Here is a 288358-nt window from a genome sequence, read left to right as displayed (position 1 = left end):
AGTAAATTTTACTGTTGATAAAGATATGACTCATAGCACTCTGAGGGGTATGTGCAAGCACAAACAGTTGAAAAAAAATACATTATTCTGCAGATGGAATAACAAGCTTTAATGTGCTTTGTAGAGCTTCTAAGCCAGTAACACATAAGCCAGCTTGAAGTTATATAATGGCAGCAGTCAGGTATTAAATAGAATGATGTATTCTGCCCACTAGGAAGGGAAACTGTACCCTGGCACTGTACCAGTGCAGCAGAATGCCCAGCTCTCCAGCCTGTCAAGGTCCCACTGAATGGCAGCACAGCCTTCAGATGTATCAGTCTCAAACCATCAGCAAGGGTTTCAGTTCATTTCCTGACTGATCTGGAAGTGCTCTGAAAGAGCTGTCCATTTTACCTTCAATCTTTCATTTTTTGTATTTCAGATCATCCTGTGAAAGAACTACTCACCTAAGGGTTAAATAGCCTACAAGGTCTGGGTTTGAAATAACAGAAGCTTCGTGTCTTACTCTGAAACTCAAGTTTGCTTTATTTCCACTACATTAATTGTCAGAATCATGTGTATGTATGGAGTTTAAAAATGCACTGACTTTTCTGTCTTTTGCTACAGTTCAGATGTAAGCAGTAAGTTCAAAATATCTTTCTACAATAAAAGATCTGTAGATATTAAAGACTGCATAATTTGCTGCTTTTTCTGCCTCAACTCTTTTTATGTCTCATTTCTGACTTTTTTAGACATTGAGCTATTTTCTTTCCCAGAATTTGCCACTTTGATTTTTCTAAACATCCCTCTAGCTCAGTGATTTATTGATTAAGAATAGAATCAGTTCAGATTTACAAAAAGAAAATAATTTTGTGTGGCACACTACTCTTTGACAGTTTTTGTTTTATTTGGCACCTTGCTGCTTCATGAATTTTTTACCTAGAGTTGTTTTACTTTTTAGTTATATTTCTTGTTCACGTGTTTATGCTGTTTTCTGACCCATGTGACTTACACCTGGTATATTTTCTTGCTTTACCTGGTTATGTAGCAAAGTCCAAAAGTTGTCAGGTTGCAACTGCTTGGGCTGGAACAGTGCTTCAAGACTTGCCTTGGCCATTTCCAGTAACATTTGAACAACTATGTTTCATCCCTTGGTCAAAGAGTGTGCTTATGAAAAGATCTCAGTGGCTGCCTAGAGAAACCAGAACAATGAAGACTTTACACTTGGTAATTTTGTTTATTTATTTAAATGTTGAATGTTTTGCTCAAAATATTATTGCTTTCACCAAAAGGAATGGTAATGATTATTAAGAGAAAAGGAATGCAAATGCTTTCTGAGAAGCAGAAAAGCATTGGTTTGCTGTAAAGTAATATGCTCTGATTTAGGTATTTGTCATTTGTTTATTTCAATTCTCTGTTTTCAAAAGCTGCCACATTTGTGTTCTGCCCTGGCATGAATGCTGATTGTTTAAGCTGAACCTTTTCTGCTGTCATTCTATCTCTGCCTGATTGTTGTCTAAAGAACAGGACCACGGGAAGGCCAGAGGGACGAGCCTCTGGCATCATGCATTAAAAGGCCGTTCCTGGTTGCAAACCAAAACACTAAGAGGCAATCCTACAGGTTCAGGTCTTGCTTCTGGGTTTCACTGTCTAAGGTCTTACTGCATTTTTAGGAAGAATCCAATCTCGGGCCTTTGTGTACAGATTAATGAAATAACTTTGTAATGAAATACATGTATATTTTAATTTACCCTGTGGACCAAAATGCTGGCTTTGAAATGAGTAGTCAACATAAATTTCACTAGATAGTGGAATATTTTCAACATTTTTTTCTGTTACTGAGAGTAAATACTTTAGAGATGGCTTGATATAAAAAGACTATTTGAAAGTCAATAAATGATATTTAGATTAATTTATGTTTAGCAACTTAAAATATAATTAATACAATTAATATATATTTATAGGATCATAGAACTGTTTGGGTTGAAAGGGACCTTAAAAACCATGTAGCTCTAATCCATCTGCCATGGCCAGGGACATCTTGCACCAGACCAGGCTGCTCAAAGTTGCATCCAACCTGACCTTGTACATTTCCAGGCATGAAGCATCAATTTTTTTAATGTTAAACATAAAACTTGATTACATTCATGTAGGTCATATTTTTGTGATTTTTTTCCCCTTCAGATATTTGAAGTTTTGTTTGAAAAATGTGATTCAGCAACGCATTTTGCTGACACAAAGATAAAAACTGAGCTGTATTTATGTAAAAACATGTAGGCATAACTTTAAAAATGTGTTTCACATTAAAAAAATACCTCCTCAGAGTTTTTACCATCATGATAGACTAAACAGTCTGGGAGCCTGAGGCTCTGAAGAAGAAGCTTTTGCTCTCCTGTGACAGTTATTCAAAACATAGCTGGAGGAGGGCAGCGCTCGCGCTTGGACAAGTAGGCCATGACAGTCCTTCCCTGGGGTTTAAATATGCTGTACTGACATGACTACAAAACCCATTGTTATCACTGGGTTAGTTTAAACACTGACCTACTCTCATTCCTTGGATTAACGAACACCATCACAGCACTTCTATTTTGTGCCTTAATTGAATACTGATCTCTGGGGCCAAGTGCTATAAGTGCAGAACTGCTACTGACCTCAGTGGAAAGGGACAGTATCTGCTTTTCTCAAGGCAGAAGAGATGATTAAAAAACAAGAGGAATTAACTGAGACATGGGAACCTAAATTTAGTCCTGGTCAGTACATCACTGTCACTTCTTCCCTCTCATTCTTGCCCTGAATATTTTTCCAGCAAGGATTGTTAGAGGAAAAGCAGGATGGCAGCTTGAGTTTGCTGTACTTTCCTAAACTAAAAAATAATGTCAGCCCTAATTTGCTACTGCTGGTGTGTACCATCAGTGCACAGTAGTCTGGAGTCTTGTTAAGACACTTTGGAGAGTTGTTGCTTCCTTTCTACAGCATAATGATTCTTAAAAATGCAGAAAGGTTTGAGTCACAAAGGGAACTTAGTGTTTAGTCCTTGTAATACCTTGTCACTTTTAATACAGAGATGCTTTAATATAGCAATAAAATACACATTTGTAAACTATTTGGGGAAAAAAAAAGAAAAATAATCTACTGTTTGCATTTGAAATCTTATTCAGAACATAGTCCTTCAGAGTTGCAAAAATGTTATGTTTGTGTATATATATATATATATATATATATATATATATATATCTGAAAATAAGTTTAGGCTCAGAAGGATCACTGACAGTGAGTTTGTCCTGATCTATTTTAACTAAATTCTTTTTTTAATAATAGAGATTTTCTGGGCAAGAATAGTTTTAGGAAAAGGTCCAGCATGGTTCAGGGGGTATTGAAGATTATCTCACAGATTGAAGTGCTGTCTTGTATACATGTTGACTTTGTGAGTCCATGAGGGGATCTAGTGTGCAGAGGGACTTGAATGCTTTCCCTGAAATCCTTAGTATGTTGACTATGATAGCTTAAATTACTCTAAAAATACTTGGAGTGCTTATTTTTATTATTATTAACCAAAAGGAAGTTATAGGAATCTGGAAGTTTTGATGAAATATCATTAAATTAAAAGATCCAAGTATTTTGGAAAGTCTTCTATTCTCCTGAAATTGGATTTGAAAGCAATCTTTTTGCTTTATTTCAATTTGAGCTTCTGTCTATATTTCCAACATTTATTAATTTTAAGTGTCTACTTCATTATGCATATTATGAAGAATTCATAATTTTACATGGATTCTTAAAAATTTAGTACTTTAACTAATTTATATATTTTTATAACTTTAAAAAGTGAGATAATATAAGTCAATAAAAGAGACTACTGTCATGGTTTAACCTCAGCGGGCAGCTATATCCCACACAGCTTCCTGATCACTCCCATGCATTGCGATAGGGAAGAGAATCAGAAGAGTAAAAACTAGAAAACTCATGGGTAGGGATAAAGACAGTCCAATATGGAAAACAAAAGTGCACATCTAATTAATAAACTACTTCCCATGGACATGCAGGTGTTCAGTCATGAACAGCCCAGAAAAGCCAGGCTCCATTAAATATAGTTGTTGATTGAGAATACATATACCCTAGCTCTGAACATCCCTCTTCCTCCTTCCCCCAGCTTTTATTCCTGAACAAAAATGTTATATGGTATGGGATATCCCTTTGGTCAGTCAGGGTCAGCTGTTCTCCCAATTTTCTGTGCATCCCCAGCCCCCTTCCCAGTGGAGTGGCAGAAGAAGCAGAAAATTCCTCAATTCTCTTTCAGTCCTGCTGAGCAATAGCTGAAATATCCTCGAAGTAGCAACTCTGTTTTGGTCACAAATCCAAAACATAGACCCATAAAAGTTACTTTGATGAAAACTAAGTGTATGACTTCTAAAACTAGTACAGCTGTTCACATAAAAGCGACATGAATAAAATCAGTACCACTTGGCTTGCTTTTTTATAATAAATGTGGTCATAAATGGAACCTTTCCTGAAGTACCCCTGTGTTATCAACACGGTTTTGTTCAAAACTACAGAACATAGCACCATACCAAGTTCAATGAAGGGAATTATTTCTTTTCCAGATGATACCTTCAATTACTTTTCAGGATTTTTTTTCCCCTACAAGTTGAGTGCCATGGTTTTCATGTACTTTTTGACACTTTAGTGGTTTTAGCCACAGTTCCTCATTATTTTGACTCAGGAATAGAAACCAGTCCTGAACACTTTTGCTTTTCTTTTTCTTACATGACTGTAATCCTGACAGTTATAGTCTGTATTTGCATGAAAACATGTATTTATGCCAGAAGTTTGGAGGGCTTGAGGTCATCTAGAAACTAGCTTAGCACTGACAGAACTGGGATGTGTTTTGCATAAAATGTACAAAAACATCATCCAAAGATAGAAGGTGTCTAAGAAACAGAATTTGAATTGCTCTACTGGACTTCTTGGCTCTGTTCTGTGGAGGGGATGGGGATTTTGGCCACTCATTCAGACTTGCTCACATGTGAAGCTCTCTTCACCACATTGAATGGTGTAGAGTCTCACTTTAAATGTATTCCTTGTTTGGCATGTTTGCTGATGTGCACTCACATCTCTCCCACAGCCGTGGAGGCACTTGCAGGATTTTGCAGCCTGTGGGAGTGTGCAAAATTGTCAAATGAATAACATCTTCTTATGCATCAAAATAGAAATATCTCTCCTTAGCCATGGGAGTTCATGCTTTTATTTCTGCTTCTGGCTGCCATCATGAGCTCTTAGCCTGCTTTTACAAGTGGGTGATGTATATTCAGTTTCTTGCTATGCCACTTGCCAAAACCCTGGGCAGTTCATTCAAAATGCTGTTAGTACTTTTGCCAGCTGAATTGCAAATCAGTTGATACCTATCTTGTGGAGGATTATAAGAGGTAAAAACTTGAATTAGTATCTCTGTAGTACTGTGGTAAGAACAGAGTAAATATTTTAATTGCCAGATGGTACTTGGCTGATGTATTTTTCAGCTCAGTCTAAGAAAAGGCAAGGAAATACGTGAGCAGTAAAGCTGAGAGGAGAAAAAGAAGAGACAAAAAAGCTTAGGAAATGCAGGGAATATGTACTTAAACAGCACTGATTTAAAAACAAACAAAAAATATTAGGAAACCTGTCTGTCCATGAGTGCATAGCAGACCATTACCGCTTAAGCTAAAGCTCTCTGGATGCTGATATAATTTCATTTAAAAACAAGTATAAACTCAGTAGTTATGGGGGAACAAGATAAAAAGCAACTGGTTTTATGAGAAAAGAAAGGAAGAGAAGAATTAAGCCAATTCTGTAGTTTCCACCCCTCATCTCAAAATGGAAGTGGTGGAACAGACTGCAGTTCAGAGAAGAAAAAAAGACCTTGGAACAACCTTTGTGCAAAGATCAACTTTCAGAAATAGATGAGTGGGAAATAAACTAAAAGTGAAAAGGAGCCTAAAAGCGGGCTAGAGAGGAAAGTTAGGGAAAAACGAATATTCTCTTCTGTGTAAAAAAGACCTTGAGAAATCAAGTTAAGCTAGCAGGAAGCATGCTGTAAAGAAGTAATGCAGCCATTTCTCCTGCAACAGGTCTCGGTTATGAAATTCCTTTTCAGTTTATTGTGGATGGGAACTTAGCATTAACTTCAAGTGGAGACTGGGAATACTGCTGGAGAATGCACTCCCTGAGCGTACATAGACAGTGACAAATAAATCTGAGTTTAGAAATTGATGAAGGAGGAGAGAGTACTCAAAGTATCATTCCATTCTTTATCCTAGGCATCTACTCTTTGCAGGCAGAGGTAAAATCCCGAGCTAACTGGACTTCAAGTCTAATTTATGGCAGCTTTTTTGTATCAATTTTTTTGGTGATTGAGAGTGAGATGGATTTGGGGGGGGGGGGACGTGTTGTGTGGTTTTATTCTGCCTTGCTTTTAGTTTCAGTTCTGTTTTTCAAAGGAGGAAAACAGGTTCATAGTGTCTGAAGAGTCATAACATCATGATAAAGAAAAAGATGGGCCAGGAGAACAAGACAAAGTAATCATAGAAACTGTTAGTGTGACACCTTGTGTACATAAGATTTTGTTTATTTTCTATTATGGTCAATATTAAAATCTTACCAGACCTATGTAATTATTTTCATTATTCTTTTGGTGTAAGATTTTTTTAAAAACTAATTTTTTTTAAAACAGTTTCCCTTTCTTATTTCTTCAAAGAAATATCTTTAATGAAAAACAAAAAATAAAGCCAGAAAAATACAAAAGCTCTCAAAAACCCAGCTGTTCCCAAAGAAAAGCAGAGTTGGCTCAGACAGAAATATATTTTTCAATTATTTTAATAGACCTCTGTTCTGGAAGTCTTGACATTGATTGCAGTGGGAAACAGCATAGGGCCATTAAACATGTTTACTTCTCTTCAACTCACTGATTACTTTTCTTGAAACTGCTAATGATATTCAAACTCCTTATTGGTGTTTTTGAACGATGTGTATCATGAAATTCCTCTGCCAACATCGCTGCAGTTTTGCACAGTGTGGGTGCATAAAATGACTCTGCTCTCCTGAGTGGCGGGGTGTTCCAATGAGTGCCCTGGCAGGAACACTCATGTTCTCCTGATGGACATCCTGGTGTTAACAACCAGCAGCAAGTCCCAGAGCAATGACTCACAGGGCTGGAGCAGAGTGGTGGGCTCCAAGTGCCTGCAAGGCTGGTCACAAACTTTAGAAAAATACACAGGGAATGAGGCTGGGTGTGCAGCTGGGAAATACAGTGGATGTTTCACCACTGGTTGAAGAAAAGGGTGCTTGAGGGGCTGCATTTTGATGGGCTAGTGCTGAGTAGAGGATGCAAAGGGGATGGATAAGGGTGATAAAGTGATATTTCCCTCCTGTTTTCTAGTAGGCTCTTATGTGTACTGAATTAGGCCAAACACTGCTAGCTGTAGGAATTGGCAAAGATGGATGATTGATTTCACACGCTGAAGAAATAAGAAAAATGTGTTTGGTCCCAGAACAATAATAATAGAATTGAAGATAGCAATGCTATTTTTCAGTCTGAATGTTGTACGCTCTGGAGATGTGACAGTATAGTCTTGCAATTTTGTGATGACCTTAAATATTTCATAAGCGTTACTTTTCTATGTTTAGCTGTCAAGGCTTAGACTTTGTCAACTCATTGCTGGCAGCCTACTTGAAATTGAATATCAGCTTCTTACAGCATTCCAGAATGGGTCCTTAGGCTGGCTTGGTTCTAAGATTAAGATATGCAAAAGAAAATGTGGAAAAGTTTTAGTGGACAAGGTTAAGCTTCTGAACTTCACAATATTTTTTGTAAATTGTTAAGATTATGCATGAGAAAATGTACTGTTATACAGTCTTACCTCAAAAATCTCCTTACTTGTCATAGAAGATCCTTCAAATGCTGTTTTTATTCTAGTGAAAAAAACCCGCAGCTTTCTGTTCTCTAGACAGTATAATTTGCTTATCATGAGTTACAATCCTGTCCACAAAATCTAACAGCTCGTAGAACAAACATCAATCTGCTGTGCCATGGCAAAGAAATAATTAAAATTAAACTCTTGTTTTTACACAACAGTTTAGTAATAAATCATACTAGAACCTCATTTCAATGTTGACATAGTCTAGAAATATTGTATTTCACTGAATAGATTTCAGAAGAAATGTTTACCCATTTGAGAAAAAGTGTTTTACTTTCTGCAAGAATTTCAAAGGTAGATGCCTGCTTTGTTTATGGAGAATATTCACAAAAAGGTGCAAGTGCATTCACCTTGGTATTGCACAGTGCCCTTGTTTTTCAATATTGTTTGCCAAGACTTTTGAAATCTTCATGGATGAGTTTTCTTGTTTTGTTTGTGGGTGGTTGGGGCTTTCATTCATTTTGTTTTCATAAGTTATTGAAAATTTAACTCAGAACTACCAGTTCTATGAACTGAATTTTTCAAAAGAGTTTAGAAACATATGGAAACATCCCTCCTCTGATTGATTAATGTAAGCTGATGTTATTTTTCAGGTTACTATATCTGATCTTTGTCATGGTGATATATGTAATCTATTTAACTGTTCCAGTTGCACAAAGGCTAGAATAAATGAATATGCCTCTTTATGGCTGACAAACATTATGACAATTTTTCTTATTTTTTTAGCTTGCCAAGATAAATTTAAAAAATAATTTTTTATTCCTCTGAAAAGTAATTGAAACACATCAAACAACCATCCCTGGAGATATTGTAAAGATGTTTAGATGAGGCATGGTTTAGAGACAGCGTTTAGTGATGGATTTGGCTGTGGTAGCTTTACAGTTAAACTTCATGATCTTAAAGGTGCTTCCCAAATCAAATGATTCCATGATTTATCTCTATCATGCATAAAATTAGATAGCAGTGCACAGTTATTGTGTTGAGGCCTATAGAAAGATGTTATTAAAAATAAATGTTGCCCAAGTCTGGTAGAAAGGAAAATGTAGCAGGAAAGAGGTGGGAAATGTCAGAAGATGCAGAACAGTATTTTGAATATGTTTGCTAATATGGAGACACAGTTGCACCTGAATCTAAAGACTCTTCTGTCCCTGAATGGAAAGATTTCTCAAGCTATTTTGGTTCTGTTTGTAAATATAAGAGCTTCATTCACTTAGTAGCCTGGAGCAAGGATGAAAAAGTCAGAAACTGTTGCCCTTAAAAGTAACTCAATTCAAATTTAAAAGCCTTTTTACTGAACAGTGGATTAGAAACAATTTTTCATGAAAGCTGACTAAGAAGGAGGCAGCCGCCATTTAGGTGCCGTGCCCTTTCCTGAACAATAGTCATTCTGTGCTGTTAAAAAGCATAATAAATGCATGTTCTTTAATTCTATAACAAGGTATTGATGTGGTGTCTGTGAATGGGCTGCATGCATACATGGTTTCAAGAGCACTGACATATATTCCTGTTTAACACCCACTCAAATTGAGTCCAGATGATGCAGTCCAACATGGAAATAGATGAACCTGAAACTTGCCAAGCTGTCAGACTGTTTACCATAACAGTATTCAAAATTTTTTCTGTGGTTATGTGTCTGAAATAAATACCATAGAATATCAAAACAGTTGAAGTAAGAAACTGGAAATTTGTTCACTCTCCATGCCCAAAGCAAGGGTGTGTGGAGCAATTGGTTTGGGTTCTGCTAAAACAATGGCTTTTGAATATCTCCAAAGAGGGGGACTCCATGAGCAACAATTGCCAGTGTTTTATCACCCACCCTCACATAAGTTTGAGGTTTTTTTCAAATGTTTAAACAGAGTTTCTGGAATTCCAGTTTCTGCCCATTGCCTCTTGTCCTGGGTCTAGGAATCTGTAGGAAGAATCATTCTCTTTCTCCTTTACCACTCCTCAATAGACATTTATAAACTTCCTGCTCTTCTAGTATGGTTTTTTTTTGCTCCAGGGAGCACAGAACTGGACATGAAATGGCTAATGCATCTATTAGGGCTGAGCAGTGGGGAAGGACCACCTCTGTCCATCCCTGGTGCTCTGCCTGTGGCAGCACTCTGAGTTGTTCTGAGCACGTCTCCGAACATGCTGAGTTGTTCCAGCATGTCTCTGCAACACCCATGAGATTTATGGCCCTGTAACACAGGTTATATGCGGAGGGGAACGTATGTGGCCCGAAGTTTAGAATCCGACTAGCTGAGGGCGAAAGGCCGACGCCCCTCTGCAATTCCTGGCCAGCACCCTTCCGGCGTCTGATGGCCTCGGGCTGTGCTGGCTGCGGACTGGCGTACCTCGCTGGTATATGAGAGGAACGGAACTGACCATTTCCCGGGGGTTAAACATCGGTTTATTGACGGTGATGCCGCATCCAAACACCGGGAAACCATCCGGGAAAAAGTTTTTTCATAGGGGGTGAAAACAGGATTATAAAGCAAGGGGGTGGGTACAGACAGAGCCAATCAGGAAAGGTGAGGGGATGAACTTCACAGAACTGACACTCCATGGAGACCAATAATCAAAAGGTAAAGGAGGTGTCCTGGGACCCCAGCCAACCACCATCTCTAGAGAGGAGAAGGTTCTCGAAACCTGGGAGGAGGAAGGGAGTGATTGACTGGACAGGGAGGAAACAACTTTCACTTATAAGGGAAACCAGGGGAGGGGCAAATACATATCGGCAACTATGAATAGCAGTTGCTATAGCAACTTAGCTGACAGGCTAGCAGTGGCGGGAAAAACTGGGGAAACGAAACCATTTTACACATAATAGGGGAGAACAATACATAAATTGGGGGAATAACACAAGAAACTTAACAACACACTACCACATCTCCCCGTTTTTTACCAAATAAAAATTAAAATGAAGAGAAAAGTCCAAATTAAGCTTAGAATGCAGGAACTCGCAGCTGGTCATGATGAGTGTCTTTGTCTTCTGAACATTGCAAGGGACAGTGGCACTCGGCGCAGTCAGTTTTCTCTGGACTAGCTTGCAAATTAGGAGGATGAAAATCAAAAGTGAGTTGGGGAAATGTACTAAAAGACAAAAGGTGAACAGTTAAACGCAAAATACTTAAACAGATGGTTCTGCCCCAAATAATAAATCCAGTTCGGGAGAAGAAGAAGAAATGGGGGAGGGAGGTTGGGATTAATAAACCAGAGGTAGTTCAGTGATGAGAGGGGTAGGAGCAGCAGTCTCAGCATTGGGGAGGAAGTAAACATCTGAGGAAACTGATGGTGTTTGGGAGGGTTTTCTCCGTCACCGCGAGCACGCCTGAACTTGTGACTCAGCTTCCTTCTGCATCCTCTGCTTCGGGATGAGGGGCCTGACTCATTTGGATGGTCTTTTTCCTCTGTCTTCTTCTTATCTTGCTTCCGCCTCCATTCCATGTAGTCTTGGCGCATGGGACACTGAGGCATCCAATGCCCCACCTTGCCACAGAGATGGCAGGGATGGGTTGCTGATGTCCTCCTGCCGGACTCAGAAGTAGAAGGACCGGCCACGGGGGAAGCTTCAGCCTCTATGAAGTCTTGCTCGGGGCATTCAGCAAAATGCACAGATGTTCTCTTAGGCCTTGGGGCCAGGGAGACTTGACGCACTACGACATCTATCATGGCTTCTACTGTGGGCTTAGGACTTCGAGGGAGAGTTTTTATAGCCTTGCGGCAGTCAGCGTTGGCATTGCTATAAGCCATCTGTTCAAGCATTTTTTCCCTGTCATCCTCTCCGAACGCTTGCGCTTCCACATATCTGTATAGGCGTTCGATAAATTCCATGTATGGCTCTTGCGCTCCTTGCAAAACCTCAGCATCTTCCCATTGGGAGGTAACTACCTCTAACTTAAAGAAGGCCCGCTCAGCTGCCCGGGCCGTCTCTACTAGCTGGGATGGGAATAAGGCTTTAGCTTGATTTGCCCCTTCAGCCCACTGTCCTTCACCCAAAAGATGTTCTTGGGTAATTAACTGACCATCTGCGTCATGGGACAGTGTAAGGTTCCCCCAAAAACTTGGGAGTACTTCCACTATTTCCCTCCTCCATTCCCTCACCCAGACTCTAAATTCCATGGGTCTGAGCAGGCTAGAGAAGAGGGACCTTAAATCCGTCGGTACCAAATCTCCCTGAGCAAGGGTATTGTGTAGCAAACCCCGGAAGAATTCTGACTCCCGGGAGTAATCTTTCTGAGCTTTGCATAGCTCCTTTATTCGGACCTGTGCTAAAGGCACCCACTGTGCCCGTGCATTTCCCCCTTCCCGTAGATGATATGTTACCGGAGCGGCTTCTAATAGGGGAGCTTGCTCCAGTTTCCGGCTTTCCCCCCCGCCCTCCTCTGAACACAAAGCGTGAGAGCTGGGGGGGGTGGCGTGGGAACCGAAACTGGAGGAGGTTGAGGCGGGGTTTGGCGCTGACGTAAGGCAAGGGAGTGGGCGCGGCAAAGTACCCTTCTCTGCCCCCCGGACGGCGTTCGGAGGCGGAGGGAAAAACGAAAACGGAGCGGGGGGGAAGGGAGTGGGGGGCTGAACCGGGGGAGGGGTTTGAGGAGGAGCTGAAGGTGGGGCGGAGTGCTGAGGAGTGAGCGGGACGGAGGGAGGGTATGAGAGAGGAGTAACTGGGCAAGGGGTGTGGTCAGGGTGAAGGAAGGGATTGGTGCTTGGGAGGAACGGGTTAGCGGAAGAAGAAGGAGCTCTGGCGGCAGAGACCGCGTGGTCCCCGCCATCTTGGACAGTAAAGGGGCTACTTTGTGGAATTTCATTACTAAGCAGAACAAACTTAGGGGTTGAAACTGGGGACTTGGGAACTGGGGTAGAAGGGGAGGATGGAGGAACTTGGGCAGGGCTCCTCGGACGGGGAGGCTGAGCAGGTCGAGAGGGAGCAGGGGCAGAATGGTTTCCCTGCTTTTTGTTGGCCTTTAAAATCTCTTTCGAGGGCTCCTGCCTGTGTGAGGAGGGAGAGGGCTGGGGGGTAAGGATGCGGGAACTGGGAGAACTAGGGAACAAACTAGAAGAAGAAAGATCCTTTCTTGAACTCCCGGCTGGGCGCAGCGAAGTTAATACTTTGCTTGCCCAGTATGCCACGTTAGACAACCGGGGTTCCCCAGCGTTAACCTGTTGGTCTAATTTGGCCACAACGGCTGCCCAAAAGCGCGGCTCTTTCGCAACTTCTGGGGAAACTTCAGGGAAATGTGAAAATACCATCTAATCAACACTATCAACTCTTTCTTGGGGGCAGTAAAACCTCTTCCAAGTAACAAACCCTTAACTACAAAAAAAACTCCTTTTTGGGTTTTGCTCTGACCCACACCCATGATCGTGGGGGGTGTAGCGGCCCCGCCGCGGCAAACCGCGCGGAAAAGCCGCCCCGCGCTGAAAGAGCCCGCCGCAACCAGTCAGCGCCGCGCCGAGAGCCCCGCTGCTGGGCCGGGCGTCACCGGGCCGGGACACCGCAGGCGAGAAAAGCGGCAGACGGCAGTCCCCCTCGTAGAGCTCCCAGGGGAAATTAAAAGGGCAGGGGAGGAACCGAGTCCGGGGTTCACCTAATCAAAGAGCGTTGCAAACGAAAAGTTCAGGCGGATTAGTCCACTGACACCGGAGGAAGTCTGACGGCTAGTAGATTTAAAGTCCAGTCCGCGGGGTACGGTAAAGCCCCCGCGTGGGCGCCATCTGCGGAGGGGAACGTATGTGGCCCGAAGTTTAGAATCCGACTAGCTGAGGGCGAAAGGCCGACGCCCCTCTGCAATTCCTGGCCAGCACCCTTCCGGCGTCTGATGGCCTCGGGCTGTGCTGGCTGCGGACTGGCGTACCTCGCTGGTATATGAGAGGAACGGAACTGACCATTTCCCGGGGGTTAAACATCGGTTTATTGACGGTGATGCCGCATCCAAACACCGGGAAACCATCCGGGAAAAAGTTTTTTCATAGGGGGTGAAAACAGGATTATAAAGCAAGGGGGTGGGTACAGACAGAGCCAATCAGGAAAGGTGAGGGGATGAACTTCACAGAACTGACACTCCATGGAGACCAATAATCAAAAGGTAAAGGAGGTGTCCTGGGACCCCAGCCAACCACCATCTCTAGAGAGGAGAAGGTTCTCGAAACCTGGGAGGAGGAAGGGAGTGATTGACTGGACAGGGAGGAAACAACTTTCACTTATAAGGGAAACCAGGGGAGGGGCAAATACATATCGGCAACTATGAATAGCAGTTGCTATAGCAACTTAGCTGACAGGCTAGCAGTGGCGGGAAAAACTGGGGAAACGAAACCATTTTACACATAATAGGGGAGAACAATACATAAATTGGGGGAATAACACAAGAAACTTAACAACACACTACCACAGTTATAGAATAGTCTAAAGTGGCCAAATAATAAAAGAAGAAATTAATGCCTCTATATCTAAATAGGTATGAAATATGGGAAAGATGGCAGCAGCAATTCAAGAAGGAAACCCCCCCCCAAAAAATATTTGGTGAAAAACAGCATTAAGGAAACTAATAAATGCCTTCTTGAAATGTTATTGCCTTAGCAGATCCTTCCCATGAATATGTAGATGTTTCACTTTGTGACTTCAGATTCTGAAAACTACAGCTAGTGTCCTGTTATGTTGATTACAATGATTCCTTTAAAATTCTTAAGGATATGGGGGAAATGTTATGTATTGCTTGAACCTGATTGTTAGCATGTGCATATAAAGAAAGGGAGCAAAAAAAAACAAAGAAAACAAAAAGGCAGGAAAAGATAAAAAAACAAACAAATATTGAAGATGTTTGAAAGGTGATTTTATTTAATGTCAAAATTGTGGCAGTTGTCCTCATCTATGTGAGGTATTTTTAAAAAAATATTTCTATTCAGATTTCTAGTAGTTTTTTGATAATGTCTTTGTTCTTATTTGTGTATTGTATGGGAATTGTGCATTTATATGGGAACTCCTACAGTGTAACAAACTTGATTTTGTTGTTATTTTTAGTCTCTCAAATTGAAAAAAATCTATACTGGTACTGGCTAATTTGGATACTTAATTTCTGCCTACCTAAGTGTGTTAAATCATTGTCCGTTTAGGACAGCTGGCAGTGTTTGAGAGTTATATCCACCATGTTTTAGAGCTCACAAAAAGCATCATTTTTCTTGTGATTCAATTCAGAGTGGCACTACTTTAGTAAACACAAAAATTTTCAGAAATTTACTCTAAAAACTTAAGTCCAGTATCTGACTGAAATAATTATTTGGCTATAACTTTTCTTGCATAATTCTTGAAGACTTTTTCATAAGATTTTTTTGGCATTTAGCAATGCTGAAATATTGCTAGATGTAAAACAGTTTGCTCAAGAATATGTTTTGCTTCCATAAAGGGAAGGGGTGCATATTGGGGTTTCAGATTGTTTGCCATTATTTATTTGGAAATTTGTGTTTAGAAGTTAACAATCACATTTGCAAAAAAAAAAAAGAAAAATGATAGTGTTTTTTTGCAATTGCTATTACCTGCTGCATGCTAATAGATATCTTTGGAGGTTTTATGTGTAAAGTCACAAAATAAAAAAGGATGGTGGGAAGGAATTGGTGATACTTAATACAGTTGGAGTAAAAAGTAACAGTAAAATTTATTGTTCTTGTGAGTAAACTTTCATCTGAAGATGTGGCCTTGAAAGGTCTTAAAGTTTCTTTTATGTGATATGTAACCTGAAGATTTTATTTGGGTATAGATTTACAGTTAGTCTTACCAATCAATATTACCTTTAGGTATCAGAAAGGAGATTAATCTGACACTGGCACTAGATTCTGTCTCCAGTGGTCTTATAAATCGCTTGAAAGAGAACAATAGTTGTAAATTTTGTACTCAATCTATTAACTTGGAAGCAAACTTTGGAAATCTGAAATCAAGCCCAGGTTGGTTCCATACTATGCATAAAGATATTTTCAGTAGTCCAGGATGTAAGCCAGTAGTTTCAAGCCTCCTGAAAGCTTATGTTGTTTAGAGGGTCAAAGGATATAAAATTGCTTCCCAACCCAGTTGCTTCTATCTCAAAAAGTAGCTGACACCAGGCATAAAGAGTTCTGCCAGTCAAAATTAGTCTAAAGCTTACAAAGACTTAAATCCAGAAGTCTCAAAACATTTTGGTGACCTTTTTCAGAACAATTCATCTGTTACTGAATTTTTATCGTCATTAACCTGATCATTTTTAAGGTCCTACTATTACACAAACCTTTTGTTTTTTCTCTTATTCTGTGTTTCTGCATACCAAACCCCAAAATGATTCTTCTTTCATGCATTGTCATGGTATACAATAATAGAAAAATAATAATATATAAGAACAGAAAAAATACTGATCTATTATTCATCAACATCAAAGCTGAGACTAATTGCTTGGAGAATAATAAAATTTCTTTGTCCCTCTCTGCCTTTGAATGTTTTTTTTTTGCTTTTCTTTTGATTACTTTTCTGTTTTTAAAGTATTTTGTTCATTTTACATGTTGTTTAGAATTCTGCATTTGTTAATCTAGGAATAGCTCAATTTTTGTTCCACTATAATAAAACAACAAAAAATCGGAGCACTCCATAATTTATTCTTGCTTTCTGTTACAGAGCTACTCCAGATTGCACCATATTAGCAGGCTACATTTTTAATTGAAAATAATATTGATCACAGAAGCTCAGTTCTATGATGAGGGTCACATGCCACATTTTAGCTACAGTTTCGTGGAAGATTTCCCTTTTTGCTTCTTCTGTCCCACATTGATGAATCAACCAGCAATCTGATGCCTTGAATGTCCATCACAGATTTTCTCGGGGACTTTTTTTTTTTTGACTGTTGAGCACTTGAGATACTTTCAAACCAGTCATACAGTCTTGCTACAGTTTTTCTAACTTGGCTGAATATAAGAGAAATTTAATTTACTTTTAATAGTTAGTTATAAAATTTAGGTTCATCTTGCAGACCATAGCTGAATCCACGTTAAAGCACCAATGAACACAACTGAGCAGCACTGGTTGGGAAGGCAGAGGCTGTGCTGTGGTGGCCTCAGTCCCTGCTCCAGCAGCAGTGAGGCAGAACATGCCATCTGAATTACTGTCTGTAAAGAATCTTGAAAATCCCTCCCAGCATAAACATCTCGTTTGCGTATCCAGCTGGACGGAGGCTGGATTATCCAGGTTGTGCACCACCTGGAATGGTTCCCCAGACCAGGGAATGGCAGATGGCTTTGCAGAAGCAAAGAAATCTTCATCTCTCTGCCCCCAGCACAGCTGTGGCTTTGTAATTTCAAAGTCATTTGGAGCAGTTAAGAAACCTAGAACACCTGTGCTTTTCCAAGCTCTCCTCCTGCTTCAGATTGTTGGATAGAAGGGTGCACTCTGAGAATGGAGTGAATGTAAAAAAAAAAAAAAAAAAGCACTCAATATTTGCAGTTCAGAAAATTGTTAGACATTCCTGCTGCTGTAAACTGTCTGGTGAGTCTAGAGTGCTACTCAGACTATGACTTTCTGCAGTGGTGCTTTCACTATACTTTTTCTTTCTGTCCTTGGCGTCTCTAGCATTTATGCATAACTCTCAATTTTTCTTTTATAAAGACCTGTTTTAAAAACTATTCCTTTATAGATTATCCTTTTGGCTTCCCCTGCCCCCTAGGAATTTTCTTTCAAGTTCTGACTCTCTTAACATCTCATAGTTTTATTTTATGCTGTAGGAAGTCTACTCTGATCTTTTCAGTGTTCCTTTTATTTTTCTTTTTTTCTACCTTTCTTTGTGTATCAAATTGGAATTGTCACAAAGCACACTGATTCCTCATGGGAATCAAAATGAAGCACTTTGTCTCTTAAAATGCCATCACAGGTGAAATAAATTTCATGCAAATATATACAATTACAAAATAAGTGCTATTTAGCTTCTTTTCCTGTGGTGTTTCTGGAATTTGGAATGATTGGTTAACGATGAGCTCTTGAAACCTTGTCCTCAGAGGCAGAGAGCACAGACTAATCAAAGAAAGAGTTAAACTGTGGTGAATTGTGCAGAATGGATCTGGAACTGCATTTTCTATTGGGACAAGATGTCGAAATCACCATATTTTATTGTTGTTTTTGTCCCTCCCAATCCTGAACAGATTACTCAATAAATAAGGGACAAAATAACAAGTGAAAGAAACAAACAAACAAGCAAAAACCAACCCCCAACTGCAAACAGCTGACGATTAAGAAAAGACTTTGTTTTTTTAATTGCCAGATCTTGCCTTTCTTACCTTTGAGAGAACTCATTGCCAAACCAGTACCATTAGGTCAATTTATGTTAGTGTGATTTGTATTCCTTGATTTTGAGAGCAGTTGAAGCTGTGGAAGAGGGAGAGTACGGCCAAACTCTATTAGCCAGGCAATATTGCATATAAAAATTAGTGTCACCATAATTCTTATCTATGCTTTCAGACCCATCCACAGCATGACACCAGCACAGATGGCAATGTTATAAAACAATAAATCCCATAGGAAATCTTTTGCCATTGGAATAGGTGAGGATCACTGATCAGTACAGAAGGGTTGTCCTTCTGTCTAAGTGCCTCAGTCTGCAACAGAAGCTCAAATCTGTGAAACTTGTTTATCCATTCATCTTGAGTAATTTCTAATGCTGGCTGACCCCAACTCTTGCTCAACCTTCAGGGAAAAAAACCATGCATACTAAATCTCTCCTGATTTTTTTTGATGTACAAGCACCATAGGCCCAGATTATAAACATTTTCAGAAGCTTAATTCATACTGATTTAAGTAGGGCTATGTATCTAAGCAACTTTGACATCAGCAGCGTTCCCTTCTGCTCTTTATTGCAAGCAAAATGACTAGTGTCTTATATTCCAAGTGAAATTGTACAGATTAAAACATGAAACTACACCTTTTTCTTTCCTCCTTTCTTATAGAAGCAGCCACAATTCCATTTCTTTTTTTCCTTGTTCTTTTTGAAGAATCACTTTGCTTCAATCACAATATATACCATAATAATATTTTTCTTTCCAAAGGATGTGATGTAGGCCTGATTCTCTGTTGATGGGAATTAGTGAATGAATTCCTTGCTTTCCTTGAGTGTAAAGCAAAAGCTTTTGCTTTTCTTCTAAGCTACTTAACATAACCCACATTTTTTCTCACTCTTCCAATTCTCTCCCCTATGCCGCTGCAGGGGAATGAGAAAGCAGCTGTGCTGCATGAGAATGGGCTGAGCTGCCTACAGGGGTTAAATCACAATGACTGTGTGTAAAATGTGTGTAGTGTGAAGACTTTTGGAATCATGAAAAATAGCTGGTAAATAGAGATTTTTAAATACTGACAAAAACTGGGTTATTTTTTCCTTATCTTTTTGGAAGGAAGAAAAGCTTATGAAAAACCCCATTGCAGATTACTCAGAAATTTATTTTAGAAATATATCTGCATTTTTTATCTTCTGGGACAATGCACGTCAAATTTTTTCATTTGACATAAATAATTTCTCATTGTGTTCCAAAACACATTGACTGACTAAATCTGCATTAATGCATTCCTCAATCTCCGGGAAAAAAACCCATAAAAATATGGAGGCATAAAATCTGTGGGAGGCCTAGAAAAATATCACTATCAGGAGAACAGGAAGCAAAGATAATTGCAAATGAAAAAAATAAATGCAAAACAGTAAAAGGGAATAAAGGAAAATTTCTGATTTTAAGCTTTAGGAAAAGATGAAGTGAATTCAAAGTTTGAAACAGAATTCAAAGCCAAGTAATTGGAGTTAATTCTGATTTTTCATCAAAACTTGTAATGATTTTCACTTTTTGTCAGTCTGCTTTGTGACAAAGAGGAGTATCCCTCTTTTCTTCAATGCTCTGACAACATTGTATGAAATGCCATAGCATATGAAGTGTCAAGCATACAATTGATTCCCACTTCAGCTATATATGTGGTCAGAACTTTTCTAATGATAAAAGCATTTTAACTCCGATTCCTTTTCTTCATAAAATAACCCTCATTGGTTTGCTGTTAAGTGAACAGATAAAATACAAATATTGAATGAGGTCAGAAAAGTTGTAGTTAGATTGAATTTACAAAAAGCTATGAAAATCGAATGTTTAGCTTTCTTTAAGTTTTTGTTTCATATGTTCTGTGCATAGACATTTATATGTACTTGTGGGCAGTAATAATCCAGTGAAAGGTCAGAGGAAGGAAAGGGGAAATAGCAGTGGGGAAATGGAGGTTTAAAAGAGCTGTCAGTAAATAGCAAAAACACTCTTAAAGTCTTAAATAAGATATCAGCATGATAATATTTCCTGGAAGCTCTATAAACACAATACAGAAGAGGATTGTGTTTTCTCTTGGAGTTGTAGCTTCTGCTGTGGTCAGAGCTGAGAGATTTTTCATGACACAAAGTGCTTGTTCCAATCTCAGGCAACTTTTGGTTTTACCTTCTGGATGGGTTGGAAGGCCAGCTGCAACAAGACAAGGATGGCATTGCTCCCATGATGCACAGAAATGGGATTATGTATGTCTCTATAAGGTGTTTGCCTCTTTGGAGTGGTTTCTGTGGAAGGAAAAGCTAAGCATTTCAGTTTGTAGTTTGAAAAGGAAAAGATGCTTCCTTCCAGTGCTGGCAATAGCTTTCAAACACCTGTCTGCTGTGCTGTTAAACCACCTGCATTTCAAACACTGCAGCAGTTGAAAAAGGATAAACTCTCATGAGCTGAAAAAACGTGATAAGTTTTGATGCACAATGTTACTTCATGCTTCATGCAGGGAGAGAAAATTGGACACACTTGGTTGTGATGAGGCTCAGCAAGACTTTTTCAAACAAAATATTAACTGCCAGATGTGCTTTATCTGTGTTAGATAGAAGAAGAATATAAAGGAGATCTAACACCTGTGTGTGCAAACTGACGTTTCAGAGAAGATCTTTCACACTCAGCGTGTTTGCAGCATATAGCTATGTCACTTAGGCAAATTGCATGACTATTCCAATATGCCATTAAAGAAGGACTTGGAGCTAGGGATTTTTGGTTAGTTATGCTACCTGTAAAGTACCCCAAATTGTGGAAGAAAGTTTAGGAATTGTAGGACTTGACAGCTGAATCATGACTTGTGTTTCTTGCGTGTCGATGACAGCAGTAGCTATGAATCTCAGATACTATTCATTCATCCCTGCTCATCCTCATTAGAAGCAGAACCACTTCCAGCCCCTCAGAAAATGAGGCATTATTTCTGCTTTATAGAAAGGTCTACTATGTGTTGGTTTGTGATTGATTAATGAATGCATGGCATATGTCAGGAACATAGAAAATTTCACAATGATTGGCCTTTGAACACCCAACTCCTACTACAGTGATTAGATTTTCAATTTTTCTTTATTTAATTATTTAATTTATGAAGTATTAAAATTTTAAGTGCACTGTTGACATAAAAAATTAAGATTCATGAAAACTATATTGAAATGAGAACAGTAAAGACAGAGGAGAAGAATTTAAAACCTACCATGGAGAAATAGCTTTATTCTTCTTGCCAATCTTACTAATTCTTGGAAGGAGACCAAGATTATTTTGGTGTTTCAGTAGCTTTTATCTATGAATTTGGTGGCATAAGTAAAAACTGTTATTTTTTATTTTGGAGATTCCATTCCCAGTCTTTTTAAAAGACTCAGTGTTAGAAAACTTATATTTTCTTAGAGAAAAATATAATTCCACATGATATGTATTTTCATGTTTTATTTTTAATATTCTCTTTCAAAGTGGTCTCTCAGAGTGTAGAGATTAGAAATAATTCATGTTTTCCTTTCTTGCCAATATAAGGCAATCCTCTGAATCTATAAGATTGTTGCATGTAATATATATGACTTATTGGAGGTCTCTTCTAGCAGCATAGCAAGGATAGAGCATGACTTGCCAAATTTAAACAGTTCAGGGCTGAATTTTCACGTGGATGTGAGTTACATTTAGATCAAGTAGCTGACTGCTACTTGGGCCTATGAAGGAGCTGGGATTGGAATGCAGGTTGGCAGTATTTGCTGTTACCACTGGAAATACAGAATTCCCCACATAAACCTATCTGTACATTATGTTAAAGTTATAAAAATTTCAGTTTTATCCTCTTTGGCCCTAGACAATGCCTATAAAACTGGTACTGGAATCTGACAAACTGGAATCTGGTATTTTTCTTGAAATCATTTGAATTTTGTAGACACTTCGGGAAGTACTAAATTTACTGTCATCACGTAAGAGACAGTTGTTGCCATAATTGATAATTTAATGAATGTGTTTTCTCAATGTAATGTGCTGAACAAGAGAATGAAAAGATACATATTATTCTGTAAATTCACCTTGTGCCTTCTGCTGTGTTCCAGATTCCCCTGCTAACTTGGAAAAAATTAATTGAAAGGAACATCAGAAAAAGACCAAAAGAGAGAGAGGCCCATTTACTTGATTAGTAATAAAATTAATAAAAACACAAGGCAGAGATTAATTACTTTTACAAAGCAAAAAAGATATGAGAACATTATTTAGTATTGACCCATGTTAAAAAATGCACTCACCAAGTTTGAAGGTGTTTCCTCATCTAACACAGTGCTGCCTCTCCATGGGCACCTTCTTGGTTCTTTTTCAACATTTGACTTGATCAAATGAATTCAGAAATTCTTCTGTAGCATTTTTGGACAGCACACGTAAGAAATTCTTAGCTGCACTCAAAACACCAAAAGAAAGGAAAATATCAGGGTCAGATGTTCTAAGCAGTCATCTGAACATTAAGTTAAATGAGGGTAAAAACTAGAAAAACTCACCCATTTTATAATGAAATACTAATTTTAATTATCTTTGTATAATTGATATTGATCACACCACTACTGAATCAACATGTTTCTAAGCTAATTCTGAATTGTAATTTATCATTAAAAAGTTCAATTGAAACTTTGTATAAATAACTGATGATTAGTCAATATGAAGAGCTTTAATATTGTACTTGAAGCCACAAACAAAACTATTGAAGCCTAAAGATAAATATTGACACTAGTCCTTTTATGAGAAACACAGACAAAATAATCTTGGAACAAGATGGATTACCTCACAGACATAAATGACATCTAATAGCCAAGGCAGTAACTTGTGTGTAACTTTAAAGCATTCATTGCTCAAAACTCATTAGATTGATCCTTAAGTTTTTGCAGTTATTTAAATTGGCCTCTGTCAGTGTAAACCAAGGTCATATTTATCTCCTTGTTACATGTCCAAAGATTAATTTAGATATTCTGTATTCCTCTCTAGCTATCACTAGATAACATTTAATTGGGGAAAAGATGACTTATGGTTTTGCAGAAAAAAAAATTATGGTGATAAATTTTTGTACATTTTCCACAAAACAATTGGGATTAATGAATTGGGATTAATGCAAATGGCTGGGCTAAAAATGATCTGTCAGAAGCATAAAAATTTTTCTATTATTTTGTAATTTTTCTATTGTAATTTTTCCTACTTATACTATAGATACTTATAATTTCGTTTGTATACACAGCCTTAACATCAGAAAAAGCAACTCTCTTGAGATCAGTGGTAGAGTATTTTCAAAAAAGAGAACATGCAAAAAAAATATAGTGTTTTGAACATTACATAATATTTCTCACGACTGAATATATAATCATTATTAAACTAGACAAAAAGATTGTTCATTATTGTCTAAGTCATGACAGCTGTAAGAAGTTCAAAAGTTTGATATCAATCTATTAATAAATATATAGTTTTATCTGTAATTTAAAACATATTATTTATACAGAAATTCAATTTTTTAATATAGAAACCATTTTGCAGTTATGTAATTTTACAGTAATTAGTATTTTCTACAGAGATTTGTTTTTTAGAAAGCTAATCTTCAAATTTTCAGTTTGAAGACCAATGGTGCCTACAGACTTGTGTATTGATGTGGTTTTCATCTCTGTTTTAAAATATTACTTGAATTATGTCTCAAATAGTCTGAAGATTTTGACTGATACATCGTTTCAGACCTCTGAGCTGATAAGAGAGGTAAGACTGTGAAAGCAGTTCTAATGTAGAGTTGGTTTATTTTCATATTATATTCATAGAATGTGAATTTCTTCTAATTTGTGATTTGAAAGGGATTTTCAAAAGCTGATATAATTACTTGGAAAGATTTCAGCTGTGACACTTGCTGACAGTAATTACATTTCTTCTCCTGATACCTGAGAGGGATCACTGCTGAGTGCATGAAATGTCTGTGGCACTTGGGAAAGGGGAATTCTGTTCATACTTGCAGCTTTCCATATTGTCTAACTACAGGCTCCCCATAGCATGGTTTTAGCAGTGTGTATTTGTATTAATAGACATTGATTTGGCTATCACACACAGCTCATTTTTAAATTTAAAGATCTAGGAGGACATTACATCCATATTTTCACATATGAATACTTGAAAGTACTCCGAGCAAAATTGGTGATCCACTTTCTACAAGTATTTAATCTAATCAATACATTGTCAAAAGTGTTCTGCAGATTTGTTTTTGACCTAATGCTGCTGTTCACCATTCAAAGTCAATTTTGAACTTGAAAAAGCAGATTGGAAATATTTTGATCATGAGTACTTACCAAGCCAAAGAAAAAGAAAATACAATGTGAACAACTGAATGTGTTTATTCATTGCTGACGAGATTCTGAATAATCTATACCAGTGAAAAAAAAAATACTCACTGCATACAAGAGATCCATTACTTCAAAATAAATTGAAATAAAGAATGTTGCCCAAGACACAAAGTCAAATTGCACCCTAGTTACAAACAAGTCATTGGAAATGAAGCTTGAAAAATCCATACTATATCTTCTTTATTATCCAAAGTTGAACATAGAAAAATGATCTTGTGATTAGGGCAATGGACCAGAAAATTGGCAATTCTAAGTTGAATCACTGTTTCTGCCTTGCCGTTCATGTATGACACAGAGAAAATGTCTTTTCTTCTCAGGTACATAAAATCACAATTTATAATAAATTCTAAGACCATCATAACCATGAGGGGCAGCCAACTGATTTGAAATACATATTTTGACTAATTAATAGTCATAAGTTAAACTTTGATTCTCAATGAAAGCAACTACGCATGAAACAACATTTCCCTTTTATGTATCATAGCCAACCCTCAGGAAAACAAAACAAAACTTACTCTGCTAACTGATGTGAGGATTGGTTTTAAAAGAAAATGTTTACTGATAAATTTTTAAGTACAAAATTTTTTTCTGTGTCCTTAACAGATTATTTTGGGATAGTATCTCATGCAGAAAGTCAAATAATATTGTTAGTCTAATTAAAAACCTTAAAAGATAATTAAAACATAGCAAAAAATTATTTTGGTTAGTCCAAGTGCTAATATTCACTGTCCAAATTATGTGATTAACACAAACTAGAACTCACTAGCAATCCAAGCGTAAATTGTTAGTAAGAAACTTATTAATATATGCCTCTATAAAAGTGGTGTCCTGTTCACCCTTCTGGTCAGGTCACCAGAAGAGAAGGCAGCCTCAAGAGTTGTATTGAGCTGCCATAACTCCCAGCCACTCTGGTCATGTAATCACAGAATCCCTGAATGGATAAAGTTGGAAGAGACCACAGTGGTCATCTGGTGCAGCCTCCCTGCTATGGCAGGGTCATGCCAGAGCACACGGCACAGGGGTGTGTCCAGATGGTTCTGGAACATCTTGAACATCTCCAGTGAGGGAGAATTCACAACCTCCCTGGATCATCCGTTCTGGTGCTTGGTCACTTACATGATAGAGAAGCTCTTCCTCAGTTTCAGCTGGAACTTGCTGTGCATCAATTTCTGCCCATTGACTCTTGTCCTATTGCTCAGCACCACTAAGCAGAGCCTGGCATGCTGGTTTGTGTTACAGTTATTCAGGCTTAGATTATTTTAAAGGATCCCTGTTGGAGCTTTAAATTGTCATACTCTGTAAAATAGGTAATCAGATAATGAATATTACAGAATAAGCTATCATAAAAACATTTTCTAATAGTGTAGGGCACTTTGAATTAACCTCTGTCAATCATAGGGAAATTACATAAGACAATACATTATTTAGGTGCACAATTTTCCCATATGTTAGGCACAGCCAGTAGGCACTAAGTCAGGCTGAGGATGTGAGAGAAATTGCCTTGCCTGTAAGTATGTTAAATATTCCTATGCATTGCTAGTACACATATGAGAGTTTGAGCTTGCTAATACCATGACTAAAACTTCCTGGAACTTGTGATTTCACAGTTTACCTGAATACACAGATTTTATTTTTTTTTCTGGAAGTCTGCCAGAAAGCAACCTATACTCTTGGGTAAAAAATCAGAGTTCTGCTGTTATTGTGAATTTACTCAGACCTTTACCTCCATGGTTTTGATTTCTCATCTGGGCCAGAGAAAATTTTTTATTGACGTTCATCTGTGGAAACATTTTGTTGAAGGTATCATGTAGTTGTCACCCAGAAATAAGCCTTTTACTTTCTCCCTGTAGAAATTGGACCTGCATAAAGATAGTTATCTCATATTACAGAAGGTTGCCATAATGGAAGCACTGCTAAAAAATTGAATCATTTCATTAGAGTAAGTGCCTGCAACCACTTTCCAGATGACACAATGCATGCAAGAAAATAACATATGCTGGAAGATAAAATGTAAGGTAATCATCACAGTTACAATTAAGCCTGGGGTTGCTAGTTATCGTATTAAACTTGGCTGCACCTAATGGAAAGTGAAAGAGAAATAAAATTTCTCACAATCACAATTGAAAAAGTGATTGCATTTGCAAATTTATCTGTATTTTTCCTTCCCGAAATTCGATTCTTATGTATAGCAGACCTGAATATTTTTTCCATATATTTATGATAGCAGAAACAATATTTGTTTTCCTCTCAAGATGTTTTTCCTAATGTTAGGTTAATTTCATTATTTTCTTATTCTATTCCTATTACAATTTATGTCATTGCAATGATTCAGAACACAGAAACCGCTAGCTAATAAATATTATTGTATTTAGCAATCTCTGGTGACTGTTGTCCATCTCATCTTGATGGCATGCAGTTTCCTCTTCCTCTGAAGTTTAAGGCTTATAGATGGTATGAAACGGATAAACTGCAATGCCTTCAGAAGAAATTGGAAAACTGCATTGTTTACTTCTCTATGGGTGTGTCTTATGCACTTAGAAAATTACATATTGCTCCTCTTTTTTTGTAGGAACAACTTTGACATCAGTTAAAATCCAGTGATAAATGAGAAATGAAATTCCTATTGAAGTTAATGAAATCAGTGCTTAGCTTTTCAAGTTCAGCTTTGAGCTGACTTAAAAATTTAAAAATTCATGCACCTAACTGTTTTTATTCTTCTTGTTGCCTATATTTTTTCCATATGATCTTAAAGGAAAAGTATTTATCTTGAATATTGCAATAATTTGGAACTAGTAATACATACCTGGTCAGAAGGGAGCTGCCATTTTTTTAATATTTTCATCTTCATCAATTTTATGTTATTGTTTTTATATCTTGAGGAATGCATGCTAAAAGAAATACAATTAGGATATTTTACAGCTACAGAATCAAGACAAAATGCTGAAGACTAACTTACAAGCTACAGTGTTGATGTCATGTTTTCAGGAATCTGCCCCCAAAGATAGTCTGGTCATGTATTTTTTGCATATATTTTCTGGATTTATCAGGAGAGGTTTTTACCCTGTCTGATCTAAAATTGAACATAATGTGTAGACCTCAGTTTTAAGACAGAACTAATTGAACGGAATATTTCATGTGGAAGGGACCTGCAATAATCATTGTCCATCTGCTTTAGCACTTCAGGGCTGACCAAAGTTTAAATTACTAAGGGCATTGTCCAAATGCCTCCTACAGGCTTGGGGAAGGAACCTGTTCCCGTGTTTGACCACCCTCTTGGAAATGCTTCCTAAACCTCTCCTGGCACAGTTCTGAGCCATCCCCATGCATCCGATCCCTGGATACCCAGAGAAGAGATCAGCACTTCCCTCTCCACATCCTTCCTGTCATGGTTTACCCCTAGCTGACATCAAAAAAAATGCAAAGCCACTCACTCACTCACTCACTCACTCACTCACTCACTCACTCACTCACTGTGTGTGGTGGCACCAGGAGAAGACAAAAGTTAAACCTCTGAAATGTGATAAGAACAGATTAATAATTGAAAAAAAGTAAAAAAAAACCCAAAAAACAAACAAACAATAATAATAATAATTTTCATGAAAGCGAGAGAGAAAGATGAATAAAACCCACAGGAAGTTGTGGAGAGCAATGACGTCAATCCTCAGCCTCCTTTCCTCCAATCTAGAAAACCCAAAGTCCTCAGCTGCTCCTTATATAATATTCCTTCCAGAATTTCTGCCAGCTAAAAATAAAAGAATATCAAACTTTCTTTAGAGATTTCACACAGAGATGAGGGACGTGTGGATCTCCCTTTGTCAAAGATACAGAGAGCTTCCAGCTGCCTGTAGGACCGTGACGGGGTACAGGTGAGAGCTGTGCGTGTTTGCTTATAACTAAGTCAACGTCCTTGAAGAAAGTTGCAGCACTTCCAGGTGAGTGATAGAGGAAGGAGGGGACGAGTGTGTGCCATCATCTGATCACATCCCTGTTTGGCTCCATGTCTGTCCAGGACAGGAGCAGCAAAGGACAGAGCAGCCACCCCCGCTGCCGTGGGGCAGCCGCTGCCTCCCTGTCAGGAGATCTCCCTGCCTCACACCAGGGCTGTCCAACCTGTGTGTCCCTGACGGAGAGCAGACACCTCTCCCAGCCCAGCTGTGCCACCAGCCCGCTGCATCCTGAGTCACTAGCCAATTCTCCACACTCTTCTGGAAGATAGATCTGGTGCCAGGAGCTCCTGTGCGGCCCAGCCCTTGGCTGCCTGGGCTGAAAGAGCACCTGATTTTACTGTGGCTGCAGAACCTCTCAGACAGCCTGGGCCAATTTTGTCTATCCTGTAGGATGCTGGCACTCTGGCTGAGTGCTGGAGGAGGGAGAGGACAGGACTGTGCCATGGCCCCTGGCTGCATCCCTGTGAGGGAACCTAGCTATGACTGCTTCAGTCATAATCAGGTTTTTAGTATTTGCTTTATTTTAACATTTACACTTGATGCAAGAGCTACTAGGTGAATTCTTGTTACAAAGAGACTCAAAATAGACATCTAAAACTCCCTTACTGTTTTCAGATCTGTTGGCAGTCTGATGTAAAATTATCCTTCATTGAGAAAATACTTCATTTTGTAGCTATGTGTAAAATAAATAAATAAACATTTATGTCAGGGTGGTGTGAAGTTACACCTCATGGAGAATTAATACTCTCTTGCCTTTTCTTGAGAGCAATAGTCATGGGATAAAAACTTTATATTTGGATGGTGTACTGTGGCAGAGTTGTTAGCTATTTCATTTATCCCTGACAATGCATCTCTACATTTCATAACAGATACTAAGCTGCCATCTGTATTAGAAATCTAATCATGCAGCAATCTTAAACACTTTCTCTCTGTTATTCTTTGTCACTTGTTTTACCACTGTTGGAGCTGGCATTGGGACATTATTCCTGGACAACGCACTAAACCTTGCAAACACCAGTTATTCAAATGCGTAATCTGCCAGTGGCCTTGGTCTGCCTGTATGCTGCTTGTGCATTCTCTCTCTTCTGTGTTCTGTAATGAATATTGCTTACATTAAAAATGTGTTATAAATTGAATTTTTTGCTGCTAGGACTCATATATAGAGCTGCACCTATTAATGGAAAAACTAAAAAGCCCCCAGCATAACAGGCTGTGTGAAATTAATACACATCGGTCAAAGAAATGCACTTTGATATGTGCTGTCATGGTTTTATTTTCCATGCCAATTGCACACCAAAGTTCAAAGGAAAGGAATATTTTGGGGATTTTTAATGTCTTCAGTCTGTGCCTTGCCAGACTTTTTATTTTAGAAATAAAATAGTTTGTTTTAGAAAGCTCCTGTAATTCAATCAATTGCTCAATCACACGTGTAATATAATTGGGAATTGCTAAGAAAACATCTTGAAGAGAAAAAACAAAAGGAAACAAACTTGTAAGCACACCATATCTGTGACTGAGGTATATATCTCTCTTTGATTATCTGGTTAGACCAGTGGAAAGGGCACACAAAAAACCAACCAAGCAACCAAAAAAAACCCAATCCTGCACTCACAAAAAAAAAAACCCAAAAGAACTAAAAAACGACAAACAAACAAACAAAAAACCCCAGAGGATGCAATAAACTGATTTCTGATATCTGAAAAAAGTTTATTTCATTTTCTTACCAGGAAAGGTAGTTAAGCCACTCATGGTATTAGAGGAGTCACTTGAATACTCAGTGTACTAGGCTCAGGGCTTGATTTCATGCATTAGTTTGGGCAAGTCATGCTCTTTAACCAAATTTTGTTGACTGAAAGATGTTCAGGTCAAAAGCAATGGTATTCTGTATTTGTACATGCCCTGGAACAAAAAAGAAAGGTAACTTACTGAAATGTCACCAGTAAGCCTTATTTCTGCAATATTCTGAGACAATACTTTTCTTCTAAGATTTATGTTTAATTCAAAATTTCCAGAGAATGCATTTGGTTGGGAACCTCAAAATAAAGACTTCATAGAACTTCTGACAAGACTCCTGCAAAACAATAGCGGTGTGCCATGTGAGCCAATGGGTATAAAATGGAGGAGAAAAACAAATCGGTTAGAAAATGTCATCTTTCCTTTGACGTAGGTAGGTTTTTAATTAGACTATCTAATCCAGAAAAAAATCAGAATAACAATTGAGCAAATGTTGTTAATCTGTTTCCCGATATAAATCCTGAATAGTGCATCCCCTCACTTTTCTGGCTCTTCTTTACTATTTCCTAATGACATTGAAATTGTTGTTCTTACAAATTACAGAATTTAGTGTTATAATTGTGGTAAAGATGTTTCCCATTGTTCAAGCAACAGAAAGGAGATGAAGCAATAAATACCTGATTTTGGAATGTAGAGGTATAGTCAGAGAGATTAGTTTTGTGCATGTGATTTGAAAAACAAATAGAATCCAAAACCCAGACACAAAAACCAACTTTGATGTTCATAATAAAAAATTTAATGTTCACATGTGAGGTTAAAATTAATGATGACTCAGATAATTGAACAGCATCAATATTAATGATTTGAGAAAGGAAATAGCAACAAAGAATTGTCATGCAATTGAAAAAATTGAATTAATGCATGTGAGAATATCTGAAAAAGACAGAATGAAATGTAACATTTCATGTTACATCATGAAATGCTAATGATGTTGAATTATTGTTTTATTTTCAGAATAAAACAATATAAAACTTTGGCCTTGGCCAAAAGTACCTCAGAAGGACTGGAGTCACTTGTCTGCCATTGCAGAGTTCCAGCATCACCTGTTAGAAATCTGCTGCAATAGTAGTTGTTGTTATCACAGTGTTTTCCATTCTTCACCTTACTGCATGAATGTCACGTTTCTGCTTAAATAACAGCTACAAGTACAGATGCTACCAATGCCAATAGGAAAGACTGAAGCATCCTGTCTGTGGCTGTTTTGCAGCACACTTCTTTTATTTATTCTGCAGTATGCTGTAGGAGTCTCCCTTTTTTGAGCAAAGTTGTTGTAACACAAATGAGAAAGTCCTTACAGCACAACATTTTTTTTCTAGGTGTTTAAATTTTACGTATATCTAAATTATCTCTCCATTATGTAATTTTTTAAATTATTTTTTTTCTTTCTGTGTGGGGAATTACTGCCAAACTTCTACAGAACATATTTTCAGGGTGCAGCAGGAAAAAGAAAGAAAAAATCATTCTGTTCTCAGTGACCATCTTCATTGCCCCTTACAATGACAGTAGTCACACTGTGCAGAATACCTTTATTTGTGAAGTATTGATGGAACTAATATAGCAAGCAATTAATTCTGAAATAATGAGGGAAGAATAAAAACACTGTAAAAAATATACCAAACCACAATTTACTGCAAATTACTGGAATAAAAATATAGAAACATTTTCTGGTAATTCAGCAACTGTTAGTTGGGTTACTGCTGCCCCTGGGTAAACTGACATTTTCATATGCACTAATTAGCAAAGAGGTCAAATAAAATCCCAAATAAAATAGTTAATTTGTGGCATTTTTCCTCTATGGAGGACCTAATCTCAAGTTCTGGAATAACCGACAAAGTAAAACCTTAGGTGTCCTACCCACCAGGGCTGGCTATTATCTACACCTAATTAACTGCAAACAAAATGGAGAAAAATAAACCTGTAGATTTTAAAAATTATTTTTATTGTTTGATGAAAGCTATGAAGAATCTTTATCCCAAAGCATGAGAAGATGCCGTCATGCCCACAGAAGCACACTGGTTTGGTTGTGATCAAATGCTGGAGCGTGTGGCAGCAATGGCAGGGCTGCCCTGGTGAGAGAACAGAGCCCAGCATTTCCTCCACTCTCATGGAAGCCGAGCCAGCAGCTCTGTGGGCTGACGACAGCAGCGAGCTCGTTTGCTAATTAGTGCATAGAGAAATAACTAATTACACAGGAGTCATGGTGACTTGAAAAGAGACAGCTGAAGTACCTGAAGAAATTACGGTCTGTATTTCCAAGCCAGCCACAACCTCAGTTCTTGTTTAAATCACAGAATTGTCCTCTCAAAATTTCCAGCTGCTGCAAACGTAATTTTATCTGCATGAAAAGTGGAAGGAAAAATGACTGAGTATTCAGCAATAGCATCATCCATTCTCTCAGAATCAGCATGTAGAACACAAATGCTCAAGATCATGCATGTTTATACATGTAAATGATGCTAAATTACTGCATCCTAAGACTGCTGGTAAGATGAGCAAAGCTGCTACTCAATAAGTTATAAGTTTCTTTGGAACTGGTTTTGAAAAATGCTATTTTTATCTCCTCAAAATCCTTAAAAGGGGTGCCCATTTAAAATATTCACTTATACAAAGATTTGTTTTGCCTTCCAGTAAAATAAAATCATATAGCTATAAAAGAATCAGGTACATTTCTTTGCAAATTGTCTTATTTATAAATTTTATCTTTACAAATTCTTAAGTACTCTTTCTTTGGTATTTTTCACCACCTAATTTTTTCCATTCATTTTTTATAGATGGATATATTTGCCAGTGCATAATGATGCTCTTTTATATATTCATACATCATGCATTATTACAGTTTGCTGTTTCAAAATATAAAGGTTTCATGAAGATGAACTTGGCAGGATATTTTTCCACATAAAAGTTAAAATAAAACCTATTTTTATTCAAATATTCAAACAAAGGCAGAAAGGTATTTTTCAATAAAAGTTAGTAAAAGTTTTTGTGTAAAGAGGTGGAGAAAGCAACATTTTAGAAACCCACAATTTTTAAATCCCTACATTGCCATTTTCATTTTATTCTCTATGAAGAAATAATATCAGGCAAAATCAGTAATAAATTCAAACTGTCATCTGATACTTTTGAAATACTCTGAATCAAACTAAACTATGTTTTCCCCTGAAATAAAAGCAATTCTTTGCTTCCCACTAAGGGCTCCATGAAAACTAAACCAAGTTTCCCCTTTTGTGAATTCAGGTGGTATTCCCTTCACAGGCAAGTGTGGCTTCTTGAGCAGTGTGAATGATAAATGCAATTAATGTTTGGGTTCTTGGTGCCATGTGCTTATGTTACACTTGCTTATTGTCTCTTTTTTTATTTCAAAGCATGTTTATATCCTGACCTATCTGGCCACATAATTTGTCAGTAGGCAGAATATTATGGCAGATCTGTAGTCCATATAGGGCTCACTGTGTTGTCGTTTTTACTGTTTGAGTGGTGTATTTTATCCCCCTCTGAAATAATGGAAAATATTTTGTCAGTGTCAATTGTTGAAGTTCAAATATGCTTTGAAATTTCTGAGTTACTGGAAAAATTCTTCAGGCCCCATTGATTTTACTTCTGTTCAAATGTGTTATGAGCAGGAATGAATCCATAAATCTGTACTGTGCCATGTGCACTGGATAAAGGGTCTTACAGTCCTTCAGCTCTTGTTCAACTTTTGACTCCTGTTGCTTTCTTTTAAGACCATTCTGGTTTTATTCAGGATACAAAAGGTATTCATTCACAGAAATACTTAGTGGACCTACAGATGTTTATATCCTCATTATCATTTTAAATTAATAAATGTACATAAGAAGACCACTTTTGAATGTCAACATGTAAATAACAACTTGAACAGAAAAAAAGAAATATAACAGAGCCCTAAATTACTCAATTTTTTTAATTACACTATTGAAAATGTTCTGTAAAATAATGCTTAAATCTCACATGATGAAGCACAAGCCTTGAAAATTGATAATTCTTTTTCTTAGTGAAGGACATAAGTGACATTTTGAAAAATTATTCCTTACCTAACTGTCTGATGTTTTTAACTTAAAGCTCTAGACAGCATTTCAATGCTTAGGTCATTGTTTATCACTAAATGTTTCAGTAAACCAACTTCAAATCAGAACATCACAGACCTAAAAGAAAGGACACTCAATTTTGTTTTAAAGGTTTATTTTGTTATCTCTTGTAATGATATTCAAAAGTAGAATATTGCATATGAACTTGACATAGGCAAAATACTGAAACTTGATATCAGTAGAGAATGATTCAGCCTAGAGAATGATTATTCCTCATGAATAACATGTAACTATATAAGGGTTAAATGAAATCCTTTCCTCTAGGGTCAGGATGTAAAATTGTAACTAAAAATAAAAGCTGTTTCAGCTTTTGAGGACAGGAGGAGCAGAGGAGAGTGTTAGTTCATCCAAAAATAGTCTCCTTATATCTACAGATATACAGAAAATCATCCTCCTTCTACAAAGCAAAATGGAAAGTTATCTGAGAAAGCCAAACCTTTTACCCCAAAACATTTGACTAACAGAGGATTGTATGAGCAGTAAAGGTCTGCTTTTCAATATGTAGCTAGTTCTAAAATACCCACAAGAGATGTTTTCTTTTGAGATGGTCTATTATCTTATGGATTTGTATTTCAGATAACCTCCTGCTGCCCTAGGGAAATTGCACATGAGTTGTGCTACCCCTCAGAACTGGAAACATGTTTATAACAGCAGTATATCTGGGTACAGAAATTATTTTACAATATTTTTCATCTGCAAGCCATTGCTGTTTTCAGTCGCGTAGGGTGGTTCTGCTGTTGCTGTGCAGTGACACATTAGGCTGGGCATGTAAAGTAATGCAGTGTGACTGATACAAGCTGATGTTACACTTCACAGCACAATGTTTCATAGTGTGTTATGTCAATGAGAGCATTTAATAAAAAAAAAAAAAAAGTAATTCTCCAGACAGAACTGATAGAAGAATCCAAGAATAATTTCTCTTCTCCCTTCCTCCCTTTCCTGAAAAAAAGAGAAAAGAAAACAAGAAAAAAGAAAAAAAAAGCCTCACACTGAAAGCAGAGGCCAATTTTTATTCAATACACAAAAATAACTTTTGGAGAATACACAGCAGTTGGTGGTTGTATAATACGCTTAGAGCTGAATTAAGAAGGGGGAGTAATTTTTATTTAAAAACCTGTCTTTCTCTTTACAGAGTTAACATAATTTCACACATGTGATCTCTGCTGGCTTTCAAAGCCATGTGTTTTTAGAGGACTAAGGATAGAGTACTTTAATGTACTTTTAGTCTACATAATGTTTGTGAGCATTTTCAGCTTGTAAGGCAACATGTTATTTCAATTCCAGACAGAAATATTTATTTCATGAAATCTCTGAGGTTTCTCTTTGTTGTAAATTTCTTTTAGTTACTTTAATTTTTTAAACTTGGTCTGTTTTTCAAGGTGTACTTTTAATTTGTTTTCATACAAATACTCTTCTTGAAGATCACATGAGCATACAGAAACTAGCATAGTACTTTCCTCATGTAAGCTTCTTGAATTTTCTTTTTTTTAATGGAATCCTCCTAAAATTTGGAAATCTTCCCATCTTATTCTTAAATTAAGTCCATACACTAAAAAAGCCCAAACCCCACTCCCCTCTCTCTCCCCAAAAAATCCAAACCCAAAAACCTCACACATACACAAACAAATTTAAACACAAAAAAGGAAAAAGTATTTCTTAGACTAGCTAAACTTCTTTTGGCCTGAAAGTTAGAGAGTGATGAATTGATAAATTGTTACATTTGATAAATTATTTTTATATCACATTTTACAAATTAAGCAAAAGGAAATTCAGAAACTGATGAAGCTCCAGCATTTAGAAAAATGATGGAGGAGGAATTAAAAATGAGTCTTAAAATTTATCAATGTGTCTCAAGTTCCCAATGATTATTCACTCAGATCAGGTCATCCTTCAGGACACATTGCTTGCAATCTCTACCTCTATAAAACATTTTTCATCCCCTTATAGTTGTAGGTTTGACCTTCATGTGAGAACTCAACCAGGAGGGAGCTCCCAAAATAATGCTGAAGTTTCCTATGGGAGTGGTGCTGCACTTTTCAAGTTTCTGGAAACCCAGGTAGCAAAGGTATTCATCTTCTGTAACACATTTTCATCTTTTCAAACATGCTGATCGTACCAATCAAATACTGTAATTAGTATATTTTGTTGTTACTTTGAATGTGATCCACTTTCAACTGTTCCACATAGTCAAGGATGAAATGATCACATTTGCCCTGTATTTTATAGCTACTTTCTGATAAAGTGAAAGGAGAAGCTAGCAGAAAAGATAAGAAACTAATTTATTAACTGAAAAAGTCACTCTGTTTCTTCAGAATAGAACCTGATTTTGATATCCAATGTCAAATCTTCCATTTAAACCATCAAGAGGAAAAAATTTATATTTTTTCTTAATTTAAAAGATTATTTTAGTATATTTATGTGTGTTTGTTTATTTAGTATGTTTCTTTCCCTAGAATAATGCCAGTCTGTACAGTCCCACAACACTACTTCAAACACTAAATTACAAGACAAATTTCAGAGACAACAAATATGTCATATCAAGAGAACAAAATCTGATTAGAAAAGCTCAGATGTTTAAACATACTGATAGAGTTTTAAAATTAGTGGGGATTTTTTAATTAGATAAAGCAACAGCAGTAAGTTTAGCAGATATTAAGTAGTTGAGTGTATGAAATATGAATCATATAGTGAGAAAACTTCTATAGATGAGTCCTTAATTAGTTATGCCAGTGTTGATAATAATGGGGAATTTTTTGTTTAGATTCATAATACCCATAAGCCAGAGCATTTTACCAATCTTATTTACTTGGTGTGTTTTAGCCAAAACAGGATGGCAAAATTGTGCAAAAAAAAATCACATTTAGGTGTACTCTTACACTTATATAGTAATAGCAATAATTTACCATTATTGTACTACCATTGGTATTTAGAAGGCCTGCAAAGGGATCATGCTGTGGGGTTCAGCTTCAATTCTTTTTCTGTCTAGATTGTATATATAGGCAATGTGTGTGTGTGTGTGTGTGTTAATCAACCTTTCTCACCGGTGAAGTGAAACAGGCAGTTTCAGAGCACAGTTTATAGGTTTAGGTACAGGTTTTATATTCACAGCACAGTTTAGAGGTTTCAGTACAGGTTTTATATTCACAGTACAGTTTAGAGGTTTCAGTACAGGCTTTATGTTCAAAGCTTCACTCTGTATTTTTCTCCAAAAATAAAGGGAATCCAGATAAGAGTCTGGTTAGGGTCCCAGTCACAGGTTTGACATGTGACCCCAGAGAGATCCAAACTGGGGACCACTGTGAATATGTAAACACAACAAATGAGTGTCAGTGCACAGCCTCCATTCCCTAGGGAAAGTACCTTGGCTAAACTCCTAAATAGTTGCTGCAAGCAGATATCTGAATTAAATTGGAAATGATCCAAAACTTCAAATTACAAAAGGCCAAAATATGATGTAGATAAAGCACTGCCCCTTTTCTGTGGCTGCATGTGCTAACAGAAATAAAATATTACTGATGTACTGCTGTAGTGTTTATGATTCAGAAAAGGCAAGGAAGAAGAAAACAGAGTTAGTTTTTGGGTTTTTTTATGTGGGCCATCAAACCCACTGTTGCTGTGGGCCAGCCATCAGGAGGGCGGCTGGGGAAGGGCACATGCTGTCTTACAAGTGCCAAGTCTGGTAGTTACATGCTGTAGTACAGAATAGTTCTTAGACAGGCAAGTGCTTTTATACAGAACAGATCACAGGAGCTGTAGTTATTACTGGAATGTAATATTAAAACCGACATGAAAACTGACTAAAGGTTACAGCATTTGCTATTGCAAATCTTTTACAGTTAGCATATAGTCCTCTTGGGGTGAGAGTGATGGAGATAGGAGCAAGTGTTGTAACATGAGATCTGACATCATCTGATTTATTCATGTGCTTGAACAGTGGGTTATGTTATCTGCTTGATTCCTCATTTAAAAAGGAAGTTATTACAACTGAATTTTAGCCACAGACCTAAAAAAGAGGGAGTCATCCTGAAAAAGACTAGAAGACAGCTCACCAGTATTTGAGTTCCTGTTGTGAAATTGCTTCTTTTCTTTTGCATATGAAGGAACACAATAAAAGAGGTTGATGTGAAAATAACCCTAAGGACTCCATTTTCTTTTCCCTGAAAGCAGGAGACTAAGGAAGATTTCTTTTGAGGATGCATGGAGTATATGGAAGGAAATTTAAGACATCATTATAATCCTGTCACAGCTGGAAGAGGCAGACTCCACCAGGAAGCTACTTCATCATCACAGCTTAATTTTATATTAAACAGTTCAAATATGTAAGATGATTAAAACCTCCAGTGATTTAAGATTTTTTTCTTAGGAGACTGCAGAAAACTGAGCACACTCTGCTTTGAAAACTGAGGGTACTTTTCTTTGCTTAGGTTATTGAAGTAGAAAACATCTACGGCTGAAAGGATTGAAGAATGACATTGTGACTCTGTTCCTCATTTTGAAATGACAAGACGCTCAGCATTAGCCCTCAGTCACAGCTGGTGTTAAATGCTCTTAGGTGTGGTCATGAAGAAGGCTTCATGCCTAGATCTAACAGAAGACTTTAACATATCTATGTATCCCCTTCATTGAAAAAAAATTATTTGCTTTTAACCATTTTTTACATAAATGAAATTCTATAGATATATTTTCAGTAACCTAATTTACATAGGCTGGAATACCTAATCAGTTTAATCCATTCTTGCCAGATAATATTATTCTGGTAGGAAAACTTAATTTATCCATATACTTCTATTGTTGACATCTTTTTTCATTGAGACCTATTCAAAAATCAGAATAATAGTTGTTGCAGACTTTTGTCTGCTTATAGTGAAAAAGTATTTTTGTGTGATAGGAGATCTCTGTTATTGTACCTTCCATTTTGGAAAATGGAAATTCTATCAGAGATAATTCACAGACAGACTTTAATTAAAAAAATAATAGCAGTTTTAATTAGAAGAATATTTTTATTCGCTAAAAAATTAATCAATACTTCATAAACACTTTATAGAGTGTTTAAAAAAACCACAATTGTTTCTCCACTTAAGGCTAGCCTATAATTTTGTAATCGCTCTCCTTTTTTGTCCCCTAAGATTCTACTTTAAAAATTTGAGCTGTTCTCATAGGGTATGACCCTGTGGTGCCAGTAGGACACAGTGAAAGGAAGTTACATTTATGTAAGAGAAAAAGAGTGTGTTTCATAGGGAAATTATTCTTAATTAAATTAAAAAAATAGGGCAATCTAATAGTTTTCTGAAAAAAATATTAAAAGTTACAGAGATTAAAAAAAACTGCTAGAGAAAGAGAAACAGAGACTAATCATTAATTTTCTGCCTGTGATTTGTCCTGGAATAATTTGCTTAGGTTAATCAGGTTCTACTTTTAATGAAAAACTAAGGTTAAGGTTTTGGCTGGAGGACCTCAAAAAAGTATTTTTTTAAGGACATGATGCATGTCAGAGATGAAGTGAAAGGAGGAAGGAAAAGGCTGTGTGTCTAAATGGGATTTTATATAATGTGGAAACTAAATGGTAGTGCCCACAGAGAGAAACATAACTCACCACTGCCAGCACCACCTCCCAGCACCTTCCCTTCTCAGGACTCCTCTCTTGTCTTTTCTGAACACAACAATGAATATGTTCAGAGAGGTCTTCCAGTTGGCAAGGGCATTGTGACACACGAAGGGAGGCTGCTGAAAGCTGCAGTTCAGTGTAACCAAGGCTCTTGAAGCTGCTTTAGGCTGTGTAGCAACAGCAGGAGCAGGGCTGAAACCCTCAAGTGTGTTGCTAGAGGAAGGTCAAGGAGCTCATTTGATCTTGAAAGGAAAGAAATTTAAAATATCTGTGATGGTAAGAATAGGTATGGAATGAAAAGACTGTTGATAGTCTGTTTTCAATTTAAAAATACCCCAAAGGATTTTGCAATTTATATTTTTAATCCATATGTGTTACAATTTGAATTTGCATCTCAGAACCTCATGGGGAGCTAGAACTTGGTGCTTGCCAATCCAGGAGCTTCAACCTGAACTTGCAACACACAGAGCGGGGCTTCAGAAAAGACTCTTGAGAGTGAGGAGAGAGCTCATGGTAAGTGAGGGGGGAGACCAATATCTCCTGCACTTTCCACTCTTCTCTCCTTCTTTGCCTCTGGTAGAATTAGTTTTGGTGGAGACACAAGGACAGAGTGGAATCTGTCCTGTCCCTTCCATGCAGAGTTCCTGGGAACAGTCCTGCCCTCTTATAGTAGCCCAGCTACTCCAGACCTCCTGTTAGTCCTTCAACACTTTTGTAAACGTTTTTGGAAAAGAGGGAAGAGCAAAATGCAGCTTTGTCACCCAGCTTACAGAATCTCTTATTTCAATTCTGGCTGTGTCAGAACTGTCATGATCAAAGACTCTTGCAGAAGGAGCATTTACATGACTACTCTATTTCAGCCTCTTCATCTTGTAAGCCACGTGCTTGTGCTCAAATGTTAGCTAGCTCTCCTTTAGTTTTTAGTTTAATTCTTTGTCTATAATAGTCACTTCTCAAGTCCTGATAATTTAAATACTCTTCCAGATTTGGAATGTAGATTGAAAGCCTACTTCTTGCTGTTTTCCAGTGGACTTCATGGTTAACCTGTGTAATGAAAAAAATATATATTGTATCCTTTTATGCACTTCTATATCATCAAAGTCTTTGAAACCAGACAGTTCTAATTTCAAGTGGAGCCACAGATATTGTAGGTAGCCAAGTTTGAGGGCAGGATTAAGAAGTCTGGTTTAAGCATGAACAAAAAACTCAGCTTAAATTACACAGTTTTAAACTTTCTCCATAAACAGAAGTTTTTCTCTTCTTTTTCTGAAAAAGAAATATTTTAAGTTTGAAACCTGAATTCAAATACTCCTTATAAGAGCAATGATTATAGATATTGTGGTAGATGTTTGTAAGTGAACAACCTCCTCCTTGATGGAATTTACCCATGTCTGTTATTCTTCCATAAAGCTTTTATGAAGCTGCAGATTGTACCTGTACAAGAAAATCAGTACAGTTCTTAGTCTCTATACCACTCACTTGGGAACAAAAAGCATCTCTACAGGAGCTTCTAATTAAAAGCAAATGGGTGGAACACTAACTATTTTATGCTACCTTACAGTTTTGGCCAGAGTAGAAGGCAAGGACAGGCTACACTGAAAACATAAAGTATTAAGTAAAGGAAAGTGAGCATACTGTGCTGTTGAAATAGTGTCAGAGGAGAGCTGTAAAGTAAAAACTGTCCTAGCATGGATAATGCTATCAAATGTAACACAAGACACATGTAAGTAAGTGGATATTTTTTATGCCTGACAAGTTTTTATGCCTGGCATCCTGTTGTGTTGTAGCTCTGTCAAATTAGTATCTCTAGTCTTTACTGTGCTATGGCGCTACTCTGCAGAACCATCAAAAATTATGTAACAGAGCAATCTCTAAAGCTTTTGATGGAGCAGTTGAAGTACAAGACTTGTATGTGAGTAGAGGTGCTGATGGCCCCAGAATTACATCAAACCAGCCCAAAGTTCCCCATTCTTTATTTAGAAAAACAAGGCAAACCAAACCTTGAATTTGTAGATCCCAGGACAGATGAGAGATCACTATAGTTTAAAAAATTATTTTCCCCTTATTGCTCTGAGTGCCCCCCTTAATACTCTGAGGAAAACACACTGCAATCAAAAAAGCTGATGTTTCAAATACCTACAAACTTGTAATCAGTGTGCTGCTCCAAATAGCAATGAAGCGGGCTCCATTCTGCATTGTTAGCATATGCCACGCTTGGATAGCAAGCAAATAAAATGAACTAAAAATACTGGCTTCAATTGCCTGGTGACAATGAACAGATAGAACCTGTCAGACTTTGATTAAAAAAAAAAAAAGTCGATAAACACATTTTTATTATGAAATTAATATTAGTATCATATCAATCATGTAAATTCTGTAACTGCATCTTTCTTAACAGATGTTTTACTGAAATTTGCATAGTGATACTGGGGTTGCTTGAAGCTTTCCCTACAGCTTATGTTGGTGTAGTTTTTTTAGGTCAGTGATTACTGTACATACAGATGAATGCAGAAAAAAAGAATAATCCTAATTGTTTTTGCTTTATTTTGCTGCAATTAAATGAAAGGGAAAAATTAAAAAGTTGACAGTATCTTCTAAAAATCAGCCTCGTTGTCTCACTCTTTGTCATATAAAGTTATACAGAGCTTCTAGAATCATTCAGAAGATGATATTTCTTCAGCAATTATTAACCAAACCTAAATTTACAAACTTTATAAGCCTATCTTGACACTCACAAACCTGTCTCAGTCTTTATGGACTTAGCACCTCTACTCAAGATAAGTTTGAAGAATCTTATCTTGGTATACAATTTTTATCTGAAAGCTTTGGCTTTGTAATATTTCCTGTCTAAACCAATAAAATGAGATAAAACCAGGTCAATACTCGAATGAAATATATCTCACAGGGTGATCTAGTGGCTGCAGATAAATTCTTACTCCTCATTTAGCTCTGGATCATTGCCATAGATCTGCACCCAGAATTGCTGTCTTTTGCTAAAATATCCAACATACAGATCTAACTTTTTTGGTACTAGAAATAAAGAATTCAGACACAGATATATCAGTCTCTCTCCTAGGAAAATTCCAGACTGATTATTAAATTCTGCTTGCCTAAACATTTGTTTGTTTGGTCATTGTTAATTGAGTAGGGGTATTTTGTATTCTGTGAAGATATCTCATTTCATGGCCATTGAACCCTGGATCCTAAATTCCTTTATGGATAAAAGACCAAAGATATTTATTTTGAGCATGAGAATTACCCGATGTAAGATAAATCTCTTTAAATATATTATTGATATGCAGATCTTAGAGCATGTCACAAAAGAATATTTATCAACACTTTACATGTATGAACAAGGCTCAAGGCATTGCAAGCATCAGGAGATCACCCAAGGGCAAATGCCACAAGAGAAGATACATCTTCTAAGTCTGTCTATTTAATTCACTGTATAGACTGTAGATTGTTGAACTGATACAACTGTTTCATTTCTCTTGTTTTGTAAATCCAAAGAATTTAAAGAAATATTTTAACACACTGTACACACAAGAAATTATTGAATCATATAGCAGTCAATCAATCAAAGTCTTGTACAATTCTATTTAAAATTATTCTCTGTGACATTATTTACTATGGGACAGTGTCAGCTCTGTTTTAAAAATAGTTTCCTAATTTTAAACTGTAAATCTTAAAAGGCTAGAAAATAGCTACTATTATCCAAGTGAGAAGAAAGATAGAGTGGTTTTTAGATGTCAATTTGTGTTTTCTTATGTTAAGACAATTTCTGGAAAATGTGTTTTAAAAGTAGCTTTCAATGTATTTCCATTAAGCAGAAGTGAAAACATGATATATTATGAGTGAAGTCAAAGAAAGCAGTGACATTTAATGATGGTTTTTAAAGGAGGGTAGACAAGTTTTCAGCCAGGGCTTCCAAACACATAAGTAGTTCTAGCAGTTGAAAGCAGAGCATTTAAATCCTTTTGACATCCTTAATTGGATGTTCCCTCACTCTCTCGCCTGTCTTGCTATTTGCCTTTACTTCTCTCTGAGTTTTTCAGAATATTAAAAATGTTCAGAACCTTCTAAAAATAATGCACTTAAATATTTGTAATGCTGTATTGTGTGCACAGCGTCAAACCATTACAGTCCATGGAATTATACCTGGTGATATTTTACCACCCACCATTTACCAGTCAAGGCAGATAAACAGATGTGTACACTTCTTTAAAATCTTATTTTTGCCAGAGGATTAATATGTGAATAATCAAACTGACAGTAATGGTGGGTTGGTACAGAGTGGGAGCAGTGTGAGCCCTGCAATAATGTCTCTGTGTGTTTATGTGTGTGTACTTGTGTATGGATATGTGTGCTAGTATGTACAAAAATATTTTCTGGCCAAGTTTTTTATCCTAGAATCTAGATTATAAAAAGCTATATCATATTTTATCAATATTCAGTATTTTCCAGTTGACATTTTCTTATCATGTTTAATGGTATGTCATGTGGGACATGCTCACAGTTCAGTAATAAAAGACCACCAAGCAGGTGGTAAAACACAAAAAAGGAAGAAGGAAGGGTAAGAAGTAAGAATAATTATGAGAGGAAAAGAAGCCAACACACACACAGAGTCACACCCACTCTTATTGTGTTAATGTCTGTGATTAATGCCTGTTTTTAAATTACTAAATTCTGTATGTAGACATAGTCCTCTTAATTTTAAAATTATGTGGTAGAATAAGAAACAGTTTAGAGAAGAACAAAATGACTGATCAAAGCTGTGGAATAGCTTTGGAATACATTCCGTGCAATGCTATGATGACAGGTAAGCAGGGAGCTTTTCTGAAGAGCTAGCAGAAGAGACGGAAGCGATCTGTGAAAGAGAGATTGTAGGTATCAATAGTCATTGTCTCCTCCAGGACAAAAACTAGAGTACCAAGTTAGGGCACAAGGTGACACATCCAACACCAGTTCAAGGACTTTGGGGCCTTCATACAGGGTGTTGCAGATACCAGACCTTTAGGTGAATTTACTTTGTTACAGAACAAGAAAATATGTCAAGGATAGAAACTCATGGTGTGACCAATTGTAGCCAGAGATCAGTTTTCTGAAGTACTGAGAGGCAGATTTTCCCAATTTCCTAATGCAAAATTTCACTTTATCATGTGATTTTATGCTTTGTTTTCCAAGGAAGCAAACTATGAATTTGTGCAGAACAAAAATGAACACTGTGGGAGCATTCTTAAGCCCTGAAGCTGAGAGGTAAGCAATGCAATGTCACTGGTTTAGTACAATCTATCACAACAGAGATAATTGTAGACACGAAGAAAAAGACAAACAGGTGATATTTATTGAATATGGATCTTTTAAAATCACCTCTACTTTCCTTTTTCTTCTGAAAGATTATTATTAAGTAGATCTTTTTCAGCTTTTCTTCAGCTAATACTTTTTCAGATTTTGAAGCCAATATCACTGACATTTAAAATAATGTATACAAATTTTCCTCTTTATTTCTTTATTGCATGATTCTTGAAACATTTTTGTTATGTTGATAGTTAGCATGGAAGCATTCAATCTAAGCAAAATGTACATTTTCAATTTTTTTTCTTTTTGTTTATTTAATTTTACCACCCCCTCAGTTACATAACTGTGTTATGTGGGTTTTTTTAAGCTTTTTTCCTAACCACTCATTTCAAAACATTTTAAGTGTTTAGCGCAGTACATCCCAAGCTATTGAACATATCAGCCAAGACAAAATGTGGCAGTTGTAGCCTCAGGTAACTCATAAATGGGCTGTGTTCACATCTGAGAGAGAGGAGGAAAAAGTACAACTTGCTGTGCTTAGCAGTAACTGAGTTAATTATTTGCTGACATTGATATTCCGTGATAATTGCCACATTCACAGGATTCCACGAAAGTTTCAAATGTGTTTAACCAAACTAAAAGAAATAAAATCAGGAAGTTGATGAACTGCAGATTGCTGGATGCAGTATGGCAGGAGCTACAGCACTATAAGCTTGTCCTCCTCTCCATCAGGTGCCTGATGCTGACCTTGGCCAGAGCTGATCCTTTGGCTGGGTGTGACTTTGTGCTGTACATGGTGAGTCCCAGCCATAGCTGTGAACACACTTCCACTCCACAGTGTGCTGTGAAAGCAGTGCACAGCTGACAGCGGAAAACACTGGAACCCCACACCTACCTAACACAGCTGACTCACAGAATGTGACTTTGCCATGGTTGTTGGTCTGCTTGATTTGCTGGCCACCTGAACCCATAAGTGGTGAAAGTCCCTTTTTATTCCCTGGGAAGAAGAAGTGATGCTGAGAGGGAGCCAAACTCTGCCACCACAGACAGGGCATTTTAGGAATTGAACATCACAGGCAGAGAACAGCTACCAAGAGGTGTTGATAATTAAGGTTTTCAGATTAAAATTAACAGGTGGTTTGTATAGGTAGAGCAGCTGCTAGAGAACAGGCAGTGTAATAAATTATTGATCCTGTTGAGGGTGAGACAACTACAGCTAGAACACACAAAGCTAAGATGCCTCTGACAGAATAGAACCTAAATTACCTCAGAGAGTGCTGAAGTAGATCTGGAGAGCAAGTAGGGACACTACTGAAAGAGAAAGAAAGATGGTGAACTTCTGCCCAGAACAGAAAGAGAGGGTAAAAATATCACTGCAGAGAGAATTCAAGCTGAGACAGGGTTACTGAGACAGAATCCAACCAGGTGAAAGGATAGGGGGCTGGTAAGTTTAAAAAATACCTCACATTTCTATTAACACATATCCTTAATTAATTTTGAGGCATCAAAGTTCTCATATAGAAATATAGGATTTTTGAGTTTACTATCCACCGTTTAGTGTTTAAAACTTCCATGAGGCAGTAACATCCATAGCACTGAAGCTCATTGCCCCCTTGACTATTTTGTCTCACTTTATCTTTGGTAGTAGATTAGTCACATATTAGGGTACTAGAGCAGGAACTTGAATTGTTTCTGTTGGTATGATAAATACACACTTCTCTCTTTCAACATCAGAGCTGTGAGACAAAGAAGCGTTACAATTATACACATAAATGCTTCTAAGATGTGAAACTTTTGTGACAGTGATTTTAGCCCTAAGAACATCAAGGTTATTTTGGGGATTCTCAAAATTTCTATAGCATAGATGCAGGAAGAGAAATGGGAGGGCTACTGGCTGTTGGAGACCTTTATCTGTGCCACAGCAGTCTGATGTTCTCACGCAACTGCTGGCAATATGTAGAAAGAATTTTCCAAGGCATGACTAATTATGAGTGAAGCTGGTTTAAAAAGCAAAGTTATGTGCAAAGTGTGTTGGGTATCTTTTGTCTTTTACCTTTGGGTAAAAATACTTTTTTTGCTGGTTTTTGTTTTGTTCTCTTTTGGAACACAAGCAAATAAGTGGGTTAAATATGATTTTGGTACTTAACTAAACTAATAAATCCACACAATCCCTGATCCCTCTGTAATGACTTCAGAAAAGGTCCAACATAATGACCTTTAATTCAGCATCTATTCAGGACAAAATTAATTTGTTTTTCCAGAACTCCAGAATGTAGACAATGAACAGATTAATAAGGAGCAAGGTAATTATTTAGAGTACAGGATTTGGGGAAAAATAACGGGCAAGGAGATGAGGGCAGATGGATGGGACTTGTACATTGTCAGTCATAATCTTCCTTTTGGAAGTGATAAATAGTTTAAGCTAAAAAGAGGTGAAAGTCCTTTTCTGAGTTTCAGAGTAAAGATGTTCAGTCTTCATTCATGCCCATTGCAGGGAAAAAGTAGGTTTATAATTTTGACTGCGCTGTTTCAAGAACACCTTGACAGCTCAATCCTTGTAAGTGCTTGTGAGTTATTTGATTGTTCCTGCTTGCTGTGCAATACCTCAGAGCCTGGGAGAAGGAAGGGGCTCACCAGCTTGATCAGTTTCTCACAGCTTTCTCTGGGTTATGTCCTTTGCCCCTTCATTATCTCTCATTTTTTTTCACTCTCACATTAAATTTTAAAACTGAGTTGTTAAAAATGAAGTTAGGAATCTTTGGTTTTCCCCAAACAGCATTTCCATGCTTTTCTGGGCTGTTTTAAAAGGAGTATGGTTATGGTGATGACAACTGTCACCACACTATAGTCTGCATGTTTTTAACAGTACTCTCAGGTAATTCCGACTGGTTTATTACTTTTGGGTTTTTTTTCCCCCCTACTATTAGTGACCTTTCTTGCTGCATTGTTTGATAATGTTTTTCATTAAAATGCAGATGTTTATCCATTTTTTTTATCACTACACATGTTGTGTTTCCTCAGACATTAGGCAGTGCCCATACTGTGGTTTAGGCAGCGAGTATCTCCCAAAGGTACTGTCTGCCTGCCTGCTAACCCATCTAGTATAAAAAGGTACTTGAAATCTGACACCTTTTCCCAAGAAATTTCCTCTCTTAGCTAAAGGTAAATGCTCCCTTTTTGCCTGTTTTCAGCTATTTTGGCCTTATCCAGAAAGAAGCAAATCTAGCAGGCTGAAGAAAAAAAGTTGAGGTTTGTGCATCAGTTTGAGTGTTACTCTAACCCTGAGCCCATCCTGGAGCTTGTGTCCTAGGTAATGCCTATCTTTGTACAATCTCTAAGCTCCCTTTTGTTAACTACTCATTAATAAACCAGATCTTTGGTATGTATTCCTTTCTTAAAAAGTGAGAGTAGTGAACAGAAATACAATTATACAATTATATGCCAGGTATGAGATTAAACAAAAGTCTCTAAGGTTAGATTTTTGTCTACTTGTCCCCCTTGCAGTCTGTACAGACACTAAGTGTCCCATCATGCTGGTCTAACTTTGCTGTACTCACAATTGACTTCACTGCTCAGTTTCCTTGGGTATCAGAAGGATTGTGTGGATTACATTTGTTTAAGAAAAAGAAATCTGCCAAGGTGAGTTGAAACTTCCCCATTCCAGTGCTTAAATCTTCTAGGATCCAGGATTTCTTCAAGCCTTTTAGAATTCAGAACATTTTGGAAATAACTCAATGCCAAGAACAACATCTTGCTTTTCTTTTAAAGTGTATTCTTTGAAGGTGCTTTTTGGATCTTGGTTTGGGTCAAATCACTGGGTATTTGATTTAAGCAGAAATTCTATATTGAAACACTCATGCTGCAAGATACTTGGTGTGCCTGCAGACACCTCGAACACACCCCCATGCTCCCTGATCAGGTCCCTGATTGCATTCTGGTAGCATTCATAAGTCCCATATAACTGGAAATTTTGAAAATCTCAACCCTTTTTGTCACTATTAATATTATTTCTGTGTAGGAGACATCATCTGACTTGTACATGTCATACATCCTTGCAAAGGGCACAAAGTAGCTGCAGGTTCTCTGTGTGCACAGCTGCTCCGTATTAGTTTCCTACAACACTCAAATTTGGTGGTTAACCAGTACCCAAACTCTCAGGTGTTTAATTGTTGCAAGCTGTAGCAAGACATCTGTATGAAGTGTGGAACCACCTCCAAAATTCTATCAAGTGAAAGATTCTGAACGTGTGGCTGGAGCAGGTCCAAATTTATTACGGGAGAGTTCTTGCTGCTGGGCTCTTCTGTAAATGCATGCATTCATTTGTTCACTTTTTCTCCCATTATCATGTTAAGAATTTCACAGTCACATTTAAATCTCTTTTTTTTTCCCTGAATGTTGTTGTGACAGTCTTCCTCATATTGTATTTAAAACCTTCTCTTGCTAAAAACCAAGTCCAAACACTAACACACAGTGACAAACCAAAAACCCCCAATCTGATGCTGAACATTTAGTGTTGAAAATCAACTATCTTGTTGCAGCTTTACCTTTCATTAGGTATTAGAAAATAAATAATCTTATAATCAAAACAATATTACACCATTTATATAAAAGATTGCAGAAAGGTTTTATCTTTCCCTCAGGGCCCGTAATCAAGTCTTTTTCTATGTAGTTCAGAGTGGCTAAACAGCTGAAAGCCATAAAAGAATAGAGAAGGTTTTAAGATGTGGAGAAATTTAATTTTGCTGCTTTTTAAAATTAAGACCATATAATTTCCTTAAAATTTTATGTTAAGCCCAAAAATAGAGAAAGGCAGCCACAGAATGATGGGGAAAATATTAGTAAAATGTGATTTTAGGTATAAGAAAATCCAGAAACTCTGTGTAGTGTGTGAGAAGCTATTCAGCTTTGAAAATAGAAACTTAAATTGCAGAAGATAATTATGCTCTCACTTTACATTTATTGGTCAGAGCCAAGTTTGCCCACCAATGTTTAGAGGATAGCACTGTCTGAAGAAATTACCTCATAAAGGAAGCTGGCATGGAGGTGAATGTAGACTGTGATGGGGCTTGCATTATTTTCAGTGTCTGTAATACCTACAGGCAGTAACCACCAGTCAGCACCGCCTTTAATATTTTGCAGCTTTTTATATTTGGTTTTTTTCTCTAATTTGGAGTCAAAATTAAATACCTTTTTGAATTGAATTGCGACTTTTAAAACAGGGGCAAGTTAAACATAGTGAACATTTTCTTTCACTTGTGTTTCTCCTATTTGCTATTGATTCCTGGAACATTATTTATAAGCAGGTTTTTCTCCCATTAGAATTCTGATTTTGAAAATTCTGACATTTGAGTCACAGTGGTTACCTAAAATTCGGTCTGTGGGTTGGTGTCATGATGCTTTAGTTATACTTACACCAGGAGAACCATACTGTTTTAAAAACCACTGGGTACAATTTTGATGCCAAGCAGTTACCAAGAAGGCAACTGGGAGATGTATATCACGTGATGTGTAAACTTTGTGTGTTGGAAGCACCCTGGTCATCCAATAGTTGGTTCTACAGTTAGTTTACAGTTTGATTCTTTGCCTGTGCTGTTAAAACAAGCAGATGTTCACTCTAGGGATGGTTGCAATGCATTTGTGAACAAAGTGATTCCCATGTGGATCACGACAAGGGATGTTCACTGTCATAACTTGAAACTCAAACAAGTCCAACAGATAAGAAATTGAATTGAATAACTGAAACAGAATTTGACCTACATGTTCCCAATATTAAGTTTTAGAGAGCATTTATGATCCATGCAAATGAAGACAACTCATGTATATTAATGCAAAGCTTTTATTCTAATCATCTTTGCATATGGCATAGTAAATATTGATACTATTAATAAAGTTGAAGCAAGATGGAATTGAATATTCATAATTTAGCTCACAGTACATTACAGATGTTTTACACTGAAAATTAATTGTGTGAAGTTATATATAACTTTGATAAGCTTTAATTTGGCTGCTTTTTTATCTACAGTATGCTTATTCTGTCCTTGATTATCACCTTCTGGCAAAAAAAAAATCATCTACGAGGTTTTCCATAAAAAACAACCAAGAATGAGGCAAGAATGATAAAAGAAAAGAGCTTAAATTGTTCTGATACAGAAGATTATCATATTAATTTAAACAACTTTCTGGTTGCTTCACCACTGGAATGAAAAAATAATATTTGAATGCTTCTCTCTCTATCATAATTGATTTTTCTTGCCTACTGGTTTAGTATGATTTCTGTCTTGCAACTTGCTTTTCATTCTTGATATCTTCTCCTCTTTTTTTGAACCTTCCAGATTTCTAGAATTGCAGCTGAAACATCCTGTGCATAATCCAACCCTTTAACTGAACTTCCATCCTTATGCATCTGAGGTATCACCTCTTGAATATTGCTGGCATCAGACAACAGCCTCCTTTTGAATTTCTCTCTATTGCCTCATTTCTCTAAATTGTTGTTATTCTCAGGGCTGCATTTAGACTTCTGGTCTATTTTTGTCTCATCTTCACTCTGACAAATAGCTCTTGTCTTCTTCAGTTCGACTTCAACAAGTTGTCATTGCTCTCTCTGCTCTTTTCAATGTTTCACTTCTTTTTTCACTTCAATATTTCTTGTTTTCTGGGATAATGAAAAAGAATTATAAGTTTAAAAACACTTTTCGAAGGAGGATTCACTTATCTTGAAACTAATTAATTCCACTCCTTTTCCACCACTGTTAGTTTTCCTTGGAACACAGGCAAGAGAGTCTGAGAAGGCTTCATCAGCTCCCACTCCTTTTGCTTTGATGGGTGGCCCCATGCAGTTTCTGCAAGGCTTGTGTTTATTTTATTTTCCCTTGAAGAAACAGTTTTATATAGAAAAGCCATGTCTTAGCATGATCTGTTCTTTAGAGATAAGTGTCCTGAGGTTTTTTTCTTTTTGCCATTTGTTTGTTTTCTTCCTGCTCAAGACCAGATATGCTTGAAAATATATATTAATATTGCTGCAATGGAAGTTCAGGACTTTTAAGCTCCTGTATAACTCATTTTGCTTTCAAGATCAGCTACTAAGTGGTTCATATATTGTAACTATATACATTCATTACATGCACTCAAAATTGAACATATATAAATTAATATAAACTAGGGGAAGGAAGGATCTGCTGTTTGATTGCTAGTCCTTTTTATTCTTCAGGCAGAGGTGCTTTGCCAACAAATAATAAATGGAAAGGAATTAAAATAGAAATTAAAAGTTAAAAATAGTCTTCAGGGAAACCCTCAAGTATACCTCAAATTACATTGATTAAGGCGTTTTTCAGTTTAAAATAAATAAATCAAGAGTAACTAATTCAGCAGGGTGTAAAGCTCACAGATATATGCTCAGAGTGCATTTAACAAAAGTTTATTGCTAAGTGTTCCTCAGTTTTGCACATCAAGCCCCCAGGTTCAATTTCTGAACGCCTGATTGCATTATTTCTGCCTTGCACAAAAGTACTGACCTGAAATTCTTGTTTAAGTGACCATCTAAGAATCCTTTTTTAAAATGAGTGACAAGCATGGACCAGATCCTTTTCTCTAGGGTAACATAAATTATGCTGTCGTAATTACAAATTCTTAATTTCCATAGTTTTCTGCTAAATTTAAAGCACATATTTAAAAAATAATGTAAGAATCTTATGAACTAGTTCACAGATAACTTAGAATCATCTGCAAAAATATTTTTAACTGCATGAGGGAATGATGAGGAGGATACTGGTGGAAGAGAAGTGAAATGTAGCTTTTTTTTTCTCAGCACATTAATTTTTAAAGTTTATCTTTCTCGTTCATCTAGTAGAACCATAAATACTTCTATTTAGTGAATTATGACCTTCTACATGTTTGAGAAAAATTTCACTGGTATTCTCACACTCCACATACCACTTACTAGAACACTAGGAAAAGCCCCACAACATTAAAACACAAACATCAAACAACAAAGTTTCAGAATTATCAGCATTAAGACCTGGGTAGCACTCAGTTTGGAAAAATGTAAAATCAAATTATCAAATACATCATGTAGTAAATTAACATTGATATCTTTGCAGTCTCAGAAATGCTATTAAAATTACAAACACTGATAGTGCTGTGAAGTAATAAATTATTTTTCTGGTGCTTATTCTTGACCTTCACAAAGCTGCAGCTGAACTAACATAATGTGGTTGTTTGAATGCCCAGGATGCTGATTATAGGTTTTCCATGTTTACATGATAAGATGATATACAGTTTCACTAAACATCTTCAAATCACTTTTTGCACATCTATACTCAATTTTTCTAGAAAGCAGAATGCTTGCGGCTCTCAAGCTGCATTTGAATTATTCTAGCAAAATTATTTTTTCCTCTAATTTGAATCTGATTTTTTATTCCAGTCACAGTCTTATCAGTGGTAGCTCCCTGAATTTGTAATATGCTTCACATTCAAATTAACTTTTTTGGATACTTCTTCATTTTGTATTCTGAGTTCAATCCATGTTTCTTATGTTTTTAATTTCTAAGGAAAAAGATCCTCCTCCAGCTGAAACACAGAATTTTTCAGCAAGAAAAATGCTTTATTTTGCAACAAGTGCTGATTATTATGACAGGGTTCTAGGTTGTGAATCCCCAGTGGAGAAATAAAACACTTTAACTCTGTTTTTCCTATGGCTGGATTAACCAGGCCTTGATCTCTCCTCTGAGAGCTTCTGGCAATGGTCAAATAATGTGGTCTGTAGTTTCTTTTCTTTCCCTTCCAACGCTGCAGAGGAGAACATCAGATTACTCACTCTGCTCACTCCTTGCCAGCTGCTAATATAAAATGGTATTGCTCTCTAAGGAGACCTGTTCTACATGTGTTTTTCCAAAGATCAGTATAAATTCTTCCCCTCTCCTACAGTTCTTTTCAGCCTTACAGCAGTTCTGTACGGCCGTGGTTTAGTTTTACCTTGGCTGTTCTGCCCTTCATGCTCACACATATTTCAAAGGGGGCAGCGCAGCCAGTGCCAGCTCTCAGCCCTTTGAGTTCATTCCCTGCTATTTCTCACAGGACTGCAGAGCAGCTCTCCCTCGACGCCCTGGATTTCCATACAAAAGCTGGTGATCAGCCCTGCAGCAAGGCGTGCTGAGCTGTCCTGCCATACTCCCTGCTCCACGGGCAGCGCTGATCCGTCCCCGGCTGAAACGTGACGTGCGCTCCTGAGATTGTGAAACGTCACTAAATTAGATTCAGCAATTCAAACACCTGCAGTATCCTTTCCATTCCAGTGCGTTTCACTTCCTACCTTTTAGGTTGTGTGTTTTAATCTGGCCTTCTTTCATCTGTGCATATATGTGCTTCCTGTGCACACATGGTAAAGCAAGGGAGCTTTGCAAACAGGCAGATCCAAGTCTAAGTCGGGACTAAAGTAAAAATAAATTAAATCAAATATTTGATTCTGTAGTGGATATCTGATCACTATACACAGTTTAAAGGGAACTATTTGCCCAATTTCCTAGCATTTCAATTGAAGAAACTGATATTTTTTCCCAAAGTAATTTTGCAGATCAGCTACATGTGCATACTGAAGCCCTTTAGGTCTGAGGCAGTCAGAAGAGAATTGTAGTAAAAACTTGCATTTCTATTTAGCCACAAACAATACTAATTGCTAAATGCAACAATAATGGAGAGGCCAACAAATAATAGGTATACAAAGTAAAGCTCTTCATCATGGTTTCTCTATAGAAAAAAAAAATCTCATCTGGTCCTTCAAATTCTCCCAAGGAAATAGTATTGAGTTTACTAAAGTTGCAACATCAATGAAAACAAAAGCATTATCCACAGACACTAAGAAACTGTATTCACAGGCAACTAAAACTGCATTAAAAACAAATCCAAAAGTAGTTTTAAATTTCTTATTACACCAATATGTAGTTGTACTCAATAAGAACTGAATAACCCTAGTTCTTGAGCAGTCCTGTGGCTGCGTTTGCTGTGTTTCACATGCCTCCAGTTGCATTCCATGGCTAAGGGAGTAAGGGTACGTGTTGATCCAGCAGTGCTGGAGGGGAGAAATACTATGAGATTTGCAACTACTGTTTAATCTACTTTGAAAATTAAATTTGATGGAATTTCATGCATCCATTTTAAACTGAAAACTTCATCTGGAGGAAAAAAAACCTCATATTTTTCACAGATTGCATTTCTTGTTAAGTGTCATGCTGCAAATTTGGATTTATTATGTTTTGGATCAACAACTGTACAATTATTTTTTGCAAAGAAACTTGATTAAAATGGAGAAACAAAGGATACTGAACAAAGAAAGCCCTTTTTCAAACTAGGAAAACAGGCCCAAGATTTTTTTTCTGCTTATCGCCCAGACTTTGGGCTACAAATTATTCTGCAATTGTTTATTTAAAGGCCTTTCTGCTCTACCATTCATGCATAAAAGACTGTGTAAAAACAAGCAAACAAACTAAAAACAAAACTAGCAAAAAAAACCTTACAAAAGCAACATAAACATCACAGAAAAAGCTGATCTAAGGAAAATTCACCATCTAAAAAGATATATATATACATATACAGCTGTGAACTCTGTTGGGATTTAAACATTAATGCCTTTATAGCCAAGAAATGTCAGAAGAGAAATAACGTAGCCAGCACTTCTAAAACTTCATGTACTTCCAAAGAGAGACACCTGAGGAAAAAGATGAAAATTGAAAGTGTTGCATTTGTTTAAAATTAATTTAATTACCTCATAGAAAAATGATAATCATATTACCAAACATTTAAATCTCAGTGGATCAGATGTCCCTCTTTGGGCTGATGGGACAGAAATTTCACCTCGAGAAGCAGAAAATTTTACAGCTCTTTCTTGATGACAAGGCAGCAAAGAGAACTGATGTGACAGCTCAGTCTAACAGAAGCAAACTAGTTTATTCCCCTCTGTAACACCTAGCAGGAAGCCATGCAGTGTCCACTGATGGGCTGAATCACTTTACCAAGGCTTTTACACATATTACATTTAAAAGACGCACATATAAAATCTTCTCTGTATTGCAGCACACACACACACCCAAAAAATAATTTCAACTTATTGTTCCACTTTTGTCTTATATCAGCCACCAAAATAATCCAGAAATTCTTCCCCAGATTTCTTAATCCATCAAATATCATGGCAATACATTCAGCCCTTTATAATGATATGCAAAACAAACATATTTCTTTCTTAACAGAAAATTAAATATCCTGATCTCATTCCCATTTTAACTGAATGGGAATAAAATTATTTTAAAATGAATTATTGGAATAATATTCTTGAAAATATTTATCAGACACAAGAATACAATTTCTGCCAACAATGATTCTTTAGCATGATGCAGTATCAGTGAATCTGGCTAAGCTGTGAAAAGAGAAGAGGCTTTGACTTCTCTTTTTCATGTATTTCCCCCCTCCCTTTCTGTTTTTAATTTTTCTTTTCAGATAGAATACTGAAATATAAAAAATTATTCTTTTCAGATAGAATAATGACAAGGCACTGCAAGGGTCTGAGGGGAGCAATTATCACCATATTTCTTACACTTGCTCTTTTTTCCTCCCCTGTTTGTTTCACGCTGTTCTGCCTCTTTATTTTTTCACTTGAGAAGCTTTCTGGACAAGAAGTACATTGTTTTCCAGGACTGGAAAATGCTTATACTGTAGGTACATACAATTGCAACATACAATTACCATTATAAATAATGGAATCTAATTTAATAACAGTAACCTGCAGAGGCTGTTGAACTTGTGGAGCTACTTAAAGCCCTTTACATGATACACAAAATCAAATAAAAATGAAATTTCTTTCAGCAAAAGTGATTCATTTTATATAAATTTTAAAGTGAATTTTCTTTGGTTTTAATCTCGCAAGATCTTAATGCATGCCTGTTCTGGCCCCTAGAATTCTGATGTTGATTCTACAGAACTTTTCCAAATATAAAATAAAGAATTCAGTGTTTGTTTGATGGCATTCTTCTGGTAGGAAAACCTTTTCCTTTCTTACAGATGTTGCATAAAACATGAATGCATTCTTTCCACTCTATCCCATTGAGACCAGACAGAGAGATTTGCCCTGGAGCAGCCCTAGTTCTTCAGATTATTTTGCTTGTTATGCAGGGGTTACATTTCTGTGTTGTTTTTTCATGATGCTACTTCACTTTGGCAGGTAGGTGGTATTTCTTTGGATCCAAAAAATGCGTCACACAATGCAGTATTCAGGAGCCTCATTTAATGCTTGCCACTTTCAAGTGAGTGATATTTTTTAATAGCTCTGCTCCATGTTTCTTGTGATTTATACTGTACTTTTATGAGTCTCAAATGGGTATTTTGGACAGATATTTTACAGTCAGAAAATTCTGATATCTGGTAGCTTATTCAGTTCACAAATAATGAGAATCAGGCAGTTCTTTCAACCTACATGTTTCCAACTAAATCACTCAGCTTTCTTTATGAACAGGGTTTTTCTCTGTGGTTATGGCAATCTTTAATCTCTTTCTGTTCAGAAATCACTTCTCATTCAGTTTATTTTTAATGTCAGCAATAACAGCTATTGATTTTCTCATCATCCAACTTACCACAGTTGACACACCAACAATTCACAGCATGGGTCTCAATTTTCTCCTCAAAGCATCACACTTTACTCATATACATTCGTTCACCTGGCCCTCACGATGGGAAGAGTAAGAAGAATCATCCAATATGTCAGAGTGCTCACCTGGAAGACCCATTTTTTTCATGAAAGGGATGCATAAGATCTAAAAAATAAGGGAAAGACTAACCTATAGGATAACCAGAAATAAATAACCAAGAATTCCTTAGTCAAATGATTTTATGATGTTGGCAATGAATTTGTTCCGTGTTACACGAAATAAAACAAACTGTAACTCCCACGTGGATTCCTATGGCTGCTTGTACATCTGGTGTAAGTTTGAGAAGACATCAGAAAGAGTCTGGGCCTTCCTGCCACTGGCCCATTTTACCTAAACAAGACCATGAGATTGTTTCTGAAATTTAGGAGTGATTACAACCAAAGATCTAGAGAATAAATTCAAGCATGTCCATGTTAACCAATTGAAATAAACTTTCAAGTCACTCTATGTGTAAACATTTTTTCTTCTCTTTTTCTTTCTTTCTTTTTCTTTTTTTTTTTTAATATAGTTTGGCTTTTATTCTGAAGTGTCTAATCCTTTTTAGAGTTGCACATTAAAAAATCCTAGGCTATTCACAGAATCCTGGGTTTTACCCTGGAGTCAAATACCTTCTGAAGCTAAATTTGGCAATCCTTCACTTGTGTCCCCAAAGTCCCAAATGGGATCTAATCCAAAGTGCTTGATAAGATAAAAGCATGAAATCTGTCTTCTAAAAACCACATATTCCCATATTCTCTTCTTATATATAACTATAGCTCTCACAGGTAGGATATTCTAGCCAAAAAGTAATAAAGTTGGTTAGGTTGCCTTCCTTGTGAAGATCTTTTAAACCCCACTTGAAATTATGGTAATCTGAACAGTAAAGATAGTTTATATGAAATACATCAGTGTTACCTTGTCAATGACAAACCTTAATAAAAATTTTGATGGCTGTATTTATGAAGAAAATGTGTATTTTTCTAAAAATTTTTTACCAGTCTCCATAAATTGATTCTAAATTCTTTCCATGAAAAAAATCAATTTTTTAATCTATAGAGTTAGACCCAGATAATGAATTAAAAAAAAAAAATCAAAGAAAAAACCCCACAATAAAAGAAATTAGGTAATAATAACAAAAAAGAAAAAGAAGAGAAGATAATTAATATTATGCTCAAACATTAGAAACTAATGAAATATCTTACCTGGGTTCACAGAATTAGAATTTTTGAGCATAATTTTAATCCTTTTATACTTTTGTTGTGCCATGGAAGGCTGGTCATTTCCTTCAGTGGCCAAACATAAAAGAGAGGGTGTTCTAAGCATAGGTATCTGAATTTGATAAATTTTCCCATAACAAAATTAAAGCCAGATGTATTTGTGTTATCATTAACCAGACAAAGACATCACTGTTATAAAACTGAAGATACAGTAAGAGTCCTAGAAGTTTCTAGGTAGATATGTATAGCTGAGAGATAAAAAAAATACCAGTTTTAAATGAAAGTTTCTGCTTTTGTAGTGTATCTATGGTGATTTATTAAAGAATCAAAGCTTTCACTTATAACTTTTTTGAAAATCTCCTTGGAACTTAGTTGAGGACAGAAAAAGGGCAGATGTGAAAAAAAGGGGGAGGAACATTACTGGGAAAGATTTTAAAAGCCATAGCTTGAAATGATCACTAATTTTGTGGGCTGATAAAATGTAGTCAAACAGAATTTTACTAATCTAAAAAGCAGTTCATAAATGACACAGGAAAAAAACAACATCTTTAATTTTGTGTGTAAACCTTCCTCTCAATAGGCTATTGCATTTGAAAGGATTACAAAATCAGAGAAGTTAAGGAAAACAAGTAAGGAAAGAATACAAGGGGCAAGTGTAACCAAGCTCAACAAAATTCACAGTAGTGTGCAGGAGAAATTAGATAGGGTAAGCTCTGCCTCACTAGGAACTATTTTTCAAAATTTAACAGGTTACTGAATTTTCCAGTTTCAGAGACTGAAAAAAGAGTTATAAGCAACCAAAATATTCAAACTGAGAGAAGTGGGGAAGAAATTGCTCACAGAGTAGTTGTTAAGATGTCAAGCTGTCAAGTTGTCACAGAATAGGCAAAAATATTTGAAAGTTATATTCTGTTCTAATTAGGATAGTTATCATTTGTCAATGAGCTACTAAAAGGTTTCAAATATTTTTACTAAACTGAGAAAGAAGGAGTGCCCACCTTTTGAAAACCAGATTAAAATTTTATAAGTTCTTTTTTTTAATATTAGTGATGACTCTTCTGATCGTCTGCCAAGCCAAAATTAAAACTCAAAGAATAAACAAAGCACTAAAAACCAAAGCACCAAATAAAAGCCAACCAAACATAAATACAAACAAACAAAAATACAACCTGAGGAAAAGAAAACAAAATACAAAGTAATCTGGTTAAAATGCGGTAACACAGGAGTGGAGGAAGAGGAAACAAATTCAAGATTAACCTCTCTACTACATTTCACCAAAATTACCTGCCCAAAATGGAAAGAAACAACAAGTACCAGCAGAATCACAAGCCTGCTTGGCACTAGTTATGTGGCAGCCCGCTCAGATATATTACTATTTTTGCCACCATGTTTCTAAAAAATGTAGAAGAACTAAGAAGAGTCCAGAGAAGAGCTGTATGGGATAAAAGACATCTATAAAATATAGGACATCAAAAGATTTGTGTTGTAGTGTGTTTTAAGTTTCTCAGTTTGCTCCCCCATTTTATGTACTGTACCCTCCTTTGTTCTTTGTAAATGGTTCCTCTCTCCCCAGTTTTTCCCGCCACTGCCTCCTTGCCAGTTAAGTTGCCTGGTTACCATACTATTTTTAGTTGCTAATGTTACAGTTTGTAGAACCGCTCCTCCCTCATCCCTCCTTATAAGTGGATATTTTCTCCTCCCTGGGCCCTGTCAATCACCCCCCACTCCTCCCAAGTTTCGAGAACCTTCTCCTCTCTGGGGGTTGTGGTTGGCTGTGGTCCTGGGGCCCCTCCTTTACTTTGTATTCGTTGGTTTCTGGGGTATGTCAGTTATGTTCAGTACCTCCCTTTGAGTTTCCCCATTGGATAGCTGGGCTCCCCTCCTCTCTCCTCCCCTTCCCTTTAAAACCTTGTCTCTCCCCCTGTTCGGGGCCATTTTGCTGGTTGGTGCCCATCCTCGTTCGTGCCTCCGGATCACCCAATAAACCGACTGTTCACCCCCAGCAAGTGGTCACCTCCTTTATCGTCTCTCGTGCGCCACTCCGAGCTCTTCCTCCAGCCCAGCCTGAGGCCAAGACGCCGAGGGGGGCTGGCTTCTTATGCGCAGGGGCGTTGGCCTTCTCACCCCTCATGCTAGCCGGACCTAGGGCCGCGTACGCCCTCGCGCAGATTTGGATATTCCCTACTTAGGAAAATGGGAACATAAAGTTAGCTAAATTCCTAATTAAAAACATTCCCATGGTTTGATAAACCAAAAAAATACCTAACAACAGGTAGAAAAAAATACTGAGATCAACTCAGAGGTTGTAGAGACACTTTTGCTGTAAGTGCTTAGAGAGAAAGAATAAACTTTTATTCCTCAATCTGTTTCTAAAGGTCTATGAAAACATCATTCTGCCTCCCAGCTGGGGAAATCTTGATTCTCCCTGACAATCCTAAACACAAAACTCTATTTTTCATTTAGTGAATTGAGAGATAGATTAGTTTAACACTCCATGTTTTTGGAAGTCTATTAAATGAGAAGATATAATGAGACAGTTTTTATGTAAAAACCTAGAAAGAAATGAGTTTGCATCTATCTAGCATCAAGAAAGCTTACAGATCCCAATCAACTGTTGTGGAAAACTGAATTTTCTTTTCCCAACCAAGCATATTTTTCTGAAGGTTTCAGCATGAGCATATGTGGTGTGTTAGATGACAAGTTGAATATATTTAACTCAGCCAGCAATTATCAAATAAAACTATTTCACACTGTTAGCATAACAACCCATCTATGATCTAAGCAAACAATATTGTTAACAAGTTTTAGCTGTTAATTATAATCCAAGTTTTACAAAGGGGGAAGAACTTTCCTGCAGATCAAACATTTCTTAATAGGAGTTATTTGTGTTCATTGTCCCAGTAAATGGAGGAATAAATCTGAAAGAAGTGAATCAGTTCTTTTACATTAATAAGTCCTGATCATGACTTTTTTGAAGGTCAGTCACTTTTGAACCTGTGGGTGACAGCAGTAACATACACAAAAACTAAGTCAAATTCGGAAGCTGGTTTCTGCCAAATGAGGAATGGCTTTACACATCTTCAGTTGCTTAACAGGGCGGACATTTACCTTTTTTTCCAGAAGAAAGTGCCTTTGAATGATGAAAGCTGCTGATAAAAGGGATGAGAGATAACATACTTGCAATCTTCCAGCCCTCTGTTTTCTTATCCTGTTGAGAGCTAGTCCACGAGACAGGTCTACAGGAATTTGCATTGGACACTTTCCAAGTAATTGCATAAAAGCTTTGGGAATGAGCTGGGAGGAAACTAGCAAGTCAGTAAATGAAAAAGCAGCTTTTATGTGGTATCTGCCTGCCCTAAAATCAGAAAACTGTAGCACCTGTGACCTAAAGACCAAGTACAGATAAATATCAAGCTTTGCACTGCTCGCCACACCCTCTGCAACTGTTGTAGAAGAGAGGTTATCAACATGACATACAAATTAATGAAGATTTTTTTTGTTACCTACCATGTAATACCTGGCAGATAGAAAGCCTGATGTTAAATGGACTTGATCGATCTGTCAAGATCATGTGAGATGAAATTTAATATATTTTCATTTCACATAACACTTCAATGCTTCAGTAAATGACAGTGATAAAGTATTTGGATATTTTCTGGTTAAATTTTATTTTTACATTGGAATTATTTCTCTTGACTTTTTATGTGGACTCATTTGACTTCATGGTTTATGAATATTCCATCTGTAATCTCTCAAATGCTTTGCTAGACAACATTTATGAGTCCACAGCCTGCACTCTAACACTTTAAATCCTATTGACATCAGTGTGCAGCTTTTCAAAAGTGTGGTTACAGAATATAATACAATCAAAAATAATATTTAATTTGGAAGGGACCTCCAAAAATCATCCAGTCTGACTGCCTGAGCACTTCAGGGCTGACCGAAAATTGATAAAAATTATTAAAGTTTTTGTCCAAACACCTCCAAAACACTGACAGACTTATGAACCACCTCTCTAGAAACATATTCCAGAATTTGACCACCCTCTCAGTAAAGAAATGGTTTTTAATGCCAGTCTAAACCCCCCCTGACACAGATTTGAACCATTCCCACATGTCCTACCAGTGGATACCTGGGAGAGCGCTCAGCACCTCCCTTGCCACTTTTCCTCCTCAGGGTTATTAACTAGGGATTCCAACCTAAATTTAAAGCAGACTGAAGTTGGTGGGGTGAAGAAAGAGAAAAGGAAGCGCAGGTAGTAAAGACAAAAAGACCAAAAAAAAAATAGTAAGGTCTGAAACTGCTTTCAGTATTTTCAATTTTTTTTTTCACCTCTAGTTTTTTCAGGCTACAACTCAGTTAGCAACAAAGGTTTTAAGTATGTGGAGAAAAGGGTGTTATCTTTGCATGTTCACTCTGCTTTTTTAAGTCTAGCATATGTGCATATAAACATTCCTCTACTTCTCGCTTTCATCTCAAAGATATGCCTTTCTTTTCAAAGGTTCATAAAATGCTTTGATACTCCACATAGGCTAACTACTCAGCTTTATACATGCATATTTCCTTGGAGAACCTTCAGCATATTTGCTGATATTAAACATTTCCTTTTTAAAACAGAAAGATCTAGGCAAATGGCAATCCTCCGTAATGTTTTCATGTAGTGGAAACTTTAATGAAATTTGAAGAGTTTTAGGGAAAACAGCAAGTCTGTCACTTTGCTCACTTGGCTTATAGCTTTTAAAATAGAGATTGATTAATTTTGTGGCTATGGAATAATTTGAAAGGATAGCTAAATTTCTTAATAGAAAGCACTTTCTCATTTTTCAAGCAGAATAAGTATATAGGTTAGCTGATATTATTATATGGATAAAAATGTGTTAGTCACTTTGGGGATATTTGAAGTCTGCAGCAAACACCAAAGGAAAACATAATTTTCATTAAACTGGAAGAAATTCAAAGTGTATTTTAAAAGTAATTAAACACAACCAAATTTACTAGGTCAGGAGTGGAATCACAAACTTCTAAAACCTATGCATTCAGAATTTCTTCTGAATCAAAGCAGAATAATGAGGATTTTTTCCCCATGCAGTACAATGAGAGTTGCATGAACTGAATGTGCAGTGGCACTAATTAAAGGGTTGCTCTACCCTATTTCCTTGGAGCAGTAGACCTGAGGTGCTGAGATCCCACAGTCCTGTAGGAAGAAACATTTATATATTTATGCACCATACCCTATTTCATTTGACTTTTCCATGCCTGAAAACTCCCTGATGAACTCAGCCTATTAAAATTATGACTTTAGGATTCATATCGGAAATAACCTAATTGAATAATCCCTATTTTCTGTTCACTGAATAGTGAAACTGAAGCTAGTGTTGGATTCAGTGGGTATCTTAATGTGGCTTGCTATTGCTCTTGCTTATACATAGTCCATAACATTGCATCAGACTACAAGAAAACTATTTTTAGTGCACTATAAGCCCAGTTATAACAATAGAAACATTGCATATTTCTTGCAAGAGGTTAATTTAGTGTTTGGGAGTGACACTTTTGTTCTGGTACTGAGACAGAGAATACACAGCTATAAAGCCTGGTAAGCTATTGGGTAAAAATGGATTTGAGGTGAAGTTCACCTTGTATCAACCATTCAGCTGAATCTGACAGTGTGCTTGTTATCTCTCCAGAAAACCCACAGGCTTTGCATGTGAAAACACAGAATATCTCCAATTATTAGGGCTTAGGCTAAATAAAATTCAACAACCTATCCTTAGGTAAGAAAATGAAAGACAGAGAAAAAAACACAGGCAAACTCTTACAGAACAACTATACTGCTGTTGACCTGTTATACACTAAAAATTATCTCAGCTCTCAAAGCACTTTAAAAAAAAATCCTTTAAGACACTGCATCTCACCTAATTAGGAGAAAAGGAATCTTCCTATAAATGCTTCTCATGTATTGATGTTCATAGTATTGCAAACACACATTTCAGGAAATGTTATTTTGCAACTTCAACATTAACTATTCAGTGAGCTTTCAGCAGTAAAGGTACAATTGCCACGGTCACTAGAAACACTTCAAGAGAAACTCAGTTCTCAAACTAAAAGGTGTTTCTTTTTTAAGGACAGTGTCTTAAAAGCTAATCTTTAAACAAATATAATCTGAAATTTTAATGAAATTTGAGTCCCAGAAATAAAATTATTGCAACTTTGATTGAGATGTTTCAGGGCAACATGCAAATTATAGTGATTTATCTACTATACGTGTTTTCCTTCTTCCTTCAACTCATCAGAATAGAAACATAAAGGACTCCTATGCCATGTGGGTGTCCTATCTGAGTGAAACAATATTGTAGGAATCTGAGTGGAGTAATATGTCCTCCATCCATTTAAATTTGTAACTCAATTAACAGATTGTTATTTAGCAGGGCAAAATTTTGTGTACAGTGCAAACAAAGCAGCCAGATACTTTCTGTGCCTCAGGTATTGTATGCTCAGCATTGTCCAGTTAGGACAAAATATCATTTTTGAGCAATAATGGGCACCAAATTACAATGTTTAATATTACAGTGGTTTTCAATAATTTTGTTAAATGTGTCAAAGTCAAAAAATGTTTTGCATGCATTGTTTAACAACATTTCCAGGAAACAAGACAATTCCTTTTTGGGATAGATTTGCAATGTATAACGCAGGTCAATTTCTGCAATGTGTTGCTTATTATACAGATTCTCTTTAATAGGACTATCTAGTTCTACACTAACTCTCATGACATAAGTTCTACCTTACTCAGACTCACACTATGCTAAGTTGGTGTACTGGAAACATCAGGAGAGAAGTTTTTCTCTGCAAACCAACAGATGTCGATGTTACATTATGTTACAAAACACCATGATACCCTTTTGTTACCAAAATTTAACTATTCTGTCACAAAGAACTGTTTCATAAATCAGCATTATATTTTTTTCTTTCCCTTTATATACTATTGTATTTCCTCAGCAGTTGGAGTCAAAAAATCTGTTATGGTAGAGTCACCAGAAAGAAGTGGTTGCAATTAGAGTCAATGTCTTTTGTGAGTCTTCAAGGCAAAACTATTCCCTCTTTTCAATGCTGAAGCTACAGTAAACAGTAATGAAACATGTTTCAGAATTCAAAGCACGAATAAGATGCACACTTCCTTGTCTATATTTAAAAGATGAGAGTCCTTGATGTACAAGATTCTATGATTACGTCTGAGCATTTTTTAAGCCTGTAATAGATCTAGTGGAAATTCAGAATATGGAGTGTGATCTCTGGGAAACTGAAATCCTAAGCAAGTTAAAAATTCATCTGTACAAGAATAATACATTAGAATATTTTATTATGGTTTGATTTTAAAGCTCAAATACACCATTTGAGAGAATTTAATTCCCAGTCTTTAGTTGACCAGTATCTCTTCCCTTTTTAATAAAAAATTTTCTTTTCTGAAGTTATTCATTGTAATGAGTTAATAGAAAAAGCTCAATACATCTGAAAACAAAATTATTAATATACTTGATCCCAAGAGTAATACAGTATTTTAAGAAAATATGAGCTCTGTTGAATGATCTTTTGAAACACAGGAGATAATTTTGTTGAAAGAACTGAAATTTGAAAACTGAGCCTTTGAAATACATTAAGAAGTGAGTCACTGTTGGGGGCCAAAGTTGCAAATAATATCTTTGAGAAACAAATAAATGAGTCACTTGTGAAACAGGGAGTAGATTATTTTCTCAATCAAAGCAGTGATTGACAAAAGAAAGTGGAAGTAATATTCTGGAAATCAAACATCTGTACAGTATACATACATGCATATGTAAAGTGGGTTTATATATCAATCAAATAAATGAAATATTCACATCCTGTCCTTGAAATTCTACAGGAGAATCCATTTCAATTATAAAACTAGTTCTGCCTGCAACAATGGCACTCTTTAAAACATTTTAATTCAGGTGGAGTCTACTGGAAACAGGGCAATATAGTCAAGCATTATTGCAAAGGGAATCAAGAGAGTTGTCACACAATTGGGCACAAAAAAACTTACATTCTAGTCCTACTTAGGTTGCCCTCTGGAAAACTATCAAGCTTCAGAGCTCTACACCACTTGTAATAGCAATTTTTTTTACTTGAGTTGTCATGTTTTTTCTTTACACAAATATAAAAAAAAAAAACCACTTCCCCAAACAACCAAACAAGCTACAGCTGTCTCAAATCGGTCATAACAACCATGCTCCTCAGTACAGGAACCCAGTCCTTTTCACCAGAAAGAATCAGAACCTTAGAAATTGGGCTGGTTATTTTTTCTTTTATTAAATTCTGACTTCTGTGTGAGAGTAACAAAAATTTGCTCAAGTTGAATGGTAAAAGATGTACTTAAGTTTTTTATGGTCTGCAATGTCCCTAATTTTGTCTAAAATAATGAATATATAAACCAATGAAATATAATTCAGAATGTAAAGAAAAGATCTTTAAGCAATATTTATTTTTTGTGAAGTTTAATTTTGAAACAGATTATTTTTGGTACTGTGAAACAGTTTGAATCTAGTTTGTTCTAATTATCAAAACCTTGAAAAGCATTGAAGACACAATAACACCTTGCTCTTTTTCCTAAACAATTTTTATGAACATGAAGGATCAACATAGATAAATGAAACTATTTAGGAGAAGATAGTTGGAAATTTGAAAAAAGTCAAATTCTTAGATTGTTTATGACAAATACAAGAATTTCTGTATCATAGCATAATTAAGTCTGGAGGAGACATCTGCACATAATCTAGTGTACCTGCCTACCAAGAGATGGCTTCAGGAAATCAAACACCATCCCAAAAATAAATAACTTAAAGCCCCCAGATGTTAGTCTTAATTAGATAAAAACCCTTTCAGCTTTACTTACATAGGTGATGATAAAAATTTCACTTAATCTCTGTTTATGTAAGGGAAAAGCTCTGAATCCACACAATCAGGAGTGCTATTCAATCAAGCTGACAAGTGCGTCCCTAGGACCACTGGCTATTTCTTTGTAGCTCATCTGTTGGACAGCTCTCTACTCCCTCCTCTATCTGGAGCAGGAACTCTGAGGATTTGAATGTTCCCACAACTCTCCTGTGAGTATTTTTTCCTGTTCAAATTCTCTGTTGTGTACATTTCTCTTTACTGAGGGGCCAAAATCTGCGTATGACTTTTACCATTGTAATGCCTATTCTGGCATGTGCTCTGTAACAACTCTATTCATGTGACAATTCACATTACTTCCTTTTCATATTGCTAAGATTAGAGAAAGTCATTGCAATGAGGGCACAAGTCAGCTCCACTTTCCAAGAGCTCAGGGTCTATATGCAGGCCAGAAGAAAATAAGTTAAGTCACAAGGTCTTCAACAATCCACAGACTCCAACAATGTGATATTAAATATAACTTAACACACAGAACAAGGAAAGAGTGACAAGGAAACTTTCTGAGTAAACTTCAAAATACACTAAAAACTTTCAAAACCAAAGCCACTTGAAAGAATTAACAAACTGAAAGATGGACAAATACAAGAGGCATTAAGATTTTTACAATTTCTCATCAGAAACAGTTAATTGTCTTAGTATACTCAGGCTACATTTGCACATGATAGCTCTGCATACAGCTACTACTAACATTATGAATTCTCTAGTTTGAAAGAGTTTGATGCAGAAGAACTCACCTTTATATGAACCCACTCTATACAGCAAAACTTATATCCATCAAAGACTGTTATTACTCAAAACAGAGAACAGTACCCTTGGAGCTGGTTATCTAAACTTTTCCATTCACATTTGTTTAAATCTAGTTCTTGAGAAAATTTACACTGATTTTTCCAGAGTAGAAACTTGTGAGAGCAAAAATAAACCAATTTTATTTGTTTGCACCCTATCAAAACGGTAATTCTACTTTTAAAAATGTTTCACATGCATTTTCCTTGTTATTAAAACATTAGCAAAATCTGACATTTGAGAATATTTCACTAAGTCTTTTAGAAGTCATACGTTATTTTAACTGAATTTCCTATATGCTTTTGTACCTATCAATTCAATTAATCATTCATCTGTGTGAAAAGAGAGCCAATTCAGTGCCAAACACAAAAAAGCCCTTTTTCTTTCATTCAGGAAGCATAAATTTATTCTCTTTAATCTCCCATGTTACCAATAAGACTTCCCTTCTTGCTTTCATTGTCCATTTAAGGGTTAGATATTTAAATTAGTTGTTGGAGAATTAGAACATTTCAGTATTTTATTAGTTAACTCATTTAATGAAAATAATTTAATTTATCATTTTATGATAGTCTCACTTTTAAAATAGATGAGATACTTATTGATGTTCATAAACACACTTTGGAATTGATGCCATGCATCATGTCTTTGAAAACCACAGACTAATTAAAAAAAATTACAGTCACTGTGCAATGTTGATCTTGCTAATTTGATGAACAGTGTCAGTAACAGTAGAACAACTACTGACCCATTAATTACCTCAAAAGCCCACATTTGCTGTTTCATTGACATTTGGCTCTACAGAAAATGCATACAGATAGGATTAAAAGTGAGACTTCTCATCCATTTTGGCAATAATTATGTCTTGCTACAAACATTTGTGCTTCTTATTCATTTAGAGTCAGTCTATGTCAAGTCAACTCAATTTTGATTTCATTAGGGACGAACAGAAGTCAAACATTGTTGACTGAATTGAGACTCAGATTTTCAAAGATCCACAAAATCTAAGCCACAGTGACCTGAAGTAACACTGATGCTTGTCACCTCAAATGAAGATCAACTAAGGCATTGGAATGGCAGAGTTTATAAGGAAAGCAAAAATTGTGTTATGACTAGGCAAACCCAGGGGCATCCTGTTCTGGATTGAGTAAAGTCTACCTTTAGATTGATTATGTTTAGCAAGTTGACTTGCAATTTCCTCTTGGATCATGAATGGCCGAGCCTCCACTGCTGCAGATTTTGACTTATTGCTGTTTCATGCTGCACATTCAATATCTCTCTCAGCAGTTCCAGGGTCAGTGTGATTCTGTGTAAAAGTACACAGGGACGCAGGATCTACAGAATGTGCATTGCAAAGACAGAAGCTAAGATCTTTCATTGTGGATGGTTAAATAAAGACAATTCCACTTGACTATCAATGCTGATATTTTCCTGGGTGCCCTGCATGCTTCTGCTGAAATCTAATTACATGGACTTCTCTAATATTCTCCAGACTCCTCCTCAGTTTTTCTGACCTGATGCAGTTGTCCCCAACCATGCTCACCATTTATTCCTCTTCTAGACATCTTTTATCTCCACAATTCTTCTCTCTTCAGTGCATCATTCAATATTCATATTATTTAGATTTAGTTCATGAAGAAAATAGTTAACTACCTTTTGAAGGTTTTAAAGTTTTTGTTTTTTTTTAAAAAATAAATCTGCACAAACAATGCTAAAAAGGTCAGAGCAGCTGCCCTTTAAAGTTACTTTTTAACCCTATGTCACTTGACAACAAGTGAGGTTAATTCAGGCCACTCCAGCATGACTTCAGTGAAATCTCTTTTCAGATGAGCCCTGGTGTGTTGTGGGTGGGGTGTAGGTACCAGGTCAGCCAGTACCCTGTGGTGAAAGCTATTCAGAACTGGAATAAAGCTACAGCTCAAGCCACAGGTGTTAGAACTGAAATGCACAACGCAAAACTCAAAGAATGGTGTGCTTGTACTTTGCTCCTGAGGAGGACAGAGAAGTCAGTCATTACACACCTACATAACTCCTTAGTCAGCTAATAAATAGCATTCATTCACAAACTCTTTATCAAAATGCAGCAAATTTCAATGTAAGCTGAATTACATTTTAGGAAACATAGAGTGTTTCGAAGAGAAAATTACCTTCATTACAGCTGAGCTGCGACCTGCAATTCAGGTAATAGAATTGAAAAAAGACATCATGAATTGCTCTGAAATAATAAATCTTCTTTATTTAATAGTGAAAAAAGCATGTAAAACTTCATGAAATAAGTAAAATTTGTACATCCTATAGACATATAGTACGAGTCAGAAAAAGTAGGTACACATTTGATAATAGATGTTTCAGCTTTTTTGCAGTGCGGAAATGCACTTTAATTGTAAGGACCTAATGCTGCCTAAGAGTTATTGTATATTAACATCTTGGATGAAATTCAAAATGTCCCTAGGCTTCAGGTTCTTCATGAATATCAAACTCATGAAGTCTTTTTCAGTTCTACTGAAAAACAAAAGCCACATTCAAAATGATTGAAATATGATACAAAAACAAACTAAAAATCCCTAACATGGAAATCCATTCCCTAGCACCTGCCTTGAATATTTAACATTGCAAAAACACTCAGAAAGTTCACATTCACACAAAATACAATTTTTAAAATTCATGTTTTAATTGCATGTTTTGCTGGGTTTCCATTAGAAGATCCTTCTCTCTGAGTTCCTAGTACTTTTCCAAATTACAACAACAAATACAACAGCATTGTTTCAAGAAAGCCATGGGTCACCCAGCAATATGCAGACTAGTGAAACAGGAAATATTCTCCTTCTTCTTCTCTGTACTACCTGGTGGAACAATTCTGCTTCCACGAAAAGTATATTAAAAATCTATACATATGTTTTGTATTACATTTAGACTTCAAGGATTTTAAATGTCAAAAGCAGTAAGAGTGACTATATAAAATTCCTCCAAACTGCTTTTGATTTAATCATTGCGTGCACTCTTCCTGTCATTGTAAGTCAGTTTCTGACCTAATGAAACCTTCTTAGGTAGGCACAAGACTGGGTGTGAGATTTGAATCTGTCAGTGTCATTCAGTTTATTTATAAATTTTTGTTGGTTGATCAAAGCCAAAGTATTTTAGCTGCCTTGCCAAGCACAACACCTGAATAAAAGGACCAACACCCTGCCTCAGTAGTTTCACCCAATACCAAATGGCATTTTTGACTGAGGGCAGAGCAATTCAGTGACTACTATACTGCATGCCTCTGCAACTAACCATCCTGTTCTCCTTCATGGTCTGCTTCTTCATAAATAATTTCTTACTTAGAAACTTTGTGGTGTGAGCAGGAGGTTGGCTGATGGGCCTGTGTCTATTCCATGTCATCCCTGCTCAGGCCCATCACACGTCAGTGCAGCTTAATTTCTCCTCCTTGAGAATTCAGGACAGAAAACACTTTTGTTCGACTTGTTAGAAACATGTCTTGTAAATATTCACTCACAATTAGCAAATAGTAAATCTTTATTGTTCTTGACTATTAAGACCCCTCTTCTTCCATTTTCCATTTACAACTCATCAAAATTATAGTCCAATATGGAGGTAGAGGTATAATTCTATAATTTCTCGTATTCGAGACTGGCATTTTTCCCAAAACATATGTTCAGTTACTGGTATTAAAATGGCATTGCTATGTAATATGAGTTTATTCAGATAGTGAAAAATATCAACCTGTCTTCCTAGTTTTAAGTTTATTTTAGAAAAAATTTGGCATATGGATGTACCAATAGAAGTTTTTTATTTCTCTTTTTCTTTCTCTGAGTCCGAGCATATTTTTCCATAATATAATTATTAATCAACTCAACAACATTCCAAATAAAAATTATACACACTTGAATACTTAATTGTGAGACAACTCATTAAATGCCTCCTTGCAATATTAGAAGGGATTATCATAAATCAAAGTGGATACTATGGAGCACTCTTTTGCAAGCACATGGGGTTAACAGGGCAGCAGTCTAATAACAGACATTAAATGTATCAGGATGAATGCAAAATTGGAATGCTTTCCCTAGATCCTATGCTTGACCTGAAAATAAAATGCTGTTTCCTAAAGGATCCAGTGTAACGTGAACCTACATTGCGGAACTATTAGAACTGCTTGAATAGCAAAAAAGACAAATATCCCCATAGGACCATTCCCTTGATACCTGCTCTGGCTTTAAATAGAGTCTATTCAGCCTATCTGTGTAACATCACCCCAATGAGAGAGAAAAAACAGCTAAATTGCCTGGTTCAGATGTACAGAAGCAGCCCCATACATGGGGTACAATGTTACTCTGTCCTCTGGCATCACTTCAGGTTTCCTTTATACAGAATAGTATCTATTTCTCTGAAAAATTTAGGAGGATAAAAGAAGACCAAAAGTATCTGATTCTACATTGAACATACAGTAATTTTTACCAGACCATTTAGCTGTAAGATTTCATATGATTTTATCTCAAATTAAATTATATTTATCAGCATTGAAGTTAATTAATGTCTAAGCCCAATGTCTTCTCAAATGATGATTGCAACTAGCCATAGAAATCAGGCATAGTATAACTTGTACACAGACAAAAAATCTGTTTCTCATTGGTTTATTTCTGTACTTTGATGCAAAAGTGAGGAGATTCTCTGACTCCTTCTCCCTTTAATCTTTCTGCCTTAAGAAGAGAAATGGAAAACATGTATCTTCCCACATGGGAAATTATTGTTTCCTACCTGAAAATAGTAGATTAATGTCACTGTAGCACAAACACTTTAAAGTTATTGATCAAGTTTTTCCATATAAAAGGGCAATAAATATAAAATTAAGATGTGCCATACAATTTCCCACTAGAAGCTGTGAGGGTTTTTTTTTGACTCTCAGGAAACCAATTCTCACGCAGCTGTCATTTCCCCATTTATTCTCTACATTTTTACAACCCTTTCTCTGCAGATTAGTTTCAGTGAAGGTCACACAGTGTCTGATACCCAGAGGAGAAAGTGTTATTCACAGGAAATTTCTCTGCTATCAGATGGGGAAATCATACAAATGAAAATTTTGGTATAGGTAAAGTTGAAACAGCCTTGTTGGGGAAAACCTCGAACAACACAGCAGCTCTGCAGCAAAGACAGCTCTCTCAGAGAACCACACTGTGTCTTCCAGGGAATTGCTCCATTTTAAAGTCTATTCATTTAAATAGACTTCATTTATTAGTCTTCTTTTAAGACTTATAAAATACTTCCTAGTCAAAATATTCCCTATAAGTCTGCAGGATTAAACAAATTTATCATTGGAAATAGCAGAAAATGAGAGAAAACAAATTTCATTCTAATACAACAAGACAAAAACAGCTATAAAGTTTTCAGCAAGATGATGAAGTAGATGGAGAAAACTTTCTCCTATACAAAAAGTTAGGAAAAATTCCCTTTTTATACAGAAGAATTTCCAAATTTTTGTAGACACAAAGGAAAGAGAGATATAAGCTGTTAAAGAAGAAGAAATTTGATCTAGGTTATGTGATGGGTTGATGTGATTTATTCCTGTTCACCAAAAATTTTAATTAAGGCAAAACGCAGGACAGATTACTAAAGGCAAGCAGCAGGGTTTGAGGTACAGAAGAAAGAATGCTATCCATGTGCACAATATGGGCTCTCTTCATTTTTATGCTCAGTGATTAATGGGACTCTTTGAAACAGCAACAAAGAAGAAAAACATCACTTGAAATAAATGCTATGTTAGTAACTGGGTTTCATGGCAGCAGACCCAAAGGCAAAGCCCTCTAAACATTTATAACACTGCATACCTTGAACATTCTGTGATTTAAATGTAAATTATGTTAAAAAATGTACTAAAAAAATAATACTTGTCCAAAATTTATGTTTAATAGACAACATTATGGTCAACATCCCCAAATCAGAGTGAATACTATGCAAAACATTTGTGATAGCACCTTACATTAAAACATTCCAATTTTCTTCAGAGATGCATTTTAATAAATATGATCCAGAAGACAAAGTGCTTTAGAGGGAATTATGGAGGCATGATTAATGATATCTAGGATAGTCATTTAGCTACTCTGCACAGGAGGCTGAGAAAACATGGACCTAATTTTGATTTAATTGCACAGCCAGAATCCAAGTGCCTAACTGGTGCCTTTCCATTAGTTAATTTTACAGTTTATGCAGAGTCTTCTAAAGGTGTAAGAAGGCATTGCTTTTGTCACCTACATTATGTATTCAAAAAAGATCAGTGAATAAACAATAGGTTGAAATGTCCATGAACCCACTTGGAAATTAATGCTCTGTTGATTTCTAAAGGTTCTCAGAATGTTGGTTCTCTGGCACAATTTTCAAGGCAGAATTAAGAATTTCTTTTTCTTATGTTTTAGCCCATTTCAATGGATATAGTCACTTTTTGTTAGCTTCATTGTACCAAGGAATCTTCACACCATAACACATTCTGGTGCTCGAGGTCAGTGTTCATTTGCTCTCCCCATCTAATAAAACCTTCCATCTTCAAGTTATGAAGAAACTTCATTGGCCCTGAGGAAAAAACTAAAGGAGATGAAAAAATATTTCCTATAGGATGGCTATCTTCCTTGATTATCTAAACCAGACAGTTTTGTTTAATTTCCAGCATCATTAATTCCTTAGAACATGCTAGACAGAATCCCAAGGGAAATTACTCATAACACTATAAATTGCAAAGGACTTTTCATAGGCATTTTAGTTTGTAGAAGTGGAAAAATAGTATATTTATTTATTTATTAACTTAGCTTACCACAGCTGTAGAAATAGACAAAATGTGCAAACCACAGAGGAACAACTAAAAAGGTGAAGACGTATCATGGGTAGACTCAAGGAATTATCACTTAACAATTCAAGGATGATGCAGCACAGATGGAAGAAGAACTGCTCCCATTTGCATTATGCAAGTTTAAATAAGGGCCTGGTTTAATAAATAAAACATGCTTAAAAACAGTGAGATGGCAACACAAATGAAGTCATGACTGGGATATTCACAACATTTCAATCAGATTCCTGCCAAGGTCGAAATTCAAGCAATAAGTAATGTCACTTTCTGTTGTGAAAGGTTTTTTCCCACTTTATTATAAACCTCATTATTAGGAAAGAACTGGATTTATTAATGTAACTTTAGGACAAGACCACAGAAAGTAAGGAAAATAGAGACCCACTATATATTTTCCTCTTTTACAGCTATGGGTGTTTCAGAAATGATTTTTCAGAAGTATTTGGGTCCTTGTAGCCTAGTAAATACCAACTGTATCTGGCTGTAGGCTTGTTGAACTAACAGCACTGGCCTGAGGCCATGTCTGACTTTGGGAGTGTGTTGGCCTGTCTGGAGTGGGATTTGGCTGGAGGAGCAATGCTGCTGGTGGCTTTAGCTTCAGAGCTGTGTGGCACAACACCTGCTGTTATATCTGGGGTTGAGGAGATGGCTAGCAATAACAATTAGTTGTTTTGTGTGGAATAGCTGTTCCTGACAGCAGCAGGACAGACACACAATTGTAGCAGGAGCCTAGGAACATCATAGGAAGCTACAAGAGGCATCAGAGCTGTAAACTCACCAGTGCTAATTCCCTGGTTAGCAAAGAAATGCAGCTCTGGGAAATGAGCAAAAGCAGTGTTTGGGACAGCAAAGAGAAGAAAGTATGGAACACATTTCATGGATGGCAAATGTGGATACACCGTGGAGCCGTGAACCAGGGAAGAAAGACAAAAAAGGCATGGAGCATGCTAGCAACATGCTGGAAAGAACTCCCACTGGGCTCTCACATGGGGATGAGGAAATTATCAACACCATACTCCTGGCAAAGAACTTGGTATGCTGTGACCGTGTTCACAGGGGTCTTATGTTGAGGGAAGGGACGAGGATCTGACTCCATGTTTCAGAAGGCTTGATTTATTATTTTATGATATATATTACATTAAAACTATACTAAAAGAATAGAAGAAAAGGTTTCATCAGAAGGCTAGCTAAGCTAAGAATAGAAAGGAATGACAACAAAAGCTTCTGTCCTGGACAGAGTCCAAGCCAGCTGACTGTGATTGGCCATTAATTAGAAACAACTCTGTGAGACCAATCACAGATCCACCTGTTGCATTCCACAGCAGCAGATAATCTTTGTTTACATTTTGTTCCTGAGGCCTCTCAGCTTCTCAGGAGGAAAAATCCTAAAGAAAGGATCAGAAGCCTAAGGAAAGCCCCAAAGCCATCAATCTCAGGGCTTGGGAGATGGGTGGAAGGAAAGAGGTGCATACTCTGCAGAAGTTTGTTTATTTTAATTTTAGCTGTACTTCCTTAAAATTCTAAGTCCTAGCAACACCACAACTGGATTAATAGTAATGTTTTGATTAGAACTGCTAAGATTTCAGTGAGATTAATAATAGATCCTTGACCTACATATACAATGTGTTACCCAACTTGCACAAAAGAGAAATTTGAGTGCAGCAAATGGGTGGGAAGCCATCCTTCAGAGGAGGAGGACCAGGGAATCCTTTTAATGTGTACAAACCTCTAGTGGAGGGTAGTAAAGAACAAGGAGACAGACTCTTCTCCACGGCGCCCAAAGACAAAAGAAGATGCAACAGGTATGAAAGCAGTTACAAGGGATGCCCTTCAAATACCATAAAAACCCAGGGTCTGTGTCAAGTGGATTGTACATCCATAGGTTGTTGTAATTTTTTATTTCTTACATATTTCTGTCTGTTATGAAGTCAATACACTCATACATAGCAGAAAAGCACATTAGAAGAACAATACTTTGTACCAAAAGAATCAGTCTAGAGAGATGTTAAAGTGGGAGAAGTAGAAAATATATTATACAAAAGTTACTGAGTATTTGCACTTTACCAATCTTATTTCTTATTGTGTTTACTTGTGGTCTCCTTACTAGTCACAATATTAGTAAGTAGAAGAAAGGCAACCCTAGAAACAGTGAGAGTTCACTCAATGGAGCTGCATCTATATGAGATGCTGTTCTCTGATAGCATTACTATATTACAGAACGTATTTTTGAGGAAGGTTTTCATTTAATATGCTTGCATAGACATTCCTGTCCCAGCATAAAGACGGATCATTGGGAGCTTTGCCAACTCATGTCTGAACACAGTGTAAAGTCTCTTTCTCTGGATGTAACCTGTGGGAGCAGTTAAAGGAAATATGATAGCTCCTCTCCAGATGACTTAACACAAATTTTTTAACTGAAAGATAAAACAACAGTGTATTGGTTTTTTTCTTTGTTTTTAGCTAAGTGACATGGGCAATTTCTAATCTCTTAGAAAGGACATAAGGCCTGTACATATTTCAGTAGGTTTGGTGAGTAGAAATGATGTCAGGCTGTGAGATTATTTTGTGCATAGCAAGTTTCTCTTTGCGTTCTGACAAACACAGCTACAAGCTGTACTGTGTATAAGTGAACTAATGTATATATAAAACTTTAACTAGTTTGTGGACACTAGACACCAGACTATGTGAGCTGAGGTCTAGTTGATGTCCTTTTTTAAACATGTTTATAGACCATGTTTTTATATACATTTTTTTCTCATGTAAAGACTTTGACACACTTCGTTAAAAAGCAAAAAGGCATCACTGGAATGACTCTTAAGTGAACAAAGTAATCCAAGATGAAGAAAAAACTGATTGAACTTATTGACAAAGTCTCTGGTTTGCCAGCTGCAACAACCAACCCAGGATCCATCACAGAAGGTTAATTCTAATTTTTAAATAAGGAAGCTTAGCTTTTTATTTACACACTGGTATCTAGTAAATAGAGATAGATTTTCACTTTTGTTTCAATGTTTTCTTCTCACTAATATCCCCTCCTGACTCTTTTTATTTTCAAAATTCTTGCATGCACATAGTACATGCAGAAAGTAATCCAGAAACAACCCAAAAGCCAGGGAGCATGTTTATTGTAGGATAAAATTTTCACTGGAATAGTCAACCTAAATGCAGAGTTGGCTTTATTTTGGATGTAATTATAAGAAATATCTAGGATTCCCTGACTCTCAGATTTCACTTCAAAAAATTCTTTCTGCTTTCATATGAATTTCAGAACCAAAGACTTTTTGGAAATCAGTTTTACTGGGCTGAGGGTTATAATCAATCCAGAGAAATTAAATTATGTGTAGTCTTTGTAACTGTTATTACATCATTATTTGAATTTCTCTATCCATTCAGTTAATCCACCCCAACCAGAGATAGATATTTTGTACTCAGATACATCTGTGAGAACAAAATATAACACCATCATCGTCATCCATTCAATGTCCTACATTCTTGCAGTTGAAAAGAGGCAAAACACAGAAAAGCCAAAAGTGAAAAATGGAAAATTCAATAAGACTCAGTGCTAAAGGCTAGCAGATAATTCCTTTCATTATTAGAAAGTTTTCTGTCACTATCTTTCTTAGAATTATAAACACTTCTCTGTGGCTTTGCTCTTTATAGGTCCTTAAAGTGAAATAAACACTCAGTTCCTACACTGCAAAATACTGTGAACTTAGTGCACCACACTGTTTTTACATTGCGTCTACAGTTTGAGACCTCATATCCACCCTTTCATGTATTTAATATTTAAAAAATAAATTTAATTTCTGTTTAATTAATTCTGTTAATTAAATTACATTCAATATTCATTTATCCAGTTAAGAGGTCAAATTTTCAACAGGCCCTCTTCCATAATTAGCTCTTCATTCTCCTTTAGAATTATCCTTTATAGGCTAAGCCAATAGTAATTCCATATAAGTAAAGACCTGATGAATTGCCAATGCCTGGAAATCCCACAGACATGGCTGAAATCCTGCACGTGCCTGACAGATCCAATGCCACATAGACCAGATCCAGCAATGAAAGCAATTTAAACAAGGGGAATGTCTGTCTGTATCACTTCTGCTTCAGCATCGCTCCATTGGATTTGGGCAGATAGCAGCAATTCTGTCCTCCTCAGGCTACAGAAAAGTCTCTTCTAGGAACTGGCAAGAGATGTGGTTGTGATCCAGCTTCCCATGCAAATATGGAACTTCTATTTGTTTTGGAAAAATTTTTATAAAATAATTTGTGTTGTGTTGTTATAGAAAAGTTGATTCTTAATTGTGCTGAAAGAGCTCAGTAAGGTAAACCCTGTTTATTTCCTTACAAAAAAAAAAAAAAAACAAACAAAAAGCAAAAGGAAATTTACTGCTAGAAGAAATGTTTCATGTGGAAAGTTGGCAGATGCAGATCATGAAAAAACATTAGAGATAAGAAAAAGGAATACATTTTAATGACTAGCAGTTTATACTTTTCCATCTGAGAGCAGCCAAGAAATATATGCTCCCACAGGTAATAAAACAAAGCCTTCTATATAAAGCAGCTTTGAACATAATTGGAGATTCATAAAAAAGTATATGGGTTTTTCACAGGTTGGTTTTCAAATAAATCCATAGATATACTACCATTCTTCTTAGAGGTAAGCCCAATGAATATTAATATAATTGCAATAGCGTTGCTGAAATATTTGTAATATTGCATACTCATATGCTGTCACATGTTAAACCATTTGGGGAAAAATCCTGCTAACTAATCCTAACAACATTGTTCCCCTTTCTGAGATTGAAAGAGAGGTACTGGAACCAAGAGAGAGAATTATGTGCAGAGCATGAAAAAAAAATAAAACTGCAAAAAGCTGGTAAGATGGCAAATATTATAGAGATTCATGAAGAATAGTGAAAAAGGCCATAGTGAAATAGTCTGTCATTTCAAAAGACATTTTTGTGCAATATTTTAATTAGTGCCACCATTAGCATGTGGCACCTTATATGACAGCTCTGTGAAGACACACAACAATTTGTAATGCCAAGCATTTGGCATTAGATGAACACTAAAAACCATTTTCATTCCCTTTTTCAATATTGCCTGAGTCAGAATACACACTGGATTTCTACCAGACAAAGTAAGAAGTCCAAATGTATTAAAAGAAATATAATATGTCATAGATGACATAGGCTACATTTCAACAATGAAGGATTTAATGACTCACATGAAAAAGAGAAATAGAAATGCAAAGATTTTTTAAAAGTATTTCTAATAATTTCTATGTTTAGCAGTCTCAAAGCAACATGGGCAGTTCATAGGAATGAGACACTATTGAAAAGTATGAGATCAGGAAGGAAAAATCTTATCAATACTTGCATAACAAAATAAGAACCCTTGTATTTTTAATGAGCATTCCTACTGGTAAATCTAATTCCCTCTACCTCAAAATAACCACAAATCAGTCTGTTTCATTGAGTGCAATGAGAAATGCTTACTAAAGAGCAATGCTGCTTTACAGGCACCATTGACTATAAATACCCAACTTAATAATTTAATTATAAATCCATGATTCTGTGGCTAGGTAGAAAAATTACATATGTATTCCAAGCTATTTATTTGCAAACAGGAGCAATAATTAATGTCTCTGTGTGTATAGTACATGTATGTATGCACATACATTCTTATCTCATTGGTTCTGTTTAATTTTACTAGAAAGATTTAGTGGGATATGTAATCAATACCACTAAGCATAAGGATTATATATATATGTATATATTTATATATATACACTATATATGTATATATATATCATTATATATACATTGTAATGTTTCAGTTAGGTCCTGCTTCTGGTAATAATATTCAGGGTTATTTAAAATGGGAATACTGTTTGAAGTATGCTCTGAACATAGGAGAATGTATTTTCAAGTGTCAGAGAAGAATCCTTTTTCCTGCTTGGTAAAGGATGCATCTTATGATAAGCTTTATTTAAAAGTCTAAAACTGGAAGCAAGGAAATGTATGATATGAGATAACATAAATCAAAGTGTCTGTGTGTGATACAGGCTATTAAGAGATAAGGATAAAATATGTCAGTCAATAGACTGGGCATGAGATGGTTCCATTGCTTTTCAAAAGCACCTACATAGCAGTCACACTGTGAAAATTCACTCAGGTATTCTAACCAGATGCAAATGTTATTTGTTCCAACTAAGCACACTTTTCAAAGGAATCTCACTGAGCAATCATTGTAAACAAGATGCCTTTGGAGATGTTTAGGAGGTGCTAAAGTGAATTTCCTGTTAGATCAGATACTGTGGAAAAATACAATGTTAATAGAATGAGACTGGTATTGAAGCATGAATTTATTGTCCTAATATAGAAATACAATGACAGTGAGAAAACACATCAGCCTTTGGTTCACTTTGTAACACAAAATAAGATATAATTTATTGCACAGTATCAAGAGTAATAAAATAGGTAATATATCTGTCTTTCAAGCTCTTCTCTTTTTTCTTGCTTTCTGATTTGCTTTTTATCTCTTTTTCCAGACACATCCCAACATTATATAGGCAAACTGTCATTCTGTGCATCAGTTTTCCCTATTTGATTACTAGCTTATCCAGTCTTAGAGCTTATCACATTCTTGTTTTAGAAATAATAATATCAAAGCTATAAATGTATATACATATAATCCAATTGCTGATAGTGTGAAAAGAAAAACTCTAGATATTCAGTTTTTATCTTCCAGTCCTCTGAATAAGTTGTTTGGGTTTTTTTCCCTGCTTTATGGTGTATTTTACAGATAGATACATGTGTCAGACTTATAGGTATATCATTCTGTAAGCTATTTCTGAAGAAACACTGAAATAATGGCATCTAGCAAAAATATGTGCACAGGGATTTTGTCTGGCTTATTTGGGTTTTGCTGTAATTGAATGGGATCCAAACTAATTATTTGACTGGAATCCAGAAGACTCTATTGGCATCTTTCTGCATTATTTTTAGGTTAGACTTTTTGAAATGTCGAGAACAATCAGTTTCATGGAGATTATCTAAGTCTGGTTATTCCTTTAGAACAAGTACCAAAATGTTACAATATACCCTAATAATTATTCATTCATCAGTGGTCAGTCTGCACCACTCATTCCTTTAGTTCTGTGTTTTCAAAGAAGGCACTGGAGAAAATCTAAACAACACCTATCTAGGACCTTGTACACCACGTGTTTGTTTCTGCAAAATCATTTTTTTCTCATAAATTGCTCATTGATGCTTTCCAAAACTCAATTGTCTTGATTTCTGATTTGGGGAGTTAGTTATTCCCCATTATATACTGTAGAACTTAAACTTCACCAGTGAAAAATGTGCCATCATTTTTTGGCACTTTTCAGCAAGGTAAGAACTATAACTTATTTCCTTTTACATTTGTGCTACTGTGGGCTGTACAGACACAATTACAGTTCGATAGTGATCTTCTATTGCATATGCTTATCAAAAATTATATCTTTCCACTAAAACAAACTAATTGTAGTGGTAAGAAACAAAGCAATAAAGAATAAAAATAAGATTGTAGGATACATTTGGTTTGGTTGCAAACAAGCCTAACAGCAAAACAAGACAATATTTACTGAAAGTTACAAACAACAATTACACCATGTTCCAATTCATCAAAATCTCAAATTGAAAAAAAAAAACCCTTCCTCTTGAAATACTTTCCCTTTTCTTGTTTTGACGACTGTAAAGAATCCATTACTTTGATGCTGTCTGCTGTGGATGAAAGATTAAATATTTTTGCACCCAGCATATGGTGTTTTTTACTTTCATAAGCAGGTCACTAAATAAATTCTGTTTGCATTTTCAAGTGGACAATTGTTGCCAGATGTTAAATTGATCTCTACAACTTTTAAAAAAATTTCTTTGTAAAACCAGAAAATTGAGAGATCTGATAACACCAACTCTGGTATCTCAACAACAACACTGCTTTAAAAAAGTTAATAAATACAGATACCACAAAACAAGATAATATTTAAAATAATCTAGATAAAGGACTTAAAATATTTATTTTCTAAAGAGTAGTAGGATATTTCCTCTAAGGAAATTAAATTCTGAGTTTTATTTCTGCCTAACAAAACTTGGACCACATTACCGAGGTCAGGCCACTTGAAATACGTGGAAGAAAAAGACTAACAGACTTAATATTTCCTACTTCTTCTTCTTTAAAAGCTTGAGTTGAGATATCAGTGATTTCTTATATTTTAATTTTTTCCCATCTTTTTCACATTTACAACCCGAATAAGTAAACTTCCCATGCAAAATACACTGACTGACTACGTTGCAGAACGATGCCTGTTGATCTGTCATTCACCTGCAAACACATCTCCAGATTCAATCTGTCAGCTGGCAAAAAATGGAGAATAAGAATATATTCAAGAGTATAACTCAATATACTTAATCTAAACTCTTTTTACTTAGAAAAAACACCATGCTCTTTATTATAGTCATTTATATATAAAATAACCTGAAAAATTTTTATAACCCCTGCAAAAAGAAGAGTGGAATGAGGAGATCTGTGGATTTGGTGCAATCATGCACTTTCAAGTTTTATGAAGCAACCAATTAAACAGCATTATAGCTGGTCATATGTCTGACTGGACAGACACAGTATATGACCTCCAGAAATTTCAATTATGAGCTGGAAATAAAGAGAGGATTTGTAAGAAAAAAAGATTTTATCAAGGTCAGAAAATGAAAGGTCTTGGCAGTTATGCTGACAAAAGGAATTTAGCATAATGCCATATATTGAGAGAAGCTAATGCATGTTTCTCCTATTTTCCAACTGCTTTAGGTAATACTGTTAACAAATCTTTCATACCTGTCTCAAATTTTTAAAATATACTGAGTTTACCACAATTCAGTACAGTTCAAGTGGATGGTTGGAGACCCCAGTAGGCAGCTGCATAGAAAGAACAGTGTGATAGCTGCTAACATGAATACCTAAATTACCAGCTGTGCATGGAAATAATAAAAATATTATATTTAGAGAAGCAGTGTAATTTGTGAAATCACTGTTCCCTCTACATATTAGGTTCAAGCAAATTGCTTTAATGTAGGAAGGCTATAAAATGAAACAAAAAAAAATCCAAGCAAATCACAAACAAAAGAAACTGAATGCATGAGTGAACAAACAAGAGAACCAAGTACTGAGAAAACCAGTTTATGGATTTGCATATTCTCACATTTAAGTTTCATATTCCGTTAAGTTATACTGCCGTTAAATAGGAAACTGAATTTTTGCTTTTGTCAGTGTAATTTCCTTCTCCTAAATGAATGACTGCCCCTTCAGACCCTTCTATGAGGCAATTAGCTAAATTACTTATTAAAAATTAATGATTCAGACTGCCCTGTTCTCTTTGCATTAAACAAATACATTTATGATTCTCTACAGGGTAGTGGACTTTGTGAAAAATAACAAGCTAGAAAATTTTCTAGTGATAATAAGGCAAAAAAGGGGTTTTAATCTTAGATGAGGGACCCTCAATGCTAAAAAGAAAAATTGCAAATATGAAAATTAGAGCTTATTAAAATAACTTCTGGAACAGCCCAGATTCCAACTAATATGTATTTTTTGCATAGTAATATTCAATGACATACTTTAAAGACTTCTGACACAGAGAACCGATTATATTTTTTTTAAGTACATATTTTTGCTGAAGTGTTTAATGTACTCTTTCAATACCTTTTATGACCACAGCAGCATGCCAGGGTCATCCAAAAATACTTTGCTCTTTTAAAAACTTTTTATCTTTGTTGATATTGTGAGTCATACATGGTTACCTAAACCAAGGCTTTTAAATGTTTTAGTACTTTTCAAAGTACCAAAAAATCAATAGGAGGTTGAAAGGTCTCTAAATGCCTTTCGATCATACATTAAGTAGTGCAGCAGACTTTCAATGTTGAGCCTGCCCTAATATCTGCTAAAGGACCTTCCAAACACCTTTTTGTTTGTTTCTTATATTAATACTGACACTTAGCAAGTATGCTCAGCCAACATGTTCTGTAGTGAGTATTTAGTAATAGAAAGTTTAAATAAAACTCAGAACAACTTTCTGAATTTAATAAACAGTATGCTGTATGCACTTTGGATATTTACTGCTGTATTTTACTGTATGATGGATGTCTTTGGTGAAATAAGTCTGGTGTCATTTTAGAGCTGCAAAACCTATTTCACAAGGGACAAAAATAAAGGTTGATATAGAAAGCAAGGAAGTATTTGTGTGAAAATACATAAAAACTCAATGACTTGTGAAAATAGAGTTTATATGACCATTTTTCAGAATGGAATAACATGAAGATACAAATTGTAATCTTGCTAATTTATAATTAGATCCTGTGTTAAGAGAGCATCTCTTAGAGTCCCATCCATCACCACAAATTAGACACCACATTTAAAACAGAAACTCAGGGGTCTGTGTGCCTCTTCTGACCTGAAATCTTATTCTCTGCCTCTATGACCTCCTCACAATGGTTTAGTCACCAGCTAAATGTGAGCACAGCTAAGCAATGCTCTTGCAAACCCTTCAATAGCTGCTCACCTTTTCCCAGACTGTTTGCAAAGTCACTCTGCTGACCCCAGGCTATGCTTTCAGCCATCACCACTGACTGATCCTTTCTGTGAAGCAGCACCTCAGTGACTCTCCCCGTGTGGCTCTCCTTGTCCACTCACCCAGGCTGCACTCTCAGCCTGGCTGCATCCCAAAAACTGCAGCACCCGATTTTCTGGTACTGACAAACTGAATGAATGCTCTCCTGAGTTTTCAAACTGCTCCAGAACCCATCATTTCCTAGCTGGCTTCAAATGTACCTTCCTATCCTTCCTATCTGTTCAACAACCTGAACATTTTTTTTACACTGAACATAGATTATGATCTTTACTCAAAAAGGACAGACCCCTCAGGACCATTACTCTGAAAGGACAGATCCTTCAGGACATTTTGTAATGACAAGCAACATGTTTTAATCCAGTCTAAAATTCTTTCAAAATTTCCTTAACTTCTAAACCCTACCATTTACCAATTTACTTTGAAGAGGGAAATGAGGTAGATGACTCCATTATGCTCTTTCCAAACTAGGTGCTTTACGATTCTGAATTTTCTAACAAACATTTCTGTGCCTTCTTTCCTACTGCTGTAACCAACTAGTTATTCTTCCCTTAATTCTATTTAAACATTCAATTTTGTAACACCTACCAAAATATAGTCTGCATTGCACTGACAATTACTTACATAGTTAACCTCTACGAGGTTAGCTGACTGATCCCATGTCCTCTAGATTCTATATTTTCATACACTAACACTCAAAAAATTATTATGAACCCCATGAGGCTCTGCTTCCATACTGTTAGGCATGAAAGGCTACAGTCAATAGCAAGAACTCCTGAACACCATGAGAACATAAACATTAAATAAAAATCAACTTCCAGATTTAGGATGCTCACAGTCTTCAAACAATCATTATTATATCTTGAATTTTTTTTCTGCTCTCCTAACACTATTATTCTATTATACACTACTTATATTTTGGTGAATTGATGAATTTTTGTAACTAATCCTTTTCACGTAGTATTTCTCTCTATCTCAGTAACAACATGAACTTTTATATTTTAATACTTGCGTTCAAACAGTAATTCCCAAGGCTTTCCTAATCATAAATCCCAATGCAGAAAAGGGATTTGATGTGGAACTGTCACACTGTATGAAAAATGAGGTTTCATGCCTGAATGCAGTTTGCAAAATTATATTAGACCTTAAATTTAATTCCACAACCAAATAAACCTCTGATGCATACATGACCATTTAAAACATCCTAGACATTTTCAGTGACTCAGTTTGTGAGTCACGATTCCATAATATGTTTTAAGACTGAATGTCCTGATGAGATGCTTTTATTTTCCCTGGAATGATTTATCTATATACATGTAAAAAGTATTTAATCACAGTTTACTTCAGAGTTAAGGTAATTTTTTGACATATGCTTCTAAAAAAATAGCAATATTTGTCATTTTGTCCCAAATGGACAGACTCTAGTTTCTAACAACTGTAAAGTTAGACTTGCAAGAGAAGACAAACACATGGCTTTGGTTTTCTTTTAGGAACCAAAATTGAAAATCCATGATAAAATTAGAAACAATTTAAATTTCTCATTTTACAGTTAATACCTGAGATTTTTCATAACTAATCTGAAATACAGTATCTTTATATCATAGACAATAGATTTATGATTAAAACTTCTACATCAGTAAATTATTGACGTTGCCCAGAGTCCTGAATCAATTGTGAACTAATAGAATAATAAAATCACAAAGGATTTCCAGGATGAGAGTACTGGAAGTTAGAAACAAAAAATCTTTCCTTTATATTATTGGAGGATACCAGCCAATGGATTCAGCCTGCTTTTCACAGAAAAGCTGAATTCTATTATGTTTGGTCAGTGAAATTCTTGATGTGCTCTGTTGTATCTACAACACTTATTTCAAGACTCCTACTCAAGTCTGTTTTGTAACCAATGGGGAGCATTTTCTAAAATATCCCTGTAATTTACTAACCAACCCAAAGCACTTTGCACTTCTAAATTACTTATGTACTTTCCTACTTAAAACATTTAGCAAAATTATATAAATTGACTTTTCACTTTAAAAAATCTATTTTCTTTCTCTTAAGCAAAGTTTCTTTATTCATATAATGGTTTTCAATCCTTTAACTAATTTTCTCTAAAGTAAAACATTTTTCATTTAAAATTATTGGAGTGGAAAATTGCACAGGTTTAAAAATTTATGAAAAAATATGTAATGGCCTACGGTCTCATAAAATATGTATCATACAGCACCATATTTATTCTACCTACTTGTTAAGTTTGCTTAAAGTGCCCACTGTGATTTGTTTGGCAGAACATACTTCTTTTTCCATAAAAGTCTTTTCTGTGTCTTACAGTGTTATCTATTGTTTGAACTGCACCAAGAAAAAAGAAAGCATAGCATTTCTGCTTTTTCCTGTCCTTATTAACAGAAGTTATCTGATGGTGGAAATATAAAACAGCATTATTATGAAGTCATTGAGGAAAACTGAAATCTGAAGAATACTTATTTAACAATAAATATAAATTAATATTAATTACATAAATTGTTTTTACATTTAAATGAAACTTTCCCATCAACATATGGGAATATGGAGTGAAAGTACTAATTTTTTTAACCATGATACTCTTTCAGATTGTCTTCATTCAGTAACAAGCTTAAAGAACAGAATATTTTAAAATAGATCCTGACAAATTATTTGCTGATAATGTTTCTGCTTAGTAGATGAAAAAAATTGAAATATCAGTAACATAGCTTAAAGAGCAGATCTCTTTAGCCACTTGTTTTTCAAGAATAAATAAATATTGCTTATTTCGGAACTAGCTTGTAGCCTAAGCAGGAAGTAATACAATAAGCATTAAAAAAAATTTAAAATAAATATAAATATATTATTTTAAGACAAAGAAGTCAACAAAGTTGTTTAGTGTCTGATTCTCGGCTGTTTGGATAGCTTGGAAAGACCCAGGGTGGCCTTGGGGCAGCCTGCGCTTCAAAGGACGAGAAGAGGCTTCAAATCTTTTCTCGGTCTCGGTGTTTATTAATTGCTTATCTAAAAGATTTTCTTTCGGCCCGACAGAGGTCTGCTCAGCAGCCAGCCATGAGCACACTCCCTGCCCTCCGGGTGGTCACTTATCTTTATACCCAAAGTTGCGTATACAATATTTATCATTTTTCTCTAATACCTTTTACCCTTATTAACTAGTGCACTTTTAGTAATAACTAATCTTAAAGTGCCACTATCACCTCTGAAGATGGAGGAGAAGAAGAAGAAGAAGGACAGGACACGCTTCAATTCTTCCATCTTACTTCTCTAAACCCCCCTGTACAGAAATCCTAAACCCTGTGTCTCACTCTCTAACTAACTAATCCCTTCACCATTCACCCCGGTGAAATCCTCCTATCCTCATACAGGTGTCGTCTCCTGTGTAGGATCAAAGTCCAGCCACCAGACACTTCTGGCAACATTCCAGGACTCCCGAGCCCCCCAAGGGTGGTCTCGGTGACTCTGCACCTCAGTCCTGAGGTGCTGAGATCCCACACTTTAGAACAGTTTTGAAGTCTTAAAAAAGTTAAACCTAAAAATAGTTCTAGTTCATAGCTGTTTCTGAATTTTTTCCCACATTTAAAACTAATGAATTTGCCAATAGATTTTGAAATGTCACTCACTATCTCATATGATGTTGGAACTCTCTTTGTCACCAGTTGAAAAAATGATGTTTTTTTCTTTCTTCAAGTAAATGTTCAGCAGAACTTCGTATCATATCAGTTTTCATTATTTTTATGTATTTACATCAAGAGAAGTACATATGCAGAGAAATACTCATCAGGCTGGACCACAAATCCTTGGATTCAAGATCCAATATTGCCATTAAGTCCACGCTTAACTTAGTAAAAAAAAGCAGTTATAGATTAATTAGTTGTAATTTGTACAGCAGAAATACTAATTGATATGAATATGTAACTTCAAAAAATTCATTGTACACTTTGAATAAAGACCATAAGCAGCTCGTGAACTGTTCAAATTTTTCCACTTTCATTAAAAAAAGGTATCTCAAAGTTAGTAAAATCTGCTTGCTGTTATACCACCAGAGAGATTAAATTCTTGTTAAATAACTGCTGAAATTCATATCTTCCAGAACAAATTGATCTACCTGGATATCTGACTCCAGCCATGCACGAGGATTTTCTCTTCACACTATATATAGAAGCTTTTAAGCTGTCCCACTCCTCCAGATCTTTCAAACACCTTATAAAGCATTGCTGGTTTCTGCCCATTAACTTGATTACTGGAGATTAAGGTTGGTTTTTTTTTTCAGTATCTTCTCCCTGGCAATCCCCCAAAGCTTTCTCCAAGTTTCTCTAAATCTTCAAGTGTTCTTAGACCTAAATGACAGTTTATGGGCCCCTAGGGCTGCAGGGTCCTTATGAGGACCTTTTAAAATACGTTTTCAAATTTTTTGGTTTCTTCCCTCAGCACCAAGGACTACAGGACACACTCCTTGGTTGTCCTATACTCCAAAACAAATATCTCTGTGTATCCAGTGGGATAAGATTAGTTCCAGCACTCAGCAAAAAATGCTGAGTTTGATGCTTTCACACAATCCAAGGTTCTAGCAAATCCAACTTTGATAAACAAAGAGTATTAACTTATTTTTGTAATACCAATAATATGATTTCATTACTTTTAATGATGAAATTGGTCCATCTGATATAACAGATTACTTTGATTATGTAGACTTCATCTGTAGAGATACAAAAAATATTAGAAAATAAATGTACACTAGTCTTTTGGAATTTACTCACCCTTCACAGATGGTATTATGTTATCTAATGCATTAGATAGATGTGTGAATGATTAGGTATGTTTTTCCCCTTTCTTATAAAAATGGCATCTAGTTTCCATTTCCTTAATATATTAAATTTTGTTTTGCTCGGATTAGGAGTAATTTTCACACTGTTTGGAACAGGTTTGATAAACAAAAATAAAGCATCATACTGGTATTAGATACTGTACTGTGAAGTAAAAGCCTTGCATTACTGTGAGCCATGACACTTGTGGCAGGTATGATTAAGTCACCTTTTCTCATTGACTGCTACTCCAAGGCATTGTGTTACACCATTATATGCTCCCACTTAAGCATATGAATGCATTTGGATTGCTTTGGGGGCTCATGGAAAAGGTAAATTACTGTTCAAGAAATCACATCCTTTTGAAATTATAATTTTTCTATTGCTAAGATAATCACCCTAATTGCATCTAAACTCAGAGAAATGTGCAACCTTCATTTCTTGTTCCCATAAAACTAGATTCAGGAATGTACTGAAGCACACCACTATCCCATTCCCTTCCACTCATGCAGCCAAGCAGGAGGGACAACTGGATACAATGGCCCAGATACAGATCACATCCCAACACTGAATCAGGACATGGTCACAATGAGTTCCAAGTTTCTCCACTTTAACCATATTCACAAAAGGCAATTTTGGTGAGGATTTCCCCTTTTCACCAAAATTTTGTTTGAGGATTTATCTTATTCATCTAACCTTAACTTTTCATGTGATAATCCTGCCTTCATGCCCTTGGGAGACTCATCTCAGTACACCCTTAGGACTTTCACTATAGCTCACAGCACAAAGATCTGCTGGAATTAATTATGAGGTGAACAATATTTAGATCTTAACAGTAACGTTCCTATTTAAATTAAATCAGATGTCTCATTAGTATAAAAAGCAAAAAATATATATCTCAAATAGGAAAGTTAAGAAAATGTTGATGATCAATATGAACACACAAAGAAATCCATACTGTTTTCAGTTACCTCTTGAACTTAGACCTTTAAAGGACAGGAAGAGGGTTTAGAATGGAATGGCTCTGAAGCAATAAATAACAACTCTGCATTTATCAGAGCTAAGAAATAATTGAGCTTTCTGAGACTGATGCACACAAAAGGAACATAAGTACCCTTAACTTGTCTATTAAAACTGAAATAAATCAAATTATAGCTACTTTTAAATGTCAGTTACTCTTTAAGTCTGGTTAAGCTTCAGTAGATTTGCAGGAAGAAATAATAACTAATTAATCCTAATGAAGAGCATTACAATTAGGTAGAGTGAAATTTTATACTGAAAATCCTAAATGTCCAGTAATGTTAAAATATTCTCATTATCATCAATCATTTCTAACTAACAATTAAATTCAAAAGGGTAATGTTAGTGAAGCTGGGTAAGCACAGTTACAAAGAAAATTTTTTAACATACTCTGGAGACAATTAAAATAGAGATTTCTCCCTGTTTTCTTCTATTTAGAAGCATAAAGGCAGCTGCTCTTCAGCTGATCACCTTAGAAATTAATGAGAAAAAATAATGAGCAAATACACCCAAAACTGAGTCACTCTGAAAAAAGGTAGACCAGATGATTACTGCTACCAAAAAGCTATATTCTTCTCTTCTTAAAGAAGCACTTCCATGTTTTTATGCGTCAGAACATAAAGAATGCAGTAAAAATGGTTCAAAGCACTCTCCTCATAAGATGAGACACTACAACAAGCACAGATGACTAACAGGAAGATGTTAATTTCTGTCCTACAGGAGGTGAAAGGCTTGGAGTTAGCAGACCAGACAAGATTTCACTGTGCAGACTGCAACTACAGGAAAATGTCGGGCTGGGCAAGGCACATCTGGATAACCGATTCAGACACCAACAATTCTCTCCATGGCAAGCTGCTGGGAAGGAAGCAGCTGCATAGACACATGCCATCTCAAGTTGTTGGAATGGCACCTGCCCTGCTGGATACCAAGGACTTGTTACAAAAGTGGTACCTTGAGAAGAACACTTGAGGACTACCAAGGCAGAGAAGAGCAGAAGAAGAAGGGCGGGCCAGTGGGAAGCCACAGGAACCCATGTAGTGATCACTATCTTCCTATTTAATCTCTGTCTCTCTTTCTTTCTCTCTTCCCCCCCCCCCACCTCCCCCTCTCTCTACCACCCTTCTATGTAAGGACATGAATGTTAAATAAAAGCTGTGCTATTGACTCTGGCATATGGTCTCATTTGCACCTTAGCTCAGGCAGAGCTTTTAATAATTGGTCTCTACCATCATTTCTGAAGTAGGATCCTAACATTATTCTGGTGGATCATAACATTATCTCTTCTACCTATTTAAAAACAAAACAAAAAAAATAATCCTACAATCTTGTAAAAATCTTCAGACCATCTTATAGCATAAGCAGAGAATCTGCCTGTATATCCTAAAGCATGATGTTTGAGCTTAAAATAATGCACAGCATTTGAACAATAGGAGAAAAAAAATTGTGGATAGCCAGTAGGGTTTGAATTGTTATTCTATATGCACATATTTACTCTGCTCCCTCTCAGTGATTTCTGGATCAATGTTTCTATCATCCCATCACAGAAACCATCAGCCTACAGCTGAATGGCCTTTAAATCACTGACTTTCATATTGGACGCTCGAGGTACTTTAGATTCAGTGTGGTTGATTGTTTCAACTAAAAACAATTTCGCTCTTGTGAGTAGCCAAGTTACATGTGACAGAAGCCGCTAAATGCTGTACCTAAAATGTAACACTGTAAAAACACAGAGTATCAAACTTCCTAAAGTCTTACTGCAACAACTGAGGAATAATAAAGCTGAAAAAGTTTAAAATGGTATATCTTCAGAAAATGTTAGCATCATTATATGTTATCTGCAAACACACTTTTCTTGTCATGATTCTCTGCTTGCTCCTCTTTATAGGTGATAATCTGCCTTAAAATGTAGTATATGGTTGCAGCAGGATGCTATGCCCTGTAATGGGGTCAAAGAACTTGAACAATGCTCTGATCTGTAGACATTTCACCCTAGTCCCTTTTTACATATTAGTGTGCTTATGGTTTTACAGAAAAAAAACATCCAAACAAACAAACAAAAACCCAAACCAAAACAAAAAACCCCACTTCCAGATTATTATATATCTCAGAGAGTGGCTGAAAATGACTTTGATGACTATAAAGCTTCATTAGTTAAGGTCAATCTGCCAACGTGACATTGGCAAAAAAAAGTTAACCAGGGAAGCTCCATTGTGCAGCAATGAACAGACACCAGAAAAATATTTTGTACTTTCTATCTTCTCTTGTAACAAGGGCTCACCAGCAGTGACCTTGGGGGTGATGTGGGTAGAGAGGCAGTGGGAGTGATCCTGGGCCTCCCCACAATGGTATTGGTGTACCCAGAACAGCCTGGTGGTGCTCAGCTGTGCCCCCACTAAAAACACCTGTATTCCTCACACCTGTATTCCTCACACCTGTGTTCCTCACCTGGCTGGGCAGCACCTGGAGGAGGTCATGGATGTGGGTCTAGTTAGGAGAAAAGTGGAGGTTTTGGGGTACTGCCTACCAAGAACAGTGGGGTGGGTATCTGGGAGCTGTAGGATATTTTGAGGAGAGACAGAACCACAGGAGGTGTCAGGAGGGGTTGATGAGGGGTTGTGATATTTTTGGGGAAGGCATCTCAGGGTATGGATGTACAGGACCTGGGCTGTATCGGTGTGGGGTAGAGGGCAGCACATCTGAGGCTGGGGTGATTTTGAGGAGAACAGTGAGTTAGGGTTCAGGCTGGGCTGTTCCCCTCAAAGATTTCACGGTGGAGCTAGGCCAGTTGTTGCTACAACTCTTGCACCCTCCTGATGGCACCTTTTCTCCCGAACTTTCTCATTGCTGCTCCTTTGTCTGTCTCCAGGCCTGCTGTGATTCTCTTTCTGCCATATAACTAAAGTAAATGACACTTCCTAGAGGGCTTTTGCAGTTGCTCCATTTCCTTTTCCAGCCTCCTAGCTGTTGGTTTGGCTTTGTTCAGCTGGTTTCTCACCTGTCAGAGATGTCCCCACTGACCTTTACTTGCACTCAAAGTCATTGCTCACATGCTTTCAGCACTTGCACTTCGACACTTTCTGATGTCTGATGGCTCCCAGGGCTCAGGTGGGAAAAGGATGAATCAGAACTTGACATTGGTGCTTGGCCTCTTACATCTTCTGCCTATTCAAAGTTAAAGAATGCAAATGGACAAAAGTTAGGAAATTAAAGCAGGAGACAGAGCCAGTGGCAGCATTAGGTATAACAAGAAGGGGACTGTCACCAGCTCGACATCAGATTAGAAAGGAGTATTCAACAATTCTAAATTAGCATTATTCATGGGAAACTCTTATTTTGCATTAATGTGTAATACAATCCTAAAAGGAAGGAGTCTAAAATCTTTGCTTTTACATACCCCCAAAGTTTTTGCTAGCCTTGATGGCTGCTAGATACAGCTCATCACTTCTCCTGCTCCTGAAGGACACAACTCCATCTGCACCCTGTTGCACCCCAGCACCATCAGATCTGCTTCTTGGCCCAGTGGGAATGGCCACTACACCACCTTGCCTCACCTCACTGCTCCCCAGGGGCTGTGACAGGCAGGACTTCCCCGTGGTGACAGATGCCACCTGCAAAAAGAGGAGCCAAGGTGCTAAATGAAGCAGGGCACTGGCAACTGCCTGCAGGATTCATCATTAACAGGAATTCCACCAGCACCACTCTGGACCCCTGGGTGTGCTATTGGGTCTCCACACACTCCTTAATGTGCCTTTCTGGGGACAGGGCACCATTCAATATGATTTTCTGTGTGTCACAGACCTCAGGATGTACCTTTTGGCTTCTACCCCTACCCCACTGCTTTTTTCTACTATAATATTGGTCATAACTTGATAAAACATAAAGCTTTTTCCCATTTAAATAAAGTTCCAACACTGGGTTTCTGAATGAAAAGACCAACTATGGGTTGAAGACCTTTCCTCTGCCTTCTCCCAGTGACACTTGTGAGAAGAGCAAAATCTCTAGATGTCTGCTGCTTATTTCCAGTTCTCTCCACACTTCTAATAATTACAAGGATTACTACATGGATTAAAGTATGTGATACATAATGTATTAAAAATGAGTAAATCTTTTCTTCCCAGTAAATTGCAACAATACAAAGGAGAAAGGTTTTATAAACATGTTAAATTGGTGAAGCCTAATTTTTCATACCCATGAGCTTTATAATGTATGTCTTGCTACAACTTCACAGTACCTTGCATTAGCATCAATATGTCCAGAGAAGATACCAAAAATTAAAGTCTATGAAACATGATTTTAAGTGGAATGTGCTGGCAGCAAAAACAACCTCTAGCATATTGAAGAAAATATGGTTTTAGAGCAGGAGAGAAGGTCCTCACTTGTAAGATGCTTATAGAATAAAGTAGTCTGTAGATGCTGCATCATATGCTTGGTCACATAAAGAAATTACCTTTAAAATTGACAGACAATCTACACAACACAGATTGAAGAGTTATGTGTGTGAAGATGTGACAGATCTATGATCAGTATGTCTAGGAAGTAGGATACTGCTTCTTTTTGTCCTGTTTTGGAAAGAATTGCAGCAGGAGTTTTAAAAGTACAGATCATTCATCTCTGTACAAGGAATTCCCACAGCCTTCAATCAGTAAGGTATCTTTGGTTTCTTATTAAATCGAGTCTGACTGCCTCATGTTCATAATGACAAAATAGCTGTAAAATCAATTTAGTGACATTCCTTTCTTTTCCTTAGCATAGGAAGACAGAAAAATGTATATGCCATATAAGATATATAAGTAAAAATGGGGGGAAATGTTCCAGTAAGGAGGAAACCATCTTGCGTTTAGAGGATTGTTTGGCAAAAGTCATCACTGATAATAAATACTGGATGTTTGAAGAAGTGTTGAGACAAATGGAATAAGAGCAGATGTACTGCTCCACAAACACCAGAACTCAAGAAAGCAAAACATTGTCTCTTTTTTTTTTTTTTTTTTGGCTCTGTTAGGAGCTGCAAGTGTTATGAAATGTCAAGATTCACACATTCCCAAAGATCCTTTGAAACATCACAGACACAGGCTAACTCTGCCTTTTTAGGGGAAGTTTGTACTACTGTATTTAATATATTTTCTATTCTGCAACTGAGAGAAGACCACTGGCCTTTCCAGTTGCAAGTAATAACATAGCATTTCTAAATGGTGTGCTTGCAGGGAGATTGAGTCAAGCGTAATGACCACAGGGGAGTGGCACAGATAAACCTGAAAATAATTAGCTCATATGTAGATTGTAACAAGTTAAAATGTACATTTCAAATGTATAATAATGCTAATTAATTACATTTATTAATTCTAAAATGTGCATAACATTATATTCAGAAAGAAAGATGCCTTTAGTCAGAATCAGTTCTGAAAGAATACATGTGGCCCTTCAGTACTACTATTTTAATACTTCATAATGTTCTTCTCAAAACAAGGGTCATTGTGCAGGGAATAGCTAAATTTAAAAGAAAAAGAAAGAAAAAGAAAAAGAAAGTAAAAATTTTCTCTGTTTGAAAATAGTTTCTTCTACACTGGTTAAAATTTGAAAAAAAACCCCGACATAACTAATTATTAAAGTTTATTTTTAAAATAATGTTTTTACTGTGTCAGATCCTCATCAAGACTCGTTTTGGAGATGCCACTTTGGATCAGATGGTAATTTCTGACCAGACAATTTGAAAGAAGTCCTCTTATACTTGTTGATACTTAGTTGACTTAGTCTGAGTTGACTAATATTTTAATTTTTTATCTTCATTCTGCAGATAGTAAACTTATAGCAAATTTCTTGACACTTAAACATGGATTACTGTCAGTTCTTAAAATGAAAACTCTCTTCTCAGGGTAAAATATCTGTGTGATTTTGCATCTCTCTTCCATTTACCTGCAGAAGATGCTAGTTTCATAATCTTTTAGTGGAGTGGAAAAAGGAACAGAGTTTCAGTGAGTCTCAGCTATCAGAAGAACACAAAACCCCCATTTTTACATATGTTCTAATGCTCAGTCCTTCTTGAATTCTATTAAACATAAGTTTCTAAAAAAGCGCTCCTAAACTACAGAGAGAATTGATTCAATAACTGACATTCACCCATTGGCTCAGCTGCACACCCTCAAGCTCAACAACTCCTTCCCTCTCATCTGCTATAATATGACTAGATAGAAATGGGTGATTAAATGAACACGTGTAAAATGAACCCAAAAGGAAGAACTAGCAACACACACACAAAAGAGGGATGCATGTGCATCCTTAGGGTAAGAGCTTTTTCTGTCTAAATTTGTCTGAATCTGGACTACATGTTGAGAGATCAAATAAGGTTACTTAAAAGTCTCTTAAAATTAAATCTGATCAAGAATGAGGTTACAGAAACAACACAATAACTAAATCTCAGCTGGTGGTTCAGAACTTAACTTTTTTAGCCATAAGAATGTCTTTATCTCAGCCTTTAGAAACAAGAATGTCTTTATCTCAGTCTTTAGAAACAAGATGCTGGCCTATGTGTAAAAGATGCATGTGTCTTCAGTACATCCACTGACCTCAATTATCTTTCTTCATTAAATTCAGATCAAACCTGTGAACCTGTCTCTATCTCTATCTTAAGTTTACACTCCCGAATCCTCCTATCTCCAGCACTTTTGTTTTTCCTTATCCTTATAATATAATTGTGTGCACATATATCTCATATATTTGGATGTGCATTCGTCCTTTTGTGTGTTCACACTTGTGCTCTCAAGCACGTCATGCTGTATTCCAAAATTTGAGAGTAGTTTAGAACTGATAAGAAAAACAAATAAGGCATAAGTCACATTCAAAATATATATTTGAAAGCATTAGGAGGCCTGTATTTTCTGATCAAATACAGAAATATGGGAAAATACTGAAATTCTGAGATATTTTAACCAATGTAACTTGCAGTGATTTTATATTCAGTTACTCTGCCATTTTCAGTCACGGACTCATTACAATTTTCATGTTAGTGAAATCTAAATGAGGCCTATGTACATATCTCCAGGCAGTTCTAATCAGGGCTTAGTCCTCACCTCAGCAGCAGAAGACAGAAAATCATAACTCTCAGACTTAAGTGGATCTCTTGTGGCCTACATATACTAAGGATTTATTCACGCTGTGAAGTAAGAGCATTCAATTCTTCTCTCTTCAGCAGAGAGAGCTGGAAATCCTAAAAAATCATAGCTTGAATCAGAGGGAACACTCAGATACCTTTGACTTCCTGTGAAAGGGGTCAGGAAAAAATCTAAGATATTACAAAATATCTCACAGAATGAAATGCTCAATTTCCACCATCTCAGTTTGAACTTTAAAGTTTTTCTTTAGAGATGGATGGGTAGGAAAAGTCCCTTAAGAAATGAAAGCTGCAATTTTAAATACTTTATTGCAAGACATGATCAAATTAAAATATCAATTTTTATTTAAGCAATAACTAACCTGTGTATTTAAAAATAAATAGCTAGGGTAACAGGCAGCTTCCAGATTTCAGCACTACCTAAAATAGAAAGATAATTAAAATTTATTTTTTTCTCTACAAAAGACGGAAAAAAGCCTTATTTAATAAAGAGTAACAAATTCCAGAATCTTACAGAAGTTTTTGATACTTTTATCTTTAAAATGTCCCCAAATACTGAAAAATTAAATTTTCTAATGAAAAATAATTTTGAATGAAAAGTAAATATAAATTCTAGTACTTCTGATAGTAAGAGAAATACTACTCAGTATAAAAAAAAATACTTTTGCTCTAGCACAATAAAAGATGATTATGAAAGGGGAAATGTATGCAAGCCATAAGCAAAAACTTCCTGGTACTTATATACATTATTCATAGCACTGATAGGAGTATTCAAACTTGCCTTGCTTTTTGAATGATTCAGGGAAGCAACTTTCCACCAGTTATCTCATTACTGATCAAAAAACCTTTTGTTTGGCTGAAATGCATCTTTGAAAAATGTCATCTGCCCTTGTAAACAAAAGAAAGAAAATTCATTTCCTCTTGCTCTTTCTTTAGTGACTAATCTCCTCACTGTTAAAATTTATGCTCGATTTATACCTCAGATGTAGGACTCTGTAGTTTACAGCATTTTCCCTAATAAAAAATATTCAATTGCAAGTCACATGTCAAGTTTATTCTAATAAAACAATCAGGTGTAAGTCTTTAACAGAAAAAAATTATCACTTTTTAAGAAATACTAACAAAGGTACTGGAAAACCGAAAATCACCAACCATGAGGAGATATTTTCAAAGATCAAAACCAGCAATTAATCTCCTTCGAAATGCAAAAGACAGAAGTAATAGTGATCAACATATTTTACAGGAAAATTCAATTTTTACACAAAAGATAACTAATCCTCCACCAGTTCACAATGACCTTTGCAAAATTAGATCTCTACAGAGTGCTACAGGGCATAGCAGCTTGCACAGGCCCCAGATGGGGGCACTTCTTTTGCCCTTTCTGCCACAGTTTCGATACTGTCTGACAAAGTGTTCCGTACAAATTTCTATTTAAGAAAACTCGAGAGGAAGCCTCAAGAGAGAGCAGCTGTATGCATTGCACTGACTTCTTTTCCATGCATTATTTCATTGACTTCCATTTCATAAGAGCTACATATATACCATCTATCTGCACTTCTGTAAGGCCTATGACACGGTCCTCTAAATCCCCTCTAGATTGGAGAGCTGTAGATTTGATAGGTGGGCTGCTCAGTGGATGAGGAATTGGTTGGATGGGCACATCCATAGGGCAGCAGTCAACAGCTCAGTATTCAGATGGAAACCAGTGATAAGTGGTGTCCTTCAGGGATCCATGTTTCAACCAGGACAGTTCAATACATTTGCCAATTACAGAGACTGGGATTGAGTGCAGCCTCAGCAAATTTGCAGATGACATTAAGCCGAGTGTTGCTGTTGATAAACCTGAAGGATGGGATCCAGAGAGCAGGCTCAAGGATCTCATGTTGTTCAACAAAGGCAAGTATAAGGTGTTGTATCTGCGTCAGGGCAACACCTGGTATCGTCACCAAGGGGATGGACAGATCAAGAGCAGCCCTGCTGAGAAGAACTTGGGGCTGCTGGTGGGTGAAACACTGGACATGAGCTGGCAAAGTGCACTTGTAGCCCGCTGGCCAGCCACATCCTAGGCTGTATCCTGAGACAGAGTAGGGATCTATCCTGAATTAGGTGAAGTGTCTAACAACGGTGAAAAGTCTGTGAGGCCAAAGCTGAAGGAAAAACTCGTATGCCGAGACAGCAAGGAGACAGAGAAAGAAAAACAGAAAAGACCACGAGGTCAATTTGCCCCCGACCTAGAAATTCCTTTGATAAAGGAGAACTGGTGCTAAATGTCACGCGGGATGAATATGTATGAACTTATTATGAAACTGTATGCATATGCATTTGGAAGGGGGATAAAAAGAAGACTCGAAGTCTTCGGAGGTACACATGCCTTTTGAGGAGAATTTTCTCCGTATGCGTCCGGCGCCGTAAATAAACATACCAAGCTTTACAACTTTTATAAAGTTGTGAGGTTTCTTCTTTTCTCCGCAAAACAATCCAAAGCAGCATGGACAACAAGTCAAGGGAGGTGATTCTACCTCTCTGCTCCACTCTGGTGTAACCCCATCTGGAGTATGCATCCAGCTCTGGGACCTCCAATATAATGAGGAGATGGAGCTCATGGAGCAGGTCCAGAGAATGGCCATGGACAAGACTGGAGGGCTTGAAAACCTCTCCTATGAGGAAAGGCTGAGAGACCTGGGGTTGTTCATCCTGGAGAAAAGACTCTGAGGAGACCTTATTATGGCAGTAACTACTTTGTAGTAATATATAAGTACTACAGAGTAAAAAAGTACCTTTATTTCAGTACCTAGAAACAGCTTACAAGAAAGATGAGAGCAAATATTTTAGCAGGGTCTGTTGAGTTAGGACATGGGGTAATGGTTTTAATCTGAAGTTTGATTTATATTGGATGCTAGCAAACATTTTTTTACAATGAAGGTGGTGAAACACTGGAACATGTTGCGCAGAGAAGTGTGGATGTCCAATCCCTGGAAACATTCAAGGTCAAGATTAGACAAAGCTTTGAGCAATCTGATGGTCAAAGACGTCCCTGCTCACTGCAGGGGGAGTTGGACTAGATGATGTTGAAAGATTCCTTCCAACTCAAACTATTCCATTATTCTCTGCTTCCAAATCTTGAAAATGTACCACTCTAAGTTAGGCCTGTAGTTTAATGTCCTCAGGTCTGACATGTTTGCTTTACAAACCTTTGATCATTCCTACTGGCCTTGACAACTTATTCATTTTTATCACCATCACATTTCCAGTTGTGATGGTGATGAAACACTTTTTGTTTATGTCCCATTTTAATTTCCAAAACTAGTTTCTCAGAATGTATGTATTCTTGAAAAAACACCTTTAACTGCAAATTAGGTTATTAGGTATATTTAGGTATCTATATATTATGAATAATTTCAAATAATTTTGCAGAAATTGCCTATGAAAATTGACTCAAGAATGCAATTTCATGTCACATTTTTAAACAGCAAATCTAATTTAAGATATTAACATTCCATGTCAAAAATACTTGTTCCTGCTTCTCTCTTATGACACTGCTGTAAACAGATTACAAAGATAAAAAATGAGGCTTTTATCTAAAGTAATTGTTCCAAGTTTTTTTCTAAATACTAACCTTTTATCACCTGTTGCTGTAGTTATTAACTGCAAAGAAAATGCCAGGATAATAAATGGAATCCATATAGGCATATGCTTTTTAAATAATCCCTTTTCTATTTTATGGGTACCTCTATGTTTTGTAAACCACCTGTAACACTGATAATCAATGGAGATACAACTTCTGGCTTGACAATGATTCTTCAACTCCTTCATAATCAAGAAAATATCTTAATACAGTAAAAAATTAGTGTTTGAATAGGCACTATAAGCAATGCTCTTTCATACTTTGTTGCTGTATCTACTAGAACTTAAAAAAAAGATTACAACATGAACCTAGGGAAAACATCTGTTTTCTTATTCCAGATACTACCCAAGCATTCATCGGCTTCTGTAATCTTGTACAAAAATAAACTGCATGACAAATCAGTACTTAAAACACACTTATTTAAGACGTCATATTATATTGAAGGTTAATTTTGCCTAGTGTTACCACTTTGTAAATTACCTGTAAGTGATTGTGATTATAAATACAGGTTTAAGAAAAATAGGCAGGAAAGATCAATGATTTTAGAGAATTCCTCCAAAATATTTCAGCTAATGAAAAAAAATACCAAAAATCCAACCAAAACCCATACCAAAAAAATTGAGAAAGACAAGGATTTCCAAAACTTCCCAAAACTTAGAATTAAGGTTGCTTAAATGTATATTACTCAAGATAATCACACACACACCAAATAATCAAGAAAACAGTAATTTACATCACTCCTGTTTTCATTCCTTCCCTACTTCACTAAAATATTCTGCCATGGATGTTCCATAATTCCTTTTCAGCTCTGGAAGTAATCCTAGCACTCATTGTTTAAAGCCACAATCAAACATAGTATTTAATCTGTGATTCAGATCAAGATCAATTTTTTGCTGATTCACTAGCTCTATATAATGTAGTATAAAGCCAAATTACTCACTTGGAGACCATCTGTGGAGAACTTAACACATTACCAATAAATTCTTCGCAATGGAGAATTGATTAAGGAGCATGGAGATCAATGACTGAATTTATCGGGGTATTTGGCATAAGGAAATAAATGTAAATAAGACTGGCATGATGTTAATATTTTTTCAATTGAATATTTTCCTAATTTTAATTTCCTGTATTGATAGATATTACATCAAAACAATTTTTGTAGAAAGTCAGATAAGTGGGAATAGTACTGAAGAAGAGATTTGGTTTGTTTTTTTCCTCCTCCAACCTGTTGTGCTCTCTCTGCACTTTCTTTCCTTTTTTACTCAGTGTTTTCTAATTATCCTTAAACTTATGCCCAGTTTTCCATCTTTGATTACCTATTCCACCATTGCAATTAGACTGCTTATTTAGAATCTGAATGTTAATTAAGTGATTTTGGTCCGATGTTGGTCTACATTCCTTAGCCACCAACTAATAAAAAGTAGAGCCAGAGAGTTTTTGGGTTTATTATTATAGTAAAATATTCACATTATATGAATTTGTGCAATATTATCATTACATTTTTCTTTAAATCCTTCATTCCGTCTATGGCTTCTTGTGCATTGGAATCAGTGAATTGAGATGTGGAGTTTTTAGTGCCCTTAGTTGCTAACACATATTAAAGACCATATAGAAATAGGCTACCCCTGCCCCCCCAGGGTAGCAGGGCACATTTGATTAATTCCACTGTGCTTTAGAAAGCATGAACGCCCCATTTTCATGTGATGTGTCAATCACAGGGCATTTCTACAGTCATGGCTTAATTAAGGAGGGCACTTCCACATTCAGTGTGAGAGTATGAAAGAGTATTAGGGGATCTAATCACACTTGGAGTTTAATGCTGACTCAACTGAAGGATTTACAGCCTACAACTTTTAATGAAAATTTAAGGTCTTTATGCTTCCTGCTACCATAAAACACAGCAGTAAATTTCATGTTCTGTTGAAGTTCATCTGCAGAGTTACCAAGTGAATTTACAAAAGTAAAGTGGCAGAACCGAGCCATTTTCTTTATTGTCTGTATTTCTCAGCTCCTTGTTGTCAAGGTCTGTTTCAGGGGGTGATATAAGGAGGTGCCCAAATGCAAGATTTCCAATGGGAATAGACCATAAAAGGAGCTTGCTTACTGTCCCTTACTACTGAGAGAACCAAAGAAGTGCAAGTCATTAGTGGGAATTTAAGGAAAAAAAAGCCATAGAATTACAGAATTGCTTGGTTTGGCAGGGGCCTTAAAGAACATCTAGTTCCAAACCCTATGCCACAGCAGGGACACCTCTCACTAAACTAGGTTGCTCAAAATTCAATCAAACCTGCCTTGAACACTGCCAGGGATGGGGCATCCACAATTTCTGTGGGCAACATGTTCCAGTACCTCAACATCCTTACAATACACAATTTTTTCCTAACATCTAAACCTAGACCTACTCTCTTTCAGTCTCAAGACACACCTTTGTTCTGTCACTGTAGCTCCTTAAGATGAGCCCCTCTTTGGCTGCCTTATAGGCCTGATTCTGGAAAGTCTCCTCACATAATTCTTGGAGGTATGATTTGTTTCTTTACACATATTTAAAAGTTTCAGGAAGTCAGAAGCCAACCTTCCACATGCACAAACATACACATATACTCACAAATACCAGTGAAATAAAAAAAAAAAAAAAAAAACGTGACCAGAAATATCTACAAAGAAGAATATTGATTCAAGCATCAGAAAAATAGGATTATCTTGAAAGGAATGACTCAGACAACAAATACACTTATTCAATGTGTTTTGCACCCAGGAATACCAGGCTAAAACACAATAAAAAACAGGTAATTACCCATACACTGTGATGATAGGCAAACTCACCAAACATCCTTATGAGGTAGTACTTGTACTTTTAAAATATGTGTCTGAACAGCACAGCTAAAACCAAAATTTAAGCCATTGCAAATGTTAAATTGGGATTCTGAGAACAGGCTTCACATGTGGCCTGCACAGTTCAGTACAACAGATAAAAATTCTGCTAGCTTATGGGAATACTATACATTGATTGGATTCTCAATCCCTTGTAAATAACCCTGACTTGCAGATATCCTTTGAAAATATATGGCCTTTTATATTTGGAGGAAAGGGCATATTAATTTTTTACAGTTTAATCTAAACAGAGATGCATACCCAGCTGCATCAAATTTAATACCCATCTAAGAAAGGCTATTTTTGAAAAGACATGAGCTACCATTCTAGTAGTATGTACTATCTAGCGATAAAGTAAGAAGACATATTACTTGTACGGAGCACACATAAAACTAAGAAATATGCATAGAAATTTGTGCTTTTCATTTATGAACCAGCTGTGATTTGCATTTTTAACATACAAAAATCCCTCTAGAATTCTGCCTTTTTTCTTCTATTTCACTCACACTATAGTGCTGTTTTCAAGTATTGCTGTACTGGAGATAATTCAAGAGAGAAATTTATAACCATTAACTCTATCCTTTGCTTGACAGAGTACTTGCATGAATCTTGTGTTGAATAGCTACAAAACTTTTAAGTTGACTGCAATGCAGTCTGATACTTTTAGCAAAGTATCAGTAGACTTCATTTGTTTCTGGCCCACAGAGACATTCACCTCAAGGCACTGCCTCAGGCTTTTGGATTTCTTGTCTACCTTCTTCCTTGAGATTGTTTGTGCTGCTTTTTGCTTCTCACTAAATAAACCTACCTTAACAGCATTTCAGCACCCTAGAGCAGCCCTGTATTCTAAATTCAGCAAATGTCTTTCTAGAAAGATAATTTATAGAAAAAAAATACCGTAGTATCTACGCATCTATTGCTATATACATAACAATCATCAGTTATGTGCTCCTCACAAGTCCTGTAAATAGATTTTGTTTTACAAATTCTGTTTAAATTTTTTTTTCAATTAAAGAGGTAAAATGCTATGGAGGCAGAGAGGATTCCTTCAGCAAACACAATGGTTTCACACAGAGGCTCTGCCAGTACAGAGTGGCAGAGGTCTGCAGAGTCACACACAGCAATCTGCAGATGAAGAGCAGTTTATTTTAGTGCTACAGGCTTCTAGAAATTGTTACCACCTCTGAAGCTGATGTCAATTCATTTTCCACGTTAGCTGCAGTGTAGCAGCCGCACCTACTTACAGGTGTAACTGGCAAGCAGAATATCAGGCGTTGTTTCTGTTTTCAAGAATTTAGCAGCTGAAATTCATGCAATATTCATATATGGCTCCAAACTCTTCTGTAAAATGGCATGCTTTTTTCTGTATTTCAAATGCCTACTGTATATTTGATACTTTCTATTTGAAGCTTGTGAAGTGAAATCAAAGGTGGGGTTTTTGGTTTTCTTAAACTTAGTTATAATAAATTAAATTCTCACAAGCTATGTTTGGTAGGACCAAGGACCAAAAGATAGATGAATTTGTCAAAATTCAAGAAGTTCCTCATACATTGCTTTTCAAATAGTCCTTTTTATCTTTTATTTTAAATTAATGCAGTACCTAAATGCCAGCTGTTTAGCCCGAGTTCTTAGATATCTCCCCTAATGCAGAATTTTTCCAATAGTTTGTAATTCTTATTTTTTCTTCTGATTTGTGGGAAATTTTCCATCATTAACAGTGAAATCCATTGAAAAGATTTGTTTGAACACATTAGTAATATAATGTAAAGTTTTTTCACCTACAAGTTGAATCACTTGTTTCTTATACCACTTCAACCCTCTAGCACATCCCTAGACGTGCTTCTAGTCCTTAAGCTAAATTCTCAACAATACTAAAAATTGGAGCACAAAATTTGGCTTCAAGCAAGTGCTACTAAATATAAAGCTTACTGCACTAATTTCAGAATATGTTCTTGCCTAGAGAGCTGTAAAAATCCATGGATTTTTTTTCCATTCTTCTAGTAGCTTAACACCTTAATGCTATTGTAATTAACCAGGATATTACATCCACAGAATGACAATACAATTGGCACTTGGGAAACTAATGAGGAGTATTAACTCAGCTGTTATGACAGCACAGAAGGCAAAAGCTCCAGTTCACCATATGCATTCACTGTGCTACTCACAAAGCACAGAAAAACTATTGCCTATACTGCATTGTAAGAATACCTCCACAGGTGTCTAAGTGCTTGTTGACTAAACTTCTGTTAATCCCAGAGCATATTCAAGGGCCTCCTGGGCCCAGATAAACAAACTCAGGAAAACAAAACTGTAAATTGGAGTGTTTGAAAGTCTTTCACTCCTGCCTGCTGCTGCCTCCCTTCACCGACATGCGTCCATGACCAGTATAATAAAAAACGGCACTAAAATACCTTGAGACAAGTCAAACTCATCTTTAGACATTCCAGGAAAAGCACAGGGTCAATTCTTCATTACATACTTTTCCATCCTGTCACAGAAGCTCTAGATCATACTATCAACTATTGAAATTCTAGGCTGTCGTCACTGCCAGAATCACAACCTGTGTCACCCTTTCAATGGCAAACAGAAGATAAACTTGAAAATCTAGTGCAGCTGTTTTCCTTTATCTCAGCTCACTGTCCTCTCTGCTGGACTTCTCTCCAGAAGGAGCCTCAAGATAAATATGTCTTTCTTCATTTTAATTATCACTGCTGTATGGCAGGATTCAAACAACACAACATTAGCACCAGTTTTCTTGGCACCCATTGGAATGGCATTGCAAATATTCCTGTCCAGCCTTTTCAAGAGTAGTTGACAGACAAACTATTTACATCCTCGTCCTGACAGTACACAGTGAGGGTGTGGGGCACATAGGGACAACCAAGAAAATACAGTTCTTCCTGGCTGAGAATAGGTGGTTAGAAAATCCTCTCATCTAGCACATTCACCACACTTTGTTGAACAAACCACTGCATATGTAGCAAGACAGGTATTACTTTTTTTAGAGAACCAATAGATCAAAACAATGTTTCAGTGGTTGCAGAGACTACACATAAAAAGAGGAATCTATATCCTGTAACTAGATTTATTTTCCACACTAAAACCTAGGCTCACTATTCCCATTCTTGCCTCTACTCTACTAAAAGTCAGGGTGAGATCTCTCAGAATGGCAATAATAACTTATTTGTGAGCTCCCTCTTTATGTATATTTTATATTCTGTCTGACCTATGTCCACACTTACTTCACATCCCATTTTTCTATCAGGCTGGAGAAAAAGGATGATTCCTTATCATGCTGATGTAAATCTATAAAAAATTTGTCATTTATGAGGATTATCTAAGTACTCTTTTGAGGTGTCTTCAACATTTAGAATAACCAAAGTACTCTACAGATATGCTCTGTAAAGGCATTCAGAAGAGCTGAATATATGCAGACAAGTATTTAATTTAAAGATAAATATTCTGGCTAATGTAGGCAAAGTCTATGTGACTGACAGACTGAGTTCTGCTTCATTTTCCTGTTAGGATAGATGATACTGAAAATCAGGTCTCTTCCATCATACCATGGTGGGAATGACAGGTAGAACAGGGAAGAGAAAGACACAAGGAGGAACTGGAATCAGTGGACCAATATGTGATAACAAAAAGGCTATGTCCTAGGTCAAATTTCCACAGATACTCTGCAATATGGGCACACCTAAAAAAAACCAGTCCCATGTTGTCTCCATAAATTATGAGATATTTGCAGTGCAGTCCTCATGGGTATCATTGATATTTGACTTTCTTCTACTTAAAAAAAAAGTAATTTTAATGAAAATTAATGTTCTTGCAATCAAAAGTAAATATTCTGCCTCATTGCAATAGGTATATTTCATGATTCAGTTAGACTTTTAACAAAGGCAAAACAAAAACCAACCAAACAAATCCCTTTTTATATTTAAAACTCTATAAACAGTATTAGATCACCGATTCACTGGGAGATATACTGTGTTTGAACTATATCTAGGTTCAACAGGCAAAAAACAGGCAACTATTTTAGATGTATAAATTTTATATTAATTGATGATTAATTAATCTAACAGTTTTCTTTACATAAAGAATTTTTGTAACAGTTAAGTTGATCCTGTTCTCATGGGAAGTCTGTTTTCCACATAATTCCCTCTCACTGCACCTTCCCCCAGTAAATATCTGTAAAGAGTTGCTAGATAGTTCTGAAAAATTACTCTTCTTAATGCAGCCTTCAGGCTTATTATTCATAGAAATCTCTAAAATTTATTAGATATAATGCTTATTTAGGACATCCAAGGGCTCTCTGTACGTGTATGCTAATTTATAAAATTTATAAAATTTTGGGATTCGTAACAATGATTACATAACTGTGCTCTGGAAAAAACAGGTAAGTAACCAGTCCAGCCTAAATTTGCTCATTTGTACATTGTGTGAACAAGAGTGAAATAAATAAATTTTTTTTTTTCAAGCAAATGCTTCAGTAGTAACACATCCATGCATTAGCATAAAAGTCCTTTCTGCCTCCTCTCACTCTTCTGTACAGAACAGAGAAATCAGGCAGGTAGGTATAAGGAACTCTGGGAGGCAGATCTCTGTGGAATGGACATTAACATATGGAGAGCCCACACCTCACTGGAACCAAAAGTTCATGGCAATTGGAAAGATGCAATGAATACTCCTTCTCCTCAAATCTTCCACCCTCCCCCTTGTCTCTTGCTTCCCCAACAAGGCTGCAGCAGATACATTGCTCAATTTTAATGGAATCCCTCTCTTTCAGGGTATCATGTCCTCAGGCCACAGAGCAGATTTTACAGCTGTTTCCTCTTGTATCCTTGTTTCTGCTGTCAAGGTGAGTCTCAAAGGTTCAAGTGTGTGATGAATACCAAAAACCTGACTTGGACTGTGGGGACTTGGAGACACAGTGGCTAACAACTCACTATACTCAAATGATCAAATTCTGAAGTCATAATTACACTAGCTTTCAAAACCACAGTCAACAACAATTTTTGTTTCAAAATCCACTCCTCTGTGTTTTGTTAATTTGCATATCCTAGTTATTTGCATACTAGTACTGTATAACCTCATTTGGGTAGTCTCAGAAGCTAATAGCTTCTGACTGACATTAATAGGTTCCAAACTGTGGTTTAGTGCAGCCCAAAACCTTCTAAATCAAAATCTAATTTATATAGAGATGTTTCATCATCAAATACTGATAAAAATCTGGCTAAATATGTGCTGAAGTATTACCTCAACTTCCAGTAGAAATAAAGAGGGAAAAAAAAAAAAAAAAGGACCTCCCTCACACCATTATTTTTTTGAAAAATTCTTTTGAGGAAGAAGAGGAAGGGACACCATAGAACTAAATTAGAATGACATCATTTGACCTTTCAGAAAAAAGGCATTTGCTGTATTAAAAATAAAAGAAAAGAAAATGATGAGCTACTACTGACATTTTTAGAAGTAGAAACAATAGCTCTCTAAGCTTCCGATAAGCTTATTTTTTTACTCACATGTCAGGGTAAATGATTGCTTAAAAAACCAAATACAGCATCAAAGTAATAAGTTGTCCAACTTATGATGAATTAGAATCTTTCTTCTTCACCATCCCCTTGAAATTTTTCAAAATATCCTTAAGCTACAGGCAGACCCCAAGCCTTTTGGAACTATTCAAAGGTCATTTCAGCTACATACTCTATCATGCAGATTACTGCACTAAGCAGGGGATGGGACTCATTTTAATCCAAAAGTGAAGTACATGTAATGAGACTTGGCCATGGGCCCTGCACTCTGAACAAAGAGTTTACATGTGTTCAGTCAGAAACCGATGTATTTGCCTACTCAAGAAAAATGAGGGAAAAAGCCACCCCTGATTTCAAATTAAAACAGACAGGGATTAATGATTTCTACTGGTGTTTTACCAAGCATTCTGGAACATTCTAAATACTTACTTTTAACCAGAATTGTTTTTTCTTCTGAAGACTTAATCTTTATCAAGCATTCCAGTCTGAGGAGCAAGACTAACAAAAAGGTAAGTAGAAAAATCTGTATTACATACACACACAAAAAAAAAGTGTAAAATATTTCACTCTACAGGAAGTGAACAATGCTGAAATTTAAACCAATAAAGGGAGATTTCATTTGTCAGCTTTAAAGGAGCTAGGTATTAGGACCATGAAATGAAGTATTTTTATCTTTTTGCTTTTGATACATTAAGTTAATAACAATTTTAGTTAAAATTTAGAAAAATATTGTTGAGTCAAAGCCTTCTTTTCACCATGATATTTGACACTTCAAAGAGTGACAACAATAGCAGGCACAGCAACACAACTCAAGACTGGTACTCAGACCAACCTTGTCAAATAAAGAATCATGATATGTCACTGACATCTTTTAATAAAAATCCTTTCTTTGGGATTTTTCCCTCTTCTGGGATGCTGAGGCCCCAGAAAAAGAATGTAAACAATGGTTATCTGCTGCTGTGGAATGCAACAGGTGCACCTGTGATTGGCCCATGTTGCATGTGTACAATTAAGGGCCAATCAAAGACCAAGCTCTCTCTGGGACAGAATCAGAGAGACCTTCTTTATTATTGATTCCTTTTCTATTCTTAGCTTAGCAAGCTTCTGACACTTTTTCTCTCTATTCCTATTAGCATAGTAATAATGTAATATATAGCATAAAATAATAAATCAAGCCTTCTGAACATGATGTCAAGATTCTCGCCTCTCTCTTCACCCCTGAGAAACCCTCGCAAGCCTGGTAACAATGATAGGTTGTGTTTTGGGGAATAAAACAGTGCCTTGCAGTGATACCCAAGCAAGTTCTGCTCTCGTAAGCAGCAAGCATCTTAGAACCACACTCCTCACAGGCTAATTAGAAGCCCTGTGTTGTGGCTCACCCCCAGCCAGCAGCCAAGCCCCACGCAGTCACTCCCTCACCAGAGGGATCAGGGAGAGAACTGGAACAGTACAAGCCAGACAGTTCATGGGCTGAGATAAACATGCCTCAATAGGGAAGTAAAAATCTACATAAACAAGCAAAACGAAACAAAGAATTAATTCCCTGCTTCCATGGGCAGGCAGGCGTTCAGCCGTTCCCAGGAGAGCAGGCCCCATCAGAAGTAATGGTTACTTGGGCAGACAAAGGCCATTGCTCTACATGTTGCCCCCTTCCTCCTTCTTCCTTCCACTTTATACACTGAGCATCATGTCACATGGTCTGGAATATCCCTGGGTCAGTTTGGGTCACCTGTCCTGGCTGTGTCCCCTCCCAGCCTCCCATGCACCCCCAGTCTCCTCCCCAGCATGGCAGGATGAAAACCAGAAAAGGCCTTGGCTCTGTGCAAGCCCTGCCCAGCAATAACAAAAACATCTCCCCATTATCAGCCCTGTGTTCAGCACAAACCCAAAACACAGCCCATGCCAGCAATTGGGAAGAAAGTTAGCTTTACCCCAGCTGAAACCAGCACATACTCTTGTAGCAGTTAGCTTGTTTTAAGGCACTAATGAATATTACATTAACAGTACTATATTGACTCTTGCCTGTTCAGACACTGCAGTGCTCACAGCTGCAAGTTCAAAAGCAACAAGTTTAAAACAAATTTAATTTGATGTGAAAAAAAGCATTCACTTTTTTTGTTTGTGTCTCTTTTGTTTCATGAAGGAGAATATGTTCAGCAACAATGAATAAATGCTTAGATTCCCATGGATCTAAGAAGATAGCACAACAGCTTTGACATTAGGGAAAGATAAACTGCATTTAAATAATCCCAAAACAGAGGGAACAGTTTTGCACTCCGAACTTTGCACTCTGCTATACTTTTTTCTAAATAATTAGATTTACATGGGCATCCCTTCTTCCTGGTCTCTTCAGCTCATCACTCTGTAATTCAGGTCTGAGAAACAAGATGAGATACTCAGATCTACAGAATGAGTGGCCCTTGAGGGCCCTGTCTATTCAGAAGTTTCAAACAGTTCTTCAGGTGTTTTGTGTGCAATAAAAATGCATGACTAAAAATTGCATTACCAGAAGGTATGCAAATATTCAGCACTACTATTAGTCCAGTTGAATATCCTTCTTCAGGACAATGCTCCCGCTGAAAAATACACCCTGCTAAAAGGAGTGGGTTTTGTCACTGATTCAAAAAACAATGTTCTGCCTGTGTCCCCTAAGCCTCTCTTAATTCTCAGAAAAAAATAATTTTTGCACAGTATTTGATTTGGCACACCTTAGAGTAGTTAATTCAAGACAATTTTTTTTGTTTCCTTTTCTCAACGTAAAGGGCTCCCTGCAGGTTAAACCAAGAAAGTATGGTTGTCATCAGGCATGCAGTGTTTTAATGTAAAATGCCATCTATCAGCTTGGAAAAAACATTTAGCTTTTCACAATTTGTAAAATTTTTCTGAAGGATAAGTCTGGTATTTACAAATAAGGTGATAAATCTCAAAAATAGATTTTTTTTTTAGATTTCTCTCATGGTTCATTTTATGGTTTCTAGATTATATTAAACACAAAAGGCTGGTTTTGTTATTATAATTGAGATGGGTGGAAAGTTCTGCAGCTGAAATGTTAAACAATATGAGCTATTCGTATAACTCAAACACCCTGCAGATCTATTAAAAATATACTTTCCTCTATACTTCACATATCCTTGATGTTATAAGCTGAAATATGTACTCAGAGGACACAAAAAATAAGGGTTTATTTACAAGCTTATATAGTATTGTCAGCACTTATTTACAACCAGTAATAACTTTTTCCCTGATATTTGCTGTAGTTCAAGTTTGCATGGAAAACAAACACTTAAGGCCATGCCTAACTAAATGTTACTGCTCATTCCTGTCAGGATAAGCACAATTACAAGTTGCATCTTGTAATTCCAAAAAAGTCTGATGCTCTTCTCTCTTCATTTGACATTCTGCATAAATAAATATCTGATCATACTGCGTTCCAGTTGAGACACACAAAGATTATCATTAAAACTAACATTAATACAATTTCTTTCAAAAACAGCTGGAATCCCACTCTTAGTATCTTGAGTGGGAAGGTTTGTTATGGCTTATTAGTGTGCTGTACTGTACAACAAAATGGACTGCATAGAGCCTTAAGGGATTTATTGATGCCAGGATCACCTATTGAGCACAAATATAAACACATTTAGCTACAAATTTACTGATATAAAAGCACCTAATGAGTAAAACACGCAGGATCAGACTAAGTTACAAAAATCTACAACCACAAAATTCTACAGGGCAGAAAGCAGAGTTGTCTCCACACGGAGCTCATCATAAAAAACAATTAAAAAATGCACACATTCCATTAAAATAAGTAGGTAGACCAATTAAACCTCTTAATTCTGAAATTATTACTGATGCACTTTATTGAAATAGATTACTGATATTTGTGCCTAGGCATAAAACTATTTTAAATATTGTTATGTAAACTATTTGTGCTACAACAGTTGAATAAATAGTGATAAAATCTCAAACAAGATTAGTCTAATACATAAAACTATTTCTCCAGCCATTGTTGAATGATATGGAACTCAAAATTTAAGACTAGCTACAGTTTCTAGAAGTTCACCCTTTCAATGGTAATCTGCAAAGAAACTTAAATCGTTGAGAATTTGTTCTTAGCATATACAAAAGGAAAATTATTTGTGTTTGAAATTTATTTTACCCACATAAACAATATGCAAGATATATTCAACTTGATTTCCCTTACTATAATAGAGCAGGGAGCTTGTGAAAATTCAGTCAAAATTCTAAAGTGTTACAGAGAGACCTTAAGAAAGACAAGCAAGATGAATGGCCTAAACAGCAATGGGATGTTTAGATTTAACTCAAGGACAATAAATGTGATTTACACTGTTTTCATGGAGCTTGCATTCAACTTGTGATAATTTGTATCAGCTACAGTAAGATTAATCACCTTGAAAGCTTGTTTACCTTCTCTATTTTATGTAAAAATGTCAGCTTATTGGTGCTTCTTAGTGAAACAGTATATTTATCCATATATTTTGTTTTGTTTTATCAGTAGATAAATCAATATTTTGCAGTTTTAGAGGGATTCTGCTTTTCAGATTGCAATCCTAGGAGGCAGTTTAAAACCAACATACTGTGATGTGAAAGTCTTGGTCATCCTGAATATCAATTGCCCAACATTCTAATATTCTGTGAAATTTTCTCTGCTATAAACACTAATTTTGCACTAATGAGCATGTGTCTGTTTCTCTCACTGAAGTATAAATGACAGGGGAAAAACAGAATAAACAGAAGGGAGAAACACAGCAATTACATTTTAAAAAGAAGTATTTAAACAGTTATATTATTAAAAAAAAATACTAATTACATCATAATTGATGAAAGAGAAAAGAAAATTCAGCAATGCAAAAAGGAAGGTCATTCATCATGAAATTTAAGGAAATGGATCAAGCTTGTTTATGTGTCCCCAACAGCTTCATCTGCATAGCCAAAACTGGAAGGGGGGTGAAGGTTAACTGTATGCTTCACCCATTTTCTCCAGTAATATGGTAACTTCCCAGGGAGACTTCTAGTTAGCTCCACATTAATCTTGAATAACTACCTCACTTAGGTCCAAGTGAAAATCCTCACAAGAATATTCAAAGTTTATTCATGTCTACTAGAGGCACAAGACTGAGGGTTAAGAGGTAGATTGCTGATAGCAGCATTATCTTTCAAAGAAAAATAGCAAATCTGGACTCTTCTAGCTTCCTTCTCTATCTCCTTACTTCAGGATGGATTAAAGAGAGAAAACAGGCCATGGAAGAAAGATCCTTTGAAGCATTCCATTTAGTCTAAAAAATGGCAGCATTAAAAATATGAATGAGCCTGGTTCTACAAATGTAGCAACGGTTTTGGAAGGTTTTAATCTCCTTCCTTGCTGCCACCAGGCAGAAAGCATGCATCTTTACCCTCTCTGTACAGATTTCGACTTCAGACAAAAAAGAAATATCAAGTGATTTGATTAATTAACCAGTGAAATCAGACTCACAAATGGTAATCCCAGTAAATCTGCAAAATTAATCTGCACTGCAAGAACTGTTTGCTGGAGAAATTAATGAGTTTTTATTATTTAGTTAATTTGTATGTTGTTGCATTTCAGAAAACTTCCAGATGGTGAGAAGTGGGAGTATAGTTATTGAAGAAATTATTCATCTCAGCCTAGCTACAGTACATGTCGACAGTTCCTTGGATACAATATTAGAAGCCTAACATTAAGAAAAGCTGCTGAAATATTCTTATAAGAGGTCAGCGTAGTTCTTTGTTCCCTAAAAAAACCCCAAACCTCAACAATCTTGTTATTATTCAATCTGTATGCATGTTTTTTGGGGAGGTTTTTTGGGGGGACTTTTTTTCTTTTTTTGCTGGAGGAGTGTTAGGAACTTGAGAGACACTCTGTTTTTCATATTGTCTGATTTTCAGGCAAAAGGTATTTTTTCTTTTCTTTAAAGCATTATTCTGAATCATATTAGATACAGCTGGAAAGAAGCAAGTGCTTTTCTTTAATGCAGAATCCAGACTTTGACAACCACTTAAACACACAAATATATATGACGAATAATATGCAAATAAGTATGCATATATGCATCATTTATATAGTCATGCTGTTCAAAGGCTAAATTGCTTCTCACACATCTACCCCAGAACTAAAACATTTAATTTTTGTTTCTTTGCATTTTTTTCCCTGTTACTCTCTTATATCTATTTCAAATCACGCAATATTCTGAGTTGGAAGGAACTCACAAGAGTCAAGTCCATCACTTCAGTCAGTGGTTTATATGGGGATCAAACCCACAATATTAACATTTTAACATCATCCTTTAACCAAATGAGCTAATTTTTTATGTCTCTTGTGAAGTTAAACAGTTACTATTAGTTAGGCTACTCCTACAGTGCAGTATTAGAATCTCTGCTAAGGTTCTCCATCCTATAGGAGTTAATTGAACACTGCATGACTGGTCTACAAGGACTGGAAGTTAATTATTACTCTGATAGCACAGAGGAAATCATGAGCTTTGAAGGTTTTTATCTGGTGTTTTTTTCCTGAAAAAAAAAAAAAAAGCAATGCTTTCCAATACTGCTTTTAAGTGACTTTAAATGTAAACGTACTTATAGTTTTCGTGGCAATCCTATGCCAGCCAATAGGTAGCATTCATTGACAAGTTAATAAGCAGAAAATGTGTTTTTCTTTGCCATTGGAATGGAATTGGACATTAAAATAAGGAAGGAAGAGGAGTCTTCATCCTTCACCTATTACCCAGCAGCTAAACAGTCTCTAGACTGAATTTCCAGTTTGAATCTTAGTAGGGTGGAATACTACACTGATACTGGAAATTATTTCAGGGACACCTCTAGATTAGAAGGGAAAAAACTGAACACATACCAGAAAAAAAAAGGGAAGAGAAAAAGTACAGGGCAGGAAAGTGTAGGTGCCATTTCCCTGGCACCAGTTGCTGTAGGGTGAATGCCTTTGAAAGCAAACAGTTCTGTTGTGGTGCATGGTTGAAGTAGTGGGAGGAAATGAAAATATTTTCAAAGATGAGAGGCTTGGAGCAAATTAATCTTTATTTTTCCTGAGTGAGGACTAATTACATATGACTGCAAAAGTCTAGAAGTTAAACTCTTCTGAGCACCATTTGATATCCTAGAATGCTCATTGCCATTTCAGTGATAGATTTGGCTTCAGTTCCTGGAAATTCTGAAGACAGCTTTGCATGCTACTGGCATTACCTATCAGGTCTGGATATAAAACAGCTACAGGATTTGCAATGCTAGGCAGCACATCTTAGGTAGGGAATATAGATGAAAAAGCACCCAAATTCTCAGATTCTATATCCTTTCTTCAGATCTGTTGAGATATTCTCCTTACAAACATGTTTTGATGAATGCTTAAGAATCAGATGCTTCTTAAAAATGCCTGTTTTCTATAGCACAAATGAAAACAGACAGGGAGGTCACTATGCTGAATTTGTACCAGTGACAGGTCCTCTCATGCCACAAAATTTTCCTGAAGCACAGAAGGTTATTTGCTGTACAGAAATAGCATGAGAAATAGGATAGAAAGAGAAATAGATTTTAAAATTAAAATAACGTTAGGAAGTTCAAAGTCTGCTTTCTCTTGTTCATGCCAATTGTTCTCACATTGGCTGAGTTCTGCTTCTGGTTCTCCATTTGAGTTCTGACATGTCCTTTCCAATGTTAAATTTTTTATTTCTGCTTAAGCTATCTTTATCACACTTCTCCCAGCAAGTGTTTTGTTTTCAAATGTGTTTATGTAACAAAAGCCAAATTTTCAGTGCCAAATTATGAAGTTTCTTCATATAATAGCAGCCATCACTACACAAAAATCACTTAAACTTGTAACTGCAGGACTCTGCAGGACTGTACTCAGATATCTTAAAGCCCTTAAAATGACATGCTTTATAAGCTCATAAGATATGGATATGCTTCATCATTTATCTGTTGCAATAATTACTTTAAAATATACCATTGATTAAATATTCAGTTATAGAGCAAAAATGCCTAAATGGGTTTATAATAAAAGTGTGTGTGTAAGTTGTCCAAGATGCCCAAAAGATTTGGTATTCTTGAGGTAGAATTAACATTTCAACAGAACGATTAAAAGTCACCTTCAAGTGTTTCTTTTTGTTGTCATTTTAAAACAACTTCGTTGTCATGCTATTATTATAGGATTGTAGCAGGTATTGAGGCACTAATCTAACTCTGCAACTTTCAAAAGAATTTCACCATTACAGTTCTATTTTTTCAAATATCATTTGAAATTCCAGATGCTGGAAAGGCAGTAAAGATGATGAAATAATATTAAAATTTCATTTTCTTCCTTTTACATCAGTCAGAATATCAATTACCATCGGGTTAACTATGAAACAAAAATTTAAGTATTCTTTCAAAAGTACAATTCAGTGTACCACCTTGAATTCTATTGGGAAAACACAGGTTCTGGAAACAGTTGTCCAACAAAACTGTCCCTCACACTGTTTATAGTCTTACTTATTACGTAGTTTGCAGTATGACTTTATAAATGAATTCCAGAGTTTTTATTTCACTTTTGCTACAGATCTCATGGAAATTTCCTCAAAAAATTTGCAGCGTATTGCTTTCAAAAGACTGCCTGTTTCAAAGTATGGGATTGTAACTCTAATTTTGACAACCGACAGGAAAGAAAAGCAAAGGGCTATACTTTTTTTTCTTTCTGAGTTTGACAGATTTTGCTTGGAATAGAAAATGCAGGATTAATTCATGCTGAAATTAAAATGATTGGAAAGAAAAAAAGTAAAATACATGGCATTAGTAGAAGTCTAAGATAAATATGTTAGTGTAGACTATGGAACTCAGAATTCTTTTTTAACTTCAAGAGCAATTTTCTGAAGTTGAAAATTTTCTGGATTTTAGAGAATATAGCTACTGAGTTTTGACTGTCTTAAAATAATTTAAAAATAACTCTAAACTGAAAAGTAATTTCAAAACATGAAAGACATCAAAAGATTTATTTAAAAACTACCAACATGTTTTTACTCTTTTTAATTTTTTTCTTTTTAGTTTTGGAATCCTATTCCCAAAGTTAGTATCTGACACTAATTCACAGACGATTGAAAAGCCACTTAATTTTGTTACTGCTGAAAATCCTTCATCTTTAGGAATAAACCTTGATTAAAAATAATTTAAAAAAAAGCTTTCATAAGTCCTAGTTAGTCTGTGAGGCATCTAGAATCTTCAGAATATTTTAATATACCCCAGGGTAAAAGTTTTTCCATACTGAATTGATTTCACAAACTAAATGTATCACACATCATTTGTTCCCTGGCTCTTGGGAAATAAGCAAAGACAACTTCAATCATTAAGAAATTTTTCTGACAAAAAATGAAACAGCAAATGGACTCACAATGCTGCACATTCTATCATAATTAATCTACAGCACACAAGTACACAAGACTTTCTACTAGCAAGCTGAAATATTTTTATTAGTTAATGCATCTGAGAATATAAGAACACCAGTCAGCTTTTTAAAGCTTGCCTACTACCCATTTCTGTAACATCATTCTGTGCCAGATTCAGTGAAATCTTAAACACATCAACCTACATGAATCCAGAGCCTGTATTCTCCTGCTGCCTCTAGCTTGACCCAATTAGTTTGAGAACCTTGGCCAAAACTTGTCCCTTGATGTTTTGTAATCAAAATTTGCTGCCACTCTCACTTTATATGTACTCAGGAAGGCTGTTTGTTTTAAAAGGCTCCAAGCTGCCATGACAAACAATTATCCTGTCATTTTCTTCACCTTCACAGAAACCCAAGACAAAGGACAGTACAGTTGCTGTACTGTCTACTTGACAGAATACAAAAAATCTTGCTAGCTTATTAGAATAGGGTTCCTTTAGACAAAGTACAGCTCTATAAATCCTTAATTTTTACATCTATATACTTTGAAAATTTTTTGCATGTCTGAAGGAAAAATTAAGCGCACCATCCAGTCCCTAATAGCAGAAAAGTGATATCTGATAAAGTGATAAAGTGATTCTTTTGTTTGACTTCTTGATATATAAGTCAAACAAAAGAAGCAACAGTCCAGAATAAGAATTTGTGAAGAAGAAGCTTTCATGGAAGGTACTTACTCTCTGGAAGTATTAATGAAAAAGTGTAGTTAAAAGTGTATCTTAATTATGTGGAATATTTGCAATTTTATACGCAAACATACCATATAAACATTTTTTCCTTTCACTGCTACTTCATAATAAAGTTCATATCCAGCTATGTACTACATTTTCTGTTTTCCATCTTTCTCTGAAAACTTCCCACAATTTATGTTATAGAAATTGTATTTTGCCAGAAAGCTGCAACAGAGACTCTGATGCTAAAGGTGTTAGCATGTACTTTTTCAGTCTTACTGAACACTGAGAGAAAATGTTAATAGTAGTCACATAAACAATTTTTCAACAGATGTTCTGACGTAGTTACTTTCATATCTGGAATTTTCCATTTGGGAAAGAGTTTTAATGGAAATGAGAAAAATTCTGCTTAGGCTTCATATTCAAAGTTTGTTGGCATTCCTTAGTGGGCTCTCCTTCCTGCCTCTTCCTCCCCTTTTTGGAGCTACACTGGTGTCTTATCAACAAGAAACAGCAGTTAAATAATTGCTCAATGCATACACCAGTAGCTATGAAATTTTTAACATTTTACAGAAGTTTCTCTTATCAACTGCTTCTAAATTTTCAGTGAGTGATTTCAGAATTGTGGCAGGCTATGAAGATAAATTTAAAATTTAGTCTAACCATTGCATGAAATGAACCGAAATATTCTGCTACATCTGAATGCACTATTTCAATTTGGCACAGACAAAAGAGAACCTCCTGAGCTGATCTAAACAAAGTCTATTTAAAAGGAGCTGAGAGATAACCTACTTCCATTTATACATAAACAAGCACAAAGATCTTTAATGCTTTAGAAACCAAGAAAACCATCCCTCATAATGTGAAAGAGATCAGATTCAATCCTCCCTAAAACAGAGCAGGAAAAAATTTTCTGAGACACAAGCAAATAAATCACCTATCTCTTCTCAGTAAATACAAGGAAAAACCCATAGCAGCACAATGCAGAGGAGCCTGTTTTATAAATTGCAACAGAAAACAGTTCAACTGCAAATCACAGAATTAGAGTCAAATTCTGTCCTGGGGTGTCCACTTAGGAAGATGTTTATTAATAATCCTGATATATGATTAGTTAAGAAAAGATCTCACTGGCACAGTTACTCTGGAAGCGCATTGTGAGACACATACCATTGCTAGGAGAAAAGCCTTTCATTAATTAACTTATCCCTGAGAATGTTTGATTTAGAGCAGTGCTTTTTTCAACATTTCTGTGAGTTACAGAAGTAGAAGCTCCTCCGCTCATCAGACAAAGACTTATTCAGGATCATAACCAGAACCAGTTGGAAACAGACAACAAAAACTCCCCAGCTCTGCATTCAGCACCAGTATTTAGTGCTGCCCAAAACTGTGGCAGGCAATGAATAAGATGGTAAATTGAAAATTTTGCCTATCCAGTGCATGAAGTGAACCAAAATATCCGTCAGTTCTCCTACATCTCAATGCACTCTTTCATTTTGTCATCGAGGGAACACCCTGAGCTGATCTGCATCTACCACCAGGCAGTCTTTAAATTCAAGAGATTGTCCAGATTAAAAAAAAAAAAAAAAAGTCCCTTTTCTGGATAGCTGGGAAAAAGAAAGTCAAAGGCGTTTTCTTTCATGAAGTTTCATGATCGACCCAAAGCCCATCTGTTCTGACAGGAGAGAATGTGGAGAGCAGCCATTCTGTATAAAGTACTTGTGGGCGGCAGGGGGGCATGGGGAGTTGGTGTGCCAAACCTTTTACTCCTCTGCAGGCTCATACTGCAGCTTTTCCTCAGTGGACAAGAACAGCTACTGGAGGCAAGTTCCATGAAATAACTAAGAGGTAGTGTTCGGTTTACCTCGGCTGTTTGAGGGCTTGGAAAGGCCCGGGGGTGGCCTTGGGGCAGCCCGCGTATCGAAAGACGAGAAGAGGCTTCAGTTCTTCTTTCTGGTTTTATGTTTATTAATTGTTTATCTAAAAGATGTTCTTTCAGCCACCAGAGATCTGCTCAGCAGTCAGCCATGGGCACACTGTCCCTGCCCTCCGGGGCAGGCACCTATCTTTATACCCATTGTGACGTGTACAATATTTATCATTTTTCCCCAATACCATCTATTCTTATAGCTCGGTGTACTCTTAGTAATAACCAATCCAAAGGTGCCACCGTGGCCAAAGAAGAAGGAGGAGGACAGGACACACCCCAATTCCTCCATCTTACTCCTCTAAACCCCCCTGTACATAAATCCTAAACCTTGTGTCTCACTCTCTAATTAACTAATCCCTTCACCATTCACCCTGTGAAGCCCTCATCCTTGTCGTCTCCTGTGTAGGGTTAAAGTCCAGCTACCAGACACTTCTGGCAACATTCCAGGACTCCCGAGACCCCCAAGCTGGTCTCGGAGGCTCAGCATCTCAGGACTGAGATCTTGAGATCCGACAAGGTAGTAGGTCTTTTTTCTTTCCAGTTCAGGTCCTGAGTGGGACACCAAAGACCAGCTTCCCATATGCTTACAAGAATCCCCTTTACCATCTCTGGTCCAAGGTCCAGCCCAGGCTGGAACAGACCAGAAGAGACACAGGAGGTGGCAAGACAGAGAGAAATGTGGTCAAGGAGAAAGCTGGAAGCAAGGAAAGGAAACTCCTGACCTGAAGGACTGAAGCCATGGGAGCTCAGGGGGTAGAAGGTACATGAGCTAGTGAGTGAGCCAGGGCTTTTCCCCTGCTCCCATTACCCCATAGCTGCCCCATAGGGACCCAGCTTTCCCTCTGGCCTAAAGCATGACCTGGTGTAGCCCACACTGCCAGCCCTGACCTTGGCCCTGGCAATCATCCCACCTCCTGCAAGGGCCACACAGCCACCACGGCTGCCACCCATCCAGCCCCACTGGGGAACCTGGGCTGGGGAGACAGAGCAGCATGAAAGGAATAAGAAAGACCCAGAGAGCCCCAAAAAATGGATGGAAAGGAGCCACTAAGTACAGCTGGGGTATTCCTGGGGAAAGGACCAGGCAGCAGGAGAAGGTAAAAGAGAGGAAGCCACGAGGAGCCAGGGAGGCTCACCCAGATATTCACCTTGCTTCACACAATGCAGCCACATCCAGACCCCACTGCTTGTGGCTCATTTAATCATATATTACCCTAAATCCCACCACATGGTAGCAACTCATTGCTCTCCTCATATTGGAAGAAAAAGGGAGAAGAGGTAAGACTTCTGAAATGCATTTCCTTCCTCTCCCATCTTCCCAGCTGTCTTTGAAACCAGGCATAAAATGATTTAGTCATTTTGAAGGAAAACAAATAAAAATGGTTTCCTAGCAACAGGATTTGCAGTATTGGTCTCTGAGGAAACTCTCCTGGATGTTTTTAAGGCTTTGCCAGTTTACTAATATAGGAATAAAGGTACTCACATCATATTAATGTGATTTGTTTAAACCAGGACAAGCCTCTACTGCTTTTCGGCGGTGGAGGCATTCCAAAGGATAGTGTTAAAAGAGTTCATGTACTTACAAAAAAGCAAGAAATTTCTAAACTTTACAGCAAACACCTAGTCCACCTTCAGCACATATAATTTCATATAATCATACAGTGTATTATATCCCCTCCTATAAACCTACAAAATTTTATTTCAAAACACAAATTTTATTTCAAACACAAACTGTTCTGTAACTGCAGAACAGTTAATCAAAATTCAAATAAGCTATAAATTAGACAAACCTTTTGCTATTACAACAGAAGAGGCTACAAAAAATATTTCTTCAGCATCAAAAGAACTAGGAAAACAAAATCTTAGCAATCATGGGGAAAGAAACAGAGAACAGAAAATAAAAAAGGAATGGGAAGGTATACATTCATGGTGGATTTGTATGTTGATGTAAAGGTTTGGTACCCCATTACAAGAGAACCTATTACTGTGCTCACAGAGAATCACAGAAGGATTGGGGTTTGAAGGGGCCTCCAGAGATCATCTGGTCCAACCATAAGCCTAACACTTATGGTTGGACTAAGCCAAGTCCACCACTAAACCATGGACCTAAGGGCCACATCTACAGATCTCTTACCTCCAGGGCTGGTGACTTTACCACTTTCATGGGCACACTGTTCTAATGATTTACTACCCTCTCAGGGAAGGAATTTTTCCTAAGATCTATTCTAAAAATAGACAAAGTAATCAATACTATAAAGCGGTTTTCATATGAAAAGCAAGTAAAAAGACTCATCTTCCAGCACACACCACTTTGTGAAGTCTGTAAGGAAATGAAAGGCTGGGTATTTTCCAAATTATGTTGTAAAGGCCGGCTCATCCCTCATGTTAAAACCAGCAGTTACAGGAGCATCCTTCACAGCTCTTATCATTCATGCCAGCTTGAAGATTGGATGGCTCTCCTGAGCACTCAGGTGAAATCTATCTACCAGGAGAATTCTCTGCTCACCTTATAAGATATGAGCATCTGAGACCCTTCTTCCCTGCAGAAATCTCTGAGCCATCTGTTAATCTTGCTTGACTTCCTCTACAATTGGCCTGTACATCAGACAGCAGAGTATTACAGACTTTTACAATCTAAGTTAGATTAGTTTAGTGTGCTGGCTGATCCCAAGCTGTTTTCAATTAGCTGTTGTCAGTTATTAAGTCATTTAACCCAAATAAGCACTGCCAGAAGTAAATATTTACCACCTGGTTGTAGCTGAATGAAACACCAAATCTGAAGCTCAAAGAGGAAGAAATTGTAGCGAGTATGATTAGCTATTCCCACCATGAGAGGAATTGCTCTTTTGCTCATGTTTCTCTAAATTACTGCTATAGTTTTGTAAATAACTTAATGGAGTTTTAATTCCTCTGATTCAGCACTCAAAATACTTTGCAGTTAGTTCATGGATCACTTCTGGTGTCTTGCTCACCATCTAATTAGAAAACTGTAAATGGGAAGGAGGTCCCAGAGTTTTTGCTTTTATTTTATGAATAAGAAATTTGTTTGGCAAAATCCATTGTTCCAGGAGACTGGGTTAGATCCAAAAAATAAAAGCTTATTAAATGAAATAAAGTGGGTTTGCCACTGGCAGCTATATCAGTCTGGCTGCTTTTCTAAAAATCATGGTGCTGTAAGCTGCCTTTAATTATGTATTCACACTTCTTACCATTTATTATATAGACAATAACAGTTTCTTGCTGACCACATTTAAATTGGCCATATATTTTTTTTTATGATTCATAAAAATAATGAATTTTTATCTGAAACACTTCACATTAAAAATTCACGGTGCAAATATGGCACATATATGTAGTTAGCCAAGTTCCTGTTCAGAATCACTGCTTCATTTTCCATGGAACAGCCAATTCCAGTTCCCATCACTACAACTCACTGGCTCAGCTGCCAGCAATGAAACAGAACCAGCTTTGTTTAAACAGCATTAGTACCATACTGGCAGATTGACAACTGGCATAGAAAGGTGCTATGCAAAAAGCTGACTGTTCATTTCACTGGTCATGTAGAAAACTGACTCAAAATGAAGATAATAGTTTCTATTAACTTCTTGAAACAAGCAAACAAATAAACAAATAAAAAACCCACAAAAATTATTTGGGATAAACAGAAGTTGTCACTCAGGAAGGAAGGAAGGAAGGAATCAAAAAATGTTCAACAAATTTTACTCAAATTTGCAAATACTACTAGACATGAAAGCAAAATTATTGGCTGAGGTTTTTAACAAAAAGTTCTCCCATGAAACTGGGTATCATCACAGTAGCAAATAGTTATACTATGTTGTTTTTATAGCTGGCAATTTTTCCTGTATCTGCAGCAAAGATTTGAGCATCATCATTCATAGTTACTTAACAGCTTTAATAATGTGATGTTGTTTTCATTAAATAAGAAAATACAGCCATTCCTTAGGAAGCTGAGATGTTTTCCTTCCTCATTACTGCACACATATGTACCTATAAAAAAATGGAACCTGGTTAAGTCAGGTGCAATGCACATAAACAAGAAAAAATAATAGTAAATAGCAAACACGAAGAGAGAATGCTTAAATCCTCATTTTACAGACCATAGGTTGGAAGATTTGAGACTCAGTCTGTGTCTGAGCTATTACCTGAATAAAATGAATCCAAGAGAGGGACACAGAAGTAAGATTTATTATGAAATTCTGGAAGCAAGTCTAGTGATCTAGAATTACATCCCTGATGCTGTGCTGCTATACCTATTTTATATTTGCAATTTGGTTCTTGAAAACACCATACTGCACTGTTTTTCAATATCTGTTTGAAGAGCACTGATGCTTAATGTTTTTACAGAATACTATATCTCAACAATGTTGCTGTCTCTGAAGACCTGTGCTTTAGTTATTCTTGATAAATAGAATTTTAGATTCAAAAGAACATGATGCAAATGAGCTGTTTGCAGCTCAGCTAATCAGAACAAAGGAATTGCCTCCACTCATAAACTCCTGCAAATCTTTGCTGTATTGTAGTTGAAAAAAAATTTTCTGGATTTCTGAAGACGTGCACCTGTACATGACTAATAATGGCCGTGAGAACAGCAATTCGATGCTCCAGTTAGACCTGCAGAAGAAGACTGACTCTATTCAAGACCAGGGTTAAATTGTTACATATTTAAGATTGATTGTTGTGCATTAATTATCCACTACAAATCCTGAAGTAAACATTTTGAATTACTTAGAAAGCAGGCAAATAGCCTTCATTCCAACATACAAGTTTCTGTAATATATGTCCACTAATATTCTGTTTATAGGACTAGGTGTAATCTGAAAGAAGAAAATATTAAAAATTATAGTTTAGGCAAAAGAAAGGCATATGGAACCTACTTCCCACGTATTCTTTAGTATGAAAAGAAAAAATGAGATTACAAAGGGCATAGGAAGGACATTGATCCATTAGAGTGAGTCCAGAGGAAGGCACCAAGATGATTAGAGGGATGGAGCACCTCTGCTGCAAGGAAAGGCTGGGAGAGTTGGGGTTGTTCAGTCTGGAGAAGAAAATGCTCCAGAGTGATTGAATTGAGGCCTTCCAGTACCCGAAGGGAGACTACAAGAAGGATGGAGCCACAATTTCTATAAGGACACATAGTGACAGGACAAGGGAGTGGTTTCAAACCACTGTAGAGCAGGTTTAGATTAGATAGGAGGAAGAAATTCAGTACTGTGATGGTGAAGATGCTCTGTGAACAGGTTGCCAAAGAAGTTGTGGCTGTCCCATCCCTGGAGTTGTTCAAGGCCAGGCTGGACAGAGCTCTGAGCAAACTAGTTTAATGAAAGTCGTCCCTGCCCAGGAACAGTCGAGACTGGGGAGATTGGAGCAACATTGTCTTTACCATCCTTTCAGACTTAAACTTTTCCAGGATTTTATGAATAGAGAACAAAACATTCTGAAAAACCTCTGAACAAGAATTTATATTACTGGAAAGGGTGGTAGCTGTTAAAGATTTGAGGGATTCTTGTAAATCTTTATTAACGGTCTTTATGAAACCATTAAATGCAAACAGTAGTATTCCCATGCAAGATGTTCAGGACAAATTAATTGCATATCAACAGCCTACACATCATATGAGCAAATGTGTTGACCAATAAAACAGACAAATTGGGCTTTTTTGTCCATATACATTAAAGATGGCTGTAAAACAAGCTCTGGATCATTGCTTTATCTTGCTTCTGTTCTTCATGACTATCTACTAGGATAGTAAGGGAATAGTTCCCTCTAAAAAGGTGGGGGAAAAGTAAGGGATCTTTCTATTGCGCTGAATACTGGATATATCCTCAGAATAAATGTTAAAATATTTATCATATCAGTTGTTACAGAAAGAATGGTCTACAGGGGACTAGACTAACAGAGTCAGGAACATAGTACAGAATGGGCAGTCCTGCAGACACAAGAAAGAAATGTTCATTTACTCCAGGGCAGCCCAGCTCCCTGTGACAGGTATGAAATCAAAGCTGGTCAACATCAAAGCTGGTATACAAATGCAATTTTCTATATCATTGGTTTTGTTCCCTACTTAAAAGCTGAGACAGAAACAATAAAAGTTTTATACTTACCCCGTGGGACATGATTTCGTGACAGTGCCTTGTAGAAGTACACACTTTAACAGCTTATCAAAGGAAGCCTGTTAGAGACATAACTGGAGGACCATAAATCTCAGGTCTGCCATGAAGCAGCACTGTGAACATGCTCCGTAAGCTGCATTTGGTGCTGTTGTCTGGCAAACGCCTTGTTGTCTGACATTGCAGCACTGATAACATCGATGGTTTTGCTCCTCTCATTTTAGAGGGAATTCGTTTGAAGTCCATAAAATCTACCATTGGTTTCAGTGCCTATTGAGATCAGAACTGGACACTTCTGTGGGAAGCCCACTGCTCCTGCCTGGCAAGAGAGTACTTTCAAAACACCACCTTTCCCTCTCTTTTGTTGAGCCTGGCTTGGCAGTGAGTACAACAGTAAATCCCTGGTTGTCGGCCTGTATTACGGACTGCATCGCCACTCTCAGTGATGCAACTTGAAACTGCACCTCTGGGGTTTCAAATCACACACCCACTTCAGAGATGACTAAGCTATATTTACATAGAAAGACCTATGTACACTAATTTACACACAGAAAAAGGGACATAACAGAATAAAATATCTCTATATAAAACATGTTACCATGAGAGCAAAAAATTTCAACATTTTCATAAGAGCCTATCTTTTAGGAAAAAATATCAAATTAAAAAGCTTGAGTTGAGGGTAAATAGTACTACATGTATCTGGTAAAAATAAGCAACTCTATCAGCTGATGTTTTTGTGAATCATTACTATCAAAAAGCTTTAATCTTGTGAGTAATCCACTGGCTGATATACCAGATGTAAAAAAAAAGAAAGAAGGTGTTTTACTTTAGGGCTAATTATATTATCAGTTTATTTCAGAATTACTATATAAATTTAATTTTGCTTTTTAACAACATAAAACTTGAGAAATTGTATCAATTTATGTAGAGATATAGTAAGATGATATATAAAATTTGCATTACCATATATAAACAACAATCTAACATCAACTCTAAGCTACTGATTAAATTTTCTCATGTTTCCTGTTGATAATTAATTACCCACTTGCCTTTTGATAGAGAACACTAGCTCATTGCATTCTTTTAGGAAGTAATTTAAATCTCATTTATGAAAAACATACTTAATAAATTTCATTTTGTCAGAAGTAATTATATAGAGTCCACATATTGCATAGTGCTGTGTTTTTTCCTTAGACATGTTCCTTTTCAGTTTTACTTCTCACAGAGCTCAACTTCCTGTATATAAAATTATAAATGCTAAACAGCTTATTCAGCTATTAAAAATAACTTATATGTCTTCCTAGTGTTAGCTGAAATTTTCTTTTTCTGTTATTTTTTAATAAATGTAGAAAAAAATTCCGTTTTAATTATCTTTTTTTTCATAAATATATATATATATAAATGTAGTAAATATTATAAAAAACAGAGTAAACTGAGTTAAACTAGTCATTTTCTGAAAGTCACTTATAAGCCCTGAATGTTCTGGGACAACCTGGACTACTTCTAGCATATATGCCTGAGTACTTCATTTTGGTGTGTCCCCTGTCCTTTTTTCTGCAGAAGCCATATTTCTCCGCATCATAGAAGTGTAGAGCTGAAGACAAATTGCTATAATTTCTAAGTACCACTTTTCTTTTGATCATCATTTTCTGTGTTTTTTATACCTTGTTCTATTTAGAGAGTAGGAAAATATGCTGTATATATTACATGAAGAATGTTGTTAGTAGTTAATAAAGAGCAAAGGGATAATTTTCAAATTAAAAAAAAATATTATTCAAGCAGTTCTGCAATTGGAAAAACCTGAAGCTATTACAAAAAATAGAGAAATCCTCTAACAGTACTTTAATGTCATTGTCACAGAATCTGTCTTGCAATCAATTATAAAAAACTCTTTATTTTTCTGTTAGCTGTATGTAGATAATGCTTTTTTAATCTTGAAATGAATGTCTGTTTTGCATTAAAAATAATTTGGTTTCTTTTAAATATTAATTTGTAAACTGGATTCTGGCCACTTATTATTACTTTTCTATACCTGAGTAAATGTAAATAAGGAAGGATGGTATGGTTGATTTTTGTGCAGCTAGTTTTACTAAATTTCACATAGAAATTATGGTCCAGGAGCTATTTCCTTCCAGAGTAAGAGACTTAGACACTGCATTGAGGTTTTCATAACTCCAGATTTCATATCACTGTAGAGCTGCTAAAAAGTTGAAATTGTGCAAAAACTGGACTCCTTTGTAGGCGCTTTAGCAAAACCATTGCTGTGGGCGAAATATTCTGTGTGTTGGCAAACCAAGTAATCACCAAATATCTTCCAATCAACTGCAGTACAGAGTTGATCTTTTAGATGTGCAGAGGCACAGCATAGAGAGCATAGGTTACAAAGCAGGGTTTTCTTTGTACCCTTCAGCACTGTAAGGGCACTTTTATATGAAATAATATGTTCTGTTTTGACTTTCATTTAGTGCAGATTTCTGATGTCTTTTAAATGCTTACTTCTTACCACAGTAATTACAAAACCAAAACAAGCCATAATTGCTATAATAAAGTACCTGACATCCATTTCACTCAGAATCAGTAGTTGTGCCTGTCCCACACAAGCATATTCTTTCAGCCTTCTAGACTATTCAGTATTGACATTAATACTTTCAGGAATTTTTCCAGAATGGTTGATGTTAAAGATTGCATTCCCTTCTCTACTGCTCTATGACACACATATGCAATGAAGTCACTGAAGAGCCTCCAACTCTTTACAGATGAATAAGATTCTTTATATTAAACATAGCAGACATATTGATTCTTCTTAATTTTACTTCCCTAACACTTTTTTATTTTACCATCCATACGTTTCATAAAAAATTACAAGATTCAAGTATAATATGCAACAATAAACACATTCAAATAAACTCACTCCTGATTTGAAAGTTAAGGAAGAAGAAAAGACAAAGGAAAAAAAAAGTACAAAATAAATGTTAAATGTCCTTATATCATTGATGGGCAGCATATTGTTAGCTTTTGGGGGCATATTACAATATCTTGTCATTAATCGTTTTACCTCAATATAGAAATAAAATATATATTTATTTAGTGAGTTGAAAACTTCTTTTGTTTTTACATGCAAAAATCTTATTTTTAATGCAGCATATTCTGACAAAAAAGGAGTGAGAAAATAACTGGAAACTAAGAGAATGAGCTGGTTTTTTTTTCCAGGGTTGATATTATTTTGTTTGATAATGAGATACCTATATATTTAATTTTTTTTTTTTAGTTCACTTCAGGCAGGTAAATTGCAATCCCCTTCAAAGTTTTCATTAGATAGCCTATTATTCCCTTGAAAGAAATCACACTTTATGCATTATTCATTAGGGGCAGCAAATCTTCAGAGCAGTCACACAGGCTGCAGTATCACAGAACTACTTAAAATTCTATGTCTTCTTTCTCCATTTCTGCCGAATGCAGTTCTGGTCTAATCTTCGTGTATAATGCAATATCTCTGGTTAATTTCGATATTGCAAAGCTGAAGAAAAACCATGTGTTTTATTAGTGCTGGATAAAATAATCTCACTTTTATTTATCAAATACATGTTGTTCAACCTGTGTATGATATTTTGATACCTTCATATTTTTTGTTTGGTTTTTTCTGTTTGTTTGTTTTTTTTTTTTATGTTGGTGCATATTTGTACACATCCTTATGCAGTGGATGTCTAAAGAGAGTGTTTTACTGATGCTCTCCCCTGCTTACCTCCTAGAGTTTATTTTTTCCAGGAGTCTACTTTATGTGTACCTTAATAGCTTTCTGGACTCACTAAGACTATTTCTGTGTGCTCCCTCACAGTTTCGTGCCAGCTGCTATTTCACAGTTTGTGGGAAAAAACAGTAAATTCTTCTTTCATATGTGTCAGATAATGCCAGATTTACAAGGTGTACTCAAAAGGGTGTTGGAGGTGAGTTAATAAAATAATTCAACTAGATTTTTTGGGTGCATTGTTTTCTCTCTCTACCCTCTAGAAATCTCTTCTAAACAATATAATACAGACTAGGCAAACCATGTATTTCAGCAGAAAGGCCACTGCATGGAAAGGTACAGACCTTCATTCTGCTCATGACTGGGCCATTGACCTTCCACAAGGCCCTTCTATTTTCTGTTTTATTCTCCTCCATCCAGGACTTACACATGTCATTTCTGCTTAGCACACAGCTAAGAACCAGAGCTGTCATTTGCTATGCACACATTCCAACACTAGAAAAACCCCCATCAAGGAAACGTCATTCTATAAAAACCCCAAATTTTAAAATCACAAGTTGCTGATTTTTACCTCATGTTAGTCACCTCATATCAACTTCTTTGCTTTTGCTCTCACTTTTTCTGTCATTGTCTTTTCTGACAACTCTCAGTTCAGCTTCTTTAAAGTGCAAAACCTTTGGGAAGAATTAGAAGGGACTCATGGCTTGTTCTAAAGCACAGTACAAAATCTGCTGATTTAACCCTTTACCACTATTCAAATGACTGTGTAAGTGTAACCTTAACTGCCGGAGGGGTGTAGTGCATCCTTCCTGCCACTTCTATAAGTTAGCTAACACAGATGTAATCCCAAAGTACCTCTTAAGTGAAGACTAGTTTTTGCTTAAGTTGTGAGATGCAGATTTTAACAACATTTGCTTAATACTATGTTTTAAAGTTCCTGATAGTATAACTTATTGATTCTTTTTAATCTCTGAATATCCTTGAAAAACAAAACGATATCTATGATGCCACGTGAGCTGCCCAAAGACAGAGCAAGGGATATCCTGCAAAAGATATTGAAACGAATTTAAAAAAAAAAAATCTGAGAGGGAAAAAAAGTGCAAGAAGACAGTTATAACTAGAAGAAAATATAATGTTATCCCTCCCCTCAAAAGAAGTGGTGATAGTTGTTTGTGGGAGTTTTTCCCCCAATTTTGAATGCAAGCATTAAGTGATGGCAAAATATGTAATGAAATTAAAACTGTCAAAATACAAATTACTCATTCTACCTTGAAAGCAAATATGAAAATGCAGGACTTGTGGTCTAAAATATCTCCATATATAATTTCCAAAACTAAGGCAAATAAATTCCAAATTTTATACTCTGAGCAGTTGTTCTGTAGATTCAAGCCTTTTGCCTCAAAAAATAATTGTGTACTTTATTACCTAAGCAGACCATAATGAAGATTTTTATAATACTTACATAAAAAAGTCCCATCACTATCAATACATACCTAAACACATTTATTAAATCAAAAATTTTAATTCATATTAGAGAATTAAGAAGTTTAAAATTTAATTTTCTCCAATTTTGTATTAAAATACCAACTTTCATCAACCACAATAATTTTGGTGCAATACTGAACAGAGAAATTTCGTCATTTGACATAATAAAAAGTGTATTGCATTATATAAAAGAAAGGTCATATAGAAAAAAATCAAAATATCAGTATAGTGGGGTTTTTTTGTTTTTTTTTTAATTTAGAGAATTTAGATTCTAAGAAGGATGAGAATGTAAAACAAAAATATAAGACCTTAATTTTACCCATATTTTCTGAGAGATGGAGGATTATCTACAGCTCTGAGTATGGGACTAGAAGGTAAGGTCTTGAACTGAGGCAAATGATTAGCATTCATATTTTGCAGAAGATAAATTTTCACATTAAATATACAGACACTCATGTATACTGAATGCCACTGGGGATTAGCATAATATTTCTATTAGTAACGCCAGCTTATCCAGCTGAGCAACACTCTGTAGTCAAGAGCAAAGTACTGGAAGGGTGAAAATGAGCTGAAGTGTTTCCAGCATGGGGTAAGGAAGGAGAGTGACCATGTCCACAGGCAATTATTTAGCTTTAACTGGACCTCCCACAAAAATTCTCTGTCCTTACGTAACTGATTGACCTCCCTTCTTTCTGTGTATTTCAGTAATTTCTCCTTTTCTCCACCATGCTGCTCACTCCTAACTCCACCAAAGGAAATATGAAAAACTATAATTTTATCATTGAATCAAGCAAAACTTAAACTTTTGCCTTGACAATTGATTGTAAAAATAGCCCTTGTGTAAGTTAGATATACCTGTTTCAATGCAATGTAAATTATAAATAATGAATCAAGCATTTTATATTATTACTATTTGCTATTGCTACCGCAACTGAGCAGTTAGCAGAAAAAATCCTCGCTGAAATGTTGTATTAACAATTTAATTTTCATCTTTCCCATGGTTGCAATGAATATCGTGCTTCCACACAGAGATTTAACATGGTGTATCCCTGCTCTTTACCCAAACATACCAATGATATGTGAACAGTGTAGATTAATATACACAATGGATCACAGAAGGATCACCCTGATGTTCCCTCCTTGAGGAGAACAGTGAAAAATTTTTCTTCTTAAGCAATGGGCTTTGTGTTGGAAAGATCTTCTCCAACACAAGTAAAGTTTCTAAATAATGTTAAAGGCTGAAAATTTTGGTTTGAGTCAATCATCACAAAAGCACATTAACCAGAGTGAGAAAGGTCAAGACTAATCAGTTCAATATGGGAAGGAAACCAAAAGCAAGGAAAGGAACCAGGACAGAAATAGATCAATCTTTAAAAAGTGTCTCTGATGTAAAAAATCCTGTTTCATCTCTGACTGAAATTTTTTGAGTCAAATTTTATCTGACTGGGTTTTGGTTTTTTTCTAAATCATATAGAGAAAAACATAGCGCCTATATACTGCTTTGTACTCTCACAGATGAAGCAGAATGGAGAACAGTGGTAAAAATAGTGACAACCATGATTTTATACTTGGATACATAATACCTATGCATATAGACAGAACTATCTCACTAGAGATGCATATTTCAAATAAAGTTATTAGCTCATACTTGGAAAACAAGAACTAAAAAGAACATTTTCTCATGGGAAGAAAGAAGTGGAAATGTTCTGTGTTGAAATATGTTTCAGATAAATGTAATATTAATTATCGTAGTTTATTAAACAGAGAAGTTAAAAACATGATAAGTTAGATATCAGGAGTACCCATAACAAAATGACACTTAGTGACAACATAAAATTCATTTATTCAAAATATAGGTCCCATCTTGCTTCCTGACCTACACAAACTTCTGTGTCAAATTAAATCAAATCAGAAAGAGGGTGAACTGAAACAATTTCTTAAGTCATTCTCTCAAATTCCATTAACAGTTTGGGGATGCAGATTTAAATTGTTTTGCAAAGCTACAGCAACATAATATAGCCAAACTGGTCTTCCTTGCTCAAACAGGAATTTGTGATTAGAGCTGACAAGATATCAGAATTTCCATTCTACAGGAACTTGATGGGAAGGGCACGAATATTCAATTTTGTAGGAGAAAAAATCCATTGAAAAGTTTTTAACAACCAAGAATTTCATTTTATATAGCTTAGCTTCATTTACAACATTTTTAAATAAAACTGAGCTTAGGTATACCTGGGCTCCTTGTTCCTTATATTCTCTTAGCAGACTGATGAGGACCCAGAAGACCAGCAGACAGACTCTCCAGCACTCAGCTCTGCAACAGGTACTTTGAGGAACATGACTAATCCAGGTAGTGGATGCAAGTGTACATCATGGAAATCCCTGTCAAGGAATAGAAACCTTTTATTTTCATCAGACAATAAACATTTCAAGTGAATCAATGCTTTATGCATTATCATAAGCATGTTAATGTACACGTGACAATGTAATGTGATGTCAGTCTAATGTATCATATCCCCCAGCTTCCCTTTCTCTATTTTTATTTATTATTTCATGAAGACTTGTCCAAATAATGTATTTCATTTCTCAGCATAATCCAGGTATCTCAAACAAAAGATTTCATTCTTTCCACAATGGTACTAATCCATCGTTTATTGCATGGCCTACCAAGATTTACCTTATTCAGCATTGAAAAGAATATTCTTATTTTGGTAGAAATAGCTCATTATTAAACCTTCTCAACAATTAAGATTCCTATGTAATGGATGACCAGTAATAACCATTGGACATATTTTTCCCCAAAAAAGTTTTGTTCTATTTCTTCCTATATTAATCTTCATGTTACCTGATGCACAGATTTTCACTTGACATCACCTCATCAAAAAACACAGATAAACCCCATTTCCATTACTTACTTTCCTTGCTTTATCAGTGATTCAGATTCTCAGAAAGCCTTATTTTTGGTAATTCCCTTCCTCACTTCCTTTATAGAAATTATTAACAATCAATCGCTGGCCTTATACATATTTTCTAGCCATTGAAAATAGTTCAAAGGTGCCACCCATGTTTTTCATTCCTTGTGTGTTTCCCTAGCAGAGATGATTCTGTCAAGACAGTCTGTCAGACAGCAATTCTCTCAATGCCACTACTTTAAACATCTCAGCAGGTGAAACATGGGTGTCTGCCACCATCCCGCATCCACGTCTCGTCATCCTACCAACAATAATTCCTACCACAACAATAGTCCCTTTGAGGTTCTTATTTTCTTATTCCTCCTCCTTTTCTCAGATATTTTTACTGAATAACTTTCCATAAAATCATTACTGTCTGCTGATGCCTTCATTTTGATTCTGTTACCTCTTGTATATGGATAGGTTTACAGATCCTTATTGCCTAGCCCAAAATATAAGAATTATTTAGTTCTAAGGCTCCTGTGTGCTCCCTCTGAAGTAAAAACTTTCAGTTGATGAATTAGATGTGGATGCAGCAAAAAAAAAAAGGGAAAATAATAACATAAATAAGAATGATTTTTTTTTCTCTAGACTCTTAAAATATGTAAAGGGAAAATTTGCTAAAAACATCCAATGCTAATTTCTGTTCCATCACAATAAAAATGTTCAGGTATTTTTCATTCTAACTGTAAGTTTTCATTAAGTGCCTTACAGCTACAGCTTTGATCAGCATTTTTTCTATTTCTTCTGTCTCATTACCAGATTATAATGGTATTATACAAGAAAAGTGAGATCTCAAGTATTGTTAGCTGTTACAAAATATTTGTCCAAAAAGCATAAAGCAACTCTATATAGTGAAAGCAGAGATATTCCTTGTTATAATGCTAAAACCATTTGCCACTGTCTGGATAGCATTTCTGTGTTCAAGAATGAATATCAGTAACTAATAACATGGGTTTTCTTCAACTCCGACAGTGTTTATCTTAGTAGGCCCACAATGACATCTTGTGGCTACTCTGAGTTGATGACTCAATTATTAATAACATAAACATGTCTAATGACTTTCGAGAATCTTTTACACATGAAAAGTTATCCTTGGTGAAGATCCTGCATAAGACATCTGCCTGTGACAGCAGTGCTGGTTTTTCTAAGTCCTGAGCAATCATTACAGTTGCTCCATTTTTCTGTCAGTGGAAAATCAACTAATTAACTTTTGGTATAAAAAAATCTGTGGAAGTGGCTACACTACACTGTGTAAGTAACAACTGAAAGCCTTCAGGCTATCAAAATGTGGTAGATGAGTTTAAATCTGCAACATTAGGAAGAAGGAAACCAAACCTGAGAGTGATTTACTAAATCAGGTCCAAAATAAATCCTTTTGCCCAAATTTCAAAGAGTTCTGGTTTAGTTGTTTTTTTGTTGGTTTTTTCCTTACCTGAATGGCCATTACCTTGGTTAGCCAGCTGCACCTTTTTTTCAGGAGCAGTCCTCAAATATTTGAACAGACATCCATTCTCATTTGCTTCCCTTTCTGCAAGTATGAATTGCAATAAACGTCTTGGGATATCCATGTTTACCTAAAACTATGTAACAAATTTTATGCAACCGTGATTGTTATGTTATTTGTCTACAGATTTCCCTGACAAACAATTTTGTTTCCCTAAATATTTCTTCAGTGGTTTCTTAATTTCAAGTGAACTCTCTCAGTGACAGTCTTGGGTTTCTTTCTTTACATATTCATTTTCTAATAATTTGAGAAAAGGACAGTGGCCATGTGTTTTCCTGTTCTTTGCTAGCTCGTAGCCTCTTCACTGAAGATCCCTGATAAAAGTTGAGGATTCATTGCAAATGTTCATTTTAATATTTCGTCAGATCATATTTAAACATTTGCAAGGCAGTTGTCTGCTTTTGGATAGAACAGCAACTTTCTAACTTCACATTTTGGGAGGGATCCCACATTTGTGAAGGGATCAATATCCCTTCACAAGAATTACAATAATATAAATGTATTCATGGTTCACTGCAGAATTTTAAGCATAATTCAGTGTATTAGTAGATTTCAAATTTATTTTAACTTTTTTCTCTTACTTTTGAAAGACAATTTCATAAAGGTAATACAGAACCCTTTTCCTCTGAACCAGGTTGTAGTGTATTATAAATACACACATATACATATGCACACACACACACATATATATATATGTGTGAGCATGTATGTTCAGGGAGGACTGTCAAAGAATTTTGAAAAATTGTCACTGCCCATCCTTTATTAAACCTATAATTAGCACAGAAGTGCTTGATTTCACTGAACAATGTGTGGCAAATCTGATTAAATGCTTACTTATTGCTCTTCAATGCATGCAGATAGTTTTATACAGGGTTTTGGCTGAAGTAAGGGCTGTGCAAAACACAAAATCTGGGCTCACTGGGAAGTCATCATTTGGCTGAGGGGCAAAAGAAAAGTTTTATATCCATTCCAGCAGTGCAACACAAAATTCAGGGAAGGAGAGGAGCTTGCAAGACGGATATCTGAGCTGGGGTGCTCAGATTTGCCAAAGGATGGACACTCTCACTCAAGGGAATCAGTATCAGACTTAAAATAGAATCATCACTTATATTAATAATTAACAGAAGCATGAGGTGAAGGATGTGGCAGCAAAAGGATTTTGGCAAAAGGAGGCTGCTGGAAGGCTGCAGTACAGCAGTGAACAGTAAAAAGAAGAGGAAGCCTGAGAACACTGCTCCCCTCAACTATATTCAGTGAGGGTGGCTAAATATGCCTACTACATAAAAGAGTGGGAAAGGCTGGAAATAATGGTGAACTCTCTCGGTAAATTTCTCTAAAAACCTGTTGTGAGACCCAGGTTCTAGCTCTAACATGGAATTGAACACCTATTTTTGATAGGGAATTGAAATTTTTCAAGCATTGCTGGTATGCAGTTGATGGACTAGAAATTACCAGTGTTAAGAATTACTTGCTGTTTTCAACAGTATTGCATTGCCTGCTGGTGAGCTTTAAACTGAAAAGTATAGGCTTGAAAACCTTTGGCAAAAAAAACCCTGTATGTATTTGTTATGAATAATCCCATTTGTATTAGCTGCTAATTTTGAGTTGATCAGTAGCATATGCAGCAATGTCATCAGATAGACACAAATCCTAAAAACAGAATCCAGTATGTTGGAAGAGACTTCTGGAGGTCTCCCAGTTTCAAGTTCCAGTTCAAATAAAGTCAAATTGAAGGAGGTTGCCCCATACTCAGTCTGAGGATGGAGATTTTACAGCCTTTCTAGACAACCTTTGACATTATTTCCCCAGAGTAAAAAAAAAAAAAAAATCTCGGTGCTGCTGATTTTAGTTACCTTAAGTTTCTACACTCTTTATATTTCTGCAAAAAATTATTAGCTCCAAAGTTAATAAATAATTCATATCTGTTTTTTTACCAAATTATAGCTGCAGTATTTTTTGCTCATTTACTTAAACTCACATCCCAACTAAAATTAAAATAAAGTTTGTCTCATTCTGCATTTGGAGATGTCTTAGACATCTGCTGGCAATCTTCACTAAGCCATGTGCCAGAAGGTGCCACTCTTCTGGCAAGGGGCATGAATCCAGTTGCCTCAGGCACTTTGGAATTCAGGAAAGGAGCAGGGTTGCACCTTCATTCCCTAAGGACACTGATCTAATGTGCACCAACATACAAAAAAGAGTTTATTTGGAATTACCTGATTAGGCAGAAAAAGGGCACCTTTTGCTGAACAGCCTTACGAAGGGATTTCAAACTAGCCCACAGCAGCCACCCTCTTTTCATCCATGAACCACAGAGAGGTCTTGTATTACAGTAATTGTTCATATATAGTTTTGTTTTGCTGGACAATAGACTGCCACTGTCAGCTGACTGTCAGTTAACATCAATCAACTCATTAGAAGCTCTTGACTTTCTCATCCAAGCTACTCACAAAAGAGTGCAGCAGTTCTGGGCTTGCATTCCCCCTCAGGAAACCAGAATAGGATCCAGGGAGTACTTTACTGGTGAGGTAGTGAAGGCTAGAAGCAAGATTAGATGAAGGCATGACTTGAGTTACCCCTGCAATCATGAAAAACAACATTGAGAAGGAAGGAAACAGTATGAAATTGGGTTATTGTTACTGTGAAAGAAGAGGAGTAACACCATGTATGCAAACACCAAGGTAAACTGCACTTGGGTACAACTCATCCAAAAAGTGGGGAAAAGGGGAATAGAGAAAACATGGGACTTTCCTCATCACCAGGCCGTTTGCACATCTTACAGTGTCATGCATTTTCCGTGTGCTGCTTTGAATGTAGTCAAGAGTGTAGCTAAGAATATGAGTATCAAATGCCTAAGTGTGATGCTATCCCCTGCTACAGCACATACCTGAGGAGGTGCAGCCCATTTCTGGCATGTGCCCGTTGAAGATGAATTTTGTTTTTTAATTTCAGTTAAATTTAAAAAGTGTACATTCTTGAGATTGCAGAATGCAGCTTCAAGCCAACTCAGTTTCTTCCCCAATTCCTGAAAATGTTTTCACAAACCACACATATTTCTAAGAGATTTGTAAAATTACTGCAGGAGTCTGTGGAGGCTGCAGTAATTTTAGAATTCCCTGTATTCTAGAATTCAAAGGCTCTCTCCAACCTAAAAATTGACAAGTCCTTGAAAAGCAGTCATGTTTCTATTTATTCTAATTCATGTCCTAATCAGGTCTCACCATGCTTTATTACGCTAACCATTTTCTGGAATGTTATTCAGGAGAAAAACTTCCAAAATAACTGTTATAAGACATAGATTGGTGCAAATTTTATGGGAAAGGTAGGGCTCCATAGCTTTCCCTTTCTTGTGGTAAGGGAATTTGTCCCAAGTCAAATGCCAATGGTTAATGCATACACAGAGAAAACAGGGAAACACAGAGAAAAGCTGTCAGCTCATCTTGGATAAATCCAACAAATACTTTTTGGACTCCTCTTCCCCAGCAGTGGAATCTTGTCCTGTAAAAACAGGCAAGGTAAAATCTAGCTGAGGTTTATCTTGCCGACTCACAATCCTGTCAAAGAATAGGTTCCATTTGAGACACAATATATTGTTCTCAAAGAAATACCCATGGGAATCCACTTGTTTTCTATTGCTTCATTTTAATTTCTCAAGTGCAAACTATAAATTTCATATTAGGACAGAATGATCCCTATGTTATCTGCTTCACTCCCCAGATATTTGATATCAGAACCTAATCTCAACCTTTAATAGGAGTGAGTGAATAATAGAATTCATTAGGCTTTATTGCTATTGTAAACTGTCCTGTGGTGCACAAGGTATCTTTTATTACTTTCTTGATTACAACAAAATTGCACTTGCCTGCTGCATCAAAGTTAATGACCCAAGAGTATGAATGGAGTTGCTAGCGGCTAATAAAAGAGTTATTAAGGAAGGTATGCAATTAAATGGCTTCAATTAATGTGTTTGTCTTAGTGATAAAAAAAAATATTCTACCATTTACAAAGAACTTCCATTATGAGAAGAGTTACAGAAGTTGTATAGGGATGTATCTGTTTAGTAATAGAATTGGCTGGTACAAACCATGATTCAGAAGACAAAGAGCAACACTTTTAAAATCAAATGTATAAGACAGAGCAATAATACACTGTCCTGAAAAATATGAATACTAATTGCTAAAACTGCATTATGGATCCAAGCTTGAACAGGTAATTTATGAGCAACTTCAGAAAAGAATATTGAAAAATATGTTTATGGACTTAAAAATCCTGAAAAGTACGCAGTGTTGTAGGGAAAGGAATAGAAAAACAAATGCAACATATCAATCTATACAGCCTGACCTAAACATATGGTGCTGGTTCATGACTGGAGTATGACCCTAGCAACCAGATAAAATAATGAAACCAATAGAAACGTTATGATAAAGAGACAGTGTGCAATTAATAGATGCAGGAAGAATAGAGTAAGAGTCGCTGGTTTAGGATTCACAGCTTGTAAATTTTTGTCACATAAGGGGTCACCAGCACATGCACCAGACCTTACACTTCCTGCCTGGTCTGTCATCCTCATGCAAAATAGGAGCTCTGGGGTTGTAAGGACATAAAGAGCACAGTTGTCTGTGTCAGACACTGCTAAGGCCACTTTGTGAGAGTCGACATACTGACATGAGTCATGGGGATGACATTTGCAGTGTGCTCCAAATGTATTTTGTAACTGTTGTGCTCAAGCACAACAGTTTTAATAATTTCAGTAACTTACCCAGTCATGCTCTTAAATCTAAATCCTGTGTAGAGTCAAGTATCTTCAAAAATGCAAGTTTGGTATTAAAACATTAAACTCTTCCTGTGTAGAATATCTAAGAGATCGGTTCAGAAAGTATTGGGCTGTGAAATAACCTGTCACAGTTGTGTATAATTAATCTAAACTGGAAACTTGTGTGTTCAATTTGAAAACAGATAGGTAAATGCATTTAAGTCTCTTCTTGATTTGATTTTGCCCATTCATCTTGATTTAAATCATCATATGCAGTATTTCTTCTATTTCTAATTGTGTGTAACACAACACAGTTAAATTAGCATGGGTGATTAGTACTCTCATTCTAAACCCATGAAATTTCTGTTTCCTGTGGCTCTTAAACTGTAGATTAACTTCCTCCTTAACTACAAAAGCCTTTAAAATCTTTCAGACAAACAAGTGGGTGAGTTCTGAAATAATTTTTGTCTCTGCTGAACTGAGGATTAGTCAAACTATGTAAAACCTTCTAGTGAAAAACTTGTTAATACTCTGAATATGTAAAATCTCTTATTCTAATTTTACTTAGTTCATCATTTCTTCATATCTGATTTACATGTATTAAAATTTTTTTGTTTAATTTTTTCTTACATTTTGCTGCAACAACCATTATTTGGATTTAGCATTATAAAATTAGGTTTTTATAAGCCCCCATATTTTTCCATAATTATAAAACTAGAAGGTTGACTCTTCAATGCAGGATAACAAAACATTAGGCAAATGAAGCACAAGTTTGATAATTTTAAATCAAACAAAGTGAAAAATATTGAATTGAACCCTCTCAGGGCCACTGCTAAATAACCCTTATGATTATACTGTTCAAGTTATTTAAACAAGCCTACATTTTATCCTACAACACTCAGTGGAAAGTTACTGTGCTTTCATGAATATTTTGTTTGAATCCCTGATTTTTAAGATGAAATTTCTCTTCCATAGACTTCATACATGTGTGCAAACTATAAACTGAGCCTTGTAAAAGCAAACTCCTTGATATGAAACATCCCTTTATCCCCACCTTGTGGAAATTTTCTGCATATGTTATTCGTTAGTTGAAAAATAAATTTGTGGGTGTGATCTGAATGATTCTAGTAATGCAGCTGAAATATGCAGTGTATCCATAGAGATCCTCTTGCATTCACCTTGCCATGGAGTTTTATAGCTCCAAAATGAGATTTTCAATTAAGTAACTTTGAGCTGAATCTGTTTCTGATAAACACCAGGAGAGAGGATGTGAGGGAAAGAGAGGAGATCACAGCAGGAAAAAATTCACATTCAGTTTTTGCTCCAAAGTCTGGTAATTCCAAACTTAAATCTGAAACACAGATAATAAGAGGTGAACTAGGATGGATTCATGTTGTAGGACACAGCTATATGTCTGAGCATGAATCCCATCCCTCCTATAAACAGTTTACTGAAGAACTGAATAATTCACTTATACAAAAAGAAACTGGGAACGTGGACAAATAATATAAATTAAAAAATTAAGATCTTAATTCTTACCTTGATCTGGGGTTGGGACTTACAGTGTAAGACTTCTTTAGATGGCAGCTCCACTGTAAAGTCCTATTCTCCCTGTTCTCTTCTGGAAGAGAAAATATATTACCTTCTTGCACTTAATAGGCTGGAGAAACGCAGAAATGAAGAAGTAAAGTGATCCCTGGCATCACTGCATTTGGTTCTCTGCTAATATTAAAAAGAAAAGAATAGAATAATTTCAAGATCACTGTTAAGTTCTGTTTAAAAAGATATTATTTCTTCTCCCTTTCTATTTTCCCATTAGAAGGTTGTTACACAAAAGATTTACATTAAAGGCTAGGAATTTGTTTTTTTAAATTTCCAGCCTAAACTCCAGCTGTTTAGTTTCTGCTTATTTGTTCTTTTACTAGTTTTAACTAACTGACTGTGTAATTGTTTGCCCTTCACCAGAGTTGTTCACGATCATTCATGTTTTCTGTTAAGGGCAAGAACTAAAACCCATCAACCTTGATTTCCTTGTCTGAATATGGCCACTTTTCCATTTACCTGGTCTTTGGAAAATTTCCATGCATTTTTTTTTTGCTAGAATCAACTCCTTGAACTGCACAAAGTTCCCTCACACAGTGTCTCAGCAAAGATTTTGCACAAGGCAGTCCTGTCATCATATTGAAGCACTTATTTTCAGTTATTATAACAACAGAATCACAGTTTTGCAGGAGCTCTGTCCACTCTGCCTGTGTTCAATATGTTCAGAAAAGAAATAATTATTTTTCTTGAATTCTTTATCTTGAAGGATTTTACCCTCTTTCTCTTGGTAAAACTTATTTTTGATGTGGGACAGAAGAAAAACATTCAGCATAAAAATGAGAGAAAGAGGTTTCCCATTAATTTATAGCTAAAAATTTCTATATTTTAATTCACATTTTTTCTAGTCTTCCTTCAGTGAAGTTTAAAATCCAATATCTGTAGTAAATAGGGTATTGCTTATTTACAAGTCCACAAAAGTAGGGCAATTTAATTAGTCATGAAAAAAACAAAATTCAACAAAACTAACACAGACTGAAATAGTGGTCTTAATTTTTTTGTAACCAATATGTTTCTTTCTGCTATTCTTTACAGGCAAATAAAAAAAAAACTTTAAAAGTTGGGGTTTTTTCTAACTTTAGTGATAAACAGTGTTTTACCTCTTGTATAACGTCTTCCAGTAGGTTTTAAACATCGTGCTCCAAGCTGTATCATATAATGGAAGAATGTCAAACCTTTCAAAAACACAGAACACAAGTTGCTGACACCATAAATGCTAACAAAAGGAAGATTATGTAAACACACGAACAAATAGAGCAATGCAAGGGACCATTATCTCAATATGAGCTCAAGTAGTACAGACTGGCCACCTCTGTGCTGTCCAGCTCTGGGCTGTGCCTCTCCTCCAGCCTGGATGTGGTATATTTACAGATATAGCATAATTGTTTTCTTCTTTAGTTATTTAAACTTCAGAGTGAAAGACATAAAAGGAATGCATTTATTAATATTGCAATCAATCAGAATATTTTTACATGGGAAATTGAGGATGAGTGTTATAGATTTTATATGAAACTATGAAGAAATAATTAGCAAAAGTCCTGAGGGACTGGTCAGGGACTTGATAAGTTTGTTTTTTTTTTCTTTACAATTTTTTTTTTCTTTTTACAGACAAAACCGGGCACAGCCTCATCCGTTTTGCCTAGTGCACAACATCCCACATAAACAAGCCTTGGCATTGTCTGAAAATGTATCATTTGGCAAACTGAATTAGCAGTTAAGCAAAATGAACAACCAGATATTTGGTGCTTAAGCTCACCTTGCACCTTACAGAATGCAATCTTAAGGGCAAAACACATGAAATGGCTTCCTATGGGACACTGAGCTTCTATCTTCAGGAATAGAAAACAAGTATTTCATTGGTGCACTGCTATGAGCTGGACAAAGCATCAGTGTTGGGTGTAGGGCTGGTGGCAGAGGATAGAAAAACCTTGGAGCTTGGGCTTGTAATGCTTTTCTGATGCATCACAATATCAATAATTTTAAATTATTTTTTATCATTATATAACAGTGATCACCTAAGTTTTATTTTATCTTTTTCTTCAACAAATTTCTATAGGCATATTTTTTACGCCTAAATCTGCAAAAAATTTGAAAGAAACTGCATATAATCATCAGGACCAGTGGTCTGGAGGTATTCCTATTCGACTCATTTCTGTTTTACATATTTAAAGACCTCTTGTTTTTATTCCTCAGCTACAAATTTTTCATTCACCCTATAAGACCTTTGCACCCTTTTGATATCCTGGTAGAGAGAGAGAGAGAGAAATCCCTGCTTTCATTCATCTCTTTGCTGAGGGTGTATGCCATCCTCACTCTGACTAAAGCAAGATTCTGACAGCTGCCTTCTACTTTTTTTTTTTTTTTTTTTCCTAGTAACACAGCTATGTAGAGGTTTTTACGTGAGTATGTAAGCAAGAGATTTTGGGAGTGGCAGCTATGTAGAACAGAGACCTAAATAGACCTCCAGCTGACATTCTGGCATAACATGTAATCCCACACTTGTTTCTTTATTCATTTGAGTATTTGCACAAGTAAAAGGACAACACAGATTGTGTATTATTGCTATTTTTATATGGCTGTAAAATTGGTCAGAAGGTTTGGTCACTTGGGTTTGGTATTCTTTTTCAATCTCACAAAAAAAGCTACCCCATTCTTGCTTAAACACTACATCAGATACTGAGTATTTTCTCCTTGTTTACAAAGTACAATATTACAAAACCTACAAAATCCAATGGGTAACTATTCCAGTCACTCTGTGTGACAACAGCAGGTGGCAGCAAGGGATATGGATATAGACTTTAGGGAAAAAGAAAACAACTAGGGCTTGCAAAGCATGAACACAGTATGGGACAAGTTATTTTCTACAGAACTGACTCCTCTCATGAAAACAGTTTCCTCTAATCCAAACTGTTATTTGGGATTGTGTTCCCAAAATATTTTTGATTGAACATGAAATAAAGTAGTTCGGTTTGGTTTAGTTTTACTCACCCCAAAGCTATCTGGCTGGTTAAATTTAAAATTATTTTTAGAATTCTAAGCCATTAAACTATTTCTCTAAGAATAGACAAGATACGATGTCAGCATTCCTAATCTCCTCAATGAAGCCCCTGAATGCTCTGAGAGCTTTGTGAAAATCCATGTTATGGAACAACAAAATGACAGACAAATCTGCACTGCACTGTGCCAATCCTGCAAAGAGATACTGGTGACTTCAAATTCCATTCAAGTGAGGAAAGGCAAAATAATATGATGACTGAATAAAATATTCAATTTCAGAAATTCTGAAACAGAATGCAATGAAAATATGAAAGGATAAGTGAATTTTTGTGGGGTTTTTTTAATTTTTGGAATTTAAAAAATTCAATTACCACACATGGAGAAAACAATATTTCTGAATTTCTCTAATTTCTGGTTATCACTTCTCTATGCCTATTTTTGTATGCTCCAGGTAATCTGAATAGAATAGGCCAGAAACACTTGCAAGACACTTGGCAATCTGTCATAATTTCATTTGCTGTGTATGCAATAATTGTGCTGCTTGGCATTGATTTTCAGGTTGTTGCTAAACAAACACAGGATGAAAAATGCATTTCTGAAAGCTGGAAAACTACACTGAAATGAAGATGGAATGCATAGAAGGAAACTAAGAGATAATTGTAGCCAACATGAAGGACTGTATGCACATCCTCATATATAAGGAGGCAGAGCAGAGCCACCACAACATTTTAAAGAAATTCTCAACTTGGAATGAAAAAAAATTCTCCACAGATATGTAAAATTGCAGAAACTACCTGCCACTCCAAAAAAAAAGAAATAAAACGGGTGATAAGAAAAATTGGGAATACTATGTTAAATATGAGTACATAGAGAAAGATTTTTTTATTTTTATTTTTAAAAATCCATGCCATGTCCCTCGTATTTTCCACCCTAAGCTGTATTTTCCTCCTTGACATTATCCCCTGTTTTTACAACAACAGGGAGCTTAGTTTTGGCACGTTATGGTCATTTGCACTGCAACTCATATAGTCTGGGGTCATATTCTTATAGACACTAAATTTCCAAAATTTCCTTTTTTTCTCCTCCAACTGAAAGTTCTTTGATGTCATCTCCATTCCAACATGTTTGTAAGTCCTTCTTTTCTGTTTTGGCCTTCAGCGGGGATCAATTTTGGCAAGATTTGCTGCATGTGCTGCACTTGATGGCATATGGCCTGCCTGCATTTGGATGCCTTTGACTTTGGGACAGATTTTTTTTTTTTTTTTTTTAGTATCCATGCCATGTCCCTCATATCTTCCCCCCTACGTTGTGTCTTCCTCCTTGACATTTTCCCATGCATTTGTAGCATGTGTGAGCTTTGTTTCGGCATGTTTGGGCATTTGCAAATCAACTCATATGGTCTGGGGTCATTTTTCTAAAGACACTAAATTTCCAACATTTACTTTTTTTCTACTCCAATTGCAATTTCTTTGATGCCATCTCCATTCCAACATGTTTTTAAGTCCTTCTTTTCTGTTTTGGCCTTCAGATTTTTATTTTTTTTTTTTAGTATCCATGCCATGTCCCTCATATCTTCCCCCCTACGTTGTGTCTTCCTCCTTGCCTTTTTCCCATGCATTTGTAGCATCTGTGAGCTTTGTTTTGGCATGTTTGGTCATTTGCAATGCAGCTCATTTCTGCACAGGCTATTTGATGAAGACTCTAAAACTCCGGATTTTCAGGTTTTTCTGAGGATTTTTTCAATTGCATTTCATTTGATCCTATCTCCTTTCCAGAGTGTTTGTAAGCCTTTCTTTTCAGGGTCGCAAGATTCCTTTTCCCTTCCCGAAAAGAAATGAAATTTCCTTTCGGGAAGGGAAAAGGAATCTTGCGATTTCTATGGGGACCAGTAGAGGAATTTTTGGTGCATGTCCCTGCACTTGATGGCATGTCCTGCCTTTTGATGCCTTTGACTTTGGGAAAGATTTTTTCCTTCTTTTTGTTATATTTTTATGTGTCTATGCCACGTCCCTCATATCTTCCCCCCTAAGTTGTGTCTTCCTCCTTCACTTTTTCCCCTGCTTTTGTAGCATCTGTGAGCTTTGTTTTGGCATGTTTTGGTCATTTGCAAATCAACTCATATGGTCTGGGGTCATTTTTCTAAAGACACTAAATTTCCAAAATTTTCTTTTTTTCTACTCCAACTGAAAGTTCTTTGATGCCATCTCCATTCCAACATGTTTGTAAGTCCTTCTTTTCTGTTTTGGCCTTCAGCGGGGATCAATTTTGGCAAGCTTTGCTGCATGTGCTGCACTTGATGGCATATGGCCTGCCTGCATTTTGATGCCTTTGACTTTGGGAAAGATGTTTTTTTTAAAGTATCCATGCCATTTCCCTCACATCTTCCCCCCTACGTTGTGTCTTCCTCCTTCACTTTTCCCCCTGCTTTTATAACATCTGTGAGCTTAGTTTTGCCATGTTTTGGTGTTTTGCAATACATGTCATATAGTCCGTGGTCATTTTTCCAAAGACGCTGAATTTCCAAAATTGTTTCTTTTTCTCCTCCAATTGCAATTTCTTTGATGCCATCTCCATTCCAACATGTTTTTAAGTCCTTCTTTTCTGTTTTGGCCTTCAGCGGGATTCAATTTTGGCAAGATTTGCTGCATGTGCTGCACTTGATGGCATGTGGCCTGCCTGCATTTTGATGGCTATTCGTATTGCCTTTTCTTTCATATCATTTCAGAGAAACTCTAAGTATGGATCTAGGGGGTTTATTGCACATTCATTCTTACTTTAAACTAGAGGATCTTCTGCTTCTTTGGAGTCCATTAGTTTCTTCCTTGTTGTACAGCAGTGTGGGAAATTTAATTTTCCCTAAATGGTATATTGTTCTAGAAGTATGACAGGATCGTATGTTGTGTGCATGAATGCAAATATTTTTACTATACTTAACTTCATTGGTTTTTTTAAGTTTATCCTTTTTATTACTATTGTTGCCCTGCTATTAAAGAAACCCAAAATTAGTTCCAAGCTGGTGGTGCCGACCTAATAATGAGATATAAACCTCTTAGTTCTTTTCAGAGATACATTAAGAATATTTTGGATCTATGAAGACTCAGTTATAATATAGTATGATATTTTCCATTTCCGAAATTGTGGAGCAGGAAAGCAAACTACAGAAAACAGGGCAAAGAGCAGTATAAAATACGTCAGGAAATTAATATTGTTTTTGAACAAAAATTATCTTTTGGAATTTTCATTTTATTTTTGCTATGTATATTATATACATTTTTAATACTCTACACAACTTTATAAAACATGCCAGAGAAATCCCATCAGATGTTTGAAATCCTTTTGTTACTTGCTACAGTTTTGACGTCCCAAATAAATTCAGAAATACCTTTATTTCACTCTCTTCTCCAGTCTCATGGGATCTTCTTAGTCTCAGTGACTGAGTCACTGCAAAGTTATGTACTTACAGAGGAAGATCTTTCATCTTTCTTTTCACTCTGTATTTCAGCCTTATTGTAGATGTTCTCAGACGTCTGACTGTCAAGAGGTATTCTATATATATGTCTCTTACCAGCTGCATTTTTTTATTTCCTATTCTTTTTTAATATTATTTCAAAGTCCTGTTGAGTTTTTAAGTTGTGCAGAACTACTTTCTCTCTGAACACATGTCCATGATCTCCAAAGACTGCTAAATTGACTTATTTCTCTCATACCAATAGGCATATGTGAGTGTTGTTTCTTTTCAAATTCTTTCTTGCTCATTCAGATCTCTGCTGTAGTCTCATATCAGATTGGAAATTATCTCCATGCCTCAGTGGTTTTCCCATCCTGTCCAGTGCTTAAGGTGTGACCCATCCCAGCTGTTTCTACTCTCAGGGCTCCCTGCTACATGGCATCACGTTCTGATTCACTCCCTTTTCTGCTGTAACGCTGTCACCAATTTGTCATTTCTTTTATCCCATCCTCTCAGCTCCATTAGCAATACCCATTTGTCCATTTCCCCACCAATTGCTCTGCGTGTCTGTCCATTCCATTGCCTGCACCAGCTCCCTGGAACAGTTTGCTCTCCTCTCTCAGCACTGGCTCTGGGACAGGCACACACAGATACCAGGATGATACCACACCTGGTTGTGTGGCAGTTAAGGAAAAACACTGTCACCACAAGCACAAGTACTGATATGTGAATATCAGTGATATGAAAACGTAGAGCACCAAATAAAATAAGTGCACCAAAATCAGATAAGTGTATTGCAAGACAACATGCTGACAGTTCTTTTTGCCGTGTTTAGTGTCAGAAGCCAAGTTCCAGGACTCTTTCCAGACTGCAGATACTGCAGAAATAATGAGATACATCCAGGAGGATATTTCACAGTTGTCAGATGAGAGAGGGGAACAGCAAAGTCAGTCTTTGACAGGTTACATGCTTTTAAACACTGCCAATTTTTCTGCTTGAGTCAGAAGTTTTACTACAGATATTCTGTCCTTGAATTTGCCTAGTCACTTATTCTGGTGCCTTCTTCTTGTTTTAGAGATTAACTGACTGTGCAGTCAGTTAATCCTAATGTGTTACTTTTAAGAGAAAAAAAAGTGATAAATACATATTTATATACAAGCAGGTTCTTGTTTTGGCCAAGAAAATTTTTCTTGAGGAAGTTCTCCAATGAATCTTAATAACTGGTTCAATCAAACAAGAAAACAACGTGTATTTATGCCAGCTATTGTCATCCAAACGCGGTCTATAATCAAGTAAACTTAAGCATCTCCTAAAATTAAGCAGTGGGCAAGGCACATTTCCTATTCCCAAATATATCAAGAACAAATTCAACAAGAACACTATTTAGCTTGGAATTTTCTTCCAGGGAAGGGACTATAAGTGGCTAAACTGAATTAAGAAAGTGAGAAAGTTCCATATTTAGTAAGGCATTTAGTACAAATATTTTATTTTAGGGTTTTCTCCTCTTACTAGAATCTTGTTTTGATAATGACTTCCTTCCTGAAAGGGTTCCCTACACTAGGAAAAACAAAAAACAAAAAAAGCAGCACAAAACAAAACCACACCATATCTGAATTGAATTAGTATTTTTCAAAAAATATTTTCCATTTTGTCACCTTTAGGAAGGCACCAGAAAGTGAAGTGGCAAGGTTCTCCTCTGCCCAAGTCCTACCCATTTTCCTTATTAAACCATATATATTTTTAAATTATATATTAAGAGGAAATGCTGTACCAAGAAAAGAGCTACACATGTGATGTATGTGCTTGTTCCTCCAGCTGGGATGGGAAAGATCCACAGGTGGATTTGACTGTGCTGTCTTCTTGCCAAGGAGCAAGACTGGGGGGTTGAGCCAGAGACAGCAGCACGAGGTTGGTTCTGATATCTACCCTGTGCTGAGAAGCCCCAGACAAAACACTGGAGATTTAGTCCCATAAGACTCACCTAATTGTAGTAACTTGGCAGCATTTTGCATTTTTCAGGGTGTTGATACCCCTGACAGGGCCAGCAGGTGTGAGATGTCACGTTTGACACTCCTTCTGGTGAAGACCAGGAGCAATATCCTAAGGCCCCTAAAATTATTGTAAATATCATCTGGCCTATCCCCCTCTACATTTTAAGCTCCAGTGATAACACAGCTTGTTTTTGGACAGCTGCTTGTCTAGCTAGACATAAGGCAGCATGAGATGCAACTTCCATGTCTGCAGAGGCAATGCCACTGACCACAGTCGTCACCAGGCTATGGCCCCAAGATCCCATGGCTTTTGAACCAAGCACGGCCGTACTCCACAGGAACTTAGAACTGTGCTTGTCGCTTTGATACCAAACAAGGCTTTGATATAACTGGAAGCAGTCACTACTTAATTTCACCAATCAGTAGTTTAATTAAAAATTAAAGATTAATTAATCTTTAATTAAAAGCAATAGCTATATTAAAAATATTGATTCTAAAAAGTGACAAGTATTTCTAAAAGGCTAGCATCCCTCTTTTCCCGCCAGGTAAGGTAAGTCAGCATCATAAATAGCATATTCATAAATTTTACCTGAAATATGCAAAACAATTTGTTGTACTATGAGTGTCATTTGAAGTGGGGAGTGATGGTGTGGTGAGTCACACTACTATCTTGCAATGATAATTATGTACAAATGCCATTTCTAAAGTAGGTGGGAAACTCTGCTAAAGATTAAAAAATTCCTTTAGAATAATGAGCAATGCTAAAATGTCAGGTTCCCCACTGCAATTCTTCAGTTATTCACTTGCTGTTAATTCACTCCCAATTGTGACAGATATTTAAGGGCTGAATCTATTTCTATATATATATTTATATATGTACAAAGACAGAGTGTTTGAATGCTTTTAAGCTATGCTACAGAATAATTTCTAAATATACAGAAGTAGAAAAGAACAAGATTGGTCTTATGAAAGCTGTTATTTGAAATCAGACTGTCTCAAATGGACTTATTAGCCGCATTCTTCTGTTCTACATAGCTTTACCGCCAGATGTCAGTACTCTACGCCTCTCAGTGTTAGACAGAACATGTCGTCATCCCCTTTAACCATTTTCCTCACCGTCATTAAAAGCTATAAATTAATACCTTCTGTGAATAATCTCTTTGTGTTGTGTTTTGGGGGATGGTGGCGGTATTTGTATATGAAGATACCTCATATTTAATGTAAAGATGTAAAGATTCATCATATTTAATGAGGAATAAGCAAGAAAATCAGCTTGCTTTCAATTTATCCACAACTGTGACTATGAATAGAACACTCAGCTCTGTCATACAGGCACCAAAAAAAAAAAAAAAAAAAAAAAGCTTCCTCCTTCAGGATTTTCACTGATGTTTATTTAAATTGTATTACAGAGGTATGATCATGCCCTCAGAGGACCTGGTCATCAAAAATAAACTTGAATGCCAGAATTTCATAGGAAGATTGCTTGCAGTTATTTGTAGCACATCTTGACATGCAATTTAGGATTAAAAAGTATGTATAATATCCAATTTCAGTGTCACCACAGCACTAGTACTTGATTCCTTCTTTTTTTAAATTTAATTGTTTTGATACAAGAAGGATTTGCTTTGAGCTTAAGGAGTTTTGAAACTTATAGCACTTCAAAAAGAAAGGATAAGTACTTTAGGTTACTTTACTTAGATTTCTCAGTCTGAATAAATTCCTGGAAAGAAATAGAGCTGAAAGGATTGTGTTTTCAAAAATTCATATTGAAAAAAAGGATTAAAAAATAAACAAAAATAATTTTTAAATGACCACATTTTAAATGACCAAACAAATTGAATGCTAATGAAAAATTCTCTCTGCATGCTACATAGAAGAAATTAAGTTAGGCCACCTACAAATATATGAAGTCAGGACTGTAAGTGCCAAAATGGAAACATAGAAAAAGTAAAAATAATCTCTGAAACTTTAATCAAATTGAAATGTAGCAATAGATTATGTTGCCCCTGCCTAATATCAATCAAAAACCCCACAAGCAGTGGCCAAAACAATGTTGGCTCAAACACAGATTTGTTTCCATTCTGCTTTCTATAATTTTTTCATCTTTTTTTTTTTTTCTATTTGAATTAAAGAAGATAAACCATGGAACTGTTAGAAGGACTGTGACCCTAGAAAGTGGAGCAGTCTTCTCAGCCTCCTGGGAAAACCCGTGACACAGAGTTCGGCTCTAATCTTCTGGAACATAGTCAAATTGTCTGCATGTCTGTTCATAAATACCTGTTCCACAGATCTGGCCCATGTACTAGTCCAGGAACTGAGTGGATTTTGTTCTCAAGAATTTAATCCAGTTAAAGAGATTAATGCAGATAACAAACTCTTACTGCTCCCCATGGCACACAGGAAAGCCTTTGCTAAGTGGAGATGACTTTCACAGTTCAATGGCTCCTTCAATGAACGTGTCCTTCTATAATAATTTAAGAAAATTAGGTACCAATGGATATATGAATCCATGTATTAATTGGCAAATTGCAAAAATTTTGCATCATACACAAATTACCAAAACATTTCTGAGTACTGTTAGTCGGTCTTGTACTTTAAAAAGGACATCCTTTTAATCTCATCTTTTAATCAACATTGTTCCTTAGGATTATCACCTCCTACAGTTCACTTAATTATACCTCATAAATTATGGTATGAACTCACCTTATTGCTTTTAAATTTTTTTTGTGAGCTTAATGGATTTGGTAGTCTTTTTCATCATCTGTTTCTTTGTCACAGATGAACACTCCTCACAATTTAGGAAATTATTTTGTCTAATATATATGTTATATAATATATATTACTTTGTCTAATATTGCTATTTACAATTTTGTTTGATCTTAAAGAAGAACAACAATAAATCTTGAATATCAATTGAAAAGTATTGCATAACAAAAATTTGCCTAGGATTTACAGCAACATGATGCATACAAATATTCCCCCACTTCCTGGTTTTCCCTTTACATTAGGAATACTGAAGAATGATAGCAATTTCTTTCAGGAGCTCTGGTTTGTCTCCCTAGTGAACATCCTCTCCACAGTTCCTGACAGGGTACCTCCCATTTGGATAACGAGGTTGAGAACGTGCCAGGAGGAGCAGGATGAAGGGGCATCGGGGCTTGGCCGGGCTCAGCATCCCGTTTGATCCGAGCCAGGTGAGATTAACCCTAATGCCAGTCTCAGCCACTTGCAGCTGCAGCAAAGCAGGCTGGCAGAGATGAAGGAGGAAGCCAGGCCCAGCACTGGATTGCTCAGGGGCAGTGATTTTGAAGGGAGCGCTGGGAAAAGGGTTAGGGAAAGGCAAGCATGAAGGCACAGCACCTGTGCATACACTCTGGAGGCTGTGCAGTGAGAGAAAGAACAGTACTGAGCTTGCTGAAGAAAGGCAGGGGGAAATATCTGCTCATGCATGTATTTCCACATGTTAAATGCTGAGAGTTAGGCTTAACATTTCTGTAGGGAAAAAACCCCACACTCTGAAGGCCAGAAGCCTGCTACTATCGGGAAGTAAAACAAGCTGAATGAGCTCATGAAGAAAAGTCAAAGGTGTTATTATCTCCATATATGATCTTAGTATCTGATATATATGATCATATATGATCAAAGTATCTGATAACTGTGGTAGAGTAAAATTAATGCCATTTCTTGCATGAAAATTTTCACATAATCATTGAGTTTACTATTTTTTATTAAGGCTGTCATTATTATTACTGTAGCACAGAAGTTCATTAAAAATCAATTTATTGGACAATGTATTGTATGTATGTGTGTATATTTAAAATATATGAAAAATGCAAGCATTTAACACTAATTATTACATTGCAAAAACACTTGACATGTCTCACATGCAAAAATCAGATTTTCCAGACTGATCACCCTCAAATCCTTACTTTTCTTCCTTGTGTTAATGAAAACAACCTTGCTGCAATGGGGCCAGGACTATGACTGCAGCAGAGGTCCTCTTCTGCATCATCCCTGAACTGCTTTAAGTGATACAAGCTCTACTCCATAGCTACGTGCAGTTGCACATGAGACACATCAGCTCTGCCACCATGTTACTCATGCTGGGAAGAGATCCTGAGATCCTGCTGTGACAATTAAAGGTTTACAAGTTTCTCTGGGCCATCTGCTCCTTTCAAGAGAAACATGGCTTTAGACTGTCCAAAATCTCCATGTTTCAAGTAGCATTTGACCTTTGTTAGAAACTCTCACTCCTCCTAAAGCCCTAGTCCTGCAAGGCATACCTGTATATAACGAGGCACAGGTCCCAAAACCAGGTATTACCTTGCAGCTGGAGCTTACAAGGAAAAGAAAATCTTATATTTCTATTTTTCTGCCTTCCTTTTTCACTGTTCTCATCCCTGTTTCCAAGCATGGGGTACATCACTGCTCAGTGGCATTGATACGTCACCTGCTCAGTAGAAGCAAGTTTTATGTTGCTTCACTTCCAATTCAAATCAGGGCACAAGGAACACCAATGTCATGGAGAAGCAAATAATGAAAGGAAAGCAGAAATATGAATTCAACACCTTAATGAGGTTTCTGTGCCTAGCATGTTTCATACTTCAGAAAAAGGCACCAATATGAGGCATCCAACACTCTCTTCTTGGGAAAGGTTTCCATCTGCTTAGTCAGTTCAAACCAGGCAGCTGACAAACATGACACTTTTGCTCTGTGTTTAACCCTGTGATTTAGCTTATTATTCCATAATGTCACTGTACATGCAACTAAACTAGCTGAATTGTAAAATTCCAGGAATTGATTTGCATGCTTTAACAGGGACATTAATTTGTTGAGGATAAATTTGTTTCCCCATGAGATTTGTTCTAAAATTAATATTTATCCTTACAAAGAAATACATGTGACCAAAGCTATTTAATAAAATACAGTCTCAGAGACCAAAATATTCTCTATTAACCCCAGGAAAGGGATTCATGCTAAGTATAATTTTTCTGGGCAACTGAGAAGAAGAAGATATTCAGATGCTTGGAAAAACCTAGCTCTGATAATTTCTTTTTCTGGCCTACACAGTATTTCTGTCTTGAGTAACTCAACATGTAAAACCATAGGATATTCATGCAAATCTTTTGGGTTTTTAGTTTTGTTTTGTTTTTTAATAACTCCTAATGTAGATGCACCTGCCCCCAACCACCCCTTTCAAACGTGGGAAGCTCAGCAGTGCCAAATCAAAGACCAACTGAAATGATCTTCCCTGGGGCTCACATTTATCTGACCAAACTCCACTTTACACTGGGAAGGAAAGAGTCCACAGCAGCTTGTGGGCAGAACCTTTTTTTAGATAAATTTCTCCCTGCAGAGCAGCTGCAAATTTGGCTGATGCTTAGACTACTGCAAGCCAAAGATGATCCACTTCTCTACCAGTCACCATCTCTGTTGGTCTGCCAGCAGAAACACTTACCTGCCTCCATCACTGCTAATAGCTGTTAAACACAGTAGCAGCTCTGTGATGTGTTGGGATCCTCTGCAAACACCTGAAAGAACAAGAAACTATAGTTGAAAATCGCAAAATTCAGAAACTGTTGCAATTCCTCCCTTGTAGAAAATACAAGTTAGAAGAATTTGTGTGGGCCAGAAAGAGCTGGTAAAGACTCTGTGTGCTTTGAACTTGTTCTTTCCAATTGATATCTACCCAAAATGGAGGCAGTGCTGAAATGTGAGACATAAATTGATGTGCTGCTTAAGAGTATTTGTGAGGTTTCTGTGCAACCCAATAAAATGGAAAATAAAATGTTGGGAATTTTTAAGAGAGAGCTTAGATAAACACCCCCTTTCCTATTGAGATGAAATTTGCTATAGTTTGATTCCTTATGTTTTATAAACTAAGCTGTGCTCTTCAGAAAATCAGCTACATAAATACTTCTGGTAACCCAGAAGTGAAAATTTTAAAAATGCACTGGATCTTGATGATGGAAAAGACTCTATAAACTGTTGCCTTTGACTATTATAGGAAGTACAGTACAGACATATTCTGTCTTAAAATATATACTATCAACTGAAAGTGAGTTGCAATCATGGTAATGTTCAATAAGTACTTAAAATCAATGCATACATATTACAATTTAAATAATTGCATTAATATAGGACTAAAAGTTGCATATATAATTTTACATTTATTTATATATATATATTTCCAGTTATATTTGAAATCCTATTACTTTAGGTCCTCTGGGAAAAAAATATAATTAGCTACTTTGAAGTATTAACTAGGCATATAATTTCAGTATAATCTCCTGTTTTAACTACATCACCAAACTGTATGGTGTATTGGCTTAAAAATTGCCATTCTCTCTACCAAGGTGTGAACACTGAGCCCCACATCTGCTGTGCACTGCTGTGCATTGCCTAAATCACGCTGATTCAATGCTTTATCTGCTTGTACTCAAAGCAGAAACACTGCTGCTGAGGGAAACAGTCCTGCTGATGGATAAAATAATCTTGTGCAAAAGAATAGAGGGTGATCTGAGTGGGAGATGGGGTCTGGGAAGGATGTCTATCTAAAATTTTCAACCTGTTTTGTAACATGCTATTAATAGTTTTTATGGGGCATAGTAAGCTGTGATGAACATGCAAATTTGAGTAACTAGGGCTGGAATCCTCTTAAATGGAAAAGTTTGGTTTAACTGCAGCCTTTTGTCCAGCAAAAATCTGCCCCAAACAGATTAACCTCCAAGGTTTTTCTTGTTTCTTAAAAGCACAATAGGCACAAGTTTAGATTGAGCACAGAAGTGTTTATAGAAGGCAAGATCCTTGCAGCCTAACTCAGGAAAAATCAGCTTAGGCTGTCAACAAACAGAGAAGTCTCTGGAATAAACCAAATATGCTCAGACTTTGAAGTGAATCACTTATGACTGATGTGCTGTGCTGTGGGAAGCTCGTCTACTCCCTTGGCTTGTGCTGCTTCTGCCATCCTGACACAAGTCCTCATCAAGAGCACACAAAGAGCTCCACAACAGCTGTTTAACTGAGAAACAAGCACGTTGTGTAACTGTATTTTAAATAATTTCCTTTGTGATACCAGGTTAGCTGGCACAGCTATAGATCTCTCTTAGGCATTTAAACTACTTTACATGCATGTAAGTAATGTAGTATTGTTACTAAGGTTTCAAAGTATTACTGATACCACGGTATGGTATCACTATCCTCAGCAATATTCAAACTGCTGTCAGACAAGTTCCTACTCAGCTGTTCCAAATGACACTGTAGTAATGGGAATCTTTCCCAATTTTTCTTTTGACTGATATGTTAAAAATACAGCAAGCATGGCTTCTGCTACCTGGCACTTCCTAGACTATGAAACTCTGCTCTTAGAAAACATTTTACTCTCTTAGTCTTAAGATGTATGATTTCTGGCACTAAATGCTGATTAGGAGACATATTTAAAACAGTCTGTGCAATAGTAAGGTCTGTAGGAGAATCAAGCTTCTTCCATTTCTGGTTAAAGTGACCTGTCCAGTATAGGCAAAGAAAAACTACACAAAGAATTAACAAGAACACAAAGTACACAAGTGTGTTTATTACATTTTGCAAGCACTTTGTTCTACATTTCAAAAACGCCACCATCAAGCTGTTGGCACATTTATGTACAAAACAGATTAATTGTAATGCCTGCTACAAAGCATTCTTTGTGAAAATACAAACTCTAATACCAGAGAAGAGCCAAAAGCATTAACATCATTACATGAGTTTAAAAGACATAGTTTTAAAAATCAGCACAAACATTTTAAGACACAAAACTGAAACACTACAATATAGAGTCCAAAAAGAGGTTCCTAATACTTTTTGCAGAACTGTAATACCGGTACTGCACATTATCAGAAAACTGTTGACCCCGTAGGACAGCTTAAGTGTAAAAAAAGTCCAAACCAAAACCAAAACCCCAAATCAAAAACACAACAAAAAAACCCCAAAACAAGCAAAAGAAAAGAAAAAGAAAAAGAACTCAACCAACTAATACTATTTAATGCATTATCATGCCACAAGTAACTATAGTATTACCTTCTACTTACTACAAGAATTGTTAAAAATTACTGATGATGCATGACTAGTAATAGTACAAAGAAGAGTTTTACTCAAGAATTTTTATTAGAAATGCACTTACACTGAGAGAGAATTCACAATGGTCCAATAAGTGCACAAAACTACCTAAGGTTTTTAACACTGACAAAAATGTCTTGTCAGGCTACATCACTTTAAAAGACACTTTACAGCATTCTTGTAGCATTAGAAATAGGCAAAAAAAAAAAAAATCCACCAAATTTGGTCCAATAATACCGACTTTTCTTAAATAGGGTTTTTTGTTCTGTTTTTGATACAGGTAATTCTTTCAAATTAAGATGACCTATCATTCTGATAACACTTTCATATCAAAATAAAGGTTCAAATATATTACTACACTTTGAAATAATAAGCTCTGTAGTGGTCTTTCACCTTACTTCAACGTAATACAGGTAAACCATTATGTGTAGGAAAGCTAGAAGCCAAGCTATAACATTTATGGAAGTCTCCTTTAATATATCTTTTACAGTTCAGACAGGTGCAATCCATTTAAATTTTTAAAGCAGGTAAAAAGACATCTGACTCCTATGGTCACTGCATTTTTGATATATTACTTTCATAAATGTAGCTAAGCAGTAATTTCTTACATCATCACATGGACAGCTCCAATTTAGCATAACCATCATTGAATTAAAGAGAGATTATTCTGTAGAAAACTATGAATAACTATATCACTTAATTAACAGTTGTCTATATACCATAAATCGTTAACAGGTAGCCGTGGTATTGAATTCCTTCAAAAGGCAAGTGGCCATGCATTGTTAGCACCACGGACTGCATGCTCACAATACAAACAGGAATTATCACCCATGGAACTTGAAACAAGAGAATATTCTTTAAAAACATCAATAATACAATGTTAACAAAGATAAGAAGCACTTTTTTCTTTTTTTTCTTTTTTTTTCCTTTTTCGCTTTTTTTTTATTTTTTTACCCACTATTACAAATTTAGAAATTGCACCTTTGATTGTTTAAAACGTTCTTAGGACCTTCATTCAAGTTGATCAGGGTCCCTCTGGCAGGTTTTCCATATATAAAGGAAAGTCATCAGAATGTTTTCTTTATATATTGTACATCATGTACAATGGTCCCTTTGAAGTATACCTGTAGTTAAAGTAGTTACTGAACTCAAAACTAAAAAGTATAAAAAGCTACTTTTTTTCCAAAAACATATAAGAAACAATGCAAAAGGTGTTATGCATAACACATACAAAGTGATTAAAAAAATCAAACACATAGTTGTATTTGACAATAGTTTAGTATCCTTGACCTATCAGAACTAATTCGCCTAAGGGGATTCAGGAAAGGCTATTTAGGAGCTTTGTGGTATAGAATGGTCACACAAAGTAAGAACTAATTAGGAAACCAAGTGCTAGACAACCAAGAATTGTATGTAGGTGATATGTAAGTCACCCAAACTATCTTTTGTGAGAAGCACTTTCAATTGTTTTTAAAATGGTAGGATGGCCTTTAGTTAAACAACAAAGCATTCACATGTTAGGAAGTAAGACAAGGTTTCTTTTATGTATAAGCATTGAGCCGCTCTTTAGAGCGAGTAGAATGAATATCATGCAGCTCTTGTTCCTCCTTTGATTTAATATCCTCATATTTTTGCATTCTGCAAGCATCTTTCACATAGGCCCAGTTGGCAGACAAGACCATGAGATAATGAACCTGTAAGAGAGGTAACACAGTGTTAAGAAACAACAGAGATAGTCAGATTAGAGCGCGTGTAAACTTGGAGGCTGTAGGTGCTCATCAGCAGGAGCTAGGTACTACAGAACCATGATGGCGAATTCAGGCTTCATTAACCTTCAGATTACTCACCTCTTAGCTGTTATTGTTACTATAACTAGTAGTTGGTAGCAATAGATATAAGGAAAGAATCCCTAAAACCTGAAAAATCCAAATTCCAAATCATTCCTGCATTATTTTTCAGCGAGTTTGCTAGTTACTTGTAAAAATGCCTTCTGGCTATGTATTTATTGTACACTTTTCCCCACTGAAGAAGTTTGTTAAAGTAGTTCTTAAAATCAAAATATGCCATATTATGCCACATCTTATGATTGCATATCTAATACAATTACAGAAAGTTCTGCTTCTTAATTTTTGTTAAAGTTAGCATTTTCTTTTCATTTAGCCATGACTTCTTTCAACTACAATTCTAGCTTTGTATTTAACTCTCCAATCTGGGGGGAAATTGTCAATTAGTGTCAATAAATTCAGTTAGGCAAAATGTGACAAAATATAGTTGAAAAAAAGTGGATGCTCTGTTTACTCTGTATTCAGTCAGAAAATAAAAGTGCTCCACAAGGACATTTAAATAGTTTATGGTGGGACTCTCTGGACATTTATTCCCTCCCTAGCAGGTTTTCAGACACTTTCTGAGGAGAGCATCTCTTCAATTTATGTCAGTCTTCTTCCTCAGTAGCAATGCACTATTTTGTGAGATCCAAAATATTTACCCCTCTCTAAGAAATCAAGATACTATACTGGGATTCAGATAATGGGAAATGGAATAATAATACAATAAATAATAAAAAACCACCTTGAGATTATGCAAATTCTCCTTTTCATGTTGCACTATTGCACATATGAGCATGTTAGATTCATTTTAAATGAACAGATCCATTCTAATATGTTTGGGTTTTTTTTCTTTTGGAATATTTGGACATTTTTTTCACAATCGTTTGTGGGCAATTGTTGCTGATTAGTACAGGCAAAAGTACATTTCTTAATCTGGATAGTTATGATCAAGGAAAGCATTCTGAAGCCCTTAAAAAGACCAAATGTTTTTGCCACCTTTTTTATCCGTATGTTTTATGTCAAGTTTCTAATTAATCCTTGAGTAATGCTGTCTGACTTGAGGAGACATAAATTAGAAAGTTGTACAGAGAATATGTCCTCTAGGGAAAAAATTAGAGAGTAGTATTTCTACATATCTTTAGGATTTTCTTGATATCTAGAGCACAACACTAGCAAAGCAATCCATAAATATAGATGTTGGAGATAGCAGCATGTTGTGTGTCACTCTGGAAAGTTCTCCAGTCATAATTTAGTACACAGGAAAAGGAAACACCTTCTATCCTAACTCAGGTCTTCCAAAAGCTTTCACCATGGGTAATTTCTGCATCAGGCATTTCTAGAACAAATGGGAGACCTTAATCCTGGATTGCCATTGTACTGAATGAAATGCCTTAAATTCTCTGCAATAAAACGATTGAGAAAAATCAGAATAAACAGGCTGGTAATACTAAAAATTTTGTCATCTCAATTGCAATTTGCACCCAATGAGAACTGGTTCATTGAGTCTGAAATTTCCGTTAAAAATACAGTCTCAACCTCAAACAGATTGCAGACATGAGAATCCTGAAAGTGGGGGCTCTCTGAGCTGTGTACTCACATCTTTGTGACCTTTTAAAACACATTTGCCTTGCAACTGAAGAATCTGTGATGAAAATGGAATGATGAAGGCACTTTTTCTTACCCTTACGAAATGTTTGGTAATGACCCAGTAAAACAAAAATTTAAACTTAATGTCTTACAATTTCACTCAGCATTTTTCTTTGTTAAAAAATAGACTACTTTGAAGGTATATTGGTAACAGTCTGACCTTCATTAAACACCCATTCTTTGCCCATCCTTTCCTTATGATGTTACTGAATCACACTACTGTAATAACTGTCGAAAACTCTCGGAGTTTATATTCAATGTAAGTAGGAAGGTTTGCCAGGAAACAGCTTCTTTAACTAATATAATCTCAAATATATATCCATGTTTACAATGACATATACATTGAACAGTACCACCACCTTTGTTGTTTATTTCAACACCAAGTTCCTAGATAACATAGCCACAATAAGGAGGTCGTTTCTAAGTGGCTGTCTAATTGCATTTTACAATTCCATGACCTAAATAGCCTGAAGCCAGTGGGGCCCTCGTCAAGGCTTACTTAAATTGAAGCCAGGCAGCTTCCACAGCCTGCCTCAGGAGGTTTCAATTACCGACATATGCAAGGCAGTGCAGGGTCTTTCTATACCTATTCCTGCTTAGATTTCCTCATAAGGTGAATGTATGCTTCAGTGTTTAGAAATTGTGGAGTTGGCTATTTGGTTTTTTTTGTTTGCTTGTTTTATTCTTCCATGCAGGACACGTCACTTCGTCCCCAGGACCCAAGTTTAAATAACTTTAATTCCTCCCTTTAAACGCATTTCACAACCTTCAGAAGAGCACAATCATACTGGGGAGAGGAATAGACCACTTTACACTTCCCTTGTTCCTGTTTCAGGAGAACTGATTGAATCTCCACTTTACAGAACATAATATCTGTGGAAGTTAGGGCAAAAGAGTTACCAGCTCACATGGTAACTTTGAGAAAGGAAATTTTGCATCTCATAATTAAGTTTTTCCCCAGTGTTTCTGGGGAAACATAACAGCTGGAATGTATACTGGCTTTACAATCAACTGTTGAATGATAGAGCTTACATTTAAACCACTTCAAATCTTCTGTTTCTATCTAACGCAACACTGACAACAGTAAAATTTATAGGTATGCATGTATAAAATGCATAAGTAATTATCTATTCCATACGCCTTTGTTATCCATTCAGACATAAGAAAGAACGGTACTGCTCGGAATCATATAAGGTACAAATTAAACATGACCCAAAAGCCTGGCTATTTTTTCCATGACAAAGACTCTCAAAAAGCATTTACAGCATAAATAATTCTATCAGGTTTTGGTTCTTTTTTCCCCATCTTGCATTGACATAAAAACTATACATTTTCAAAATAAACTCTTTGACAGTGTTTTTTGCTGCAAAATGAAACTTTCCCTGATATATACTGTAAAATAGATGAGGTTTTTGATATATCAGTCCTAATATGTAGGACAATTCTCCTTTTGAACCCCAAAAACAACATTCTCCTTTGCAGACTAAAGAGGTATCTAATGAATTGTGAAAAAAAAAAAATCTAACTTTCATAAGCAAATCTGAGACCAAGAAATATGAGGATATTGTGGTTTGTGATCAAATGGTTTTGCAAGTTTTAACAAGTTTTTATTGGTTATGCAATAAATGACTACTTTTTGAAAAATATAATTTTCAAACCCGGTTTTATGAAAAGAATCCTGGGGACAGATGGGCTTAACATTTATGAATAAGCTGATTCTTTTGTGAATTTTGTAGAATCAAACTGGCACTAGAGAGTTTAAGAAATCTTCAGAAATTAAATAGTCTGGCACTTGCAATTGTTTGCAAATCCAGAAGTGAGGATATAGTGGATTATATTGATGTCATAACTTACAATGTCATTTCAGGAAGCAGATTTTACTGATTTTGTCATTCAGCACTGATGTTGCACTACTGTTACTGACTGGCCATAAATACCATATACTTACCACTTTAGTCGGATGGACTACTCTGGTTTAAAGTAATTGTTTGCAAGAAATCTTTTTAGCGTCCATTATGTTAATAAAGTTTTTCTTTTGTAAAAGACTGGTATTTTAATCTAATTTTCCTGTTGAATTTCAGAAACATGTTCTGCATATACACTAAGACAAATGTCATCATTTCATATTTGTGATTATTCTTGAAGCAGCACATGTAGTGAAGGGCACTGGCTCTCCAATGACTGAAATGACTTCTGCACACTGTTTCTCACTGCTGATGCACTACCTCTGTCTACTAATTTGAGTGTAAGTTCTGGAGAAAAAAGATTTCTTCTTCCTGGATGAGATACTTAGGACCCCAAATTATTTTTTCCTCCCTTAAATTACTTTTGACTTGGGAAAATAAACTTTCCTTAAAGGGAAACCTTCTAATGTCTGCATGTCCAGCTACAAAATTCTGAGTTTTCCTTTATTTCCCTTGTGTTTGGGGTACTATGTCAAGTGTGAAGCACTTGTCTTAGCCTAGAGATGTGGTCTGGTATGCTGGTTTTAGAAATTACACTATCAAAGAGTGGAATGTGATCGTTTTTAGGTACCTAACAGACTAGAATGGCAGGTTGAAAACAAGCAGCATAGTTTGAAACTTGAAAAAACTTTTGCAAAAAATTAATTAAACATACATCTTCCAGCACTGGGGCAGTATGCCATTTACCAGCACTTAGAATATTAATTTATATTTTTGTTGGAACAGTGTTATCATGTCAGCTCTGTGCATTATAGAATTCAGCAGAAAGCATGCTTGGAAATGGATAATCCTTCAAAAACATTTGAATAAATGTGCACCATCAAAGTGAATTCAAAGGGTGTTTGCGCCTAGTGTAATGCAGCTATGGTATCTTTGATATGCTGAGCTTCAAAGGGACTTTTTAAAAACTTCATTGAAAGTATTATGTATTTAAACTATGTGACACAATGTATTTACTTAATTTGCTGTCACTTAAGATGTGTTATTTTTCATTGAATGTATTTTGGTGGCTATTTGAATTCAAAACTCTAGTTTGAAATGCAGAATTTTCATCTGAACAAAATAGTATTTTATGATATCTACTGAATATACATAAAAATAATCACACAGTGGAAAACTAATGATCTCTTAGATTTAATTTCCTAACACTAATGATATACTATCATAATTGCTATATGGTCACCATTTTTGGAACTATAAGAAGAAAAATTTCAGTGTGAAAAAACTATTATTATTAATAATTGCATTCTACTACTAAACTTATTATTTGTGGCCTTGAAACAAAAAACTACATAGAAAATACGTATTTTTCATTTAGCTATCTTTGCTGTTTGCAGGGTGTCATGGAATAATGAAAAAATGGCAGATAAAAACCAAAAAATATCATTGATGTAAGAGGAGTACTAGCTTCATTGAATATTTTCTGAATGTACTTTTTTATAAATGTAATTATAAGGATAAAAAAACAAGTCATGGCCCTATGATCCATAGAAAAATTGCTAGTATAAGCAGTATATAGGAATCACCACCACTAACACTTTTGAAAGCATCAGAACCAAGAAACAGTCACTTTTAATTTCCCATTGCAGCATGCATAATGCAAACCTACATCAGTAGAGAATTGTGAGTCTAAAAATATCTTTATGCTTAAGCAAATGCAGCAGACAAAAGACAGAAGAGCAGGGCACTAGCTCATATACTTTTTTCTCAGTGGAACCTTCTCATTGACAAAATGTCAAAATGTAAAGTGATCTTCATTATAAAGGAGCAGAAAAATTAGTCCTGACAGAAAAATCAACACATTCACATATATTCACAGAACTGACAAGAAGCTTCTGCTCCTAAAATAGCAGTGTGGCAAGCCTATGAATACCCAGAAAGGCAGAGATCATAAAAGTATAATACTATGGTTACAAAATAGACATGTGAATTCAGACACTTGTCTGAAGACAGCAAGAGAACAGTGAAAATTCTTAGCATGTACTTAAAGGAGTTTTTTCAATTCAAAAAAGTAATCGTGATATTCTACTTAAAATGTAATCCATCAATATATTAAGAAAAAAAAAGAAGACAAAAAGGGAGAGTATTGAATTACAGAACTGTATTTTAATAATAGCTTTGGGTGATAGTATGGAAATCGAACAGCTGATCCTAAGTCAGAACCAGAAGGTATCAGCAATTCAGATGAGGTATAGAGGGGTATGGTAGCTTACCATAGCAATGACTGCTGCTCCAGCTCCAGCAAGTGCCACAATGAACAAGTGGAATGTCATGTTTAGCTGCAAAGGGAGGCAAAGAAAAGGACTTCCATGGTTGTACAGCAAACAAAAAATGAACAAAAATTCACACTAACATGGAACAAATAATTACCTTCCTGGTGCCACCCTTCCACAAAAGTAATGAATAGGAATATTTTTCCAAGAGATTGATATTACTACATGGCATTGTGCTTGTTTTGTTACAATGCTCATGTCAGGGAAAAAGCATAACTCTATTTAAATATACAGCATTTACATAATAAAACATTAAGAAAATTAATTATTTAATATAAACACTCCAGCACATTTTGAGGGTTTTGTTTGGGATTTTTTTTATTCTACAATACTGCAATACTAGCTTACAAGAATTATGTTTGTGATGGCTTCTCCAGTGGTAGAGACAACCTAAGAAACCCCATTTTCCCTTCATTAACTGTAGCTTTCCATCCTCATATATTGATCCACTTTCCTCTCAAATTTGTTCATAATGATATAATATAAACCAGGTTACTTACATAATTCAAATTAACCACCATCCTCACCTCACCCCAAACCAAATTATTACATTTGCTTTTAATGTCAGTGACCTGGTTTATGCAGCAGCCACAGAGAGTCAACTGCACCACAAGAGCTGATTTTGGAAAATGGTTTTGGTGTAAGGGAGGAGTGTGTACCTGCCCTCTAAGATTGATTCAACCACAGTAAGACCCAGTAAAACACTTAGCATATGTTGACCCTTCTGGCTTCAGAGGGAGCAACATTTTAGCCTCTCTTTGTTTTCAGTCAGATGTAATTTTTTTGTCCTGTCTTCGTCCTTTAACATTTAAAGACAAAACCAGAACCCTCGACTGCACTGAAACAGGTGGCATTTGCCCAAGGGAAAAACTACAAAGCAAAATGTACTAAGAGCTACTATCCTAATGTTCAACAAGGTTTGGCCAAATCCATTTGCAATCTTTGCTCTCCTGTCACAAGAGTAGTCAAAAGCCCTTCAATCAGTGATTCATTATATGGACCTATTCACTGTGCAGCAGAGGCATTAGCTTTCAAAAACATCTCAGTAACAAAGAAAAATATACTGGAACTATTAAAAAAATCCAAACAAACAAACCACAAGCACATTTAGAAAACAAATGGTGGGAGAAATTGCACTGACTAAATTTGGTAAAGGACTCAGAAAACTACTTGCCTGACTGTGTTTTTCACTGTCATTTATTTCATCTCCATAGCTAGAATTAGACCAATAACAGTAAGAAAACATATACCAGCTACTTCCTGCTACAACATATATCATGGATTTGCCAAAAATACTATGATATTTATTTACCTCATTAGAGTCACACATCTTGATGAAACTTTCTGATGAGGTGCAAACCTTCTTTTCCTCTCCAATAGTTACAATACCTGGGGAAGAATAAATATTCACATTATTTGGAATTCCTGGTACATGAGAAAAGCTAAGGACTTGTTTTAACAAAGATATCTGGGTTTTGTTGACAATCAGGAGTCTGGAGCAGCTCTCTGATGAAGACAAGCTGAGGCAGCTGGAATTGCAGAGCCTGGAGAAGAGAAGGTTTTGGGGAGACCTTCTAGCAGCCTTCCAGGACTAAAAGGGTCTGTCAAGAGAACTGGAGAGGGACTTTATACAAGGGCATGTGCAGTAGAACAAGGGGTAATGGCTTGAACTGAAAGAGGATAAGTTTAGGTTAGATGTAAGGAAGAAATTCCTTATTATGAGGGTGTTGAGGCGCTGGAACATGTTTCCCTGAAACATGGTGGACATTCCATCCCTGGAATTGTTGAAGGACCGGTTGGACGGGGTCCTGAGCAACCTGATCTAGAGGAATGTCTCCCTGCCCCAATGGCAAGGAGTTGGAACTTGTCTTTAAGATATCTTTCAACTAAAACCATTCTAGGATTCTCAGCCAGCACAAAACACATTATCTATTTGGTAAAAGCCCTAGTAAGAAACATGTAGGTAACAACTGCTCTGCCATTTTTGAAGATATCTTTATTCCCAATTTTGATCAGCACAAGGATTAAAGAACCAGAAATTATTTGCAACCAGTTTATACACTTCAAATGTTCACAAATCTTCTCTACCCTCATGTGGAAAAATGTGCTGTATATTGGTTTCAAACATATTGATCTGGTATAAAGCTTCATCCACAAGTTATAAAAAAGCATTACACAAACTTATACTTTATTGTTTCTCTTTTCAGCAGCAATAAGCAGAATCTGCTACCTTGCTTCCTTTAACTAGTGTCCAGATACTAAATTAAAGACTAGCTTGAAGAAAAAACTGCACTTAGCTCAGTTACCATGAAAAATGGTTCTTTCCTAACATCAACCAGTGTTTTTTGCACTGAATCCACACTAAAAAGGTACATTCACAGAATATACACTGTACATATTAGTGTTCTATGAACATCCTAAATAGAATTAATGAAAAAATATTCATGAATATTAACAAAATAAAAGGTCATAGAAAAATAATATACTTGATGGGATCTATACAGATAATTGCTTTTTAAACTCACCTGCCATGCTATGTAGGGAAAAAAACCAAACAATAAAAAACCCCAAATTTCCTTCCCTCTCATGAAAGAAAAATGTGAAATATTTTATTTCAGGTTAATTGAAATGTTGACTATTATTGATACCATTTTCTTGCAAAAGGAAATGGCCAAGGAAACAAAAGGAAAGATAAGAAACTGTCTGTTGAGAGTATGATTGCTCAAAGCTCTGTGCATTGAGTAATCACTAAGACTATAACTATGTAGAATATTCTATTCTATGTAGAATCAAACCAGTCTTGTAGAAGGATTGAATTACCATCACCAACACAAGAATTCACAGATATTTCAAGATCACAAATTCCTTTCTACCCAAATTTCACATTCTCAAAACACACATAGGTGCATAACCCAACATTATTCTAACCTCCAGCATACAGGTTTTAGCCCCACTCCCTCTCTCTCTTTCAACCACTTTCTTAGAGTGTTACTATCAGTATTGTTGGTCCTCATCAAGGTTTTTGAAAGCAATTAATCTAGTGTCCCAATTCACCTCTGCAGAGACAGCTGATACCCTAGGATCTCACATCTCCAAATCAGTGTCCTACCACAAAATTAAAAGTCATTCTCCAGCTAGATGACTAATTAAGCATTTTAGACAAGTTACAGCAATTTCTGAAGAGACTAAGCCAAAGCCCCATGACAGAATTTCATTTCTCTGGGGAGATTGACAAGGTTGACTCAGTTTTTGTCAGGACAGGCAATGCAGTTCTTTTATGCACTGTTTAGACTAGTGGGTAAAAGAGCAGGGAGAGACACCTAACAATTGCTTCAGAAACGCTGAACAGTTCATTTCAAACACATGGAAGCAAAGTAGTGTAATGTTTTCTTTTGTGAAATCTTTTCATTTAGTGCTTTTTATTTGCATACCATACTGGCGAAGATCCAAGCAGAGATTAGCTCCGTCCACTACGGTGGCATTTCGGCAAATGGTCCACAGGTTGAAGTACATGTAAACAGGCAGAGAAGTGAAAGCTGTAACTCCAAGCCAGGCCAACATGAAGATGTATGTCAGCATAATAAACTGCAGTAAAAAAGGAAAAGCAAAACCAGAGGTAAGTAAGAGCAGAACTGATTCACCATTGGAAAAAAAGGAACAGAAAAGTAACTAATGCGTCTATGATTGGCTTTGTCTGCTTCTGTCCTCACTTAATTTACAGTTTTGGTCAGATATTAATGATCAAGTCAAAATGATGCAGCGCACTAACATGATGTTTCTGAAGAACAAGAATTATGCTTCCAGAAGTCCAAGCTTACTCCATGTTCCTCTCACCCTGGTGCCAAAGATGGTTTTACAGTAGCACACCTGAAGTACAGACAGCTGCACACTGTGAAACATATTTCTCCCTCTCTCTCATCACCACTACTCCATAGTTAGAGCAGGAGGCCTTATGGTTGTGTCTTCCACTATCAATCATGAAGTCAAAAATTAAAATTAAATAATGCAGGCTTTGCTTGTTTTTGTTTCAAAATTAGGCTCTTAATAAAAATGAGCCTTTATCTGTGATTGCCACAAAATCTCACTGGCAAATCCATGTGGCATTGAACCAATGAGACCATATTTTTGCCATTCTTTTATTGCACTCTTACATATTTGGGATCTACAAGCAAATTCATCATTCAGGAAAAAAAAGTAAGCAAATGTCCTATAAATATGTAACCATGCTACCTTGCTGCTCCTTTGCTGGCCTGACACCACAGGAAAATACACTCATTAATAACAAACCATCTTTTCATTTTATGCTGTGGAAAGGATATGAAGAGGCTACGTGGTAAAGTGGGGAAATTAGTTTCTAAATATTGAATCCAAATAGCCCCAGTATTTGTTGGCTTCAGAAATGCTGATAAATCTAAACACATTACTGGAAACAAAAAAATTCATCACAAAAATATCACACTAACATTTTTCTAGCTGCTTACCTCAGAAAAATATTGGCTCTGAGAATAAGAAATAAGAAAAATTTTTGAAAGCTGAATAAGCTGATCAAATATCTGCTAAAAATTAAACCTTAAAGAGTAAATAAGGGGGGGAATGGATGATATTTTCTTTTTTTTTTTTTTTTAATGCAAGATGTCTCAATTCAGGTAATACAGGAAAAAGCTTAATACATTTACAGATTTTAGTTATGGAAATCAAATAAGATCAGAATCTGAAAGGTTGTAAATGGCACTAAAAATTGTAGCAGAGTGGCTTATCCACATTGATCTGATCAGGAAAAGCAATCCAAAACAATAAAAAAGGTCTGAATTGTAAATGAGATACCTTTATTGTGTTGAAGTTATGGGATGGTTGTTCTTAAGCAATATTAAAGAGACCTTAATTTGATTTACTTTAACTCACTTCCAAATATTATTAAATAAAATTAATTTTAATTCTGAGGAAGTGTATTTACATAGAGATTTAATGTAGTTTAATTAATCCAGTTTAAAATTTATTTCAGATTAATTTTTCTGGTTGTCTCTAGGCAAATGAGACTTGTAGTAGTAGTTTGAAAAGCTGTTTAATACTTTTGATATCAGCTTTCTATGTTTTTTTTTATTTAGTTCTCCATGCTTCAATACGCATATTTTACATTCATGCTTACCAGTTTGTGGGTTACAAACTGTTTTAACTTTTTCCTCACCTTCCAACTAGTTTCAAAGAAAAACTGATGTGTCCAATTTGCGCACAAAGATTTCTAAAAATATATTCATGCAGGTAACAGCTGTTTTCCTTACCAAATTTTCCCAATAACCCTCTTACTACAAACCCAGGTGGTAAAATACAGAAAGTGATAGCAAAGTCCAAAACAAATATGCATCCTTGAATACTGCTTTAGACATTCCCATGAGTCAGTTGCTTTATATATTGGAAATTCTATCCCATCTATAGCAGAGCAAATAGTTAACACAAGTAAATACTGTTCTGTACCTGCTCCTTTTCCTGTTGTTGCTGTTGTTATTGTTCTTTTACTGTTTTCTTTCCTTTCCATATTACAGTGTTAAAGTTTATGAAGAAATCTCTGTCTGCACCCCAGGCACACACTTACAAATGATTACTTGGAAAATTACACAGAAATGTAGATTCAGGGATATGAATTCCCAACTAAATTGCTATGTCTGATCTTAATTTATTATCAAGAAAAAGAGTTACACTCATTTTTTTCTAAGGCAGGAATACTAAATAAGAAAGAAGACTGTATTTGTATAGACTTTATTTCTTATTTATTCTAGGAGTGTTTTAAAAGTAAACCAGACTTCTAGACTATATTCTTAACTTGACAAAACCAAGTAAGTCTGAAGTCATACTTGTGGTCCTTCTAGAATTTGTGAAATAAACAACACTTAATGAATTTAGTATATGTCTCAGTGTAGCACATGCATATAATTTAATGAAGTACTAAATATTTTAATTTAGTTACATCACTGAAATGTAATAACTGTTTTTTATGACTGGGCTCCACATAGATTTGAGAATCTTGCTGTTTTGTGATAAACACCAAATGGAGGAAAAAAGATAGGCCTTACCATGAGCATTACAAATTATTTTTAATATCTATTTATTTTCTGATCTGTAGTAATGATAAAGAAGCCTATCAAAAATTTCAACTGAGATATTATAAAGTACTAGTATAGCAAAGAGGGGGGATAATAGAGATTATTAGCCTCTAAAAAATCTGCCTTGGGCATAAAATGGTAGTAGAAATCTGTCATATGATAGCTGCTGTGAGTCACAAGAGCTGCCTTCTCAGAGAGAACTGTCTGCTTGTTATGGAACAGATTCTCTTTAAAAACATGAATCTGATTGGTTGAGTATCTCAGAATAATTGCTCAAATGATGTTTTCATTTAAAAAACATATTATACAAAAGGAAGAACTTCAGATTTCCTCTGTCAGTTGCTTTCAGCTGAAGAGCCAATGGCCAATGACATACCTAATTTCATGTCATAACACCAAGAGCATCAAGAAGACAGAAAAAATACGTATGTTTTCTTTGTTTATGTAAGAATACCTACAATAAAAAACTTCAAGTTAAACCATGGGGTAATTATGGGTTATGCCTGGAAGCTGCTATCCCTGATATCAGTGAAGTAAACCACAGAAATGTGGTCTTGGCAGTAATATACTTCTTGCTGTAAGAGCAGTAAAAAAAGTTTAATTTTGTGCACCAAATTCGCTTCTAGCAATAGCAGGTGGTAGCTTCTTTTTATAATTGAATGAAATTATTAATTATTTGATTTTAAAAGAAGCAAAGGGAAGAATAAAATCCTTTTTTAGATACTTTTCTCTCCTATTACAACCTTCCCTCTTTGCTCAAGATAACTTACAAGGAATGCTTAAGGAGCCTGTTCTCTCCAGGAATTAAATTCAGAGGCCAATCTCCTGAGATTCAAAGGGATCTTTCTCCTTTGAAGTAGCATTCTGCTATGTGACAAGCTGAAGATTTCTGGAACAGCAGTGTAGCATCTTAAAGAGGTATCACAGTTTGTCCTTTAGCATCCTAGCCATTGTGTTTATAGTGAGAATTACTTTCTCTGATCAGTTTGATTTTCACTCTAAGAAGCCAAACACAAACTCAAAACAAACTAGAAGTGGTAGTGAAATTCATTTACTAAATAATGAAGATGAAAGATCACTAATTTAAACTCAGCTCACGTTTGCAAAGAATAGCAGAAATGAATAATTATTTGAACAAAGAAATTTTTAACCTTTTTAGTGTTTTGGGGTTTTCTGTATCATCACTGTGGCTGGGAAAATGCTCTTGCCTGATTTTGTAAGCTTTTCATTGCCTGTAATGGCTTTTCTGAGTTATAAATTATCAAAGCAGGTGAATAATCAACCTTCAGGAATGATTTTTTTAAGTCAAAACAGGCCAATATCAGGAAGCAGTTATTTCAGAGCATATTCTGAAATTGTTTGTGTAGAGTACAACTTCCCTGGTGGTCATAGCTGGTTGAGATCTTTTTTCCACTGAAAACATTACTCAAATCCTATTTTAATAAGATCAAGATTTCAGTTACTGGTTGGTTTGGGTTTTTTTCCTCCTTCTTTCCTAATTTATGGGTACTTGTCGCATGAAAAGCACATTCATTAAATTTCAAACACTCTTCTTGTTTTAGTTTTGTTATAAATAATTTAGTACCCTGAAGAAACATTTGTATGATGGCTCAATGACCCTAGGGATAGAGACAGTGAAATCTTATCTAAAAGGTACAGTTTCTAAAAACAGAAATGGAAAGAAAAGGAAGCAAATTAAACCTCATTTGTGTCATTTTATGAGGACACTACTGCTTACAACAAGAAAAATAATATGGAAATATAGCCACAAATTAAGTGCCCAAATAAAACTTAACTCCAGAAAGCTCATGTTGCCATGTAATTTTATTTTTGTTCCACACCACTCAGTACTTACTTTTACACTTTCTCTCAATCTCATCATATATTTATTTTATACGAACTCCCTGATGTGAGCTCTCAACTCAGAGAGTTGCAAAAAGATGTGCACCTTGCTGTGTTTGCATCACATTGAGATTTATTATCCTGTGACACACACACACAGAAAATGTTTACTTTCAGCTACATGAACTAAGAGGTTCCTTCCAAACCTCTTCACAGCTTCAGAAAGTCCCATAAACAGCTTTTGCCAGAGATCATGTACATCCATCCTGCTCAAAGCATATCATGCTTCATTATGAAACCCTGGCAGTGCTGGACAGCACCCAGAATAAACCCAGGGTGAGCCTGGCTGTCTCTTATGGGAATACTGGGAAGCAGCTGGCCTCTGCAGTGCAGGGCAGTCCAGGTTTTGGGTGCATTTTCTGTGTTGGAATTTTTGGCTACACAGAAGCATGAACAGAAAGATCTTTTCAATTTCTTCCTGAATTGTCCTGTCTCTCAAGCATCTCATTCACTTTAAATTGTCCATATATTTGATTTCAATAATAATAAAAGCTTATTTAGTTTTAGCACTTTGCCCAGACTCAAATTCATAATTAACCTTTGCCTTTCAGACCTTTGGCTTCATCTTGTTCGTTTTACCCAGAAAAAATTCCTCTGAGTTATTACTACTGTCTCTTTACCCTGAACACATTCTGCATAAATGCATTTGCATACTCTGTTTAAATTATTTATTGCAGCTGACACATATTTTTTCAAATGCTGAAATTTGTCTTGATGCAGTTGTACTGGGAGAGTACTGATAGAGTGCACGGTTCTCTCTCCAGATGACAAGTCAGATTTAAAGCACTACACATTCCCACTTCAGGCCTGTTGTTTATTTGCATTCAATTTTCTATTATGCAGGGTTTTGACTACACCTTACATCAACAGTCCAGACTCAATAAGGGCTCTTTATCAATAATTTTTTGTGACAGAGCAGTTTAATGATTAGATATGTGTTCCTGTTCATCACCTGCAAAATTACTCCACAGGAATTTAGTTCTTCTTTTCAGAAGTTCAGATTTAATCCAGCAGATTTTTGCAATTTTTTTTCATTTTTAAAAAAGACTCTCTCCATAAACACTTCCATCTCTTCCCAAAGGATTTCTTTTTGTGACAGCATTTTACATGTATAATTCCTCACATGCAAATATGAAAGAGAGTTAGTATAAAACTTGCTGAGTTCCTCTGGAAAACATTTTAACAATGCAGAAGCTCAAAGAGCCTCAGCTGTTTATTTTAAAATGTTGTCTAGAACCAAAAATGCTATTATTTATTAAAATGTAAATAAATGAAAAAATGAAAAAAAATAGCAGATGTCTTTAGAAATAAACTTGTTAAAGAATGACTGTTGAGTACCTCACAATGAAATGGTTTCTAATATTTTCTTTTCTGTACTAACTAGCATCTCCAAATTCTAGAAAGGACTGTTGTTCTGACATTATCACTGTAAACCACAGAAAATACACACATGCAAAGTCTTTTCTGTAACATCACTTCCATTGCTAACACCCACTTATTGGACATTTATAATTGCCTCTACAAGACATGCTCATCCTCTCTCTCTCTCTCTCTAACATATTATCCTCCCAGGCACAGCTCCAAAAGTCTTGTTGAAACATGGATAGATTTCATGGTGTGCCATTACTGTCATGTGGTTGACATTCCTTGGCTTGCATTCAAGTCAACTGCTTCAAGAGGGGGGAAAAAAAAAAAGCCAATATTGGTCCAAATTTCTCTCCATAGAGGGACAGATTTCTCAGGTTTGCCTGATTGAAATTCATTCATTTACTGAATACTACCTGATGAGAATTTCCTTGGATTATTAAAACATGTCAACGTAAAAATATAAAATCACAGAAAATTGAAATTGTATTTTGGAACCATTTTGTTTGGCTTTTTAAGACATTTTTCTTCTACAGATAGTTTAGATGGAAGAAAAACTGATTTTGTCAAAATTAGGATCAATTCTTGTCGGATCTCAGGATCTCAGTCCTGAGGTGCTGAGCCACCGAGACCACCTTGGGGGGCTCGGGAGTCCTGGGATGTTGCCAGAAGTGTCTGGTGGCTGGACTTTGACCCTACACAGGAGACGACAAGGATGAGGGCTTCACCGGGGTGAATGGTGAAGGGATTAGTTAATTAGAGGGTGAGACACAGGGTTTAGGATTTATGTACAGGGGGGTTTAGAGGAGTAAGATGGAGGAATTGGGGTGTGTCCTGTCCTTCTTCTTCTCCTCCATCTTCTATGGTGATGGTGGCACTTTTAGATTGGTTATTACTAAAAGTGCACCCAGCAATAAGAATAAATGGTATTGGGGAAAAATGATAAATATTGTACACGTAACAATGGGTATAAAGATAGGTGACTGTCCGGAGGGCGGACTGTGTGCTCATGGCTGACTGCTGAGCAGATCTCTGTCGGGCTGAAAGAACATCTTTTAGATAAACAATTAATAAACATAAAAACCGAAAGAAGAACTGAAGCCTCTTCTCGTCCTTCGATACGCGGGCTGCCCCAAGGCCACTCCGGGCCTTTCAAGGCCCTTCAAACAGCCGAAAACCCGACAAATTCTCACTGTTGCTTTCTGCTTTCCATCTGCACATACATTTTTCCAAATATGTATTTCAAGGATAAAATATTCCATGCATTATTTCTATTGCTTTGGAAACCATTTGGATGCATGTAAAAAACTGGCTTACTTTCTGATTTATGCTGTTGATTTGTTGGTAGCAGTGCAGGAGGAGATTTCCAGAGTCATGTCAGAAATTATTCTCTAAGAAATTGATTCACTTTTTCAAATATTGTTTATTAAACAAATTGATAAAATATCGGTTTGAAGAAGAAAACTTTTCATTGATGCAAGACAAAGTTTTACCTTAAGATGATATAATTTTTCTCTATGGTACTTCCTTAGAAACCAACTATTGTAATTTATTTTTTATTTCTTAATTTTCTGTAGAATGTTGATGGGTTTGTAGCCTTGTGTTGCCTAAAGTTATCATTAGTTTTTTTATTTCCTTCAGGCAAGACTATAATTTTTGTAGTCTGACAGGTTTCTGAAGCCCTGTAGAAAGCATTGGATCTTTAGCACTCCTTGACAAAAGCAGAATTTTCTATGTATTTTTTTTGCAATCTTTCAAACAGGAATTATTTTTTTTCAAAATGCATATGCTCATATTTTCACATTCACAAAGTTAGCCTTCTCCTCTCGTTTTTCTTACTGGTGGTACATTTCTAATGCTAGGAAGTACTGCCTGGGAATATAGTTAAGATATTTGCTTTGTATTTATATGGGATTGAAGGGAAATAATTTGGTTTCAAAAATGTTTTTTTGAAATATGGATTAGTAGCTTTTAAAATATGGATATCTTCATTAAGTAACCTTTTTCATGTGCTCTCCTCCCTATGTTCATGCCACACAACTATTCAATTTGAAGACATTAAGTACAAAAACCAATCAGTTCAATCATTACCCTTTCCCTGAGAATGTAGGCTGGTCCTAGTAGCAAATTTACAAGGTTATGCTACCAAACAGCTGATAATTTTTTTATAAACCATATTCTAATGGTTTTCAGTGATGACAAATTTCCTACACAAATATGAAGACGTAACACTCAGCTGGGAAACGACTGAACAATACAGATTGTTTACATTTTTCACATTTCCAAAATTTGCAATGCAACATATTTTTTAGGAAATTTCCATGGTTTGTGGTTGGACACAAAGCAGTGAAGCTCAAACTAGTAAGCAGAAATAATAGTTATAAGTCTAAACAAATGTGTCACTCAAGGTTAATACTTGGCTGTAAAAAAAAGTACTTTGTTTCCTGATAAATTCTTAATGGGCTTTGAGAAGCTTGTGTGAAAATGAAGGGGTAGGGACCTTCCTTGCTTGATTCCTGTCTTGCCAAGCATTCAAAGTCAATAACACAGTCTTTTAAGACTTTATTGTGACCTTAAATAAATTTAAAAGTTTCCCTCCTTCCTATGCAATGACCAAAGATATTTACAAAGCTAATTATGAATTCATGAGACATCAACAGGAAGATGGAGTTCATAAGAAGAACAAAGATATATGGTTTCTGTGAATTTTCTGTCACCATAAAAATAATGAATTTGTGATAATTCTACTGATATTCAAAGGCTTAAATATCTATAAAAAGAGTAACATGTCTAGATGCAGTTAATAAGTTTCCCAAGTGAGAGCAAGAATCAGGGAAAACTGTCATCATCTGATGGAACATTCAAGTTAAAGCTGAGATGGATTATCTGAACATAAGGGAAATAAACTATCATCTTCAGCATTTTGTGATGATCCATAAAATAAAGTTAAAGCCAATGGAGAAACTGCTCCCAAAGTCAAGCATACTTTGGAAATGCATGACAGCAGTTTATTAACAAAAGATACTTACTGACTGAGCTTACTAATGCTCAGAAAAAAATTTGTCATCCATGTGCAAGACATAAAGCACAATGTGAAGTGAAAACACCCAGTTTATCAGCACCAACAACAGCAGTGCTGTCAGTGAGCAGCAAGACCAAGAGAGGACGAGAAGGTACTGGGAGGGCACATTGCAATGACTGGCACACCCCTCTATTAAAGGATGTAATGAATACCACAGTCAACAAAAGGGCTACATATACAACACATGGGAAGTTATGGGAGAAAAAGAATATCAAGTGAAAGTATGATTTTATATGTGCAATATTCCTGAGTGAGAAAATCTGGAACTATATTATAAAGAAAAACAAAAAGGCTTCAACAGATTACAGAAAAAAGACAGAAAAAAAGTAGATTCAGCACATAGATATACATAACAAAATTTCTGAGCTCATTACAAAATATTTCTAAAAGTATAACAAATAGTGAAAAAAACCCAACTTTCTTCTTTCTTTTCAAGACCCCATATGTATATTAACAATGCAGCTGGGAGAGAGTGACATAATGATGACTCCCTTAACCATTCAACTGAGCTTTGAACTGCTGCTAGGGCTTGTTCTTCCTGTTTCAAGATCAAGAGCAGAAAACTGCAAGGAACACAGTTCTGTAAAGAAATTTCAATACTGGTTCAGTATCCAGGGATAAGATGAATTCTAACAACCTATAAAATTGCTAATATATGTTCTTTCATCTACTAACTCCAGCAGTGTTTAGACAGCAAATGTTATTCAGCTAAATTCCAGCTAAAGGGGCCAGGCAGAATACATCCAACTAAATGTATATAATTGATTGAGGAGCTTAATATAAAAGACATAACTTAAAAGACTTGAGGGTTATTTTTTTTTTTTTTGCAGAAAATAGGACAGTCACAAAAAAAAATCAATTCACCTGATAAAGTTTGCCTAAGCTGCCCTCTCCTTTAACTACTGAAGGAGCATAGGCCTTTTTCTTGACAACCTTAATTAGGTGGGATATATCTGTGCCATAATATAATCCCTCTGAAGTTAACTACTCCATTAGCTTCTGGGTAATTTGTGGATGAGAAAAAATCATGTTTCTGGTTTTGAGTTGAGCAATCTGAAAGGTCAGAGCAGTATGAATCTCACCTCCCCCATTTCCCATATCACAGTGTGAAACTGCATGCAGCATACACAACTAATCATGTATGAGGACGTGAGATTTTTACATACTTTCCCTAGTTAAAATTGTTTTAAAGGAATCTGGACCCATAAGGATATCTGCTGTCTTGGAGGGAAGGTACTTTATTTCTCACAAATATGGTATGAAGTATACTGCATTCCTCAGATGGAGAAGAATTTAATAAGAAGCAAGACCTCCCTGTCTGTCAGATCAGCAGTTTTACCCCAGAATACCCAGACATGGTATCTAAATTTCAGAAATGAGAGCTTCATTTCTAACATTCAGAAATAATACATCTGTTCTGGGTGGGAAAGCCAGCTGAGCCTGCACTGAACTCTCTTCCTCCTGTTACACAAAGAATCAAATGTCAATACGATGCAGTTTCCCTGCCTCTAGAATAACTGGTCTGGTAAGGAAAAGATGCAGTGATGAGTTCACAGATGGTTTTTCAAAACATTTGTGCAGCTTCCACAGCTCTTTTGCAAAATAAAATCTGGAAATATTTTAGGAAGTTCATGTTTTAGTTTTAGTTGAGGCACTCAAGAAGCATGTGTAAAATATCCCATAGGTAATCAGATATCCAGAACTATTTTCAAAGGCAGAAAAATACTTGTCAGTAATTAAATGAAATACTCCTAAAACTAAAGACACAGAAGGTATATGTAAGTGCAGTTTAAAATATAAAACATCTCTCTAGAGCCATAACATCGTTCTTTTGAAAAGCGAGGTACAAAGAAATAGAAATACAACTACCACAATTAAGTCTTCATATATTTTTTTCTCATGAAATAAAACAAATGCAAACCTCCTTTTCCATTTTATAGCATTAGGTGAGGGGGAAAGTGTCATTGTATTTCTATTGACTCTGTGAACAGATACTCTAAAACAAGGTGTAAATGGCCAAGGGAGCTGAATATAATAGGAAGGGTATTAAATTGCAAACATGAAAACAGTGTTACAGTTGGCATCAGGCCTGTCTCCCATTCTTTACTAATCATGCTGCAGCACAGTTATATATGAATGTTTATTTAATACTCTAAAAGCATGTTCAGGCATGGAAAAATGAAGCCTAGAATGAAAGGCATCCCTCCTTGAATGTGACTGGCATTGTTTTACTGCTTTTGTTTTACTTTTCACAGTAAATTGAGTCTGCAAACAGTGCCAGTGAGAGCCTTCACTGTCACTTTCACAAGGCCTCTCTCAGATGTGAGAGGCTCTACTGCATGGCAGCACTGACATGACTTGGATGTTAGCCTCTGAAGGCTCATATCAGCTGATAAGTCAACTATACATTCACTGGAAAGGTTGGGCTGAGCTATTTTTTTTTCCATTACTTCAGGCAAAAAAAATTTCTTTTGCCAATTCAGAGCTAGAAAGTGAGCTATTTGCAGCTAAGGAGGGAGGTCAGGAAGAGCACATGAAAAGATCCTTCAGATGTTGGCTATCAGTGTTCTCAAAAGTCTGCTTTTCAAAAATATTTCTTAAGAAAGAGAAAAAGGTGTTATTTTTTTGTATATTTCTATATATAGAAATATACCTTATTTACACAAAGTTAAAATAAATTTTTCTTTCTTGAAATTTTTTATTGATTTTTTCCTATGTTTTCATAATAGGTTTAGTCAGAGACATAAGAAATTTGGTCCTGCAAAATATTAATGACAAACAACTGATGACAATGGTAAAGCTGAAGGACTTAATTTTCAGACTTTAAATGAAATGTTAAATGTTAAACTTCTATTTAGAAAGACATCAACAAATCTGATGTGAAATCATAGTCACAACTGGAGTTTTTACAAAGGTGTTTTTGATGTGGAGCCATTTTTATAATTTTAATTTTTCAAAACAACAAATATCCTGTGTGTAAATTTCTGTTAGCATTAAGGCACTGTTAAAAGAAACCAACTGTTTAATCTTTGACAGTTTAGATTTTTAATATCTACAAAATTACTAGCTCAAAACTGTATACAAGAAGCATTCTTGCAACTTGTAGTATCTGCCAACCCTTTTCAATAGCATTATCTCATTTTGGCAACTGTACAGAACAAAATTTATTGCAGCACTATTTTAGCAATTGAACAATCTGGCCTTGACACACAATACTGATTTGGTTTCATTTACCTCTCCACTATTCTTTTTGTTGTTCTAAGGTCTTATTTCTTGATAACATTGCATGTGTTATGGAACTGAATAAATTCTGAACACATCTGTCTTGGATTGAAATATTTTGTCATTCCAAATATATGTATTTTTTAAACCTAAGATGTTATTTTTTCCTTAAGAATTTTAAGTATGAGACAATGAAAATCAACCTAGCAAAGAGGATATCAAGTTTTAATTGACATATACTCTCTAGAGTACAGACACTAAAGCCAGAATAATAATCCAAAATAACTCCAGGCATTTGTATAGCAATCTTACTGACACAGCATCAAAATGAGATGAGCAATCAAACAGCAGGTTTGGGTTTTTTCACTTGGAAAAAGAAAAAACTGATTTCAAGAACAAGGACAACAAGGTATTTACTCAAACTAATTGATGAGTTGCTGTAATTGTGGTCATAAAGACTATACAGCCTGAACCTTAGCTGCACCATGTACATCAACCCAGGGCTTCTCAAAGTAAAACACAAACATTGCAAATTACTGATGAGGAAAGCGAAGTGTTGAAGGACATAATTTCATGAATAACAAGTAATAACAGTGATCTTAACCATGGAATAGCTGCTTAACCATTCATTTTTTCGAGACACATACTATAGAATTACAGCTATCAAAACTGAGAGAGGATGTAGCACTGCTCTGCTGCAATACTGAGGACAGGCATTCATAGAAGCTGTGAAGAAAAAGTGTTCTGAAAATCTTGCCACTCTATACGGAATTGGAACTAACTCAGTAGGCCCTCAGTGAATACAGATTAGAGACTTCTTTCCAGAAGATGAAGGCTGTGTTGGCATAAGCAATGACTGCTCTTAATTTAAAATGTTCTCAGTCTTTTTTTATATATTTATTTAAAGGTTTTAAAGCAATCTTAGTCAAAGTGTTAAAATCATAGAATGATGACAAGAACAAAAGAAAAGGAGACAAAACCTCAGGATTATTGTGGAGCAGATTACATTTACATAGAGATGACATACAGACTGCATTCTCCAATTTACACGAGGCAGATCATCTGTGTCCAGTTTAACCTTAAATCTCAGGGTATCCAAAGTATTCGTTTTGATAGTTTTGTGTGCTTGGAAGTAACTATTGCTTATATTTGTTACAGACTGTATTGCACTGAATTAAATGTTGACACTTACAGTGGGAAACCCAACCCTGCCTAAAATTTATAGGTTATTTATCATTAATATAGCATAAAAATAAGTGTACTCTAATACCCAGATCCATTTGGCTGTACTTATTTATTTAGTATTCATCACAAAATATGAGGTTTTCATGCAGACTCTGTTTTCAGAAATATCCAACTCCAACAGCTACCAAGCACACAGGCCTTTTAGCTTAGACATAGAGCAGTCAAATAAAAAAACCAAAACCAATAAGTCACTTACCTGACACTGAACAGAAATTTTGAAATAATCCCATTTGAAACAGTCACCAATTTTAGTATGATAAAGTTCGATTTAAGTCCTAGTACAAATCAAAAATTTTTGATTCCAAATTTTCCAGGGTTATAAGTGAATGGTCTCTCCAAACCAGAGATTAACACAGGAGTAAATAATGGCCTGTTTGCCATTTAGAACCTGATGACAGGTCTCAGCTTGTTCCAAAGAGGAACAGGCAAGATTTCTAAAATAACTGAAAATATTAGTAAGGGAAATATTTCATTCCCAGTAGAGCTGGAGACCTTACAGTTTTAGTCCTGCACAGTACAGCTTATGTTGCTGAGGTAACAAGCTTTCTCACTCAGATGGTAAAATTCATTGCTCCTCAGTAGCAAGAATTACTTAGCATTTAACCAGTACAGAGAATATTTATAACACTCTGTTCTCCATTTAAACACCGAACTGAGGTATCACAAAATATTAAAAAAAACAAAACCAAAAAAATAAACATCACAAGGCACTAAAAATATATACAGAGCATATTGAATTTGTCACAAAAGCTTTCTTAGCCACTTACCCAGGCACTCACACATCTGCCACAAGTGGTGATTTTGAAATCTCCATAGAGATCCTTGATGGCACCAGTTGTAAAGAATCCCTCCACCATCAGCAGAATGCCATATACAAAGAATGCAGCTGCTACACCATATATCACGTACTTGAAGATGTCAATCCTGTGTGGGAACAGCAAAAATTAATTATCTGCATAAATATTTAAAGCTGACTCTGAAATTTCAGGGTGAGATAATCAGACCCCCTGAGCCTCAAACTGGAATGACTGACTGGAAGTCTAAGTGCTGATGTGCCATAATGACAGGTGAAGCTGAGGACAGGAATGAAATTTGAAATAAAATAATGTTGATATAAGAAACACTGGGCCATTGAATCTAATTAAATGTAAAAAATGGATCTGTTTAGGTAAGACAGCAAAAATTATCACATCGATTTAAAAGTCAGTTACTTTCCAGTTTTTTTTGCCTCTAAATGAAGTGGAAAAGAAAAAAAAGAAAAGGAAAAAAAAAAAACCTGACACATCTCCTAAGTCATACATTCTATCCAGCACTTAGGTTATAGAAGACATTTAGTTACACTCTTCAATAAAACTTTCTGTACATACAAGTCTGCAATGTCAGTCTGTGCTACCTTCTCATTGTTATTCTCCCACTTATTCTCCAGTGGACAAAGTGTTTGAGACAGAATAACAAAGTCATCAAGAGAGATCCCTTACTTCAAACCAGAAACATATTATTCCAGAAGTAACGAGGTCAGATCATCTGGAATTCTTCTATAATGAGGCTTTAAAATATAAAAGGCACACAGCTGGAGCAGTGGAGGGATGGCTTGCAGTGTCCTAGAAGGCTCAATTCACTACAGAGAAGATTACCTGGGTTGTGCAGGTGTTCTGCCCAGTGCTGCCTGTAAGTTCAACCTTGGCTCAAGGGGACTGTGCCTCCTAAATGTGCTCTCATGACCAGCATTTGGGACAAGATTTTTTGTAATAGCACTGCTCTGCTCTTTTGTCTAAACTTGTAAACATTCCTACCAGCCATAGCCTTAGATGAGCAGGTTTCAAAGTTTTCTACTTGAACTTCTCTAAAAAAACTAACCACAGTAAATTTTCAGTTTGTTGATGTGACAGGGAAGGAGCTGTGCAACTCCTTATAAAATTGCTATATTCAGATTTAAGATGCTACAAAATTCCAATCATATTCTCCAGGTCAAGGTAGTAACACCTCCTAAGAGAGAAAGACATTAGGATCTGCCAGATGAATTTTGACATGCCATTACCCACACTGGATGTTTTCTCAAGACAATGATTAATATTTTTATTGTTATGAAAGGAAATATTTAATGATAACAATTCCTTAGAAGCACACTTTCCATCATCACTCAAAAAGACAACTCATAATACACATTTTACATGTATAATACAATAAAAAAAGCTCAAAAACCTGTTAAAATATCTTTGAGTATGAATGGTTTTCAAAAGATTCAAAGTCAGGTTCAGGTCTACATTAAAATGCAATCAAAATGCAGTTAAACTTCTGACATAACTGGGGATGGGAGAAGTACTGGAAATGAATGTTTCAGGAAATGAGACAGGCTATGTTTTTCCCTAACATTCTAATACCAAAGCACTTCCAGCTTTTTTTTTAACTTTGCTTTTTGTTTCATACTCAAATGAAAACTAGAATAAGTCAATTTCTGTATGGAATAGACACTTGAACAATTCAAAAGGGTGAAAAAAATTAACACTGTTGATGGTATGAGATGATGCAGATGAAATTTATTTTGATATATATAATTCTGATTACATTGCAAAAATCTCATTTCCTTGATTTGATAGTAATTCAGCCATTATAAAATTTTTTTAACAACAAAACTGTGATTTAAGTCTATCTTGTCAATAGTGATTTTAAACAAAGGTTACAAAAGAAATATCAACTTTGTGGTTATTCCATAAAAACTCTTCCAACTCCTATATTATATACTTTAAACAATTGTGACCTTCACCAGTGGTTGAAGTCTGGGAGTTCTGCCAGCAGCAGCTCCCCTCAGACCTCAATGTGCTCAGTTACAAGCTCTCATTGCCCTAAAGAGATTAGGACTTTTGAGAAGTCCAGAGACTATTTCAGTCCTTACAACAGCCCTTTAAACCATCTGTGCTGAGTCTCCCACTGAGCTGCTTGTGTCAAAAAGTGTGCTAAGAGATCTCTGCTTTTTCCTCAGCCTTATGTGCATCTACAGGAATAACTTTCACTTAAGCCTTCCTTTCACAAAAGGAAAAAGTATATATATCACAACAGTAGCCAAATATAGAAATCTATTTCCTTCTCATCCACTCGTTACAGAGAGGTCATAAAATCTCTATTCATCAGACTATATGGGATGAAAGAGCCAGGCTTATTCCAAGGGAAAAGGATCCCCTGTAAAGCAAAAAGTAAAAAGATAAATGAAAATGATGAGACAATCACTCAGCTACCTCTTTAAAAGACAGAGAGAATTGTATTGCAGTGTAGCTACATTCAGTGTCTGCTGTATTTTAAGAAAATATATTACAACTACTTCATATATATATATAGTTTTGAAGACAGCATTGCTAGTAAGTTATTCTGCAGCATTTAATACAGTTCACATAAACTTTTACTTTCTCATTAAGTTATAATAGGTAAAAGATAGACCTTACAAAATGGAGATTGCCTTTCTTTAAAATAAAATGTGATTCTTTGTGGATGAACTCACGGAGATTAATTGCCATCTGTGCCTCAGCAGATTCTCAAATGCTGCAGACAGAGCATGAGAGCAACCAGGGAGGTAGAAGGGAATGGCAGAAGGGGAGATGAACGTGAGCCAATGGGCAGGATGGGTAAGGACAAAGAAAAAGAACAAGAAGGGTTACACTTGTGTAAGCTGAAATGGAAGGAGAGATGTGGGTAATGAGCAAAGGAAGGAGATAAAACGATAAAGATAAAATTTTGTTCTTCTGACAGGATTGAAAAAATATACACCATTTTACCAAAAAAAATTATATTGGAAAATATACGTTATTATTAAAACTACTCTGACCTAGGCTGCTGAGTAGAATAAGCTGAATGATTACCTAAACTTAAAATAATTGTGAAAAGCATCTTGAAGTTAGTAAAAAATTAAAAAAAAAACAAAAAAACCAACAAAAAACAGAATAATCTAAGCCATATATTTGTCTTAATCTGGTAGATTCTCCGTGGATTCTGGATCTGACCTTCCTCACAACATCATGTTCAGCAATGTTAAAAATATTATTGTTTTTAAATTGCAATTTAAATCAAACTGATCCTTCAATTTTTAGTTCTCTCTCTGCTGCCAGGTGATTAATTCTTCCATATTAACCAGACTAGCCTAATTCATTAGTCTGAATCTGGATTCTATCCAACAAGAAGCATATTCAAATTATCTCTAGAGAAAACACTTTCTTTTTTCTGGCAGGAGTTATTCAGGGAAGCCATCAGTGCTACCTTCTCAATGAACAGGTTGGAACTGAAAACCGAGTAGACAATCCCAGCAGAGACAAGTCAGAGGTGAGTGAAAATATTCTTAGTGAGTCAGACAAATGTTGCAGATTTCCTACTGTTTATTTTCATGGTGTTTTGGCAAATTTACTTATTAAAAATTATAATAAATCAGCAAGAAATAAAATAATTTTTAAACAAACTTGTCTATGTTCAGCAGGTTTTTGTGAAAAGCGTCTTAATATAGTTTTGGAACTATATTAAGTTCCAAGAATCTACATACTTGCTAGGGATGTAATTTTTTTAATTTTGTTAATATGGGAATGTAGTACAGACATTTAGTTGTAATTAACAGCTAAAATTCACACTAATTTGCCCTGTAACACGATTATTTTGCTGCCCAGAAAACCATTATATTCTAAAAAATTATGTGTGCACTTCAGGCTAAACAAGTGATAAAATTCTAATAGTCCAAAGGTTTTCATTTGCCTACCCAGCAGAATACCAGATATTAGTGTGGGACTAGTTTTCCTGAATTTATAATTCTGTCTCATGTTTCTATTCCAGAATGTATAACATAACTTCTCCAATATATACAACAATATTAATATATTGCAGGTGTTAAGTAGAACATGATTGTCAGTGAATTGTACCTATACTCTCTAAATGTAAGAACTTTTAGGCAATTACATCTATTTCCAAGCTAAAAACCCCCAAACATAATAAGAAAAATAAAATACTAGAGCAATCAAAGTACTGAAATGTTAATAAGATTACCATAGTAAAATATCTAATGAAAAACTGCCTTTTTTTTTTTAGTCTGCATAGAAGATTTAGAAGGATGAGAAATACCTGTACATGTCACCATTGGGGTAGAAGGGCTTCTCCTGTTTTGGAGGATTATTTGAATTTGTTCTCTCTTTCAATGACGGGGGAATTTTGAATACTTGATGTTTACATCTAGAACACACAATAACCTCTGTTACTCTGTAAACCAGCAGAAATGCTGGCCTCCATGCTGATTCTCTTGTCCCCTAAGGTGTGATGCCAAGAGGGTGTTAAGACACTGAGATAGCAGCCTCCCCCCTTACACTGTCTCGAGCATGTAGAAATAGCTTTGCAATTGTGTTCTTAGAAGGCAGACAAGACATAAGGGGATGTTTGCAAGCAAAAAGGTCTGGTTAGGCTCTGCAGAAACCATGCCCCCTGGAACTTTTGAAAAGATGTGCTCAGGCTCTCCTGCGAACCAGCTGGGAACAATTTCTTGGTGTCAGTTCATGATACTATTCACTTAGACAGATTGAGCAAAGAAGAAGATAGCTTCTTCTTTGAAGAAAGAGAAATTGTTAGGAAAAGGAGGAGACAAGCAAAGACAAACTTCTGAAAGAAAACAAATAGGGAGAAAGAAGAATTTATTAATAGTCCTGTACTACATGCAAAGTAAGACAAAAACCCCTAAGTAAAAGACCAATGAGGTAAAAGACACTGAAATATTCTCACTGTGAAAGGAAAAAAATGAAAATACTAAAAAAATTTCAGCAGAAGTCCATGAGGAGTTTTTATAGACTAGGTTAATAAGAAGTCTAACTTCTAAATTTCAGGTGGAAAGAAAATAAAACTGAAGTACAGAATGCTCAGCTAAAGTTCATCAGGAAATGACAAGAGAAAGGATTAACAGTAAAGAAAGGATAAGACCAAAAAAGACCAAAAATTATTTTTTATTAAAGTAGAATCAAAATACAATAGAAATATTGAATAATATTGGATATAGAATAGAAAGAAAACAGAGACTTTGATTAGGCATTTCTGGAAGAAATTTTGTGCGTAATCATAGAAAACATTTGCTCAAAACTAAAGCCAGATTGTAGTATTACATAAAGACGACATCACGACATCATCCTACTACAATATGCAAGTTACATTCATATTCTGCAAGGGCCAGATTTTCTTGTTCTGCTCTGAAACAAAACTGATGTGACATAAGTACCCACTGGTTCTAATTTGTGACGTACAACTCTCTACAGCCATGCAGAACAGAGCTCTAGATCATCATCCTCTACAAGTTTGTTGCTTCCTTCCTAGGAATGGAATGGTTGAGTACAGATTTCTTGCAGAACATCTAAAAAGCCATCAAACTAATGGAAGAAGAGCAAAAGCTGCGCAAACCACATCTCTGTTCTGTGATTCCTGTAACTTTCTTGAAATAGAAGATCCTGCATAAGAATTTTAGTAACATGAAAACTTTGACTCCAAAACACTGAATTTTTACTACGACCGATGGACAAGGCTTCTCCTCTACATTGTTTGAGGTTATTTTGTAACCTAATTTTGTTCTGTCTAAAACTACTTTCTTAGAAACCTTTGTAGAGATGCTAATTAGAGAAGAGATCAGAAGCCTCCTTTGTCTGAAGAAGGCAAAAGCCCCACTGGAACTGGTGCAGAGTAATGAGCTGACTTCTGGTGGAATTACATGATGGTTGTTGTACACTGTGGATACTGAATTTCCAGGCAATCTTCTGTAGCAGGAAAGCGTAAAAGATGTTGCAAAATCATATGGCAGGATTTGTGAGTGTTTCATTAGTGTCGGATCTCAAAATCTCAGCCCTGAGATGCTGAGCCTCCGAGACCAGCTTGGGGGTCTCGGGAGTCCTGGAATGTTGCCAGAAGTGTCTGGTAGCTGGACTTTAACCCTGCACAGGAGACGACAAGGATGAGGGCTTCACTGGGTGAATGGTGAAGGGATTAGCTAATTAGAGGGTGAGACACAAGGTTTAAGATTTATGTACAGGGGGTTTAGAGGAGTAAGATGGAGGAATTGGGGTGTGTCCTGTCCTCCTCCTTCTTCCTCCTCTCCTCCATCTTCTTTGGCCACGGTGGCACCTTTCTATTGGTTATTACTAAGAGTACACCGAGTTATAACAATAGATGGTATTGGGGAAAAATGATAAATATTGTACACGTAGCAAAGGGTATAAAGATACGTGGCTGCCCAGAGGGCAGGCGCAGTGTGCCCATGGCTGACTGCTGTGCGGATCTCTGCTGGCTGGAAGAACATCTTTTAGATAAGCAATTAATAAACATAAAACCAGAAAGAAGAACTGAAGCCTCTTCTCGTCCTTGCATACCCGGGCTGTCCCAAGGCCAACTCCGGGCCACCTCCGGGCTCTCCAGGCCCCTCAAACAGCCGAGATAAACCCAGACTTGGCGTCCCTGGACGGACCACGAACCACCAAAACCTTTCGGGGAAGATTAACCGGACATTTGGCTTCCACTGGGTGAGCTCTGACCACCACAACCTTTCGGAGGGGGGCACCACCACCTTCAAAGCCCTGAAGAAAAAAAGAGAGAAGAAGAGAAAAAAAAAAAGCCAGCAGAGACTGCAAAAAAAACCAGCAGTCACTGAGAATTCCACCTCTCAGTTTCTGCCGAAGACAATCGTAGCAGAACAGCCCGGACTGGAACCAGAAGGCGCCCTGGGTCCACCTCTCGTAATCTGCTGGACAGACCGAGACGTCCAGACTGCTCTGGACGACAGATTTGGTAAGAAAGCCTGAAAATAAGAACATGGGAGGCACACCTTCCCAGGAACAACGGGAAATTTTGTCCACCTTATAAGGTGTGACACAAACATACAAAAAATTAATTAGCTCTGGCCTTAAAAGGCCAGGAAAGTAGACCCCCGAGACGCACCAGACGTCCGGGGGGGGGCCCTCAAAAGAGGGGGGAGCAATGCAAGACTCCGGAAAAAATTAGCTCTGGCCTTAAAAGGCCAGGAAGGTAGACCCCCGAGACGCACCAGACGTCCGGGGGGGGGACTCTCTGAAAGAGAGGGGGGAGCAAGGCTCCAGGAAAAGATTAGCTCTGGCCTTAAGAAGCCAGGGGGAAATGCCCGGAGCAGGCGGGGAGCGCGGCTGAAGAAAAAACAAAAGACGCGTGTTCAGATACGGCTTTGCTAAGCTCAGAGCCGGGGGGTGCAGCGGCCCCGGGGGCCGGCAAGGTAGCAGAAACGCCCGCGGCGGGCAAAACTCGCAAAAAACCCGGGGGGGAGAAGCCACAAACCAAAGCCGGGGCGTCTGACCCATGCAGCGGCATGGGGGAAATTGCGCAATCCCAGAAAGCTGCGGTGAGACACAGGGAGCGCGCGGTTGTGACGCAAAAAAAAACCCGGAGCGAGTCGCGGCGGGCGCGGGTGCCGGCGGGAGCGGCCACACACGCTGACGAAAGGCCACACACACACACAGCGTCGGAGGAGGAGGAGACAGTCAGGGGCAGACCGAGGGGGGAAAATTCAGAGGCGGAAGAAAAAGGGAGAGAAAAAAAATTACCTCGGAGAGACACAGAGCAGCTCGGAAAGCACGCATGCGCCGAGCGCGGGCGGGGGCGGGCCAGACCCCCGGTGACGTCTCAGGCGAGGAGGGGCCCTCTCCAGACTTGGTGCCTTTGGTAAAAACCCTCGGGGTCCCAAGCCTCTCCCCTCCTGGGGAGGCTTGTGTGTTTTCTAACCCTATTGTCAGTTGAATCAAAAACTAGGTAACCCCTGAGTGCACGACATGCCAGATCGGTTCAGCAGAGCTACAACATCATTTCGTAACTAGTCTGCAACTATCCAGCGATTTTCCTCAACAAGATATAAGAAGAAACGAATACTCAGACAAAAGTCGGGACTCAGACTGCAAAGGACAACTCAGAAGAGAAACAAGAGAAACGAAAGACTCTGGGGGGTTTTTCTCTTTGGGGTCTTGAATATTTCTGTATAAGAACGAAAGACTAGGAGGTTTTCTCCTTAAAGTCTTGAATTGCAATAGGCAATAGAGTAAATTTACCTATTACAGGGGAAACTGACAAAGGATCATAAATTGATCAGCTGGTAGATTTCTTTGACACTTCTCCCATTTGGAGAGGAATTTTAAGGGCAGATTTCTTTGACATTTCTCCCATTTGGAGAGGAATTTTAAGGGCAGATTTCTTTGACATTTCTCCCATTTGGAGAAGAATTTTAAGGGTAGGATTTTATGTTTTAATAGTTTAGGATTTTATGTTGTAATAATTCTCCTAGTCCTCATCCATGTCGTCCCAGATGCCATGAATTGGATTGTAAAAGAGGTTTTCTTGGGGCAAACAGAAGGGGGAGATGTCGGATCTCAAAATCTCAGCCCTGAGATGCTGAGCCTCCGAGACCAGCTTGGGGGTCTCGGGAGTCCTGGAATGTTGCCAGAAGTGTCTGGTAGCTGGACTTTAACCCTGCACAGGAGACGACAAGGATGAGGGCTTCACCGGGTGAATGGTGAAGGGATTAGCTAATTAGAGGGTGAGACACAAGGTTTAAGATTTATGTACAGGGGGGTTTAGAGGAGTAAGATGGAGGAATTGGGGTGTGTCCTGTCCTCCTCCTTCTTCCTCCTCTCCTCCATCTTCTTTGGCCACGGTGGCACCTTTCTATTGGTTATTACTAAGAGTACACCGAGTTATAAGAATAGATGGTATTGGGGAAAAATGATAAATATTGTACACGTAGCAAAGGGTATAAAGATACGTGGCTGCCCGGAGGGCAGACACAGTGTGCCCATGGCTGACTGCTGTGCGGATCTCTGTTGAGCTGAAAGAACATCTTTTAGATAAACAATTAATAAACATAAAACCAGAAAGAAGAACTGAAGCCTCTTCTCGTCTTTCGATACGTGGGGTGCCCCAAGGTCACCCAAGGCCTTCCCAGGCCCCTCAAACAACAGAAGATAAACCCAGACATTAGTACAACTACAAACTTGGAGACATGCGAAGTACATACTGACAGTGTAAGACTGACAGCTTGTTACTGTATGTCTAGATTGGGATCACAATAGTGAATTTACCCTTTTCAGATATCCTGTGGAACAGAGAGCTTGTTTTACATGCTGCATAAAGCATATTTAGCAATATGGATATTACATATAAAGATACGCTTTCCATTTTATCTGTTTATAATGTGAACTAAGACTAAAGAGAAATAAAGGCGGCTTAAAAAGAAAAAGATATTCCTGTGGAGATGAACCACCTATTGAGAAAGGGAAAATCACAAGACATTAAGTTATTATAGCTAATCTAAGATTCCAGTCAACCAGGAAGGAGAGCTACTTAACACAGTACTAAATAATACAGATGTCTGCTGAAAAGTAGGAGACTCTATTTGCACAGAAGAAGACCAATAAATTCTTTATGTAAGATCACTCTGCTGGTATTCACATGCACTCCTATGAATTTTCCAGATTATTCCACTGGTATTCTCATGGGGTGAATTTCCGTATTCAATTTCATAAAGTGAGGACTATGTCTTTGCAAGTAATTGCCTAATCCTAAATTTTACTTACATAAGTTCTCGTTGGTATTGCCTTTAACAGAATAAAAAAGACTGGACTACATAATATAGCTGAGTAGGTGGTAAATGTGACTTTTCAGTGCTGTATAATCTTGTAAAGGTCATGTTCTCAGGTGCTATAATATTTTTTTTGTGGGATTTGATGCATCTGCCAATGACACCAGATCTAAAATTCTATGTTCTGGATCTAATATTTAATATGCTGTGTTTGTCCAGTTCTGCTATTTATATGTGACTCAATTATTCCAATGAAATAAAAACTGTTCTCCTTAAATAACCTGAATCTTCAATAACATTGTGCTCTCTCTGGTGGTTCCTGCCAAATTATAATTCCCAAAGAAGATACGTGGGTCAAGGTTGGATATTCCATGCAGAGAAAACTACATTCTTCTACACAATCTCTGTTGGTGTTTCCAAACATGCTATTCCAAACAGGCCTGCCTATGTAAGCAATTATTTGATACAGAGCCTTATATGTTTTGCTTTCCATAAAGCAAATAGTATTTAAAACATAATGTATGTTCAAAGTTAAAGAACGCTTTTGTAAGAGATCAAAAATGTATAGGGAAAACCAGATTACTGCTATTGTGTATTAAGTTGATGCCTTAAACAGAATTATCACACAGTCTAATGCAAATGTTTGTAAATATCAAATTTAATATTAGCTGTCCTTTACTACAGGACGTATTGTAACAACTTCACAGCATTCCACTAGTATAGGTGTAGAAAGATTGATGAAAACAGCAATATTTTAGTGCTACCAGCATTTAACTTGTGACAGCAGCAAAGTCAACCAAAAAAAAAAAAAAAAATGAGAGCAAATCATAACATTTATCTACCTCTCAAAACATTGGTTTTATCCCTAAGAGGGGAGATATAAAAGATTCTACACCTTTTTTCTTTGTTTTACTCAAAAGAAAACAGTTGTACATGCATATGTATATTACAAGGCAATAATATCTAATAAACCCTGACAATACTCTAACAGAAAAGTCACCATCAAGCATCAAACTTGGCCACAGCAGTAGCTGAAACACAGGTTTCACACCCTGAGAAGAAGGAAATTTTTAGACCTAGGAAGGTGGCATCAATACAGTGTCTATGCAACTTCCTGTAGAGAACACAGTGACAACAGAATTACAGATTGCAACTTCATTTCGTTTACTATTTGGTTTCACACTTTTAAAGGAAGTGAATTTACAACAACATGAATTAGCTTTCACAGTAGTAAGAAAATGGGTTTAACGCTACTATCAGGGAGATTGCTTCATTTTCCACTCTAGGAGCATGATTCCCTTGTTCCGTGGCCTATATATCACAAACATGTGACAGATGGCACTAACTGGCTTTGCGCACTAAAGAGAAAAGGATGCTGTTGGGAAATACACAAAACATACCTTGTGCTGCTGATTTTCTAAAATCTTCTTTTGGAATTTGTTCCAAACACCAGAAAAATATAAAATCCAGCTCATGTGATACATGCTTGATAAGCATACGTCTCTTTCTGCTGACTTTGTAATGTCCTCAAAATCAGTGATTAAGTACGAAAATCAAGTTATACCTGGTGCTTTGCAGATAGTGTTCACTACATTTTATGAAGTTATTAGGAGAACGACTGAAAACCACATTCACCTCAAGCAGATGGCTCAGTTTTAGTGAAACCTACAGAGCTGATAAACTGACAAAGTCAGCAACATAAACCATTCACCTCTTGCAGTTAAATATTATAAAAGCAGTTTTCAGAATAATTTAAAGCATCATATGTATTTTCTTAGGCTTCCTTTGGATCACAAGGAAGTAAAATAGCTTCTCTGCAGCCACTGAAAGAATCTACATCCCAAAAAAAGGCCTATGATTTCTGCAAATTCCTAAACAAGCACTCCTTCACTTGGTTGGGGAGTGGGTGGAGGGAAACAGCTACCATTAGAACAGTGAAACAGTTGATAGTGAAAAAGTCTGGAACTGGAGGGAATGAAGCATCCCAGAAGTCATTCAGAAAGCAATATAATTACAGATTAGTCTCAATGAAAAGGACACACATTGATAATTCCAAAAGTCTTTATAGCCATCCAATTCATAGAAGTTTATGGATTTAAAAATTACTGTCTAAAGAAAGATTCAGCTGTCTGATTTTTGCAGACACATTCTCTCCATAAGGAATACCTGTCTATAGAGCATTTGTTCTCGTGAATTTGAACACATTTGATTTATATTACCTTTCAAGTCTTTAGAGTAACTGTTTTACCTTTCTCCCCTGAAGGAACTAAAATCAGACTTTAATCCACTGCTTTGAGACAAAATCCTTTTAAAAAAAATGTTGGCTTTTTGTAGAAATTTTTGGATTTTGCATCTTATTACGGGCTGAATTTTGGGTTGTATTTTGCCCCTAAAAACAAGCAAGTGAAAAAGCACTCTCTCTACCCATCATCTCTCTAGGTTGCCTCCATAACTTTGGAATTATTGACCATGATCATTCTGTGTTGTAACTTGGAAAGAAAATCATAAATTTTAGAAAATTGATGTAACTGACTGGCATTTATAGAATTTAAAAGGCAGCTACAAAACTTGCTTATAGCTTTTAAATTACAAATATTTACTACTTGTCAATATTTCCACAGCAGATACGATATGCAGCTGTTATAGACTCCTTGAATTCAAGACAGCAATCCAGGGAGCTGGAATGAGGGACCAGTCTGCAGCACCAGCCCTCAGATCACCTCTTTTACTCCACAGAGCTGTTGCTCTTGGCTGAATCCCTAAGGGCTGAACTCTCTAAGCAAACTTTGCTGCCTATTGCAAGTTCTTCATTAATTAATCTTTCCCCAAGTGTCAAGGCATGGTGTGGAGTGTGGGCAGCCCAGAGCAGCCCCAACCCCATGGCCAGGAGAGTCTGAGGTGAGGGTCTGAACCCCTCTGGCTTCACTGAAATGGGTCCTGGACCATGGGAAGGGTGAGGGGAGGCTCTAGGAGGGGCCAGGCAGGGACAGTCAGGGCTGTTGATGCCCTCAGGGACTTTGATAAGGGCGTTTCTGAACGGCATTGTTAGATCTAGGTACTTTGGCTTTTATTTTAGGCATTTAGAGAGTGTTTCAGATTTAGTTTATGCCCTCATCATGCCCTACTTTCTCTACAAGGGTCTGCTTCTTCTAAATTATAGCCAGTAGCTGCATTGACAGAGATAAAAGATACAGGGTGGCTTGTGAGTTGTGCTATTTGCACTCAGAACACAATGCAAAAAGTTAAAACTGCCTTTATCTCTTGCCACCCACATAAAAAGCTCTCAGATTGGGATTGATTTTTTATGCTGGATGACATTTAAAATCCAGCATACTAATAAAAATATAGACAGAATCCATAAGCATGATTAAGCAGAATCTAACACACTTCACTCCACTGCAGCATCTGCCTGGCACATTTATCACAGAAGGACAGACTCCAGGCCGGCCTGAGACACTTCACAGCACTACAAGCACTAAGAGCCCAAATGTGTTAAATAAACTTTCAAAAGTACAATTGAGTAGGGCACACTGCTAGATTTTTTTAAGTTCTTATAATTTTTAATCATAAAAATAAAAAAATAGGTTTTACTTCCATTTCAATATGTATTGTTTTAAGGATGTAGGCACTACAGCCTTTATTTCTACTTACATATTCTTCTTTCTGGTTTTTGGTCTTTCAAAAGTATGATTACTATAGGGCTTTTGTACTGCCAACAGTTAACCACTACTTGTGATGAAATATCAAGGATTTATTCTCCCTGCAAATTTATTTTAAAAGCAGTGTAATATCTCATTAAAAAGGTAGAAAATTACCATGTGCAAATTTCTTTGTAAGTCACACAGTTTACCCAGTTCAAAGCAATTGTTTATCTGCTTTTAATCAATATATTTGCTCCTCCTGCCTTTAAGACATAAGTTTAGATATACCTTTCACTACTGAATAAAATCAAATTTCATTTTACAATAGGTCTACCAAAGAAAGAACTGTGTTTAATATCACTTAAGGTAAACAAAGAAACAAACAGATCCAAAAGCTAATCGCTAAGAAAAACAAATGGCAGGGGGAAAAATTACAAGTCCTTAATCTTTTATGGTGAATTATATGCATTTGGACTATATTCCCTGACTGATACTTTCACTTTAGCATGTGACAGAGAGAAGCTGAAAAACGTGCTATGAAGAGAAAGCATTGATTTGTGGCTGTTCTGCTCTAATAGCTTCCAAGGGACTAATAAAATAAGTTAGAGCCTAATAAAATGACTGATCTTTCATTCAGGATAACAATGAACCTTAGCCAACAAGTCAAGCCAGACTCATCATTCTAAATGACAATACAAAAAGGCAAAGCAGAAGATACATCTTCCCCTTAACTCAACATATTATTATACAAGGACATGAAAATTCCTTGATCCAAAGAAGAAATCTTTATTTGGTGTAGCACTGACACACTTATTTGGTTCATGCTCCCTTCTGGCTACTAATCCCACAGTGAGTACACCTAAAATTTGCAGAGGAGCTTAGGAAAGGATGTTGATAACATAACCCAAGAGAAGGTAAGAAATTTCAGATTCCATTTCTAGCTCTTGTACAAACGGTGGCACCCAGTCAGATCAAATACACATATATCTTGTTCATTTTTGTACATCAAACAATGAATATAAGGAAAGAGTAAGAGCAGGCAAGTCAACAGGATAACCTCCAACACTAGTCCAGCCTTTGTGAATTCCTGAGATGGATAAGTCTGTGGGTATTAGAAACCATCAATGGATTTGTTTTTCACGACTATCCAGTCTTCCCTTGAAGCCATAAAAACTTCTGGCATCCATAATATGCAAATAGGTTTACAGTTTTGCTATGAAAAAATTTAAGAACTTCCTCCTGCTGAATCTGGTGCCTACTGCTTCCCTCTGATACCTCAAACTTTCTGTATTGGAATAGAAAGACAATCCAATCTTGCCTGTCTTGTTCATAATACTGTGAATTTATAGACCACTCATGCAACAGTTCTTAGTTACCCCCTTTCTAGACTGAAGAATTAGCCTATACTCAATTTTTAACCATTTACCTCCTGTTCTATAATCATCCTTTATTTGTGTTGAGGAACCAATATTTTATACAGTATTTATGATATGAATTAAAGATGAACTTATATAATGGCATAAATATTTTCTTTGTTTCACTTTGAATTTTAGTTTTTTGATCACTGCTAAAGCCTGAGATGTTTGTTGTGGAACCATCCATGAGAAAAGGCCAATGTTTTTGATGGTCAAATCACTTCACTTTTACGAAAAATATTTATGAAAGAAAATAATTACAAATTTAATGATAGGTTTCTTCAGCTTTAGTTACAACCATTAGCAGCTAGGTAAGAATTTTAATTTCAAATATGTAAGAAAATCATGTCCTAAAGAGAAAATTTTAAAGACACAAGAAAACATTTCATTTAATTTCAGCATGCAATAAGCTATTTTTTTAAGGTAATAAATTTAACAAAGAGAATTTGGTGCTCAGCAAAACAAAGGTCTTCCAGAAATAGATTTACAGGAATAGCAAGGCATGAAACCTTCAAAACAGCTTAATTCTAGAAAAAAACAGAGGCAACAGAATTTTGACATTTCAAGTCTCAGAGTTTTGAAGAACTCCTTGGTTACTTCTTTATTGTGTATATTCCCAGAACTGATACTTGTTGCACAAGTCTGCTTTATCTATTTATAGTTTGTGGCCACAGGGTTTGTTTGTTTGCTTGCTTGCTTGTTTGCTTGTTTTTAAAATGCAAGGATGCATGGAATAGATTTATCGATATTATACTAAATAAATTTTAGTAATAAATTAGTTAAAGCTGTTGGATATTTAATAGCATTACAAATTGCTTGTAAATACTAAAAATATTAACTTGATCAAAACTTCATCTGCTAAGTTTATCCAAATAATTTTCTTTACGATTTTCACAAAAAAAAAAAATTCTTGAGTCAAATTTATATCTCTTGTGGAATTTTTCAGCAGTTTTAAAAGGAAACAAGTAAAAAGTACTTACAGGGTGAAGGCATCAATAACATCTCCTGCAGATCTTGTCATCTCAAAGTAGGTTTGCAGGATGTTGACGGTTCCTGAAAGTGCTTCATGCCCACAGCCACAGAACAGTGCAACTCCAGCATAGAGCAGGATGGTGGCAATCAAAGACGCGTAGGGAATGCCCCCCAGGCATTTGATGCAACACTCGAAGCATCCTACAAGAAAGAAAGAAAAAGGTTATATGCTACTAAATTATATCAAAAAGGCAAAAAGAAGGTTTTTCTCATGAGAAACACTTTTGAAAATTAAAGACTGTAGGGCAAAGAGGGTTTAGGTCAAGTATAACAACCCAGACTGTCAGAAAACATGTGACAGGTTAGTCCAACTTCTGAATTTTCTCAGTTGCTACTTGACCTATTAAATGTAGACATGCCATCTGATTAACATGAAAGGTTAAACAGTCAGTTCCTTGTTAAGCTTCATGTTTTCATTCAGAGACAATTACAATTTCAGTCCTAGGTTATATCTATAGTCACAGTTCCTGCTGGTCATCTATCAGATTACTGAGGAGGACTCTGAATAACAGGAAAACCACTAAAAAAATAAAAAATTGATTTTTATGCTGTATGACATTTAAATACCTTCCATCATCATAGGTTTATTCGAACTTTTTTGGACATACACTTCTGACAACAGACTTGCTCCTGCCCACAACACCAATTCCTTGTGTATGACTCAAATAACTCACAAGCTTAAATAAAGACATCGATCAAAGAACGCGGAATTAGAAAAAAATTTAGTTGAATTTTCTCTCAATATATTTTACTCTGTGTGATGTTTCTTAAATGAAGGTAATTGCTCTTGAGTTCTAAAAGGCCAACTTCTTGTCCCGCCATCACAGTGTCTGAAACAATGCCCAGTTCAACAGGAAAAACCAAACATTTCTTCAGTAAGTGTGCTCAAGTTTCTGGCACTACCCTGCCTAGTTTCATGAATGCAGCATCTCTGACTCTTCCAAATCTCATCAATCCCATAAACTCTCTTACATTCCGTAAGAGGAATTGTCTTCTGCAGGGACAGGGAAGGTGGGAACCACTGGTTGAGAGAAGACAGGCAGTGATTCAGTAATCAGAAACTGTGTTTTCTCCTAAGCACTACCAGTTTATAGCAAAAAGGACCTGGATAGAAAACAAAGTGAGGCATATAGATTTTAAATATTTATACACACAAAGACCAATTAAAATTACATATAAGATGCTCAACAGGTATGATTCAATATATTTTAACTTGTTCCAAAGGCTTTATGCTGTGCTAATTACAGTACCAGAGATATATCAAAAGAAAAAAGCCATTCTTTAAAGACAGTATGTCTACTTTTATTATGTCTAATTCTCAAATATAGCTTCTCTATTTAATTTCATATTTTGTCTTTTAATTTGGTATACTTCTATTTACTTTAGCCTAGATAAAGCAAGGAATAATTTCCTCTGTCTGTTAAAACCTTCATTTACCTACATTTACTTTTGATTTACTTCTTTTAATGAGCAAATATTAAATAGTCATATGTGTATATGTTTATCATTTATATATGTATATAAATTTATATACAAGATTTCCTGAAGAGAACAGTTTAAGCCATTTTCATATATGTACACGTTTTACCCAAATAGAAACTACTTGTTATTTTGTAAAAAAAAGTAATATTATGGAAGGCAGTATTCAAATGGCTGGATAGCTCCTGGGAAAAAATATAGCATATTAAACATTGACCATACTAAATGCACAAAAGACAAAATAATACCCAACTATATATGTTAGTTGTAGAAAAAGAGATAGAAAGTTATAGCTTGAGACTACTTTTGTTTAACACCAACTTAGTGTATCAGAGCCACCTATGAAATACCAGAGTTAAAATGTGCAAATCCACACATTTAAACTGCTGCCAAAGTCTTGCTGAGTAACCTGCAGTGCAAATCACCCACCTGGAGCATTCACCACACACTGCCAGGGGTGTAACACCTTCCAGGCTTTCAGGTGAGAGCATTCCATCTCCCTCCCTCCCTGTCCCTGAGCAGCTTGTCCTTGCAATTCCCGCCACTCCACTGCACTGGCAGCAGGCAGCTCCCCTCTTCAGCAGCACAAGGCTTTGGATGTTCAGGGGTGGATGAGCCTTTCTTTAGTGACAAATTACAGGGGTTTTGTACCCAGGGACTCTGGGCTTTTCATCAGTGCAAGATCTTAAGAACAGACTGCAAAAATCTATAAATTCTTTTGGAGTAGCTAATTCTGCATGCAGATATCTGCAGGAATCTCTTAAAACCTCTTTGGTCCTGTTTTCTAACATTATCCAACTGTGATTAATTCTTCAATGTTTAAAAGACTATACAAATACTAAAAAAATAATCATTCACTGGAAAATCTTTGTTTTAAAGGAAAAAATCCTAAGAAATATATATTTGAAATAAATTCATTGAACAAGAACTACAGGACAATACATGGTTAGCTGACATCAGAGTTTATCACATAATGTCCATTGCCATTTTCAGCACAGAATAACAGCAGGGAAAGCCTCAGAAAACTAATACCACTGTACATCTTTGACATTATATGAGAAAGTAAAAAGAAGGGGAAAGATAACGATAGGGTAATAACAGGAATGATGTATGAGGGCTTGTAAAGTCAAAGATGGAAAAATAGCATAGACCTAAGTATTTTCAGGGACACATGGACTTTAGGGAGTGTTTCTTGATATTGCAATAGCAGGTGCAGGGAAGAGGAAGAGAGATTTTGTAAGGATTTCTTTTTCCCCTTTTGAGAAGAAGTGGAAAAGAGAAAGTTGTGTACACTGTTGTCTGGGAATAGCAGGCTGTGCATTATCTCCTGAAGCTGCTGCACCTCACTCTCTAGGTCCAGTGAGGGTTGAGCACACACTCAGATGTCATAAATTTGGATGTCATCAAAACTCACAGTTATAACCCATATTACTTGAGGTTTATTATAGTGAAAAAATGTAAAAGTGTAGTAAAATAGCAAAAAGAAGTAAAAACAGTATAAATGATAGATGTAATAATGTACAATCCAAGGACAAATTTAATCCAAAAATAAATCAGCTTTTTTCCTCCATCGCCTCAAAATTTGTAAAATAACTGAAACAAATTTATAGTTTGTGAAGTGTTTCTATTCATCTCTCACATTCAAACTGTTCATGTTTATAAGCCTTTGAAGGAAGCTTTTATTGGTATATTTCACCAACTTGAGGTCTTTTCATTCATAAAAAAATACTGGGAAAAAATTAATTCAACCACGTGAAATTTTCAAATAAGCATATATTGTCAAAGCCTTGCTCATTTACTCCACTCTTCTATAGCCCTACTACCTTTCTCACTGCTTACTTAATGAGTAACTCCTGAGTTTTCAGTGCTGTCAAAGCAACTCCAAACTAAAGAAAATCAGTGAATCAGCATTATGATTTTAAAATGGATATTACACATCATTCATGCACCACACAAGGTAATGTGCTACAGGTAACATCTGCTCCAATTCTTTTCTTTCAATTGTTCAGAACATGCAAATGGCTGTTTAATATACCAGAACAATAGAAATGCTATTTTACCCCGCTCAGTGATATTGAATCACCAGCACAGTGTGACTCAGCTGTGAGATGTGTGGATGTCTGTGTGAGACAGGCAGTCATTCACCTCTCCCAACACCCTCTTCACAAGGCACTTAACACATACAGCCACAGAAATAATTACTAGGAAAGATGAAAAAGATTCTATGCTCCTTTGATGTTTGTTCTCATCTTCAAATACAGTTTTCAGTACTTTTCAAGCTGCTCACTCTGCACAATACACTTGTGCTATATAATTCAACATCTACTGTTCTTATTTTGCTTATGTATACCAATATTTTTCCTTCAGGTAAAAATCCAAATCTTCTGGGGCCACAGGTCTTTACCAAAATTGCAACAAGTATTGAAAACACTATCCTTGAAATCATGAAATAAATAAAACTCCAAATACTGACTATATTCACCTATCAAAACACAACATTTTAATGTTGTATTACATTAATCCAATTCCAGTCAACAAACATCTCACAGACAACTACCTTTTTGCTCCTCTTAGTACAATTATTACTGTCTACACTAGACATATTCTAGATATAGATCTCTAAACTTCCTTATACAGGCAAATCTGTGCAAATCTCTTCTAGTTTTGGGGGTTTGGGTGTAAATATTCTATCTTCAATTGCCTAAGCCAAAAATAAGTTGACTTTCTGTTTATACAATCTCTACATTAAAAAGGAAAAAAAATTAGATATTGAGCAGAAGAAGAAATTTTCCCTGTGATTTAAATTTTATTATGCCCACAAATTGCATCACCACAATAATTTCTTTGTTTGTGTGTTATGATATGTGAACTCTTGCTCCTCATTATAGATCAGGCCATATACACTAACAAATAAAATGCTCAATCCATTTCTGATCAGTGTATTTAAAAGAAAAAAAAATATTCAGGACTTACATCTCATGCCACTTCTGTCTGTGAAAGTTAAATCAATGACATCAAAACCAGTTTCAGAATGCTGTTACGCTACTGCCTTTTATATAAATAGTTAAGAATACCCATTCACCCCAGATATTATATGAAGAAAATCAATATTAAAAATATATTAAAACTAAACATAGAAAATACAGAAGGATATTCTGGCTTTGGTTTTTTTCATAATTTCCAACTCATTTGCAGCTGGAATTCCTAAGTGATTAATCAGAGACAACTACATGTCCAAATAATTACTGATTAATCACAGATAATTACCTCTCCAATGGGACCAAGTACCCTGAAGAACATACAACATTTTAATAACATTTTTCTTAAATTACTTTTCTTAAAGAGTTTTCTATCTAATATTAGAAGACAGGACAGCAAAGTCCAAGTAAAATGCCAGAGAACTACATACACTTAAAGTGGAAAACAAAATAACAAAATCCTCTGTGTCTTCCTTGCCTGGCTAGGCATGCATTTTCTTCATATCTAAATTTGCACCACTTGTCACACAGCTTTCATGGCCAATCAACTCAAATAGAGTTTCACAGCCCCATCATGAAACATGAAGATTTACTTCCGAATTCTATTAAGCGAGACTTAACCTCAAGTCAAGCTGCTGTTATGTAATATTTTAATTGATAAACAGAGCCATCAAAACACAATGTATTGAACAAAAAGCAACACTTTTTACTTATATCTCCTTCCCTCAATTACTCAACATGCAGCATGATTTCCTGATCTGAAACTGGACCCCAGGACTTCACAGTACAGCAGCAGGTAGAAGCAATCCAGCTCCCTCAATATTATCCCAAGAACAGAGGAAGGACAAGACATTCACAACGTGGTTTTAAAAAGCTGAAAATGAGGTGAAGCTACATTTGGGAATGAATCATCCAAGAGTATTTCCAAACCCCTGTACTTTGGCTTGGAAAACCTGCTCAAGAAGTACTGCAGGCACAATTTCGTGTGATTTGATCCCAGGCTCATTAATGGAATACATCCCCACTCTGCTCCACCCTCTCCCATTATACAAGATCTACTGGAAACTAGACCAGTAATGCTAACAACTGAAGTTGTTTCTTGGTCTTGTTCAGGAGATGATTTCTCATTTAGATTAACCTTCAATAAGAATGCTTACAATTACAGAATTACCTGTCAAACAACTAAAAGCAATTTTACCACAAAATTAATTCTGATATCCTGACTGCTGTGACTACAATGGAAAAGTAAATTTGACATTGAACACTTGTAAGAAACATGATATGTAGAAAAGCAAGAATAATGCCCCAACAAACACCAAAGAATTTTAGGAAATAGGGAACTAATTGCATGAAAATAAAAAAAAAAAAAAACAAATATGAAGGGTATCCTTTTACACATTAAATGGTGTATCATTACTTGATCTACTTTGACTTATCTGCACAGTGCGACTGGATATTAGCAAATCAGATATCAGCTAATACTGAAAATGAAAATGTTAGTCCTGAGGCTTTTACAGTCATTCTGCAGTTAATAGCTGCTTCAGTTACTGCACTCAGCATGGGACCAAGGCTAAGAGGAATCATAAAGACCTTTTCTTATTTAGATGCAAAATGCCTCAAACGAAATTGACATAATTAACACTGTGCATTGTCAAAATCATTATAATGTGTGTTTGTTCATGAGAGTCCCACTGGCCAAGATGACAGCTTTCAGCTGTGGGGATATAGTCTGGTTATGCTGGATTTTGGAAGCAGCTCCCACAAACCCAGCCCTTCACCAGATCACTGTCCTCATATTGCCTTACATTATAAAAAACATCCCAGAAACCACCTCTGTGGACTGGCTAGGATAGCACTGCTGCCCAGGGAATTATACAGAGGATAAACAACTGCAACTTGCAGCCAGAAACTGCTCTACAATATCTCACACAATTCCTTCTTTAACTAAAAAGCAACAAAATATCACCTTTGCAACATCCATCCCACCTATGCCGTGATTCTCTGACTTAGAGAAATGTTCAGACATAAAAAGAATATGACTTCAGATATTTGAATGATACTGGGTTTATGTCACCATGGACATCCCAGGTCCACACACAGATATTCCCCAGTGGCCCCAGACCAACGACAAAAATGATCATTTTGCAGCATAAAACCCCACAATTTTCCATATTATTTAGTACTACATTTTGTCTATAGGTTGATACAAGGATTTTCACTAACATAAAAAACCCAAAAAAATCCTTCTAAGAGGTTTCAAAACAAAAATGAAAAGAAAAATTTCATATTTGTAATAAAGTGGTCTGGAAATGCAGCCTTAAGAGCTGAATGTGTATGTCAGGAATTCTTCAGTGAAAAAGAATTTGCATCTTTATTGACAGCTTTAAGACGTGGTGTTTTCTTATGTGGCTAAATGCTGAAATACTTGAAATTGAAGCAATAAAGGTAAAATATTTGATCCTTCAAAATGTTTTGAAATGAAGAAAATGTTCAAAATCTTCTCTGTAGTCATTAAAGAAAAAGGAATAGGGTGGTCACAGTCTAAGGAATATAACTGAATTCAGCTCAGTTTTAGCTACCAATTTTGAAGAAAAATTGAAATAACAAACTGCTTCCTTACTCTATCCTATAACAATACATGATTGCTCAGTACTTCTACTAGGAAAATACATTGTTGTAAAAACTTTTCTAAACTGAACTTAATTCTTTGAGAAGTTTGTTAGAGATTTTAGAATTCCCATACCAGCCTAGGTCAGTAGTCCAATGTAAATTAAAGGGTTTCCTGGAATGCAAGCAGATTTTTATTTTCAAGTTTGTAAAACCTCCTTGTAGCATCACCAATATTTTTAAAAGAGAAAATTGTGCAGCAAAATATTTTTTTTCAAAAAGGAAATTACTAAGATTTTCAAAAACCTAATTTAAAATTCATTTATTAATGACTTATTTATCCTTAGTACATATGCAAATTTTAAAGTTATTTCTTGCATGGTAATTTTCATTTGAAATATGGGGAGCTGGAGATTGCATGGTATTTTAATAAAATATAGTACATTACACAAAATCCCTCCCTCCCTTTCTCATATGGATGCTGTCTTGATCTCAGTAACAGATAACAGTTCAATCTGAACAAGGGTAATAGAATTAGTACATTTTTCTACACTGCTTAATATTAGGTATGATTTCATCCAGAACTGTCCCTTGTTCTTGTCTCTTGTTCCTTGTTAAGCACTCAATACTCCAGTTCAATTTGTAATGTTTAACAAACTGCACTCATGACACAGAAAAAAAGTAATTCAGCAAGCTCACTAATAATCATGGTACCTCCTACATCAGAAATGTAACTTAGATTTGCATTTTCATCATATGCATTGAACACATTTCTTCACTTATATTCAAGGCAATTAAATCTCAAATGGAGATTTAATAACAATTCACTGTGCTAATGCAGAGTTAGAGTAAAATGAAGCATGCTACTTTGCCAATGAGAAGAAATATTTTTTCAAGAAGCCTTCATCTATAACACTTAGCTATTCAAAGAACTATGTTTAGGAAATCCACCTTGCCAAGTGACCTGTAATATCTGTGTTACCATCAACAGATATAACAAATTTTCAAAGCCAAATCAAAGATGTATTTTATATTTGAGCTAAATTATATTAAAAATAGATTTTTCAGCTAAGTTTAAAGACATAGCTAACTTAACGAAAAATTATTTTAATTCTCATTGAAGCCCAAAGCATGAAAACAAACAGCAAGGAAGAAGAGATCCTCTCTTTCTCCTAGTTTAGGGGTCACACGTGTACTAATCCCAAGATCCTCCTCTTCCATCCATCTTAATTGCTCTTAAATCTAGAGGGGAAAAAACCCCAAACAGGATACCTACAGCCTTTTTTCCTAAGTAACTGAAATGCAGTTTAGGATAGCTGAATGTGGATAAATACACATATATATTTACATACACACATACAAAAATCCATTTTCCATCATAGCGGACTGTACTCTTTTATCAATAATCAAACAGCTTGTAGACTTCCCCTGTTGCACCAAAGTACTCTACCAAAGTATTTGTCGAACGTGGATAACTCTCTAATGAATGATGAGAATCACACATTAATGAAAGAGCACCCGGAAGCAATACACCTGATTAGCACCTTTTGGCAAAATGCAGATCTAAGTTGTAATGACATCAGAGAAACAGAGGCTTGGCAGTAAAGCCTCATAATGAGTCATGATCAAAGGTTTAGATTCCTTGCAGTGAAGGTAGATTCCAAGCTTTAGCAGAGACTGCACAAGACCCTGAAAAGCTACTCTGTATTTCTTCCCGACTCCATAACTCTCAACAACAAAGGGAAGCTACCTTGGATTGAATGGAGATACTTTTTTAAAGCAAAATGCCTCATTTGCTTTGCCAGTCAGACAGGAAACTAACCTTTTCATCACTCTAAGGTTCTTTTTCTTTGCTTCTTTGATGGACTGGTAAATGATCATCCTGCATGCTTCCTTTAAGGTACCAGTGCTATCTTTCCCAGCCCTGTCAAATGTAATTCTAAGAACTAATTTAAGCAAAAGCTCCTGGCTGCACACTCCACAGCTTGTCAAAGAAATTGGCTCAGCTACTATTTAGGTACCTACACAAGGCTCTATTTAGTAAGGTATTGAGAATGTGCTTGGCTGAAAACCTGTGGCTTGTCCAATTGACTTAAAATCAAATTAACACTGTAACTAATAAAATATACAGAATATGATGTAGGTATCCAGAGCTAGATGACATTACACCAGTTGATATGACACCTTCATTGTTCCACACTCATATGAAAAATATTACATATGAGATATTTATGAATGTCCATGGTTCTGTTTATCTGTGCCTAAGGGGGTATTGCTTCTGGTGAGAAAGAAACACATTATTAAGAAAAATATTGGAAAAGAGACCTGTACATGCTTGGGAAGATGGATTTTATCAGTAACAGTATTGCTTGCAATGTAAACCAATGCAATTTTTTCAGAAAAGTATAAATGTAAATAATTTCATTATATAAATGCAAAAATGCATACATTCACACCTTGGACAGAAACGAGTACTCCTGTTTTGGACATTGAGGATTACAATAATGTACAGAACACTGTGTTGTGATTAGCTGCTATAGACTTCAGTACATTAGGTTCATTGCTGTTTAATGAGACAGATCTCAATCTAGCAGTTAATAAGTATTAAAGTTACTGACACAGAGCAGTCACTGCTGAAGGTACAAATCCTTCAGGCATAACACGGTCAATCTTCATAATCTTAAAAAACTTTATGGCTGATTTAACACAGACAACATTTGTCAGCTTTAAAATTGCTCTAAAGCTAAAGGGACAGGAATAAAACAAACTAGCTTCACAAACATGATACAAATAATGAAGATGTGTGTCAGTTAATTCAAAGAGTTTGTCCATTACATGTTCTCCACAGATCATGTGTCTAAGATTTGTACATAAAATAAATTAAAATTTATTATTAATAAATGGGTTATATGCATATTACATATATCAATACTGCATAGATGATGATGGAAACAGTTATAAATTTTTATTGTTTGATTCAATTGAAAACAATAACTTGTAACACTAATTCCGTGCAACACTTACTACTCTAACTATAAAGCGAATGACAATGCCATGGATCATAAAATCAGAAAATAAGTATCCTTTCCATCTCTCTCATCTGGAGTTCATGGGATCAATCTCTCAATTATTTTCCTTCAGCCTTGAACAGAACAATTTCTCCCAAAGGAAAAACTACTATGAAGTATGTACTGAAATATAATTCTGCACTATTTTTTTCTCACTCACAAATAGGTTGAGTTATACTAGGCTTTAAGTTACATATTTTTTCTTCTTTTTTTTTTTTTTTTTGGTGCGTTATTCAGATCTTGAAAACCTCAAAAACATTGCTTCATGATTTTTCTCTGCACTTATCTGTTTAAATGGAATGCTCTACAAACCTCTTAATGGGTATTTGTAGGTTCTGCACACCTTCATTTTAGAGAAGGTAGCATCCTCCTTTTCTTCAGGTGTTGGAACAGACAAACAAGCAGGTTAGTGGGCAAGTGATTTTCAGTTTGGTAGTCATAATAATATTAATATGATTTCTCAGAATACTTGTATTTAAACTATTAAAGCACACATTGCTGTTGTCATTTCCAATTCTTAGTGTTTAAAACTCAGAAATAACCAAAAATACAAGTAGAGGTGAGATGTAAATACTTTGATCTCAGGAAATTTTCCAGCAGCTGTGTAGGGCATAGTGGTCAAAAACATATGAATAAAATACTAAATATTCAGCATCCTTAAATGATCTTTTTTACCTTACAAATCTTTTCAGTGCTGAAGAGGATAGGGTGGGTATTTTATACAGCTATTAGCTGAAAGCAGTGGATTTCTAGAACTCAAAAAGCCCAGACTTTTGGAAATGGTATCAATGAAAACTTTAATTTAATTGGAATTATATAGCCCTTTCTCTTTATTCTACCTCATATGCAACCTTTGATTCTAATGTCCTCATGTTTTTACACCACTTTTTTATCTCAAAAGCCTCTTTTCCTTCATCTGCTCCCTTTACCCTCAGGCTGTCTTCATCTTGGCTGCTCCTATTCCCTTGAACACCTATTTGCCTGAGAAACAATCAGAGCTGATAATCTTGCTAGCTCTCTTCAAAGCTGGGAGACAGAAAACTCATCTGCTCTGGGGAATGAGCAGCAGGAACACAGCATTGCTTCCCTCTTCTCTCCCCATCCTTGTTCACCACGCCTCTCCAAGGCACTGAGATATTTCTCAGTGAAACAGACATGCACAGGCTCTCATGTTTACTATCCAAAAGGGTAGAACATCTTCAACTAAAGTAGTAGAAAAAGGAATTATAAAAAGCTTCAATATGAAAATTTGAATATTCTGAATATTTCTGTCTGGAAAGAAACCCATCATCTTTTAATGGAAGTATTTAACAACTGTCCCTTTTACACCTCAGAAAGGAAAAAAAAGGTAAGAAATAGATCATGATAGGGCAGATAACTGTTATCCTTCATGACATGACTACTTATGAAGACTGCTCCATGAAACTAATTAATGCCATCGTACATATTTTAAAAATACATGTATCTATAACACTTTAAAGTATGCTACTTGAACCCTTCTACATGGTAATTAACAGTTTAATCTGATTTGAAAACACAAACCAATGAATCTATTAATAAGCAGGTTTGCAGACATAAATAAAACACAAAAATGTTTGTTAATGAACTTGGAATATGAAATCTACAGGTATCATTTAGTCAGTGCAAATCTACATGTTTGTTTGTTTTTTTTTTTTTCTTGTAGATAATAATAGAAAGATACAGGTCATAAGCGAAGTCTCTGTGGACCAGTGTGTTACATGATTTCTCAAGTCTACAACTAAAAATCTCAGTGATATATAACTGAAGGGTTTTTTTTTTGGAACAGAATCATTATGCTTCCTTCTACCAAGACCTCAGATTATGTTATGTATTCCTTCTGAATGGAAACATCTGCAACTGACTTCTGCTGGCTTCAAAAAGCCCATATAAATAAAACCTAAGCTATCTCCCACTGGAGTTAAACAGCTTTTATTACTGACTCCCACAGGATTAGAAAACTCAACAAGTATTACATGTAAAAACAAGTTTTAAAGCAAAGGAATGAATAACTGTATTGAGGAAAATGGCTCTCAACCAAACAAAACAGAATCTAGTACAAGATCAATCTGTGCCAAGCATGCATTTCATTTTCTCTCTCTATGTAGAGTGGAAAAGGCATTTATACTTGTACATTAAAATACCAAAAGACATTTACAAACAGTATATGGGACACAGACAGGAAAACTGAAATCATATTTCATATTACTTTAAATCACCTGCTGCTTTGCCATGAATGACTACCTTCTTGTTTCACAAAAGTTCATTTGTGAGATACTTAGATAGAATTAATTTTTCCTTATAGAAATCTAGAGTTAGAGAACTATTTTTAAGATGAGCACACAAAAGAAAGGAAAGATCTGTGAAAGACCAAAGGCAACACAAGGTGGGAAACATGCTAAAAAAAAGGAAGTAGAGTTGCCATATAACATTTTCATTCTAATTCTACTAATCATTTTTTTAACCATTGGTTCCATTGGTTATGAAACCAAGCCAGACCGACCTAATCCTTACACAAAATTGCATTAAGACTGTGACTTAGGGTTTTGTTTTTAAAATTTCTTTAGAAAGAAATTAATTTCAAATAATGCAGAATGAAACCTATTTAAGTGTGACTTGCACAAAATATAAACTACAAGACCGCATGAAATTGAACACTTAACTAACAGCTCAAATAGATCCAGTTTCACCTATAGCTCTAGATATAAATATTGTGTAATATCTATATATCAGTTCATGCTCCCTATGCCTTAACTTTAAAATAGGCAATGCCTGCAGCCATTGAGTACAGTTTATGTTGGCTTTAGACTGTTTTGTTATTATAAATTTTGTTCTTCCTAAATTCCAAATATGAAGGAAAGGAAAGCTTTTACATGAAACAGAAAAATCAGGCTAATCCTGAAATAAGGAAGCACTGTCCAGCAGCCAGGATCAATGATGACTGCTCTCATTTTTCATGCCTCTCCTTTTCTGCTCACTTGCTCTACAGCAGGAGATCCCTGTAGTTCTTCACAGCTACACCACTGTGACAGGCCGCTTGCTAACCTCACATATCACAGCCAGAAATATCTACTTTCCAGTAAATTATTTCACTGAAGCAGTTCCAGAGAGAGAAATCAAACCAAGCAAAAATCAAGATGATGTATCATATTTGGATAGAAACAATAGATGCAAAAAACAAGTTAAAAAGACTATTTCACAGAAGTATTAGCACTTTGGCAGTGCAAACAAAGTCTTTCCAAAAGTATATAAGTATATAAGATTTATTACATGCAGTATATAAGATTTATATTGGATTTTCCTTCTTTAAAAGATCTGTAGATTTTTATTATAAAATAATAGAAAATTTTCAAGTGGTGTGTTTGTCCTTGAGATGAAAATTCCTTTTCTCATAATGTCAAAAGGTTCGAGCTTGAAAGCTTTCTAACATAATATATGTAATATATTTAATATAACATAATATATAAAGTATCTTATGAAATTTGCTGGTCATATAAAGCAAGATCACAATAAAAATGGAGCAACAGATGTTTTAGGAACACATAGTTATTACTATGCAAATAAAAGACATTTGCTTCTCACAGAAGTGAATTTTTCCCAAAGATTACTGATTTAAGTCCTGTGTTGACTGTGGTCACATTTGGTTAATAAATTTATTTTCATTTTCTTATCTTCAATTTAAAAGTCTTCTTACTCATTCAATAAACATGAACAAAATAACTTTAAGGCCTCTTTGAAAAAGCAGTTTAACATTATATCTAACCTTTTCAAAAAAGCTTTTTTTTAGAGGAAATGAAAATATATACATTTTTTGCACAAGAATTAAAAACATGATCATTGTAAACAGCTACATTTTTAAACTTGAAACTGTCAAAATTAATCCATTGCAGCTTTTCTGCACTAATTAAATTAGATTAGCACATCTATCTCCAGAGGTAAGCCATTTAGCGTTACAAAAGGTCACGGTCTCAGGAAGTCTTACTGAGCCCCTATACAGTCTCTTCATTGTAACACTATGCTAAGAGCAATATATTTTACTCCTGGGAAATAAAAAAGCACATAAGTGAAAAGGTCAACAGGCAGAGAGGTTTAAGGCAAAAAAAAAAAAAAAAAAAGAAAAAAGAAAAGAAAAGTAATAAAACAAATGCATTTGAGGAAAAATAATTTGCTAATGTAAAAGATATGCACATATGTGTATCCATACCACACTGAAGTATTTATACAATGTAAACTCTAGATTTTCTTTGAAAAACAATTGGACAATAAGTCTTTTTTGCTGCATCAATTTTTATGTCCATGGCAATTATGTCTAGGCCATTCTGTCTGGGATTTCTAGTAAGCTTTACAATGCCATAATTCCAGGCACACACCTTCACCTACATTTACATGGGAAACTCATCACTCCCATGTGAGAGCAAAGCTCTGTTCCACTCAACAGCTGCTGCAGTGTGATAATAGGCCACAGCCACAGTACTCATTATGGGAATACAGAGAAAATTTTTAAACAGGAAAAACTAGATTCTTTGTGATCTGATATCATCCATACAAACGGCAGGTAGATAATTAATTAATTTTCACTGCCACTACACTTCTTTTTGCAGTAGTGAAGGGAGTGCACTGAGCTATACAGACAGGCAAAAGGGTTTTGACTATTTTAACAGGTATTCTAAACAATGCTTTCACCCACTTGCCCCAGACATTCCAGAAAAATGTTCCTTTAAACCAATCTGTTGGAAGGGACACTATGATTTTCACAGATTTTTTTAATTTTGGGGGGTCTATTTGCTTTTAAAAAGTTTAAGCTTTTTCAAATGGATGTGTAAATTTAAGCTTTCTTTCTTTACCTGTTTTTATATAAAATATTATAATAAACACAAAATTAAAATACACATTTTTAATAAAGCCAAGTGTCTTCTCTGAATTAACAACTAATAAAATAACTGAGATTTCACAACTTTAGCTGTTTCAGAATAGAGAAGTAGTTGCAGAGTTGACAAGTGATGCTCCTTGTATTTTTAGACTTTGAAGGAACTAGTCAGGAGCCGGCTCTGGTTCATTGTATAATTTTCCTTTTTTTTTTTTTTTTCCCCAATGAATTCTAAACAAAGATTAGACAGCCTTCCTTCTTTGCCTCTTGCATTACCTGCTCCACCTGGACGTATTTGAAGAGTTCTGAACTTTTCATTTGGGATTACATACATTATCTGCACTCTAGACAAGCTTACTCTGATTCACTTGCCAAGCACCTGGACTATGCCCTCTCTTTACATGCAACACATGAAATGAAACTGAGAGCAGTAAACATCATATAGAGAGGTATCCAAGGATTTGGAAGAAAGCTACTTTGCAGACCAAATCCTCAATGTATGTGGAATGAAGGAGACTGAAATACTGAATTTTAAGTGAACTCCACACATTCTGATTGGATGTCAACAACACGAAGAGCCTACCAACAAGCTGAAGACTAACCAATTAACTATGCTTAGGAGAAATATGCAAGTTATTGGCATTTACATTTTGATGAGTGTTTACAACTGGAAGTCATACGTGACAGCAGAAACCAGGACACTGCTTTACTATTTAATTTACTGAAACAACACTGATTTGAGAATTTCCATTTTGTGAACAGGATATAATCTAACATAGAAAACTGCAATATTCTCCGTTTGTTAAGACACAACAAACAAGAGCAAACTGCAAACAATTCACGCATATAATGCTATAAAAGTATTGTAATTATACATACGCTGCTGTTAACATTGCAACACTGTTTGTATGGATTTACAACGCTGTTTTCTTAGTTTACTGAAAACAAATCCTTTAGTCTTTTTCATTACACACAGCCAAATCTAACAGTGCCTGAGAGCAGATGAATGCAGGAAAGTTCTCTCCATAATGAATGATCTTCTCCCCACGTGAAGATTTCAGAGCTCTGTATGCTGCAGGCAAACATCACTAGGGAGCACTGTGAAAAGCATTCTATCTGCTATTGTAACAACTATAATTGACTCCAATTCCACACATTGCAGATAAATATCACAGGAAATTTCCAAAATTATGCTCAAATCACTGTTAGTCAATCTACTGCATTCTTATAAAAAATAGAATCTGACATCTTTTTCCATTTTAATGCAAGGAGCCTATCATGCCACATGGGTTTTGACAATCAGCTTTCAACCATGGGATAACAGTAACCAGGCTAGGTTACAGACACCAGCACAGGGAAAAAGAATTCATCTGCCTCCAGGGATTTCATCTGCTTCCTGGCCTAGCAGAAATCTTCAAAAGAGATGATGGAAAAAAATCAATTTACAGTAAATTATTCCCTTGTGTAGCTAACAAAACTCACTGAGCACTGTGAGTACAAGTAGCTTTATGAATAGCTAAATTTCTAGTGGGCAAATCTCAGCGTGGATGCAGGATGCATAGTCAGGGAGGCAGATGTGTACTTACTGAGTATATTAAAGGGTAAATACTTAGAGTTCCAGCAATGATACAAAATTACGTTATGTGTAACCCTCAAAGACTCCAAACAGACATCACTGACTAGGTTTGTATAATGGCATGTGTGGGCTCTATATACAGCGCACGCCCTTTTCCAGTTACATAATTTCTCATGTGCCTTTCCCTATTCTTTTTCAGCATTACACACTAATGAGGTTTTACATAGCCAAATATAAATATTGGACAAAAGTAATTACTTGTTTTTCTGTATTGGAAACACTATAAAACTTTATTTATCCAATTTGGTAGATGAAAATTCAGGCTACTTCCAGTGGACTCAGCCTTACAGACTATTGAAGAGCCTGAGTGAAATAAAATTCTCACACTATTTACATAGACCTTTGAATAAAATTTCAATAACCAAATCAGAAATTGAAGGAGTCCTTGAGTAAGCCAAGAGACCATTTAATAAAAGATATAAGGTAATAGAGATGAAATGGACACTACTTTTTTCTTTTTGATATTTTGCTAGTAGTATTTGAGAGCACAAATGCTTTCCTACAACACAATAAACTCACTTACCAATGGCCTTCTAGATAAACTATAGTAAACATTACCTGCAATCACATACAGTGGCCTCCAGAAGCCCATCTTTAGAATCAGAAAACTAGATTTATTTTTAAGTTTGCTTGGGCTCTGAGCCATTAAAGAATGACACATATACAGTACAAAGCAACTTGCATGATATGAGCAAATAAATTTCCATTAAAGGGCAGTCCTTCTTAGAGAGAAAAGCAAAGAAAAAAGCTGTAATTTTCCAAAAATTGCCAAATATAACAACTAGAAACTTGTATTTGCTGCTGTATTTGTATAGAAGACACATGCTTTTCTCTAAACATTTGGTTACAAAGGTAGCAGACTGTTGAGTCATGTATTTGCAAATAAATCTGACTTTTATACATTTTAGATTCTGACAAGAGAGGGCCAGCAAAACAGGGCCAAACCAGCATGTTTTTTTATTATCAGACCCTCACGCACACTGATCTTTTCTGTAGGTTAGGATAGCTCAAATACATGAAGGTTGACACTACATTTTGCCAATTAATTCTAGTAAGCTCAGTAAAAAAATCCTAATGAATCTTCAAGTGTATGTCCTCTAATGACAGAAAACTGCTCATTTCCACAAAGTAAAAATGGCAATATGTTTATGTGAGCTCATCTAAATGACCTTAAAAGACTTTCTTCTGTTTTCTCCAAAAGTACCTTCTGAGGAAAATCACTCTAAAGAGACATGAAAAGGTCAACATAATGTTTAAGATGATGCTGATAAAGAACCCAAGAATCCTTCTAAAAGTTGGCCATGCATTCAGACAGAAAGTGTACATTTCAGATCCACTCAACTAATACTTAATAAACAAGTCAAAGAATTCAGAAAGTATCTAATACAGTGGGGCAAATACAACTAAGGAAAACTGCAAAACACACAGCAAGGTCCAAACATATGCATTCTAGTAAAACTCCTTTCTTTTGGAGAGCAGATGGTATTTCAGCATGGAACAATTTGCAGCTCTGCTGATGAAAGGTTTTTTGTAGATTTTTTTTTTTTTTGCTTTGGCCTTTTTTATTTTAAACCTTACTACAGCTTGAAAGACTCCTACCAACAAGCTTTTGAAGAGCTGTGCTGGCTGAATGGGCTCCAAAATTGCACTAAAAAAAGAAGACAGTTCATTTTCTAGATGATTCCCACTCCCACACACCTAAAGTTAGGATGGTTAAGTATCACCAAAGTGTTTCTTCATGTTCTGCTCCATGTGCAGTTTTATATCAGAGTAAACACCCAGTACAATGCCTGGGAGTCTGTTGCAACATTTATTTCTCGTGCAGTGTTAAGGCACACTGTCACACATCCAGTTTCCCAGCCTTCTTGGGAAAGTTATTCCTGGCCATTATATTGGTGCTCCAATGAGAGATGGGCTTCAAGAATCACCGAATATGTTCCAGTTAATTTTTTCAGATAAAAAAATCTACTCACACACTGTCTTGAAATGTGCAGAAGAGGGCATATGTGGCCCGAAGTTTAGAGTCTGACTAGCTGAGGGCAAAAGGCCGACGCTTCTCTGCAATTCCTGGCCAGCACCCTTCGGCGTCTGATGGCCTCGGGCTGTGCTGGCTGCGGACTGGCGTACACCGCTGGTATAGGAGAGGAACGGAGCTGACTATTTCCCGGGGGTTAAACATCGGTTTATTGAAGGTGTTGCGGGATCTAAACGCGGGGAAACCAACCGGGAAAAAGTTTTTTCATAGGGGGTGAAACAGGATTATAAAGGAGGGGGGGTGGATACAGGCGGAACCAATCGGGAAAGGTGAGGGGATGAACTTCACAGAACTGACACTTCATGGAGACCAATAATCAAAAGGTAAAGGAGGTGTCTTGGGACTCCAGCCAGCCACCATCTCCAGAGAGGAGAAGGTTCTCGAAACCTGGGAGGAGAAAGGGAGTGATTGACTGGACTTAGGGAGGAAACAACTTTCACTTATAAGGGAAACCAGGGGAGGAGCAATTACATATCGGCAACTATGAATAGCGGTTACTATAGCAACTTAGCTGACAGGCTAGCAGTGGCGGGAAAAACTGGGGGAACGAAACCATTTTACACATAATAAGGGAGAACAATACATAAATTGGGGGAATAACACAAGAAACTTAACAACACACTACAACAGAAATGAAGAGGATCATAATTACTAATTAGAAACATACCTTTTTGCAAAGACAAAAAGGATTATAATTGCTCATTAGAAACACATATGAAAGTTTTATTTTCTTGGTCACATACACAAAATTGACCAATACACATTTCTGGTTTCTGTTCTCAAGACATCTAGGGATGTCTTCTCTGAGGGATAAATAAAATCTCCACTAGATTATTATCCAAAAAAGCCTGGACCTTTTAAAGGTCAGCAGCAACCTCCTGAGATGAATATTCCTGCAGTCATCAGTGCACTAGTATTGCAAAGACAAGACAAATACAAATGCAGAAGTTTGTAAAAACAGGATCAATAAAAAATGACAACAACTGAACAAAAAGAAAGCTAACCTGCATTAAGAAACAAGTTAGACTAGACTACTGTTGATATTGCACCACCATTATTAATACCATTATTTAAAATAAGATTTCAAAGTAAATTCTTTCAAAATAATATCTTTCAAAAGTTCCAAATATTCAGAGCATCCAGGGGAAGTTAATGTGCTGTGAGTTCTTTACATAGGAAACTTATAAGAATTTTAAGAATGTTCTAGCAAAAACCATACATCTTTGTATCTTTGTCTCAGTAAATGAAAAACAAACTTACAGTGACATTGGCAACAAAATATGAACTTACTGCTTGTCAAAATCAGTTAAAATGTTAGAACGTACTTCTATTGTGCAGTTTGCATTTCCAAGTCTATAGTCTTGTCACTACACTGTGTTTTAGCTGTAGGCATTTGTGTGACAACTGTAGGTAAGATGGAGATGTACAGTATTAAAAGCCTCTATGAACTAAATAACCTAGAAGACTCGTTTTTAAATCTCCAGGAATAAGTTTAGTCTACGACTTTATACACCCATAAGAACACAGTTTCATCCTTAAAAAGGATCCTAAAAGAAAAACACAGGCTCAATAGTTCATTATTTTCTCTATTAAATGCAAATATATGCATGTTGTAATGATTTATGCTATGAAAAATATTTATCACCCAATCCAGGATTATATGCCAATATTTTCCCTGCCTGCAGAACAGGAAAGAGAGCGCTAATGCTTTTTTGACCCCTTATAGGCAGCTGTCAGAGTATAGGTACTCTGCATTTTACCTTCTCCTAATCCCAGGTTTTTTTTGGCCTGGGGTCCCTTCTTTCCTCTCTAGAGTCCTCATAAGTAGATTTACAATGTCCATTTTCTCCAATAGGCATGGTTATCTTCCCTAGAGACAGAAGGGTTTTCCATGGATTATATATGTCCAGAACAAATGTACTACAGAATGAAAGTAAACAGGCTATGAAAGCAGCCAGGGATGGAGTAAAAACAACTTCATTTACAAGAGAGGGTTTTTCAGTGTACAGAACCAAGAAAATGTAAGCTAGATCTTATGAAAATTCTTTGGCCAATTTTTTCATTAAAACCTGTGCTTAAGACCTCATGATGTGGTTTGTGTTGCTTTAGACTCCCTTTTAGGAAAGAAAAAAGTCTTAGAAAGAAGACAGAACACAGGAAAAATATGAAAGATAGATAGATCAGAACTAATATTCTTAATACTAAGGAATCCAGGTACATTTTAGATGTACAAAAATTTTTAGAACATTTCAAAACCAATTTCACATTATTTGAAAAATTTTTGTGCCAAGGCCACTGCCAAAACTCAATTAGGTTGAGAGACCAAATAGAGATCCTTTTGTTCTTGATTATTTCAAAATATATTTTTTATATTATGAGTACATAATATGAATGTTTTTTTCTAAATATTCCTTCCCCTTCATTGCCCCATATACACATTCACGCTGTGACATCAAAGTGCTTTGGCAATCCTTTTTTTTAATGATGCAAAATTTACCTAGAAGATTCTAAGTCAAATTAAGTCTCCCCAAGACACACAATAACATAGTGTCTATTTCCACTACTTTGCAGATCAAGAGAAAGGATTCCAGAATGTAGAAGAAAAAATATGCCACTATGAAGTATATGTTAGCATGGTGCTGAAACCTAGACACATTTCTGTCTCGAATCACTAAAAAAAACCTTACAATCTTGCTGATAATCTGAAAATAATGGATTTTTTTTCTTAAGAAGAGTTAGGCTGGTCAGTGATTTTTTGCCTAAAGAAAATCATTGTAAAGAGGCAAGTTCAGTGGGAACAAAATGTTTCAGAAGAATATATTGTTTAGATGAATTTTTCCAGGAATGTCTGTTTAAAAACACAGCGGAACATAAAGGTTTGACTAGTGGTTACATTCAAAGGAGAGATGTAAATTTATTTTAGAAAGTCGATATTTATTTCTCACTGATGTATAGCTAATTTTTCATGATTTGATGAACTTAACTTTTTTTTGAGATAGTAAATTTTTGTAATTCTAAGTCATACAGACATGCACAGCAGCAGGCCCAGGTATCTCCACCAGAGCAGTTGTGCCATCACAGAGCAACACAAGCTCCATAATCCACCTGAGAAACCCACTTGGCTGTTGGCCTACATCCTCTCTAGTGTACACTGCTAAGAATATCTAAGCTAATTTTTAATGCATTAAGCAAGATCAGAAATGTCCCCAAGAGTTGCAGTCATGTTTTAGCTTCTTGTTTCTTCCTTCCTTTAAATGCACTAATATTTTAGGTCATCAATAGGTCCCCTGAAAACACATAGCCCATTTCTACATCATTGTGATAAGATTCTGAATCATCACAGAAAGTCTTCAGTCCACAGAGCGGATCAGCTAGGTGGCTCTAATTGAATTTTATTTTATACTTATATTCTATAGTTTTTACATTAATTTTATTTTCTCTTAGCAGACTTAATAATCTACAATTGTTTATTTTTCTGATATAAGTTTGTTGAACATTTTTCAAACACATTGACTGTGGGATGAATAAAGACATGCATAACACAAAGGTTTTCTGTAGTTGGCCTAATTGAGATTATCTATGCAAGGGTGAAGGAATAATTTTAAGATAAAATGCATTTACTATTTTCTAAGCAAGGGAACAGAGGTGGTGGCAATGAAAGTAAATTAAAATAAAGTTTACTACAGTATGAAACTCATCAAATATTTACCTCTCTCAAGTGCACAATATCCATAGAACTACACAGGCTGACAATATTTTCCTTATTATTTTGGGGGATTTTAGCACACATTCAGTTCTCAAGCACAGTTTTGCTATTAGATCCTATGCATGTGTTTTGCACTAAATATGGATTTTGATTGTTTACATTATATGTCATTAAAACAACATTGGAAAATTCAAGATAAAAGTGAAAGAAAATAAGAGAGGTAATGAGACTTATTTTTACTAAGAATAAAACTATTGCTATCAGATACAACTATTTATGCAAATAAATTGTTGTTATTATTGTAAGATTCCTGTCCAGACAAATCATTGTCATATTCCATTGAAAAATGCAGAATCCAGACAGCTAACATGGTAGTATGTCCAAGTATAAGTCACCATTTTTTTCTAAACCCAACCAGCTACTTCACCACTTCACACTCTGCCTCTTTCTGGATTTTCTACTTCAAGCTCCAAGTGTTAAGATTTATTTCTATGTAGCTGGATCAATGAGCTCTTTTGCACTAGTTCTGAATTTTATCTCATCTGCCAAGGTTGCAGAATGATGTGGAATAAATGAACACCTGCTCTTGAAAAGGAAGCTATCTGAAACACCAGGCTTTGGCAAGATCAGTACAGAATATGCATGTCACCCAGAAAATCTGTCACCATGGCCAGCTGCCAAGGCATTTGTTCCCAGGGAAGCACAGGTTAAAACTGCTGTCAATAATTTGTCTTAAGAAGACAAAGAACCCAGTCAGAGTGGGGGAAAAAACCACCAATGTACATAAAAAAATACATTTGAATACACTTTTCAAACAAAAATATTTGAGTTCTTTCTTTTCCACTGCTTCTGAAGGGCTAGAAATATATTGTTGATACATTGAGTAATGATTCAGTCAGAATTGAGTCATAAGTTCATTATTCTCCTCAGGGACAAAAAAATTGCTGAACATACTTTGTAACAAACTGAATATGATGGCATAAATCTGGTACAAAACCTCCCTTAAGCCCCTGTTTTTTCATCAAGTTAAACATATTGAAATAGCTATGCAAATAAGTTTTGACTATTTAATTTTTTTTCTTTTGTGTGCATGTGTTCTGATAATAAGACATACAGGAAAAGAAAAAAAATGAAAGAGGAAAACTGAACTTCAATATCAGAAGGAAATAGAGATGACGTTCAGAGACAGTAGACTATAATTATATTTGTGGTCTCAAAATGTTTAAATACAGAGAAAGCTTGATACTTGTTTAAATACCAAGTCTTCTCTGTCAGCGTCTTTCAAAAGTGCACCTGTCTTGGGATTTTGCAAAAAATATAAACTTCTGGGACCTACTTGACATCCATAAATGTGATAGAGTCTTAAATTTTGTTTTGAACACATCAAAAAGATAGGCATTGTTCTTTTCTGTTTATAAGGGAAATATTAAATATAACAGAGGCTTTCTTCTAGACAATATCAAATTTTGTTCTTCCCCAGTTGAACATGGAAGACTGTAAAGGGCTCTCTTCTTTCTTCATGATAGCATTTGGCATATTCAAGACTAAAGCAGGAGCTTGCTTAGCTGAGCAACATTTTGTCTTCAACCAGTAGTCACGTGCTAAAGTTTTAGCAAAATTCCATCACATATTCCTTGTCTTTATATTATCTCTGTGTATTGGTTTGAGTATGACACACCTTTTTACAAGATTTCCTTTGATTTCTTCAACAAGATCTGTGTTATCAATGACTCCCAAGTCAGGTCATTGCGAAGTTCAATTCAGTGTAAGAGGCAACATTGGCATGTAAATCTGGAACAAGGCTTTTAAAGAGAACGAAAAATCTTGTACAAATAATTAAGAAAGCAATATGGATGCTTACTTCCACAGGGTTAGGGTGGGTTTTTTTCTCCTACAAACAAAGAGGTTAACAAGAATTTCAGTTCTTGATAAGACTTGTTTGCCTTATTGATTATTGAGTTATTTTATTTGCCGTATTTGAATGTTGAATGTCAAAGCCCAGAGATGAAGTTAAAAGTGGGACTGATTCCCCAGCCAAGGAGAAAGCTCTCAGGGACTCTGGGATGCTTTACAGTATATCCTACTGTGATCTCAAAAGATTTGATGCTTCCAAAAAACAGCAAAGGGTTTGAAAGAGATTTATTTATATTCTTGACAAATTTGGCAAGGAAATGCCAGAGGGTTTATTGACCTTAAGTAAAGGCTTCCTCTAGTCTGGTTAAAGTACTGTTTGCTTTTGGGCAATTAACTGCACATGTCCTTCCCTACAGAAGTAGAACACTAAATTTCTCTGTAACCATGTAGGGCAGATGTCGATTTTAAAGATAATGGCCTAAAGATATTTCAGGGTTTACAACTGAGCAATTAGCTCAAATTTCAACTTGTATGGATTTCTAGTTGCAGCGACTTTGTCCCTGCCTCATAAAGCTGGTTTCATATTAGTCTTTACAGTATCATTTTATGAAACTGAATATCTGAATTTGACTTTTTTTCCTTTAATTTTCTGCTTTTCCCAAAGGATTTAACAGCTTACGGCTCAAAGCAGTTCTGTTGGTCATAACATGGCCTACACAGCTGTAGCTCCTAAAACTTCATAACCTGTTACAAGCAGATTTTATGCTAACATTTTCCTTCTTTTCATGAAATTAAAAAATCACAACACAGTGACCCACCAAGCTGGTGCAGTATACAGGTTATTTCCAGTCCTCGCTCTCTGATGACACTGAGTTGTAGTGTTTTACTAGAGGCAAGTATAGGAGTAATATATGCTAAATTCTCCCTCCTCTCCCTTTATTCTTTTGTTTGCTTGCTTTAACCCAGAATGGAACAGTAGATTTGTTTATGACTTCTATATAAATAACAGTATATGATATTTAAGATGCACAGATTTTAATTTCTATCATATGATATAAAAAAGAAGAGCTAGCGCCAAAACCTATTTAGGCCATTTGCTACTATAGGAGAGAAACTAGTCATGGCCAATGCCCTTATATCAGCTTTCTGGTATCCTGATAGGAAATCCCTTGCCAACAGATATTCTATACCTTCGCTTTAAACAGATTTATTTGGACTAGATTTTCCATACATCTAACAGCCATAATTTGCATCTATTTATGTAAGAGTTAACAATGTCCTCTTCTTACTTCCAACTCAAGAAGATAAAAGAACAGAGAAAAGAATCTTTAAAGGTTTTAAGAATTAACAAGGAATAGTTGTGGCAAAGAGATCTTCAAGGTAAAAAAAAAGTCAAGAGAACTGAAGACCCAAGCATTCCATTTGTCCCTAAGTATACTATAGGTAAATCACCGTGTTATTTATTATAATTCCGAATTTCTTTTTAAATATGAAAATTACTGAAATATATTGATATTTATGTAATTTCATGAGTTATATGAAATTTAGGACATATCTGACATACTATGTAGTGAGAAATTGAAATATAAAATTCATGTAGTGTGAAAACACAAAGGAAGATAAAAGCAAAGCTAGGGAGAAAACACATAACTTGTTCACACATTTCATATGGCATCATTTCAGCACTAACCATTTAGGAAGTATAAATGAGTCACTAAACAAGTTTTCAGGTTTAAGATATTTCTTTAGGCAGGCAAATATTTTCAGATACCAGTATTCCTACACCCACTAATTGAGGACTTTACCAGGGTGTAAAAAATGGGTATCTAAGATCTTAAATCAACAACAAAATGCAGTATTTAGGGTAACAACCCTAATAAAAACCATACTCTTTCAAATTTGAAGAGATGTTTTTGATTTTACCAATTTTATATATGTGGATACTTGTGGTCATAAAGCCTGAGCTGTTAAACAACTATTTCTACAACACAGTTGAACATAGTAGCAATACATTCTTCTTGATTTTAAAACAATGAAGAATGTTCTGCAAAAAACAAAATTAATTTTCAGTTAAGCAAGAAATAGGGTATGGTTTTTGGGATCACTGCTCTTCTGTTATTCTTTGCTCATAAGTCAGTTCTACAATAAAACAAAACAAAACATAGTTTACTCAAAATTTTCTCTACAATTATTGCAGAATGGTATTGGGGTGCCAAAATGTTCTTTCACATGGCTGGTGCAGAATATATTAAAACCTTGGAATGATTTTGAAAAGAACCAAAGCGTTGCAAGATCTTTTCCATAGGGGAAGTTTCATAAATAAGCATCTTCCTGACACCTGTTTCTTCAAGCATCAAATCTCCCTTTCTGCCTCAGCCTAAAAGATGAGAAGTATTGACTAAGAGAGACAAGAAATTATCCACCTTTGCTTCCAAACGGCGTACTGCTAGTTTCTGTAGGCATTAACACCAGCATTCATCTACTGTATTAGGTGAGGTAATACAGATAAAAAACATGGGGTTTTTTATCTTATTGGTAAATTTAGTTTATTCTAATCTCCAGATATTATTAATAGCTTGGCCTATCAGAATAATAATATCTTGGCCTGAAAGAGATCCTTATAATGACCTTCAAAGGGGGTAGATATAGTGTAAAAAATTTTTACAAACTACCATTATTTTAGAGTCCCAAGGTAGGCATATTCTAATAGAGGATATTGAAGGTGGTATAGCTTCTACTGCCTCCTGAAAGATCTAGGAAGTGACAACTGAAACTTTAAGTTGCTTTTTTATTAGAAAATCACACTAAATTCAAGGTGAGATCTGGAACCAGCAATCAGTTCCAGAAGGTCACAGAGTGCAGACAGTTTCACTTGTACAGTCCAAGGTGATGCTCTCATGGAAGAGCTGCTTTATTGAACTCTATCCATAGCTGCAACCTAGAAAAGGGCTTCACTACAAAGGATATTTTTTTTCAGCTGCATTCCCATCGTTACTGGGAAATCTACTGGCAGAGCAATGCCAAATTTTGTTGGAAAATGATGAATGAAGAGAAAGCCTTACAATCTATTTTTAAAAAGAAGACAAAGAACCAGAAACCATCAAGAGAAAGGAAAAGCATGGGCTGGGTTTTTGGAATTGGCAATATACACAAGCAAGGAATCTACTGATATCCCTAGTATGATCAGAGCTGTCAACAACCACTACATAACATAAACAGTATGGATTTGTACTTCAGGGCATTAAAAAGCCATTCTTTATCAGGAAGAATACATGACAGAAGAAAGTTATCACCTGTAAGTCTCTTGAGGCTGAAGACTTCAGGCTTCACTCTGTAAAATTTAATAGGCCACAATGCTACCTGCTTTACAAAAAATACACAGCAAGGCTTAAGAAAACAGCTCCTGAAAAGTTAGAAAAACTTCTACATACTTCCTCAGCTGTAGCAATACTAATATTTTGGACTATTTTGGTCTGAAGATTGAGATGTTTTTTGCTCCAAAACCCATCCAGTTAGTGTGAAACTCTTTCATTTATTGCCATATGCATTTCTTCATGAACTAACATTATGCAGGGAGGAGTTGCAACAGCCAATTTTGTTTGACTCTTTTTATACTCCTTAAATATCTGATGAAGGTCAAAATATCCCTTCCATTATTGAAAACCATAACTATAGGAAAGAATCCCCTATTTAACACTTATGATACAAGACCATTTTCTTCTAGGAATTTTCAGGCTGAAAAGAAACCTCGGGGAAACAATAGAATTAAACTGTCTCCAAATATTGAGGGAGAATAAGGTCCAATGAAGACAATATCCTACTTGATGCCAGTTGCTTCAGCTTCATTCCCTCCATCAAATCTTCATATATTTCTCATCATTGAACTTCTGCAACAAGTCTTCTTTTAATGAAAGTGCCACTTCAAAAAAAGTTTCAGAGACTATCAGGTAACAATTCCAGACACTACCAACACTACAAGTTTCCCTGATTATGCTTCTTGCCTGCTTGAGCCTTCATAACAAGTGGCCTTAAGCATTCAACTGAATATGTAATTCAAAACAAAAGAAAACCCCTCACACCAAAATAAACCTACCAGAGTTTACAGGTATTGTCTTGGGGACCAACAGAAATTTGGGGATATGGTTTAGGTGAGATCATAGTGGTGTTAGGTGGATGGACTATGAAGCCCTTTTTCAATCTTAATGATTCTCTGAACCTGAGATAATGGTAGCAATGAAGAGGAACTAAATTGTCATCAGCAGACTTGGGGATTAGTCTGGGCTTCATTTTGCATTCGGGAATTTGTCCAGTAATGGTAGCTGCTTTATTGTCCCACATAAACAGATGTGAAAGGATCATAATGTTCATAGAAATTACTCATGGGAAAATTACTAATCTCAATTCATTTAACTTCAATAATCAAATGGCAAGTTATGATGCAAGCCACAAAAATACAAAATATGTCTTATATTTAGCATTAATGAAGAGAAAGAAACAAGAATCATATTCATCACTAGACTGATTTAGCAATTAAAGAAATATCAGAATCATATTTATCACTATACTGATTTAGCAATTAATGTATTTAATAGAAATTCCATGTAAAAAATGTTTAAGATTTTGAGTCATGTCAATAACGGGGGAACACTACATAAATTAAACATCAATCTGTCAGTCAGTGAACACCAGCATAGGCATAATGGACAAATTCTTGATCATTTTTAACAGAAATAAACTAACTCATTTTTTAATGCTCATTTATTCAAATAGATCTTTCTCCAATGCTTGATATATAAAAATTCAGAAGTAACAGTTACTACCATTTTTCTACCATTTCTTAATGACTAAATCTATACACAACTTCAACTAGCACAGCTTTATGCCTAAAATCATTTGACTGGGTTCATTTCAGCCGTCACTGGGGATATGGCCAGAATGCAAATTCCCTTTAACACAAAATACTTGTATGAGCTGCTCCTATAAGGCCTTTTCCTTCATTTACTTTATTGAGTATTAGAATTCAGGATATGTGGTAGTACAGTGGTTTAAAGGAAATAAAAAAGCATTTATGAATAAATAGGAGATTTCCAATGAAATACTGACTGCCAAAAATACTGGCAAAGAAATGATACACTCACTTAATGTCAGTGGGCTCTTCTGTATATTTCTATGGACATCAGAAATCTTTCAAATCCACTAAAGTATCTATAGAGACTCTTTATAAATGCACATTGTAAGCATAAAAGCATGTGCAGTTATAAAAGTTACAAAGGATGGTTGTACCATATAAAGACTGTGTCTGAGATAAATGAAGATTTCTAAATCTAAGTCAATGAAAACCATTAAAATGCAAGCAGTGTTCCATTAAATTTTCTATTTACAACATAATATGAAAAGAGAAATCCTAACCTTTTAATTACAAGCACTTTTTTGTATTTATAAGAAACTAGAAAAAATAAGTTTCAGGCATTTTGATTGTCCTTGCAAAATATGAAAATTTTTTCTTGTTTCATCAGCTCTGGCTTAACACAGCAAAAGAGAAAAAAAAATTGAAATTATAGCTTGATAATAATTTGAACTATCTTCACTGTACTTTCCAGACCAGAGGTATGTGAATGCTCGTATTTCTTCCCTAAAATGCTTCAAGAACTTCAAGGTCAGACAGTAAAACAACATATTATTACTAAGACTATTGATAGGAGTTTATTTCTGCATAATCCAATAATGAGGGCAAAAATGTTCTTAATCATTCATATGCAGTTGTTGAAAGTATGATATCATCATCTACCTTTAAAATACTAGTACACCTTTAGGGTGAAGCTCAAAGGTACTTTGGAATGCCTTGTCCCTTCTACTGACCCCACTCACAACCCCATTCTAGGAAGAACAGAGGTGCAGCAAACAGTGTGGGACTGGGTCATTCTACAGGCTATCCAAGGGCTGATATTTTGGAAGTATCAGCACCTGTTATAAAAAAAAATCTTCCATCTTAAATTGAGAACACTAACAGGTGGCAGATAATTGGGTGTATGTGTGTAGGAGGACTGCATGTCAAAAACTCAGGGTTTGAACTTTCAAGCAGAAGTTTGCTATTTGCCAGCTGCATGTGCACTCTGATTGTAAATCTTTCTAACATCTGGTATGAAAGTGGCATCTCCCAAATATTCCAATTTTTAGACAGATAAGACAAAACCACAAATTAGGATGCTGATCACATACTGTGCTTAAATCAGGAACCCTGGGGCCTTGGGGTTGTGGAAAGAAAAGGACAGAAAAAAAGGGATCTGGAGAGAAGGTGGTAAAGATCTTGGCTGGAGGAAAAATCCTGGAAGTGATCCTTCTCCATTCAGGACATCAGACAGCTGGATGGAGAGAATTGTTATGGTCACCCAGGGTCCTTGGCTAACAATGCCCAAGATGAGTACAAGCAGCAGAGGAACAGTACAGCTTTCTGCCCAACCCTCCTGGAAGAGCAGTAATCTCTGTGCAAGGGAAGTGTGAAAATATCACTGAAAATATCCCTGTTGGGGAGACCAAGATGAATGGGGCAATGTGAGTGAGATAAACAAGTCGGGGAAAATCTGGTCTAGTAAGTTCTTAAACAAATCAGCTATGGGTTATTTATAGAATCTCACAGGTGCAAGCACTTAAAAACTTAGGCATCATATATATTTTATAATTGTCGTATCAGTACTATATCTGCATCTCACTTTCAAGTAAAATTCATCTGTCTTTTTTAAATGCAAGTAATTTCAACTACACAAAGCACTTACTCTGATGTGAAATACAAATGGACATAAACAGAATTTTTAAATGATGAAGGGAAAAAAACCTGCTAAGACTTCTTTTGCCTTACAAGCCAGAGAATTCTACTAAAGTATATATTCACTAATATTTTAGTCTCATACTGCAGTAACCATTTTCTACTACACAGTTTTTCCTCTGTGTAGAGATTTCAACATGAAACAAGGCAACAACAACAGAACTTTGGGGGGAAATTCAGTTCTGAGACTTATCAGGATTCTGCTCAAGTGCAATGATTGTTGGTGTGCCCTCCTGCTCATGATTTGCAGATTTTCACAGCTGCAGGATTTTAGAAGTGCATAGGAATCTGCAGTGTATTGCCAGAATACATTGAGAGCCTTCTGGAAAGAACTGGTACAGGCTTTCTGAGATCATGGTTTAAAAAGATATTTTTATTTCCAGTGTTTCTGGCTACTTGGAGAGTAGGACTGTCCACATTCTTCTACAACAATCAAGTCATTGCTTCCAAGCCTGTCAATTATGGGAATTCAAAAAATCTCTGCCTAAATGACTCATGCTTCTGCACAATCTTCAGGCAGTGACATCTGCATCTCAGATCTCCACTTTCTCTTGTTGCTGCATCCCTGCAGACACTCCAAAAACCTCTCCAAATAGAAGTAACAGAGAAACTTGTACTAATTTATTTTCTTTGGGGACTATTTTAACTGGATGAGCCTGGGGACAAATACTGCACCAGCTAAGAGCCCTGGTAGATACAATTTCACCTTTTATTCTGATCAGTTACCATGCCCTCACTCCTCTCAAACATTAGCAAATTCAATAGGGAGGCCTGACCAGAGACCCATCAGGTGTTGTGAAATGTGTTGCTCAACCCCATGTGTAAAAGACTATCTGCTCACCTGTAGATGCTTGCATAACCAGGCCTTGTGTTCCTTCAAAATAAAGAGTTCCTTGAAAAACATAACATATGTTATATCCAAAAGCATCAAGAGAAACAAGCTTTGCTCAAATACATAAAGAACAATGAGAAAATATTTAAATACAGTTCCAAGGTTGCAACATGAATACCATATAAGCTTTCAGTCATAAGAACCTCATTTAAGTCCCAAAAGAGGTTTTCACTTTCATTGCATATCACAATTTGTGAAATCCGGGTTATATTGAATTTGTAACATAATTTGGGTGATCCATTCATGGCAATTAAAGGAATTTTTTCATAGCTTTTAGAGATAAGATTTATTATCTTTTCAAGGTCAGACATTCCAGAAAGGCAGCTATTTTGTCCTTAAGGCTTTCCTGATGGTGTCTCTGCATGAGAGGTGTATGCCAGCTAAGGGAGAGTGTTGATGCATCCAGAAGAAATCACACTGTGCTGCAACTCCATGAGCTTGACAGATGACCACCACATAATTCAGAGAGCCAACAGTGATGCATCATGTAGTTAGGATAAAGTGGAAATTAATTCATTCTGCCATCCATAAACTTATATAAATGTAAATTACCTTTCAGGTGTTCTTTAGTTTTGATTTTTTTTCTGGACAATCATCCAAATCCATTAGCAATCTTCAGTAGCATTTCAGCCTAACAAAATTTTAAGCTGTTAGGTATAGACCACCTAGGTCAAATCCATGTCAGGATTCCTGCAGCATGCATATATAGCTAACTTGAACCTCTTTTTGTACCTATCAAGTTACTTCATGAGAACTCCTTGGAATCAGATGGAAATTCAGTTCATCTCTAAGGCCTGCAGTATGTCACACACAGAATGTTAGTGCAGTGCCAGAAATGTACAGGTGTATTTGACTCCCATATTCGGTAATCAGCCTCTCTCAAACACAAATTGTTTTCTATAAACTACCAAGAAAATTTACAACATAAGGAAAAAAATCAAAAGGACAAATATTCATAAAGTATCTCATAAGTTTTGCAGAGCTACCAGATAAGCAAGAAAGTAAGGCAGACTCATCTCTGAGTATCAATTATAAATATTTGTTTAGTCTTCATTTTCCTGATCACAGTGTAATCCAGAAAACAACAACAGAGATTTGTGGCATTTTTATTTCTACTATGTAAGCTTCTTCTGCTGACATTTAATCAATACAATTAGCAATCTATCATGCACACATAATGAATACTTCTTTACATATCTGGGGGGCAATAATTAGCCTTGTGAAAGGGATACAATTACTGTTGTTTTTATTAAACTGAGCACCACTGCAAAGACTCATGCCAAAAATTCTTCTAGAACCTGAAATATATACCAGAAAGGAAGTTACCAAAGCTCCATGTCTATTCTATATCCCTAGCTGACCAGGAAGATAAGGTTCTGTGACACAGGAAAATTTGGTCCATTAAGGGGAGGAAAGAGGTAACATATACATAAGGTAGTGGTGTAAAAACAATGAGCAGGATGTCTCGCTGAGTACTAAAGATCTTTCCAAATGAATATTAATGTTTAGTCCACCACATGTCATCTTGTATTACATGTCCCATATTTTAAAATTATTATTTTATTAATATTAGCAGAAAAAATTTCTGAGCTCATATTACCCATCTGTGCCTAAAGCCAAAATCCTACCTACCACACAACGTAAGGTACAGCCACATGCTCAGGCCCCAGGACTTGCTCCTATCAGCAAGTCCATGGACCAATGATTTTGGGCTCCCAGCCAGCTATGCACAACATGCACATATGACTTGTGTGCCCACAGTAATCTAAAGACTGCTGGTGCTTTGTGGGGACATACCAAAACAGGGAAGGTGAACAACACAGAAAAATGCATATGAGGGACTTTGAATGTTCCCTACTATGATGATGCTACTGGCAGTAAGATTTTCACCAAATGTGGGTGGTTTTCACCAAAGGAAGAATTTGGGGAAAGTTGCTCAAGCTTTTTGTCTTGCCAAATGATAATTTTCTCCCACTGTATGAAACAAATGAAGGAATTTCAGGAAAAAAGATCAAACCTGAGAAGACCTGAAAGAACAGATACACAACCAAATCTAAACACGAATGAAAAGGTATGAAAGAGTGCTGAAATTATCAGTATTATTTGGTCAAGAACAAAAAGTCAGATGAAGAAAAAAGAGGAAGAGCTTTATCATGATACTGCTACATTAATATCTAAGAGCATTTTTTATTACCATTGCTTACCTAAGCTTTTTATAATATTTTGGACCCCTACTGCCTGATTTACCTGTATAAATAATTGTGTATACCTGCATTTTTCATCAATTTGGTTCAATTAAAGTATTATTTCAGAGAATGGATAATAGCAAGGAATTCATCATGAAATGAGCATGTAAAGTTTATAGTTTTTAAGGCTTTGGGAGCCCTTAACTACACCCCCAGCATTTTATCAAGCAGGTTACAAAGTGGGACCTTACTGGAGTTGCACAGGCCAGATAAAAGTTGATACAACAGGGGTCAGGAGAAGCAAAAGTGGCTTGAGGAAGGTTTGGGACACTCTGGAACCCCATAAATACTGGAGATCTTCACCACAAGCCTTATGGGAACAGAATGCAGGAGGTGAAATGAAACAGTAAGGAGCCCACAAATCACCTGCTGGAGTTAAAGCACACAGGAGGACTACAGCTATTGGAGAACACGTGCTTAGTCTTGGAAGTCTGCACGCCATATCCAGATTGAGATGTAGAATGTTATTAATTAATTGTAAAACTATCAACAATGAGAAGACTAACTTTCTGGAAATTGTATTTCTACAGCACCTTCCCATTTTCATTCTCTACTGGTTTCCAGTGATTTAGAAATAAAAAAATGAATGCTTTCATCTTAAGAGAAATCATGACAATTTCTCACATTTGTGACAAACAGAAAACAAATCAACCAAATTTACCTTAGGAAGCTAGGGTAAGGTATCACACAGGACCTAAGAAAAGCTGATCCTGAACTCTTGCATGGCATCAAACTTTTATAACCACAAACAACATCTCAGGAAACAAGCAGTATAAAATGAAATCTGTTCTCTGTCACAACAAAACTAAGAAAGTAAATATTTTGCCTCACACGTGAAAGTATTTTTTTCTTTTTTTTTTAAATTCTTATGAACTAGCATTTCTGTGGGGAATAATGAAGTAAAAGGGAGAAAGATGAAAACCAAGGCTTAGTTTTGCTAAAAATTTCTAAAAGACAAATACAATTTAAAAATTAAGGTGATGTAAACCTTATGATTTGGGACTCAGTTCTTCTTCTTAAAAAACCAAACAAACAAACAAAATCCCGAACTCATTCCTTTGACCTACCTTTCCTAATATTGGTTCTATTTTCTCATTATCTCGTTATACTGTTCCCCAAGCTTTTCATAAATCCTGTAACCCTTTTATAAAAATGAATTAATTTTCTATTTATGCTTTTCTTATTTTCATCCTTACCAGTTTAACTAGTGCTGACACATTGCTTCATTGCATTCCTTTTCTTTTGGGAGCTATGCTTTTTTCTTAGCCTTACATCTTTAACTGTATTATGAAGGCACATATTTTTTTCCTTTTTCTTTCTTTCTGTTCACTTGGAGATGTGATCAGTCATGCCTTAACCAGTGTGTTTTTTGAGACTGTTCAACTGTGTTCCATTTTGGCAGAATTTTCTTACTCATTTTTCACATACTAACTAAATTTCTCAGTGCATTTCAAATTTGCTTTCCCAAATTTGAAAGCTCCTGTGTGGCTCTTTGCAGTCTGAGCTATTCCTTCTAGGCTGAATACAAGAAGGCTGCTAACCCTGACATTAAATGCTCTAATGTCATACAATTTCAGTTAATTACTAACAAATTGTTTTCTGAAAATTTTTAATAACGTTCTGTCATTTACATCTTTTGTAACCAAATTTTCCTACGGCATTTAAACCTCCCAAAGTACTGTACCTCATGAAAACAAATGCTCAGTCATACTACAGACACAACCATACTACATAAGTTGAAAACATGATATCAACAAATCAATTTGTGCAAATGTATTATGACAAAAATAGCCATTAAGTAAGTATGCAAATAAAGGAGAACATTATATATATATACATATATATACGCACACACATATATATACAAAAATGCACAAATGGTAATTTACTTTCTATCTCACAAATTATTTTTTGCAGCATTTTTGTGTTATTATTCAGATAGCACCATTATTATGCTTGGCACTTTACAGATGTCTCCAAAAATGAGGTCACTGCCTTGAAGAGCTTATAATTAACCCTCCTGTGAATTATATACTAAGTAATTGAGGATATCTATCTGCCTGCAAGCTATACAGACAACATTATTCAGGGTTATATATTACATATTTGTATTACTTTGGGTTCCAGCTTGTAGGTTAACTAAGACAAAAAGAAAAACAAGAGAGTGGTGGAAGATTTAAGAAAAAATTCAAGCCAGATAAGTGTTTTCTCATTTGCTTTTTCGTAGATGGAAGCAAAGTGAATGGGTTACCAAGACAACCATTTCATAAAATCAGATTGTCAAAACCTGTTAGGAAACAAGTAGTCTATAATATGAGCCTTTGGCTAAATGAAATAATCTGATATGATGGAACTCTAAAATTACCTTACAACCTCAATTAAAACATCTTGCACCCATTCAGTCTTGAATGCTGACCACTATCATAGTCTGCAATTGTCATTCTTCAAATAAATAGTCAAAGTTTAGGGAGCAGATCTACCAATCCTTTTCCCTTCTCTGTTCTTCAAGAATCATTTTCTTTGTGCTGACCACTATAACTGAAAGAACACTTTTGCAAAGCTAGCAGAAAAAGGTTTACATCTTCCCAGCCAAAAAGCTGTACTGAAGAGATTGTTTAGTATTCACAATACCCCTTCTATCCTTCTTTGCTCTGTCTAGGCAACTAGGGAGTTGGATCCTGTGTGTATAAACCAAAGGGAAGAGTGTGAGAAGAATAAAGGCTTTGCAATTTCCATTTCATTTTGTCCCTCCATTTTTGCTTCTCTTTTTCAAGTTCTCTGATGTAAAAGCAGCATAGATTTTTCACTTGCCAATACTACAAACTTGCAGTTGGTATTAGCATCAAATTAAAGATGTAGTGGAATATCACAATCTCCCAGGGAATGTATGCCATTTTTGTGACACTAGTCCAGTATATTAATCTCTCTACAAATAGAAGGTAAAAAAATATTAATAAACTACAGTTTATTTCTCTTTGTTTATACATGGAAATATGCATTTTACATGCATGTAAAGAACATTTTTTATATTAAAGCATATAAATATGCACACAGGCCTTTAAAATTATATGCTGCTTGTTTCACAATGCTTTTCCTATAAAAGATATATAAGCTTAACTCTAGCTTCTGAAATGTTCTGATTTTTCTCTTGGTAGGTTTCTAGAATCTCTGGAAAACACTAAGAGCTCCAGATGGAAGAATTTTTTGAAAAGCTTGATTCAAGAGACTTCTGAATTTTGGCAGATAAATGCTGCATATGTTGTGTGGAGGTGATCTCCTGTGGGGGACAGGAAGATGATCTCTTAATGCACATTCACCAACTGTCACAAGGCTGAAAAGAGTATGCACGTATTGTGCAAAGATACTGATCAAAATTTCAAACCCCTGTTTTTCAGTGCAAAAGCTAAAATAAACCTTAAAAGTGAACTGTCATGTTCTTCATGGGATGAATTAAACATGTTGTTAAGTGTATACACCATTGGGAAAAAAAGTAGTCCTTTTAAACCCGTATTTATATAACTCTTTAAAAAAACCAGACTTCCAACAGCATGTTTTATTGAGGGGAAAAAAAAAACCCAACCCAACTCTGAACATGCCAGCATCATATACAAAAATCCAGCTGATATTTTCAGACTAAGCGAAGACACAATTCTAAGCTAAAATAACCAGACTAAATAATTTACTAGGACAAAAAGTTAATTCTGTTTAAACAGTGGCAAGACAGTAACCTTTCCGCTTAAAATGTTTACAGATTTAGGTGCTTTAAGAAGATTTTCAGATCTGTGTCCTACATATGTGGGGGAAAAAAAAAACAAAGAAAATGAAATCATTATTTCCCACAGGACTATTCTACTGCAAAAAACCACAGAGCTTCCACTGGGATAAAAATTGGTTTAGAACCAATTCAGTTGTGTCACTTGTTGTTGACTATATAAATAAAGCTCCCTCTTTATCCAACTGGTAAAATCTTTATACCAGGCAGCAGTGGCATAGCCCATAGGACTGTTTTAGATAATATTAATAAATGTGGTTTTCCTTAGAAACTAATGAACTCAGTTTGAGGATGTGGGACAAGTAGAGTACTTACTGCAAATGAGGATCTCAGTGCTTGCAGAGAGATTTAACTCTCACTACTCTTCCGTAAATTCTTTTATTGCATATTAGATATAATCTAATCTGTTTAATTCTGGCAAAAGTTTATTTCTCAATAATGATCACATTTTAATTCAGAAAGAAATTGCTCCACAGGAGTTGAAAATCCAGCCTTCATTAGGCAATTCTCTCAGCCTTAGGCCCCTGGTGCATTATCTAGCAATGATTTTTTTTTTTTTAACTTAGAATACTAAGGTTTAGTGATATAAGACTTTCTAGAATGTCTGGGTTGGAAGATCACCTTAAATATAATTGAGTTCCAGCCCTCTACCGCTAGCAGTGGCATCTTCCACTAGACCTGGCTGCTCAAAGCCCCATCCAGCTTGGCATTCAACACTTCCAGAGATGGGGCATCCACAACTACTCTGAGCACCCTGTTCCAGTGTCTCACCACTATCACAGTAAAGAATTTCTTATGAGCACCTAACACAAACCTACTCCGAGTTTTAATCCATTCCCTATTCTCCAGTCATTATGAGTAATTATAACAAGTCCCTCTCTGGCTCTCCTGTAGGCTCCTTTCAGGAACTGAAACCACAATTAGGTCACCTCAAAGTCTTCTAAGCCCAAACAATCTTAGTTCTCTCATCCTTTCCTCACAGGAGAGGTGCTCCATGTGTCTCCTCTAGGCTCTTTCCAACAGCTCCATGTCCTTCATGGGGCCCCAGGGCTGGATGCAGCACTGCAGGTGGGGTCTCACCAGAGCAGAGCAGAGGGGCAGAATCCTCTCCCTCTCCCTGTTGGCCACATTGCGTTTGGTGCAGCCCAGGACTGGATTGGCTTTCTGGGCTGGGAGTGCACATTGTCAGCTCATGTCCAGCCTCTCATCCATCCCCAAGTCCTTCTCAGCAGGGCTGCTCTCAATCTGTCCATCCCCCAGTCTGTGTTGTCACCAGGGCTTGCTCCAACCCAGCACATTCCCTGTACTCCATGTTCCTTAGCATAGCTTCTAGAGAATCTGTTCCATCATATTCCCAGGCACAGAGGTGGGGCTGACAGGTCAATAATTCCCAGGGTCCTCCTTCCTACCCTTTTTAGAGATAAGTACATTTCCCTTTTTCCAGTCACCTGGGACTTCACTTGACTACCACGACCATTCAAATGGTGTGAAGAGTGTATCGGCCAATTCTCTTAGGACTCTGGAATGCATCTTATCAGATCCTATAGACACATCCAAGTTCCTCAGGTGGTCATAAACCTGATCTTACAGTGGGAGACTCGTTGCCCCCACAGTCCTCTGGGAGAGACAGCAATGCCCTCTGATACCCCAACAAGCACTAAAATTCTGAACAACAAACTACTGTGCATTTTAGTAACAACTTACGTACTTATAAAAGCAAAAGCTCTCATTCAAGAGAGCATATTTAAGTTTCAATAAAGTACTGAATTTTGCAAGGGAAACTGTTCAAACTTAAAATAACTTAAAAGCTACCTTAAAAAGCAGCAAGAAGTGCACTTAAGTCTTTATTTCAAAAGACTTCTAAAAAATTTAAGGTTATATGACAGAACAGAATTATAAATCTGGGCATCATTGCGTACAACTTGTGTATTTACCTAAAGTATGAATGTACTCTATTCTCTAAAGGCTTCTTTACCTTCCATGGCCAAATATTTAGTTTTCTTAAGTAATACTACACATTTCATTTTTTTAAAATTATCCACACCATATTGTGCAAGCTGACATATAAAAGAAGTGAGAAAATTGTGTCACGACTTTTTCACGCAGCTCATACAAACTAGGTATTTATCATGACATTTGGCATGCAAAACAGTGACTTGGCTGGTTAGGAAAACCAAGGAGGTAAATCCAGATGGGGAAAAAATTGAATGATTTGGTAATTAGCACAGTTCAGAAAACTTAACCAATTTGGATGGGCTCCAAAAAAAAGACAGATGTGAAAAATGCCTCTGCAATGCCTTAGTCTAGTTTTTATATTGCTTACTCAGGTACCGATGCTGGAAATATTACAAGAATAAGTTTTAAAAATTAATAAAGAACTGTCTTTGAATAAATTATCTTCTCTGTTATACTACAGAAACTTTCCTTCAAGGCTGAAGAATTAAGTTACCTTGTCTTCCTAATGCATTTTACTCTGAAAAGCTTTAAAATGGACATCCTAGCAGCACCTCTAGAAGAGTATGATTAGATGAGGAGTAACTACCATCCAGTTGCAATTTGTTGTTTTCACATTTAGATAAGAATTACACACACTGTAACATGTAGTGTCCTAGAATAGTATAGACACCACAGCTGAATTACCTACTGCAATGTACAGATGTTATTTGGAAAGTCAAAAGTAGACTTTTATCCTCCTTACAATATATTTATACCTATGTTTTACACATAGAGATAATTAATGTCGGGGCAGAGACTTTATCACATGCTTCATTCTAGTCACTCAGTTACCACTGCCACACCATTCAACCAGGATACAACTGCTCTTTGTTAATAAAATATTTATAAAATCATAGAACCATATAAAAGCTGATTCTAGCAAAAAACTGCTGGTGAGTACTGTAGTTTGAAGAAGTAGCACCCAGGGTGGCAAAAATACAGCTTAAAAATGTTTTTAATGTGTCTAAAAAAGCTGTCCAAGCATATAACATAAAAATAGCCAAGATGGAGTTGTATAGCACCAGTAGTAGTTGTACAGTAGTACTTGCAGAGAAAAGTAATCTTTCTGGGTCTCAGAAAAATCACTGAAGGATTATTGGCATGAAGAGATTGTGAAGAGGTAGCTCTTAAAGTATAAGCCATAAATGCAAATTGGTTTTGTCTTGAATGTGCTGCTGCCCATATGATGCTGAAATATATGCAAATAGTAGCTTTACCACATGCTAATGCAGACAGAATACCAGGCATCCTAATGCACGAGACCTACCTAGTACTTGACTTTACAGTTCAAACGAAATAGACAGGATTTAAGTGGATTATGCCCCAAGTACTTTGTGCAGACGGAATACCTTCAAAACCTTCCCAGCGTGAAGCCACTTTTAGGTAAAAAATATTCCATTTTACTAGTAAGCCCTGAAAAGTCAATCCATATAAGTATATTCAATAATTTATCATGCCAGACATTTCAAATACCAACAAATTTGGCATGCACACACTGAGAAGCTTTGTGTTAGTTCTGAATGTTTTAATAAGAGCAAAGTCACATACCTACAGATGCAATATAAAGCATTTGACAGTGTTAAGTAAATCACTGTGTATTATAAGCAACTACTACACGTACTTAATCACAACTAATACAAAAACAAAACACCAGTGCTTGATCAATAGATTAAATAACCATCTGTTTTTCAGTCAGAAGATGAAAAACAGTACTCATACATTCACTGATTGTCTGATAATTGTGATTTAAAAGGCACATTGATAGGCTCACTGCCAAATGTTTCACAAAGTTGTTTTACCTAGAGTATTTCTAGGGGGAAGGCAGTGAATAAACAGAAGTTAATGGGAAAAGAAAAGGGTTAGGTATTCATAACAGTAACATTTTTGTAAATATTATTTTGCCCCTTTGAATCTCCTCTGTCTCACATCCAGCACATGTGCATTCTTCTCCTTTGTTATCAAATTATTTCCTTCAACTTATTTGTAGGACAAACTCATGTTTTATTGTGACCACAACACTTGACACACCTGCCAAGCAGAGGAGGGATGCCTGGCTACATACAGCAGAGCATGGTACAGTCAAGGCTATCACGGTCTGACATGGCTCCATGTCTGCTTACACATCTGACACCTCAAGGCTCAGAGATATGTATTCTACTTCAGAACAGAAATTTCCTCAATGAAAATAAGACTGACAGATTCTTTTAAATCCTGCTTACTTAGACTGTTTACTTTAGCTTTCACATTTAAAACTATGGCAAAATGTGACTCCCCAGGTAGGAGGAAGCATAGCAAGGTGTACAAGAGTCTCAGATGACTGCACTCACTACCTGAGTACATTGGAGACTTCAGAAGTTCTCCCTAACCTACCCAGTCATGGGGAGTCACTAACCACATCATGCCATTCTAGATACACATCCCTGGAAAACAAAGTACCTCCTTTTGTGGGCCACTTTGAATCAGCATAACTTTGTTTCCAAGATAAACAAGTTCAACAATTATACTAATAGAATTAAATACTCTAGAAAAACTTTAAAATTCACCAAAAATCCAAGTGTTAAAATGTAATGTGTTTCATATCCTATGCCATGATTATTCAAGATTTTCATGTTATGAACATTTTTATGTTCCCAGATAGGGTGGTTATAGCAAGCTCAGAGATATTTCAAAGCAATACAGACCTCAGGTAAAAAAATAATGTGATGAAAGTGAGACTAAATCCTCCACAAATATACATTTCTGTCTCAGAACAAAAGGAGCATGCTCACACTAAATGTGGCTTAAGAAACTTAAGTAAAATGTAAATAGTCAGGTGTTTTACTGAAAATTAATTTATGGCTATGACTTCAAAACTACAGCAGTTTGGAACCTAGAAGGAACCACTAGCAGCTTAAATTATTGTACAGCCATAATGCAAGAGTATAGAATACTCTTAGTGGAGAAGACTGTAAGAAGAGACAAAGCAGCTTAAACAACTATACTTGATTCTTTTCTGTATAAGTAAAAATCACCAGCATCACCATCTCATGAAGAAGTTTTTTATCAGTACAGACAATAAAGGTTATCAGTTAAAAAAACCCAAAAAACAAACTCCTTAGGAAAAAATTCAAACCTAAGCTTGAATTTAGGTTAGTATGGCATCTCTCTATCAATCACCATGCAACTGTGTCCAATACATTTATCACAATTCTGTGCTGCATGTGCATTTATAGAAATTTAAATTTGATCATACACAATGAGAAGAACAGAAAATCAAATATTAAAAGAAATATAAATCATTACAGATAAAGCATAAATCAGGAAACAACAAGTTTCAGCAAAGTATTTTTGAGCAGAAAATCAGTTTTTACTATATCCAGCTGTACAGGCCAAACAAAAAGTTAAGAGACTTGTCTTTGACCTTGCATGGCTTTTGCATGGCCAAAAATGAATGCAAACAAAACACTCTTTTGCTCATTTTTGTTGCTCAACTTAGAAAAAATAAAAAGCAAAATACTTCATTAAGCCACAGTTCTTTGTCCAAACTCTTCCAAAAAAATCAGTTACCAGTATCTTTATTAGCCTGCTGCAGAGTGATTTAAGGCTATGTCCATAGCTTTGTAATGTAGCAAAGATTAAGGTTTTTTGGCTGCTGGCTTTTTTAAGTCAATAGAGAGAGACAAACCAAGGCCCCCTCATGGCACGATTCTCATCAGACTAATAGACTGGGTTAAGGAACAGGTTTGAGGCTTCGATGCTCTGATGGAGCAGAGATTAAATCAATTAGGAAAGTGCTAGGATGGGCACGGCAGGAAGTGTTTTTCTGCATTAGCTTCTCCTATCAGTTAACACAGGCAAGCAAGCACACTGAACTGAGTACAAAAACAGAGCTATGCTGCAATAACCGAAGGCAAGAAAATAAAACTGAAATTAATTTCAAATTAAAGAAAGCTCCACCAGAAAACCACAAGTATTCCTAACTGTTCTAAGCACTAATTTGCCAGGAAACCTCTTTCTCTCATTTCTGCTCAATAAAAAAGGAAAGCAAGCAAAACATCACTGAAATGCTAAAGCTATAATACTAAAGCTGCAATACAAATCTATCAGTAAAGAAGTTAAAACTGAAAATTGCTTATTAGTGTCTGAAAAGCAATGATATATTACCATAACTTCTGGTTATCATTAGTAGTTTTTTGCTTGCTTAAAAGGATGACTTCTCAACAGACTTTATTGAACCCTTTTGTATGCACATAGAGGAACTCCTAATAGCAGCATCATACACACAAAAGAAAAACAAGGAGATACATATATAATATGTTCATACCATTCTTTTTGAATGGGTGAAAATAATAGTCTTCTTTTTTAACACAAAATTTCTATCTTTTATTTTGCTACATCAAAACCATACTATAGATATTATAAAGATGACTTAATAATGCAAAGCCCAAACAGTTTGAAAATGTGTGAAGATTAAAAAGACGTAAATAAGAAATAAGAGAGGACAACCAGCTTTTATTTCCAACAATTGGATGAAGTCTACAGCAGGCAAATCGCTCTTGTAACATGTTCACATCAGAAAATTCAGATAATGTAAGAACAAAGACAGTAGCATAGCCCAATGAAGAATTGCATAAAATAGCGATTTGCAATTACCAAAACTAATGAAAGCTAAAGACCATGTCCAAAAATACAGGTAAGTCTCAACTATTTTTATTATGCAGCTTCATACGAGACACTGTCTTTGCACATCTGGCTTGGAAATTCCCAATTTTTGGCCATACATCCCAGCAGACAAAATGGAGGCACAATCCCATTCAAGTATATACTACATAGTTATGACCAACTTAGACAATTAAATGTTAGGTAGACAGAATAAATGACCATTTTGATCTAAAATTGTGCTGAGTTTTGATCTAATCCTACTGGGTTAGGCTAAGATCATAGAATCCTAGAATGGCTAGATTTGGAAGGGATCATTTAAAGATCATGTAGTTCCAAGCCCTCTATCATGAGCAGGGATATCTTTCACTAGATCAGATCGCTCAAAGCCCCATCCAACCTGGCCTTTAACACCGGCCTTCTCTTCTCCAGGTTGAACCACCCCAGACTTGCCCCATAGGAAAGTAGCTCCAGCCCTCTGATCAACTTTGTGGCCCTCATCTGGACTTGTTCCAACAGGTCCACATTTTCTTGTGTTGGGGGTCCCAGAGCTGGGCAGTTTTTCAGGTGGGCTCTCACAACAGCAGAGTGGAGAGCCAGACTCACCTCCCTTGACTTGCTGGCCAAACTCCTTTTGATGCACACCAGGATGCAGTTTGCATTCTGGGCTGTAAGTGCACATTGCTGAGATATCGAAATTCTCACCCATGAGACATTTATCTTCAACACATTAAATAAGTCATTCTACTCTTGGAAAAACTTCTGCACCATTTTAATAATGTATTTTTTACTGTAAAACTAAGCATATTCAGTTCAATTAACTTAGGGTGCTTCATATTTTTTTGACACAGAGTAAAATGAAGATATATTTTAAATAGTAGAGCAAATAATAGTCAACTTGATCCTTGCATCTGAAGTACTCTAGACAGGCAGAAAATTCATTCTGAGCACCTGGGACAGGGCAACCCTAGATGTACCCTCAGACTGGGGAACAAGAGACTGAAGAGCAGTACTGCAAAAGGGTCCTGGGTGTCCTAGCTGAGAGAAAGTTGGATATGAGCCAGCAGTGTCCCGGCAGCTAGGAGGGCCAACTGTGTCCTGGGGTGAATTAAGCAAAATATTACCAGCCAGTCAAGGGAGGAGATTGCCCTGTTTTGCTCTGCATTGGTGCACCTCACCTTGAATAGTGAAATTTTGAGGGCAGACCTCAACACAACCTACAGCTTCCTGATGAAGGGAAATAGAGGGGCAGCTGCTGATCTCTTCCCTCTGGTGACCACAGATAGGACCTGAGGGAAGAGCATGAAGCTGTGTCAGGGAAGGTTTAGGCTGGATATTAGGCAAGGGTTCTTCACCTAGAGGGTGGTTGGGCACTATGACAGGCTCCCCAGGGAACCACCACAGCGTTGTCATCTTATTTCAAAAGTTCCATACCTTCTGGGTGATGTCGCATGGGCACCTCCTCACAGCACTGCCACCTTCTTCACCACCAACAAACACCATCTTCTCTCACCCTGCTAACCCACTCTTTTGTAGGACTCGTCTTGTTATTGGACACAGCTGTGGCCCATTAAGGGCAGGGCTGTCCCTAATCTTTGTGATTAGTACAGCTGCAACTCCTCAGGTGTGAGATTGTCTTCTGCACTATTTTCTTACATTCTATCCCTCCACACCACAGCACCAAGCCTGACAGAGCTCAAGAAGTGTTTGAACAATGCTCTCAGGCACATGGTGTGACTCTTGGTGCTGTCCTGTGCAGGCCAGGACTTAAATGATCCTTGTGGGTCACTTTCACCAGAGGATATTCTATGATGTCATACACAATGGTATGAACCTGTGTGACAAGAACTATACTAGAATAATATATGTAAACAAATAAAGATATCTTCCATCAGAAAACTATTAAATGTAGTTGCAATAATACAGATTAGGCATTTAATATATTCCTCCTTTTTTGTGAGCCTACTTCTTTTGTAGGCTTAGTATGAGTTATTATGGTTGTAACCTAAGCCATTTTCTTTCAGGGTTTTTTTTTCCTATCCTATTTAATACTGGTTACTGGAAATGTATTACAAAGCAATCTGGAATGTACTCATAAAGAAAACAAATTAGCTAGACAATGGGAGAACAGAAAAGAAAAATTTTAAATCTATATAACTTTGTTACTTTATCACATTTCATAGGACAATTCAAGCACTTTTATGAATACTTCATTTACCAATGACATATAAATACAACAACTTCAAACATGGAAGTTTTCAGAACAAAGGATTTCACTGCTCCCTTTGTGATGTCTCACTCATTATATAAGCTTCATTTTCGTACCAGCAGATTCTTCCTAAATTATCTTCCATTAACTACTATGAGCTAGCACTTTTTCTTTCAAATAGCTCAATTGAAAAATAATATGTAAAATTCTAAAATACCTAATATTTGCATAGAAATACATCAGCTATGTGCTTTATCTTCATCTTTCACGCTTCATCTGCAACAGCATTTAATATTTAAGCTGCCTAGGCAAAAGGCTCCTTTTATTCATAGAATCCAATAGATTCTAAATGCTTTATTTATATATACAAAATGTATACCATTAAGATCTTGAATTTGGTGTCCCATGTGTCCTAACGTTATAGAAAAGGCAGAAAACAAGTCTGTGTGCTAAACTGAAGCACTCGTTGATGATTCCAAAGGACCATCAACCCCAGAATCTCAGCAACTGGAAGTATCAGCTGAAATTTAGAAATATTTTTGCATTCTTATATTGCATTTCTAGCTCTGGGGCTCCAAGCATAAGAACAGAGACTTGTTGGAGCAAGTCCAGAGGAGAGCCATGAAGATGAAGTAGTTGTCTCCTGTGGAGTCAGGCTGAGACAGTTTTTCAGCCTGGAGAAGGCTCTGGGGAGGTTTTTAGCAGCCTTCCAGTTCCTAAAAAGGGCTTACAAGACAGCTGGAGAGGGGCTTTTTACAGGGACATGTAGTGATAACAAGGGAGAATGGCTTTAAACTATCAGAGGGTAGGCTCATACTAGATGTTAAAAAGAAATTTTTTGCTTTGGGAGTGCTGAGTCACATACAATCTGCTCCAAAGAGGTTTCCCAGAAAAGTTGTGGATGTCCCATCCCTGGAAGGGTTGAAGGCCAGGTTGGAAGAAGTTTTAAGCAATCTGGTCTAAAGGGAAGCGTCCCTGCCCATGCTGGGTGTGGCAGGGTTGGAACTACATCATCTTTAAAGGTTACTTCCAAATCAAACTATTATATGATTTGAAAAAAATAAAATAAGGACACCCTTATGATGATACAAAGTGGCTGCTGATCCTGTATTAAGACTGGAGGGTTTTTTTTCATTCAGGTGTCTAGAATTACACATATTAAGCTACAAGTCCAACATTAACTTGGCTTCATGTCTCTTCTGCAGAAAACGAAATTTTCTTGAAGATGCACAGTTTCCCTAGCTGGGGGCAAGGGCAAGAATTTCAAGTGGAAGGAAAAGAATCACAAGAAAGGCAACTGTGATAGTACCGCACAATAAGCAAACCTTCAAATTCTTATTTCAATAATTTATTTAGTGACAGCCTATTTAAAATATGCATGCAAACACTAGACTTCCTCATCATGTTCCCTCTTCCTCTCTCTTTTCTACTCAATCTATAATTATTTTCAATTATATTCAACAGTTTCAGCAGAGATAGAATGGCCCCCTTTTAACTCGACATACAGATCAATTGTCAGAATATACTGAGGGATGTAGTAAATGTAGATGAGAAGGGACTTGATCCCAAGCATACGCTGTAACCATTTACATAGCACTCTTCATATCTCTGATGCATTTTCAGATCACACTTCTCAAGATGAAACCTGGAAGTCAGCACAGGCAAAGCAACGCTCTACACATAGATGAACTGCACAAAGATGTGAAACTCGCTAAGCCAGTTACTGGCAGCTCCACTTCCAGGATACCTCTAATGCAACTAAAGGTGTTTTGGTACGTACACATTGTAGAAGCTACCAGGATTAGGCAAAACATCATGAGGTTTAATGAAGATCAGATTAAAATGTACATACCTTATCTCTAACTCCCTTTTTGGATGAGCCGTAAGTCTTCCACTCCTTTTATACAGACAACTGCAAGAGATTCAGGCTGGGAACTTGAAAATATAGTGCTACTGTCCATCACAGCCTACATGAAACTACTGCCACAGGAAGCCTCCCTGCCAATCCAATCCAATCCAATCCAATTCAAAACTGAGTTGTGGGAGGGTCTCTGGGGACAAGCACCCAAGAAACTTTGGAGGAGGGGGATGGGGAAGAATGAAAACCCACAAAAAACAAACCACAAACCCAAACACCATGATGAGAAGATTTTAGATCTTCCTGTTGGTATTAGTTTTTATTCCCACAATTTCTTTTGCAAGAATTAGAGCATTTTTCTTTATTTTAACGCACAGATACATTTTAAGACAAGTCTCTTTGGAAGTCCATGATGTAGACACTTGATACAAACCCTTGATGCAAACCCTTGATTACTGAGTTAAAGGATTGCTGAATAATTTGTGGCAGTAAATGTCAAAATGGACAGCTAATGTATCTGTGCATACATGTTGCATACACGTTGAAATAAAGGCATTCATATTTTGTTCTGCATATGAACTGTGATAAAGTTATGCTCAGGTCCCAGCATTTCTACTGCAGAAATATATCACAACAAGAATTGTGCTTCCTTCCATTCCATTCCATTCCATTCATGTTTATTGACTTCAGGTTTTCTTCCATCCCACTACTGAAGGAAAAGGAAGGGGAAGGAAGAGACCTCAGAGTCCCCAAAAAAACTTTAAAATAAAAGAGAGCAGTAGAATATGTTGCAATAACATTGCATACTGTGCAAATAGGAAACACGGAGAGAGATGCTTTAGTGGCATTCCATTAACTCTGCAAGATCTTAAAATGCAGAGAATTGTAAATATTCTCTGTGATGTTTCAATCCATTAGGCTATGTAATATGTCCCTAAGAATGAAGTTAAAGTCAAATGTATCACTTTCAAAGCCAACAATCAAGCAAATATGATTGGAAAATATACTAGAAGAAGCCCCACGTAGTTGGATCCCAGCAAAGGATCTTCTCCACATCTCTGTTCACTAAATTACATATATGTTTTACCTTTCACTTCTAGTAGGCTACTCAAAAGACATGACAGCTGGGCCGGGAAAGAGTTGCAACTTCATCTTGAGTTACAAGTAAAATATTTAATCAAAATAATTTCAAAATGAAAATGCATTTCTGCTCTTTCTGGAAAATTATATGTCATTTTAATTATGCAGTAAATCACTTTTCAAAAATCAAACTGATAGGATTTTTAGGCTTATTTCATTTGGGGGATCTAGGCATTTTTGGTGCAGGGGGAAGTTACTTTTCCTTAACATCTTAAAGATATCTTCATCCCTGACATACTTTGCTGACTGAAAATTGGCAGCAGCTTCCTGTATTCTCACTGCAGTCCATCTGTTGAAAGAGATCCAGTAAGTGTTTAAGATATACTTTTGTACAGGTACTAGCTGTCTCCATATACACAGTCTAGAGGAGAAAAGGGCATCACTGAAGATGAACAAAATTTAATTCTCATGTCTTTTGACTATCCCAAGTTCATTTTGGAAAATACGGAACATATTGAAAGAAACAGCGCTACGAATGGGAAATAAAAGCAGAGAAAGCTGTGAGATTTAAGACTGTGCCATATGTCCTCCACTGTCTTATGCACCCACTTGAAAACAAACTCCTTAAGCACAGCCTCTAGAAATCTGAGTCCCCAGTGCCAGTGACTGGCGTTATGGCCGTTTTATTTACTGTCCCTGGCTTTTTGTGCAGCTCTGTCTCTCACATTTCTTAACACTTTCCAATGAAAGATGAAGTATTTATTCGTGAACTTGAAGAGATTTAAAGCCCTGCAGAGGCAAATAATTTAAGATCTGACTATACATCAGTGGGGTTTGTGCAGTTTTATCAATTTCTGTAAAAGCAGCACAGAGAGTTATAACCACAGGACTACTTGGGCCAAACTGAACAACAATATGTCTAGCTATTTTGCTCAGAAGATAAACATACAGCAGGAAAGTATTAAAGAAATAGACTACAAGAAACTGGAAACTTCCTAAAAGAAAGAAAAAGAGACAATTATTTTATAAAGGTAGTCCTAAAAGGCTGAGAAAAATTCTGCACACCATTATTTCCCATTTATCAAGTAAAAACAATGTTTTCAAAAGCCATGGAGTTTCTCCAAACTTGAACTGAAAATGAATGAAAAAGAAAAATTTCTCCATCCTTTTCCGAAAAAACAAAACTATGGAATTGCTACTAGATTGCTATCCTTTAAAAATGATTATGTACTGTTGGTTTTATTTAACTTTACTATTAAAAACATACCTTCAGTTGCCTACATAACAATTTGGCAATAAAGTTGAAAGGTTAAAGTGGTCAACTACTTCAGAAACTGTAATAACATTTTTTAAAAAACTCAAAACCTACTGTTCTCCCTTTTTTTTTTTTTTAAATTAGTAGTAGTATAATTATCAATTAATTTTTTTTCATCCTTCTATTCAAAATTTGGTTTAGTTAAACTATGCAGGGAAATAATTAAGTCAGACGGGGATGGTTTGAGAGAAAAGTAGAAAAGAGAAAGATAAGCTACAAGGGACATTGGGAGAACGAAGACCTGTTAGCTCCACATCTTCTTCCCTTTTGCTTAAAATCTTCAGAGAGCATTAGAAGGCATTGCACCAGATCATGTCTCAGTGTTTTTCTAGCCTCAGTTTTAAACTTGAACAACTTCTATAACTAATTTTCCCACCTTCTACTTTCAGCTATGTTGAGTTGGAGCTTGCCTACTTCTTATTTGTCCAGGGTGCCATTTTTTATTGGCCATTTACTTAGAAATACTTCTGACATTCCCTAGTTTGAATTTTTGCTTGTGTATAAGACAGTTTCAGAACCACATTTTTTCTGGTACTTATGAAACACCTCCAGGCCCAAAACATGAAATATGAAATATTTACCATGCAATGTGATTTTACTCTCCAGAAGAAGTTATTTCTGTTGATCAGCCAAGGATGGGAAGTGTACGAGTTATGAAGGTGGCAAAAGGTATGTACTAAGTCCACATGTGCAGCATTATAACACTGCCATTCTTAGGGATGTTTTTGATTAATGAAACCTCGAGGAAAGATACAGTGAAGCCTGGCTCCCTACATTAGCTTAGCATGAGTGGCAAAACAGAGCTGGCTGTTGCTACTGTTCCTACTTCTATAGCAGCTTTCAGGAGAAAACTACTTGTAGGAATTCCTACCTGAATATAGTTTTTTAGAAAAAAAAGCTTTGTAACTACAGAGCCTTACATGCCCTCAGCTCTGCACAACTCTTTTATTTTACAGAAATGGATGGTTTTGCCAAAGTCCATACCTCTTCCAGTCATCAGCTGCTGAAGTGAAGCAAATGAACATACAGTCCATGGCATTGTCAGTAACAAAGCTGTTTTCTCCAGATGCAGGACTTTCATTGGTGCTGTGATGTGGTCAATGGGAAAGATTTGAACCTCTCTGCAATAACAAAATTCTTTCCTTTTTCCTTCACATCCCTTTTCTTCCAGTTTTAGTGGTAACATACTAGTGGTCAGGGTCAACTGTAGGAATCAGTTCATTAGATCAACAATTACTATGAACTTGTGGATATTCAGATTCAAGTTTTCTCTGTGATCAGACTACCTTTCAAAAATCTGCTATAAATTTAATTATTGCAGATGTTTTTTGAATGTTAGCATACATGAGGATTACAGCACATGAAATTTTGCTTCTTTATAGATTCATGGAAAAGAACACTTTGTTAGGTGTTTTTCTTGGTTTTGGGAGCTGTGGAAGAGCGGAGGAGAGATGGCAAATCATAGCAAGATCTAAAGCAGTTATGAAATATTTATCTTTCTTGTGTTATACATTAGAACAACTAGGTCTGCCTGATGTATAATGTATTCAATCCCACCAAACTAAAATAATATCCCAAGACTTTAGAACAAAGCAACATAGAACACAGAACATAGAACATAGAATGAAGTGCAGTGCATTGCTTCATTTAATTTGTAAGTTTGCATTTCTGTCCCTCCCACCACCAAAGACAATAGACACATTAAAAAAGGGGGGAAGAATCCACCGCCTGTTTCAGCATCCAAGGGATTTTTCCTCCCTGCCCTCCAGCAAGACCCCGTGAGAGCAGGAGGCTGGGAGCCTGCTCTGCGCATGATTCCTGGACCACTGCCGTTGCCTTGCCAACGCAAAGAGAGAACTCGGGGCTTACATCGGGCGTTTCAATGCAGTGACCCACTTACTGTCTGTCAACAAATTCACTGGGACAATAGTGAGTGTAACACATTACAGAGATTAAATCCCAGGGACTGAACTACAAAGATGTCTGGAAAAAAATCTTTGTCAGTTTGAAAAGCCAGAACACTATAAACAGAGTTAATGGTAATATGTTTTAATCCTCCCATGTATTTGTTTCTTTAAAGGAGAAATTTCTACCATGATAATCTGTATTCATTATTTGTGTATTTATTTTTTTAACTAGGTTCACAAAACTAAGTTAATATTGCCATAAGAGTAATGGGAACGAAATAGCTTTTGTGTATTGCATTCTTGGCTGGAGCTGAGCAGAATTAAGACCTGAAAACCTTCTTTCAAGCTATGAGAAGGCAATGGTTAATTTAGAATATATTTGTACAGATGGCTATCGTAGGAGCAAATCGTTACAAAAACCCCCACAGTGATTTCTGCAAGACAGTTAGATCATGGATGTATATTTAAACATTAACTATGTGCAGGCTAGTTACAGGTTTCCCATTCAGTTCTTCACTTTTACAAATATATTATTGCAGGCATATTCAAAATCTTCCCACTTCCTTCAATTCCCAGTTTCCTTCTGTTCTTTTCATTCTCTGCAAATAGATTATTCAAACATAAATAATTTGCTTAAAAGGGCTGGCAACCACCAAGAGAACTAAATAAACATAATGGCGTACTACCAAATGCAAAAAATGTATGTTTAATACATGTTTACCTACATTCTTCAGTTTCTTAGCAATATTACCCTGTCACTTTAAATGAAAGTCAGCATTTTTTTAAATGCATGTGTCACCAGTTACCAAATGGAATTATCTGAGGAACCATGCAGTGAGCAAAAAATAGCTGCAGCCTTCTGCAGTATCTGTAGAAAAGGCTCTTTTTTAATCCAATGAAGGTTTATTTATATGTTTACTCTTAATATTTTGTATATTTCTATTATGCCTGGGTATATGAACCCATATTGCCGCAATTGGATATTATCAAGATTCTTGATTTGAATTGTTTCTCCATCACCCACCCCCAGCAGAAATACCTTTCTAATTAACACCTAAGAGTGGGTATTGCTTCATATCCTGAAACTGATATTTCCAAACCTTTGAGGCTTGCAGACTCCCATAGTTTCTGTATGACATTTTTTTAAATATAATTTTCAGGAGGTGTGGGGGAAGGCAAATGTTCCTTATGCCTGCATGAGATTACTGATCCCAGACAGACTTAAAGGTGAAAACTTTATTCTAAAAAAGTCAGCATCAGTGTGTGGTAAAAATTGCAATTCTAGATTGTATATAATATCCCTGCAGTATTACCTAATAGTTTGGCTAGTTTGGAGATATGGGGAGCCACACACCACCCTTTTTCTTCCAGTCACTTTTCCCATGCACATTCTTTATATTCCACACTACTGATCACTCAGTCCTTCCTCTGGGCTCTTCCAGCTTTGTCTCTTTCCACAAAATTAAATCCCAAATTTCTCATCTCTTTAAAAGGCTTCCTAGGCCCATGTCACTATGCCATGCAAAAGGAACACAGGAGCTTTCCTTTCTATCTCCCAGGAGGGTTATCTTTATTTATAATCTTGTCTTATTCCATACACAGTCTAATTAATGTCTGCATTTGCTGTTAAAAATATCAGAATATTATAAACCCACATAAGTTAAATTCTTTAAGCAATACAAATTTTACCAAATCCTTAAACTTTCATTCTTCACAGATACTACATAACAGTAACAGAGATACACAGCTGTGTTGATTTTCTTGTTCCACTCCTTTCCCCTCTTCCTTACACTTGACTTCTCTTGTATGTAGTAACTTGCATTATTATGCCAATATTTTCCAATGTAAAACACTGTTTGTATTTACTAGTTTTCAAAATCAATTATTAAGGATGCTTTTGGCTATGCATGGTGTCCCTCCAGGCTGCAATCTCCTAAATTACAGCCAAAATATCTCACACTATTCCAAAGAGTGAAGTTAAAGGAAAATATATTAATTTTCCCTTGTGGGTGGGAAATACGACAAGCTTTTCTTTGAACAACTTTAAGATTTCTTTTAGGATTTACAGGAGGGACTTGAAAATGGCAATGAGACAGGCATACTCTCAGATATGTGCTCTTTGAAAAAAAGAACACATAAAAATTACTTCAGACTTGTTCCATGAAATTTGTGATACACACACATACACTCAGAGATTTGCTGTATCTGTAGAACAAATGCTGTCAGGGACAAAATCCAGGTCTGATGGGCCATAGCAGAGCTTCTCCTGTATCTCCGCAAACCAGGACATAGAAAGAATCATCCTGAGTTGACTGCATCCTATGGCACCCAATGGCACCCTTGTGAACAGGGAATATCTGCTGGTTTACCAAATGCTCTCCATGATTTCCAGTTCCTTGAAACTCTACAAGAATTCTTACAGTCCAGTCTGATGATCTTGGTTGCAGGACAATTTAACCTTCCAGTTCCCCTCTGCTCCCCATGCCAAGTAATCTGCTTTGCATCTACCAGTGACTAAAAGTACCTAGGTTTCTCCTCAGCACACCTTTAAATGAGAGTCATTGTGAGAGAATGATTTCAACATTCTTGCCTCTCTGGAAGTGAAGCTTTCCAAATGCTGTGTGGTGGTTTGACCAGGAAGAAGTGGGAATTCTGGGAAGCTGTGGTCAAACCAATGAAGGTTTTGAGTTTGAGACTGGCACCTGGTGTAGCCAGTGGGGTTTGGACACACCTCCGAGAATACACAGGGGTTAAAATCAGGGCTCTGGCCCTGGGAGGCTCTCTTGGGACGTCGAAGCGAAGAGGTCAGATCCCCCCCCGTCCAGCCGCTGCTGCTGGGCGGGGGAGGGGCAGCCACGTGGTAGGCCTTGGGCCTGGACAGAGATGGGAGGTGAGGAGGCCCTCGAGGATGGAAGGGTGGAAGATCCCAGGGAGTCAGCCCTCGGGCAGCCATCCCCCCTCCCCCCCCCAGGAGGGAGAGAGAGAGCCGGCGACACCGAATGTGATAGCAGCCGGCCCAGGAGGAGAAGGGGGGGGAAGAGTGCCCGGCCGGAGCGGCAGCGTGTGGGCAGCGTGTGTGGGAGTGCCGCAGCTCCGGGACAGAGACTGAAAGTTTTAACCCCTTTCTTTCATGATTGGGGCCTTGCAAAAAAATGCTAATCCTCCTCGAAGCTGAATAAGAAGGGAGATAAGAGATGAGATGAGACAAGGACCTGGCCCGAAGAACGTGGAGATGATTGAATGGGGAGAGATGATTTGGAGTGGCCTTTTGGCTGGACTTTTCTTGTGGCCATGGACTCAGTTGTTCCTGTGACACAGAGACTGCACTTAGGGGGAAGCAGTGGCTCAGAACCAGGAGGGTTCATCGTGAGGACCCCCCGGCCCCAGGGGGTTGGAAAAATATGGGGGGGACAGATGTCCCAAAGCAGAGACTGTGCCTTTTTGGAGTGAGACAAGGCATCCTTGAAAGACAACCCTAAAAGCAGCTCTGGTCCATGCGCAGTGGTGAGAGCACTGGGCATGGAAGGAAGATGTCACAAGCGGCAAAAGGACTTTTTTCCGGGCGGTGCCGAAGTGACAGGGAAGCACACGAGGTTTCAGTGTGTTTCCAGGGGAAGCCTATGGAACAAGAAGGACTCCTTTCCTCTTCATGAACTGAAGTTTGAGTATACTAAAGTGTGGTGCCAGGCTGGGCAGTTGGTGTTTTGGGAGAATGTATCGGATTGGGAAAGTCAGGTAGTGGGGAGGAGGAAAGTGGTTTTTGTAAGGTTTTCAATTTTTTTTCTTTTCCTTATAGTTTTTCCTATTTTTCTGTAGTTTAGATAATAAAGTGTTCTTTATGTTTAAGCTAAAGCCTGTTTTGCTTATTCCTGGTCACATCTCACAGCAGACACCAGGGTGAGGGCATTTTCATGGGGGGCACTGGCTCTGTGCCAGGCTCAAACCATGACATGCTGTCAATTCAAACTGAGAGAAAGTACTACTTCAGCTTTCTCTCCACTTTTCAAACCACATCTGCAAGGGAAAAATCAGACTCTACTGCATGCTGTTAGGTAGTCTTCCCTTCCACAAGTCTGGCCTTTCCTCCTAATTAGCAGCTTAGGGAAATCTCCCAGCAGATCTCAGTCCAGTGCCCCCCATCTCCATGAGAAACCACTGCAAAATGCATTTCCCAAAGCCAAAGACTGAGGGCAGCAAAAATGAGAGAATTCAGTCTTTTGTGCTAGAGGAATATTCTGTGATTCATTGCACATATTGCACTGAGCTTTTGGCAAGTATCACCAAAGAGCAGCCTTAGCAGTGGACTATGCTAAAGCTGCTGATCAAAGTAAAGCAATGTTTTTATATATATATATATATTTTAAATCAAAATTAATGTGCACACCCTATGCAGCACTGCAAGCTAGATGGTGAAACTAGATAGCTAAAGAACCATGACTGTGAGAATGATCAACTCCCTGCTCACCCTGAATTGGTGCAGGATCTGCTCCTCCAGCTGGATCCCTGCAAATCTAAGGAGTCTGATGGATTTCATTCCAGAATCCTGGCAGAGCTGGCTGATGTCTTCACAAAACCTCTCTGGATGATTTTGAGTAGTCTTGGGAATCCGTAAAGGTCCCAGCTGACTGAAAACTGGCAAACATTGTCCCAGTTTTCAAGAAGGGAGAGAAAGAAAACCCCACTAGAGGCCTGAAAGTCTCACTTCAGTGCCTGGTAAAGTTATGGAGAAGATTATTCTGGGAGATATTGAAAAACACCTGAAAGACAACACAGTCCTCAGTCACAGCCACCATGGCTTCATGAGAGGAAAGTCCTGTTTATCCAACCCTGTTTCTTTTTATGATGAGGTAACCCACCACTTGATGAAGGGAAGCCAACTGATGTGATCTTTTTGGATTTCAGTAAGGCTTTAGATACTGTCTCTCACCATACTCTTCTGGACAAAAAGTCCAGCGCACAGCTGGATAAACATATCTTGTGATTGGTGAGCAACTGGCTCACAGGCTGGGCACAAAGGGTTACAGCGGGTGAGGTGACATCAGACTGGGGACCTGTCACAAGTGGGGTTCTGCAGGACTCCATCCTCAGGCTGTGCTCTTCAACATCTTCAGAAATTATTTGGATGCAGAAGGGATACTAAGCAAGTTCACAGATTATAGGAAACTGGGAGGAGCTGCTGGCTGCCTTGAAGGCAGGAAGGCCCTGCAGAGAGGCCTTGCTAAAAGTAGAAGACTGGGCAATCTCCAGCCACAGGAATTTCAACAAGGGAAAGTACCTGGGATGAGGCAGCCCTGTATGTACAGTACAGACTGAGGAATGAGATACTGGAAAGCAGAGATGTAGAAAGAAACCAAGAAGTCTTGGTTGACAACAAGCTGAATCTGACTTATTGTGTGCCCTGGCAGCCAGGAGGGCTAACCATGTTGTGGGGTGCATCAGGCACAGCATCACCCATTGGGCACTGGGACAGGTTCCCCAGGGAAGTGGTCACAGCACCAAACCTGACAGAGTTCAAGAAACATTTGGTCAATGCTGTCAAGCACATGGTGTGGCTCTTGGGCTGTCCTGTGCAGGGCGAGGAGTTGGACTTGATGATCCTTGAGGGTCCCTTCCAACTCAGCTTCTTCTGTGATTCTGTGATACAGGCCTAAGAGTTTATGGGAATTCTGCAGGCAGGAGCAGGCACAGCATTTTCTGTCTGTTTTCTTCTGTTGCCTGGGGAATTGCTACAGTCCTTGAAGCTGCTTCTCTGGCTAAAGTCTCAGTGCCAACGCCGCCCCCGGCAGCTTTGCACAGATCCAACGTAACTGCTACAGAAACTCCTTCTAGCTGAAAAGTGATTTTGGTTTTCTTCCCTCAGCTTCTTGCTTCAAGTAGGAGGAGTAAAATATTGTCCAGGTATGATATCATATTCCTTAAACACAGAATAAAAGATGGAGACCCTCCTGTCCTAACAAGCTCCTCTATACATTAAACCCTTGAAACCTGTGTAGTTAGCTAATTTGCCAGCCATTGGCAATTCCAGCAGCTATCCACCCTCTCACTCCAAGTAAGACCACACAACCCTGTCTGTGGCCCATCAGATGTACTCCACTATCTAGCTCCTGCAAGTGCAGATCTTCACCTAACACTGTCTCTACCCACCTACTGCATTGTACTGCATTCTTAGACACAGAAACTCTAATTACACCTCCTTAGTAGCCCTGTTATCTGCTGTAGGAGCAAGGAAATTAATTGTTCAAATTAAAAGAACGGCTAAAGGACAGCTAGCTTTACTGTCATGAAATAGTTAAGTGCATAGGACTACATTAATTGTCATCAACTGTAAACGAGATCTGACTTCACAGGAGGCCTCCATGTGACACTTAAAACAAGTTTGGGGCCTTTTTTTTTGCCTTGTGTTTAGGTGTTCATGGGGTTTTTTATTTGTTTTCTTTTTTGTTTGTTTTTTTAACAGGTCTTCTGTTGTTTCACTTTTTTATTTTGGTTCCAGAGCTTTCAGAATGCATCTACTTCACATTTTTGAGATATCTCATTTTTTTATGACATTAAGATTGATATTTTCATTCAATTATTATCACTTAGTCCCTGGAGATTTTGAAAATCTAAGCAGATGTGGCACACAACTTCAGGCAACAGACACCTTATGTGCTGCATAGCTGCTCAAAATTCCTTCATGCTGAAAGTCCTCTTCATTCTCTTACTGTTCTTTCATTCTCCAGTGGTAATGAATATTGGTAATCATTCATTTCTTCCAGACCAGTTCACCCTCAGATCTACCTGGCTTTGCTGAACAGTGGGGCGTGAGAAAGCAGCAATTTCTTTCCATTTTCATCTTTCCTAATTTTCCTTGGTGAGGAATACCAACATACAACTATGCTCTACCCCTGCTGCCAGCACAGGAAACTTTATGGGGCTGTTTTGCTTCATGATCTGAATGATGGCCCAACGCTTGATGCACAGCAAAAGTAAAAATTCTAAAAAATGCCTTCTTTTTTCCCACAATATATTCTTAAAGGTCTGTTCATCATCATTTACAGGAATTTGTTTCACAGAACTGAGAAAACCAAACCATTTCTCAGAATCTTACATACTCTGCTCATCTAACAATCACTGTACAACTACAGTATAGTTATATTAAAATGATAAAATAGTTATTGTGTACTGGTACAACCTATTATGACTATAAGCCCCAGATTGCAGACCCAAATAACATTTATTTCCTAATCTTTTGGTACTACTTTACCTGTGTCTAAGTGGGACTCAGAAAAGCACTGTTTCATGACAAAACCAAACTACTATAAATTCACTTCCTTTTCCACCAGTATATCTCTCCCCCACAGATAGCAGTGTTTATTGTGGGCAAAAAGCTTTCTATATATTTATTCTGGTTTTGGCCAGGTCAGAGCTAGTTTCTTCGGCTGGCATGGGCTGTGTTTTGAGTTTGTGCTGAACACAGACAGGGCTGAAAATGGGGAGATGTTTTTGTTATTGCTGAGCAGGGCTTGCACAGAGCCAAGGCCTTTTCTGTTTTTCATCCTGCCATGCTGGGAAGGAAGAGGGGGGATGCATGGGAGGATGGGAGGGGACACAGCCAGGACAGGTGACCCAAACTGAGCACAGGGATATTCCAGACCATGTGGCATCATGCTCAGTATATAAAGTAGGGAAAATAAAGTAAGGGAGGGATGTTTGGAATTAGAATATTTGTCTTTCCAAGTCACAGCTATGCATGCTCTCCTGGAGATGGTTGAACACCTGCCTGTCCATGGGAAGTAGTGAATTAATTTATTGTTTTGTTTTCCTTGTGTACATGCCTTTTGCTTTCCCTATTAAACTGTCTTCATCTTAACCCATAAGTTCTCTGGTTTTTGGTTTCCCTGATCCCGCTGCTGGGGGAGTGAGTGAACAGCTGGGTGGGGCTTGGCTCCTGGATGGGTTAAAACACAACAGCACGTCACAATATAAAGAAAGCACTACACTTATTAATAGAAATTGAAAAGAAAACCCAAAATCAATCTTCAAACTTCTTAAAAAACTGCCATAAGATTAGATTAGATAGAATTATGAAGAGAAAAATCTCTTCTAAAATGTTTGAATTCATATATGCATTTTCATAGGTTAGTATCAAATTCATAAAAAAATAATGCAAATCCTTCTTTTGAATACTTCATGTTTGAAAAAAAAAGACTGGAAGCAATTGTAAATATGCTTCCATGGACTGACCTAGTATTATCATTAATCCTCTCTTGCAAGCTAACTGTACTACTACAATTTCTGACTGGATGTAGAAGATAAAGTTCCATCCACTATTTTCTCAACCTACATACTAGACAGTCAGAAAACTTTATATTCTACACTTCATCTGTTTGAATTGCAATAAGTCCTTTCTGCCTACTTTTATATATCTAGGGAAGCCTGTAATAGTTTGACATTGCTTTCAGTCATTCTAAATACAACATTTGTTGTCTGAGGGCAGAACTGCTCTTCAATGTTATTCAATGCATTAGTGGCAAACACTAGGTCCATCATGTGCTTTGACATTAAAACTAAAATACCAAAGGCTGAAGAATACTCATATTTATCACAGAAAAAAATAAAAAAGAAAGAAAATAAAGAAAATAAAATCAACCAACCTTTCAAATTCTTTGGAAGCGAGTAAATTAAAATAAAGATAGGGACCATGCATGCCAAAAGTGTTACCAGCATTGTCAGAGCCTCCACATAATCCATATGCTATTGATGAAATATATAATAAATGTAATTTTAAGGATAATTTTTTTATTGAAGCCAGTAAGGTCAGAAATTTGCTTTTGTAATGAAACTGCTGAGATTTTGTTCATATCACAAGATTTTTGGAGCTGCTTTTAAAGAGGACTTCAAACTTGCAATAAAGTGAGGTATACAGAAGACTGGTTATTTCTACAACTAATTTAATTATACATTTTTTTAACATACAGAAGTCTTAAAGAATGGGTTATAGACAAAATTTAAACAAGATAGCTTGAATAGCAGACATAAATCTTGCTATAACAGAGTAGAGTTCCCCACACTGCATTCATCCCACTAAGACAAATTAGATGGTGGTGCTTACAGTTTTGGGGAGAGACTGGATGTGACGTGGTGGGACCACATCACATGCATGTGCAGTAAGATGCTCAGAGGCTCTCTTTGCATGGGCTGTATACCAAACATATTCAAAAAAAGCAAACACATCTAAAAAACAGTATTTTGAGTATATTTCTGTTAAGAGTTAGGCCCGTTAATTTTCAGCCTGAAATTTTCTTCGTATTTGGGTATATACTTCATCATGTGCTGATAATACAAAGTCTGTATTTTTTGCTGCCAAAGACAGAACAAATTTTGTCATCATTTCAGTAGCTGAAAATGTTGCAATCACCTTTCTAAAGAAAAATAGCCATTCATCAGAAGAAAATGCCTTTCTTTTTTTAACAAACAAGCAAACACAGGCTAATTTGTCTCTGTTGAGTACCACTTCTGTAAAATGAGTTTAAAAAGGCACTAATGGTTAGTATGGATGTATCCATTCTGAACTTTCCATATCACATATTATTATCATTAAGAAATTCAGGTTTTTTGAAGGGAATGAAGTTAACAACTTTCTGAACTGTTCCTTCCTTTGGCATGCTGTACCGACATCCACCATATGTATATCACAGCACTCTGACTTACATTATGTCTCTGTTAAAAATCAAAGGTCTGTCACTCTTCATTTTAACAACACATATGCCATATGTATAATGAATGCAACTCCTTCAGTTTTGTTCATTTAAATAAAATGTTTGATTAAGAATTAAGGTGGGACAGGAAAGAATCTTCAATTACACTGCATTTCACCCTTACTAACAAAAAACATTGAATGCCTGCAATTTATTTATTTATTTACAAATTAGTAAGTATTCCCTAGCACACTTTATCTTGCTTTAATATCTAGATGACTCAACTGAGATTGCACTGTAGAATTGTAAATACTACCACCAATTAAAGTGATAAACAAATCAAAATCAGTGGAAGAAATGAAAGTTTATATATGTCCTATCTTGCTTTTCACAAACGAGAAATCAAGACACAGTGAATTACAGCAAGATTTTTCAGGGTTGCAAATAATTTTGTAGTAATTTCTGCAAATCAAACTGGAAAATGTAAATTATGCAAATAATCTGTTTCAGATATTTCATATCTCAATCCAGAATCTTAGATGATGTCCCAGTAATTTCACAAAACATTATCTCTAAAGGAGTAACTTATGAATTACTGGCTGAAAAGAGAGCTTACTTTTTAATCCAATAACATAACTTTTAATACTGTCACTATTTCATAACAATTTCATTCCTCAGAATTATCAAGAATGATGAAAAATTATCAAGAATGATGAAAAATATTGCTATGCCATATTTTCTTTTTGTAATTTTGTACTTTTGCTGAGAGTCATAAAATCATAGGATATCCAGAGCTGGAAGGATCCACAGGGACCATCAAAGTCCAACTTCTGCCCCCAAGAGTCACACCATGTACCAGAGAGCATTGTCCAAATGCTTTTTGAACTGTATCAAGCTTTGTGCTGTGGCCACTTCCCTGGGGAGCCTGTTCCAGTGCCCGACCACCCTCTGGGTGAAAAACCTTTTCCTAATATCCCCATAAAAAGAGAACTCATGTCTACTCATACCCATGGATGAGGCACACTGCTGAGACTACCTGGAGGTCTTTGATTTGATTTTTGAAGGTTTTTTCCATTATCCCCTTTGTTGAAAGGCAATTGTTGGTATTTTGTAAAGTTAGTACACTAAAGAGATTTCTTTGGCAACCAGTTTATTCAAGTAAGTGTTCTGCCTCGTGGAGCCAGGGACATGGAGTATATTCATTAAGAAATTTGTTTCATTTTCCCTAGAGGTTTGCTTTCACTCACATTAACATTTTCATGCTTCTGTTGCAGGAGTTTCATAACCCAGTTCCACAAACAGAAAACTATCATCTCAGTACTGCTTTCTTTAAATGTTAAAATAGATTAAGATGAGTTAGGAGATTTCACTGACATAAATCTAATCTTATTCATTTTGGCTTCATACTCCACCTCTCATTTACAAAAACTGAGACAGTCTCACAAGTATGTATTGAATACAAACCAGCCAACTTTTTGCTTTCAGTGTCCATTACCATTACAGTTGCAAGTATTCTGGCTAACTACCCATCTTATTAGCTCAAATAAAACAAAAAACTGAACAAATCCAATTTTTTTTCAGTGAGGCATACAGTTCAGTGATCTAATTTTTCCTATGTCCTTTCAAAAAAAGCTTTAAATACTTTTAATTGTGTGATTTTTGAAATTTGTTTTCTCTCAAATCCAATTAAAAAGCTCAAAAATAGCATGGGTATCACTGCTTACTTTACAATCATGAGGTGGTAATTAAAGGTGTAAGACAGCAACTGGGAGATTTTTCTAGAGTGTTTTTATATTAATAGGTACTAAAAGACTGTGTATTAAGTAAAAAAAGCATTAAAATATACAGCATTCCCAATCTTGATAAAATATTATGTCTTTGCGAACTGGACTTAGAATTTAGTGTTTTGATGGCCACAAACTATACAGCTAAACTAAATCAGTTGTGGTCTTTAGCACACTAACTGTACAAAAACGTGGCTGCAGTCAGGAATACAAATGTAAGATAAACTAAGGAGAAGGAAAATAAATAGCAAATAAGCATGCAGAATGATGTTCTGGGCTAAAGAAATTGAACTGATAAACCTTGAACCAACATCAGAAGGCCAGAGAATACTAGAGTACACCACAGGCTGTCTGGCCCACAGAATCCTTTATTCCTCTACAGAAGAGGGTGGGTTCCATTCATTTTTAAGCTGTGCAGCTCCCCAACATGGAGACATAGGAGCAAAATGGAGATAGCAAGCTGAAAGACAGTATTTCAGCAGATGATAGCTCAGAATAAATGAAAGCTTAGCTGGTAGCAACAAAATGAAAGAGGCCTGCACTACCCTGATACAAAGGAACCTAAGAAGCTCCATTTAAAGTCCTTTTCCTACATATTTGTTCTTAAATAGGAATAGTATCAAAATAGCAGAAACAATATTCTAAATCTTAAAGAAACTGTCCTCAGGCATTATGTTTTTCAGTGTGAAAAACCTCCAGAATAACCAAGTGCTGAGAGGTTTTCCTTAATAATATGGCTATTATTACTTTGAATATTCATACCTATTTTTGAACTTCCATGTACTGCTAATAAGCAGCATCTGCTGAATACATCTGTAGGCTGAGTAACTGAGATACAAAGCACTTATTAATTACACGACTGCCATTGAGGATGTAAAAAGACTTAACTGATACCATCTCTAAATACATACTAGAGAACCATCTCCATAAGATGCCTTAAAAAATTTCCAAAATGTCAGACCTTAGGGCAGGTGTTTGCCCTCTACATATATGTAAAATCCTAATTCTCCCTCTTTTGAATACCTTATATTTACAACAGCTTTGTTGGATTGTGCAAGAAAAACAGGACTGGACAACAGAAATTTTAATATTTTGTTCACTAAAGTAATAAAATTGTATACTGGCAGCAGTATTTGTCAAACATTATGTCATAGAGAAACCTAGTTTCAGTTTTAATGCAAACGATTGCCTATTATGAAATGAGAGCACACTGAATTAGTCATTTCCATTAAATCTATGAAGTAGAATTGCCTAGCAACCAAGAAAATTAATTCAGAGATTAAAATAAACACTGTGACACTGACAGAGCAACTGCTATTCTACCTCAATAACCATAAAGACACCAAGAAAAGAGGTGTTTTCTTAGTTCTTCTTAACAAAGGTAAAACAAACAATTTCATAAAATGAGTCATAATGGACAAAGAACAAAAATAGAGTCAAAGCAACTGCACACAGCAAATGCAAATAATTATGCTATTTTTACATAACATCATTGAAATTTTAAAAAATTGAAAGTTTTTCATATTCTGAAAAGGGTGAATGGATTGTTGTGGAAGTTTCTAACGTGTTTTCCCACTTACAAAGGAGAAATTTGTTTCATGTTATTAATTCTATGTAAATGTTCTATAATTTATGACTATGCTTACCTGAAAATATTCTGCATCTCTTCTACCCCCAGTCAAATTATTCCTAATCACACTTCAGTAGGAAAACTTTTAAATTATACAGTTTATCACACTGAGATGCTTAAGGAAAACAAATCAAAATGTTAACAGATTAAGGACAGTGAGGATGAGTGCAATAATTTAATAACTGCTACATATTGCTTGTTACATCTGGGCCATTGTGTAATTCATTGTCCCTGAAGGACCACAAAAAGCCTAGTAAAATTATCCCTTTAGAAATAAAACAACCACAATTCTGTAACAATATCGAAGTCTATCACCTTGTCAGGGTATTAGATTATTGGAATGATTGCAGATCAGGGATTCTGGAGTGTCAGTACTTTCACACCTCCAGTAGGAGACAGTCCGTCTTTCCAGCTTGCGATACAGAGTTAGTATGGAGTCAAAAAAAAAAAAAAAAAGATCAGGCGCGATTAAGGCAAGAATAACACAAAGGAGAAAAAATATATCCCAGACGATATGACAAGACAGCAACTGCAGCATCTACATCAAATCTAGTTGAGACTACATTGAAAGATAATAATAAAAATAAAAGAGTAAAATGAATAAATCAAGACAGACAAGCAGGAATAACTGTGTATTGGAAGGTAACTCCCCCGGCAGGGACATAGCTAGTCTGCTCTCAGGAAAGTGTATTTCAGCTCTTTGGTTGTGTATAATGTTCAAAAAACACACCCACCAACAGCTAGCTACAGGTTCTTTAAAGTCTTGAAATCCACATATTACAATCACTAAATCCAGTTCAGTGGCGTCCACACTGGATTTTAAAAGTTCATACTGTGAAGAATTATGTAACAAAGTAGATGTACTCGTCTAGAAGGGGATATGACATGTAACAAAGGAAGGATATCTGCTGGAAGTGCAGACAATACAGATGGCATAGACATGTAACGGATCAAAATGAAAAAATATTAACAGTAAAAGTCCCCATTAGATAAATGCAGCCATAAAGCAGATAAAAGAGCCCAAATGTCCTTAACAGGTTCCCCTGTGTCTTAAATATTTGATGAATGTACCAGATGGGGAGGGGGGAGAAAAATATCTTGTCTGAACCACAAGCATAAACACAGCTGACCTAAAAGACCTACCCACCACTAGATTATAATTACTCCAGTCTATTCACTGGTGAACAATGTTCATATATCTAGAATAATTTGGAGAAATTGCAAGATAACATCTTTGAGAAAAGGTAGCCTCCATATGCTGCCGAACAGCTGAAACTAATTTGAATTTTCTGGCCTTTGTGCCACATGTCATGGGTGTGGTTGAAGTACACATGTTTTACTGAATTCTTAAGATCATCACAGTGATAAGCGTCCTTTTTTATTAATTTTATCTATATTAATAAAGTGGTATCATAAAAATAGAAGATACACAAATTCTACATGTAGCTGAATATAGTACCTTTTTTCCCTTTAAAACGTTTAACAGCACAGTTCATATGGTAAAAATCTCAGGAAAAAATGCTTAGTGCTCAGACTAGACATTGTCATAGTCCAGAACCTTTTAATAAAAGAAAACCTTGTAAAAGATGTCCAGTTCAGAGGGATTTATTAAATCTTCTCCAGTCTACCCAAAAATACAGGCAAATAACCAACATGCTGGTCCAGACCTACATTCAAAGATCATCTATATTTTGTTACAAGAGGACAGCAAGAGGGAAAACACCAGTGTTAGTCTTGCACTAGAAGCAAGAATTTAATGAAAATAAACTCCCAGATAATCTTAGAAAGCAGACCATGTTGCAGAAAAAAAAGATAAAAAGAAGGTCACTAGTAGCCTGCCTTGGGAAAAATTCCATCTGCACAGCAAATGTGATGATCATCTTGGTTTAAGTATGTGAACAGGACACACAGCAAAGTTGTTCAATACCACTAGAAGGTCCAGTATACCCTGCCCACAAGTAAATCCAAATTCTACTAATTCAAAAGAAGACTACAAACAAAAACCTTTAAAAAAAGGATCTAAGAAGAATATGATTTTTTCAAAAACTGCTGACATCCTCAGGAGACCCAAAGCATATGAATCACTGTAATACCATGTGATAAAAACAAAAAAAACCCTTCAGCTGATAAAAAAACTCATTTCAACCTTTCTTCCAGTTTCCTCTCAAACCTTTTTAAACTGCATCATCATGTCTTCTCACAGATATCCTGCCAAAAACCTGACAGCAACATGCAAATTACTCCATGGCATTGTTAGGTCTTAATCTTAGATGCTCATGTGCTTCCTTTTTGCTTATATCGGTATAAACCCAATGGGATTACCCACAGTGCATGACATCAAAGATGTACATTTAGATGCACAGAATATTCTTAGTTGGAATGGACCCACAAGGATCATCAAGTTCAGTTCTTAAGTAAATGGCCCACACAGGGATTGAACCACAACCTCAGTGATTGTCTTCGCAAAATCAGAGCTTTGGTCATTGATTTTTCAGATTTCCAGATTTACTGATGTCTGCAATTTTTGGAAGCAATGAAGGGCCATATGTGCTCTTACAGCAAATCTTAGTATTTTCTACAACATTGGTAGGCAGTGTGGATAAAAGGGATCCTTAATGCTTTATCAGAACTATGAGTTTTCCAGCAAAATTAGGAAGCATATATAAGTAGCAAATATAAGGTAGCAAATTGAAGTCAAGACTAAATAGTCAACATGTTTTGTAACTCAAAGGAGTAGATGTCAAGCTGATTATGAACACCTGGAAAACAAGACACTCTTTTAATCTAGTTCAACCATCTAGTTAAGTAATATGGCAATAAGGCTCCTGACTACCATGAGGACTGCAAAGAGAACCTGCAGGTGTTTCCAAGGAACTGCAATCTGCTACTAAGAGGAAAGGTGGGGGAAATCATGGTTATGTTTATTTATAATGTCAAAAGTGTATGTTGGTCAGAAGCAGTGGTTAGTAAGTCAGTAAAAAATTAGAAGGCTGAGAAATTCTCTGAAGATAATTGTGCTGCTGTATTGAAATACCACAACAAATAGGAAAAGCATTTTATATATCTAATATACTCAGACTAATTCATAATAAAGTAAGTCACTGTATTTGTGTCAATCAGTCAGAAATGTAAATTTCTTTTCTATATGGGACTGGTTTATCAACAAATCATGAACAAAGGCAAACCATTTTAAGCAGGAAGCATTTCACACTAAAGCTACTCAGTTTAAAAATCAATAACACAATGTTCAATAATATAATTGAATACCTTCATGACCAGCACAGTGGCTAGTAGTCAATGGTCCCTTTCTCAAGGCAATTTCAGACATTTACTTTCATCCCCAGTTATGCATATGAGTTACTATTTACAATGACTTATCACCCGTTACCCCCATAAGCTCAAGTACATGTTCTTTATTGGTTATAATGTTTTTGAAAAACACTATCATTTAGAGTTTATAAGTTCTTTCATATACAGATTTCAAAATATTATTTTATTTTACTATCATGATCATTATCAGTAAAATTAAAAATTATTTCTGTGGTTAGTTAAGGTTTTCCACAATGGATTAATCCAGCAGATAGAGAGGCTGTATTTGGGCTCACTGCACCCAGTATCAGATACTGCATCCTCTCCTACTGCAGCTGCCTGGCCTGTTTAACACTACACTCAGGTAAGGCACGGAAGAATTTTTCTGGTCCAAGTGACAGCAGCACGTTCATCTCAGCCATTCCCCACCTCCTCCTTTGGAAAGGGAGCAAATCAAACAAACATCTCAGAGAACAGATCCCAACTCCAAGCTGTGTCGTGAACATGGTAAATAAATTATGCAGGAAAATGTGGCAGGAAATAAATTTTCATCACAGAGGTTGCAGAACAAGCAGACCAGCAAAGAGCAAGGAGTAGCTGAATATAGATCACTTAGTACATATAAACTAAAACACATTATGGTTTCTAAGTGGTAAAAGGCAAGGATTAATTTGCTGGACAGGTTAAGGTAATTTTACCTGCTCTATCACCGTTCACTAACAAGGAAAGCAATCCTCAACTGAATGACTTCGCTATTACTTAGATAACTCACAAATGCTCCCAAAGCATTCATGGTACTGGCAGTAACTTTTCCTGTTTCAGAGCTGAAAAATCTTTTGAAGGTTGTATGGTGTGAGATGAGTCATAAAATGGTAAAAGAGACTGGGAACAAACAATGTGGCAGATGGAAGCAGAACACAACAGGGTGTATGTAATAGCTTTCTTCAGGAGAGATGAGAGTCAGAGCTTTGTGCCATCCAAGCATAGGAATAAGTATTCAGTTTGGATGGGTTTCCTCATCTCACCCTGCAGTACCAACCAAAACCATGGCATCAGAACCTCAGGATCTACTCCTGCATAAAAATAAGCAAACCTAAATTCTTAGCTATGGTCAAAAGCTCCTCACTTGAGAACTGCAAAGATATACTCCAAGCTCTTCACATAGTTGTTTTCTAAATGCTTTTAAATAGATTCAAAGTTATGCCAGGTGCTTACAATGGCGTGTATCTTAATAGAGTAAGAGATGATTTGGTAGGAGAGCAGGGGGTGGGAGGCTTTGACAAACTACATAAAGTTAAAGTGATTCACCAGTAGCAGAGGGTGCCACTACACTGTGGAGCCTGCTACACTGGCTGCATCGCCTTGCTAAGCAAGGGGGTGCAATACCAGCTTCCTTCACCAGGGAAACTAGGCCAACAGGTCAATTGCGATAACTCTTTTCCGTGAATGTGAAGCGGTATACTTTCCTTTTCCAACTGACAGAATCTTTCCTATCTCTCATCACTTTAAGATCAAACTAGACTTACTCTCCCTTTGCCCTCACCTGTAGCCTTAAATAGCTAGAAACTGGCCCCAGTTACAATATTACCATAGTAATTTTATGGTATTATTAGTAGCCATGAACATAGTTGCTGTTTTACTTGTGGGGGAAAAATGTGCTTAAAATAATTGTTCACTATTTAAAAAAGATAATTCAAATGTATGCTTCTATTAGCTTATAAAAAACATAAATGTTCTTTCAACTCTAATATAATTTTCCACCATAGTTTAGTAGTGGACTTGTCAGTGCTAGGTTTATGGTTGGTTCGGATGACCTCAGAGGTCTGTTTTGCCATAAATGATCATATGATTCCCCTATTACCATATCAATTTCAGACTTGTGAAGGCCGCCAAAGGTATTTCAAATTCTACTGCTTATTCCTTTCTTCTTTCGTTCATATTTCCTCTCTTGAACCTCTATCAGCACAATCATCAATCATCTCTACTTTTTTCTCATTGTGCCTTCGTGCAGAGCAATCCCTGCCTAATCACTTAGCTATGCTACTATTCTCTTCCTTTAGATTCCTCCTTAATGTCCAATTTTGCCTGTATAAAATCATTCTTCTGCAACCTGAGAAGTAGGATGTGACCAGCTATGACTTAATTAATAAACATCCAGCACTTGTCATCTTCTATTACATGTTCCCAGAAGAGATTTTAAAATGCTGCAGAATTTAATTTCCATGTCTTCCAGGCATGGAAAAGTAAAAGCAAAAGAAAGAAAAGAAAGTGCTTTCACAGAAAAATGAAAAGCAGGACAACAATCAAAAAGAGATACTTTTTTTCTTTTTTCATTTTTTTTAAGATGAATTAAAAAAAAACGAACTGCACTCGGGGTACAGATAGGAAGATACTGACAAGTGAGGGGAAAAAATATTTTTGCCATAAGTTTATTTTAAAATTAGTAGTACCTTAGTACTCCAGTAGTACTTAGTAGATATTTGCAGTAGTACCTTTCTGCAAATCTCATACACCAAAACTGTAGCAAATGCATTTTTGTTGGGCTAGTTTTGTACCAGAACCTCAGCGAATGCACTGCTCAATTTAAAAATTGATACTAAATTTATTGTGATATTCCTTTGCTGAATAATTGTATTGTTATCACTACTGTGGAAAAAAAATTGAAACTTTCACTATGTGAACCAAATAAAAAAGTCCTCAGAAACTGCCCATGTGCAAATATAAGGTGCATTACAAATGTAAAAAGAAGAGTAATGCTTGCATTTAGTAGTTGCATTTCAGCAACTGTTATTTGGGAAAATGTTGTTCCAGATGGCTGAAGTATAAATTTTGGAAGGAGTACTGAACTCCTACACGATAACTAGTAAGAAGGAGATGAAAATTTTAGAGGGGGAAAAAAAGTAAAAGACAAAAATTAGCCTTCTTGGGACTAATGCATTGAAGCACAAGTGTTGCCATGGACAAGCTAAGAGAATACATAAGCCATTTTTTGTGTCAGTGGTGTTCCCCCATAAGACCCTAGAGCACATGTACACACTAGTTCCCAGTTTTGTTAATTCCTACTTGGTGTATATCTTTGACTATCACAATTTTGATGCTCTGAGTTTGATCCCTCTGCAGCTGAGAAAATGACAAGACTGATTCTTCATTCCTTGCACAGTGGAACTCAATCTCTCTAACTCCTCACTCCCACATGAGAAAGATTTGTGCCAACACATCAATGTGGGACTTGCTGCCTGTCTCAGAAATTGGCCATGTGATAAGATATTAGCAGGAATTTTGCATTTTAGTCACTTGAATTGGCTGAAAATTCTCCTGAAATAGAATTGCCAAACAGAATATTAACTGACAAAGTATTTCATCTAAGAACAATATTCACCTTTGCCTTTTTTACATTCTGTTTTTAATGGCTCTTAGGTGCCTATATTCTTCATGGATTTTATAAAATCATTCACAGTGTTTAAAACATGAGGCAAAACAGCCCAAAAACATGGTTGGTTTTTTTATCATTTTCTACTCAGTCCTCCATATAAAACCACTAGGAGGAAACAGCATACTCTCACCTGTGTATCTGGAGAGAAAAAATAGGTAAAAACGATTTTGTCAAGAAAGCAACATTATGGTTATGTGAGGCCAGTACCATTTCCTCCATTCTTCCGTGTTGAATTTTAGTGCAGTGGCAGGCTACTTAAAACAGGTTACAAAGTCACATTGCCAAATTGTTTCAGGTGCTGATCAGAAATTAATGCACAGTCACAATCTAAAATGAAAATAATTTGTATTTTAAGTATAACAATCTCTCAATTCTTCTCCATAAGGAACCTAACCACTCAGCTGAATCAAATTTAATTTTGCTGTCTCTACAGTATTGTTCTTCATATTTCCTATTTTTAGAGTAATTGGAAACCCAGAATAGCCCTTTTTCCCCAAAGGTGAGCCTTTACTTTCACAAACTGTCAAAAAAGCTCCTTATAAATTCATATTGCTATTTTGATGTGGTATTTTTTCACTAATTATTGTAAATCAATAATTTAAAATACATTCAACACTTTTTTCCTATGCATTTACATCTCCTATGAAAAATCTTTTTAATATAGTTTATTTATGAAATTGACATCCAAGTGTCAAAATAACCATGAAGACTTAAATTTTCACACATTGAATTGAGGATTCAATCTGCCTTGGGGCAGTTGGAATGTTTTTTGCCCTGAAAGAGTGTATAAAAAATTATAATTAAGTCCTATTACTGCTGGATTTTCATGCCTAGGACAAGTATAATGTTAAGCCTGTAAGAAATACAAAGTTTTCTGCTATTAACAGAGACATTCAATGTTAAAGATTAAGTAAGCAAGCAAGACTAAATTTATTTACATCATTATCTTAGAATAAAAGCTTAATGTATTGAATAATAACATATTCAAATTACAGCTCCACGAGTCAGGGCTCCTTATGTAAGAATATTAAGTAAGGTAGCCTGGAGTTAGTACATAAAGGAGAATAGCTCTTAATAGAACAATTAACTTCAAATTCGTATTGACTGTTATTCCATTTTTCCTTAATAAACCATATTGATTGACTACTAAGGAATACTAAGCAGGAAATACAGTGAGATAGTTTGTCAAGATGCTAAAATTTATTTCCATATTTAGCATTGATTACAAAGGAAATTTATTTACTCTGTTAGTGACTTTGTAACTGTTAAGTGAGCATTTCATCTGACTTTCTTATTATAACATACATACCTTTAAGGACAGGAAACAATAAACATGATGATAGTTAAGACCTTCCACTCTAAAGCAACTTGCAAAAATCCAATTGGAACACAAGCTTGGGGACTAAGCCTACTAAGTTGAAAAGATATTCCCAAAGTAAATAGAGATTGACCTCTGCTCACCATGTTTTCTTTAAGAAGCAAGCACTACAAATCCAGATTTGTATGGAAAATATCAGCCCACAAATGTCTGCTCCTTGCTACTCATAAGGCCAAATTTAAACACTATTTCCAAGTTCCTTTTGAATGTTAACAACACAAAAAGGATCTAACTGAAGATACAAGCATGACTGTCACTCAGTGTGGCATTTACACCAAAGAACAAAAAATAACTCCTCTGCTTTATTTACAAGTATTGTCACCAAACAAAATCAAACTGCAAAATACTGGGATTTCCTCACTCTTATTTTAACCAACTTTGCAACAATATTCAAAAGAGAAGGAAAATAATTCTCTCTTAGAGGTAAATATGAAGATTTAGAAGACTAACTTAGAAAGGATGTCAGCTGTGTTTGGACTGTTTGGCTGTTGGTATTTCTTAATATGAAATAAAACACATAATTTTCATTCATAATTTTAATTTCATTTCACTTCTCTGTACTATCCTACTAAGTCAGTCTGCCATTTTCCAAAAAGTACTGAAGTAAGAGGAAACAATTTACCCTCTCATGGCTGAAGAAGTAGAGGCTGTGTGTACATTTTACTGATAGCATCCTAGTCTCCTTATGATTTTCTTCCAACACTCTGCTTAAAGCTCTCCTTTACTGGTATGCTGTGACAACAAATGCAAAAACTCTGAAAATAGGCTGCAGATCCACTTATATTGCTAATGCAGGCCAAACATTATTTTCTGGCATTTAATCATTTGTAGTCACAATAATACTACTTTTTTTTCTTTTTTTTTTTTTTGTTTTCCTACTGGTGAAATCTTAACTGCATCAGCTACACTACAGCCAAGAGAGCTTAAGTAAAATTAGGCTCTTCCTCCTGTTTGCTGCTCTATAAACACATGATGCTCCATTCATTCCCAAGAGTTTATTTTACATAGGAATTCAAACTGCAAAATGAAGTTATGATTGAATCATTAAAAAAGTAAAATTCACCTTCCATTTAGTGCAAATGGTATGGTTTACTGTGCTCCAGAACATCTCTCTTTTTTTCGAAACAGATTGTGATGAGAATAATCTTTCACTCCCCTGTATCAAGTTCCTTACAGTGCAAAAAATTACCGTGCCTGCCCTCTGAAAAGTTCTTTATTGGGATGAATAACTGGGGCTGGGGACACCATTGCAGTCTTAGTGCTATCTCAGAGAGAAGACCTGAAATGCAGGGACTGGAAATATACCTTTTTCCACATCATAAAGCTATCAGTTTGACATCATTGTCTTTCAAACACTAGCAGCTGAGACCTACCACTGCCACATGCAATTTATGCATGAGGTTTTCAAAATTAGCGTGCATCCCTGAAGACATCAGTGAAATTTCCGCCTTATAGTGGACCTGATATTTTTTGAAAAATAAACCCAGTTTAGTCACTCTGGGTTTTCCAGACAGTAAATCTGCAGTTAAATGTCTTAGTATTTTTGAGGTCTAGGATGTAGCATAATGTCAGTTTTACAGAAATTGTGAACAAGTTGGTATATCTGAGATGTTATGACTTTTTACCTTCTAGAATATATTTTAGTGTTAATTTACTTCGTATTTGAGATGTACTTCCTACACACTTTCAGTTCTTGGACAGCTAGCAATACTCGCCGAGCAAATACCTTTGAAACCTCCTCCCCAAACTTCACTGAGTTCCCAGCAAAGGGGAAAAAAATAGGGTGGAGGAGGCACAACAAGTCTTCCAGAATTTTAAAACGGGAATTTTATGAATAGAAATTATTCTTGGTTTCAATTTTTACAGCCTTATATTTGAAAACTTCTGGGCAACAGCCTTATCTCATTTAACCATATTAAAGGTAGTGATGCCAGTATGAAAAAACATTTTCTGCAGCCAATAGAAAGAAAATGGGGAGGGGAGAAGATGAACCTTATTTTGAAGTTTTTCTAATAATTCATTACTTTCAGAAAAAAAAAAGGAATGTATTTCCCTGCTTTTAATTTTCCAAGATACAGGCATAAAGAAATCATAGGTACTAAATATTAGCACGCTGAGAGACTGTGGTAAAAGGGCATTATTTGGAGCCACTGTGTTAAGAATTATGTTTGCACTTAATAATATCTTAATTGGTAAAATTATCGGAAATAAAGGCTTCCAAATCTGCTAGAGCTATCTTGGTCGTATTTATGAAACGCATCAATATGAAGTTATTCACTTCCATCATGGCTGCTAGCAAGACGTAATGCTGTTCAGTGGGAGGTTCAAAGCATCTGCTGTGAAAAGCACAGGAGCTGATAAGCAGTGACAATTTATACTCCCATTGATTTTGTATAAATCAGAAAAGAGAAAGAAAGAAACATTTTCATTCGAGATGGCAGAAGGATGAAAAATAGAATATATGAATTACCATATATCTGAAACACTACAATTAGCAAAATTGATCTGGATGACCTGGAACTATCCTGTGGATATCAATTAAACACACAGCAGATAGATAGATCACACTACATGAAAGCAAAAAGACCCTAGACACTATGAAAGAGAACTATCATGTCATACTAGTACCAGTCAATATTTTTCAAGTGCAAAATGCAAAACTTAAGGAGATCCAGGACTTCATAATTATCCCTATACTTCCCTATCATACAGTCAAGAACCTCCAAAAATTCAAAACTGAAAATATTTTTTTTAATTTTCCTCCTGAATTGCAAATTTTCTTGAAATTTTAAATATATTCTAAAAGTTGTCATAACCCAATAGGGGAACACAACATCTTGAAATGACAAGTTCACAGGTGTGGTGACAGAAACTAAGCAGCATCCCCTTTCACACCAATAAGGAAAAATACATATGATATGTGAGCTTTTAACATTCTTGTGCCACTGTCTGTGACAACAGCTGGGTACCACTAAAGGGGAAAAAGGCTGAACACATGGCATTTTAAATGGGGGTGGGGGGTAAGTAGTGTTAGCTGTTGTAATCACACTATTAATCACACCATTTTGAGTGGCTATTGGTCATTCAACTGCTTGTCATATGAACAATGAGGACACACTTTATCAATAACAAATTCTTTCAATATAAAAAAAATTCAATTTTTTCTGTGTGTTTTCTTTTTCCCCTGTGTTTTTTTTTCCCCCTCCCTAATAAGAATTTAGGGATTTTGAATTTCACACTGTTTCTTCAGGCAACATCATTTGGTAGCAATGACGTATTTTGATTTCTTGGTCACACAGTTCAATTTACTAGTTTTAAGAGGCAAAAAAATGCATTTCAGAAATTTTTTAAAAAGCGTATGTTCTATTTCTAAGTGTAAAGTACCCTAGAAAATTTGAATCATAGAGTAAAAGTATTGATTTTTACCTTCAGGAAAAAAACACACCAAAACAAAACAGAAAAACTGACCTGTCCTGTACTTTTCTATTCTAGCTTTCATTTGATACAAATGATAAAATTCAACTGAAGAAACTGCTGTAATCAAGTACTAATGTACTTATTTATAAAAATAAGTGTGTATACACATGGAGCACATATATTCTCTTTTAATGTTGTCATGACTATATACTGTGCATCTAGATCAAGACCATAAACAATTCAAAGCTGCATTCTGTCTAAATGGGTCACTTATAATGAGAAAGCATGACATTTACATGTAAGAAGCAGATTGATCAGGGAGCAGAAAAACAGAATATGGCATCAGTGGAGAAAAATATGCCTTTACAGGCAATTTATGCTAAATTATATGGCAACTTCCTATATCCTCCTCAAAGAATAGAAGTGAATTAAAAAAATGTAAAATGAAAGGAATAAAAATTTAACACAGCAAATATTCAGTAGGATTACCCTTTGTGCTTGCAGTACAGAAAAATGAAAAAAGCCTTGGTTCCTCTCAGTACTGTTATGTCTCTTGTACAGAATAACACTTAAGTGAAAAGACTGAAAACACTGTGTCTCCCACAGATCCACACATTAATTAATTGTCCACAATCACTTTAAATTGGAATTTTAAGTGCTAACATATCCCATAACATTCAGTTGTCTTCATTCAGAAGCCGTGGAACAGAAATGCTCTGAACATGCTGTGTACATCTTGCTAAAGCAATTTCAGCTGCAGCCTGCAAAATTAATTTCTGCAAATCTATGCCATGCAAATATTGGAACGATAGCAAGTCTGTTGCAACACATTACAAAACCAAAGTGGCAAAAAGGCAGAGGGAAATTTCAGTACTGCCTAATACATACAAAATATACCCCAGGTCTTTGTTCAGACTGGATTCTCATTCAAGGTGTAAATACTGGTTACATTGTTAGATATCCAACTACAACTAGCTCCAAATATTGTGTGAGTAGCTCTCTCATAGTTCACACTAGACTCCCTTGACCCAGCTAGACAAGCGTGAAAACGTGAAATAAATGAACATTAACAAAGACTAGTCTGGAAAGCAGGCTGCATTAAATGCTCGCAACATTATTCGTATAGATGCAAAATTTGCTAAATTCTTTTTATACTAGATATCAGCTGGCAGTCTCTCTTTTAATGTTATGTGCTACTGCAGAGAAAAAAATGAAGTAAATAATATGAAAATAATATGTCTTTCCCCATCTGCCACATACAGATATTCCCCAACCTTACAGCACGCTGCTAAGGCAAATAAAGAACAGCAAAATAATTATCTCCATGCAAAGAAAAAGCAATTTTAACACAATACCTTTCTGTGTTTGTCCCTCTTCCATATTCTCTTCCATGGCTACCTTTCTTCACTAGAAACAGCTACAGAGAATTAATCAAAAGCTTCAGTCAGATGTAGGAAAAAGTGTGGATTTTTTTTTCCCTGGGAAGCTCCAACGGCAGAGGCTTAGGCAAGTCCTCAGAGCTTAGCTAAGGCTCCCTCACTCTCCTTGTTTGCTTGGAGACAGGCTGTCAAGTGTAATTTCATTCAAATTACTCTTCCGTGAAGATTATCAATTTTTCTTCTCAAAGCTGCCCATTGTGTACCACTGTAAGCAGGTATTCAAATGAACAGCCTGTGAATTTTGGGGGGAAATTTGGTCTGAGCCCTTATAGCAATGACACCGATTCATAAGCCTCACTTTGCATATAAAATGGAGTAAAGAAATCGAGGTTTGTATTGAAATCTGTGTTTAAATTGGAAACAGGCTGTACTGAAAACAGATGGAGGAGTGTCCTCCTAAGGGAAAGCAGACCACCAACCCATAATTCCCCCTATTTGCTACTGAAGTGGGAAAGCCCAAATGCCTGTGGGTTCTTTATGCTGTATTACTTGTCTTTCTCTCTCTCTCTCTCTCTCTCTCCCCCCGCCTCTCCCCCTCCTCCTGTATCAGCACATTTAAGAATAATATGACTCTTCATTTCTCTTCTTCTCATATATCTGTATCATCAGGAACTAACCACAAATACACACTATTGCCCTAACAGTATTCTAAAAAATATCTTTATAGCAATACAATTTTGCATGCATGTATATGTGTTTACACACACGGGCACAATTCAACACAAGACAATAATCACTGCAAATTTTATGTACTGTACACATCCTCATTGTCACACTAAACAGGAATTTAGAGGCAGTTCAGAGGTTTAAAGCAGTTCTTGCATCAATTCTTTATCTGATTCCTCATATCTCAAATTAGCTTTCTTCAAAGCTCTTTTAAAATAACCGGATCTTAAAATGGTGAAGCACCACATGTGGATATGTACACAAGGAAGCACATACAGACACATACACTTCTAGGAGTTTGCTCAGGGAAAACATAGGTTAAATACACTGTGAGGGCACCTACTAATTTGGGGAGCTCTGCAGTCTGATTTGGAATGCAAATTGGACTCTGCAGTCTAGCAATAAATTAGCATTTTTGTACCTTTGTCTACAGAGTGATATCTCATCATTTTAAGACTTCCATTATTTCACCAAAAGTGCAAACTGAACACAATTCCAATTTTTCTTTGCAGGTTTAACTTCTCATCCTTCTAAGGGAAGTGACTAAAACTTAAACAAAAATAAATAGTACTATGGCTGAAAACTCCTATTAACATATGATAAATAGCCCATCCATTTACATTATGCTATCTAAATACATTGGCTTAGTTCTGCCTTCTGAGCCACAAAAAAAAAAAAAAGTTGTTTACTTTGCCTGGTTGGGTTTTGTTTGGGATTTTGTTTAGGGAGGGGCTTGGGGGGGGAGTTATTGTTGGGGTTTTTGTTGTTTTTTACCCTGTCTGCATATAAATCTGTAAAAAAACTGTTTGCATCAGAATGATTATCATGTATGAAGTTAAATGCATATATATAATTAACCGAATCATTATTTGAAAGTCAACACATTTTCTATCTTTTTTTTTCCCCTTTTAATTCATGTTTCTAGGGCTCTGTTTTTTGGAATAACTGAAAAAAAACTTATCAGTTGTTTTACTTCTCAGATCTAATTGGTCATTTAAAAATCATTGAGAAGAGCTATACATATAGAAGTGCTCCAAGCACCATAGGATGTAAGCGGCTCTCATCTTTTCAGGAATTATTCTTTTAGACAGGTTTTTAGGAGAGACATATTTCCTTTAAAACAGATCTCCTGTGTAAGTCTCCTCTGCTATTCTTTCTCTTCAAAACCTTTTCTTAGATAAGCATTAACAAATCTTCATATTTGAAAGACAGTCTGGCAAAGATTTTACCTAGGCTGGCAAATTGCTTCCAAGTTGCATTTCTGAATAGCACCAAATATTTGAGATGACCAACATCCTCAACAGGGATGTTTGCAACAATGGAATATATAGGTCACTGATGAAACCAAATTACTTTGTTCCTGGAAACAAACATACAAACTTTTTTCAAATATTACAGGAAACAAAAAGAATAAAGGTTGGAAAGAGGTAACTGGGAGAAGATACAATAAAGATGGCACAATCTTGAGTGACATAAAAGGGTCAGGAAGAAACAACTTGCTCAACAAAGGGACAGGACTGCAAAGAAAGTAGGCCCAGAAGTAAACAAAGGCATATTATACAACATGTATTTAAGTTGTGGAAACTTGTTGTAGCAGGCTCTTGTAGAGGGCAAAACGAACCCAACAAAATAACAAGGAGAATCTGAATCGCAAGGATTCATGGATATGAAATCAGTGAGCTGCAAATTACTAGGGAGTAGAGGAATATTTTGTTGAAAAAGTTTTAGCCATTTCTTATACTACTTCCAAGGCAGAATGCTTTTGGCACAAATATATGAGATTTTGAGCTGAATGAATCCTTGATCTTACTTCCCATTATGGTCATTTTCACATCAGGTTTACACACACCTTATTTTTAATTACAGGATTTTTAACTTCCCAAAAAGACTACTACAACCACATGCCAAAGGTTAAGATGAAATCACTTTAATTGATGAAACAAAGTGTGACATTGACAAAAAATGGCTTGAAGTTTTATTCTCACCCCTACAACACTCTATTTCTCATTGTAAATACTATTGTTAATGAAGATGCTGACAGATCCTCCTGTTAAACAGCAGCTCCTCCAAGCTATATAAGTGCCAAAGCTCCCTCTCAGAGAACTCTGCTTAGTTTCAGGTGCTGTTAACTGGTCAACCACACAGCTTGTGTGAGAGTGAGCAACAGAGAGAATGTGAAAGAGATTTCATGTAAGCTTCTTTCATATTTAACTGCACTTTATTAACAAAGGTTGAAACATAAATCTGTCTCCTGAATGTTTCTTTAGACTGCTCCAAGGACCTTTCAAGATTAAATTATGAATAGATGTTAATCCTAAAGCCAAAGAACAGAAAAGCTCTGCAAGTCTTACACAGAATAACAAACCAAAGCAGAAAATGCCAACTGTATGTGACTTTCTAAGCAGCAACCACAGAGGCTTTCTTTCTTCAGTATACTGGGAAACATATTTACCACCAGTGATAAGCTACTTTAAAAGTGTACAGAGAAACTACACAAGCTTCTGTTTCTGGAAACACTTCTAGCACAGAAAAGAGCTATGTTAGCGGAAACTACATTTGACTGCCTAAAATTCCCTTTTAATGTGAAATGAGATTATTGGTGCAAGTGATCATTGGACAACCATGCCAATTGTAAATGGCAAGGCAAGACAGAATATCCAACTGTATAATGAGACTAAATAAACAGTTAATCAAGGGAATAATTGGAAGCTGATGACATTAAGGGATCCCCTGGTGTCCATTATGATATTATAAAATGTAGCTGAGCACTTACAGCTTTAAACAGCATGACAAACACCTGACTTTTACTCCCAGTTTTGTATGGCCTTCAAATCAGTTTACCAATCCATCCTTCAGTCCTATTGATTTTCAACGACATAATAATGATAATGTTGTGGTGCAGTGATGTCTTGATCATGACAACATAATAAACTTGATTATGAATACATAATTTAAAAGCACAAAATTATTTATGTTGCTCATACTACTACCTCAATAACCAAGCAAGAAAAATCAAAAGCCAGCTCAGATTACTTCAGCTATTTTGCCTCTGACTGTAGGAGGAAGTTGTGATGGATATGGGGAGTGAAGCAATACGTGTTCTTTGTGCTTCAAGGGAATTCAATTTGGACTAAAGCCAGTCAGGTCCCACAGACAGACTGCCCTTCATCAGTTGGAGAGGTGTACAGCTCACTCCTGGAAAGCATGCTCTGGTTTCATTACATGAAAAAGTATAATGCATATATAAAAACATTTATGAAAACATAAAAACAATTTATGTTCTTAGAGAATATTCTATGATGCAAAAAATAGAGTAGGAGAGGAAAAGTATGACATTCATTTTAAAAGTTCACTCCTAAATTCACCTAAACACTAATGTAGATGCGCAGGTAGTAATTATTTTACATAAATTACGCAGTAGATTTAGAAACCTGGAAAACACACACAGAAGAATTAAAACTGGTGCTCCAATTTTCTATTTAGACTGCTCCACAATTTATATTTTATATTCAAAATAGAAATCTAACTGTAAAATAATGGTACGTCATGTTTTGTCTTTGGAATATCCCAACAGAATGGTGTTGAAGGAAGCATTGGGAAGCTTTAAGACTTCCAAAATGTCTCTAAATGTCTGCTCTGGGATATATATTTCATATCTACAACTTCATGAGATACTTACAGAATAATAAAACAAGAGCACATGGCCCTGGGTTTAACTCATATAAGACACTTACACAAGTGTCCAGGGAAAGGAGAACTGCCTAATGACATGAAAATTATCAGAATTAGTGGGGAAATGGAATGTTAAGAGAGGAAGGAAGAAAGTAGAAGGCAAAATGTAATGTTGGCAGAATATTGTTGCTTACTCCATTGATGGGATTTGTATAGTTCCACTGATTCCCAATAATTTTTTTTTTCTGAGGAAATAACATTCATCTAGAGGAACAAACTACCAGTTTAAAACTGGCAGCTATTAAAAGATGTCAGGGTGGTCATACAGACTAAAGAAATTTCAGTACAGGGATTCACCTGATAGAAATAAGTCTCTTACTATTTTTTTGTGCTCAAGTCTGGATGTTATATTTGACATAAAAATAATGGACATCCTTTCCTTGATGATCTTAATTTATTCTCATTTCTTTCTGCATTCCTCTAAATTCTAACACATCTAGAAACAGAAATTTTATTGAAGAGGAGAGTGAGAAGACAACCTCCTTGTATATATTCTCATTATGTTTCATACTAGTAAACACTAACATCATTATCATATTCAGAAAATTAACCTCTTTGTGAAAATCTCATCTGGTTAAAAAATTTCCTTCATTGAGAAGATCTTTCACCACTGCATATGATATGCAGACTTAAAACACAAGAGATAAGAAGTAACCTGCTCATATCGGTATTCAAATATATATTTCATATACGCTATATCGATCAAGAGGAGAAGGATAATAAAAATGATTAACAGTACTTCTGATTCAGAATACCAATCCTAATATACTTCCAGACTATTATCTGGAGCTACTGTAAGTATCATCTGTAATTTAAAACCTTCAGTCTGACTGGATACGTTTCATGATTCTTACTGGTTTTACTTTTGAAAGCAAGTAAAATTTTCCACAGCAAAATCAGTTAACATAGTCAATATAATTCCTTTAAAATTCTGAAGAACTTCAATCATGTTGATACCTAAGACTAAGAAAATTACGTCTTTTATATCTTAGGATCAAAATTAGTTGTCCATATTCCCAAAGGAATATGTTACTCATTTGCTAAGGTTTAAGTCTGAAAAGATGCTCCTGGTTGTCAGATGGATGAAGAACAATGAACTGAACAGGAATGCCAGTATAATTGAGGGAGATGCCCAATAATGCATTTCTACATACAGATTTCTAAATGTCATGGCTAGATTCTTCACATGGATACTCTAGACCTTAACAGTAAGACCATAAGTATATTTAAAGCCCAACAACTGATAGCTGTTCACATCCCCTTTCAAAACTGGACACCATGACATAAGCACAGTGTTGATCATCCAACAGAGCCTTCTTCACCCCAGAGAGGGCTATAGGAAGTGGATATACTAATAAATACTCAACCAGATGTATATTAGATCAAGTGATAAAAAAAGAACATTTCACAGGGTAGCATACT

The 288358-nt window shown here is 36.2% G+C and overlaps 1 protein-coding gene across 1 annotated transcript; it reads right to left on the bottom strand.

The window, feature by feature from the left end:
• Positions 1-161644: 161644 nt before the first annotated feature.
• Positions 161645-283057, bottom strand: GPM6A (glycoprotein M6A). The gene is made up of 7 exons (XM_064710639.1): positions 282455-283057; positions 203434-203626; positions 187577-187733; positions 173327-173480; positions 171208-171284; positions 169836-169901; positions 161645-163879 (listed from the first exon to the last, which is right to left on the bottom strand). The coding sequence occupies exons 1-7, from the start codon at positions 282489-282491 to the stop codon at positions 163727-163729; spliced, it is 837 nt and encodes a 278-aa protein (XP_064566709.1). The 5' UTR covers positions 282492-283057; the 3' UTR covers positions 161645-163726.
• Positions 283058-288358: the final 5301 nt, after the last annotated feature.

Source organism: Zonotrichia leucophrys, chromosome 4 (genome assembly GCF_028769735.1).
Source record: "Zonotrichia leucophrys gambelii isolate GWCS_2022_RI chromosome 4, RI_Zleu_2.0, whole genome shotgun sequence".
In the NCBI taxonomy this organism is placed as follows: Eukaryota; Metazoa; Chordata; class Aves; order Passeriformes; family Passerellidae; genus Zonotrichia; species Zonotrichia leucophrys.
Note: the sequence above shows the minus strand (reverse complement) of the source record. Positions and strands in the feature narration are given on the sequence as shown.

Bases quoted from the DNA above. Each gene is read 5' to 3' on its own strand.
- GPM6A (XM_064710639.1), bottom strand. From the start codon at position 282,491: ATGGAAGAGAATATGGAAGAGGGACAAACACAGAAAG. The intron at 203,627-282,454 runs GTATTGTGTTAA...TCTTTCTTGTAG, and splicing joins AGAGGGACAAACACAGAAAG to GATGCTTCGAGTGTTGCATC. The intron at 187,734-203,433 runs GTAAGTACTTTT...GTTCCCACACAG, and splicing joins GTTATTGATGCCTTCACCCT to GATTGACATCTTCAAGTACG.